At 48.7% G+C, this 287,011-nt stretch overlaps 3 protein-coding genes across 11 annotated transcripts; 2 read left to right on the forward strand and 1 right to left on the reverse strand.

Moving 5' to 3' along the window:
• Positions 1 to 20,091: 20,091 nt before the first annotated feature.
• coq9 (coenzyme Q9 homolog (S. cerevisiae)) lies at positions 20,092 to 36,875 on the reverse strand. 8 transcript variants are annotated; one of them, XM_041192454.1, is made up of 9 exons: positions 36,737 to 36,875; positions 35,711 to 35,849; positions 30,599 to 30,734; positions 25,771 to 25,913; positions 23,728 to 23,812; positions 22,215 to 22,319; positions 21,576 to 21,731; positions 20,921 to 20,974; positions 20,092 to 20,316 (listed from the first exon to the last, which is right to left on the reverse strand). In XM_041192454.1, exons 1-9 carry the CDS (start codon positions 36,780 to 36,782, stop codon positions 20,281 to 20,283), a joined length of 900 nt encoding a protein of 299 aa, XP_041048388.1. In that variant the 5' UTR covers positions 36,783 to 36,875; the 3' UTR covers positions 20,092 to 20,280. The 8 variants fall into 8 exon arrangements, with proteins under 8 accessions (XP_041048388.1, XP_041048386.1, XP_041048387.1 ...); XM_041192452.1 differs by having other exon boundaries at positions 30,599 to 30,737; XM_041192453.1 differs by having other exon boundaries at positions 35,711 to 35,852; positions 36,737 to 36,833.
• Positions 36,715 to 208,229, forward strand: ciapin1 (cytokine induced apoptosis inhibitor 1). 2 transcript variants are annotated; one of them, XM_041192448.1, is made up of 9 exons: positions 36,715 to 36,846; positions 37,246 to 37,410; positions 38,030 to 38,179; positions 53,376 to 53,467; positions 53,987 to 54,155; positions 57,127 to 57,200; positions 59,433 to 59,551; positions 62,903 to 62,984; positions 207,769 to 208,229. In XM_041192448.1, exons 2-9 carry the CDS (start codon positions 37,254 to 37,256, stop codon positions 207,877 to 207,879), a joined length of 954 nt encoding a protein of 317 aa, XP_041048382.1. In that variant the 5' UTR covers positions 36,715 to 36,846; positions 37,246 to 37,253; the 3' UTR covers positions 207,880 to 208,229. The 2 variants fall into 2 exon arrangements, with proteins under 2 accessions (XP_041048382.1, XP_041048383.1); XM_041192449.1 differs by having other exon boundaries at positions 36,716 to 36,846; positions 53,376 to 53,452.
• A 76,491-nt stretch (positions 208,230 to 284,720) lies between these two features.
• LOC121279726 (C-C motif chemokine 5-like) lies at positions 284,721 to 285,717 on the forward strand. The gene is made up of 3 exons (XM_041190978.1): positions 284,721 to 284,843; positions 285,343 to 285,451; positions 285,552 to 285,717. The coding sequence occupies exons 1-3, from the start codon at positions 284,759 to 284,761 to the stop codon at positions 285,646 to 285,648; spliced, it is 291 nt and encodes a 96-aa protein (XP_041046912.1). The 5' UTR covers positions 284,721 to 284,758; the 3' UTR covers positions 285,649 to 285,717.
• Positions 285,718 to 287,011: the final 1,294 nt, after the last annotated feature.

Consider the following 287,011-nt stretch of genomic DNA (forward strand, 5'->3'; position numbering starts at 1 on the left):
CACCTTCTAAGTCAGAGAGTTCAAAGTTGCACAACCCTCTGAGACAAAAAAAATTCTCCTCATCTCTGTCCTATAATGGTAACCCCTACTTTTAAAACAGTGCCCCCTAGTTCTGGACTCACCCACAACAGGAAACATCCTTTCCACATCCAACTTGTCAAGGCCGTTCAGAATCTTACATGTTTCAATAGATTCACCCCTCACTCTTCTAAACTCCAGTTTAAAATACTAGGCTCTTCTCCCTTTCAAACTGGATATAAAATTAAATCATATTTTGGTCCCTAATACCTAGGGATGCCTTCACTCAGAGGTCATTAATTAATCCCATCACATTACTCAATAACAAGTCTAATATAACCTGCTCTCTGGTAGGTTCTAGGACATCCTGCTCTCAGGAACTCTTCTTCCAGGCTACCACTGCCAACCTGATTTTTTCCAGTTTATATGTACACTAAAATCACCCAGGATTATTGCTCTCCCTTCAGCACAAACACCCAATATTTCTCCTTAAACTTGTCTCACTTCCTCCAAATAAAAAGTATGGCTATGGGTACCCGCATGGGCTCCAGTTATGCCTGTCTCTTTATGGGGTATGTGGAACACATCTTGTTTCAGTCCTACCCAGGCCCCCTCCCATAACTCTTTCTCCGGTACATCGATGACTACTTCACTGCCGCTTCATGCTCTCGTCTAGACCTGGAAAAATTTATTAATTTTGCTTCCAATTTCCACCCCTCCATCACTTTCACATGATCCATCACTGACACTTCCCTTTCCTTCCTTGACCTCTCTGTCTCAATTTCTGGTGACAGACTGTCCACCAATATCCACTACAAGCCTACCGACTCCCACAGCTACCTCGGCTACAGCTCCTTACACCCTGTTTCCTGTAAGGACTCCATCCCATTCTCTCAGTTCCTCCGCCTCTGTTCCATCTGTTCTGATGATGCCAATTTCCAAAACAGTTTCTCTGACATGTCTTCCTTCTTCCTTAACCGAGGTTTTCCACCCACGGTGGTTGACAGGGCCCACAACTGTGTCCGGCCCATCTCCCGCGCATCCGCCCTCAGACTTTCCTCTCCCTCCCAGAAACATGATGGGGTCCCCCTTGTCCTCACCTATCACCCCACCAGCCGCCGCATTCAAAGGGTCTTCCTCCGCCATTTCCGGCAACTCCAGCATGATGCCACCACCGAACACATCTCTCTTCACCCCCCCCACCGTCAGCATTCCGCAGGGATCGTTCTCTCTGGGACACCCTGATCCACTCCTCCATCACCCCCTACACCTCAACCCCCTCCCACGCAACCGCAGAAAGTGTAACACTTGCCCCTTTACTTCCCCCCTCATCGTCCAAGGGCCTAAACACTCCTTTCAAGTGAAGCAGCATTTCACTTGCACTTCCCTCAATTTAGTCTATTGCATTCGCTGCTCCCAATGTCGTTTCCTCTACATTGCAGAGACCAAACGCAGACTGGGTGACCACTTTGCGGAACACCTTTGGTCTGTCTGCAAGCATGACCCAGACCTCCCTGTTGCTTGCCATTTCAACACACCACCCTGATCTCATGCCCACATATCCGTCCTTGGCCTGCTGCAATGTTCCAGTTTTAGCCCATTTCAATCTTTTCCCCCTACCCCACCCCCACCAGGGCTATCTGTCACTTGCTCGTCCTGCTTTCTACCCTTAATGTCACCATTAGCACATACTTAAGCTAATATCACCACCATCAACACCCCTTTGACCTTTTGTTTATGACATCTTTGGCAACCTCTTCTTTGCCTCCATCTATCCCTGGCCCTCTATCCAGTTCTATCTGTCCCACCCCCCCTCTAGCAGCTTGTATTTCATCTCATTTCTATTTTTCCTTAGTTCTGATGAAGAGTCATATGGATTCGAAACGTTAACTGTATTCCTCTCCACAGATGCTGTCAGACGTGATTTTTCCAGCTATTTTTGTTTCAGATTTCCAGCATCTGCAATATTTTGCTTTTAACCCAATATTTCTTCTTGTACACTTTGTCCTAAATTATGGTTATTGTTCGGTGGCTTGTAGACCACTCCCCCTAATGACTTCTGTCCCCTACTATTCCTCATTTCTACCCAAACCGATTCTACATCCTGATCTCCTGAATCAAGGTCATCTCTAGCTATTGTACAAATGCCATCCTTGATCAACAGTGCTACCCCTCCACCTTTACCTGGCTTCCTATTCTTCATGAATGTCACATACCCCTCAACATTCAGGACCCAATCCTTGTCATCCTGCAGCCATGTCTCCAAAATGGCTATCAAATCTTATTTATTCACTTCAATGTAGGCCATCAATTCATTCACTTTATGAATGCTACGCACAGATACAGAGCCTTGGGTTTAGTCTTTTTGTTATCTTTGTAACAGCTAATCTTGACTGTTGATGTATTCTTAGGTTTTTTCTCTGTCCCTTCCTGCCATTCTCTGAGCCTCATTTTTCATATTACTATTTTGCTTTCCTGGCTTGACTTTACGCCTTGATTTGCCACAGCTACCCAAGCTTGATCCCTCACTGCTCTCGTTTAGTTCAAAGCCCCCTCTACTTGCCTAGTTATGTGACTTACCAGGACACTCGTCCCAGCACGGTTCGGGTGTAGACCGTCCCAAAGGTACAGCCCCACTTTCCCCAGTACTGGTGCCAGTGCCCCATGAACAAGAACCCACTTCTCCCACACCAGTCTTTGAACCACACATTCATCTAATCTTATTTGTCCTATGCCAATTTGCATGATGCTCAGATAATAATCCAGAGATTATTACCTTTGAGGTTCTGTTTCTTAATTTGGTACCTAGCTCCTCATACTGACTGTGCAGAACCTCTTTCCTAGCTCTACCTATATCATTGGTACCTACATAGACCATGACAACTGGATCCTGCCTCTCCTGCTGCAAGTTCCTCTGCAGCCTGAGCAGATGTCCCGAATCCTGACACCAGGCAAGCAATACAGCCATCTGGACTCTCGCTCTTTGCTGCAGAGAACAGTGTCAATCCCCCTCACCATACTATTCCCTAATACCCCTGCATTCCTTTTTGCTTCCCCCGCTTGAATGGCTTCCTGTGCCATGGCCAGCCTGCTCATCTACCTTGCAGACTTCACTTCCATCCACATAGGTTGTGAACACCTCAAACCTGTTTGACAATTGCAAAGTCTGAGCCTCCTCCACCACTGTCTGCTCAGTCCCTTTGCTTGCCTCTCTATCATAGTCACATCCTCTGGTCCCTCACTGCTGACCAAAACAGATGACCCTCTTCTAAGAGGTGCAACTGTCTTCTGGAACAAAGTATCTACGTATTTCTCCTCCTCCCTTATGTTGTGCAATGTCTGCACTTCGGCTTCCGGATCCTGATAATCCTGACCTGGAATGCGTCAAGCTGCTTACACTTCCTGCAGACATGTTAGTCATGGATCGCTTGGGCGTTCTAAAGCTCCCATGTCTCACAGCTGCAAAATAACACCTGTCCCACCATTCTAACTTAAGTTATTTCATTTACTTTAATTACTTTCTTCCTATGTATGCTACAATTTACTGTGTTTATTGAATGATAGTACCACTGACAACTAAAGGTTATATGTTTCTTAACTACAAGGTATATGTTTATAAAAACAAAAAAACTGCGGATGCTGGAAATCCAAAACAAAAACAGAATTACCTGGAAAAACTCAGCAGGTCTGGCAGCATCGGCGGAGAAGAAAAGAGTTGACGTTTCGAGTCCTCATGACCCTTCGACAGAACTTGAGTTCGAGTCCAGGAAAGAGCTGAAATATAAGCTGGTTTAAGGTGTGTGTGTGGGGGGCGGAGAGATAGAGAGACAGAGAGGTGGAGGGGGTTGGTGTGGTTGTAGGGACAAACAAGCAGTGATAGAAGCAGATCATCAAAAGATGTCAACGACAATAGTACAATAGAACACATAGGTGTTAAAGTTGGTGATATTATCTAAACGAATGTGCTAATTAAGAATGGATGGTAGGGCACTCAAGGTATAGCTGTAGTGGGTTTTTTTTTAATAATGGAAATAGGAGGGAAAAGGAAAATCTTTATAATTTATTGGAAAAAAAAAAGAAGGGGGAAACAGAAAGGGGGTGGGGATGGGGGAGGGAGCTCACGACCTAAAGTTGTTGAATTCAATATTCAGTCCGGAAGGCTGTAAAGTCCCTAGTCGGAAGATGAGGTGTTGTTCCTCCAGTTTGCGTTGGGCTTCACTGGAACAATGCAGCAAGCCAAGGACAGACATGTGGGCAAGAGAGCAGGGTGGAGTGTTAAAATGGCAAGCGACAGGGAGGTTTGGGTCATTCTTGCGGACAGACCGCAGGTGTTCTGCAAAGCGGTCGCCCAGCTTACGTTTGGTCTCTCCAATGTAGAGGAGACCACATTGGGAGCAACGAATGCAGTAGACTAAGTTGGGGGAAATGCAAGTGAAATGCTGCTTCACTTGAAAGGAGTGTTTGGGTCCTTGGACGGTGAGGAGAGAGGAAGTGAAGGGGCAGGTGTTGCATCTTTTGCGTGGGCATGGGGTTGTGCCATAGGAGGGGGTTGAGGAGTAGGGGGTGATGGAGGAGTGGACCAGGGTGTCCCGGAGGGAGCGATCCCTACGGAATGCCGATAAGGGGGGTGAAGGGAAGATGTGTTTGGTGGTGGCATCATGCTGGAGTTGGCGGAAATGGCGGAGGATGATCCTTTGAATGCGGAGGCTGGTGGGGTGATAAGTGAGGACAAGGGGGACCCTATCATGTTTCTGGGAGGGAGGAGAAGGAGTGAGGGCGGATGCGCGGGAGATGGGCCGGACACGGTTGAGGGCCCTGTCAACGACCGTGGGTGGAAAACCTCGGTTAAGGAAGAAGGAGGACATGTCAGAGGAACTGTTTTTGAATGTAGCATCATCGGAACAGATGCGACGGAGGCGAAGGAACTGAGAGAATGGGATGGAGTCCTTACAGGAAGTGGGGTGTGAGGAGCTGTAGTCGAGATAGCTGTGGGAGTCGGTGGGTTTGTAATGGATATTGGTGGACAGTCTATCACCAGAGATTGAGACAGAGAGGTCAAGGAAGGGAAGGGAAGTGTCAGAGATGGACCACGTGAAAATGATGGAGGGGTGGAGATTGGAAGCAAAATTAATAAATTTTTCCAAGTCCTGACGAGAGCATGAAGCGGCACCGAAATAATCATCGATGTACCGGAGAAAGAGTTGTGGAAGGGGGCCGGAGTAGGACTGCAACAAGGAATGTTCCACATACCCCATAAAGAGACAGGCATAGCTGGGGCCCATGCGGGTACCCATAGCCACACCTTTTATTTGGAGGAAGTGAGAGGAGTTGAAGGAGAAATTGTTCAGCGTGAGAACAAGTTCAGCCAGACGGAGGAGAGTAGTGGTGGATGGGGATTGTTCGGGCCTCTGTTCGAGGAAGAAGCTAAGGGCCCTCAGACCATCCTGGTGGGGGATGGAGGTGTAGAGGGATTGGACGTCCATGGTGAAGAGGAAGCGGTAGGGGCCAGGGAACTGGAAATTGTTGATGTGACGTAAGGTGTCAGAGGAATCACGGATGTAGGTGGGAAGGGACTGGACAAGGGGAGAGAGAAGGGAGTCAAGATAACGAGAAATGAGTTCTGTGGGGCAGGAGCAAGCTGAGACGATCGGTCTACCGGGGCAGTTCTGTTTGTGGATTTTGGGTAGGAGATAGAAGCGGGCCGTCCGAGGTTGGGCGACTATCAGGTTGGAAGCTGTGGGAGGGAGATCCCCAGAGGAGATGAGGTCAGTGACAGTGACTTTACAGCCTTCCGGACTGAATATTGAATTCAACAACTTTAGGTCGTGAGCTCCCTCCCCCATCCCCACCCCCTTTCTGTTTCCCCCTTCTTTTTTTTTTCCAATAAATTATAAAGATTTTCCTTTTCCCTCCTATTTCCATTATTAAAAAAAAACCCACTACAGCTATACCTTGAGTGCCCTACCATCCATTCTTAATTAGCACATTCGTTTAGATAATATCACCAACTTTAACACCTATGTGTTCTATTGTACTATTGTCGTTGACATCTTTTGATGATCTGCTTCTATCACTGCTTGTTTGTCCCTACAACCACACCAACCCCCTCCACCTCTCTGTCTCTCTATCTCTCCGCCCCCCACACACACACCTTAAACCAGCTTATATTTCAGCTCTTTCCTGGACTCGAACTCAAGTTCTGTCGAAGGGTCATGGGGACTCGAAACGTCAACTCTTTTCTTCTCTGCCGATGCTGCCAGACCTGCTGAGTTTTTCCAGGTAATTCTGTTTTTGTTTTGGCTTTCCAGCATCCGCAGTTTTTTTGTTTTTATCTCTGTGTTTAATTGACTGCCACTGCTCTTCAAGAAATGCCTACCTCCTTGAAGAAGTTCTGTTCGTCTCTGCGACAAGATTTCCGGATCTCTCTGTTGCCTTGTTCACCTTCATTGCTTTCCATTTCTCTCCTAGTGTTTGACAAGGTGTTTACTAAAACCCGCTTTCACAGCCATATCTCCTTTCTCAGTGACTGTCTCCGTCTCCGACTTACCCCACGTGGATTTCAACTGAAATTCCACCCCTCATGTTTCGAACCCACCCAGGATTACAGGTATCTCCGGGACATAAAACGTTTCTCGGACTGCTGTTCCCGTCACATTCTGAAATCCACTCTCAGTGCCATGCGCCGCCATATGAACACACTCGACCTCTCCGTCCAGCAGCACCGCCGTACCCTTTTTCAAAGCTGCGCGTGCCCCCAGTTTCATTTTATCCTTCGGCTCATCCGACGCCTCAACAAGAAACTTTTTCTCTTTCTCTCAAGTGCTAAGGAACGCAAGCTCCAACAACTCATCGACACCAACACCCATCTAGGACCCTCCACCCCTGCCTGTCCCTCCGTCCCCACCCTTTCTTCCAGTCCCAACCCCAGCCGTGTATTCACTATACCCCCTGACCTTCCCCTCTCCGATGCTGAACATTCAGTGCTCAGCAAAGGACTTAGTTTCATACCCTTACGCCCTCACCTCAATGAATTTCGGGCTCGGCATGATACTGAACTCTTCTTCCGCCGTCTTCGTCTCCGGGCTCACTTCTTTGGGCAGGAGTCCTCTGCCAGTTCAACGGATCCTTTTACCCATCTCCAATATTCTCCCTCCACCTGGACCCCTCCCTCTGGATTCCTACCTTCTCTCGATCTTTTCATTGAGAACTGTCGGCGCGACATTAGTCGTCTCAATTTCCCTGCTCCTCTCACCCATTCTAACCTGTCTCTCTCTGAACTTACTGCACTCCATTCTCTCAGGTCCAACCCTGACATTGTCATCAAACCCGCTGACAAGGGTGGTGCTGTTGTTGTCTGGCGCACTGACCTCTACCTCGCGGAGGCTGAGCGTCAACTCACAGACACTTCCTCCTACCTCTCCCTGGACCATGACCCCACCACTGAACATCAAGCCACTGTTTCCAGGACTGTCACTGACCTCATCTCCTCTGGGGATCTCCCTCCCACAGCTTCCAACCTGATAGTCGCCCAACCTCGGACGGCCCGCTTCTATCTCCTACCCAAAATCCACAAACAGAACTGTCCCGGTAGACCGATCGTCTCAGCTTGCTCCTGCCCCACAGAACTCATTTCTCGTTATCTTGACTCCCTTCTCTCTCCCCTTGTCCAGTCCCTTCCCACCTACATCCGTGATTCCTCTGACACCTTACGTCACATCAACAATTTCCAGTTCCCTGGCCCCTACCGCTTCCTCTTCATCATGGACGTCCAATCCCTCTACACCTCCATCCCCCACCAGGATGGTCTGAGGGCCCTTAGCTTCTTCCTCGAACAGAGGCCCGAACAATCCCCATCCACCACTACTCTCCTCCGTCTGGCTGAACTTGTTCTCACGCTGAACAATTTCTCCTTCAATTCCTCTCACTTCCTCCAAATAAAAGGTGTGGCTATGGGTACCCGCATGGGCCCCAGCTATGCCTGTCTCTTTATGGGGTATGTGGAACATTCCTTGTTGCAGTCCTACTCCGGCCCCCTTCCACAACTCTTTCTCCGGTACATCGATGATTATTTCGGTGCCGCTTCATGCTCTCGTCAGGACTTGGAAAAATTTATTAATTTTGCTTCCAATCTCCACCCCTCCATCATTTTCACGTGGTCCATCTCTGACACTTCCCTTCCCTTCCTTGACCTCTCTGTCTCAATCTCTGGTGATAGACTGTCCACCAATATCCATTACAAACCCACCGACTCCCACAGCTATCTCGACTACAGCTCCTCACACCCCACTTCCTGTAAGGACTCCATCCCATTCTCTCAGTTCCTTCGCCTCCGTCGCATCTGTTCCGATGATGCTACATTCAAAAACAGTTCCTCTGACATGTCCTCCTTCTTCCTTAACTGAGGTTTTCCACCCACGGTCGTTGACAGGGCCCTCAACCGTGTCCGGCCCATCTCCCGCGCATCCGCCCTCACTCCTTCTCCTCCCTCCCAGAAACATGATAGGGTCCCCCTTGTCCTCACTTATCACCCCACCAGCCTCCGCATTCAAAGGATCATCCTCCGCCATTTCCGCCAACTCCAGCATGATGCCACCACCAAACACATCTTCCCTTCACCCCCCTTATCGGCATTCCGTAGGGATCGCTCCCTCCGGGACACCCTGGTCCACTCCTCCATCACCCCCTACTCCTCAACCCCCTCCTATGGCACAACCCCATGCCCACGCAAAAGATGCAACACCTGCCCCTTCACTTCCTCTCTCCTCACCGTCCAAGGACCCAAACACTCCTTTCAAGTGAAGCAGCATTTCACTTGCATTTCCCCCAACTTAGTCTACTGCATTTGTTGCTCCCAATGTGGTCTCCTCTACATCGGAGAGACCAAACGTAAGCTGGGCGACCGCTTTGCAGAACACCTACGGTCTGTCCGCAAGAATGACCCAAACCTCCCTGTCGCTTGCCATTTTAACACTCCACCCTGCTCTCTTGCCCACATGTCTGTCCTTGGCTTGCTGCATTGTTCCAGTGAAGCCCAACGCAAACTGGAGGAACAACACCTCATCTTCCGACTAGGGACTTTACAGCCTTCCGGACTGAATATTGAATTCAACAACTTTAGGTCGTGAGCTCCCTCCCCCATCCCCACCCCCTTTCTGTTTCCCCCTTCTTTTTTTTTTCCAATAAATTATAAAGATTTTCCTTTTCCCACCTATTTCCATTATTAAAAAAAAAACCCACTACAGCTATACCTTGAGTGCCCTACCATCCATTCTTAATTAGCACATTCGTTTAGATAATATCACCAACTTTAACACCTATGTGTTCTATTGTCCTATTGTCGTTGACATCTTTTGATGATCTGCTTCTATCACTGCTTGTTTGTCCCTACAACCCCCTCCACCTCTCTGTCTCTCTACCTCTCCGCCCCCCACACACACACCTTAAACCAGCTTATATTTCAGCTCTTTCCTGGACTCGAACTCAAGTTCTGTCGAAGGGTCATGAGGACTCGAAACGTCAACTCTTTTCTTCTCCGCCGATGCTGCCAGACCTGCTAAGGTATATGTTTAGATGTTTGTTTAAATTACTTTATTTTTATCTTTGTTTGATTTTAATTAAAGTTTTCAAATTTTGGATTATTATTTCAAAGTTTTAGTTCTTTTTATTTATGGATCAACCTGAACTCACCTAAGCTGGTTTCTCACACACTGTCCCTTAGACTGAGCACTTACCAGCCAATCAACTTACGAGCTTCCTGTGACATCACAGTTGCTTTTTACCCCCACTCTTGACTCTCAGCAGCTGAAATGGTGAAACAGTGAGCCAGTACGCTGTTCAGCTCCCGATTGTCTCCCGCAGCTCCGCTCCGACACCCAGCAAGGGAGTATAAAACCCTGGAGCAACCTCCTGCCAACACAGACCCGAGGGGCCGAAAGGTCCCCTGTAACCTCAGAGCCACTCACAGGTCTCTAAATGAACGACTTGTGCCTGTACTAACTCCGAGTGAACGAGTTACCTAGCACCACTCCCTCGCCTTCTCTCCATAACCTTGCACATCCTTCCATTTCAGATACCAGCCTAATTCTCTTTTGAACACTTTGATTGAACTTGCCACTACCACATTCTCAAACAATGCATTCGAGATCCTAACCATTTGATTGACCCTGTCTCCACCACACTCTCAAACAATGCATTAGAGATCCTAACCACTTGACTGACCCTGTCTCCACCACACTCTCAGACAGTGCATTTCAGATCCTAACCACTTGATTGACCCTGTCTCCACCACACACTCGGACAGTGCATTCCAGATCCGAAACACTCGCTGCATGAAAAAGTTTCTATCATATCACTTTTGCTTCTTTTACAAATTACTTTAAACATGCCCCTGCTCATTCTTGACCGTTTCGTCAGTGAGAAACATTCTCCCTTTCTACTCTATCCAGACCCTCATGTTTTTGAATGTCAATCCAATCTCCTCTCAGTTTGCATCAATTGTAAAGGGATCAATTGTAATTTTCTTGGATAAGAAATACTGATGTACTTAACCTTTGACCCAGATGATATACAACAGTGAGGAAATTAGGACAGAAGCCATGTGGGCATAGACAAAGGAGAGCTGCAACAAAGGGGAGAACAGAGAAGACACATTTACAAGGAGCAGTATGTGTATGAAATATAGTTAACTAGGACAGAAAGCTGAAAGCAGAGTTAGAGCAGGGATTGTGAACTGGACAATTTTAATGCTGCTGCTGCTTCCATTTTCCAAAGCTGAGCAGGCTGTTTAACAGGGTTGATTAAGGAAATCTGAGAAAAGAATCTCTGGGGAATCTGTGCTATTGTGAACCTAGCTAAGGAGATTCTGCATGAGTGTGCTGTTCAAGTTCGTGACTATCTCATGGCATCTCAGATGGAATACGGCTGCGGTGAATGTGACTCAAGGGCAAAATCTATTGAGTGGGAAAGTGAATGACCCTATGTACCAGAGGCCGAGTTGAGAGAACTTTGGAACTGCACATGGTGTTATATGTCTGCAGGGAGTGATGATCAACTTTCCCTCTTAGTTCATACAAAATTCAATTAGATTGGTGCTTTTGATCGTGGTTGTGTAAGACCTTTGCTGTATTTAAACTTTTGTTGAAGTAACAGAAGGTTGATGAAGGGAATGTTGTCTATATGGATTGACAAAGTACCAGATAAAAGGCTGGTTAATAAAATTGAGGCTTGTGGTCACCGTCAACTTGGAAAAAAAAATTGGTTTAGACAGAAAACAATGAGTTATGGTTAACGGGGGAGGCAATGGCATAGTGGTATTGTGGCTGGACTATTAATCCAGAGATTCAGGGTAATGCTCTGGGGACCCGGGTTCGAATCCAGTGGAATTTGAATTCAATAAAAATCTGAAATTAAAAGTCTAATGACCATGAAACTTTTGTTGATTGTTGTAAAAACCCATCTGGTTCACTAATGCCCTTTAGGGAAGGAAATCTACCATCCTGACCTACATGTGACTCTAGACCCAGTGGTTGACTCTTAAAAATGCCCCCGGACAATTAGGGATGGGGCAATAAACACTGGAATAACCAGTGACACCCACATCCCAAGAATAAATATTTTAAAAATGGGTGCTTTTCAGATTGGGGGATGATAGACAGTGCTGTTCCCCAAGGATCACTGCTATTATTCATAATATATAAAATAACTTGGAATTCAGTAAAATTTCAAAATTTGCCAATGATACCAAACTGGAGTGACAAGAGGCAGATGGAATTTAATACAGTGAAGTGTGAGGTGTTGCATTTCGGCTGAAGGGAAAGGAAGAGAAAATATAGACTTAATGACAGTAACTTACATTTATATTGCACCCTTAATGTAATAAAACCTTGAAAAATACATCACGGGAATAGTATAAAACAAAATACGATACTGAGGCACATAAAGAGATATTGGGTTGGATGATCAAAAGCTCATTAAAGGGGTAGATTTTAAAGAGCTAAAGGAGGCAAGTGAGGTAGAGAGGCAGAGAGGTTTAGGGAGGGACAGTTCTAAAGCACATTCAGGAAGAGAGGGACCGCAGAGCATGTGAGAATAGGTCTTAATTTTTCAGTATGTCCTGGCACTTTTAGTTAGAAAAGTATCTCTAGGGCTTCATAAATAAAGGCATTGAGGACAAAAGCAGGGAAATTATGCGGAACCTTTAGGAAACTCTGGTTAGGCCCCAACTTTTTTTTATTCATTCACGGGATGAGGGTATCGCTGGCTGGTCCAGCATTTGTTGCCCATCCCTCATTGCCCTTGAGAAGGTGGTGATGAGCTGCCTTCTTGAACCGCTGCAGTCCATGTGGTGTAGGTACACCCAGAATGCTGTTAGCATTGTGTCCAATTCTGGTCACCACACTTTAGGAAGGATGCGAGAACTTGAGAAGGTGCAGAGGAGATTTACCAGAATGCTTCCAGGGATTTTTTTAAAAATTATTTCATAAAATGTGAGTGTCAGTGGGAAGGCTCGCATTTTGTTGCCCATCAGAAATTGACTTTACAAGGACATTTCAGAGGACAGTTTAGAGTTAACATCATTGCTGTGGATCTGGAGTCACGTGTAGGCCAGACTGGGTAAGGACGGTAGATTTCCTTCCCTAAAGGACATTAGATGGGTTTTTAAACAATTGATGATAGTTTCATGGTCACCATTACTGAGACTAGCTTTATATGCCTACTTATTAATTGAATTAATGAATTTGAACCCAAACCCATGTCCCCAGAACATTAGCCTGGGCTTCTGGATTACCAGTCTACTGACATTATTACTGTGCCACAATCTCCCCTAACAAGGTCAGCTACAAGGGGCACAGTTTAAGAATGAGGCCTTCGTTTTAGGGCTGAGATGAGGAGAATTTTTTCCTGAGTTGTTAGAATTCTCTTCCTCAGAGAGCAGTGGAGGCTGGGTCATTAAATTCAGTCAGGGCAGAGTTAGACAGATTTCTGATTGACAAAGGAATCAAGGGTTACAGATGGCAGACAGGAAAATGGAGTTGAAAATTTATTTAACGGCGGAGCAGGCTTGAGGGGCTGAATGGCCTCCTCCTGCTCCCAAGTCCTGTGTTCCTGAGGTTAGGTTAAAGAAGCTGGGATTATTCTTGGAGCAAAGGAGATTGAGGGGAAATTTGATAGAGGTATACAAGAAGAGTCATACAGATTCGAAACGTTAACTCTGTTTCTCTTCCCACAGATGTTGTCAGACCTGCTGAGTTTTCCCAGCATTTTCTGTTTTTATTTCACAAAGTAATTGTAGCAATCTGATCATCACCGCACTGACTGACTGCCTGTGAGACTGCAGGAGATATGAATCTCCGCTCAGACTAAATGCTGGTGAAACCATAGGATTATTCCATATACTAAACTGTCACCAGCTGCAAATGCAGCTGGGTTCCCCTCAATCCTGCAGTTTATCAACATCTTTTCACAGAATCGTTACAATGCAGGAGGCTATTCAGCTCATCGATTCAGCACTGGCTCTCTGAAAGAGCATTCTACCTAGTCCCACTCGCCTGCCTTACCCCCATAAACTTGCATATTCTCTTTTCAGGTATCAATCCAATTCCCTTTTGAATACCTCGATCGAACCTGCCTCCACCAGCTTCACAGGAATTCGTTCCAGACTCCAACCAACCTCTGGGTGAAAAAATTTTCCTTACGGTATTTCTACTCCTTTTGCCCAATATTTTGAATCCATACCCTCTAGTTCTTGATGTTCTCTTGAGTGGGAATGGTTTCTCAATATTTACCCTGTCCATATCCCCCAGGATCTTGAATACCTCTATCAAGTCTCCTCTCAGCCTTCTTTTCTCCAAGGAAAACAGTCCCAACCTCTCCAATCTATCCTCACAGCTACAGTTCTTTATCCCTGGAATAATTCTGTGAATCTCCTCTGTACTCTCCCCAATGCCTTCACATCCTTCCTCAAGTATGGTGCCCAGAACTGGACGCAGTACTCCAGATGAGGCCTAACTAGTGTCTTATACAAGTTTAACATGATCTCCTTACTCTTGTACTTAATGCCTCTATTAATAAAACCTTAGAAACTATATGCTTTATTAACTGCTCTCTCAACATGCCCTGCCACCTTCAATGGCCTATGTATACATACACCAAGGTCCCTCTGTTCCTGCATCTCCTTAAGAGTATCTCCCTTTGCTTAATACTCTCTCTCCATATTCGTCCTGCCAAACAAATCGCCTCACTCTTCTCTGCATTGAACTTCATCTGTCGCTTGTCTGCCCAATCCATCAACATGTCTATGTCCTTTTGAAGTTCAAGTCTATCCTCATCACAGTTGACATTTCCCATCTTTGTATCATCTGCAAATTTTGAAATAACGCCCTGAACATCAGTCTAGGTCATTGATATATATCAGGAAGAGTAAGGGTCCCAACACTGACCCCTGGGAAACTCCACTACAGACCTTCCTCCAATCTGAAAAACAAGCATTTATCACTACTCTCTGTTTCCTGTCACTCAGCCAATTTCTTCTCCAAGTGCCTACTTTCCATTTTATTCCATGAGGTAGAGTTTTGCTCACAAGTCTGTTGTGTGGCACTGTATCAAATGCCTTTTGAAAATCCATATACACCTAATCAACCTTCTCTGTTATCTCCTCAAAAAAACTCTAGCAAGTTAGTTAAACATGATTTTCCCTTAATGAATCCACACTGGCTTTCCTTAATTATCCTGCACCTGTCTAAGTGTCTATTGATTTTGTCCCAAACAGTAGTTTGCAGAAGTTTCCCTCCCACTGACTAGTCTATAGTTGCTGGCTTTATCCTTGCACCTTTTTTGAACAAGGGTGTAAGATTCACAATTCTCCAGCCCTCCCTCTGTCTAAAGAAGGCTGGAAGATTATCACTAGTGCCTCTAAAATTTCTACTCTCACTTCCCTCAGTACCCTTGGATGCAACTCATCCAGTCCTGGTACCTTATCTGTTTTAAGTAAAGATAGTCTTTCTAACATCTCCTTCTCAACTGTAAATTCTTCTAGTGTACCAGTCACTTCCTCCTTCACCTCTGCCTGGGTAGCATCTTCTTCCTTTGTAAAGACAGATGCAGAGTACTCGTTTAATACCTCCGCTATTTCTCCTGCCTCCACATGCAAGGCTCCTTTTTTAAAAATCTCTAATCGGCCCTACTCTTTCTTTTGCCAACCTTTTTATTATTTATATGCTTATAGAAGACCCTGGGAATCCCTTTTACGTTAGCTGCCAGTCTCTTTTCATGTTCTCTCCTTGTTTTATTTATCACTTTTTTCACTTCCCCTCTGGCACTTCTATATTCAGCCCGATTCTCCATTGTATTTTCTACCTCACGTCTGTCATATGTGCACTTCTTACTTTTCATCTTCACTCCTATCTCTCGTCATCTAAAGCATTCTGGATTTATTTGTCCTACCTGTCCCCTTCAAGGGAATATACATTGACATTTTTCTTTGACGGTGGCCCATTGTTCAGCCACTGTCTTTTCTGCCAACATTTGATTCAAACTCACTCAACTCAGCTGCATCGAAGTTGGCTTTCCCCCAATTATTTATCCCTGATCTGGATTGTTCCTTGTCCTTTTCCATGGCCAACTTAAACCTTAGGATACAATGGTCACTGTCCCCTAAAGGCTCTCCCACTGTCATTTGATCCACTTGGGCCAACTCATTCCCCAGAACTAGTTCCACCAATGCCTGTCCTCTCACTGCTGGAAACGTACTGCTGCAGAAAATTATCTTGAACACACTCCAGGAATTCTTGCCCCTCTTGTCCCTTTGCGCTATTCCTATCCTAGTCTATATCTGGACAATTGAAGTCCCCCATTATGATTACTCTATATTTCTTGCACCTCTCTGTAATTTCTTTACAGATTTGTTTCTCCACATCCCTTCCACAAGTTGGAGGTCTATATACTACACCGATCAATGTTATTGCACCTTTTTCATTCTTTACCTCTAGCCAGAGAGATCCCATCGTTGACCCCTCTGGAACGTTCTATCTCTCCAGTACTGTGATGTCATCTTTAACCAATACTTCCACTCCCCCAAACAACCCTTTTCTTCCTCTCCTGTATCTTCTACACACCTTGTAACCCAGGAATATTTAACATCCTGTCCTGCTTTCTTTGAGCCAGGCCTCTGTTGTAGCAATATCATAATTCCATTTGTCAACTTGTGCTTGTAATTCACCAATCTTATAAATCACACTCCATGCATTCAAACATTGACACTAACCCTGATTTAGGCTTTTTTTACATTCCCTCTTACTCTGACCCCATCCAATAACTTACTGTTGTCTGCTTTAATTCTATCAAACGCTCCAAGTATTCTACCTGCCTTGATACTACTCTCTGAATATATACTTATCATCAGTTAATACTTCTCTACTTCCCGCTGCCAGTTTCTCTACTTCCCGCTGCCAGTTTCTCTCCTCTCCGCTCTGAATTTCCCCTCAGGTTCTCACCCCCCTGCCAATCTAGTCCCCAAACACTCCCCAACAGCACTAGCAAACCTCCCCGCAAGGACACCAGTCCCAGTCCTGTTAAGGTGTAACCCGTCCTTCTTTTACAGGCCCCACCTGCCCCAGAACCGATCCCAATGCCTCAAATCTAAAGCCCACCTTCCTACTCCATTTCCCCAGCCACATATTGAACTGCTCAATCCTCCTATTGTTATGCTCACGAGCACATGGCACTGGGAGTAACCCTGAGATTACTGCTCTTAAGGTCCTATTTTTCAATTTCCTTCCTAATTCCCTAAAATCTGCTATCAGGATCTCATCCCTTTTCCTACCTATGTCATTAGTCCCAAAGACCTCTGGCTGTTCACCCTCCCCCAAAAGAGTGTCCTGCAGCCGATGTGTGGCATCCTTGACCCTGACACCAGGGAGGCAACATACAATCCAGGAATCATGTCTACAGTCACAGAAACACCTGTCTGCTCCCCTAACTATGGAATCCCCTACCACTATAGCACTTCCAATCTTCCTTATCCCCTCCTCCCGTGCAGGGGAGCTGAGCCACCTGTGGTGCCACAAACCTGGCTCTTGTTGCAGCCCTCTGAGGAGCCATCATGCTCATCAGTATCCAAAATTGAAAAGAGGTTGGAGAGCGAGATAGCCTGCAGGGATTCCTACACTACCTGCCTGCTTCTTTTTGATATTGTGACGATCACTCATTCCCTCTCTGCCTGTGTACTTCTGAGCTGTGGTGTGACCACTTTTCTAAACGTGGTATCTACGCAATCCTCAGCCTTGTGAATGCACCACAGTGACTCCAGCTGCCGCTCAAGTTCTGAAACCCGGAGCTTAAGTTTCTGCAGCTGGTGACATTTCCTGCAGATGTAGTCATCAAGGGCACTTTGTACCTGCACGACTTCCCACATACTGCAAGATGCACATTGCACACGGTCAAGCTACATGGATAGATCTTAAACTTTATGCGAAATGTTTACTACGGTACAGTATATAATAACTCACCTGTCACTCACCAATCCTCTCCTCTCCTGAGTCCAGAAAGGCCTATACTTACTAACCAATTAACTTATGGGGCTCCTGTAACATCACTTTTAGATCTTATCTGTAAACTCCCATCTCTCTCTTCTGCTTTAAGCTCTCAGACCTCTCCACTTAATTACCAGTTATTGATTAACCTACTCCTTCTGCTGCACCAAAGTGGAAATCAAATACTAGAGGATGAAAAAGAATAGGAGCACCTCCTCCCCCACTTCACCAAGCTCCAACTCAGCTAGTTCTACTTCTTGCAATAAACCTTGCCTAAGGCATCTCTTTTCCCCACTTTGCACTGGATTCCCACTTTGAATCACATTTCCAAGTACTCATTCTGTCTCCATCTCACTCAAGTACTCTCCCTTACTAACCATGCAGTTTAAAAACCCCTCTCTCATATAGAGAGACTCTGATGAGTGAACAGCTGACTTCACTTTCTGCTACAGTAATTAACACCAACTGAACCAAGGGCTTTCAGCTGAGTGACAGGTAACTGCCAAAACCAGGCTGGGCCCTGCTCAACAAGGCAATTTAACTTATTTGGAGGTTAGTTACTTCTACTTCTCAGCCAAGGTCTGACTCTTAGTCTAAAATTAAACTTAAGAAAGACTTACCAGTTGAATTCCCACTTTGAATCAAATTCCCAAGTACTCACTCTGTCTCCATCTCACTCAGATTTAGTTTCCCTTACTGACCATGCCCCTTCCTGTGATTCTGTGGAGGCTGCCAGGCCCCAATCAACTTGCTCCAAGTGACCATTTCACGGGCAAGTCCATTCTTATTGCTCCCTCTGCCCGTTCGGACTAAGTGTGAAATCTGTCTGTCACTGGGAGCTTACGCAGACTGGGAAATTCTCCCTCAGCAGCTGGGTACAGCCTCAGTGCTGGTGTACTGGAACACTGATCCAGGAGAGCTGCTTCCAACACAAACGCTGCAGCAGTGTGTCAGGCTGCGGGTGGGGGTCAGGCAGGGTCAGGGTGGACAGGGTCAGGATCAAGTTGTTGGTGGAATAAATACTTCTCCACGTTAATATTTAAAGTCCATCTGAACGGGCAGCTCAGTTTAATGTTCCATTCACAATACAGCACTTCCAACAATGCTGCACTCTCCCATCACCACATGGAGATTTCAGCCTGGAAAAGGCCCCCAGACGCTTGCACACTATCCGGCTCACTGCCCGGACCGCAGCCCAGACCACAGCCCACTGCCCAGACTGCAGCCCAGACCACAGCCCACTGCCCAGACTGCAGCCCAGACCACAGCCCACTGCCCAGACCGCAGCCCAGACCACAGCCCACTGCCCAGACTGCAGCCCAGACCACAGTCCACTGCCCAGACCACAGCCCACTGCCCAGACCGCGGCCCAGACCACAGCCCACTGCCCAGACCTCTGCCCGGACCGCAGCCCAGACCACAGCCCACTGTCTGGACCACAGCCCACTGCCCAGACTACTGCCCGGACTGCAGCCCAGACCACAGCCCACTGCCCAGACCAGTGCCCGGAAGACAGCCCACTGCCCAGACCACAGCCCGGACTGCAGCCCAGACAACAGCCCACTGCCCAGAACTCAGCCCAGACCACTGCCCACTGTCTGGACCACAGCCCACTGCCCAGACCACAGCCCAGACCACTGCCCACTGTCTGGACCACAGCCCACTGCCCAGACCACAGCCCAGACCACTGCCCACTGTCCGGACCACAGTCCACTGCCCAGACCCCACCCCGGACCGCAGCCCAGACCACAGCCCACTGCCCAGACCACAGCCCGGACTGCAGCCCAGACCACAGCCCACTGCCCAGACCACAGCCCACTGCCCAGACCGCAGCCCAGACAACAGCCCACAGCCCAGACCGTGTATCACTGCCCGGACCGCTGCCCACTGCCCAGACCACAGCCTGGACCGCAGCCCGGACCGCAGCCCAGACCACAGCCCACTGCACAGACCACAGCCCAGATCGCTGCCCACTGCCCAGACCGCTTCCCGGACCGCAGCCCAGACCCAGACCACAGTCCAGACCACAGCCCACTGCCCAGACCACAGCCGAAATCACAGCCCATTGCCCAGACTGTAGCCCACTGCTCAGACCGCGGCCCGGACTACTGCCCAGTCCGCAGCCCACAGCCCAGACCGCAGTCCACTGCCCAGACCATGGCCCACTGCCCAGCCCACTGCCCACTACCCGGACCACTGCCCAGCCCACTGCCCAGACCGCGGCCCAGACCACAGCCCAGTGCCCGGACCGTGGCCCGGACCACAGCCCAGACTGCTGCCTGGACCGCAGCCCAGTGCCCAGATTGTAGCCCAGACCACAACCCACTGCCCGGACTGCGGCTCAGACCACAGCCCAGACCACAGCCCACTGCCCAGACTGCGGCCTAATGCTCAGATTGAGGCCCACTGCCCAGCCCACTAACTACTGTCCAAACAGATGCCCCATCCTAGACTCCTGCCCACTTTCCAGTCAGTTTCCCACTGTCCAGAGGCTGTTGAAGTGTAAACTGAACCCTCAGTGACCTCAGACCGCACAGCAGAATAATTTATTTTCTCCTCGGATTGCTCTTTATTTTAACTTTTAACACATGGCTCTACATATAAAGAATCCTTCTTTGCACAGTCACACGTACACACTCACTCATTCACATGTACACACTGTGCAGCCTCTCCTGAGACACGATTTCAAGGGTGCCAGTCCTAGTCTCCGCTTGTCTTGATGCCCACAGGCTGCTCATCGATTCTGGGCAATACCACTCAGGTTCTTCAGCTGTTCAAGCAGAAAAAGGGAACAATCATTAGCCTGGGTAAGCGACAGGGAATGGGGATGAGAAGGTGGTGAGAGGGCCCTGGAAGGTTGAGGGCAGGGCCTTTGGGGAGGCACTGGGGGGCCCAGGACGTGAGGCTTGAAGGGAGGGTTGCAGAGGAAGCTGGAGGGTTGGGGAGGGGTGGGGTGGGGGGTGCAGAGGGGTCTGGAGGATTGGGGGGCAAGAGGAAGGTGGCCTGGAGGCTGGTGCTTCTGCCCAACAATCCCTCCTGTCTCCTGAAGATTGTCGTGGGTACTGGGATAGAGTCCCAGACACCAGGTGGCCTTCAGAGTGTCACCCAAGTAGCTATTCTTGTGTGATCTCAGACAGCAGGTGCCAATTAGCTATTCAACTGCAACAGGCATCACTGCTGCCCTCCACTCACACACACATTCCAACGCTTGTGGCTGGGTAAATATTGACAGCTCCAACTCTGGACGATATAGCACAGCCCAGGACCAGGATCCAGCCTGGGCCCTCACGCTTGGTGTGTGTGACTCAACACCACAGCAGGCACTCGGGGTCTAGCACTTGGTATTGGTTGTAAATACCCAAACATTCACTTACTGTCACCGCAGCACCAACGAGACCCTGGAAAAGGGCTTTGCCTGTTGATCCAGCCTGCAAAAGGAAACAAGATTAGTCAGTGAGCCCCCAGCGGGCGGGCGGGCGATCCCCCAGCGGGCTTGTTCAGAATGACAAGTGCATGTATGGAAGTATGTGATGAGTGTGAACGGTGGGTGGTTGTGAACAAAGTTCACAAAGCCTGTGAGCCTGTGGAATTCGCTACCACAGAAAGTAGTTGAGGCCAAAACATTGTATGTTTTCAAGGAGTTAGATACAGCTCTCGGGACGAAAGGGATCAAAGGGTATGGGGAGAAAGCGGGAGCAGGCTATTGAGTTGGGTGATCAGCCATGATCATAATGAATGGCGGAGCAGGCTCGAAGGGCTGAATGGCCTAACTTTCTATGTTTCTAAGTTCCCTTTAAACTGGTTTTCAATGTCTGGTGCATTTAATGTCATTGTGCGGCTGCATGGCTGTATGTTTATAAAGGAGCATGGCCAACATGGTTAGCTTCCAGGCTGCTGCATGGCTCTGCAGCTTAAGAGGAATATTGAATGTGACGAATACGCACAGTGAGTGATTCCCCAGGTGTACATGTGGAAGCTGACAGCTCGAGCTGATGTGAGTGAAATTCCCCAGGATTCCAGGAATCTCACCTGTTTGACAGAATGAGCCACGTTGACAGCATCATTAACACGGTTTTGCAGGAAGTTCCAAGTATCTTCATAATCCGGAGAGGAATCCTGTACCAGCACCAACTCTGTAGTATTGTAGATTCCTGCCAGAATGGCTCGCTTTGTGTACCAGTTAGACTGTCCAGGAGTCAAAAAAGAAAAACTATTACTGTCACAGGATAATGACAGTAAAGAACAACCCGATTCACCCTCTTGTTTTAGTTAGTGCTGCTGAATTGTGTATGGTTGCAGCTTGCAAACTCACTGCTCAACAGCTAAGTGTTCTCTGACAGAAAATCAGCCCAGCTTCCAGTACAACATGAGGGAGTGACAGTGCATCACAAGTGAGGACAGGAAATGGCTCAGCTCTGATACTGTCCATTGTGGAATATCCTCACACATGAAGAGTGATGCCCAAGTGCAGCTGAAAGCTTGGAAACCTGTACTCCAGCCGGCGTCGGCTGGTGAAACCTGTACCCCAGCTGGCGTCGGCTGGTGAAACCTGTACCCCAGCCGGCGTCGGCTGGTGAAACTGTACACACACCCTCTCCCCCACACTCTCACCTCCTTCCCTCCTACCTCAGTCTGACCTCCCTCCCCTAAGTTCATTGTGTTACTCACGTCCGTGGACCTGTCTCCTGCGTAGTACCAGATCTCATCCACCATATTCGTCAGGTTCCTCAAACTCTCGGCAATGTTTTGTGGGAGCAGTAAAATACTCATAGCCTGCCAGAGATTGGCGAGATTTGCTTTAGTGCATTTTCCATAACAGTTGTACATGGCGTATTACTATGAAAATGACGTGTGGTCATGGGGAGTAATCAGGGATGTTATTGCAAGGTTGGGTTAGTCAGCAGTGTGTTATGTACTGACACTCACACTGTGCAACACCACAGTGGGAGTGGCAATTAGGTACCAGCCTCTCAGTGGGTGGCACTCTCTAGGTTGATACTCCAATACAGTACTGAGACTGCTGGTTGTGGGATTTTGCTGTGTGCAAATCGGCTGCCACAGTTCCAACATTACAACAATGACCATGCTTGATTTGCTGTAAAGTGTTGCCAGATCTCCAGAGGACAAAGTGATACGACTGACAGTACAACAGGAAGGGCCGTTGGGAGCCTGTACAATATATTATTCCAGCTGAGTGAGTTGTGGATACGTTTTTGATCAGGAAGAGGGGAAGGCAGGCTTTTAATGGCTTGGCGGCTTCAAGTGTGTGAAACATGGGGTGTTGAGTTTACTCTGACTGGCAGAAATCCCCAGCTGCAGAGAGTAACACATCCTGGTGTTCAGACTGCACGCAACCAATCACAAGGCCTGAAAGATCCAAACCATGGCAACAGGAGATGGAGATCATCAACAGTGAGACCGAGGACAGTGGGCGTCCTTCTTTTAAAATTCATTCACGGGCTGTGGGAGTCACCGGCTGGGCCAGCATTTATTGCCCATCCCTAATTGCCCTTGAGAAGGTGGTGATGAGCTGCCTTCTTGAACTGCAGCAGTGCATGTGGTGTAGGTACACTCACAGAGCTGTTAGGAAGGGAGTTCCAGGATTTTGACCCAGTGACAGTGAAGGAACTATGATATATTTCCAAGTCAGGATGGTGAGTGGCTTGGAGGGGAACTTCCAGATGGTGGTGTTCCCATCAATCTGCTCCCCTTGTCCTGCTAGATGGCAGTGGTTGTGGGTTTGGAAGGTGCTGTCAAAGGAGCCTTGGTGAATTTCTGCAGTGCATCTTGTAGGTGGTACACACTGCTGCTACTGTGCTTCGGTGGTGGAGGGAGTGAATGTTTGAGGATGGGGTGCTAATCAAGTGGGCTGCTTTGTCCTGGATCAAGCTTCTTGAGTGTTGTGGGAGCTACACTCATCCAGGTAAGTGGGGAGTATTCCAACACACTCCTGACTTGTGCCTTGTAGATGGTGGACAGGCTTTGGGGAGTCAGGAGGTGAGTTACTCTCCGTAGAATTCCCAGCCTCAGTATGTTACTGTGCTGAATTCAATTCACTTCATTTTGCATACAGGTTCTGTGCTCTCCAGCCTGTATGTTTATCAATGTACTACGCCCAGGAGCCGGCTAGTCCCTGGGTTTACCCGAACATACAGGTGAGGTCTGACTGCTGTGCCTTTACCTGCGGCCAGGTGTCTATATAAGGGATCACCATCCGGAGCCTTGCTTCCACTGCATCCTTCACAAATCCATCAGTCTTCTTGGCTCTGTGTACAGAACGAAAAATCTTCAGAAATAGCAACAAAGAGTTAGGTCAGAGAAGAAATGGTTTCCTGGTTCTCCCATCCTTTTCTGAAAGTACTTGCTGAAGGTGGGTCCCATTCCAGTCCTAAACTCATTGAGTGCGGGGAGAGCAAGGCATCGCAGTTGTCTTGCTCAGGTCCCCCACCTGACAGGATGGGGGAGTGGGGTGAGAGAGGTGGGGAGTTGGGTAAGGGGGACAGAATGATGAAGGTGGGGGGAACAGGCAAGGGACATGGGGAGTCAGGGCGAGGCGAAGCGTGGCAGGAGAGGAGGGGAACGGGGCGAGGGGGGGGTGCGAACGTGGGAGGGGTGGTGGGGCGGCGGGGGGGTGGCGAGAGGCGGGGATGGGGTGGGGGGGGGCGGGGTGAAGTGGGGGCGGGGCCAGGGGGGACGAGGCCGGGGGGGACGGGGCGAGGGGGGGAAGGGGCCAGGGGGTGGAAGGGGCAAGGGGGGAAGGGGCAAAGGGGGGGAAGGGGCCGGGGGAGGGAAGGGGCCGGGGGGGGAAGGGGCGAGGGGGGGAAGGGGCGAGGGGGGGAAGGGGCGAGGGGGAGACGGGACGAAGTGGGGATGGGTGTTTGAGTGGGGGGGGGGTGAAGTGGGGTTTGGGGGGAGGGGGGGCAGACGGGGAGGCGGGGGTTGAGGGGGCAAGGGGCATTGAGTAGGGGGGATGGGGGCTGAGGGGGTGGGGGGGCAAGGGGGGAATGGGGCAAGTGGGGGAACGGGACGAGGAGAGTGGGGGGGGGTCGGGGCAAGGAGCGGAACTGAGGTCGGGTTTGGAGGGGGTGATGGGGAGAGGGGGAAGACGGGAAGAGGTGGGAATGGGCAGGAGTGGGGATGGGGAGGGGGGACGGGGGGTTGAGGGGGTGTGTGGATGGTGTGGGGAAATGGGGTACAGGGCGAGGGTGGGAGGTGGGGGATTGGGAGGGGGGGCGCGGGGGTTGAGGGAATGCTGTGAAATTGGGTACAGGGCGAGGGTGGGACGGGGAGAAGGGGGGATGGTGAGGTGGGGTGACGGGGAGAGGGTGGGAATGGAGAGTGGGGGTGAACGGAAGAACAGGGGGGGGGATGGGGAGGGGGCGGGACAGGGAGGGGAGAACAAGACGAGGGCAGCAGACGGGGAGGTGGGGTTGGGGGGGGAGTGAGGGTGCGGGAGGGGTGGACAGGGTGAGGGGGGGGATGGGGCGATGGGAGGGGACAGGGCGAGGGGGGAGACAGTGCAAGGGGGGGAATGGGGTGAGGCGGGGGGACGGGGCGAGGGGGGAATGGGGAGTGGGACTGGAGGGGAGGACGGGGAGAGGAGGCAAACGGGGCAAGAGAGGGGATGAACGGGGGTTGAGGGTGGTGGACGGGGGGACGGAGCGAGGTGGGACGGGGAGGGGGTGGGGACTGGGCAAGGGGAGGGCGAGGGGGGGCGGAAACAGGGTGAGGGGGGGGACGGGGTGAGGATAGGGCGAGGGGGGGGACAGGGTGAGGGGCTGGTTGGGGGGGAATGGGCTGAGGGGGGGGGGCGAGGTGGTGGGACTGGTGGGGGGGGCGGGGTGAGGGGGGCGAGCGCGGTTGGGGGGGGGGGCGGGGGAGGTGAGGGGGAGGGTTTGGTGATAAGCATTCTCCTTTAACCATTGATCTGAGAGTCTCGTTGAGAGGGCATGTTTGAGATGTTAACCAAATTGGTGTGGGTCCGGACATGGTAAAGAGAATCGTTCAATATCTAAAAGACATTCATGAACCAGCTGTGTTTTACATCATTCCAACAGTTTTCTCCTCACTCTTACTGAACCCAGCTTTTTATTTTCAGACTCGTTAAAACCAAATCTAATCTCTCAAACTGCCACGATGGCTTTGAACTCTCTGGATAATTATCTATCTGCGTGAATCAGAAAAGTGGAGTGTCTGAGGCCATTATATCTACTGTCATACTTACTCCTGCTGTCCCGCCTGGACCTGATGGTGTTGCTCAGTCAGTTGTTCAGAAAGCTGCTTGTTACACTGGCACACAAAGTGCAGAACGAGGTCCCCTGGGCCATGACTCAACATCCCAGTCACCGCTGGTGACAGATCCAGCACCTGAGACAGGATAACAGGCAGAGGACACATCGATGATGACACTGCACCTTAGCACCATCCCATTCCTCATCATCCTATGACAGAATCAATCATTGGCACCAAGAGGAGATTGGGGCAGGGACAGGGAGAGTCAGCAGGAGGAGAGGGAGAGGCCGAGGGAGGGGAGGGGCCAAGGAAGGGGGGGGGGGGGGGGGGGCGCGAGGGAGGGGGGGGCCATGGGTGAGGCTGAGTGGGGGGGGGGGCGGCGAGGGAGAGGCCAAGGCGGGGGGGCCCGAGAGAGGGGCCGAGAGAGGGGCCGAGGGAGGGGAGGGAGAGGCCGAGGGACGGGACGGCTGGGGGGGATGGGGGGGGTGCACAGACCAGGGCCAGGGAGGGCGCAGGAAAGTGGGATGGCAGGAAAGGGAGAGGGCAAGTGTGAGGGAGGGGGAGCGCGAGAGGGTGAGAAAAGGAGAAGGCGATAGAACGTGAGGGCAAGAGGCCGAGGGAGGACGAGCTCGAGGGGGCGCGGTCCAGAGACAGAAATCGCAAGAGTGGGGAGGGAGTGAAAGCAAGAGGGAGAGCGCGAGACAGTGAGGGAGGGAGAGGGAGAGCGCGAGACAGTGAGGGAGGGAGAGGGAGAGCGCGAGATGCGAGGGAGAGGGAGAGCGCGAGACAGCGAGGGAGGGAGAGGGAGAGCGCGAGACAGCGAGGGAGGGAGAGGGAAAGCGCGAGACAGCGAGGGAGGGACAGGGAGAGCGCGAGACAGCGAGGGAGGGACAGGGAGAGCGCGAGTCAGCGAGGGAGGGACAGGGAGAGCATGAGATAGCGAGGGAGAGGGAGAGCTCGAGAAAGCGAGGGATGGATGGAGAGGGAGAGTGCGAGACAGCGAGGGAGGGAGAGGGAGAGCGCGAGACAGCGAGGGATGGAGAGCACGAGACAGCGAGGGAGGGAGAGTGTGAGACAGCGAGGGATTGAGAGCACGAGACAGCAAGGGAGGGAGAGGGAGAGTGTGAGATAGCGAGGGAGGAGAGCATGAGACAGCGAGGGAGGGAGAGGGAGAACGCGAGACAGCGAGGGAGGGAGAGCACGAAACAGCGAGAGAGGGAGAGTGTGAGACAGCGAGGGAGGGAGAACACGAGACAGCGAGGGATAGAGAGGGAGAGTGTGAGACAGCGAGGGAGGGAGAGCGTGAGACAGCGAGGGAGGGAGAGCGTGAGACAGCGAGGGAGGGAGAGCGTGAGACAGCGAGGGAGGGAGAGGGAGAGCGCGAGACAGCGAGGGAGAACGCGAGACAGCGAGGGAGGGAGAGTGCGAGACAGCGAGGGAGGGAGAGTGCGAGACAGCGAGGGAGAGGGAGAGCGCGAGACAGCGAGGGAGGGAGAGCGCGAGACAGCGAGGGAGGGAGAGCGCGAGACAGCGAGGGAGGGAGAGCGCGAGACAGCGAGGGAGGGAGAGCGCGAGACAGCGAGGGAGGGAGAGCACGAGACAGCGAGGGAGGGAGAGCGCGAGACAGCGAGGGAGGGAGAGCGCGAGACAGCGAGGGAGGGAGAGCGCGAGACAGCGAGGGAGGGAGAGCACGAGACAGCAAGGGAGGGAGAGCGCGAGACAGCGAGGGAGGGAGCGCAAGACAGCGAGGGAGAGCGCGAGACAGCGAGGGAGGGAGAGCGTGAGACAGCGAGGGAGGGAGAGCGTGAGACAGCGAGGGAGAGCGCGAGACAGCGAGGGAGGGAGAGGGAGAGTGCGAGACAGCGAGGAAGGGAGAGCACGAGACAGCGAGGGAGGGAGAGTGCGAGACAGCAAGGGGGGGGAGAGCGCGAGACAGCAAGGGAGGGAGAGCGCGAGACAGCAAGGGATGGAGAGGGAGAGCACGAGACAGCGAGGGAGGGAGGAGAGCGTGAGACAGCAAGGGAGGGAGGAGAGCGCGAGACAGCGAGGGAGGGAGGAGAGCGTGAGACAGCGAGGGAGGGAGGAGAGCGCGAGACAGCGAGGGAGGGAGGAGAGCGCGAGACAGCGAGGGAGGGAGGAGAGCGCGAGACAGCGAGGGAGGGAGGAGAGCGCGAGACAGCGAGGGAGGGAGGAGAGCGCGAGACAGCGAGGGAGGGAGGAGAGCATGAAACAGCGAGGGAGGGAGGAGAGTGTGAAACAGCGAGGGAGGGAGAGAGAGAGCGCGAGACAGCGAGGGAGAGGAAGAGCGCGAGACAGTGAGGGAGGGAGGAGAGCGTGAAACAGCGAGGGAGGGAGAGGGAAAGCATGAGACAGCGAGGGAGGGAGAGTGAGAGCGCGAGACAGCGAGAGGGAGAGCGCGAGACAGCGAGGGAGGGAGAGGGAGAGCCCGAGACAGCGAGGGAGGGAGAGGGAGAGCGCGAGATAGCGAGGGAGGGAGAAGGACAGCGCGAGATAACGAGGGGGGGAGAGGGAGAGCGCGAGACAGCGGGAAAGGGAGAGGGAGACGCGAGATAGAGAGGGAGAGCGCAAGATAGCAAGGGAGGGAAGAGGGAGAGCGCGAGATAGCGAGGGAGGGAAGAGGGAGAGCGTGAGATAGCGAGGGAGGGAAGTGGGAGAGCGCAAGATAGCGAGGGAGGGAGAGGGAGAGCACGAGATAGTGAGGGAGGGAGAGCGCGAGGGAGGGAAGAGCGCGAGATAGGGAGGAAGAGCGCAAGATAGCAAGGGAGGGAAGAGGGAGAGCGCAAGATAGCGAGGGAGGGAAGAGGGAGAGAGCGAGATAGCGAGGGAGGGAGAGGGAGAGCGCGAGATAGCGAGGGCGGGTAGAGGGAGAGCACGAGATAGCGAGGGAGGGAAGAGGGAGAGCGCGAGATAGCGAGGGAGGGAAGAGGGAGAGCGCGAGATAGCGAGGGAGGGAGAGCGCGAGATAGCGAGGGAGGGAAGAGGGAGAGCGCAAGATAGCGAGGGAGGGAAGAGGGAGAGCGCGAGATAGCGAGGGAGGGAAGAGGGAGAGCGCGAGATAGCGAGGGAGGGAGAGGGAGAGCACGAGATGTAGAGTGCGAAAGAGGGAGACATGCAGCAGCAAGAGAGTGTGGGAGGGAAGAGGCAAGAGGGAGAGGAAAAGAATAGAGAAAACTGAGAGAGGGAGGGAGAGGCGGAGAGAGGGGAAGAGAGCCAGCAGCAGGAGAGGGAGAGAGCGAGAAGGAGAGAGCAGGGAGACTGAGAGCACGAGAGAGGAAGAGATCGAGAGAGCAGGAGAGGGTGAGGGGGAAGAGAGTGGGAGAGGGTGAGGGGGAAGAAAGGGAGAGGGAAGGTTTGAGAGAAGGGAATGAAGGGAGGTGAGGGACGAGAGTAGGAGAGCCCGAGGGACAGCAGGAGATAGGGAGAGTGCAAGGGAGTGAGAGAGGGAGAAAGCGAGCGAGGTGGGAGGAAAGAGAGGGAGAGAGTGTGAGAGCCAGCTGGGGAAGTGGGACAGAGCAAAGAGAGGGACAGATGAAATTTGATGCAGAGAAGCGTGAAGCGATTCAATTTGGTTGAAAGAACACAGAGAGACAATATAAAATAAACGGTACAATTCAAACGGGATGCAGGATCAGAGTTCTGGGGGTATATGTGCATAACTCATTAAATGTTGCAGGACAGGTTGAGATAGTGGTTAATAAGGCCTACTGGATTCTGGGCTGTGTTAATAGGGGCAGAGAGTACAAATGCAATGAGATTATGGTCACCCTGTATAAAACACTGGTTCAGCCTCAGCTGGGGTACTCTGCCCAGTTCTGGGCACCACACTTTAGGAAAGATGTGAAGGCATTGGACAGAGTGCAGAAAAGTTTCCCGAGAATGGTTCCAGGGGTGATAGATTGTTGATAGATTGTAGAAGAGAAATTTGAGAGGAGACTTGAGAGAGATATTCAAAATCTTGAGGTGTCTGGACAGAGTAGATAGGGAGAAACTGTTCCCATTCGTGAAGGATTGAGAACCAGAGGGAGACAGATTTAAGGTGATTGACAAAAGAAGCAAAGGCGACATGAGGGAAAGCTTCTTCAAACAGCGAGTGGTGAGGATCTGGAATGCGCTGCCTGTGAGTGTGGCGGAGGCAGGGTCAATCGAGGTATTCAAAGGGGAACTGCATAAACAGCTTTACTCTGTATCTAACCCAGTGCTGTACCTGTCCTGGGAGTGTTTGATGGGACAGTGTAGAGGGAGCTTTACTCAGTATCTAACCCCGTGCTGTACCTGTCCCCGGAGTGTTTGATGGGGACAATGTAGAGGGAATTTTACTCTGTATCTAACCCAGTGCTGTACCTGTCCTGGGAGTGTTTGATTGGGACAGTGTAGACGGAATTTTACTCTATATCTAACCCTGTGCTGTACCTGTCCTGGGAGTGTTTGATGGGGACAGTGTAGAGGGACATTTACTCTGTATCTAATCCAGTGCTGTACCTGTCCTGGGAGTGTTTGCTGGGGACAGCGTAGAGGGAGCTTTACTCTGTATCTAACCTGGTGCTGTACCTGTCCTGGGAGTGTTTGGTGGGGAGGGTGTAGAGGGTAACGTGAAACATGAGATGCTTTAACATCACCAGTGCTGAGAGGGTATGACAGATTGACCCTTTTAAACAGGTTGTTTCAATGGAAATGCGAATTAGGAATTTCGAATGGATAAACGGTACAGGAACAGGAAATTGAATTCAGCAGATTGGAAGTTTGTGCAGATACAACATTTTTACTGCTTTGTAGCTTTGAGCAAATCTTGGTTCCTCTACCTTGGCTCCCTCTGCCACAGCCTCCAGTGACCATCCAAAGCTGGGAACAAATTCCAGAGCTGCAGAAAGGAGCTGCTGTCTCAGCTCCTCTTCAGATTCAAATCCCTCTGCTTTCTGCCCATTCTGATCGGAATGACTGCTGGAAAAAGGTGAACAGAAGAGTAAGAAATGCACCAGTTACTCCATCATATCTGATTAACCCAGGGGAAAGGGGATTCCGAGCTGGAAAACAGTGACAGCACTGGTGTGCCCCATTGGTTCCCTGCAGCAGATCCAGCTGTACCATTTTCTGACACGACTGATTGTGATCAGGGTGGTGTGGAAATGTGGTGATCCAGTAACAGTCATTACAATTTAGAGAGACGATGGTTGAAGGAAGGAACTGGAATCTTAATCCAGTTACAAGTGTTAATTCACAGAGACACCCTATATATCATACATCTCCAATCCAACAATTATATCTCAGCAAAGGACTTAGTTTCATACTCTTACGCCCTCACCTCAATGAATTTCGGGCTCGGCATGATACTGAACTCTTCTTCCGCCGTCTTCGTCTCCGGGCTCACTTCTTTGGGCAGGAGTCCTCTGCCAGTTCAACGGATCCTTTTACCCATCTCCAATATTCTCCCTCCACCTGGACCCCTCCCTCTGGATTCTTACCTTCTCTCGATCTTTTCATTGAGAACTGTCGGCGTGACATTAGTCATCTCAATTTCCCTGCTCCTCTCACCCATTCTAACCTGTCTCTCTCTGAACTTACTGCACTCCATTCTCTCAGGTCCAACCCTGACATTGTCATCAAACCCGCTGACAAGGGTGGTGCTGTTGTTGTCTGGTGCACTGATCTCTACCTCGCGGAGGCTGAGCGTCAACTCGCAGACAATTCCTCCTACCTCTCCCTGGACCATGACCCCACCACTGAACATCAAGACATTGTTTCCAGGATTGTCACTGACCTCATCCCCTCTGGGGATCTCCCTCCCACAGCTTCCAACCTGATAGTCGCCCAACCTCGGACGGCCCGCTTCTATCTCCTACCCAAAATCCACAAACAGAACTGCCCTGGTAGACCGATCATCTCAGCTTGCTCCTGCCCCACAGAACTCATTTCTCATTACCTTGACTCCCTTCTATCTCCCCTTGTCCAGTCCCTTCCCACCTACATCCGTGATTCCTCTGACACCTTACGTCACATCAACAATTTCCAGTTCCCTGGCCCCAACCGCTTCCTCTTCACCATGGACGTCCAATCCCTCTACACCTCCATCCCCCACCAGGATGGTCTGAGGGCCCTTAGCTTCTTCCTCGAACAGAGGCCCGAACAATCCCCATCCACCACTACTCTCCTCCGTCTGGCTGAACTTGTTCTCACGCTGAACAATTTCTCCTTCAACTCCTCTCACTTCCTCCAAATAAAAGGTGTGGCTATGGGTACCCGCATGGGCCCCAGCTATGCCTGTCTCTTTATGGGGTATGTGGAACATTCCTTGTTGCAGTCCTACTCCGGCCCCCTTCCACAACTCTTTCTCCGGTACATCGATGATTACTTCGGTGCCGCTTCATGCTCTCGTCAGGACTTGGAAAAATTTATTAATTTTGCTTCCAATCTCCACCCCTCCATCATTTTCACGTGGTCCATCTCTGACACTTCCCTTCCCTTCCTTGACCTCTCTGTCTCAATCTCTGGTGATAGACTGTCCACCAATATCCATTACAAACCCACCGACTCCCACAGCTATCTCGACTACAGCTCCTCACACCCCGCTTCCTGTAAGGACTCCATCCCATTCTCTCAATTCCTTCGCCTCCGTCGCATCTGTTCCGATGATGCTACATTCAAAAACAGTTCCTCTGACATGTCCTCCTTCTTCCTTAACCAAGGTTTTCCACCCACGGTCGTTGACAGGGCCCTCAACCGTGTCCGGCCCATCTCCCGCGCATCCGCCCTCACTCCTTCTCCTCCCTCCCAGAAACATGATAGGGTCCCCCTTGTCCTCACTTATCACCCCACCAGCCTCCGCATTCAAAGGATCATCCTCCGCCATTTCCGCCAACTCCAGCATGATGCCACCACCAAACACATCTTCCCTTCACCCCCCTTATCGGCATTCCGTAGGGATCGCTCCCTCCGGGACACCCTGGTCCACTCCTCCATCACCCCCTACTCCTCAACCCCCTCCTATGGCACCACCCCATGCCCACGCAAAAAATGCAATATCTGCCCCTTCACTTCCTCTCTCCTCACTGTCCAAGGACCCAAACACTCCTTTCAAGTGAAGCAGCATTTCACTTGCATTTCCCCCAACTTAGTCTACTGCATTCGTTGCTCCCAATGTGGTCTCCTCCACATTGGAGAGACCAAACGTAAACTGGGCGACCGCTTTGCAGAACACCTGCGGTCTGTCCGCAAGAATGACCCAAACCTCCCTGTCGCTTGCCATTTCAACACTCCACCCTGCTCTCTTGCCCACATGTCTGTCCTTGGCTTGCTGCATTGTTCCAGTGAAGCCCAACGCAAACTGGAGGAACAACACCTCATCTTCCGACTAGGGACTTTACAGCCTTCTGGACTGAATATTGAATTCAACAACTTTAGGTCGTAAGCTCCCTCCCCCATCCCCACCCCCTTTCTGTTTCCCCCCTCCCCTTCTTTTTCCCAATAAATTATAAAGATTTTCCTTTTCCCACCTATTTCCATTATATATAAAAAAAAACCCACTAGAGCTATACCTTGAGTGCCCTACCATCCATTCTTAATTAGCACATTCGTTTAGATAATATCACCAACGTTAACTTTAACACCTATGTGTTCTATTGTACTATTGTCGTTGACATCTTTTGATGATCTGCTTCTATCACTGCTTGTTTGTCCCTACAACCACACCCCCCCACCCCCCCCTCCACCTCTTTGTCTCTCTATCTCTCTGCCCCCCCCCACACACACCTTAAACCAGCTTATATTTCAACTCTTTCTTGGACTCGAACGCAAGTTCTGTCGAAGGGTCATGAGGACTCGAAACGTCAACTCTTTTCTTCTCCGCCGATGCTGCCAGACCTGCTGAGTTTTTCCAGGTAATTCTGTTTTTGAATTATATTTGTCTGTTCCTATCTTTTTCGAACCCATGACTAATTAAGTGTCCCATTGACCCACTGTAATATAAAGAAAATCTCATCTTAAGTTAAAATAACATTCCCAGGGGCGATGTTGTAGTCCAGTCCCCCGGTGCCCACTAATCGTGAAAGGCCTCCAACACCTAGTTACCTCTGCAGGGACACGCGGGCACAGACATAACCTTGGAAGAGGGGCAGGGAATCAGGCTAAATGACCCCTCGATTGCCCGCTGCCTTGGGCAGGCCCAGGAGCAAGCTAACAAGGAGGTCCCCTGAGCTGGTTGGCACACCGGCTGTTCCTATATATAGGAGCACAGCTCAGTCCCCAGTCCACCAGCTTAACACAATTAACTCAAACAATACACAATTAACAACAGTACTTCCTCACTCAGTGCCCAGTGCTTTGCCTGTTCCCTTCACCTCTTCCCAATTTCTCTACCCCTTTCTGGAGGTATGGAATAATACTGTCTTATGGATTCCATAGGGTCAGAAAGGTATTCAAACATGGAGGGAGAGTGGAGGGCCTTCTCACCCAATCAATGCACACAGTTACATAAGTACAGACAGATAGATGCACACAGCTCCAGCAGCATCTCCCATAGAATCAGAATTGTGCTCAATTTACCGCTCTAGCTGGCACCCCCAGCTCACCCAGCAGCCGGCACCCCCAGCCCACGGCACCCCCAGCTCGCCCAGCAGCCGGCACCCCCAGCTCGCCCAGCAGCCGGCACCCCCAACTCACCCAGCAGCCGGCACCTCCAGCTCACCCAGCAGCTGGCACCCCCAGCTCACCCAGCAGCTGGTACCAATGGTTGGCTCATCCTGTCCATTTTGGTGTTTACCTGCCACAGAAGCACTATTCCAATCCTATGTTTCTGTTCTCATATCCCACCAGCATGATTTCCTTAAATCACTTATCTAAACTATTTCTAACAGACTCCCTACTGAGTCACTGACTCTAAGAATGCATTCCACAGACTCGCAAGCTTTGGTGTGAAAAGCCTCTCCTGCCCTCTATCCTAAATATTACACATCTCAAACACTGCAAAGAGTCTGTTTCTGTTCTGTCACATCTCTTCATAATATGAAACATCACTATTAAATCATCCAATCAGTTCCTTGCTTGTATCTAAAACAGGACCAATTATTTCAAGTTTTTGTTTGGATGTCTCCATAAAGCCAGCATCCAAGTGAATCTGCACTGCAACCCTCTATTGCTGTAACATCTTTCCAATAATGTGGAGGCCAATACTGCAAGCATTATGCCAACTGTAATACTGCAAGCACTATGCCATCTGTAATACTGCAAGCACTATGCCATCTGTAATATTGCAAGAACTATGCCAACTGTAATACTGCAAACACTATGCCAACTGTAACACCGCTGAGCTTTCATGTACATTTGCCATTACACTCAATCATACAGCACCGAATCTGGCAATTTTATTCTTTCATAGGATATGGGCATCGCTGGCTGGGCCAGCATTTATTGCCCATCCCTAATTGCCCTTGAGAAGGTGGTGGTGAGCTGCCTTCTTGAACCGCTGCAGTCCATGTGGTGTAGGTACACCCACAGTGCTGTTAGGGAGTTCCAGGATCTTAACCCAGTGACAGTGAAGGAACGGCGATATATTCCCTAGTCAGGATGGTGAGTGGCTTGGCTAACTTCCAGGTAGTGACGTTCCCATCTATCTGCTGCCCTTGTCCGTCTAGATGGTAACTGGAGACTCATAACAGGGGGAAGATATGGTTCAAACTTAGTAGGCACTTGTGTTTAATTTGAGCTTTGGGGGCTGTCTTATTATTTCGCACAGTTCCCATGACGGAAACATATGGTGACCTGTGAGGAAAAGGTTACATCTTACACAATTTAGTTTCTCTTGTGATCTGAACGACTGGGGATGCTGCTTTTAATTTCCTGTGAAGCCGATTACTCCTCGATATGGAGAATGATGCCGTTGTACTGCTCATCTACAGGAGCTTCAAAGCTGTTGACCATACCTGGAGTATGATTCCTGAGCCACTGTGTACGTCTGTGGGCTTTGGTAATGCTCTCTGGGCTGCTGCTCCTCACCAACCATGCTTAAGTACGTTGATGTTCGCAGACCCCTGCGCACTACATCACGGGAGTACAGACCAGCTGCTGGGAGAGAAAAGGGACTTCAGTTCTGCCATTCAAACATAGCAAAAAAAACTACCCCAGCAATTCCATCAAATACTCCCAGGGCAGGTACAGCACAGGGTCAGATACAGAGTAAAGCTCCCACTACACTGTCCCATCAAACACTCCCAGGACATGCACAGCACAGGGTTAGATCCAGAGCAAATCTCCCTCTACACTGTCCCATCAAACACTCTCAGGACAGGTAAAGCATGGGGTTAGATACAGAGTAAATGTCTCTCTACACTGTCCCCATCTAACACTCCCAGGGCAGGTACAGCACGGGGTCAGATACAGAGTAAATCTTCCTCTACACTGTCCCCATCAAACACTCCCAAGACAGGTACAGCACGGGGTTAGATACAGAGTAAAGCTCCCACTACACTGTCCCCATCAAACACTCCCAGGACAGGTACAGCACGGGGTCAGAGACAGAGCAAATCTCCCTCTAGACTGCAGTTCTGTCGAAGGGTCATGAGGACTCGAAACGTCAACTCTTTTCTTCTCCGCCGATGCTGCCAGACCTGCTGAGTTTTTCCAGGTAATTCTGTTCTTGTTTTGAGAAGGTTATGGTTCGGGTGAAATAAGGTTGGATGAAGTAAGGTGTGAGGAGGCTGATGTGAAGCAGAATTGGATTTCGGCTGCAGGGGATATCTCGATGACATTGAAGGTGGTGTTTGAAAGGGTGAAACATGAGACGGTTCATGCTGTAGATTTAAAATTAACCTTAACGTGATGAGACTAATAAACTGGGCAAATCTGCAGATAAAATAACCACCCGAGTCCCCGCGCCCTGTCCACTGTCCCAGTCCAGATTCCCTCTCCGCTCTGCACCGGGATCAGCACCATCTCCCCGGGTGGATTACCGATCCGCAGTCCTCTCTGCAGTCCGCTCCACCAGAGCGCCGCCATCACGTCTTCTGTGACGTCACTTTAGTCGCGATCCGATGACGTCAAAACAGCGCCGACATAGAGAGTGAGTGCGAAATGGAGACATAAATACTGATATATATTTATATATAAAGAGAGAGATAGAGGGGAATATCTATACAGAGAGATTGAGAGAGAGAGGGGAAGAGGGAGGGAGAAGAGAGGAGGAGGAGGAGGGGGAGAGAGAGGGAGGGAGGGGCGAGAGGGGGACGGGTGAGAGACGGAGGTTGGGGGGAGACAGGATGAGAATGGGAGGGAGAAGGGAAAACGGGGGAGAGGGATAATGAGGTGATGTCTGCTCCGTGTAACTGTCAGCATTTAATAATATCGGAAGGGTCATGAGGACTCGAAACGTCAACTGTTTTCTTCTCTGCCGATGCTGCCAGACCTGCTGAGTTTTTCCAGGTAATTCTGTTTTTGTTTTTAATAATATTGTGTTTTTCAGGATTTTTAATGGATCGATTTGATATAAAGTCTGGCCACAATGTGGTTGTCCTCTGGGACAATTCATCCACTGCTGAGTCCGGGATGCAACTGGTTCAAGACATTCGGGCAGTCGCTGGGGAATTCGGGTATGTGGCAATGGAAAACATCGGGAGATTGACCATATGTAAGTTGCAAAGCTACTTTACTAACTTTGTTTTCTCCACTTCCCACATGGTCTATCTCTTTCCTGCCAATAGTTACAGTGATATTATCACTCTTCTCACCTCTGGGGAGCTCTGACTGCCACCTCCATCCAGCCTGATTTCTTAGCTTACTCCACACCCTCTCATTTCCACCAGTCCTTGATTAGAGCGGATAACAAAATATTCTCCATATCTAATTAAGCATTTGAGTGACTGATCAGCGAGGGATCTACCCTCCGCACTAGTACTATTCTCATCATTTGTTCCTGTTCTTTCCCAATATTCTGTCATCCCCACTTTCCATAACAATTATCTAAGTTATTCTTAAATGTTGACATAAGCACAGCGCTCAACCCTCTGTGTGAGAAAGAGTTTCTCTTGGTTGTTATTTAATCATATACCTGTGCATGTTAATAAATAAGCTGTATTTAACACTGGGTGACTACGCTGTGATTGCCAATACAGCCTTTAGACTGTCCAGTAAGATCTGCTTGGTGCGGGGAAGTGGGATGGGGGGGGGGCGCTGCTGTTAGTGTGGCTTTGTTCTTACCGTGCTGTCCCATGACTTTCAATCACTGCTCTCTCTCTCTCTAACTTCAGCTGCTCACCGGGACTCCAGTTTTGACCTCGTGCTCTCAGGCTTAGTACCAAACTCTGCCACCATGCACAGTTTTGAGGTTTTTGCTGAAATAGCTCGAATCCTGAAGCCTGGAGGAAGATTTTACTTCACGGAGCCCGTGTGTGTATCAGGTGACATTCTACTTTGGACTTCTGCTGGGTAAATTCAGATATAATGTTCCTGAGATCGGAAAGAGACTGAGGCCAAACATTGATAACTTGAACTATATTAGATTGAGGGTGTAAAACACAACATCCTGGAAATACTCAGAACCTATGGCGAGAGTGATAGAGTTAATGTTTCAGCTCAATTCCCTTTCATCAGAACTGGGAAAAAGTTGGGTAGAACTGGGTTGTAAGCAAGTCCAGAAGTGGGGAGGGAAGTGCAAAAGAGAAGACCTTTGATAGGGTGGAAGCCAGGAGGAATTAAATAACATGTGATGGGTTCAAGCAGTTACAGCAACTGCTGCCCAAAATAATTGGAACAGTGATTGCGTTTTGAAATGGTTGTGCTCAATATTGAGTGTGGAAGGCTGTAAAGGTTTCTTGTAAATAGGGCCCTGACCATTTGGTCATCCTGCAGCTTGACGCAGGAATACAGCACACCAATGGCTATCCTGCAGGACAATGGCTATCCTGAGCAGATAACTGTTCACTGTGTATTGTGCTAACTCGCAAATGGGCTAAAGGCCACCTGAAAAGTGCCAGGTCCACCTCAGATTACCCTGGAAAAGCAAAGTATCTGAAAAATGTGAACAACAGGTTAAGTGAACCATTTCACACTGCTACCATGCAGTGGTTACACAAGTGATAGTTACTACTAGCAGTATGCTGTCATCAATCCAGAAAGATGTTCTGCCTACCACATGATTGAGCAACGTTGTGTGTGAATTTCAGTGCCTGTGTGATGCCAGGCTGTACATCACAATGCTTGACTGATCAAATCAAACAGCACGTTCCTTGAGTTACTCATAATAGGCAGAGTACAGACCATACTCAACCTCCCCAGTGCTTGCAAAACCCAAGACAAAACATCTACTTGTTAGATATGATTGCACGATTGGACAACACTTGCTGAACAATCCTGAGTGCGCCGATAATTACACTACCAATTTAGGATAATCAAGATTTAATATAATTAAGATAAGGCAGTCCAACTTGTCACATGGTTCATTTATGCTTGCTAGAGGCAACATTCATATGCAGGGACCTGTTCTCTGCAAAGTGAATATGTTCAAGCCTTGGATCTTTTTTTGAATTACCCAGAAGCATGGCAATTCCTGTTGCTTTCTCCATGGCAGCACCTTGGCCAATCAGAATTGACTTTCCAACTAATCAGCAGCCTTTTCTCCTGTAGTATAAATTGTTGTTCCCTTTGAAATTTGGCATTCTTGCTTTTGTTCTGAAGAGAGCAAGATGAACAGCTTTGACAACATGTCTCTTCAGCAATATTCAAGTTCTGTTCTACCATGTTCATTTATGAGATCTAGGTGTCATTATTATCCATCCCTAATTGCCTTGATAAGATGGTGGTGTCCTTTCTTTTTGACAACTTGGCCAGCCATTTCAGAGGGCAATTAAAAGGTAACCACACTGCTGTGGGTCTGGATCACATGTAGGCCAGACCAGGTAAGGATGGCAGTTGTCCTTCCCTATTGGACATTAGTGAACCAGATGGATTTTTACAACAATCGATGATAGTTTCATTATCACCATTATTGAGACTAGCTTCCAATTCCAGATTTCATTAATTGAATTTAATTCCCACCAGTGGCTACCGTGGTGGGGTTTGAACCTATGCATTAGCCTGGGTTTTTGGATTACTAGCCCAGCGACATTCCCCTGTTGTGGGCCTGGAGTGACATGTAGGCCAGACCAGGTAAGGACAGCAAATTTCTTTCCTGAAATCACAGGGGGATTTGCCCGTGCCACTGGAGAGGGTTTAAACTAACTTGGTCGGGGTGAGGGAACCAGGAGGTCATGTTGGAGAGAAAACCCAACGCACACAGAGAGTAACGAGAGACAGATAGCACTAGAGTAGGAAATGGTAAAGTATTAGGTAGGTTCGGAGTAAGAGAAAATGTAATAAGGTCTGATTTAGAATTACTGTGCATGTATGTGAATATGCATATGCAGAGTGTGGAAGATAAAACAGGTGAGCTGCAGGCACAGACAGCCACTCGGAAATATGAAGCTGTAGAAATAACAGAGATCTGGCTCAATAAAGGACGGGACTGGGTATTAAATATTCCTGGATATAAGGTGTTCAGGAAAGATAAGGAAGGAAGGAAAGGGGGAGAGGTGGCAGTATTGGAGGAGAACATTGCAATGTTGGAGAGAGAGGATGTCCTAAGAAGGGTCAAGTACAGAATTTATATGCTTAGAGGTAAGGAACCATAGAAGCACTATTACATTGCTCGGTGTAGTCTACTGGTCACCACCTAATGGGAAAGATCTAGAGGAGCAAGCTTGCTAGGAAATTACAGAGAGATGAAAGAATTATAGAGTAGTTGTAATGGAGAACTTTAATTATCCAAATATAGACTGGGGTAGCAGTAGCGTAAAGGGCAGAGAGGGACAATAGCTCCTAGAGTGCATTCAAGAAAATTTCCTACAGCAGTATGTTTCCAATCCAACAAGAAAAGAGGCACTACTAGACCTGGTTCTTGGGAATGAGGTGGGTCAGGGGGATCACGTTTCAGTGGGAGAACATTTAAGGGACAGTGATCATTGTATCATAAGGTTTAGGTTGGCTTTGCAAAAGGACAAAGAACAATCCAGGGTCAGAATAATTAAATGAGGGAAAGCCAGCTTCAATGGGATAAGAATAGATCTGTGCCAAGTAAATCGGAAACAAAGGTTGGCAGGCAAAATGATAACTGAACAACGGATAGCCTTTAAAGAGAGAGTTCAAATGCATTGGTGTTGTAGCATTTATTCATTATAAATTGATTAAGAAAGTAATAAATTAATTAAACCATAACAAAGGTGGCAGGAAAGATGATATGTTGTGACTGCAGAATGTGGGAGCTCCTAGGTGCCGGACTGATTGAGGGTTACATAAGTAGTAAGCGTCTGCAGCTTAAAGAGCTTCGGCTCAGAGTCATTGAGCTAGAGGCCGAGTTGCAGATACCAACGCATCAGGGAGGGGGAAAGTTATCTAGACATTTTATACCAGGCATTAGTCACACCCCTTAGTTTAGAGTCTTCAGATTTGGTCAGTGGTCAGGGACAGGAGGATATGACAATAGCTGAGGCAGGATTGAGATTTGGAGGAGCCTCAGCCCTTGTTTGAGACTCTTGCAGCCTGTATGGATGAAATTGGGGCTGCAGGGTGGATAAGTAAACTCACCATGATGCCATGTTACAGGAGGCCATTCAAGTAGGTGAGAGGTTGCTAGGAATGTAGTGGTAGCAGGAGATTGTATAGTCAGGGAAATAGACACAGTTCTCTGCAGCAAGGAGAGATAGTCCAGACGGCTGTGTTGCCTGACCGGTGCCAGGGTTCGGGACATCTGCTCTGCGCTGGAGAGGAACTTGCATTGGAAGGGAGAGGATCCAGTGCTCATGGTCTACTTTGGCACCAAAGACATAGGTAGGACCAGGAAGGAGGTTCTGCATTGGGATTATGAACAGCTCGGGCTAAATTATAAAGCAGAACCTCAATCTCTGGATCATTACCTGAGCCATGAACAAATTGGCACAGGGTAAATAAGATTTAGAGAGATGAATGCAGGGCTCAAAGACTGGTGTGGGAGAAATGGGTTTCGATTCATGGGGCACTGGCACCAGTACTGGGGAAAGTGGGAGCTGTACCATTGGGACAGTCTTCACCTAAACCATGCAAGGACTAGTGTTCTGGCGAGTCACACATTAGGGTAGCAGAGAGGGCTTTAAACAAATAGTCGGGGGGAGGGATCATGCAAGGGGATATGTAAATGGAAGGGAAACAATGAGGTATTAGAGCAAAGTACCAACTTGGGTAATGGTAACCCAAGTGTCGCAGGAAGGGACAGAGCGTTCAAACTCAAGAGTGCACCAGCAGAAAAGGGCAGAGAGTGCACAAATAGTAAAAAGACAAAGTTAAAGGCTCTGTATCTGAATGTGTGCAGCATTCATAACAAAATGGATGAATTGTTGGCACAGTTAGAAATAAATGTGTGATTTGGTAGCAATCACCAAGACATAGTTGCAGGATGATCAAGGCTGGGACCTAAATATTGAAGGGTATTTGACATTTCAAAAAGATAGGAAGCTAGGAAAAGGTGGTGGGGTTGCTCTGTTAATTAAGGATGTCATTGGTACAGCAGGGAAAGATGACCTTGGCGCAAAAGACCAAGATGTAGAATCAGTTTGGGTAAAGTTTATTGGTCCATTAACAGTAGGTACACTGTAAACAGAGCATAGAAGAAGAAATAAATGGAGTGTGTAAGAAAGGTACCGCAATAATCATGGGTGATTTTAATCTATTTGTAGATTGAAAGAATCAAATTGGCAAAGGTAGCCTGGAGATTGAGTTCATAGAGTGTATTTGGGACATTCCAGAGCCAGCCTAGGTGCAGGCTACCCTAGACCTGGTAATGTGCAATGAGACAAGATTAATTAATAACCTTATAGTAAAGGCGGCTCCAGGTGACAATGATCATAACATGATAGAAGGGGAGAAGTGTGAGCCTCAGACTAGTGTTTTAAACCTGAATAAAGGTAATTATAAGGGTATGAAGACAATGCTAGCTAAAGTGAACTGGCAAGCTAGTTTAAGAGGCAGGCAGTAGAGTTGCAATGAATGACCTTTAAGGAGATATTTGATAGCTCCCAGCAAAGATTTATCCCAGTGAGGGAACAAAAGATTCTTTGAGAAGGATACATCATCCATGGCAGAATAAGAAGGTTAAGAATGGTATTGTTATGACCACAGCAGATGTTAATTCCTCAAATGCTGGAATTCGCATTAAAGGTGCAGACTTAGTCACTGCTTGAGATTTTCCTATCACCTGACATGTGTGACATGTTTGACAGAATTTGACTACATCTTTATGTAGTCCAGACCAATAGAACTGCTTTTGTATTTTAGCTTGAGTTTTCCTAAATCCCAAATGTCTAGCCATTGGAATTTCATGAGCTAGTCTCAAAATTTCATTCCAGTACCCAGATGGTATCGCTACTTGGTACACTATTGCCCACTTTTCATCTGCTGGACCATGAGGCGTTCTCCATTTCCGCATTAGCATTTTGTCCTTAATATCATAATACTCAGGAATGTATTCAGCTTTTGTTTCAGAATAAGCAGTCTGATATAACTTCTTCAAGTCTGGATCCTGCTGCTGTAACTCCACCAACTTCAATGAATTAAACACCTCAACCTCATTGACTTTCATCTTCTCTTCCTGAGTAATCTGTTCAAAGACAGACCCAGCCAACTGAATTTCAGCATCCTCCCCTTTCTCTTAGATTCTTCCTCTTCCTGTTTAAACTTGTGCATCTGTGACCTCGTCAACATACAATCTGGAAACAATCCAGGATAATCTTTCTGTAAAACCCCTGTTGACTGTGTCTCAACAGGCTGCTCTACTACAGTAGGCATAGTCAACATCTGTGATCCAGCTATATCATTCCCTAGAATAGATTGAACCCATGCGCAATTTCTCTACTACCCCAACAATCATCTCTCCTGTTTTCAAATCACTTTTAAAATTTATACAATGAACTAGGTTTGACTCTTCCATGAATTGCCTTCATCAAAGCTCTCTCCTGCAAAGATGCTTCTGGACAACAGATAGCACTATTCCATAATGTTAAGGACTGGCTAGCCCCCCTGTGTCCCTTAAAATTTTGACTTACTTTCTTGCTTTTCCCTGTAAACATGGACATATTTTCCCTTTGCGTACAAAATCTTTAAACACCTCTGTAACCTGCCCTTCAGAACTCCTTTGGGTAGGTTACATACGAGCAAGGAACAGAAGTAGGCCAGTCGGCCCTTCCGAGCCTGCTCAGCCATTTAATAACCTCAAATCTGCATCCCGCCTACCCCCGATAACTTATCGTCTGCTTGCTTACCAAGAATCTATCCACCTCTGCCTTAAAAATATTCAAAGGCTTTGCTGCCACCACCTTTTCGGGAAGAGAGTTCCAAAGATTCGCAACCCTCTGAGTGAAAAAATTTTGCCCCCTCTCTGTTATAAATGGGTGGCCCCTTGTTCTAGATTCTCCCACAGGAGGAAACATCCTCTCCACATCCACCCTGTAAAGACCCCTCAGGATCTTATATGTTTCAATCAAGTCACCCTTTACCCTTGTAAACTCCAACAGATACAAGCCTAGTCTGTCCAATCTTTCTTCATAAGACAACCCACCCATTCCAGTTATTAGTCTGGTAAACCTTCTCTGAACTGCTTCCAACGCATTTACATCCTTCCTTAAATAAGGAGACCAATACTGTATACAGTACTCCAAACGTGGTCTCACCAATGCCCTGTACAACTGAAGCATATTGTATTCAATTCCCCTCGCAATAAATGATAACATTCTATTAACTTTCCTAATTACTTGCTGTACTTGCCTTTTGTGATTCGTGCACTAGGACACCTAGGTCCCTCTGCACTTCACAGCTCTGCAATCTCTCACCATTTAGATAATGTGCTTCTCTTTTATTCTTCCTGCCAAAATAGACAATTTCACATTTTCCCACATTATACTCCATTTGCCAGATCTTTGCCCACTCACTTAACCTGTCCATGTCACTTTGTAGCCTCCCTACGTCCTCTTCACAAATTACTTTACTGCCTATCTTTGTGTCATCAGCAATTGACAACTATCCCATCCATCCCTTCATCCAAGTCATTTATATAAATTGTAAACAGTTGAGGCCCCAGCACTGATCCCTGTGGCACACCACTCGTTATAACTTGCCAACCTGAAAAGAAACAATTTATGCTACTCTCTGCTTGCTGTTAGCTTGCCAACCTTCTATCCATGCCAATATACCATGAGCTTTTATTTTCCACAATAACCTTTGATGTAGCACTTTGTCAAATGCCTTCTGGAAATCTAATTACGTTACATCCACTGGTTCCCCTTTATCCACAGCACCTGTTACTTCCTCAAAGAACTCCAATAATTTGGTTAAACATGATTTCCCTTTCACAAAATCATGTTGACTCTGCCTGATGACCTTGAGCTTATCCAAGTGCCCTGCTATAACTTCTTTAATAACAGCTTCTAATATTTTCCCTGTTAAACTAATTGGCCTGTGGTTTCCCACTTTCTATCTCCCTCCCTTTTTGAATAATGGAGTTACATTTGCTTTCTTCCAATCTAATGAGACCTTCCCCGAATCTAGGGAGTTTTGGAAAATTAAAACCAATGCATCAACTATCTCTCTAGACACTTCTTTTAAGACCCTAGGATGAAGCCCATCAGGACCTGGGCACTTGTCAGCCCACAGCTCCAACAATTTACTCTACCACTCCTCTGGTGACTGTAATTTTCCTGACTTCCTTCACCCATTTCCATTTCCTGGTTTATGGCTGCTTCTGGGATGCTACTTGTATCCTTTATAGTGAAGACTGATGCAAAATACCTGTTCAATTCATCTGCCATCTCCTTGTTTTCCATTATCAATTCTCCAGGCTCACTTTCTATAGGACCAGCACTTATTTTGTTAACTCTTTTTAAAAGTATTGATAAAAACTCTTACTGTTTTTATACTTCCAGCTAGCTTTCTCTCATACTCTAATTTTTCCCTCATCAGCCTTTAATCATTCCTTGCTGTCACTTGTATTCTGTCCAGTCTTCTGACCTGCCACCCGTCCTTGCACAATTATATGCTTTTTCTTTAAGTTTGATACTCCCTTTAATCTTTCTAGTTAACCACAGATGGTGTGTCTGTCCCTTAGACATTTTCTTGCTTATTGGAATGTATCTATTCTGTGCACTCTGAAATATCCCTTTTAAATATTAGCCACTGCATCTCTATTAACCTAATTTGCCAATTCACTTTAGCCAGCTCAGCTTTCATGCCCTCATAATTGTCCTTATTTAAGGTTAAAAACATAGGACCTACTCCTCTCTCCCTCAAACTGAATGTAAAATTCAATCATATTATAGTCACGGCCACCTAGGGGTACCTTTACTATGAGATTATTAATTAATCCTATCTCGTTGCTCAATACCAGGTCTACTATAGCCTGCTCTTTGGTTGGCTCCAGACTGTGCTGCGCTAAGAAACTATCCCGAAAACATTCAATATGCTCTCCATCCAGGCTATCTTTGCCCATCTGACTTTTCCAGCTTATATGTAAATTAAAATCTCCCATGATTATCACCATGCCTTTCTGACAAGCTCCAATGATTTCTTCCTTTATGCTCAACCCGACCAGGCGGTTACTGCTTGAGGGCCTGTACACAACTCCCACAAGTGACTTCTTGCCTTTACCAGTTCTCATCTCTACCCAAACTGTTTCTACATCCTGGGTTCCTGAATTTAGGTCATTCCTCTCTATTGTGCTAATACCATCATTAAATAACAGAGCCACCCCTCCACCTTTCCCTCACTTTCTGTCCTTCCTAAATACCCTTGCTATGTCTCCATGGTGAACACATTCCCACTTCTCTGGCTACCACTGATTCTTCCTGCTCCGCCTGTACAAAATCCACTGCTCTATCTTGCTTCTGAATCTCAGAGCCCACTACTCTTACTTCCAGAACTTTTCTGAGTTCTTATCACTGCAATCGCTCTCCTGTTTATCCTCCAAAAATTTGATCTTGTATGTCCAGCCTTTTTACAATAGTAACATCTCAGTTTCCTTCCTTCAACTCTACTTTCCACCTTTCTATCTTTAATAGACTGGCGTCCTTCAGCTTGATCCTTATTACTAACATTTTTCCCATCACTAGGTTTCCTAAATCTCCAACTTCCCTGCTGATTTCCATATGACCCTTTTCCTACTGTTTGTGTGAAATATCATACGTATTGGCTAAAACAGCAGCTTCCCTGAACATTTTGCTTTATCTTTCATCTAAATAAGTCTTGATGTTTACTGGAATACTATTTCTAAATTCTTCGATAATCATAATCTCTCTTATGTTTTCAGAAGACTTGTCTAATTTTAATGCCCTGAACCATCGGTCTCAGATAATTTCTATTTCTCTTGCAAACTCTACAAAAGTCTGATGAGGTCTCTTTCTTACAGTCCTGAATTTCACCTGATAAGTCCAGGGACATGCTCATAAGCATTTAGTATTGCCACCTTTACTATCTCGTAATCTGCAGACTGCTCCTCTGATAAACTAGCATATACATTCATTACTGTACCTAGCAACACGCTCTGTAACATTGTAGTCCAAGCACCCCTTGGCCAATTCAATTTCATAGCCTCCAATATTCTCCCTCCACCTGGACCCCTCCCTCTGGATTCTTACCTTCTCTTGATCTTTTCATTGAGAACTGTCGGCGTGACATTAGTTGTCTCAATTTCTCTGCTCCTCTCACCTATTCTAACCTATCTCTCTCTGAACTTACTGCACTCCGTTCTCTCAGGTTCAGACCTGACATTGTCATCAAACCCGCTGACAAGGGTGGTGCTGTTGTTGTTTGGAGCACTGACCTCTACCTCGCGGAGGCTGAGCGTCAACTCGCAGACGCTTCCTCCTACCTCTCCCTGGACCATGACCCCACCACTTAACATCAAACCATTGTTTCCAGGACTGTCACTGACCTCCTCTGGAGATCTTCCTCCCACAGCTTCCAACCTGATAGTCACCCAACCTCGGACGGCCTGCTTCGACCTCCTACCCAAAATCCACAAACAGGACTGTCCCGGCAGACCGATCATGTCAGCCTGTTCCTGCCCCATGGAACTCACTTCTCGCTATCTTGACTCCCTTCTCTCTCCCCTTGTCCAGTCCCTTCCCACCTACATCCGTGATTCCTCTGACACCTTACGTCACATCAACAATTTCCAGCTCCCTGGCCCCAACCGCCTCCTCTTCACCATGGACGTCCAATCCTTCTACACCTCCATCCCCCACCAGGATGGTCTGAGGGCTCTCAGCTTCTTCCTCAAACAGAGGCCCGAACAATCCCCATCCACCACTACTCTCCTCCGTCTGGCTGAACTTGTTCTCACACTGAACAATTTCTCCTTTAACTCCTCTCACTTCCTCCAAATAAAAGGTTTGCCTATGGATACCCACATGGGCTCCAGCTATGCCTGTCTCTTTATGGGGTATGTGGAACATTTCTTGTTCCAGTCCTACTCCGGCCCCCTCCCACAACTCTTTCTCCGGTACATCGATGATTACTTCGGTGCTGCTTCATGCTCTCATCGGGACCTGGAAAAATGTATTAATTTTGCTTCCAATTTTCACCCCTCCATCATTTCCACATGGTACATCTCTATCAATTCCCTTCCCTTCCTTGACCTCTCTGTCTCAATTTCTGGTGATAGACTGTCCACCAATATCCATTACAAGCCTACCGACTCCCACAGCTACCTCGACTACAGCTCCTCACACTCCGCTTCCTGTAAGGACTCCATCCCATTCTCTCCGTTCCTTCGCCTCCGTCGCATCTGTTCTGATGATGCTACCTTCAAAAACAGTTCCTCTGACATGTCCTCCTTCTTCCTTAACCAAGGTTTTCCACCCACGGTAGTTGACAGGGCCCTCAACCGTGTCTGGCCCATCTCCTGCGCATCCGCCCTCACGCCTTCTCCTCCCTCCCAGAAACATGATAGGGTCACCCTTGTCCTCACTTATCACCCCACCAGCCTCCGCATTCAAAGGATCATCCTTCGCCATTTCTGCCAACTCCAGCATGATGCCACCACCAAACACATCTTCCCTTCACAGCACCCCCCCCCACCCCCGCCTCGGCGGCATTCTGTAGGGATTGTTCTCTCCGTGACACCCTGGTCCACTCCTCCATCACCCCCTACTCCTCAACCCCCACCTACGGCACCTCCCTATGCAAACGCAAAATATGCAGCACCTGCCCCTTCACTTCCTCTCTCCTCACGGTCCAAGGGCCCAAACACTCCTTTCAAGTGAAGCAGCTTTTCACTTGCATTTCCCCCAACTTAGTCTACTGCATTCGTTGCTCCTGGTGCGGTTTCCTCTACATTGAAGAGACCAAACGCAGACTGGGCGACTGCTTTGCAGAACACCTTCGATCTGTCCACAAGAATGACCCAGACCTTCCTGTCGCTTGCAATTTTAACACTCCACCCTGCTCTCTGGCCCTTGTCTGTCCTTGGCTTGCTGCATTGTTCCAGTGAAACTCAACGCAAACTGGAGGAACAGCACCTGATCTTCCAACTAGGCACTTCACAACCTTCCGGACTGAATATTGAGTTCAACAACTTTAGATCTTGAACTCCCTCCTACATCCCCACCCCCTTTCCATTTCTTCCCCCTCCCTTTTGTTTTTTCCAATAATTTATATAGATTTTTCTTTTCCCACCTATTTCCATTATTTTTAAATGTATTCCACCCATGGTTTATTTCACTCCACCCCCACTAGAGCTACCTTGCTCATCCTGCTCTCCAATCTTAATTAGCACATTCTTTTAGATAATATCACCACCTTCAACACCTCTTTGTTCTTTTGTCTGTGACATCTTTGGTTATCTCCTCCTATCACTGCTTGCTTGTCCCAACAACTCCCCCCCCCCCCCCCCCCCCCCCCCCCCCAAACCAGCTTATATTTCACTCCTTTCCTATTTCTACTTAGTTCTGTTGAAGGGTCATGAGGACTCGAAATGTCAACTTTGTTCTTCTCTGCCGATGCTGCCAGACCTGCTGAGTTTTTCCAGGTATTTCTGTTTTTGTTTTCAATTTCATAGCTACCTTTTCAAATGAGGTAAAATACCTTTCAACTCCATCCTCTGTAAATGTAGACCTAAGATTTTTAATTAAATAAAATTCCTCAAAGGAATCGAAGTCCCCACCTGAATCACTATCTCTCCTTTCTTCCTTCATTCTAAGTTTCACTTTAGACAATTCATACTGTCTGGCTCCTTTCTCTCCTTGAAGCTCTCTATCTCTTTCCCTATCTCTTTCCTCAATTGCTGACTTCTCTCTCTCAAGTTGAAGTTCAATTTTTTGCATTTCTATTTCTTGCAATCTTTTTTCCTTTTTCTGCTCTTTTTACCATTGAAGCTTTTTTATTTCTATTTCTTTTAACTGTCCTTTTCTTTTTCAAGCTTTATCATTCCTCTTTCTTTCTACTTTCTTTCTAACTCGAATTTTTTTCATTTCTCTTTCTTTTTCTTCCAATTCAAGCTTTTGCCTTTCTCTATCTCTTTCTATCAAGCTGCTTCATTTGCAACTTAAGTCATACTACCTCCGCTAGTTTAAGGCATCCCTTCCTCCAACTTTAAATGCTACGAAATTCTTACGAAATTCCGCTTTTATCTCTACCTGTACTTCATCTGCTAACTCTCTCAACTAAGTTTTAGTCAGAGATTTCAAACACTCCACAGTCACGTTTCCTCGGCCCAGAAAAGTCTTAGCAATTTCTAAAGTCATTTTGCAGTCCAACCACTTTAAAATCTCTCAACCCAAAACTCCTGAGTTAAGCATTCTTCTCGTACACTTGGATTCACAAACTCCAACCCAATCAAGGAATTTTAATATTCCCACAAAGAGCCCCCAAATTTGTTATGACCACAGCTGCGCAAACCAAATCCCAGATTGAAACTTGACTTACAGGCCATACCCTTTTCTTGTATTTTGAAAACAAGAAGCAAATGTACTGATCTCAGCAGCAAGAAGTCCAGTAACACTTTGGGATTTAAAAATGATTTAAAGTAAAAGTTTTATTAAAAAGAATCAAAGGAAACTTAAGCACACATGATTACAGTTGCACAATTAAAATTAGCCTTACAAAACATTCCCCCAAACACTCCCTACTTAGTCAGACCCTCAAGTAAACACCATTATTAAGGAGGTTATAGCAGGGCACTTAGAAAAGCATAATGTAACAGGAGACTCAACATGGCTTTGTGAAAGGGCAATCACATTTAACTAATTTTAGAGCTTTTTGAGGAAGTAACAAGCAAGGTGGATAAAGGGGAACCTGTAGATGTCTAAAAGGCATTTGATAAGGTGCCACATCAAAGGTTACCTTACTACACCAAAGTAAGTAATGATAATTAGCACAGATAAAGGATTGGTTAGCTAACAGGAAGCAGAAAATAGGGAAAAATGGGTATTTTTCAGGTTGGCAAGCTGTAACAAGTGGAGTGCCACAGGGATCAGTGCTGGGGCCTCAACTATATGCAATCTACATCAATGATTTGGATGAAGGGACTGAACTTATGGTAGCTCAGTTTACTGATGATTCCCTTGTCTATCTGTCTTGGTGTAAAGAGATGGGGCTCAAGCAGAAAGTGGAGTTGAGACCACAGCCAGATCAGCCATGATCTTATTGAATGGAAAAGTAGGCCTGAAGGGCCAAATGGCCAACTCCTGCTCCTAAATCCTAAGTTCCTATGTGCAGTCAAGGTACAACTCTAAATCCTGAGCTCCCTGTTTGATGAGAGATGGAGATTAAGGTGAAGAAGAAAACATGTGCTTATGACAGATGTCAAGTGGATGATGCAATTGAGAACCAGACTGAATGTAAAATGTTCAAAGGGGAAGTGAAAAAGCAAATAAGAGAAGCAAAAAGAGACTGGCAGCTAACATCAAAGGTGATGGAAGCTCGGGGAGGACTGAATGGAGGAGTTCCCGCAAAGTGATCACCTAATCTGTGTTTGGTCTCCCCAATGTAGAGGAGACTGCATCATGAATATAGTAAACTAAATTGAAAGAAGTAGAAGTCAATACTACTTCACCTGGAAGGAGTGTTTGGGGCCTCGGTCAGTGAGGAGAGAGGAGATAAAGGGCAGGTGTTACATCTCCTGCAATTGCATAAAAAGACACCACGGGAAGGGGATGAGGTGTTGGGGAGATAGAGGAGTAGACTGGGGTGTTAGAGTGAACAGTCCTTTATTAACACTGATAGGAGAGGGCAGGGGACGGTGTGATTGGTGGTGTCACATTGGAGCTAGTGGAAATGGTGGAGAATGACCTATTGAATACGGAGGCAGGTGAGGACCCTTGCTTCTGGGACGGAGGAGGAAACAGCTTAAATGCAAGAAATGTGATGGATGCGACCAAAGGCCTGCCAACCCTGGCTGTTGGGGAGAATCCTCAGTTGACAAAAATGTGAGATTTATGGGAAGTGCTAACATTAAACTGAGGGTTGAGTGTGTGAGGATTGATATCTGTTGTCACTTTGCTATACCTCGACATACTGACACCTGGGTCCTGAACACTGCCAAAGCCAATGGAAAATGAGGAGCCTCTGGTGCCATCCTTGGGCTTAAATTTGATATCAATTCACTGCTAGTGTTTGCTGAGAAATCAGCTTGCATCTGGCAATCTGACTGTGAAGCCCTGAAAACCTATAGGAAGCAGAGACATCAGCTAATGTTGCTTTCTTCAGGGCAATCAGAGGGAGCTTTACCCTGCCCCTTCCATACTCAGTCTTGCAGTGCTAACTGTTAGCTCTGATTGCCCAATGGAGGGCAGAGAAAGATACAATTGGAGATCTCACTGGGATGTCTTTCGAATAAACTTTCTTAATCCCGTCTCTCCTAAAGCTGGTGCTGCCTGAGTACATCGTTGGCAGATGTTGGGAGGAGCTAGTGGTGGTGCAGCGGTAATGTCACCAGACTAGTAATCCAGAAGCTCAGGCTCATGGTATGGAGAGTAAGGGTTTAAATCCCATCACAGCAGCTTGTAAAACTTAAATTCAATTAATCAACAAACATCTGAATTGAAAGCAAATGTCAGTAATAGTGCTACAATGAAATTACCACCATTGGTTGTAAAAACCCATCTGGTTCGCTAATGTCCTTTAGGGAAGGAAATCTGCCTTCTTTATCTGCTCTGGCCTAGATGTGACTCTTAACCGCCCTCTGAAATGTTCTAGCAAGCCATTCAGTTCAGGGGCAGCTAGGGATGGGCAACAAATGCTGGCCTTGCCAGTGACATCCACATCCCATTAAAGAATAAAAAGAAAAAAGATTGGCTGTGGAGGACCTTGCAACCAGGCCTGGCCCTGACATTACTCACCTCTGCACATCCCAGTTCCATCAGGTGCCATTCAGTCGTGTTGGATAGGGGGTGCAGATGGGGTGCCCTGAGTTGCAGGGGTATCAGTCATCCCCCTCTGCCTATGTGCTTCAATGAGCAGTGCCATAAGAGGTCAAAACTGCATTCACATCTGCCATGGAGCAGTGTCATGCTCTGACCCACTGCTCTCTTGTGTTTGCATTAGGTGATTCCAGCAAGCTGAAGACTGGATCTCAGCTCACCTCTGCCCTGAAGCTGGCTGGATTTACCGAGATCACTGAGGTAGGGCTGTTTACGGTAAGCCTATACGGTCAGTCCATCTTTTGCCTGAGATCAACTCAGCTGCGGTGCGGCAGAGCAGGGTTTTGGCGGAGGGAGACGGAGTGGGGTTGGAGAGGGGCTGCAGTTGTGCTGGGAAGGGGTGAGGTGACAAGGAAGGGCAATGGGGAGGCTATGATCAGGGCTGACTGCAGTCCTGAAGGCTCAGACTGTTACTGGTGGATCCAGAGGAAATGGGACCTTAGCCCAGTCACTATTCTCCCTGTGTGAGTGGAGACATACAGCCCAACCTTGAGTAACTTCACACCCTGTGTACCACGGAGTTGCAGCAGAAGCACAGGTACATTGTATTCTCCCTCGCCCTGGCTGCAGCACCTTTGGGTTGTCTGTATTGAAGATGTATATACCCACTGAGCTAGTGTGGATGGGGCAGCCATCCCTCTGCTCCACGATAAGTTTATTTGCTTGGAGTAGTTCCTAATTCTCTTCGCACACTCAGCAGCAGTAACTAGATTCACTAACTCTGCTTCTTCACAGATACAAACTGAGTCTTTAACAGCTGAGCAGCTGGGTTCCATCAAACAATCTGTCGGTTACCAGGGTAACAACTTGATAAAGGTGGAGTTGATGGCCAAGAAACCAAACTTTGAAATCGGATCCTCTGCTCAACTGAAACTGTCCTTTGTTAAAAAACCGAAAGCAGTTGGTAGGTGTTGATTCACTGCCTGAAAGCAGATGCCTTTGTGACGTGTGTAAAGGAGTCATGGTTATGGAACAGGACTAATCATTTTCCTGTGTGCTGCTATGTAACCAAGGCAATAAAAGCAGCCTTGCCATTGATACCCCCACCCCAGGAATAAATGAAAACCCAGTTTCTCCCTTTCTTGTCATTCTGGCTGCTGACTCCGAGAGTCCAGCATTGCACACATTGCAGCAGCAGATCAGCTGAGAAATCACAATCATCACTTCAAAGAATATTCTGAATATTTTTAAATATGCTTTGCTCAACATGCGGGGAACTAACAGTTTGAAATGCAGGCAACCAACTTCAAACACGCTCAGGACATGTACGTCATGATGAGATACAGAGTAAAGCTCCTTTATACCATCCCCACCAAACACACCCAGGGCAGATACAGCACGGGGTTAGATAAAGAGTAAAACTCCATCTGCACCGTGTTCATATCTAATAGATTCTGTTGATGGATGTTAAATACCCAGTAATTGAAGGTAACAAGGTGAACAGATGTTGGGTGTTGATTAATTATACTCAGATGTGTATATAAAGAAGAGTGAGCCAGCACTGGGGGTGGGTGAGTTAGTGCGGAGAAGTAAGGTCTGTGGTGAACGATAAACAGTCTCCACTAAAGCATCCTAGTCTCAGTGTCTTCTTCACAACCAGGCTTGGGAATTCTCTGACACACTGTCCCCATCAAACGTTCCCAGGACAGGTAGAGCGTGGTGTTAAATACAGAGTAAATTTCCCTCTTTTATCAGGTATCTGTCTTCCCTGCCACTCTTTATGGGTTTCTCTGGACTGTGTGTTGTCATACCTATGGAGGTCCCTAGCATATACCTCAGTCTACCATTAAGATCAAGCCAGGGATCAATCCTGGTTCAATGAAGAGTGCAGGAGGGCATGCCAGGAGCAGCACCAGGCACACCTAAAAATGAGGTGTCAACCTCGTGAAGCTATAATACAGGACTATTTGTCTGCCAAAACAGTGGAAGCAGCAAGTGGTAGACAGAGCTAAGCGACCCCACAACCAAAGAATCAGATCTAAACTCTGCAGTCTTGCAACATCCAGTCGTGAATGCTGGTGGACAATTAAACAACTCACTGGCGTAGGAGGCTCCATGCATATCCCCATCCTCAATGATGGAGGAGCCCAGCATGTCAGTGCAAAAGATAAGGCTGAAGCATTTAGAATCATTTTCAGCCAGAAGTGCCGAACGGAGGTCCCCAGCTTCACAGATGCCTGTCTTCAGCCAGTTCAATTCACTCAACGTGATATCAAGAAATAGCTGAAGGCACTGGATACTGCAAATGCTATGGGCCCTGACAACATCCAGTTGTCGTAATGAAGACTTGTGCTCCAGAACTTGCCGCGCCCCTAGCCAAGCTGTTCTATTACAGCTCTAACACTCTCATCTACCCAGCTATGTGGAAAATTGTCCAGGCATGTCCTGTGTACACAAATTCAACCCGGCCAAATACCCCCTCATTAGTCTACTCTCAATCATCAGTAAAGTAATGGAAGAGGTCATCAACAACACTATCAAGTGATATATTTGTTAACTTACATAGCAATGATCTCATGAATGCTCAGTTTAGGTCCTGCCAGGGCCACTCAGCTCCTGACCTCATTACAGCCTTGGTTCAAACATGGACAAAAGAGCTGAACTCCCGAGGTGAGAGTGAGTGGCACTGTGCGGTGAGCTACCTGAGAGAGGTTAGTTTGAAGGTGTCAGACAGATGTGTCAGATTATTTCCTAGCAAGGTAAGAATGTTATAAAAACAAAAAACTGCGGATGCTGGAAATGTAAAACAAAAACAAAAACAGAATTACCTGGAAAAACTCAGCAGGTCTGGCAGCATCGGCGGAGAAGAAAAGAGTTGACGTTTCGAGTCCTCGAAACGTCAACTCTTTTCTTCTCTGCCGCAGGTAAGAATGTTGTCTGGTGTCTGGAGGTTCAAGATCAATAAGGGAGAGCCTTCCCACGGTACCTTCCCATGCAATCGCGGGAGATGTAACACCTGCCCTTTTACCTTCTCTCTCCTCACTGTCCAAAGCCCCAAATGCTCCTTCCAGATGAAGGAGTGATCTACATGTATTTCTTTCAATTTAGTCTACCGTACTCACTGCTCACTATGCAGTCTCCTCTACACTGGGGAGACCAAATGCAGATTGGGTGACTGCTTTACAGAACACCTCCGCTAAACCCGCAAGCATGACCTCTGACCTTCCAGCTGCCTGCAATTTTAATTCTCCACCTTGCTCTCATGCTCACGTTTCTATCCCCAACTTGCTGCGGTGTACCAGTGAAGCTCAGTGCAAGCTCGAGGAACAGCACCTCATCTTCCGATTAGGCACTTTACAGTCTTCTGAACTGAACACTGAGTTCAACAATTTTACACTCTAATGTCTTTCCCCGTGCCCATTTTGTCTGTTTCCCTTTGCCGCTTTTAGTCTTCATTTTGTTTTCCTCGTTTTTGCTTTTGGATGGCAGCTGGTTGTAATTCTGCCATTCTCTGGATACATCTTCTGTTTCTTTACTTGCCCCATTCCCTCTCCTTTTGGTTCTGTCCCATCGACTCTTTATTGTTTAATCTCTCCCATTTTCTGCTATATCAGAGACCTTCACTTCTTCTCCTCCCTCCCCATATCACGTTTATAAAAGTTGTTATATCTAATTTTTCCCAGTCCTGTTGAAAGTTCACGACCTGAAATGTTAACTCTGTTTCTCTCTCCACTGTTGCTGCCAGACCTGCTGAGTATTTCCAGCGTTTTCTGTTTTTATTATATAAGAGAGAGCTTTGTACTCGTTTTATGTAGTGTGGGTGTGAATGAAGTAGTATTGTGTCTGTCCATAACTGCTAGGTCATTGCAGGTGGTCAGATGCTGAGAATGAGTGAGGTGTGAAGTCAGGCTAACCCGTGGATCTTGATGTTACAGAGAAACCTCAGCTGGACCTCAATACGAGAAAAGCCTGGACACTGTCAGCCACAGACATGAATGACGATGATGTGGTGAGCTCACCTTTTCAGACTCTGCATGATTCCCTGTACTTCTGGTCTCCCAGAGCCCTAGTTGGGGGGGAGGGGATGTAAAATTGCCCTGGCCCTGCTCCTGCCCTAGAGGTCCAGGTAAAAGAAGGCCCAAGGATGGTGATGTCCCTCTAATCTTTGTGCTTACTCTCAGTGCTGTTCCCTCCTAGCTCGTCCAACTCTCCTGTATGGGGAATTGCAGCATATAGCGTGATGTACCATGTGGAGAGCGAGCTTGTGTTAACCAGCTCTCTGTCACAGGCCTCACAAGCAGCCATGGAGGATCCTGCAGACAACACTGAGTAGGATCAGTGGTACAGCTAGTTCTGGTGTGATGGCTTGAATTCAACTTTCTGACCTGGGGAAAGAGCTACGAGTCAAACCAAGCTGAGACTACGTTAAGCTAATGCAGATTGAACATCCTTTATCTGTAAATCTGAAAACCAAACACATCCAAAAGCTACATTTTTTTTTTAAACCTCATCGACCTTTAGCATGGGAAGTCTACACAGTTTGTGTTTGCCCACGCTGTTTATCTGTATTTATTATTCGCTGATACATCTTACTTTTCTAGCCATTTTATTTACTTTAGACCATAGCTAGTCAGGGCTTAGCCTATTGTAATGTAAGTTTAAATGCAGAATCCAAAAACTGAAATTATATGAAATCCGAAATGCATACAACCCCAAGGGCTTTAGATAAAGAAAATCTGACCTATATTAACTTTTACTGAACCTTTACAGATCACAAGTTAATCTCAGTTGGAGAATTGTATAATTCTGGGAACCAAACTGGATGGGTCTCAAGGCTTGAACAGTGTTTTACTAGAATGGTACCGGGGTGTAAGACTTGCGCCAAATGGAGAGACTGGAGAAGCTGGGATTGTTCTCCTTGGAGTAGAGAAGGCTTGGAGGGATTTAATGGTGGTGTTCAAAGTTATTCAGGATTTGGATAGATTAAATAAAAAGGGATTGTTTCAACTGCTAGGGAGGTTAATAACTAAAAGACACATTTCAGATAATTAGCAGGGGAGAGGGTGAAAACAGATTGAATAGCAACTGGTAAAACTGATTTGGATAAATATTTGGAAAGGAAACATTTACAAGGCTTTGAGGAAAGAGTAGAAAAAGGGGAATTCATATGCACATTGGCTGCTACTCCCTGGCCTTGAGTTTCTCTGCTCCAATTCAGCTTCACTGATAGTCAGATGAATTGTTTGACTTTCACCAGTGCCTCCTGGAATTCAGCCAGTTGGAGATGGTCTGGACCTCCATGCATTCTCCTCTAACCCGTCGTGACTGATGAGGATTGTCCCCAATCTCACAGGCTGCACTTGGGGACAGGTTTAATGCAGATTAAATTGCCTGATGATTCCAGTGTCTCCACCATCTGTTTGATACTGAATTTAGGAAACTCCAGTGAAATCCTGATGACCTCCCCTAGCTGTTTAATGCCATCCCTTAGTCCAGCACTGCCACTGTACCATTCCTTCCCTACACTGAATCTACATTGACCGTCAGCTCCCTCCCTCACTCCTCCCTAATATTGCTGACTCTTTAACTGCTTGCTGAAGTGACCAAGCAAGCCACTCAGTTGTGGCAGCTTGCAATGGGTAATAAATGCCAGCCTTGCCAGCAACATCCATACCCTGAGAATGGATTAAAAACACTCCTCCATCCAGCCAACCAAAAGGCACCCACCAGCTAGGTGGATAAATCACCCAGTGAACTCAGAGCTCTGTCACCAATGAATGCGCTCAGAGATTGGTGACCTGGGATTGTGGGGAGATCCTAGTGTTTACCCAGGATTGGTGGGCAGAGTCAGGCGTTCACCCGGGATTGGGAGGCAGTTCCTGCTATTTAGTTTAAAACTGGATGATTGTTAAATACTGAATCACCTATAATCAGCATTGAGAACAGCCTTGAGCGAACACCAGATGGCTTCACAGCTCTGCACAGGCACTGCACAGGTCTATAGGCTCAAAGGCCCATCTGTCTGACTGCTGGCTATGGGAGTGAAGTGATGTTAATAGTCTAGGAATCCATGGACTTTGCTCAGAATCCACCATGGCAGTTTGAGTCTGTGAATTAGAGAAGCTGTAAAAACCTATCTGGTTCACTGTTGTTCTTTCAAGGAGGGAATCAGGCTGTACAATAGGAAGGGTAGAAGCTGTACTGAGTGACAACTCAGCCATGTATCTCTGCCTTTCGCCAGGATCTCATTGATTCTGATGAACTGTTGGATGAAGCTGATTTGAAGAAACCCGATCCGGCCTCGCTTCGAGCAATGGACTGCGGAGAGGGCAAGAAAAAGAAACGGGCCTGTAAAAACTGGTCAGTGTCTCACACTCCCATCATCCACTGGAAAATAGTGATCATAATACAATTCAATTCATATGAAGTTTGAAAGCGACATATTCCAATCACAAACAAGACTTTTTGCGCCAACTGGATACGTATGAGGGGAGAGCTTGCTAAGATTGATTGGTAAATAAACTAAAAGGTATGACGGTAAATAAAAAGTGGGAAACATTTAAAGAAACAATTCAAAATGTCACAAAAAATACATCCATTGAAAAACAAAAACTGAGAAGGATCGATCTTAGAAAGATCGATCCATGGCTTACTCAGTGTTTAAGGATAGTATTTTTAAAATTCGTTCACGGGATGTGGGCGTCGTTGGCTAGGTCAGCATTTATTGTCCATCCCTAATTGCCTTTGAGAAAGTGGTGGTGAGCTGTCTTCTTGAACCCCTGTTGTCCATATGGTGTAGGTACACCCACAGTGCTGTTAGAGTGTTCCAGGATTTTGATCCAGCGACAGTGAAGGAACGGTGATATATTTCCAAGTCAGGATGGTGAGTGGCTTGGAGGAGAACTTGCAGGTGGTGAGGTTCCCATGTATCTGCTGCCCTTGTCCTTCTAGATGGAAGAAGTCCCTCTGTTGCTGCACCTCCTTTAGAGGCTCTCCCTTTATTTTATACACTCTCTCCATTTTCTTCCTGCCAAAATTGAATCACCTCACTCTTCTCTGCATTGAATTTCATCTGCCACTTGTCTGTCCAATCCATCAACATGTCTATGTCCTTTTGAAGTTTAAGACTATCCTCATCACAGTTGACAACATCTTCCATCTTTGTATCATCTGCAAATTTTGAAATGATGCCCTGAACATCACAGTCTAGGTCATTGATATATATCAGGAAGAGTAAGGGTCCCAACACTGACCCATGAGGAATTCCACTACAGACCTTCCTCCAATCTGAAAGACAACCATTTATCAGTACTCTCTGTTTCCTGTCACTCAGCCAATTTCTTCTCCAAGTGCCTACTTTCCCTTTTATTCCATGAGGTAGAATTTTGCTCCTAGATCTGTTGTGTGGCACTGTATCAAACGCCTTTTGAAAATCCTTTCAATTCTCAACCCGAGAAGGTTGTGGATGCTCCATCATTGAGTATGTTCAAGGCTGGGACAACAGATTGTTTGTCTCAGGGAATCGAGGGATAAGGGGAGTCGGTGGGAAAGTAGAGTTGAGACTGAAGATCAGTCACAATCATATTGAATGGTGCAGCAGGCTCAATAGGCTGTATTGTTGACTCGTGCTCCAATTTCTTATGTTCTTATCTAACACTATTAAAACTGGTCAGTCTCTCATACTCCTATAATCTTTCACTGGTAACAGAGAATCTAACCATCTCCCCTTGGCATTACCATCACTGAATCCCCAACTATTAACATGGTGGGGGTTACATTTGACGAGAAACTGAACTGGGCCAGCCATTTAAATACTGTGGCTACAAGAGCAGGCCAGAGGCTGGGAATCCTATGGTGAGTAACTCATCACCTGACTCCCCATGGCCTGTTGTTACGAGTGGTTCCTGGGCAAGGCCCCCAATTAGTTAACTTCCCAAATGGGTCCCCAGTTTTATTCCGCCCTGGGTGAGGAAGAGTGAGCTGGCTCCCCTTCTTTATTCGACCCCTTCGGATGGTTGCACAAGGTTAATTTAAAAGGGATCCTTTTCCCTGTGGATATCATTTCCCAGTTCAAATGTCTTTATTTTTTAGAAGGAGCCGATTTAACCAGGCTGTCTTGAGTCAAGGACAGAGTAAGTTTCTTTGTCACTAAAAACCCCCCAAAAGTAATAAAAAATGCAGCACTCATGTACACAGACCCAAAATGAGAAGTTAGGAGTCTAGATAAAAGTTTAAAAAAAAAATACAAATCTGTTTTTGGCTTGTCTGTGAGGTGTACATGGCAAAACATTATGGCTGTTAAGTTGGGTGATTCTGGTAGAGCTGACTTTGGCAGTTTAGCAGTTGGTTTGGAGACAATTGGCTTTGCAGGATAGCTGATGAAAATAGCCTATTTGCTTTTTGGTTATGGCTTCTGCAGAGGGAGAGATCACCTGCAGCTGCAAGGGTGACGAGTTCGTTGAGCACTGCTCTGCAGTTAGCTTTTTAACCCATTTTCCCTGTGTATTCCTGTAAGGCGGGGGGCGGTGGTGGGAAAGAGGGGAACCATGTCTTGCACAGAGAGTCTGTTTTATTTCACCTCTGACCATTTTACAAATTCTGAAATAGGAATCAACAGGAGATGGATTTTAGATGTTTGCTGAGACGTAGTAATCAGTCTTTGTCTCCGCAACCACAGGAAATTAAAGTTCAGTCTTTGGCATCTTTCCTATCCACCTTTCAAGTGTTTATGCTCGAAGGAGGCCATGAAAGCTTTTCAGGTGCAACATTCCATGTTCTCTCAAGACAAGCCTGTCAGTATAATCTATACACAAACTTTCTAGAATGTGGTCACTTTGCATTATCAGCCATCTTTTGCTCAGTGTGCTTGCTTGTATTTCTTTAAAAAACATATAAGTCTTCCTTAAAAGTTCAATATGCCCATAAGTAATCTTTGGCTGGAGTTGGCACTTCAGACACTGTCCACCATCGACAAGGCACAAGTCAGGAGTGTGATGGAATACTCTCCACTTGCCTGGATGAATGCAGCCTCAACAACACTCGAAGAGCTCAACAGCATCTAGAAAAAAGCAACCTGTTTGATCGGCACTCCATTCATCACCTTCTGCATTCACTCCCTCCACCACTGATGCGCAGCTTCAGCAGTGTGTACCATCTGCAAAATGCACTGCAGCAACTCACCACAGCTCCTATGACAGCACCTTCCAAATGAGCGCCCTCCATCACCTAGGACAAGGGCAGCAGACACATGGGAACATCACCACCTGGAGGTTCCCCTCCAAGTCACTCACTATCCTGACTTGGAAATATATTGCCGTACCTTCACTTGTTGCTGGATCAAAATCCTGGAACTCCCTCCCTTGCAGTACTGTGGGTGTACCTACACCATATTGACTGAAGAGGTTCAAGAAGGCAACTCACCACCACCTTCTTAAGGATAATTGGGGTTGGACAATAAATGCTGACCTAGCCAACGACACCCACGTCCCGTAAAAGAATTAAGCATGACCTACCCTTGATCACCTCTCCTTCCTTCACCCTCTGGACCTCCCTTTATCAGGTTGTTATGTCATTCTGCTGAGTGTATCAGAGCATGTTGAGTCTGGGTAATAACCAATTTTTTTTATATTGATTGATTTAGTTAATACATATGAGTTAATCATTCCTTATTACTAAAATGAGCTGAAAAGTAACTCCCAGTCTGTGTTTCAGCACCTGTGGGCTGGCTGATGAATTGGGTGGAAAAGGATCCAAAGGTGTGAAGACACCACAGGTGAAATCATCTTGTGGAAGTGTGAGTATCCCCAAGGTGCCAGGCGTGGCAGCCAATCAATCTCCAGCATGCAATTACAGGAAAGAATAGTGGAGTATGTGCAAAGCCTCCCAGTAACTGTTTCCCGCAGCTTGTTACACTGATGTAAATTTTCTCAACTTGTTTCCCAGCTGTCTCTTTCCCCTTCTCTCATTGCACTGGGGTCTCTTTCCCCCTCTCTCATTACACTGGGGCTTCTTTCCCCTTCTCTCGTTACGCTGGGGTCACTTTCTCTTTCTCTCATTACGCTGGGGTCTCTTTCTCTTTCTCTCGTTACTCTGGGGTCTCTTTCCCCTTCTCTCGTTACGCTGGGGTCTCTTTCCCCTTCTCTCGTTACGCTGGGGTCTCTTTCCCCTTCTCTCGTTACACTGGGGTCACTTTCCCCTTCTCTCGTTACACTGGGGTCACTTTCCCCTTCTCTCGTTACACTGGGGTCTCTTTCCCCTCCTCTCCTTACACCTGGGTCTCTTTCCCCTTCTCTCGTTACACCGGGGCCACTTTCCCCTTCTGTCATTAAACTGGGGTCTCTTTTCCTTTCTCTCTTTACACTGGGATCTCTTTCCACTTCTCTCGTTACACTGGGATCTCTTTCCCCTTCTCTCGTTACACTGTGATCTCTTTCCCCTTCTCTCGTTACACTCGGATCTCTTTCCCCTTCGTTCGTTACACTTGTGCCACTTTCCCTTTCTCTCGTTAGACTGGGGACACTTTTCCCCTACTCTCGTTACACTGGGTTCATTTTCCCCTTCTCTCGTTACGCTGGGATCTCTTTCCCCTTCTCTCGTTACACTGGGGCCACTTTCCCCCTCTCTTGTTACACTGGAGTCTCTTTTCCCTTCTCTCGTTACACTTTCCCCTTCTCTCGTTACACTGAGGCCACTTTCCCCTTCTCTTGTTACACTGGTGTCTCTTTCCCCTTCTCTTGTTCCACTGGTGTCTCTTTGCCCTTCTCTCGTTACACTGGGGCCACTTTCCCCTTCTCTCGTTACACTGGGGTCTCTTTCCCCTTCTCTCGTTACACTTTCCCCTTCTCTCGTTACACTGGGATCTCTTTCCCCTTCTCCCATTACACTGGGATCTCTTTCCCCTTCTCTCGTTACACTCGGATCTCTTTCCCCTTCGTTTGTTACACTGGGGTCTCTTTCCCTTTCTCTTGTTACACTGAGGCCACTTTCCCCTACTCTCGTTACACTGGGGTCATTTTCCCCTTCTCTCGTTACACTTTCCCCTTCTCTCGTTACACTGGGGTCTCTTTCCCTTTCTCTCGTTACACTGGAGCAACTTTCCACTTCTCTCGTTACGCTGGGGCCACTTTCCCCTTTTCTCGTTACACTGGGGCCACTTTCCCCTTTTCTCCTTACACTGGGGCCACTTTCCCCTTCTCTCGTTACACTGGGGCCACTTTCCCCTTCTCTCATTACACTGGGGCCACTTTCCCCTTGTCTGGTTATAACGGGGTCTCTTTTCCCTTCCCTCATTACACTGGGGCCTCTTTCCCTGTTTCCCGTTACACTGGGGCCTCTTTCCCCGTCTCTCGTTTCACTGGAGTCTCTTTCCCCCTCTCTTGTTACACTGGGGTTTCTTTCCCCGTCTCTCGTTACACGGGGGTCTCTTTCCACTTCTGCCGTTACACTGGGCTCTCTTTCCCCTTCTCTCGTTACACTTTGCTCTCTTTCACCTTCTCTCGTTACACTGGGCTCTCTTTCCCCTTCTCTCGTTACACTGTAGTCTCTTTCCCCTTCTCTCGTTACACTGAGGCTTCTTTCCCCGTCTCTCGTTACGCTGGGGTCTCATTCCCCTTCTTTCGTTACACTGGGGTCTCTTTTCCCTTCTCTGGTTACACTGGGGCCTCTTTCCCCTTCTCTCGTTACACTGGGGCCTCTTTCCCCATTTCTCGTTACACTGGGGCCTCTTTCCCCATCTCTCGTTGCACTGGGGTCTCTTTTCCCTTCTTTCGTTACACTGGGCTTTCTTTTCCCTTCTCTCGTTACACTGGGGTCTCTTTCCCCTCCTCTCATTACACCTGGGTCTCTTTCCCCTTCTCTCATTAAACTGGGGTCTCTTTTCCTTTCTCTCTTTACACTGGGATCTCTTTCCACTTCTCTCGTTACAGTCGGATCTCTTTCCCCTTTTCTCGTTACACTGGGGTCTCTTTCCCCTTCTCTCCTTACACTTGGCCCACTTTATCCTTCTCTCGTTAATCTGGGGTCTCTTTCCCTTCTCTTGTTACACTTTACCCTTCTCTCGTTACACTGTGATCACTTTCCCCTTCTCTCGTTACACTGTGATCTCTTTCCCCTTCTCTCGTTACACTCGGATCTCTTTCCCCTTCGTTCGTTACACTTGTGCCACTTTCCCCTTCTCTCGTTAAACTGGGGTCTCTTTTCTCTTCTCTCGTTACACTTTCCCCTTCTCTCGTTACACTGAGGCCACTTTCCCCTTCTCTTGTTACACTGGTGTCTCTTTCCCCTTCTCTCGTTACACTGGGGCCACTTTCCCCTTCTCTCGTTACACTGGGGTCTCTTTCCCCTTCTCTCGTTACACTTTCCCCTTCTCTCTTTACGCTGGGATCTCTTTCCACTTCTCTCGTTACACTGGGATCTCTTTCCCCTTCTCTCGTTACACTGGGATCTCTTTCCCCTTCTCTCATTGCACTGGGATCTCTTTCCCCTTCTCTCGTTACACTCGGATCTCTTTCCCCTTCGTTTGTTACACTGGGGTCTCTTTCCCTTTCTCTCGTTACACTGAGGCCACTTTCCCCTACTCTCGTTACACTGGAATCATTTTCCCCTTCTCTCGTTACACTTTCCCCTTCTCTCGTTACACTGGGGTCTCTTTCCCTTTCTCTCGTTACACTGGAGCAACTTTCCACTTCTCTCGTTACACTGGGGCCACTTTCCCCTTTTCTCGTTACACTGGGGCCACTTTCCCCTTCTCTCGTTACACTGGGGCCACTTTCCCCTTCTCTCATTACACTGGGGCCACTTTCCCCTTGTCTGGTTATAACGGGGTCCCTTTTCCCTTCCCTCATTACACTGGGGTCTCTTTCCCCTTCACTCGTTACAGTGGGGTCTCTTTCCCCTTCACTCGTTACACTGGGGTCTCTTTCCCCTTCTCTCGTTACGCTGGGGTCTCTTTCCCCTTCTCTCGTTACACTGGGGTCTCTTTCCCCTTCCCTCCTTTCACTGGGGTCTCTTTCCCCTTCTCTCGTTACACTGGGGCTTCTTTCCCCGTTTCCCGTTACACTGGGGCCTCTTTCCCCGTCTCTCGTTACACTGGAGTCTCTTTCCCCCTCTCTCGTTACACTGGGATCTCTTTCCACTTCTCCCGTTACACTGGGCTCTCTTTCCCCTTCTCTCGTTACACTTTGCTCTCTTTCACCTTCTCTCATTACACTGGGCTCTCTTTCCCCTTCTCTCGTTACACTGTAGTCTCTTTCCCCTTCTCTCGTAACACTGAGACCTCTTTCCCCTTCTCTCGTTACGCTGGGGTCTCTTTCCCCTTCCCTGGTTGCACTGGGGTCTCTTTCCCTCCCCCTCTCGTTACACTGGGGTCTCTTTCCCTCCCCCCTCTCGTTACACTGTGGTCTCTTTCCCCTTCTCTCATTACACTGGGGTCTCTTTCTCCTTCTCTCGTTACGCTGGGGTCTCTTTCTCCTTCTCTCATTACGCTGGGGTCTCTTTCTCTTTCTCTCGTTACGCTGGGGTCTCTTTCCCTTTCTCTCGTTACACTGGAGCAACTTTCCACTTCTCTCGTTACACTGGGGCCACTTTCCCCTTCTCTCATTACACTGGCGCCACTTTTCCCTTTTCTCGTTACACTGGGGCCACTTTTCCCTTTTCTCGTTACACTGGGGCCACTTTCCCCTTCTCTCGTTACACGGGGGCCACTTTCCCCTTCTCTCGTTACACTGGGTTCACTTTCCCCTTCTCTCATTACACTGGGGCCACTTTCCCCTTGTCTGGTTATAACGGGGTCTCTTTTCCCTTCCCTCATTACACTGGGGCCTCTTTCCCCGTTTCCCGTTACACTGGGGCCTCTTTCCCCGCCTCTCGTTACACTGGAGTCTCTTTCCCCCTCTCTTGTTACACTGGGGTTTCTTTCCCCTTCTCTCGTTACACTGGGCTCTTTTTCCCCTTCTCTCGTTACACTGTAGTCTCTTTCCCCTTCTCTCGTTACACTGAGGCCTCTTTCCCCGTCTCTCGTTACGCTGGGGTCTCATTCCCCTTCTTTCGTTACACTGGGGTCTCTTTTCCCTTCTCTCGTTACACTGGGGTCTCTTTTCCCTTCTCTCGTTCCACTGGGGTCTCTTTCCCCTCCTCTCCTTACACTGGGGTCTCTTTACCCGTCTCTCGTTACACTGGTGTCTCTTTACCCTTCTCTCGTTACACTGGGGTCACTTTACCCTTCTCTCGTTACACTGAGGCCTCTTTCCCCTTCTCTCGTTACACTGGGGCCTCTTTCCCCTTCCCTCGTTACGCCGGGGTATCTTTCCCTTTCTCTCGTTACGCTGGGCTCTCTTTCTCTTTTCTCTCGTTACACTGGGGTCTCTTTCCCCTTCTCTCGTTACACTGGGGTCTCTTTCCCCTTCTCTCGTTACACTTGGGTCTCTTTCCCCTTCTCTCGTTACACTGGGGTCTCTTTCCCCTCCTCTCCTTACACCTGGGTCTCTTTCCCCTTCTCTCGTTACACCGGGGCCACTTTCCCCTTCTCTCATTAAACTGGGGTTTCTTTTCCTTTCTCTCTTTACACTGGGATCTCTTTCCACTTCTCTCGTTACACTGGGATCTCTTTCCCTTTTTCTCGTTGCACTGGGGTCTCTTTCCCCTTCTCCCCTTACACTTGGCCCACTTTATCCTTCTCTCGTTACACTGGGATCTCTTTCCCCTTCTCTCGTTACACTGTGATCTCTTTCCCCTTCTCTCGTTACACTCGGATCTCTTTCCCCTTCGTTCGTTACACTTTTGCCGCTTTCCCTTTCTCTCGTTAGACTGGGGACACTTTTCCCCTACTCTCGTTACACTGGGTTCATTTTCCCCTTCTCTCGTTACACTGGGATCTCTTTCCCCTTCGTTTGTTACACTGGGGTCTCTTTCCCTTTCTCTCGTTACACTGGGATCTCTTTCCCCTTCTCTCGTTACACTGGGGCTACTTTCCCCTTCTCTCGTTACACTGGGGCCACTTTCCCCTTCTCTCGTTGCACTGGGGTGTCTTTCTCCTTCTCTCGTTACACTTTCCCCTTCTCTCTACGCTGGGATCTCTTTCCACTTCTCTCGTTACACTGGGAACTCTTTCCCCTTCTCTCGTTACACTGGGACCTCTTTCCCCTTTTCTCGTTTCGCTGGGGTCTCTTTCCCCTCCTCTCGTTACACTTGGCCCACGTTATCCTTCTCTCGTTACACTGGGGTCTCTTTGCCTTCTCTTGTTACACTTTCCCCTTCTCTCGTTACACTGGGATCTCTTTCCCCTTCTCCCATTACACTGGGATCTCTTTCCCCTTCTCTCGTTACACTCGGATCACTTTCCCCTTCGTTTGTTACACTGGGGTCTCTTTCCCTTTCTCTCGTTACACTGAGGCCACTTTCCCCTACTCTCGTTACACTGGGGTCATTTTCTCCTTCTCTCGTTACACTTTCCCCTTCTCTCGTTACACTGGGGTCTCTTTCCCTTTCTCTCGTTACACTGGATGAACTTTCCACTTCTCTCGTTACACTGGGGCCACTTTCCCCTTCTCTCGTTACACTGGGGCCACTTTTCCCTTCTCTCGTTACACTGGGGCCACTTTTCCCTTTTCTCGTTACACTGGGGCCACTTTCCCCTTCTCTCGTTACACTGGGGCCACTTTCCCCTTCTCTCATTACACTGGGGCCACTTTCCCCTTGTCTGGTTATAACGGGGTCTCTTTTCCCTTCCCTCATTACACTGGGGCCTCTTTCCCCGTTTCCCGTTACACTGGGGCCTCTTTCCCCGCCTCTCGTTACACTGGAGTCTCTTTCCCCCTCTCTTGTTACACTGGGGTTTCTTTCCCCGTCTCTCGTTACACAGGGGGTCTCTTTCTACTTCTGCCGTTACACTGGGCTCTCTTTCCCCTTCTCTCGTTACACTTTGCTCTCTTTCACCTTCTCTCGTTACACTGGGCTCTTTTTCCCCTTCTCTCGTTACACTGTAGTCTCTTTCCCCTTCTCTCGTTACACTGAGGCCTCTTTCCCCGTCTCTCGTTACGCTGGGGTCTCATTCCCCTTCTTTCGTTACACTGGGGTCTCTTTTCCCTTCTCTCGTTACACTGGGGTCTCTTTTCCCTTCTCTCGTTCCACTGGGGTCTCTTTCCCCTCCTCTCCTTACACTGGGGTCTCTTTACCCGTCTCTCGTTACACTGGTGTCTCTTTACCCTTCTCGTTACACTGGGGTCTCCTTACCCTTCTCTCGTTACACTGGGGTCTCTTTCCCCTCCTCTCCTTACACCTGGGTCTCTTTCCCCTTCTCTCGTTACACCGGGGCCACTTTCCCCTTCTGTCATTAAACTGGGGTCTCTTTTCCTTTCTCTCTTTACACTGGGATCTCTTTCCACTTCTCTCGTTACACTGGGATCTCTTTCCCCTTTTCTCGTTACACTGGGGTATTTTTCCCCTTCTCTCCTTACACTTGGCCCACTTTATCCTTCTCTCGTTACACTGGGATCTCTTTCCCCTTCTCTCGTTACACTGTGATTTCTTTCCCCTTCTCTCGTTACACTCGGATCTCTTTCCCCTTCGTTCGTTACACTTGTGCCACTTTCCCTTTCTCTCGTTAGACTGGGGGCACTTTTCCCCTACTCTCGTTACACTGGGTTCATTTTCCCCTTCTCTCGTTACGCTGGGATCTCTTTCCCCTTCTCTCGTTACACTGGGGCCACTTTCCCCTTCTCTTGTTACACTGGAGTCTCTTTTCCCTTCTCTCGTTACACTTTCCCCTTCTCTCGTTACACTGAGGCCACTTTCCCCTTCTCTTGTTACGCTGGTGTCTCTTTCCCCTTCTCTTGTTCCTCTGGTATCTCTTTGCCCTTCTCTCGTTACACTGGGGCCACTTTCCCCTTCTCTCGTTACACTGGGGTCTCTTTCCCCTTCTCTCGTTACACTTTCCCCTTCTCTCGTTACACTGGGATCTCTTTCCCCTTCTCCCATTACACTGGGATCTCTTTCCCCTTCTCTCGTTACACTCGGATCTCTTTCCCCTTCGTTTGTTACACTGGGGTCTCTTTCCCTTTCTCTTGTTACACTGAGGCCACTTTCCCCTACTCTCGTTACACTGGGGTCATTTTCCCCTTCTCTCGTTACACTTTCCCCTTCTCTCGTTACACTGGGGTCTCTTTCCCTTTCTCTCGTTACACTGGAGCAACTTTCCACTTCTCTCGTTACGCTGGGGCCACTCTCCCCTTTTCTCGTTACACTGGGGCCACTTTCCCCTTTTCTCCTTACACTGGGGCCACTTTCCCCTTCTCTCGTTACACTGGGGCCACTTTCCCCTTCTCTCATTACACTGGGGCCACTTTCCCCTTGTCTGGTTATAACAGGGTCTCTTTTCCCTTCCCTCATTACACTGGGGCCTCTTTCCCTGTTTCCCGTTACACTGGGGCCTCTTTCCCCGTCTCTCGTTACACTGGAGTCTCTTTCCCCCTCTCTTGTTACACTGGGGTTTCTTTCCCCGTCTCCCCTTACACTTGGCCCACTTTATCCTTCTCTCGTTACACTGGGATCTCTTTCCCCTTCTCTCGTTACACTGTGATCTCTTTCCCCTTCTCTCGTTACACTCGGATCTCTTTCCCCTTCGTTCGTTACACTTGTGCCGCTTTCCCTTTCTCTCGTTAGACTGGGGACACTTTTCCCCTACTCTCGTTACACTGGGTTCATTTTCCCCTTCTCTCGTTACACTGGGATCTCTTTCCCCTTCGTTTGTTACACTGGGGTCTCTTTCCCTTTCTCTCGTTACACTGGGATCTCTTTCCCCTTCTCTCGTTACACTGGGGCTACTTTCCCCTTCTCTCGTTACACTGGGGCTACTTTCCCCTTCTCTCGTTACACTGGGGCCACTTTCCCCTTCTCTCGTTGCACTGGGGTGTCTTTCTCCTTCTCTCGTTACACTTTCCCCTTCTCTCTTTACGCTGGGATCTCATTCCACTTCTCTCGTACAGTGGGAACTCTTTCCCATTCTCTCGTTATACTGGGACCTCTTTCCCCTTTTCTCGTTTCACTGGGGTCTCTTTCCCCTCCTCTCGTTACACTTGGCCCACTTTATCCTTCTCTCGTTACACTGGGGTCTCTTTGCCTTCTCTTGTTACACTTTCCCCTTCTCTCGTTACACTGGGATCTCTTTCCCCTTCTCCCATTACACTGGGATCTCTTTCCCCTTCTCTCGTTACACTCGGATCACTTTCCCCTTCGTTTGTTACACTGGGGTCTCTTTCCCTTTCTCTCGTTACACTGAGGCCACTTTCCCCTACTCTCGTTACTTTGGGGTCATTTTCTCCTTCTCTCGTTACACTTTCCCCTTCTCTCGTTACACTGGGGTCTCTTTCCCTTTCTCTCGTTACACTGGAGCAACTTTCCACTTCCCTCGTTACACTGGGGCCACTTTCCCCTTCTCTCGTTACACTGGGGCCACTTTCCCCTTCTCTCGTTACACTGGGGCCACTTTTCCCTTCTCTCGTTACACTGGGGCCACTTTTCCCTTTTCTCGTTACACTGGGGCCACTTTCCCCTTCTCTCGTTACACTGGGGCCACTTTCCCCTTCTCTCGTTACATTGGGGCCTCTTTCCCATTCTCTCATTACACTGGGGCCACTTTCCCCTTGTCTGGTTATAACGGGGTCTCTTTTCCCTTCCCTCATTACACTGGGGCCTCTTTCCCCGTTTCCCGTTACACTGGGGCCTCTTTCCCCGACTCTCGTTACACTGGAGTCTCTTTCCCCCTCTCTTGTTACACTGGGGTTTCTTTCCCCGTCTCTCGTTACACGGGGGTCTCTTTCCCCTTCTCTCGTTACACCGGGGCCACTTTCCCCTTCTCTCATTAAACTGGGGTTTCTTTTCCTTTCTCTCTTTACACTGGGATCTCTTTCCACTTCTCTCGTTACACTGGGATCTCTTTCCCCTTCCCTCCTTTCACTGGGATCTCTTTCCCCTTCTCTCGTTACACTCGGATCTCTTTCCCCTTCGTTTGTTACACTGGGGTCTCTTTCCCTTTCTCTCGTTACACTGAGGCCACTTTCCCCTACTCTCGTTACACTGGAATCATTTTCCCCTTCTCTCGTTACACTTTCCCCTTCTCTCGTTACACTGGGGTCTCTTTCCCTTTCTCTCGTTACACTGGAGCAACTTTCCACTTCTCTCGTTACACTGGGGCCACTTTCCCCTTTTCTCGTTACACTGGGGCCACTTTCCCCTTCTCTCGTTACACTGGGGCCACTTTCCCCTTCTCTCATTACACTGGGGCCACTTTCCCCTTGTCTGGTTATAACGGGGTCCCTTTTCCCTTCCCTCATTACACTGGGGTCTCTTTCCCCTTCACTCGTTACATTGGGGTCTCTTTCCCCTTCACTCGTTACACTGGGGTCTCTTTCCCCTTCTCTCGTTACGCTGGGGTCTCTTTCCCCTTCTCTCGTTACACTGGGGTCTCTTTCCCCTTCCCTCCTTTCACTGGGGTCTCTTTCCCCTTCTCTCGTTACACTGGGGCTTCTTTCCCCGTTTCCCGTTACACTGGGGCTTCTTTCCCCGTTTCCCGTTACACTGGGGCCTCTTTCCCCGTCTCTCGTTACACTGGAGTCTCTTTCCCCCTCTCTCGTTACACTGGGATCTCTTTCCACTTCTCCCGTTACACTGGGCTCTCTTTCCCCTTCTCTCGTTACACTTTGCTCTCTTTCACCTTCTCTCATTACACTGGGCTCTCTTTCCCCTTCTCTCGTTACACTGTAGTCTCTTTCCCCTTCTCTCGTAACACTGAGACCTCTTTCCCCTTCTCTCGTTACGCTGGGGTCTCTTTCCCCTTCCCTGGTTGCACTGGGGTCTCTTTCCCTCCCCCTCTCGTTACACTGGGGTCTCTTTCCCTCCCCCCTCTCGTTACACTGCGGTCTCTTTCCCCTTCTCTCATTACACTGGGGTCTCTTTCTCCTTCTCTCGTTACGCTGGGGTCTCTTTCTCCTTCTCTCATTACGCTGGGGTCTCTTTCTCTTTCTCTCGTTACGCTGGGGTCTCTTTCTCTTTCTCTCGTTACGCTGGGGTCTCTTTCTCTTTCTCTCGTTACGCTGGGGTCTCTTTCCCCTTCTCTCGTTACACTGGGGTCTCTTTCCCCTTCTCTCGTTACACTGGGGTCTCTTTCCCCTTCTCTCGTTACACTTGGCCCACTTTATCCTTCTCTCGTTACACTGGGATCTCTTTCCCCTTCTCTCGTTACACTGTGATCTCTTTCCCCTTCTCTCGTTACACTCGGATCTCTTTCCCCTTCGTTCTTTACACTTGTGCCGCTTTCCCTTTCTCTCGTTAGACTGGGGACACTTTTCCCCTACTCTCGTTACACTGGGTTCATTTTCCCCTTCTCTCGTTACACTTTCCCCTTCTCTTGTTACACTGGGATCTCTTTCCCTTTCTCTTGTTAGACTGGGATCTCTTTCCCCTTCTCTCGTTACACTGGGGCCACTTTCCCCTTCTCTCGTTACACTGGGGCCACTTTCCCCTTCTCTCGTTACACTGGGGCCACTTTCCCCTTCTCTCGTTACACTGGGGTGTCTTTCCCCTTCTCTCGTTACACTTTCCCCTTCTCTCTTTACGCTGGGATCTCTTTCCACTTCTCTCGTTACACTGGGGTCTCTTTCCCCTTCTCTCGTTACACTGGGGTCTCTTTCCCCTTCTCTCGTTACACTTGGCCCACTTTATCCTTCTCTCGTTACACTGGGATCTCTTTCCCCTTCTCTCGTTACACTGTGATCTCTTTCCCCTTCTCTCGTTACACTCGGATCTCTTTCCCCTTCGTTCTTTACACTTGTGCCGCTTTCCCTTTCTCTCGTTAGACTGGGGACACTTTTCCCCTACTCTCGTTACACTGGGTTCATTTTCCCCTTCTCTCGTTACACTTTCCCCTTCTCTTGTTACACTGGGATCTCTTTCCCTTTCTCTTGTTAGACTGGGATCTCTTTCCCCTTCTCTCGTTACACTGGGGCCACTTTCCCCTTCTCTCGTTACACTGGGGCCACTTTCCCCTTCTCTCGTTACACTGGGGCCACTTTCCCCTTCTCTCGTTACACTGGGGCCACTTTCCCCTTCTCTCGTTACACTGGGGTGTCTTTCCCCTTCTCTCGTTACACTTTCCCCTTCTCTCTTTACGCTGGGATCTCTTTCCACTTCTCTCGTTACACTGGGAACTCTTTCCCCTTCTCTCGTTACACTGGGAACTCTTTCCCCTTCTCTCGTTACACTGGGATCTCTTTCCCCTTTTCTCGTTTCACTGGGGTCTCTTTCCCCTTCTCTCGTTACACTTGGCCCACTTTATCCTTCTCTCGTTACACTGGGGTCTCTTTGCCTTCTCTTGTTACACTTTCCCCTTCTCTCGTTACACTGGGATCTCTTTCCCCTTCTCCCATTACACTGGGATCTCTTTCCCCTTCTCTCTTGACACTCGGATCTCTTTCCCCTTCGTTTGTTACACTGGGGTCTCTTTCCCTTTCTCTCGTTACACTGAGGCCACTTTCCCCTACTCTCGTTACACTGGGGTCATTTTCCCCTTCTCTCGTTACGCTTTCCCCTTCTCTCGTTTCACTGGGGTCTCTTTCCCTTTCTCTCGTTACACTGGAGCAACTTTCCACTTCTCTCGTTACACTGGGGCCACTTTCCCCTTCTCTCGTTACACTGGCGCCACTTTCCCCTTTTCTCGTTACACTGGGGCCACTTTTCCCTTTTCTCGTTACACTGGGGCCACTTTCCCCTTCTCTCGTTACACTGGGGCCACTTTCCCCTTCTCTCGTTACACTGGGGCCACTTTCCCCTTCTCTCGTTACACTGGGGCCACTTTCCCCTTCTCTCATTACACTGGGGCCACTTTCCCCTTGTCTGGTTATAACGGGGTCTCTTTTCCCTTCCCTCATTACACTGGGGCCTCTTTCCCCGTTTCCCGTTACACTGGGGCCTCTTTCCCCGCCTCTCGTTACACTGGAGTCTCTTTCCCCCTCTCTTGTTACACTGGGGTTTCTTTCCCCTTCTCTCATTACACTTTGCTCTCTTTCACCTTCTCTCGTTACACTGGGCTCTTTTTCCCCTTCTCTCGTTACACTGTAGTCTCTTTCCCCTTCTCTCGTTACACTGAGGCCTCTTTCCCCGTCTCTCGTTACGCTGGGGTCTCATTCCCCTTCTTTCGTTACACTGGGGTCTCTTTTCCCTTCTCTCGTTACACTGGGGTCTCTTTTCCCTTCTCTCGTTCCACTGGGGTCTCTTTCCCCTCCTCTCCTTACACTGGGGTCTCTTTACCCGTCTCTCATTACACTGGTGTCTCTTTACCCTTCTCTCGTTACACTGGGGTCACTTTACCCTTCTCTCGTTACACTGAGGCCTCTTTCCCCTTCTCTCGTTACACTGGGGCCTCTTTCCCCTTCCCTCGTTACGCCGGGGTATCTTTCCCTTTCTCTCGTTACGCTGGGCTCTCTTTCTCTTTTCTCTCGTTACACTGGGGTCTCTTTCCCCTTCTCTCGTTACACTGGGGTCTCTTTCCCCTTCTCTCGTTACACTTGGGTCTCTTTCCCCTTCTCTCGTTACACTGGGGTCTCTTTCCCCTCCTCTCCTTACACCTGGGTCTCTTTCCCCTTCTCTCGTTACACCGGGGCCACTTTCCCCTTCTCTCATTAAACTGGGGTTTCTTTTCCTTTCTCTCTTTACACTGGGATCTCTTTCCACTTCTCTCGTTACACTGGGATCTCTTTCCCTTTTTCTCGTTGCACTGGGGTCTCTTTCCCCTTCTCCCCTTACACTTGGCCCACTTTATCCTTCTCTCGTTACACTGGGATCTCTTTCCCCTTCTCTCGTTACACTGTGATCTCTTTCCCCTTCTCTCGTTACACTCGGATCTCTTTCCCCTTCGTTCGTTACACTTTTGCCGCTTTCCCTTTCTCTCGTTAGACTGGGGACACTTTTCCCCTACTCTCGTTACACTGGGTTCATTTTCCCCTTCTCTCGTTACACTGGGATCTCTTTCCCCTTCGTTTGTTACACTGGGGTCTCTTTCCCTTTCTCTCGTTACACTGGGATCTCTTTCCCCTTCTCTCGTTACACTGGGGCTACTTTCCCCTTCTCTCGTTACACTGGGGCCACTTTCCCCTTCTCTCGTTGCACTGGGGTGTCTTTCTCCTTCTCTCGTTACACTTTCCCCTTCTCTCTACGCTGGGATCTCTTTCCACTTCTCTCGTTACACTGGGAACTCTTTCCCCTTCTCTCGTTACACTGGGACCTCTTTCCCCTTTTCTCGTTTCGCTGGGGTCTCTTTCCCCTCCTCTCGTTACACTTGGCCCACGTTATCCTTCTCTCGTTACACTGGGGTCTCTTTGCCTTCTCTTGTTACACTTTCCCCTTCTCTCGTTACACTGGGATCTCTTTCCCCTTCTCCCATTACACTGGGATCTCTTTCCCCTTCTCTCGTTACACTCGGATCACTTTCCCCTTCGTTTGTTACACTGGGGTCTCTTTCCCTTTCTCTCGTTACACTGAGGCCACTTTCCCCTACTCTCGTTACACTGGGGTCATTTTCTCCTTCTCTCGTTACACTTTCCCCTTCTCTCGTTACACTGGGGTCTCTTTCCCTTTCTCTCGTTACACTGGATGAACTTTCCACTTCTCTCGTTACACTGGGGCCACTTTCCCCTTCTCTCGTTACACTGGGGCCACTTTTCCCTTCTCTCGTTACACTGGGGCCACTTTTCCCTTTTCTCGTTACACTGGGGCCACTTTCCCCTTCTCTCGTTACACTGGGGCCACTTTCCCCTTCTCTCATTACACTGGGGCCACTTTCCCCTTGTCTGGTTATAACGGGGTCTCTTTTCCCTTCCCTCATTACACTGGGGCCTCTTTCCCCGTTTCCCGTTACACTGGGGCCTCTTTCCCCGCCTCTCGTTACACTGGAGTCTCTTTCCCCCTCTCTTGTTACACTGGGGTTTCTTTCCCCGTCTCTCGTTACACGGGGGTCTCTTTCTACTTCTGCCGTTACACTGGGCTCTCTTTCCCCTTCTCTCGTTACACTTTGCTCTCTTTCACCTTCTCTCGTTACACTGGGCTCTTTTTCCCCTTCTCTCGTTACACTGTAGTCTCTTTCCCCTTCTCTCGTTACACTGAGGCCTCTTTCCCCGTCTCTCGTTACGCTGGGGTCTCATTCCCCTTCTTTCGTTACACTGGGGTCTCTTTTCCCTTCTCTCGTTACACTGGGGTCTCTTTTCCCTTCTCTCGTTCCACTGGGGTCTCTTTCCCCTCCTCTCCTTACACTGGGGTCTCTTTACCCGTCTCTCGTTACACTGGTGTCTCTTTACCCTTCTCGTTACACTGGGGTCTCCTTACCCTTCTCTCGTTACACTGGGGTCTCTTTCCCCTCCTCTCCTTACACCTGGGTCTCTTTCCCCTTCTCTCGTTACACCGGGGCCACTTTCCCCTTCTGTCATTAAACTGGGGTCTCTTTTCCTTTCTCTCTTTACACTGGGATCTCTTTCCACTTCTCTCGTTACACTGGGATCTCTTTCCCCTTTTCTCGTTACACTGGGGTATTTTTCCCCTTCTCTCCTTACACTTGGCCCACTTTATCCTTCTCTCGTTACACTGGGATCTCTTTCCCCTTCTCTCGTTACACTGTGATTTCTTTCCCCTTCTCTCGTTACACTCGGATCTCTTTCCCCTTCGTTCGTTACACTTGTGCCACTTTCCCTTTCTCTCGTTAGACTGGGGGCACTTTTCCCCTACTCTCGTTACACTGGGTTCATTTTCCCCTTCTCTCGTTACGCTGGGATCTCTTTCCCCTTCTCTCGTTACACTGGGGCCACTTTCCCCTTCTCTTGTTACACTGGAGTCTCTTTTCCCTTCTCTCGTTACACTTTCCCCTTCTCTCGTTACACTGAGGCCACTTTCCCCTTCTCTTGTTACGCTGGTGTCTCTTTCCCCTTCTCTTGTTCCTCTGGTATCTCTTTGCCCTTCTCTCGTTACACTGGGGCCACTTTCCCCTTCTCTCGTTACACTGGGGTCTCTTTCCCCTTCTCTCGTTACACTTTCCCCTTCTCTCGTTACACTGGGATCTCTTTCCCCTTCTCCCATTACACTGGGATCTCTTTCCCCTTCTCTCGTTACACTCGGATCTCTTTCCCCTTCGTTTGTTACACTGGGGTCTCTTTCCCTTTCTCTTGTTACACTGAGGCCACTTTCCCCTACTCTCGTTACACTGGGGTCATTTTCCCCTTCTCTCGTTACACTTTCCCCTTCTCTCGTTACACTGGGGTCTCTTTCCCTTTCTCTCGTTACACTGGAGCAACTTTCCACTTCTCTCGTTACGCTGGGGCCACTCTCCCCTTTTCTCGTTACACTGGGGCCACTTTCCCCTTTTCTCCTTACACTGGGGCCACTTTCCCCTTCTCTCGTTACACTGGGGCCACTTTCCCCTTCTCTCATTACACTGGGGCCACTTTCCCCTTGTCTGGTTATAACAGGGTCTCTTTTCCCTTCCCTCATTACACTGGGGCCTCTTTCCCTGTTTCCCGTTACACTGGGGCCTCTTTCCCCGTCTCTCGTTACACTGGAGTCTCTTTCCCCCTCTCTTGTTACACTGGGGTTTCTTTCCCCGTCTCCCCTTACACTTGGCCCACTTTATCCTTCTCTCGTTACACTGGGATCTCTTTCCCCTTCTCTCGTTACACTGTGATCTCTTTCCCCTTCTCTCGTTACACTCGGATCTCTTTCCCCTTCGTTCGTTACACTTGTGCCGCTTTCCCTTTCTCTCGTTAGACTGGGGACACTTTTCCCCTACTCTCGTTACACTGGGTTCATTTTCCCCTTCTCTCGTTACACTGGGATCTCTTTCCCCTTCGTTTGTTACACTGGGGTCTCTTTCCCTTTCTCTCGTTACACTGGGATCTCTTTCCCCTTCTCTCGTTACACTGGGGCTACTTTCCCCTTCTCTCGTTACACTGGGGCTACTTTCCCCTTCTCTCGTTACACTGGGGCCACTTTCCCCTTCTCTCGTTGCACTGGGGTGTCTTTCTCCTTCTCTCGTTACACTTTCCCCTTCTCTCTTTACGCTGGGATCTCTTTCCACTTCACTCGTACAGTGGGAACTCTTTCCCATTCTCTCGTTATACTGGGACCTCTTTCCCCTTTTCTCGTTTCACTGGGGTCTCTTTCCCCTCCTCTCGTTACACTTGGCCCACTTTATCCTTCTCTCGTTACACTGGGGTCTCTTTGCCTTCTCTTGTTACACTTTCCCCTTCTCTCGTTACACTGGGATCTCTTTCCCCTTCTCCCATTACACTGGGATCTCTTTCCCCTTCTCTCGTTACACTCGGATCACTTTCCCCTTCGTTTGTTACACTGGGGTCTCTTTCCCTTTCTCTCGTTACACTGAGGCCACTTTCCCCTACTCTCGTTACACTGGGGTCATTTTCTCCTTCTCTCGTTACACTTTCCCCTTCTCTCGTTACACTGGGGTCTCTTTCCCTTTCTCTCGTTACACTGGAGCAACTTTCCACTTCCCTCGTTACACTGGGGCCACTTTCCCCTTCTCTCGTTACACTGGGGCCACTTTCCCCTTCTCTCGTTACACTGGGGCCACTTTTCCCTTCTCTCGTTACACTGGGGCCACTTTTCCCTTTTCTCGTTACACTGGGGCCACTTTCCCCTTCTCTCGTTACACTGGGGCCACTTTCCCCTTCTCTCGTTACACTGGGGTGTCTTTCCCCTTCTCTCGTTACACTTTCCCCTTCTCTCTTTACGCTGGGATCTCTTTCCACTTCTCTCGTTACACTGGGGTCTCTTTCCCCTTCTCTCGTTACACTGGGGTCTCTTTCCCCTTCTCTCGTTACACTTGGCCCACTTTATCCTTCTCTCGTTACACTGGGATCTCTTTCCCCTTCTCTCGTTACACTGTGATCTCTTTCCCCTTCTCTCGTTACACTCGGATCTCTTTCCCCTTCGTTCTTTACACTTGTGCCGCTTTCCCTTTCTCTCGTTAGACTGGGGACACTTTTCCCCTACTCTCGTTACACTGGGTTCATTTTCCCCTTCTCTCGTTACACTTTCCCCTTCTCTTGTTACACTGGGATTTCTTTCCCTTTCTCTTGTTAGACTGGGATCTCTTTCCCCTTCTCTCGTTACACTGGGGCCACTTTCCCCTTCTCTCGTTACACTGGGGCCACTTTCCCCTTCTCTCGTTACACTGGGGCCACTTTCCCCTTCTCTCGTTACACTGGGGTGTCTTTCCCCTTCTCTCGTTACACTTTCCCCTTCTCTCTTTACGCTGGGATCTCTTTCCACTTCTCTCGTTACACTGGGAACTCTTTCCCCTTCTCTCGTTACACTGGGAACTCTTTCCCCTTCTCTCGTTACACTGGGATCTCTTTCCCCTTTTCTCGTTTCACTGGGGTCTCTTTCCCCTTCTCTCGTTACACTTGGCCCACTTTATCCTTCTCTCGTTACACTGGGGTCTCTTTGCCTTCTCTTGTTACACTTTCCCCTTCTCTCGTTACACTGGGATCTCTTTCCCCTTCTCCCATTACACTGGGATCTCTTTCCCCTTCTCTCTTGACACTCGGATCTCTTTCCCCTTCGTTTGTTACACTGGGGTCTCTTTCCCTTTCTCTCGTTACACTGAGGCCACTTTCCCCTACTCTCGTTACACTGGGGTCATTTTCCCCTTCTCTCGTTACGCTTTCCCCTTCTCTCGTTTCACTGGGGTCTCTTTCCCTTTCTCTCGTTACACTGGAGCAACTTTCCACTTCTCTCGTTACACTGGGGCCACTTTCCCCTTCTCTCGTTACACTGGCGCCACTTTCCCCTTTTCTCGTTACACTGGGGCCACTTTTCCCTTCTCTCGTTACACTGGGGCCACTTTCCCCTTCTCTCGTTACACTGGGGCCACTTTCCCCTTCTCTCGTTACACTGGGGCCACTTTCCCCTTCTCTCATTACACTGGGGCCACTTTCCCCTTGTCTGGTTATAACGGGGTCTCTTTTCCCTTCCCTCATTACACTGGGGCCTCTTTCCCCGTTTCCCGTTACACTGGGGCCTCTTTCCCCGCCTCTCGTTACACTGGAGTCTCTTTCCCCCTCTCTTGTTACACTGGGGTTTCTTTCCCCTTCTCTCATTACACTTTGCTCTCTTTCACCTTCTCTCGTTACACTGGGCTCTTTTTCCCCTTCTCTCGTTACACTGTAGTCTCTTTCCCCTTCTCTCGTTACACTGAGGCCTCTTTCCCCGTCTCTCGTTACGCTGGGGTCTCATTCCCCTTCTTTCGTTACACTGGGGTCTCTTTTCCCTTCTCTCGTTACACTGGGGTCTCTTTTCCCTTCTCTCGTTCCACTGGGGTCTCTTTCCCCTCCTCTCCTTACACTGGGGTCTCTTTACCCGTCTCTCGTTACACTGGTGTCTCTTTACCCTTCTCTCGTTACACTGGGGTCACTTTACCCTTCTCTCGTTACACTGAGGCCTCTTTCCCCTTCTCTCGTTACACTGGGGCCTCTTTCCCCTTCCCTCGTTACGCCGGGGTATCTTTCCCTTTCTCTCGTTACGCTGGGCTCTCTTTCTCTTTTCTCTCGTTACACTGGGGTCTCTTTCCCCTTCTCTCGTTACACTGGGGTCTCTTTCCCCTTCTCTCGTTACACTTGGGTCTCTTTCCCCTTCTCTCGTTACACTGGGGTCTCTTTCCCCTCCTCTCCTTACACCTGGGTCTCTTTCCCCTTCTCTCGTTACACCGGGGCCACTTTCCCCTTCTCTCATTAAACTGGGGTTTCTTTTCCTTTCTCTCTTTACACTGGGATCTCTTTCCACTTCTCTCGTTACACTGGGATCTCTTTCCCTTTTTCTCGTTGCACTGGGGTCTCTTTCCCCTTCTCCCCTTACACTTGGCCCACTTTATCCTTCTCTCGTTACACTGGGATCTCTTTCCCCTTCTCTCGTTACACTGTGATCTCTTTCCCCTTCTCTCGTTACACTCGGATCTCTTTCCCCTTCGTTCGTTACACTTTTGCCGCTTTCCCTTTCTCTCGTTAGACTGGGGACACTTTTCCCCTACTCTCGTTACACTGGGTTCATTTTCCCCTTCTCTCGTTACACTGGGATCTCTTTCCCCTTCGTTTGTTACACTGGGGTCTCTTTCCCTTTCTCTCGTTACACTGGGATCTCTTTCCCCTTCTCTCGTTACACTGGGGCTACTTTCCCCTTCTCTCGTTACACTGGGGCCACTTTCCCCTTCTCTCGTTGCACTGGGGTGTCTTTCTCCTTCTCTCGTTACACTTTCCCCTTCTCTCTACGCTGGGATCTCTTTCCACTTCTCTCGTTACACTGGGAACTCTTTCCCCTTCTCTCGTTACACTGGGACCTCTTTCCCCTTTTCTCGTTTCGCTGGGGTCTCTTTCCCCTCCTCTCGTTACACTTGGCCCACGTTATCCTTCTCTCGTTACACTGGGGTCTCTTTGCCTTCTCTTGTTACACTTTCCCCTTCTCTCGTTACACTGGGATCTCTTTCCCCTTCTCCCATTACACTGGGATCTCTTTCCCCTTCTCTCGTTACACTCGGATCACTTTCCCCTTCGTTTGTTACACTGGGGTCTCTTTCCCTTTCTCTCGTTACACTGAGGCCACTTTCCCCTACTCTCGTTACACTGGGGTCATTTTCTCCTTCTCTCGTTACACTTTCCCCTTCTCTCGTTACACTGGGGTCTCTTTCCCTTTCTCTCGTTACACTGGATGAACTTTCCACTTCTCTCGTTACACTGGGGCCACTTTCCCCTTCTCTCGTTACACTGGGGCCACTTTTCCCTTCTCTCGTTATACTGGGGCCACTTTTCCCTTTTCTCGTTACACTGGGGCCACTTTCCCCTTCTCTCGTTACACTGGGGCCACTTTCCCCTTCTCTCATTACACTGGGGCCACTTTCCCCTTGTCTGGTTATAACGGGGTCTCTTTTCCCTTCCCTCATTACACTGGGGCCTCTTTCCCCGTTTCCCGTTACACTGGGGCCTCTTTCCCCGCCTCTCGTTACACTGGAGTCTCTTTCCCCCTCTCTTGTTACACTGGGGTTTCTTTCCCCGTCTCTCGTTACACGGGGGTCTCTTTCTACTTCTGCCGTTACACTGGGCTCTCTTTCCCCTTCTCTCGTTACACTTTGCTCTCTTTCACCTTCTCTCGTTACACTGGGCTCTTTTTCCCCTTCTCTCGTTACACTGTAGTCTCTTTCCCCTTCTCTCGTTACACTGAGGCCTCTTTCCCCGTCTCTCGTTACGCTGGGGTCTCATTCCCCTTCTTTCGTTACACTGGGGTCTCTTTTCCCTTCTCTCGTTACACTGGGGTCTCTTTTCCCTTCTCTCGTTCCACTGGGGTCTCTTTCCCCTCCTCTCCTTACACTGGGGTCTCTTTACCCGTCTCTCGTTACACTGGTGTCTCTTTACCCTTCTCGTTACACTGGGGTCTCCTTACCCTTCTCTCGTTACACTGGGGTCTCTTTCCCCTCCTCTCCTTACACCTGGGTCTCTTTCCCCTTCTCTCGTTACACCGGGGCCACTTTCCCCTTCTGTCATTAAACTGGGGTCTCTTTTCCTTTCTCTCTTTACACTGGGATCTCTTTCCACTTCTCTCGTTACACTGGGATCTCTTTCCCCTTTTCTCGTTACACTGGGGTATTTTTCCCCTTCTCTCCTTACACTTGGCCCACTTTATCCTTCTCTCGTTACACTGGGATCTCTTTCCCCTTCTCTCGTTACACTGTGGTTTCTTTCCCCTTCTCTCGTTACACTCGGATCTCTTTCCCCTTCGTTCGTTACACTTGTGCCACTTTCCCTTTCTCTCGTTAGACTGGGGGCACTTTTCCCCTACTCTCGTTACACTGGGTTCATTTTCCCCTTCTCTCGTTACGCTGGGATCTCTTTCCCCTTCTCTCGTTACACTGGGGCCACTTTCCCCTTCTCTTGTTACACTGGAGTCTCTTTTCCCTTCTCTCGTTACACTTTCCCCTTCTCTCGTTACACTGAGGCCACTTTCCCCTTCTCTTGTTACGCTGGTGTCTCTTTCCCCTTCTCTTGTTCCTCTGGTATCTCTTTGCCCTTCTCTCGTTACACTGGGGCCACTTTCCCCTTCTCTCGTTACACTGGGGTCTCTTTCCCCTTCTCTCGTTACACTTTCCCCTTCTCTCGTTACACTGGGATCTCTTTCCCCTTCTCCCATTACACTGGGATCTCTTTCCCCTTCTCTCGTTACACTCGGATCTCTTTCCCCTTCGTTTGTTACACTGGGGTCTCTTTCCCTTTCTCTTGTTACACTGAGGCCACTTTCCCCTACTCTCGTTACACTGGGGTCATTTTCCCCTTCTCTCGTTACACTTTCCCCTTCTCTCGTTACACTGGGGTCTCTTTCCCTTTCTCTCGTTACACTGGAGCAACTTTCCACTTCTCTCGTTACGCTGGGGCCACTCTCCCCTTTTCTCGTTACACTGGGGCCACTTTCCCCTTTTCTCCTTACACTGGGGCCACTTTCCCCTTCTCTCGTTACACTGGGGCCACTTTCCCCTTCTCTCATTACACTGGGGCCACTTTCCCCTTGTCTGGTTATAACAGGGTCTCTTTTCCCTTCCCTCATTACACTGGGGCCTCTTTCCCTGTTTCCCGTTACACTGGGGCCTCTTTCCCCGTCTCTCGTTACACTGGAGTCTCTTTCCCCCTCTCTTGTTACACTGGGGTTTCTTTCCCCGTCTCCCCTTACACTTGGCCCACTTTATCCTTCTCTCGTTACACTGGGATCTCTTTCCCCTTCTCTCGTTACACTGTGATCTCTTTCCCCTTCTCTCGTTACACTCGGATCTCTTTCCCCTTCGTTCGTTACACTTGTGCCGCTTTCCCTTTCTCTCGTTAGACTGGGGACACTTTTCCCCTACTCTCGTTACACTGGGTTCATTTTCCCCTTCTCTCGTTACACTGGGATCTCTTTCCCCTTCGTTTGTTACACTGGGGTCTCTTTCCCTTTCTCTCGTTACACTGGGATCTCTTTCCCCTTCTCTCGTTACACTGGGGCTACTTTCCCCTTCTCTCGTTACACTGGGGCTACTTTCCCCTTCTCTCGTTACACTGGGGCCACTTTCCCCTTCTCTCGTTGCACTGGGGTGTCTTTCTCCTTCTCTCGTTACACTTTCCCCTTCTTTCTTTACGCTGGGATCTCATTCCACTTCTCTCGTACAGTGGGAACTCTTTCCCATTCTCTCGTTATACTGGGACCTCTTTCCCCTTTTCTCGTTTCACTGGGGTCTCTTTCCCCTCCTCTCGTTACACTTGGCCCACTTTATCCTTCTCTCGTTACACTGGGGTCTCTTTGCCTTCTCTTGTTACACTTTCCCCTTCTCTCGTTACACTGGGATCTCTTTCCCCTTCTCCCATTACACTGGGATCTCTTTCCCCTTCTCTCGTTACACTCGGATCACTTTCCCCTTCGTTTGTTACACTGGGGTCTCTTTCCCTTTCTCTCGTTACACTGAGGCCACTTTCCCCTACTCTCGTTACTTTGGGGTCATTTTCTCCTTCTCTCGTTACACTTTCCCCTTCTCTCGTTACACTGGGGTCTCTTTCCCTTTCTCTCGTTACACTGGAGCAACTTTCCACTTCCCTCGTTACACTGGGGCCACTTTCCCCTTCTCTCGTTACACTGGGGCCACTTTCCCCTTCTCTCGTTACACTGGGGCCACTTTTCCCTTCTCTCGTTACACTGGGGCCACTTTTCCCTTTTCTCGTTACACTGGGGCCACTTTCCCCTTCTCTCGTTACACTGGGGCCACTTTCCCCTTCTCTCGTTACATTGGGGCCTCTTTCCCATTCTCTCATTACACTGGGGCCACTTTCCCCTTGTCTGGTTATAACGGGGTCTCTTTTCCCTTCCCTCATTACACTGGGGCCTCTTTCCCCGTTTCCCGTTACACTGGGGCCTCTTTCCCCGCCTCTCGTTACACTGGAGTCTCTTTCCCCCTCTCTTGTTACACTGGGGTTTCTTTCCCCGTCTCTCGTTACACGGGGGTCTCTTTCCCCTTCTCTCGTTACACCGGGGCCACTTTCCCCTTCTCTCATTAAACTGGGGTTTCTTTTCCTTTCTCTCTTTACACTGGGATCTCTTTCCACTTCTCTCGTTACACTGGGATCTCTTTCCCCTTCCCTCCTTTCACTGGGATCTCTTTCCCCTTCTCTCGTTACACTCGGATCTCTTTCCCCTTCGTTTGTTACACTGGGGTCTCTTTCCCTTTCTCTCGTTACACTGAGGCCACTTTCCCCTACTCTCGTTACACTGGAATCATTTTCCCCTTCTCTCGTTACACTTTCCCCTTCTCTCGTTACACTGGGGTCTCTTTCCCTTTCTCTCGTTACACTGGAGCAACTTTCCACTTCTCTCGTTACACTGGGGCCACTTTCCCCTTTTCTCGTTACACTGGGGCCACTTTTCCCCTACTCTCGTTACACTGGGTTCATTTTCCCCTTCTCTCGTTACACTGGGATCTCTTTCCCCTTCGTTTGTTACACTGGGGTCTCTTTCCCTTTCTCTCGTTACACTGGGATCTCTTTCCCCTTCTCTCGTTACACTGGGGCTACTTTCCCCTTCTCTCGTTACACTGGGGCTACTTTCCCCTTCTCTCGTTACACTGGGGCCACTTTCCCCTTCTCTCGTTGCACTGGGGTGTCTTTCTCCTTCTCTCGTTACACTTTCCCCTTCTCTCTTTACGCTGGGATCTCATTCCACTTCTCTCGTACAGTGGGAACTCTTTCCCATTCTCTCGTTATACTGGGACCTCTTTCCCCTTTTCTCGTTTCACTGGGGTCTCTTTCCCCTCCTCTCGTTACACTTGGCCCACTTTATCCTTCTCTCGTTACACTGGGGTCTCTTTGCCTTCTCTTGTTACACTTTCCCCTTCTCTCGTTACACTGGGATCTCTTTCCCCTTCTCCCATTACACTGGGATCTCTTTCCCCTTCTCTCGTTACACTCGGATCACTTTCCCCTTCGTTTGTTACACTGGGGTCTCTTTCCCTTTCTCTCGTTACACTGAGGCCACTTTCCCCTACTCTCGTTACTTTGGGGTCATTTTCTCCTTCTCTCGTTACACTTTCCCCTTCTCTCGTTACACTGGGGTCTCTTTCCCTTTCTCTCGTTACACTGGAGCAACTTTCCACTTCCCTCGTTACACTGGGGCCACTTTCCCCTTCTCTCGTTACACTGGGGCCACTTTCCCCTTCTCTCGTTACACTGGGGCCACTTTTCCCTTCTCTCGTTACACTGGGGCCACTTTTCCCTTTTCTCGTTACACTGGGGCCACTTTCCCCTTCTCTCGTTACACTGGGGCCACTTTCCCCTTCTCTCGTTACATTGGGGCCTCTTTCCCATTCTCTCATTACACTGGGGCCACTTTCCCCTTGTCTGGTTATAACGGGGTCTCTTTTCCCTTCCCTCATTACACTGGGGCCTCTTTCCCCGTTTCCCGTTACACTGGGGCCTCTTTCCCCGCCTCTCGTTACACTGGAGTCTCTTTCCCCCTCTCTTGTTACACTGGGGTTTCTTTCCCCGTCTCTCGTTACACGGGGGTCTCTTTCCCCTTCTCTCGTTACACCGGGGCCACTTTCCCCTTCTCTCATTAAACTGGGGTTTCTTTTCCTTTCTCTCTTTACACTGGGATCTCTTTCCACTTCTCTCGTTACACTGGGATCTCTTTCCCCTTCCCTCCTTTCACTGGGATCTCTTTCCCCTTCTCTCGTTACACTCGGATCTCTTTCCCCTTCGTTTGTTACACTGGGGTCTCTTTCCCTTTCTCTCGTTACACTGAGGCCACTTTCCCCTACTCTCGTTACACTGGAATCATTTTCCCCTTCTCTCGTTACACTTTCCCCTTCTCTCGTTACACTGGGGTCTCTTTCCCTTTCTCTCGTTACACTGGAGCAACTTTCCACTTCTCTCGTTACACTGGGGCCACTTTCCCCTTTTCTCGTTACACTGGGGCCACTTTCCCCTTTTCTCGTTACACTGGGGCCACTTTCCCCTTCTCTCGTTACACTGGGGCCACTTTCCCCTTCTCTCATTACACTGGGGCCACTTTCCCCTTGTCTGGTTATAACGGGGTCCCTTTTCCCTTCCCTCATTACACTGGGGTCTCTTTCCCCTTCACTCGTTACATTGGGGTCTCTTTCCCCTTCACTCGTTACACTGGGGTCTCTTTCCCCTTCTCTCGTTACGCTGGGGTCTCTTTCCCCTTCTCTCGTTACACTGGGGTCTCTTTCCCCTTCCCTCCTTTCACTGGGGTCTCTTTCCCCTTCTCTCGTTACACTGGGGCTTCTTTCCCCGTTTCCCGTTACACTGGGGCTTCTTTCCCCGTTTCCCGTTACACTGGGGCCTCTTTCCCCGTCTCTCGTTACACTGGAGTCTCTTTCCCCCTCTCTCGTTACACTGGGATCTCTTTCCACTTCTCCCGTTACACTGGGCTCTCTTTCCCCTTCTCTCGTTACACTTTGCTCTCTTTCACCTTCTCTCATTACACTGGGCTCTCTTTCCCCTTCTCTCGTTACACTGTAGTCTCTTTCCCCTTCTCTCGTAACACTGAGACCTCTTTCCCCTTCTCTCGTTACGCTGGGGTCTCTTTCCCCTTCCCTGGTTGCACTGGGGTCTCTTTCCCTCCCCCTCTCGTTACACTGGGGTCTCTTTCCCTCCCCCCTCTCGTTACACTGCGGTCTCTTTCCCCTTCTCTCATTACACTGGGGTCTCTTTCTCCTTCTCTCGTTACGCTGGGGTCTCTTTCTCCTTCTCTCATTACGCTGGGGTCTCTTTCTCTTTCTCTCGTTACGCTGGGGTCTCTTTCTCTTTCTCTCGTTACGCTGGGGTCTCTTTCTCTTTCTCTCGTTACGCTGGGGTCTCTTTCCCCTTCTCTCGTTACACTGGGGTCTCTTTCCCCTTCTCTCGTTACACTGGGGTCTCTTTCCCCTTCTCTCGTTACACTTGGCCCACTTTATCCTTCTCTCGTTACACTGGGATCTCTTTCCCCTTCTCTCGTTACACTGTGATCTCTTTCCCCTTCTCTCGTTACACTCGGATCTCTTTCCCCTTCGTTCTTTACACTTGTGCCGCTTTCCCTTTCTCTCGTTAGACTGGGGACACTTTTCCCCTACTCTCGTTACACTGGGTTCATTTTCCCCTTCTCTCGTTACACTTTCCCCTTCTCTTGTTACACTGGGATCTCTTTCCCTTTCTCTTGTTAGACTGGGATCTCTTTCCCCTTCTCTCGTTACACTGGGGCCACTTTCCCCTTCTCTCGTTACACTGGGGCCACTTTCCCCTTCTCTCGTTACACTGGGGCCACTTTCCCCTTCTCTCGTTACACTGGGGTGTCTTTCCCCTTCTCTCGTTACACTTTCCCCTTCTCTCTTTACGCTGGGATCTCTTTCCACTTCTCTCGTTACACTGGGGTCTCTTTCCCCTTCTCTCGTTACACTGGGGTCTCTTTCCCCTTCTCTCGTTACACTTGGCCCACTTTATCCTTCTCTCGTTACACTGGGATCTCTTTCCCCTTCTCTCGTTACACTGTGATCTCTTTCCCCTTCTCTCGTTACACTCGGATCTCTTTCCCCTTCGTTCTTTACACTTGTGCCGCTTTCCCTTTCTCTCGTTAGACTGGGGACACTTTTCCCCTACTCTCGTTACACTGGGTTCATTTTCCCCTTCTCTCGTTACACTTTCCCCTTCTCTTGTTACACTGGGATCTCTTTCCCTTTCTCTTGTTAGACTGGGATCTCTTTCCCCTTCTCTCGTTACACTGGGGCCACTTTCCCCTTCTCTCGTTACACTGGGGCCACTTTCCCCTTCTCTCGTTACACTGGGGCCACTTTCCCCTTCTCTCGTTACACTGGGGCCACTTTCCCCTTCTCTCGTTACACTGGGGTGTCTTTCCCCTTCTCTCATTACACTTTCCCCTTCTCTCTTTACGCTGGGATCTCTTTCCACTTCTCTCGTTACACTGGGAACTCTTTCCCCTTCTCTCGTTACACTGGGAACTCTTTCCCCTTCTCTCGTTACACTGGGATCTCTTTCCCCTTTTCTCGTTTCACTGGGGTCTCTTTCCCCTTCTCTCGTTACACTTGGCCCACTTTATCCTTCTCTCGTTACACTGGGGTCTCTTTGCCTTCTCTTGTTACACTTTCCCCTTCTCTCGTTACACTGGGATCTCTTTCCCCTTCTCCCATTACACTGGGATCTCTTTCCCCTTCTCTCTTGACACTCGGATCTCTTTCCCCTTCGTTTGTTACACTGGGGTCTCTTTCCCTTTCTCTCGTTACACTGAGGCCACTTTCCCCTACTCTCGTTACACTGGGGTCATTTTCCCCTTCTCTCGTTACGCTTTCCCCTTCTCTCGTTTCACTGGGGTCTCTTTCCCTTTCTCTCGTTACACTGGAGCAACTTTCCACTTCTCTCGTTACACTGGGGCCACTTTCCCCTTCTCTCGTTACACTGGCGCCACTTTCCCCTTTTCTCGTTACACTGGGGCCACTTTTCCCTTTTCTCGTTACACTGGGGCCACTTTCCCCTTCTCTCGTTACACTGGGGCCACTTTCCCCTTCTCTCGTTACACTGGGGCCACTTTCCCCTTCTCTCGTTACACTGGGGCCACTTTCCCCTTCTCTCATTACACTGGGGCCACTTTCCCCTTGTCTGGTTATAACGGGGTCTCTTTTCCCTTCCCTCATTACACTGGGGCCTCTTTCCCCGTTTCCCGTTACACTGGGGCCTCTTTCCCCGCCTCTCGTTACACTGGAGTCTCTTTCCCCCTCTCTTGTTACACTGGGGTTTCTTTCCCCTTCTCTCATTACACTTTGCTCTCTTTCACCTTCTCTCGTTACACTGGGCTCTTTTTCCCCTTCTCTCGTTACACTGTAGTCTCTTTCCCCTTCTCTCGTTACACTGAGGCCTCTTTCCCCGTCTCTCGTTACGCTGGGGTCTCATTCCCCTTCTTTCGTTACACTGGGGTCTCTTTTCCCTTCTCTCGTTACACTGGGGTCTCTTTTCCCTTCTCTCGTTCCACTGGGGTCTCTTTCCCCTCCTCTCCTTACACTGGGGTCTCTTTACCCGTCTCTCGTTACACTGGTGTCTCTTTACCCTTCTCTCGTTACACTGGGGTCACTTTACCCTTCTCTCGTTACACTGAGGCCTCTTTCCCCTTCTCTCGTTACACTGGGGCCTCTTTCCCCTTCCCTCGTTACGCCGGGGTATCTTTCCCTTTCTCTCGTTACGCTGGGCTCTCTTTCTCTTTTCTCTCGTTACACTGGGGTCTCTTTCCCCTTCTCTCGTTACACTGGGGTCTCTTTCCCCTTCTCTCGTTACACTTGGGTCTCTTTCCCCTTCTCTCGTTACACTGGGGTCTCTTTCCCCTCCTCTCCTTACACCTGGGTCTCTTTCCCCTTCTCTCGTTACACCGGGGCCACTTTCCCCTTCTCTCATTAAACTGGGGTTTCTTTTCCTTTCTCTCTTTACACTGGGATCTCTTTCCACTTCTCTCGTTACACTGGGATCTCTTTCCCTTTTTCTCGTTGCACTGGGGTCTCTTTCCCCTTCTCCCCTTACACTTGGCCCACTTTATCCTTCTCTCGTTACACTGGGATCTCTTTCCCCTTCTCTCGTTACACTGTGATCTCTTTCCCCTTCTCTCGTTACACTCGGATCTCTTTCCCCTTCGTTCGTTACACTTTTGCCGCTTTCCCTTTCTCTCGTTAGACTGGGGACACTTTTCCCCTACTCTCGTTACACTGGGTTCATTTTCCCCTTCTCTCGTTACACTGGGATCTCTTTCCCCTTCGTTTGTTACACTGGGGTCTCTTTCCCTTTCTCTCGTTACACTGGGATCTCTTTCCCCTTCTCTCGTTACACTGGGGCTACTTTCCCCTTCTCTCGTTACACTGGGGCCACTTTCCCCTTCTCTCGTTGCACTGGGGTGTCTTTCTCCTTCTCTCGTTACACTTTCCCCTTCTCTCTACGCTGGGATCTCTTTCCACTTCTCTCGTTACACTGGGAACTCTTTCCCCTTCTCTCGTTACACTCGGATCACTTTCCCCTTCGTTTGTTACACTGGGGTCTCTTTCCCTTTCTCTCGTTACACTGAGGCCACTTTCCCCTACTCTCGTTACACTGGGGTCATTTTCTCCTTCTCTCGTTACACTTTCCCCTTCTCTCGTTACACTGGGGTCTCTTTCCCTTTCTCTCGTTACACTGGATGAACTTTCCACTTCTCTCGTTACACTGGGGCCACTTTCCCCTTCTCTCGTTACACTGGGGCCACTTTTCCCTTCTCTCGTTATACTGGGGCCACTTTTCCCTTTTCTCGTTACACTGGGGCCACTTTCCCCTTCTCTCGTTACACTGGGGCCACTTTCCCCTTCTCTCATTACACTGGGGCCACTTTCCCCTTGTCTGGTTATAACGGGGTCTCTTTTCCCTTCCCTCATTACACTGGGGCCTCTTTCCCCGTTTCCCGTTACACTGGGGCCTCTTTCCCCGCCTCTCGTTACACTGGAGTCTCTTTCCCCCTCTCTTGTTACACTGGGGTTTCTTTCCCCGTCTCTCGTTACACGGGGGTCTCTTTCTACTTCTGCCGTTACACTGGGCTCTCTTTCCCCTTCTCTCGTTACACTTTGCTCTCTTTCACCTTCTCTCGTTACACTGGGCTCTTTTTCCCCTTCTCTCGTTACACTGTAGTCTCTTTCCCCTTCTCTCGTTACACTGAGGCCTCTTTCCCCGTCTCTCGTTACGCTGGGGTCTCATTCCCCTTCTTTCGTTACACTGGGGTCTCTTTTCCCTTCTCTCGTTACACTGGGGTCTCTTTTCCCTTCTCTCGTTCCACTGGGGTCTCTTTCCCCTCCTCTCCTTACACTGGGGTCTCTTTACCCGTCTCTCGTTACACTGGTGTCTCTTTACCCTTCTCGTTACACTGGGGTCTCCTTACCCTTCTCTCGTTACACTGGGGTCTCTTTCCCCTCCTCTCCTTACACCTGGGTCTCTTTCCCCTTCTCTCGTTACACCGGGGCCACTTTCCCCTTCTGTCATTAAACTGGGGTCTCTTTTCCTTTCTCTCTTTACACTGGGATCTCTTTCCACTTCTCTCGTTACACTGGGATCTCTTTCCCCTTTTCTCGTTACACTGGGGTATTTTTCCCCTTCTCTCCTTACACTTGGCCCACTTTATCCTTCTCTCGTTACACTGGGATCTCTTTCCCCTTCTCTCGTTACACTGTGATTTCTTTCCCCTTCTCTCGTTACACTCGGATCTCTTTCCCCTTCGTTCGTTACACTTGTGCCACTTTCCCTTTCTCTCGTTAGACTGGGGGCACTTTTCCCCTACTCTCGTTACACTGGGTTCATTTTCCCCTTCTCTCGTTACGCTGGGATCTCTTTCCCCTTCTCTCGTTACACTGGGGCCACTTTCCCCTTCTCTTGTTACACTGGAGTCTCTTTTCCCTTCTCTCGTTACACTTTCCCCTTCTCTCGTTACACTGAGGCCACTTTCCCCTTCTCTTGTTACGCTGGTGTCTCTTTCCCCTTCTCTTGTTCCTCTGGTATCTCTTTGCCCTTCTCTCGTTACACTGGGGCCACTTTCCCCTTCTCTCGTTACACTGGGGTCTCTTTCCCCTTCTCTCGTTACACTTTCCCCTTCTCTCGTTACACTGGGATCTCTTTCCCCTTCTCCCATTACACTGGGATCTCTTTCCCCTTCTCTCGTTACACTCGGATCTCTTTCCCCTTCGTTTGTTACACTGGGGTCTCTTTCCCTTTCTCTTGTTACACTGAGGCCACTTTCCCCTACTCTCGTTACACTGGGGTCATTTTCCCCTTCTCTCGTTACACTTTCCCCTTCTCTCGTTACACTGGGGTCTCTTTCCCTTTCTCTCGTTACACTGGAGCAACTTTCCACTTCTCTCGTTACGCTGGGGCCACTCTCCCCTTTTCTCGTTACACTGGGGCCACTTTCCCCTTTTCTCCTTACACTGGGGCCACTTTCCCCTTCTCTCGTTACACTGGGGCCACTTTCCCCTTCTCTCATTACACTGGGGCCACTTTCCCCTTGTCTGGTTATAACAGGGTCTCTTTTCCCTTCCCTCATTACACTGGGGCCTCTTTCCCTGTTTCCCGTTACACTGGGGCCTCTTTCCCCGTCTCTCGTTACACTGGAGTCTCTTTCCCCCTCTCTTGTTACACTGGGGTTTCTTTCCCCGTCTCCCCTTACACTTGGCCCACTTTATCCTTCTCTCGTTACACTGGGATCTCTTTCCCCTTCTCTCGTTACACTGTGATCTCTTTCCCCTTCTCTCGTTACACTCGGATCTCTTTCCCCTTCGTTCGTTACACTTGTGCCGCTTTCCCTTTCTCTCGTTAGACTGGGGACACTTTTCCCCTACTCTCGTTACACTGGGTTCATTTTCCCCTTCTCTCGTTACACTGGGATCTCTTTCCCCTTCGTTTGTTACACTGGGGTCTCTTTCCCTTTCTCTCGTTACACTGGGATCTCTTTCCCCTTCTCTCGTTACACTGGGGCTACTTTCCCCTTCTCTCGTTACACTGGGGCTACTTTCCCCTTCTCTCGTTACACTGGGGCCACTTTCCCCTTCTCTCGTTGCACTGGGGTGTCTTTCTCCTTCTCTCGTTACACTTTCCCCTTCTCTCTTTACGCTGGGATCTCATTCCACTTCTCTCGTACAGTGGGAACTCTTTCCCATTCTCTCGTTATACTGGGACCTCTTTCCCCTTTTCTCGTTTCACTGGGGTCTCTTTCCCCTCCTCTCGTTACACTTGGCCCACTTTATCCTTCTCTCGTTACACTGGGGTCTCTTTGCCTTCTCTTGTTACACTTTCCCCTTCTCTCGTTACACTGGGATCTCTTTCCCCTTCTCCCATTACACTGGGATCTCTTTCCCCTTCTCTCGTTACACTCGGATCACTTTCCCCTTCGTTTGTTACACTGGGGTCTCTTTCCCTTTCTCTCGTTACACTGAGGCCACTTTCCCCTACTCTCGTTACTTTGGGGTCATTTTCTCCTTCTCTCGTTACACTTTCCCCTTCTCTCGTTACACTGGGGTCTCTTTCCCTTTCTCTCGTTACACTGGAGCAACTTTCCACTTCCCTCGTTACACTGGGGCCACTTTCCCCTTCTCTCGTTACACTGGGGCCACTTTCCCCTTCTCTCGTTACACTGGGGCCACTTTTCCCTTCTCTCGTTACACTGGGGCCACTTTTCCCTTTTCTCGTTACACTGGGGCCACTTTCCCCTTCTCTCGTTACACTGGGGCCACTTTCCCCTTCTCTCGTTACATTGGGGCCTCTTTCCCATTCTCTCATTACACTGGGGCCACTTTCCCCTTGTCTGGTTATAACGGGGTCTCTTTTCCCTTCCCTCATTACACTGGGGCCTCTTTCCCCGTTTCCCGTTACACTGGGGCCTCTTTCCCCGCCTCTCGTTACACTGGAGTCTCTTTCCCCCTCTCTTGTTACACTGGGGTTTCTTTCCCCGTCTCTCGTTACACGGGGGTCTCTTTCCCCTTCTCTCGTTACACCGGGGCCACTTTCCCCTTCTCTCATTAAACTGGGGTTTCTTTTCCTTTCTCTCTTTACACTGGGATCTCTTTCCACTTCTCTCGTTACACTGGGATCTCTTTCCCCTTCCCTCCTTTCACTGGGATCTCTTTCCCCTTCTCTCGTTACACTCGGATCTCTTTCCCCTTCGTTTGTTACACTGGGGTCTCTTTCCCTTTCTCTCGTTACACTGAGGCCACTTTCCCCTACTCTCGTTACACTGGAATCATTTTCCCCTTCTCTCGTTACACTTTCCCCTTCTCTCGTTACACTGGGGTCTCTTTCCCTTTCTCTCGTTACACTGGAGCAACTTTCCACTTCTCTCGTTACACTGGGGCCACTTTCCCCTTTTCTCGTTACACTGGGGCCACTTTCCCCTTTTCTCGTTACACTGGGGCCACTTTCCCCTTCTCTCGTTACACTGGGGCCACTTTCCCCTTCTCTCATTACACTGGGGCCACTTTCCCCTTGTCTGGTTATAACGGGGTCCCTTTTCCCTTCCCTCATTACACTGGGGTCTCTTTCCCCTTCACTCGTTACATTGGGGTCTCTTTCCCCTTCACTCGTTACACTGGGGTCTCTTTCCCCTTCTCTCGTTACGCTGGGGTCTCTTTCCCCTTCTCTCGTTACACTGGGGTCTCTTTCCCCTTCCCTCCTTTCACTGGGGTCTCTTTCCCCTTCTCTCGTTACACTGGGGCTTCTTTCCCCGTTTCCCGTTACACTGGGGCTTCTTTCCCCGTTTCCCGTTACACTGGGGCCTCTTTCCCCGTCTCTCGTTACACTGGAGTCTCTTTCCCCCTCTCTCGTTACACTGGGATCTCTTTCCACTTCTCCCGTTACACTGGGCTCTCTTTCCCCTTCTCTCGTTACACTTTGCTCTCTTTCACCTTCTCTCATTACACTGGGCTCTCTTTCCCCTTCTCTCGTTACACTGTAGTCTCTTTCCCCTTCTCTCGTAACACTGAGACCTCTTTCCCCTTCTCTCGTTACGCTGGGGTCTCTTTCCCCTTCCCTGGTTGCACTGGGGTCTCTTTCCCTCCCCCTCTCGTTACACTGGGGTCTCTTTCCCTCCCCCCTCTCGTTACACTGCGGTCTCTTTCCCCTTCTCTCATTACACTGGGGTCTCTTTCTCCTTCTCTCGTTACGCTGGGGTCTCTTTCTCCTTCTCTCATTACGCTGGGGTCTCTTTCTCTTTCTCTCGTTACGCTGGGGTCTCTTTCTCTTTCTCTCGTTACGCTGGGGTCTCTTTCTCTTTCTCTCGTTACGCTGGGGTCTCTTTCCCCTTCTCTCGTTACACTGGGGTCTCTTTCCCCTTCTCTCGTTACACTGGGGTCTCTTTCCCCTTCTCTCGTTACACTTGGCCCACTTTATCCTTCTCTCGTTACACTGGGATCTCTTTCCCCTTCTCTCGTTACACTGTGATCTCTTTCCCCTTCTCTCGTTACACTCGGATCTCTTTCCCCTTCGTTCTTTACACTTGTGCCGCTTTCCCTTTCTCTCGTTAGACTGGGGACACTTTTCCCCTACTCTCGTTACACTGGGTTCATTTTCCCCTTCTCTCGTTACACTTTCCCCTTCTCTTGTTACACTGGGATCTCTTTCCCTTTCTCTTGTTAGACTGGGATCTCTTTCCCCTTCTCTCGTTACACTGGGGCCACTTTCCCCTTCTCTCGTTACACTGGGGCCACTTTCCCCTTCTCTCGTTACACTGGGGCCACTTTCCCCTTCTCTCGTTACACTGGGGTGTCTTTCCCCTTCTCTCGTTACACTTTCCCCTTCTCTCTTTACGCTGGGATCTCTTTCCACTTCTCTCGTTACACTGGGGTCTCTTTCCCCTTCTCTCGTTACACTGGGGTCTCTTTCCCCTTCTCTCGTTACACTTGGCCCACTTTATCCTTCTCTCGTTACACTGGGATCTCTTTCCCCTTCTCTCGTTACACTGTGATCTCTTTCCCCTTCTCTCGTTACACTCGGATCTCTTTCCCCTTCGTTCTTTACACTTGTGCCGCTTTCCCTTTCTCTCGTTAGACTGGGGACACTTTTCCCCTACTCTCGTTACACTGGGTTCATTTTCCCCTTCTCTCGTTACACTTTCCCCTTCTCTTGTTACACTGGGATCTCTTTCCCTTTCTCTTGTTAGACTGGGATCTCTTTCCCCTTCTCTCGTTACACTGGGGCCACTTTCCCCTTCTCTCGTTACACTGGGGCCACTTTCCCCTTCTCTCGTTACACTGGGGCCACTTTCCCCTTCTCTCGTTACACTGGGGCCACTTTCCCCTTCTCTCGTTACACTGGGGTGTCTTTCCCCTTCTCTCGTTACACTTTCCCCTTCTCTCTTTACGCTGGGATCTCTTTCCACTTCTCTCGTTACACTGGGAACTCTTTCCCCTTCTCTCGTTACACTGGGAACTCTTTCCCCTTCTCTCGTTACACTGGGATCTCTTTCCCCTTTTCTCGTTTCACTGGGGTCTCTTTCCCCTTCTCTCGTTACACTTGGCCCACTTTATCCTTCTCTCGTTACACTGGGGTCTCTTTGCCTTCTCTTGTTACACTTTCCCCTTCTCTCGTTACACTGGGATCTCTTTCCCCTTCTCCCATTACACTGGGATCTCTTTCCCCTTCTCTCTTGACACTCGGATCTCTTTCCCCTTCGTTTGTTACACTGGGGTCTCTTTCCCTTTCTCTCGTTACACTGAGGCCACTTTCCCCTACTCTCGTTACACTGGGGTCATTTTCCCCTTCTCTCGTTACGCTTTCCCCTTCTCTCGTTTCACTGGGGTCTCTTTCCCTTTCTCTCGTTACACTGGAGCAACTTTCCACTTCTCTCGTTACACTGGGGCCACTTTCCCCTTCTCTCGTTACACTGGCGCCACTTTCCCCTTTTCTCGTTACACTGGGGCCACTTTTCCCTTTTCTCGTTACACTGGGGCCACTTTCCCCTTCTCTCGTTACACTGGGGCCACTTTCCCCTTCTCTCGTTACACTGGGGCCACTTTCCCCTTCTCTCGTTACACTGGGGCCACTTTCCCCTTCTCTCATTACACTGGGGCCACTTTCCCCTTGTCTGGTTATAACGGGGTCTCTTTTCCCTTCCCTCATTACACTGGGGCCTCTTTCCCCGTTTCCCGTTACACTGGGGCCTCTTTCCCCGCCTCTCGTTACACTGGAGTCTCTTTCCCCCTCTCTTGTTACACTGGGGTTTCTTTCCCCTTCTCTCATTACACTTTGCTCTCTTTCACCTTCTCTCGTTACACTGGGCTCTTTTTCCCCTTCTCTCGTTACACTGTAGTCTCTTTCCCCTTCTCTCGTTACACTGAGGCCTCTTTCCCCGTCTCTCGTTACGCTGGGGTCTCATTCCCCTTCTTTCGTTACACTGGGGTCTCTTTTCCCTTCTCTCGTTACACTGGGGTCTCTTTTCCCTTCTCTCGTTCCACTGGGGTCTCTTTCCCCTCCTCTCCTTACACTGGGGTCTCTTTACCCGTCTCTCGTTACACTGGTGTCTCTTTACCCTTCTCTCGTTACACTGGGGTCACTTTACCCTTCTCTCGTTACACTGAGGCCTCTTTCCCCTTCTCTCGTTACACTGGGGCCTCTTTCCCCTTCCCTCGTTACGCCGGGGTATCTTTCCCTTTCTCTCGTTACGCTGGGCTCTCTTTCTCTTTTCTCTCGTTACACTGGGGTCTCTTTCCCCTTCTCTCGTTACACTGGGGTCTCTTTCCCCTTCTCTCGTTACACTTGGGTCTCTTTCCCCTTCTCTCGTTACACTGGGGTCTCTTTCCCCTCCTCTCCTTACACCTGGGTCTCTTTCCCCTTCTCTCGTTACACCGGGGCCACTTTCCCCTTCTCTCATTAAACTGGGGTTTCTTTTCCTTTCTCTCTTTACACTGGGATCTCTTTCCACTTCTCTCGTTACACTGGGATCTCTTTCCCTTTTTCTCGTTGCACTGGGGTCTCTTTCCCCTTCTCCCCTTACACTTGGCCCACTTTATCCTTCTCTCGTTACACTGGGATCTCTTTCCCCTTCTCTCGTTACACTGTGATCTCTTTCCCCTTCTCTCGTTACACTCGGATCTCTTTCCCCTTCGTTCGTTACACTTTTGCCGCTTTCCCTTTCTCTCGTTAGACTGGGGACACTTTTCCCCTACTCTCGTTACACTGGGTTCATTTTCCCCTTCTCTCGTTACACTGGGATCTCTTTCCCCTTCGTTTGTTACACTGGGGTCTCTTTCCCTTTCTCTCGTTACACTGGGATCTCTTTCCCCTTCTCTCGTTACACTGGGGCTACTTTCCCCTTCTCTCGTTACACTGGGGCCACTTTCCCCTTCTCTCGTTGCACTGGGGTGTCTTTCTCCTTCTCTCGTTACACTTTCCCCTTCTCTCTACGCTGGGATCTCTTTCCACTTCTCTCGTTACACTGGGAACTCTTTCCCCTTCTCTCGGTACACTGGGACCTCTTTCCCCTTTTCTCGTTTCGCTGGGGTCTCTTTCCCCTCCTCTCGTTACACTTGGCCCACGTTATCCTTCTCTCGTTACACTGGGGTCTCTTTGCCTTCTCTTGTTACACTTTCCCCTTCTCTCGTTACACTGGGATCTCTTTCCCCTTCTCCCATTACACTGGGATCTCTTTCCCCTTCTCTCGTTACACTCGGATCACTTTCCCCTTCGTTTGTTACACTGGGGTCTCTTTCCCTTTCTCTCGTTACACTGAGGCCACTTTCCCCTACTCTCGTTACACTGGGGTCATTTTCTCCTTCTCTCGTTACACTTTCCCCTTCTCTCGTTACACTGGGGTCTCTTTCCCTTTCTCTCGTTACACTGGATGAACTTTCCACTTCTCTCGTTACACTGGGGCCACTTTCCCCTTCTCTCGTTACACTGGGGCCACTTTTCCCTTCTCTCGTTACACTGGGGCCACTTTTCCCTTTTCTCGTTACACTGGGGCCACTTTCCCCTTCTCTCGTTACACTGGGGCCACTTTCCCCTTCTCTCATTACACTGGGGCCACTTTCCCCTTGTCTGGTTATAACGGGGTCTCTTTTCCCTTCCCTCATTACACTGGGGCCTCTTTCCCCGTTTCCCGTTACACTGGGGCCTCTTTCCCCGCCTCTCGTTACACTGGAGTCTCTTTCCCCCTCTCTTGTTACACTGGGGTTTCTTTCCCCGTCTCTCGTTACACGGGGGTCTCTTTCTACTTCTGCCGTTACACTGGGCTCTCTTTCCCCTTCTCTCGTTACACTTTGCTCTCTTTCACCTTCTCTCGTTACACTGGGCTCTTTTTCCCCTTCTCTCGTTACACTGTAGTCTCTTTCCCCTTCTCTCGTTACACTGAGGCCTCTTTCCCCGTCTCTCGTTACGCTGGGGTCTCATTCCCCTTCTTTCGTTACACTGGGGTCTCTTTTCCCTTCTCTCGTTACACTGGGGTCTCTTTTCCCTTCTCTCGTTCCACTGGGGTCTCTTTCCCCTCCTCTCCTTACACTGGGGTCTCTTTACCCGTCTCTCGTTACACTGGTGTCTCTTTACCCTTCTCGTTACACTGGGGTCTCCTTACCCTTCTCTCGTTACACTGGGGTCTCTTTCCCCTCCTCTCCTTACACCTGGGTCTCTTTCCCCTTCTCTCGTTACACCGGGGCCACTTTCCCCTTCTGTCATTAAACTGGGGTCTCTTTTCCTTTCTCTCTTTACACTGGGATCTCTTTCCACTTCTCTCGTTACACTGGGATCTCTTTCCCCTTTTCTCGTTACACTGGGGTATTTTTCCCCTTCTCTCCTTACACTTGGCCCACTTTATCCTTCTCTCGTTACACTGGGATCTCTTTCCCCTTCTCTCGTTACACTGTGATTTCTTTCCCCTTCTCTCGTTACACTCGGATCTCTTTCCCCTTCGTTCGTTACACTTGTGCCACTTTCCCTTTCTCTCGTTAGACTGGGGGCACTTTTCCCCTACTCTCGTTACACTGGGTTCATTTTCCCCTTCTCTCGTTACGCTGGGATCTCTTTCCCCTTCTCTCGTTACACTGGGGCCACTTTCCCCTTCTCTTGTTACACTGGAGTCTCTTTTCCCTTCTCTCGTTACACTTTCCCCTTCTCTCGTTACACTGAGGCCACTTTCCCCTTCTCTTGTTACGCTGGTGTCTCTTTCCCCTTCTCTTGTTCCTCTGGTATCTCTTTGCCCTTCTCTCGTTACACTGGGGCCACTTTCCCCTTCTCTCGTTACACTGGGGTCTCTTTCCCCTTCTCTCGTTACACTTTCCCCTTCTCTCGTTACACTGGGATCTCTTTCCCCTTCTCCCATTACACTGGGATCTCTTTCCCCTTCTCTCGTTACACTCGGATCTCTTTCCCCTTCGTTTGTTACACTGGGGTCTCTTTCCCTTTCTCTTGTTACACTGAGGCCACTTTCCCCTACTCTCGTTACACTGGGGTCATTTTCCCCTTCTCTCGTTACACTTTCCCCTTCTCTCGTTACACTGGGGTCTCTTTCCCTTTCTCTCGTTACACTGGAGCAACTTTCCACTTCTCTCGTTACGCTGGGGCCACTCTCCCCTTTTCTCGTTACACTGGGGCCACTCTCCCCTTTTCTCGTTACACTGGGGCCACTTTCCCCTTTTCTCCTTACACTGGGGCCACTTTCCCCTTCTCTCGTTACACTGGGGCCACTTTCCCCTTCTCTCATTACACTGGGGCCACTTTCCCCTTGTCTGGTTATAACAGGGTCTCTTTTCCCTTCCCTCATTACACTGGGGCCTCTTTCCCTGTTTCCCGTTACACTGGGGCCTCTTTCCCCGTCTCTCGTTACACTGGAGTCTCTTTCCCCCTCTCTTGTTACACTGGGGTTTCTTTCCCCGTCTCCCCTTACACTTGGCCCACTTTATCCTTCTCTCGTTACACTGGGATCTCTTTCCCCTTCTCTCGTTACACTGTGATCTCTTTCCCCTTCTCTCGTTACACTCGGATCTCTTTCCCCTTCGTTCGTTACACTTGTGCCGCTTTCCCTTTCTCTCGTTAGACTGGGGACACTTTTCCCCTACTCTCGTTACACTGGGTTCATTTTCCCCTTCTCTCGTTACACTGGGATCTCTTTCCCCTTCGTTTGTTACACTGGGGTCTCTTTCCCTTTCTCTCGTTACACTGGGATCTCTTTCCCCTTCTCTCGTTACACTGGGGCTACTTTCCCCTTCTCTCGTTACACTGGGGCTACTTTCCCCTTCTCTCGTTACACTGGGGCCACTTTCCCCTTCTCTCGTTGCACTGGGGTGTCTTTCTCCTTCTCTCGTTACACTTTCCCCTTCTCTCTTTACGCTGGGATCTCTTTCCACTTCACTCGTACAGTGGGAACTCTTTCCCATTCTCTCGTTATACTGGGACCTCTTTCCCCTTTTCTCGTTTCACTGGGGTCTCTTTCCCCTCCTCTCGTTACACTTGGCCCACTTTATCCTTCTCTCGTTACACTGGGGTCTCTTTGCCTTCTCTTGTTACACTTTCCCCTTCTCTCGTTACACTGGGATCTCTTTCCCCTTCTCCCATTACACTGGGATCTCTTTCCCCTTCTCTCGTTACACTCGGATCACTTTCCCCTTCGTTTGTTACACTGGGGTCTCTTTCCCTTTCTCTCGTTACACTGAGGCCACTTTCCCCTACTCTCGTTACACTGGGGTCATTTTCTCCTTCTCTCGTTACACTTTCCCCTTCTCTCGTTACACTGGGGTCTCTTTCCCTTTCTCTCGTTACACTGGAGCAACTTTCCACTTCCCTCGTTACACTGGGGCCACTTTCCCCTTCTCTCGTTACACTGGGGCCACTTTCCCCTTCTCTCGTTACACTGGGGCCACTTTTCCCTTCTCTCGTTACACTGGGGCCACTTTTCCCTTTTCTCGTTACACTGGGGCCACTTTCCCCTTCTCTCGTTACACTGGGGCCACTTTCCCCTTCTCTCGTTACATTGGGGCCTCTTTCCCATTCTCTCATTACACTGGGGCCACTTTCCCCTTGTCTGGTTATAACGGGGTCTCTTTTCCCTTCCCTCATTACACTGGGGCCTCTTTCCCCGTTTCCCGTTACACTGGGGCCTCTTTCCCCGCCTCTCGTTACACTGGAGTCTCTTTCCCCCTCTCTTGTTACACTGGGGTTTCTTTCCCCGTCTCTCGTTACACGGGGGTCTCTTTCCACTTCTGCCGTTACACTGGGCTCTCTTTCCCCTTCTCTCGTTACACTTTGCTCTCTTTCACCTTCTCTCGTTACACTGGGCTCTCTTTCCCCTTCTCTCGTTACACTGTAGTCTCTTTCCCCTTCTCTCGTTACACTGAGGCTTCTTTCCCCGTCTCTCGTTACGCTGGGGTCTCATTCCCCTTCTTTCGTTACACTGGGGTCTCTTTTCCCTTCTCTGGTTACACTGGGGCCTCTTTCCCCTTCTCTCGTTACACTGGGGCCTCTTTCCCCTTCTCTCGTTACACTTGGCCCACTTTATCCTTCTCTCGTTACACTGGGATCTCTTTCCCCTTCTCTCGTTACACTGTGATCTCTTTCCCCTTCTCTCGTTACACTCGGATCTCTTTCCCCTTCGTTCTTTACACTTGTGCCGCTTTCCCTTTCTCTCGTTAGACTGGGGACACTTTTCCCCTACTCTCGTTACACTGGGTTCATTTTCCCCTTCTCTCGTTACACTTTCCCCTTCTCTTGTTACACTGGGATTTCTTTCCCTTTCTCTTGTTAGACTGGGATCTCTTTCCCCTTCTCTCGTTACACTGGGGCCACTTTCCCCTTCTCTCGTTACACTGGGGCCTCTTTCCCCTTCTCTCGTTACACTGGGGCCACTTTCCCCTTCTCTCGTTACACTGGGGTGTCTTTCCCCTTCTCTCGTTACACTTTCCCCTTCTCTCTTTACGCTGGGATCTCTTTCCACTTCTCTCGTTACACTGGGAACTCTTTCCCCTTCTCTCGTTACACTGGGAACTCTTTCCCCTTCTCTCGTTACACTGGGATCTCTTTCCCCTTTTCTCGTTTCACTGGGGTCTCTTTCCCCTTCTCTCGTTACACTTGGCCCACTTTATCCTTCTCTCGTTACACTGGGGTCTCTTTGCCTTCTCTTGTTACACTTTCCCCTTCTCTCGTTACACTGGGATCTCTTTCCCCTTCTCCCATTACACTGGGATCTCTTTCCCCTTCTCTCTTGACACTCGGATCTCTTTCCCCTTCGTTTGTTACACTGGGGTCTCTTTCCCTTTCTCTCGTTACACTGAGGCCACTTTCCCCTACTCTCGTTACACTGGGGTCATTTTCCCCTTCTCTCGTTACGCTTTCCCCTTCTCTCGTTTCACTGGGGTCTCTTTCCCTTTCTCTCGTTACACTGGAGCAACTTTCCACTTCTCTCGTTACACTGGGGCCACTTTCCCCTTCTCTCGTTACACTGGCGCCACTTTCCCCTTTTCTCGTTACACTGGGGCCACTTTTCCCTTTTCTCGTTACACTGGGGCCACTTTCCCCTTCTCTCGTTACACTGGGGCCACTTTCCCCTTCTCTCGTTACACTGGGGCCACTTTCCCCTTCTCTCGTTACACTGGGGCCACTTTCCCCTTCTCTCATTACACTGGGGCCACTTTCCCCTTGTCTGGTTATAACGGGGTCTCTTTTCCCTTCCCTCATTACACTGGGGCCTCTTTCCCCGTTTCCCGTTACACTGGGGCCTCTTTCCCCGCCTCTCGTTACACTGGAGTCTCTTTCCCCCTCTCTTGTTACACTGGGGTTTCTTTCCCCTTCTCTCATTACACTTTGCTCTCTTTCACCTTCTCTCGTTACACTGGGCTCTTTTTCCCCTTCTCTCGTTACACTGTAGTCTCTTCCCTCTCTCGTTACACTGAGGCCTCTTTCCCGTCTCTCGTTACGCTGGGGTCTCATTCCCCTTCTTTCGTTACACTGGGGTCTCTTTTCCCTTCTCTCGTTACACTGGGGTCTCTTTTCCCTTCTCTCGTTCCACTGGGGTCTCTTTCCCCTCCTCTCCTTACACTGGGGTCTCTTTACCCGTCTCTCGTTACACTGGTGTCTCTTTACCCTTCTCTCGTTACACTGGGGTCACTTTACCCTTCTCTCGTTACACTGAGGCCTCTTTCCCCTTCTCTCGTTACACTGGGGCCTCTTTCCCCTTCCCTCGTTACGCCGGGGTATCTTTCCCTTTCTCTCGTTACGCTGGGCTCTCTTTCTCTTTTCTCTCGTTACACTGGGGTCTCTTTCCCCTTCTCTCGTTACACTGGGGTCTCTTTCCCCTTCTCTCGTTACACTTGGGTCTCTTTCCCCTTCTCTCGTTACACTGGGGTCTCTTTCCCCTCCTCTCCTTACACCTGGGTCTCTTTCCCCTTCTCTCGTTACACCGGGGCCACTTTCCCCTTCTCTCATTAAACTGGGGTTTCTTTTCCTTTCTCTCTTTACACTGGGATCTCTTTCCACTTCTCTCGTTACACTGGGATCTCTTTCCCTTTTTCTCGTTGCACTGGGGTCTCTTTCCCCTTCTCCCCTTACACTTGGCCCACTTTATCCTTCTCTCGTTACACTGGGATCTCTTTCCCCTTCTCTCGTTACACTGTGATCTCTTTCCCCTTCTCTCGTTACACTCGGATCTCTTTCCCCTTCGTTCGTTACACTTTTGCCGCTTTCCCTTTCTCTCGTTAGACTGGGGACACTTTTCCCCTACTCTCGTTACACTGGGTTCATTTTCCCCTTCTCTCGTTACACTGGGATCTCTTTCCCCTTCGTTTGTTACACTGGGGTCTCTTTCCCTTTCTCTCGTTACACTGGGATCTCTTTCCCCTTCTCTCGTTACACTGGGGCTACTTTCCCCTTCTCTCGTTACACTGGGGCCACTTTCCCCTTCTCTCGTTGCACTGGGGTGTCTTTCTCCTTCTCTCGTTACACTTTCCCCTTCTCTCTACGCTGGGATCTCTTTCCACTTCTCTCGTTACACTGGGAACTCTTTCCCCTTCTCTCGTTACACTGGGACCTCTTTCCCCTTTTCTCGTTTCGCTGGGGTCTCTTTCCCCTCCTCTCGTTACACTTGGCCCACGTTATCCTTCTCTCGTTACACTGGGGTCTCTTTGCCTTCTCTTGTTACACTTTCCCCTTCTCTCGTTACACTGGGATCTCTTTCCCCTTCTCCCATTACACTGGGATCTCTTTCCCCTTCTCTCGTTACACTCGGATCACTTTCCCCTTCGTTTGTTACACTGGGGTCTCTTTCCCTTTCTCTCGTTACACTGAGGCCACTTTCCCCTACTCTCGTTACACTGGGGTCATTTTCTCCTTCTCTCGTTACACTTTCCCCTTCTCTCGTTACACTGGGGTCTCTTTCCCTTTCTCTCGTTACACTGGATGAACTTTCCACTTCTCTCGTTACACTGGGGCCACTTTCCCCTTCTCTCGTTACACTGGGGCCACTTTTCCCTTCTCTCGTTACACTGGGGCCACTTTTCCCTTTTCTCGTTACACTGGGGCCACTTTCCCCTTCTCTCGTTACACTGGGGCCACTTTCCCCTTCTCTCATTACACTGGGGCCACTTTCCCCTTGTCTGGTTATAACGGGGTCTCTTTTCCCTTCCCTCATTACACTGGGGCCTCTTTCCCCGTTTCCCGTTACACTGGGGCCTCTTTCCCCGCCTCTCGTTACACTGGAGTCTCTTTCCCCCTCTCTTGTTACACTGGGGTTTCTTTCCCCGTCTCTCGTTACACGGGGGTCTCTTTCTACTTCTGCCGTTACACTGGGCTCTCTTTCCCCTTCTCTCGTTACACTTTGCTCTCTTTCACCTTCTCTCGTTACACTGGGCTCTTTTTCCCCTTCTCTCGTTACACTGTAGTCTCTTTCCCCTTCTCTCGTTACACTGAGGCCTCTTTCCCCGTCTCTCGTTACGCTGGGGTCTCATTCCCCTTCTTTCGTTACACTGGGGTCTCTTTTCCCTTCTCTCGTTACACTGGGGTCTCTTTTCCCTTCTCTCGTTCCACTGGGGTCTCTTTCCCCTCCTCTCCTTACACTGGGGTCTCTTTACCCGTCTCTCGTTACACTGGTGTCTCTTTACCCTTCTCGTTACACTGGGGTCTCCTTACCCTTCTCTCGTTACACTGGGGTCTCTTTCCCCTCCTCTCCTTACACCTGGGTCTCTTTCCCCTTCTCTCGTTACACCGGGGCCACTTTCCCCTTCTGTCATTAAACTGGGGTCTCTTTTCCTTTCTCTCTTTACACTGGGATCTCTTTCCACTTCTCTCGTTACACTGGGATCTCTTTCCCCTTTTCTCGTTACACTGGGGTATTTTTCCCCTTCTCTCCTTACACTTGGCCCACTTTATCCTTCTCTCGTTACACTGGGATCTCTTTCCCCTTCTCTCGTTACACTGTGATTTCTTTCCCCTTCTCTCGTTACACTCGGATCTCTTTCCCCTTCGTTCGTTACACTTGTGCCACTTTCCCTTTCTCTCGTTAGACTGGGGGCACTTTTCCCCTACTCTCGTTACACTGGGTTCATTTTCCCCTTCTCTCGTTACGCTGGGATCTCTTTCCCCTTCTCTCGTTACACTGGGGCCACTTTCCCCTTCTCTTGTTACACTGGAGTCTCTTTTCCCTTCTCTCGTTACACTTTCCCCTTCTCTCGTTACACTGAGGCCACTTTCCCCTTCTCTTGTTACGCTGGTGTCTCTTTCCCCTTCTCTTGTTCCTCTGGTATCTCTTTGCCCTTCTCTCGTTACACTGGGGCCACTTTCCCCTTCTCTCGTTACACTGGGGTCTCTTTCCCCTTCTCTCGTTACACTTTCCCCTTCTCTCGTTACACTGGGATCTCTTTCCCCTTCTCCCATTACACTGGGATCTCTTTCCCCTTCTCTCGTTACACTCGGATCTCTTTCCCCTTCGTTTGTTACACTGGGGTCTCTTTCCCTTTCTCTTGTTACACTGAGGCCACTTTCCCCTACTCTCGTTACACTGGGGTCATTTTCCCCTTCTCTCGTTACACTTTCCCCTTCTCTCGTTACACTGGGGTCTCTTTCCCTTTCTCTCGTTACACTGGAGCAACTTTCCACTTCTCTCGTTACGCTGGGGCCACTCTCCCCTTTTCTCGTTACACTGGGGCCACTCTCCCCTTTTCTCGTTACACTGGGGCCACTTTCCCCTTTTCTCCTTACACTGGGGCCACTTTCCCCTTCTCTCGTTACACTGGGGCCACTTTCCCCTTCTCTCATTACACTGGGGCCACTTTCCCCTTGTCTGGTTATAACAGGGTCTCTTTTCCCTTCCCTCATTACACTGGGGCCTCTTTCCCTGTTTCCCGTTACACTGGGGCCTCTTTCCCCGTCTCTCGTTACACTGGAGTCTCTTTCCCCCTCTCTTGTTACACTGGGGTTTCTTTCCCCGTCTCCCCTTACACTTGGCCCACTTTATCCTTCTCTCGTTACACTGGGATCTCTTTCCCCTTCTCTCGTTACACTGTGATCTCTTTCCCCTTCTCTCGTTACACTCGGATCTCTTTCCCCTTCGTTCGTTACACTTGTGCCGCTTTCCCTTTCTCTCGTTAGACTGGGGACACTTTTCCCCTACTCTCGTTACACTGGGTTCATTTTCCCCTTCTCTCGTTACACTGGGATCTCTTTCCCCTTCGTTTGTTACACTGGGGTCTCTTTCCCTTTCTCTCGTTACACTGGGATCTCTTTCCCCTTCTCTCGTTACACTGGGGCTACTTTCCCCTTCTCTCGTTACACTGGGGCTACTTTCCCCTTCTCTCGTTACACTGGGGCCACTTTCCCCTTCTCTCGTTGCACTGGGGTGTCTTTCTCCTTCTCTCGTTACACTTTCCCCTTCTCTCTTTACGCTGGGATCTCTTTCCACTTCACTCGTACAGTGGGAACTCTTTCCCATTCTCTCGTTATACTGGGACCTCTTTCCCCTTTTCTCGTTTCACTGGGGTCTCTTTCCCCTCCTCTCGTTACACTTGGCCCACTTTATCCTTCTCTCGTTACACTGGGGTCTCTTTGCCTTCTCTTGTTACACTTTCCCCTTCTCTCGTTACACTGGGATCTCTTTCCCCTTCTCCCATTACACTGGGATCTCTTTCCCCTTCTCTCGTTACACTCGGATCACTTTCCCCTTCGTTTGTTACACTGGGGTCTCTTTCCCTTTCTCTCGTTACACTGAGGCCACTTTCCCCTACTCTCGTTACACTGGGGTCATTTTCTCCTTCTCTCGTTACACTTTCCCCTTCTCTCGTTACACTGGGGTCTCTTTCCCTTTCTCTCGTTACACTGGAGCAACTTTCCACTTCCCTCGTTACACTGGGGCCACTTTCCCCTTCTCTCGTTACACTGGGGCCACTTTCCCCTTCTCTCGTTACACTGGGGCCACTTTTCCCTTCTCTCGTTACACTGGGGCCACTTTTCCCTTTTCTCGTTACACTGGGGCCACTTTCCCCTTCTCTCGTTACACTGGGGCCACTTTCCCCTTCTCTCGTTACATTGGGGCCTCTTTCCCATTCTCTCATTACACTGGGGCCACTTTCCCCTTGTCTGGTTATAACGGGGTCTCTTTTCCCTTCCCTCATTACACTGGGGCCTCTTTCCCCGTTTCCCGTTACACTGGGGCCTCTTTCCCCGCCTCTCGTTACACTGGAGTCTCTTTCCCCCTCTCTTGTTACACTGGGGTTTCTTTCCCCGTCTCTCGTTACACGGGGGTCTCTTTCCACTTCTGCCGTTACACTGGGCTCTCTTTCCCCTTCTCTCGTTACACTTTGCTCTCTTTCACCTTCTCTCGTTACACTGGGCTCTCTTTCCCCTTCTCTCGTTACACTGTAGTCTCTTTCCCCTTCTCTCGTTACACTGAGGCTTCTTTCCCCGTCTCTCGTTACGCTGGGGTCTCATTCCCCTTCTTTCGTTACACTGGGGTCTCTTTTCCCTTCTCTGGTTACACTGGGGCCTCTTTCCCCTTCTCTCGTTACACTGGGGCCTCTTTCCCCATTTCTCGTTACACTGGGGCCTCTTTCCCCATCTCTCGTTGCACTGGGGTCTCTTTTCCCTTCTTTCGTTACACTGGGCTTTCTTTTCCCTTCTCTCGTTACACTGGGGTCTCTTTCCCCTCCTCTCATTACACCTGGGTCTCTTTCCCCTTCTCTCATTAAACTGGGGTCTCTTTTCCTTTCTCTCTTTACACTGGGATCTCTTTCCACTTCTCTCGTTACAGTCGGATCTCTTTCCCATTTTCTCGTTACACTGGGGTCTCTTTCCCATTCTCTCCTTACACTTGGCCCACTTTATCCTTCTCTCATTAATCTGGGGTCTCTTTCCCTTCTCTTGTTACACTTTACCCTTCTCTCGTTACACTGTGATCACTTTCCCCTTCTCTCGTTACACTGTGATCTCTTTCCCCTTCTCTCGTTACACTCGGATCTCTTTCCCCTTCGTTCGTTACACTTGTGCCACTTTCCCCTTCTCTCGTTAAACTGGGGTCTCTTTTCTCTTCTCTCGTTACACTTTCCCCTTCTCTCGTTACACTGAGGCCACTTTCCCCTTCTCTTGTTACACTGGTGTCTCTTTCCCCTTCTCTCGTTACACTGGGGTCTCTTTCCCCTTCTCTCGTTACACTTTCCCCTTCTCTCTTTACGCTGGGATCTCTTTCCACTTCTCTCGTTACACTGGGATCTCTTTCCCCTTCTCTCGTTACACTGGGATCTCTTTCCCCTTCTCTCATTGCACTGGGATCTCTTTCCCCTTCTCTCGTTACACTCGGATCTCTTTCCCCTTCGTTTGTTACACTGGGGTCTCTTTCCCTTTCTCTCGTTACACTGAGGCCACTTTCCCCTACTCTCGTTACACTGGAATCATTTTCCCCTTCTCTCGTTACACTTTCCCCTTCTCTCGTTACACTAGGGTCTCTTTCCCTTTCTCTCGTTACACTGGAGCAACTTTCCACTTCTCTCGTTACACTGGGGCCACTTTCCCCTTTTCTCGTTACACTGGGGCCACTTTCCCCTTCTCTCGTTACACTGGGGCCACTTTCCCCTTTTCTCGTTACACTGGGGCCACTTTCCCCTTCTCTCTTTACACTGGGGCCACTTTCCCCTTCTCTCATTACACTGGGGCCACTTTCCCCTTGTCTGGTTATAACGGGGTCCCTTTTCCCTTCCCTCATTACACTGGGGTCTCTTTCCCCTTCACTCGTTACATTGGGGTCTCTTTCCCCTTCACTCGTTACACTGGGGTCTCTTTCCCCTTCTCTCGTTACGCTGGGGTCTCTTTCCCCTTCTCTCGTTACACTGGGGTCTCTTTCCCCTTCCCTCCTTTCACTGGGGTCTCTTTCCCCTTCTCTCGTTACACTGGGGCCTCTTTTCCCGTTTCCCGTTACACTGGGGCCTCTTTCCCCGTCTCTCGTTACACTGGAGTCTCTTTCCCCCTCTCTCGTTACACTGGGATCTCTTTCCCCGTCTCTTGTTACACTGGGGTCTCTTTCCACTTCTCCCGTTACACTGGGCTCTCTTTCCCCTTCTCTCGTTACACTTTGCTCTCTTTCACCTTCTCTCATTACACTGGGCTCTCTTTCCCCTTCTCTCGTTACACTGTAGTCTCTTTCCCCTTCTCTCGTAACACTGAGACCTCTTTCCCCTTCTCTCGTTACGCTGGGGTCTCTTTCCCCTTCCCTGGTTGCACTGGGGTCTCTTTCCCTCCCCCTCTCGTTACACTGGGGTCTCTTTCCCTCCCCCCTCTCGTTACACTGCGGTCTCTTTCCCCTTCTCTCGTTACACTGGGGTCTCTTTCTCCTTCTCTCGTTACGCTGGGGTCTCTTTCTCCTTCTCTCATTACGCTGGGGTCTCTTTCTCTTTCTCTCGTTATGCTGGGGTCTCTTTCTCTTTCTCTCGTTACGCTGGGGTCTCTTTCTCTTTCTCTCGTTACGCTGGGGTCTCTTTCTCTTTCTCTCGTTACGCTGGGGTCTCTTTCCCCTTCTCTCGTTACACTGGGGTCTCTTTCCCCTCCTCTCGTTACACTGGGGTCTCTTTCCCCTTCTCTCGTTACACTTGGCCCACTTTATCCTTCTCTCGTTACACTGGGATCTCTTTCCCCTTCTCTCGTTACACTGTGATCTCTTTCCCCTTCTCTCGTTACACTCGGATCTCTTTCCCCTTCGTTCTTTACACTTGTGCCGCTTTCCCTTTCTCTCGTTAGACTGGGGACACTTTTCCCCTACTCTCGTTACACTGGGTTCATTTTCCCCTTCTCTCGTTACACTTTCCCCTTCTCTTGTTACACTGGGATCTCTTTCCCCTTCTCTTGTTAGACTGGGATCTCTTTCCCCTTCTCTCGTTACACTGGGGCCACTTTCCCCTTCTCTCGTTACACTGGGGCCACTTTCCCCTTCTCTCGTTACACTGGGGTGTCTTTCCCCTTCTCTCGTTACACTTTCCCCTTCTCTCTTTACGCTGGGATCTCTTTCCACTTCTCTCGTTACACTGGGAACTCTTTCCCCTTCTCTCGTTATACTGGGATCTCTTTCCCCTTTTCTCGTTTCACTGGGGTCTCTTTCCCCTTCTCTCGTTACACTTGGCCCACTTTATCCTTCTCTCGTTACACTGGGGTCTCTTTGCCTTCTCTTGTTACACTTTCCCCTTCTCTCGTTACACTGGGATCTCTTTCCCCTTCTCCCATTACACTGGGATCTCTTTCCCCTTCTCTCTTGACACTCGGATCTCTTTCCCCTTCGTTTGTTACACTGGGGTCTCTTTCCCTTTCTCTCGTTACACTGAGGCCACTTTCCCCTACTCTCGTTACACTGGGGTCATTTTCCCCTTCTCTCGTTACGCTTTCCCCTTCTCTCGTTTCACTGGGGTCTCTTTCCCTTTCTCTCGTTACACTGGAGCAACTTTCCACTTCTCTCGTTACACTGGGGCCACTTTCCCCTTCTCTCATTACACTGGCGCCACTTTTCCCTTTTCTCGTTACACTGGGGCCACTTTTCCCTTTTCTCGTTACACTGGGGCCACTTTCCCCTTCTCTCGTTACACGGGGGCCACTTTCCCCTTCTCTCGTTACACTGGGTTCACTTTCCCCTTCTCTCATTACACTGGGGCCACTTTCCCCTTGTCTGGTTATAACGGGGTCTCTTTTCCCTTCCCTCATTACACTGGGGCCTCTTTCCCCGTTTCCCGTTACACTGGGGCCTCTTTCCCCGCCTCTCGTTACACTGGGGTCTCTTTCCCCCTCTCTTGTTACACTGGGGTTTCTTTCCCCTTCTCTCGTTACACTGGGCTCTTTTTCCCCTTCTCTCGTTACACTGTAGTCTCTTTCCCCTTCTCTCGTTACACTGAGGCCTCTTTCCCCGTCTCTCGTTACGCTGGGGTCTCATTCCCCTTCTTTCGTTACACTGGGGTCTCTTTTCCCTTCTCTCGTTACACTGGGGTCTCTTTTCCCTTCTCTCGTTCCACTGGGGTCTCTTTCCCCTCCTCTCCTTACACTGGGTCTCTTTACCCGTCTCTCGTTACACTGGTGTCTCTTTACCCTTCTCTCGTTACACTGGGGTCACTTTACCCTTCTCTCGTTACACTGAGGCCTCTTTCCCCTTCTCTCGTTACACTGGGGCCTCTTTCCCCTTCCCTCGTTACGCTGGGGTCTCATTCCCCTTCTTTCGTTACACTGGGGTCTCTTTTCCCTTCTCTCGTTACACTGGGGTCTCTTTTGCCTTCTCTCGTTCCACTGGGGTCTCTTTCCCCTCCTCTCCTTACACTGGGGTCTCTTTACCCGTCTCTCGTTACACTGGTGTCTCTTTACCCTTCTTGTTACACTGGGGTCTCTTTACCCTTCTCTCGTTACACTGAGGCCTCTTTCCCCTTCTCTCGTTACACTGGGGCCTCTTTCCCCTTCCCTCGTTACGCTGGGGTCTCTTTCTCTTTCTCTCGTTACGCTGGGGTCTCTTTCTCTTTTCTCTCGTTACACTGGGGTCTCTTTCCCCTTCTCTCGTTACACTGGGGTCTCTTTCCCCTTCTCTCGTTACACTTGGGTCTCTTTCCCCTTCTCTTGTTACACTGGGGTCTCTTTCCCCTCCTCTCCTTACACCTGGGTCTCTTTCCCCTTCTCTCGTTACACCGGGGCCACTTTCCCCTTCTCTCATTAAACTGGGGTCTCTTTTCCTTTCTCCCTTTACACTGGGATCTCTTTCCACTTCTCTCGTTACACTGGGATCTCTTTCCCTTTTTCTCGTTGCACTGGGGTCTCTTTCCCCTTCTCCCCTTACACTTGGCCCACTTTATCCTTCTCTCGTTACACTGGGATCTCTTTCCCCTTCTCTCGTTACACTGGGATCTCTTTCCCCTTCTCTCGTTACACTGTGATCTCTTTCCCCTTCTCTCGTTAGACTGGGGACACTTTTCCCCTACTCTCGTTACACTGGGTTCATTTTCCCCTTCTCTCGTTACACTGGGATCTCTTTCCCCTTCGTTTGTTACACTGGGGTCTCTTTCCCTTTCTCTCGTTACACTGGGATCTCTTTCCCCTTCTCTCGTTACACTGGGGCTACTTTCCCCTTCTCTCGTTACACTGGGGCCACTTTCCCCTTCTCTCGTTGCACTGGGGTGTCTTTCTCCTTCTCTCGTTACACTTTCCCCTTCTCTCTTTACGCTGGGATCTCTTTCCACTTCTCTCGTTACACTGGGAACTCTTTCCCCTTCACTCGTTACACTGGGATCTCTTTCCCCTTTTCTCGTTTCGCTGGGGTCTCTTTCCCCTCCTCTCGTTACACTTGGCCCACTTTATCCTTCTCTCGTTACACTGGGGTCTCTTTGCCTTCTCTTGTTACACTTTCCCCTTCTCTCGTTACACTGGGATCTCTTTCCCCTTCTCCCATTACACTGGCATCTCTTTCCCCTTCTCTCGTTACACTCGGATCACTTTCCCCTTCGTTTGTTACACTGGGGTCTCTTTCCCTTTCTCTCGTTACACTGAGGCCACTTTCCCCTACTCTCGTTACACTGGGGTTATTTTCTCCTTCTCTCGTTACACTTTCCCCTTCTCTCGTTACACTGGGGTCTCTTTCCCTTTCTCTCGTTACACTGGAGCAACTTTCCACTTCTCTCGTTACACTGGGGCCACTTTCCCCTTCTCTCGTTCCACTGGGGTCTCTTTCCCCTCCTCTCCTTACACTGGGGTCTCTTTACCCGTCTCTAGTTACACTGGTGTTTCTTTACCCTTCTCTCGTTACACTGGGGTCACTTTACCCTTCTCTCGTTACACTGAGGCCTCTTTCCCCTTCTCTCGTTACACTGGGGCCTCTTTCCCCTTCCCTCGTTACGCTGGGGTCTCTTTCTCTTTCTCTCGTTACGCTGGGCTCTCTTTCTCTTTTCTCTCGTTACACTGGGGTCTCTTTCCCCTTCTCTTGTTACACTGGGGTCACTTTCTCCTTCTCTCGTTACACTTGGGTCTCTTTCCCCTTCTCTCGTTACACTGGGGTCTCTTTCCCCTCCTCTCCTTACACCTGGGTCTCTTTCCCCTCCTCTCCTTACACCTGGGTCTCTTTCCCCTCCTCTCCTTACACCTGGGTCTCTTTCCCCTTCTCTCGTTACACCGGGGCCACTTTCCCCTTCTCTCATTAAACTGGGGTTTCTTTTCCTTTCTCTCTTTACACTGGGATCTCTTTCCACTTCTCTCGTTACACTGGGATCTCTTTCCCTTTTTCTCGTTGCACTGGGGTCTCTTTCCCCTTCTCCCCTTACACTTGGCCCACTTTATCCTTCTCTCGTTACACTGGGATCTCTTTCCCCTTCTCTCGTTACACTGTGATCTCTTTCCCCTTCTCTTGTTACACTTGGATCTCTTTCCCCTTCGCTCGTTACACTTGTGCCGCTTTCCCTTTCTCTCGTCAGACTGGGGACACTTTTCCCCTACTCTCGTTACACTGGGTTCATTTTCCCCTTCTCTCGTTACACTGGGATCTCTTTCCCCTTCGTTTGTTACACTGGGGTCTCTTTCCCTTTCTCTCGTTACACTGGGATCTCTTTCCCCTTCTCTCATTACACTGGGGCTACTTTCCCCTTCTCGTTACACTGGGGACACTTTCCCCTTCTCTCGTTGCACTGGGGTGTCTTTCTCCTTCTCTCGTTACACTTTCCCCTTCTCTCTTTACGCTGGGATCTCTTTCCACTTCTCTCGTTACACTGGGAACTCTTTCCCCTTCTCTCGTTACACTGGGACCTCTTTCCCCTTTTCTCGTTTCGCTGGGGTCTCTTTCCCCTCCTCTCGTTACACTTGGCCCACTTTATCCTTCTCTCGTTACACTGGGGTCTCTTTGCCTTCTCTTGTTACACTTTCCCCTTCTCTCGTTACACTGGGATCTCTTTCCTCTTCTCCCATTACACTGGGATCTCTTTCCCCTTCTCTCGTTACACTCGGATCACTTTCCCCTTCGTTTGTTACACTGGGGTCTCTTTCCCTTTCTCTCGTTACACTGAGGCCACTTTCCCCTACTCTCGTTACACTGGGGTCATTTTCTCCTTCTCTCGTTACACTTTCCCCTTCTCTCGTTACACTGGGGTCTCTTTCCCTTTCTCTCGTTACACTGGAGCAACTTTCCACTTCTCTCGTTACACTGGGGCCACTTTCCCCTTCTCTCGTTACACTGGGGCCACTTTTCCCTTCTCTCGTTACACTGGGGCCACTTTCCCCTTCTCTCGTTACACTGGGGCCACTTCCCCCTTCTCTCGTTACACTGGGGCCACTTTCCCCTTCTCACGTTACACTGGGGCCACTTTCCCCTTCTCTCGTTACACTGGGGCCACTTTCCCCTTCTCTCATTACACTGGGGCCACTTTCCCCTTGTCTGGTTATAACGGGGTCTCTTTTCCCTTCCCTCATTACACTGGGGCCTCTTTCCCCGTTTCCCGTTACACTGGGGCCTCTTTCCCCGCCTCTCGTTACACTGGAGTCTCTTTCCCCCTCTCTTGTTACACTGGGGTTTCTTTCCCCGTCTCTCGTTACACGGGGGTCTCTTTCTACTTCTGCCGTTACACTGGGCTCTCTTTCCCCTTCTCTCGTTACACTTTGCTCTCTTTCACCTTCTCTCGTTACACTGGGCTCTTTTTCCCCTTCTCTCGTTACACTGTAGTCTCTTTCCCCTTCTCTCGTTACACTGAGGCCTCTTTCCCCGTCTCTCGTTACGCTGGGGTCTCATTCCCCTTCTTTCGTTACACTGGGGTCTCTTTTCCCTTCTCTCGTTACACTGGGGTCTCTTTTGCCTTCTCTCGTTACACTGGGGTCTCTTTCCCCTCCTCTCCTTACACTGGGGTCTCTTTACCCGTCTCTCGTTACACTGGTGTCTCTTTACCCTTCTCGTTACACTGGGGTCTCTTTACCCTTCTCTCGTTACACTGAGGCCTCTTTCCCCTTCTCTAGTTACACTGGGGCCTCTTTCCCCTTCCCTCGTTACGCTGGGGTCTCTTTCTCTTTCTCTCGTTACGCTCGGGTCTCTTTCTCTTTTCTCTCGTTACACTGGGGTCTCTTTCCCCTTCTCTCGTTACACTGGGGTCTCTTTCCCCTTCTCTCGTTACACTTGGGTCTCTTTCCCCTTCTCTCGTTACACTGGGGTCTCTTTCCCCTCCTCTCCTTACACCTGGGTCTCTTTCCCCTTCTCTCGTTACACCGGGGCCACTTTCCCCTTCTCTCATTAAACTGGGGTCTCTTTTCCTTTCTCCCTTTACACTGGGATCTCTTTCCACTTCTCTCGTTACACTGGGATCTCTTTCCCTTTTTCTCGTTGCACTTTCCCCTTTATTCATTACACTAGGGCCACTTTCCCCTTCTCTCATTACACTGGGGTCGCTTTCCCCTTCTCTCGTTACGCTGGGGTCTCTTTCCCCTTCTCTCGTTACACTGGGGTCCCTTTCCACTTCTCCCGTTACACTGGGCTCTCTTTCCCCTTCTCTCGTTACATTTGCTCTCTTTCACCTTCTCTCGTTACAGTGGGATCTCTTTCCCCTTCTCTCATAACACTGGGATCTCTCTCCCCTTCTCTCGTTACACTGGGATCTCTTTCCCCTTCTCTCGTTACACTGGGATCTCTTTCCCCTTCTCTCGTTACACTGGGGTCTCTTTCCCCTTCTCTCGTTACACTTGGGTCTCTTTCCCCTTCTCTCGTTACACTGGGGTCTCTTTCCCCTCCTCTCCTTACACCTGGGTCTCTTTCCCCTTCTCTCGTTACACCGGGGCCACTTTCCCCTTCTCTCATTAAACTGGGGTCTCTTTTCCTTTCTCCCTTTACACTGGGATCTCTTTCCACTTCTCTCGTTACACTGGGATCTCTTTCCCTTTTTCTCGTTGCACTTTCCCCTTTATTCATTACACTAGGGCCACTTTCCCCTTCTCTCATTACACTGGGGTCGCTTTCCCCTTCTCTCGTTACGCTGGGGTCTCTTTCCCCTTCTCTCGTTACACTGGGGTCCCTTTCCACTTCTCCCGTTACACTGGGCTCTCTTTCCCCTTCTCTCGTTACATTTGCTCTCTTTCACCTTCTCTCGTTACAGTGGGATCTCTTTCCCCTTCTCTCATAACACTGGGATCTCTCTCCCCTTCTCTCGTTACACTGGGATCTCTTTCCCCTTCTCTCGTTACACTGGGATCTCTTTCCCCTTCTCTCGTTACACTGGGATCTCTTTCCCCTTCTCTCGTTACACTCGGATCTCTTTCCCCTTCGTTCGTTACACTGGGGCCACTTTCCCTTTCTCTCGTTAGACTGGGGCCACCTTCCCCTACTGTCGTTACACTGGGGTCATTTTCCCCTTCTCTCGTTACACTTTCCCCTTCTCGTTACACTGTGGTCTCTTTTCCCTTCTCTCATTACACTGGGGCCACTCTCCCCTTCTCTCGTTACACTGGGGCCAATTTCCCCTTCTCTCATAACACTGGGGCCACTTTCCCCTTTACTCATTACACTAGGGCCACTTTCCCCTTCTCTCATTACACTGAGGTCTCTTTCCCCTTTTCTCGTTACACTGGGATCTCTTTCCCCTTCTCTCGTTACACTGGTGTCTCTTTTCACTTCTCTCGTTACACTGGGGCCACTCTCCCCTTCTTTCGTTACACTGTAGTCTCTTTCCCCTTCTCTCGTTACACTTGGCCCACTTTATCCTTCTCTCGTTACACTGGGGTCACTTTCCCCTTCTCTCATTACACTGAGATCTCTTTCCCCTTGTCTGGTTATAACGGGGTCTCTTTTCCCTTCCCTCGTTACACTGGGGTCTATTTCCCCTTCACTCGTTACACTGGGGTCTCTTTCCCCTTCTCTCGTTACACTGGGATCTCTTTCCCCTTCTCTCGTTACACTGGGATCTCTTTCCCCTTCTCTCGTTACACTCGGATCTCTTTCCCCTTCGTTCGTTACACTGGGGCCACTTTCCCTTTCTCTCGTTAGACTGGGGCCACTTTCCCCTACTCTCGTTACACTGGGGTCATTTTCCCCTTCTCTCGTTACACTTTCCCCTTCTCTTGTTACACTGTGGTCTCTTTTCCCTTCTCTCGTTACACTGGGGCCTCTCTCCCCTTCTCTCGTTACACTGGGGCCACTCTCCCCTTCTCTCGTTACACTGGGGCCACTCTCCCCTTCTCTCGTTACACTGGGGCCACTCTCCCCTTCTCTCGTTACACTGGGGCCACTCTCTCCTTCTCTCGTTACACTGGGGCCACTCTCCCCTTCTCTCGTTACACTGGGGCCACTCTCCCCTTCTCTCGTTACACTGGGGCCACTCTCCCCTTCTCTCGTTACACTGGGGCCACTCTCTCCTTCTCTCGTTACACTGGGGCCACTCTCCCCTTCTCTCGTTACACTGGGGCCACTCTCCCCTTCTCTCGTTACACTGGGGCCACTCTCCCCTTCTCTCGTTACACTGGGGCCACTCTCCCCTTCTCTCGTTACACTGGGGCCCATTTCCCCTTCTGTCGTTACACTGGGCCACTTTCCCCTTCTCTCATTACACTGGGGCCACTTTCCCCTTGCCTGATTATAACGGGGTCTCTTTTCCCTTCCCTCGTTACACTGGGGTCTCTTTCCCCTTCACTCGTTACACTGGGGTCTCTTTCCCCTTCACTCGTTACACTGGGGTCTCTTTCCCCTTCACTCGTTACACTGGGGTCTCTTTCCCCTTCACTCGTTACACTGGGGTCTCTTTCCCCTTCACTCGTTACACTGGGGTCTCTTTCCCCTTCACTCGTTACACTGGGGTCTCTCCCCTTCACTCGTTACACTGGGGTCTCTTTCCCCTTCACTCGTTACACTGGGGTCTCTTTCCCCTTCTCTCTTTACACTGGGTTCTCTTTATTCTTCTCTCGTTACACTGGGGTCTCTTTCCCCTTCTCTCGTTACACCAGGGTCTCCTTCCCCTTCCCTCCTTTCACTGGGGTCTTTTTACCCTTCTCTCGTTACCCTGGAGCCTCTTTCCCCGTTTCTCGTTACACTGGGGCCTCTTTCCCCGTCTCTCGTTACAGTGGGGTCTCTTTCCCCTTCTCTCTTTACACTGGGGTCTATTTCCCCTTCACTCGTTACACTGGGGTCTATTTCCCCTACACTCGTTACACTGGGGTCTCTTTCCTCTTCTCTCGTTACACTCGGATCTCTTTCCCCTTCGTTCGTTACACTGGGGCCACTTTCCCTTTCTCTCGTTAGACTGTGGCCACTTTCCCCTACTCTCGTTACACTGGGGTCATTTTCCCCTTCTCTCGTTACACTTTCCCCTTCTCTTGTTACACTGTGGTCTCTTTTCCCTTCTCTCGTTACACTGGGTCCACTCTCCCCTTCTCTCGTTACACTGGTGCCACTCTCCCCTTCTCTCATTACACTGGGGCCAATTTCCCCTTCTCTCGTTACACTGGGGCCACTTTCCCCGTTTCTCGTTACACTGGGGCCACTTTCCCCTACTCTCGTTACACTGGGGTCATTTTCCCCTTCTCTCGTTACACTTTCCCCTTCTCTTGTTACTTTGTGGTCTCTTTTCCCTTCTCTCGTTATACTTGGGCCACTCTCCCCTTCTCTCGTTACACTGGGGCCACTCTCCCCTTCTCTCGTTACACTGGGGCCAATTTCCCCTTCTCTCGTTACACTGGGGCCACTTTCCCCGTTTCTCGTTACACTGGGGCCTCTTTCCCCGGCTCTCGTTACAGTGGGATCTCTTTCCCCTTCTCTCTTTACACTGGGCTCTCTTTACTCATCTCTTGTTACACTGGGGTCTCTTTCCCCTTCTCTCGTTACACTGTGGTCTCTTTCCCATTCTCTCGCTACACTTTCCCCTTCTCTCTTTACACTGGGATCTCTTTCCACTTCTCTCGTTACACTGGGATCTCTTTCCCCTTCTCTCATTACACTGGGATCTCTTTCCCCTTTTCTCGTTACACTGGGATCTCTTTCCCCTTCTCTCGTTACACTGGGATCTCTTTCCCCTTCTCTCGTTACACTGGGATCTCTTTCCCCTTTTCTCGTTACACTGCGGTCTCTTTCCCCTTCTCTCGTTACACCTACCCCTTCTCTCGTTACACTGGGATCTCTTTCCCCTTTTCTCGTTACACTGGGATCTCTTTTCCCTTCTCTCGTTACACTGGGATCTCTTTTCCCTTCTCTCGTTACACTGGGGACACTCTCCCCTTCTTTCGTTACACTGGGGCCAATTTCCCCTTCTCTCATAACACTGGGGCCACTTTCCCCTTTATTCATTACACTAGGGCCACTTTCCCCTTCTCTCATTACACTGGGGTCGCTTTCCCCTTCTATCGTTACGCTGGGGTCTCTTTCTCTTTCTCTCGTTAACGCTGGGGTCTCTTTCTCTTTCTCTCGTTACGCTGGGGTCTCTTTCCCCTTCTCTCGTTACAGTGTGGTCTCTTTCCCCTTCTCTCATTACACTGTGGTCTCTTTCCCCTTCTCTCGTTACACTGGGGTCTCTTTCCCCTTCTCTCGTTACACTGGGGTCTCTTTCCACTTCTCCCGTTACACTGGGCTCTCTTTCCCCTTCTCTCGTTACATTTGCTCTCTTTCACCTTCTCTCGTTACAGTGGGATCTCTTTCCCCTTCTCTCATAACACTGGGATCTCTCTCCCCTTCTCTCGTTACACTGGGATCTCTTTCCCCTTCTCTCGTTACACTGGGATCTCTTTCCCCTTCTCTCGTTACACTCGGATCTCTTTCCCCTTCGTTCGTTACACTGGGGCCACTTTCCCTTTCTCTCGTTAGACTGGGGCCACCTTCCCCTACTGTCGTTACACTGGGGTCATTTTCCCCTTCTCTCGTTACACTTTCCCCTTCTCGTTACACTGTGGTCTCTTTTCCCTTCTCTCGTTACACTGGGGCCACTCTCCCCTTCTCTCGTTACACTGGGGCCAATTTCCCCTTCTCTCATAACACTGGGGCCACTTTCCCCTTTACTCATTACACTAGGGCCACTTTCCCCTTCTCTCATTACACTGAGGTCTCTTTCCCCTTCACTCGTTACACTGGGGTCTCTTTCCCCGTCTCTCTTTACACTCGGCTCTCTTTACTCTTCTCTTGTTACACTGGGGTCTCTTTCCCCTTCTCTCGTTACACTGTGGTCTCTTTCCCCTTCTCTCGCTACACTTTCCCCTTCTCTCTTTACACTGGGATCTCTGTCCACTTCTCTCGTTACACTGGTATCTCTTTCCCCTTCTCTCATTATACTGGGATCTCTTTCCCCTTTTCTCGTTACACTGGGATCTCTTTCCCCTTCTCTCGTTACACTGGTGTCTCTTTTCACTTCTCTCGTTACACTGGGGCCACTCTCCCCTTCTTTCGTTACACTGTAGTCTCTTTCCCCTTCTCTCGTTACACTTGGCCCACTTTATCCTTCTCTCGTTACACTGGGGTCACTTTCCCCTTCTCTCATTACACTGAGATCTCTTTCCCCTTGTCTGGTTATAACGGGGTCTCTTTTCCCTTCCCTCGTTACGCTGGGGTCTATTTCCCCTTCACTCGTTACACTGGGGTCTCTTTCCCCTTCTCTCGTTACACTGGGATCTCTTTCCCCTTCTCTCGTTACACTGGGATCTCTTTCCCCTTCTCTCGTTACACTCGGATCTCTTTCCCCTTCGTTCGTTACACTGGGGCCACTTTCCCTTTCTCTCGTTAGACTGGGGCCACTTTCCCCTACTCTCGTTACACTGGGGTCATTTTCCCCTTCTCTCGTTACACTTTCCCCTTCTCTTGTTACACTGTGGTCTCTTTTCCCTTCTCTCGTTACACTGGGGCCTCTCTCCCCTTCTCTCGTTACACTGGGGCCACTCTCCCCTTCTCTCGTTACACTGGGGCCACTCTCCCCTTCTCTCGTTACACTGGGGCCACTCTCCCCTTCTCTCGTTACACTGGGGCCACTCTCCCCTTCTCTCGTTACACTGGGGCCACTCTCCCCTTCTCTCGTTACACTGGGGCCCATTTCCCCTTCTGTCGTTACACTGAGCCACTTTCCCCTTCTCTCATTACACTGGGGCCACTTTCCCCTTGCCTGATTATAACGGGGTCTCTTTTCCCTTCCCTCGTTACACTGGGGTCTCTTTCCCCTTCACTCGTTACACTGGGGTCTCTTTCCCCTTCACTCGTTACACTGGGGTCTCTTTCCCCTTCACTCGTTACACTGGGGTCTCTTTCCCCTTCACTCGTTACACTGGGGTCTCTTTCCCCTTCACTCGTTACACTGGGGTCTCTTTCCCCTTCACTCGTTACACTGGGGTCTCTTTCCCCTTCACTCGTTACACTGGGGTCTCTTTCCCCTTCACTCGTTACACTGGGGTCTCTTTCCCCTTCACTCGTTACACTGGGGTCTCTTTCCCGTTCACTCGTTACACTGGGGTCTCTTTCCCCTTCTCTCTTTACACTGGGTTCTCTTTATTCTTCTCTCGTTACACTGGGGTCTCTTTCCCCTTCTCTCGTTACACCAGGGTCTCCTTCCCCTTCCCTCCTTTCACTGGGGTCTCTTTACCCTTCTCTCGTTACCCTGGAGCCTCTTTCCCCGTTTCTCGTTACACTGGGGCCTCTTTCCCCGTCTCTCGTTACAGTGGGGTCTCTTTCCCCTTCTCTCTTTACACTGGGGTCTATTTCCCCTTCACTCGTTACACTGGGGTCTATTTCCCCTTCACTCGTTACACTGGGGTCTCTTTCCTCTTCTCTCGTTACACTCGGATCTCTTTCCCCTTCGTTCGTTACACTGGGGCCACTTTCCCTTTCTCTCGTTAGACTGTGGCCACTTTCCCCTACTCTCGTTACACTGGGGTCATTTTCCCCTTCTCTCGTTACACTTTCCCCTTCTCTTGTTACACTGTGGTCTCTTTTCCCTTCTCTCGTTATACTTGGGCCACTCTCCCCTTTTCTCGTTACACTGGGGCCACTTTCCCCTCCTCTCCTTACACCGGGGCCACTTTCCCCTTCTCTCGTTAAACTGGGGTCTCTTTCCCTTTCTCTCTTTACACTGGAATCTCTTTCCACTTCTCTCGTTACACTGGGATCTCTTTCCCCTTTTCTCGTTACACTGGGGTCTCTTTCCCCTTCTCTCGTTACACTTGGCCCACTTTATCCTTCTCTCGTTACACTGGGGTCTCTTTCTCTTCTCTTGTTACACTTTACCATTCTCTCGTTACACTGGGATCTCTTTCCCCTTCTCTCGTTACACTGGGATCTCTTTCCCCTTCTCTCGTTACACTGGGATTTCTTTCCCCTTCTCTCGTTACACTGGGGCCACTTTCCCCTTCTCTCGTTACACTGGGGCCACTTTCCCCTTCTCTCGTTACACTGGGGCCACTTTCCCCTTGTCTGGTTATAACTGGGTCTCTTTTCCCTTCCCTCATTACACTGGGGTCTCTTTCCCCTTCTCTCGTTACACTGGGGTCTCTTTCCCCTTCCCTCCTTTCACTGGGGTCTCTTTCTCCGTCTCTCGTTACACTGGGGTCTCTTTCCACTTCTCCCGTTACACTGGGCTCTCTTTCCCCTTCCCTCCTTTCACTGGGATCTCTTTCCCCTTCTCTCGTTACACTCGGATCTCTTTCCCCTTCGTTCGTTACACTGGGGCCACTTTCCCTTTCTCTCGTTAGACTGGGGCCACTTTCCCCTACTCTCGTTACACTGGGGTCATTTTCTCCTTCTCTCGTTACACGTTCCCCTTCTCTCGTTACACTGGGCTCTCTTTCCCCTTCTCTCGTTACACTTTGTTCTCTTTCACCTTCTCTCGTTACACTGGGGTCTCTTTCCCCTTCTCTCGTTACACTGTAGTCTCTTTCCCCTTCTCTCGTTACACTGAGGCCTCTTTCCCCTTCTCTCGTTACGCTGGGGTCTCTTTCCCCTTCCCTGGTTGCACTGGGGTCTCTTTCCCTCCCCCTCTCGTTACACTGGAGTCTCTTTCCCTCCCCCTCTCTTTACACTGGGGTCGCTTTCCCCTTCTCTCGTTACGCTGGGGTCTCTTTCTCTTTCTCTCGTTAACGCTGGGGTCTCTTTCTCTTTCTCTCGTTACGCTGGGGTCTCTTTCCTCTTCTCTCGTTACAGTGTGGTCTCTTTCCCCTTCTCTCGTTACACTGGGCTCTCTTTCCCGTTCTCTCGTTACACTGGGCTCTCTTTCCCCTTCTCTCGTTACACTGGGCTCTCTTTCCCCTTCTCTTGTTACACTGGGCTCTCTTTCCCCTTCTCTTGTTACACTGGGGTCTCTTTCCACTTCTCCCGTTACACTGGGCTCTCTGTCCCCTTCTCTCGTTACATTTGCTCTCTTTCCCCTTCTCTCGTTACACTGGGATCTCTTTCCCCTTCTCTCGTTACACTGGGATCTCTGTCCCCTTCTCTCGTTACACTGGGATCTCTTTCCCCTTCTCTCGTTACACTCGGATCTCTTTCCCCTTCGTTCGTTAGACTGGGGCCACTTTCCCTTTCTCTCGTTAGACTGGGGCCACCTTCCCCTACTCTCGTTACACTGGGGTCATTTTCCCCTTCTCTCGTTACACTTTCCCCTTCTCGTTACACTGTGGTCTCTTTTCCCTTCTCTCGTTACACTGGGGCCACACTCCCCTTCTCTCGTTACACTGGGGCCAATTTCCCCTTCTCTCATAACACTGGGGCCACTTTCCCCTTTATTCATTACACTAGGGCCACTTTCCCCTTCTCTCATTACACTGGGGTCGCTTTCCCCTTCTCTCGTTACGCTGGGGTCTCTTTCTCTTTCTCTCGTTAACGCTGGGGTCTCTTTCTCTTTCTCTCGTTACGCTGGGTTCTCTTTCCCCTTCTCTCGTTACAGTGTGGTCTCTTTCCCCTTCTCTCATTACACTGTGGTCTCTTTCCCCTTCTCTCGTTACACTGGGGTCTCTTTCCCCTTCTCTCGTTACACTGGGGTCTCTTTCCACTTCTCCCGTTACACTGGGCTCTCTTTCCCCTTCTCTCGTTACATTTGCTCTCTTTCACCTTCTCTCGTTACAGTGGGATCTCTTTCCCCTTCTCTCATAACACTGGGATCTCTCTCCCCTTCTCTCGTTACACTGGGATCTCTTTCCCCTTCTCTCGTTACACTGGGATCTCTTTCCCCTTCTCTCGTTACACTCGGATCTCTTTCCCCTTCGTTCGTTACACTGGGGCCACTTTCCCTTTCTCTCGTTAGACTGGGGCCACCTTCCCCTACTGTCGTTACACTGGGGTCATTTTCCCCTTCTCTCGTTACACTTTCCCCTTCTCGTTACACTGTGGTCTCTTTTCCCTTCTCTCGTTACACTGGGGCCACTGTCCCCTTCTCTCGTTACACTGGGGCCACTCTCCCCTTCTCTCGTTACACTGGGGCCATTTTCCCCTTCTCTCATAACACTGGGGCCACTTTCCCCTTTACTCATTACACTAGGGCCACTTTCCCCTTCTCTCATTACACTGAGGTCTCTTTCCCCTTCACTCGTTACACTGGGGTCTCTTTCCCCGTCTCTCTTTACACTCGGCTCTCTTTTCTCTTGTTACACTGGGGTCTCTTTCCCCTTCTCTCGTTACACTGTGGTCTCTTTCCCCTTCTCTCGCTACACTTTCCCCTTCTCTCGTTACACTGGTATCTCTTTCCCCTTCTCTCATTACACTGGGATCTCTTTCCCCTTTTCTCGTTACACTGGGATCTCTTTCCCCTTCTCTCGTTACACTGGTGTCTCTTTTCCCTTCTCTCGTTACACTGGGGCCACTCTCCCCTTCTTTCGTTACACTGGGGTCTCTTTCCCCTCCTCTCGTTACACTTGGCCCACTTTATCCTTCTCTCGTTACACTGGGGTCAATTTCCCCTTCTCTCATTACACTGGGATCTCTTTCCCCTTGTCTGGTTATAACGGGGTCTCTTTTCCCTTCCCTCGTTACACTGGGGTCTATTTCCCCTTCTCTCGTTACACTGGGGTCTCTTTCCCCTTCTCTCGTTACACTGGGATCTCTTTCCCCTTCTCTCGTTACACTGGGATCTCTTTCCCCTTCTCTCGTTACACTGGGATCTCTTTCCCCTTCTCTCGTTACACTGGGATCTCTTTCCCCTTCGTTCGTTACACTGGGGCCACTTTCCCTTTCTCTCGTTAGACTGGGGCCACTTTCCCCTACTCTCGTTACACTGGGGTCATTTTCCCCTTCTCTCGTTACACTTTCCCCTTCTCGTTACACTGGGCTCTCTTTCCCCTTCTCTCGTTACATTTGCTCTCTTTCACCTTCTCTCGTTACAGTGGGATCTCTTTCCCCTTCTCTCATAACACTGGGATCTCTCTCCCCTTCTCTCGTTACACTGGGATCTCTTTCCCCTTCTCTCGTTACACTGGGATCTCTTTCCCCTTCTCTCGTTACACTCGGATCTCTTTCCCCTTCGTTCGTTACACTGGGGCCACTTTCCCTTTCTCTCGTTAGACTGGGGCCACCTTCCCCTACTGTCCTTACAGTGGGGTCATTTTCCCCTTCTCTCGTTACACTTTCCCCTTCTCGTTACACTGTGGTCTCTTTTCCCTTCTCTCGTTACACTGGGGCCACTCTCCCCTTCTCTCGTTACACTGGGGCCACTCTCCCCTTCTCTCGTTACACTGGGGCCACTCTCCCCTTCTCTCGTTACACTGGGGCCATTTTCCCCTTCTCTCATAACACTGGGGCCACTTTCCCCTTTACTCATTACACTAGGGCCACTTTCCCCTTCTCTCATTACACTGAGGTCTCTTTCCCCTTCACTCGTTACACTGGGGTCTCTTTCCCCGTCTCTCTTTACACTCGGCTCTCTTTTCTCTTGTTACACTGGGGTCTCTTTCCCCTTCTCTCGTTACACTGTGGTCTCTTTCCCCTTCTCTCGCTACACTTTCCCCTTCTCTCTTTACACTGGGATCTCTTTCCACTTCTCTCGTTACACTGGTATCTCTTTCCCCTTCTCTCATTACACTGGGATCTCTTTCCCCTTTTCTCGTTACACTGGGATCTCTTTCCCCTTCTCTCGTTACACTGGTGTCTCTTTTCCCTTCTCTCGTTACACTGGGGCCACTCTCCCCTTCTTTCGTTACACTGGGGTCTCTTTCCCCTCCTCTCGTTACACTTGGCCCACTTTATCCTTCTCTCGTTACACTGGGGTCAATTTCCCCTTCTCTCATTACACTGGGATCTCTTTCCCCTTGTCTGGTTATAACGGGGTCTCTTTTCCCTTCCCTCGTTACACTGGGGTCTATTTCCCCTTCACTCGTTACACTGGGGTCTCTTTCCCCTTCTCTCGTTACACTGGGATCTCTTTCCCCTTCTCTCGTTACACTGGGATCTCTTTCCCCTTCTCTCGTTACACTGGGATCTCTTTCCCCTTCTCTCGTTACACTCGGATCTCTTTCCCCTTCGTTCGTTACACTGGGGCCACTTTCCCTTTCTCTCGTTAGACTGGGGCCACTTTCCCCTACTCTCGTTACACTGGGGTCATTTTCCCCTTCTCTCGTTACACTTTCCCCTTCTCTTGTTACACTGTGGTCTCTTTTCCCTTCTCTCGTTACACTGGGGCCACTCTCCCCTTCTCTCGTTACACTGGGGCCACTCTCCCCTTCTCTCGTTACACTGGGGCCACTCTCCCCTTCTCTCGTTACACTGGGGCCCATTTCCCCTTCTGTCGTTACACTGGGCCACTTTCCCCTTCTCTCATTACACGGGGCCACTTTCCCCTTGCCTGATTATAACGAGGTCTCTTTTCCCTTCCCTCGTTACACTGGGGTCTCTTTCCCCTTCACTCGTTACACTGGGGTCTCTTTCCCCTTCACTCGTTACACTGGGGTCTCTTTCCCCTTCTCTCTTTACACTGGGTTCTCTTTATTCTTCTCTCGTTACACTGGGGTCTCTTTCCCCTTCTCTCGTTACACCAGGGTCTCCTTCCCCTTCCCTCCTTTCACTGGGGTCTCTTTACCCTTCTCTCGTTACCCTGGAGCCTCTTTCCCCGTTTCTCGTTACACTGGGGCCTCTTTCCCCGTCTCTCGTTACAGTGGGGTCTCTTTCCCCTTCTCTCTTTACACTGGGGTCTATTTCCCCTTCACTCGTTACACTGGGGTCTATTTCCCCTTCACTCGTTACACTGGGGTCTCTTTCCTCTTCTCTCGTTACACTCGGATCTCTTTCCCCTTCGTTCGTTACACTGGGGCCACTTTCCCTTTCTCTCGTTAGACTGTGGCCACTTTCCCCTACTCTCGTTACACTGGGGTCATTTTCCCCTTCTCTCGTTACACTTTCCCCTTCTCTTGTTACACTGTGGTCTCTTTTCCCTTCTCTCGTTACACTGGGGCCACTCTCCCCTTCTCTCGTTACACTGGGGCCACTCTCCACTTCTCTCGTTATACTTGGGCCACTCTCCCCTTTTCTCGTTACACTGGGGCCACTCTCCCCTTTTCTCGTTACACTGGGGCCACTTTCCCCTTTTCTCGTTACACTGGGGCCAATTTCGCTTCTCTCGTTACACTGGGGCCACTTTCCCCGTTTCTCGTTACACTGGGGCCTCTTTCCCCGGCTCTCGTTACAGTGGGATCTCTTTCCCCTTCTCTCTTTACACTGGGCTCTCTTTACTCATCTCTTGTTACACTGGGGTCTCTTTCCCCTTCTCTCGTTACACTGTGGTCTCTTTCCCCTTCTCTCGCTACACTTTCCCCTTCTCTCTTTACACTGGGATCTCTTTCCACTTCTCTCGTTGCACTGGGATCTCTTTCCCCTTCTCTCATTACACTGGGATCTCTTTCCCCTTTTCTCGTTACACTGGGATCTCTTTCCCCTTCTCTCATTACACTGGGATCTCTTTCCCCTTCTCTCGTTACACTGGGATCTCTTTCCCCTTTTCTCGTTACACTGGGGTCTCTTTCCCCTTCTCTCGTTACGCTTTCCCCTTCTCTCGTTACACTGGGATCTCTTTTCCCTTCTCTCGTTACACTGGGGACACTCTCCCCTTCTTTCGTTACACTGGGGTCTCTTTCCCCTTCTGTCGTTACACTTGGCCCACTTTTTCCTTCTCTCGTTACCCTGGGGTCTCTTTCCCTTCTCTTGTTACACTTTACCATTCTCTCATTACACTGGGATCTCTTTCCCCTTCTCACATAACACTGGGATCTCTTTCCCCTTCTCTCGTTACACTGGGATCTCTTTCCCCTTTTCTCGTTACACTCGGATCTCTTTCCCCTTCGTTCGTTACACTGGGGCCACTTTCCCTTTCTCTCGTTTGACTGGGGCCACTTTCCCCTTGTCTGGTTATAACGGGGTCTCTTTTCCCTTCCCTCATTACACTGGGGCCTCTTTCCCCGTTTCCCGTTACACTGGGGCCTCTTTCCCCGTCTCTCGTTACACTGGAGTCTCTTTCCCCCTCTCTTGTTACACTGGGGTTTCTTTCCCCGTCTCTCGTTACACGGGGGTCTCTTTCCACTTCTGCCGTTACACTGGGCTCTCTTTCCCCTTCTCGTTACACTTTGCTCTCTTTCACCTTCTCTCGTTTCACTGGGCTCTCTTTCCCCTTCTCTCATTACACTGTAGTCTCTTTCCCCTTCTCTCGTTACACTGAGGCCTCTTTCCCCGTCTCTCGTTACGCTGGGGTCTCATTCCCCTTCTTTCATTACGCTGGGGTCTCATTCCCCTTCTTTCGTTACACTGGGGTCTCTTTTCCCTTCTCTTGTTACACTGGGGTCTCTTTTCCCTTCTCTCGTTACACTGGGGTCTCTTTCCCCTCCTCTCCTTACACTGGGGTCTCTTTACCCGTCTCTCGTTACACTGGTGTTTCTTTACCCTTCTCTCTTTAACGCTGGGGCCACTCTCCCCTTCTCTCGTTACACTGGGGCCACTCTCCCCTTCTCTCATTACACTGGGGCCACTCTCCCCTTCTCTCGTTACACTGGGGCCACTCTCCCCTTCTCTCGTTACACTGGGGCCACTCTCCCCTTCTCTCGTTACACTGGGGCCCATTTCCCCTTCTCTCATTACACTGGGGCCACTTTCCCCTTGCCTGATTATAACGGGGTCTCTTTTCCCTTCCCTCGTTACACTGGGGTCTCTTTTCCCTTCCCTCGTTACACTGGGGTCTCTTTCCCCTTCACTCGTTACACTGGGGTCTCTTTCCCCTTCACTCGTTACACTGGGGTCTCTTTCCCCTTCACTCGTTACACTGGGGTCTCTTTCCCCTTCACTCGTTACACTGGGGTCTCTTTCCCCTTCACTCGTTACACTGGGGTCTCTTTCCCCTTCACTCGTTACACTGGGGTCTCTTTCCCCTTCACTCGTTACACTGGGGTCTCTTTCCCCTTCTCTCTTTACACTGGGTTCTCTTTATTCTTCTCTCGTTACACTGGGGTCTCTTTCCCATTCTCTCGTTACACCAGGGTCTCCTTCCCCTTCCCTCCTTTCACTGGGGTCTCTTTACCCTTCTCTCGTTACCCTGGAGCCTCTTTCCCCGTTTCTCGTTACACTGGGGCCTCTTTCCCCGTCTCTCGTTACAGTGGGGTCTCTTTCCCCTTCTCTCTTTACACTGGGGTCTATTTCCCCTTCACTCGTTACACTGGGGTCTATTTCCCCTTCACTCGTTACACTGGGGTCTCTTTCCTCTTCTCTCGTTACACTCGGATCTCTTTCCCCTTCGTTCGTTACACTGGGGCCACTTTCCCTTTCTCTCGTTAGACTGTGGCCACTTTCCCCTACTCTCGTTACACTGGGGTCATTTTCCCCTTCTCTCGTTACACTTTCCCCTTCTCTTGTTACACTGTGGTCTCTTTTCCCTTCTCTCGTTACACTGGGTCCACTCTCCCCTTCTCTCGTTACACTGGTGCCACTCTCCCCTTCTCTCGTTACACTGGGGCCAATTTCCCCTTCTCTCGTTACACTGGGGCCACTTTCCCCGTTTCTCGTTACACTGGGGCCACTTTCCCCTACTCTCGTTACACTGGGGTCTCTTTCCCCTTCTCTCGTTACACTGGGATCTCTTTCCCCTTCTCTCGTTACACTGGGATCTCTTTCCCCTTTTCTCGTTACACTGGGGTCTCTTTCCCCTTCTCTCGTTACACTTTCCCCTTCTCTCGTTACACTGGGATCTCTTTTCCCTTCTCTCGTTACACTGGGGACACTCTCCCCTTCTTTCGTTACACTGGGGTCTCTTTCCCCTTCTGTCGTTACACTTGGCCCACTTTTTCCTTCTCTCGTTACACTGGGGTCTCTTTCCCTTCTCTTGTTACACTTTACCATTCTCTCATTACACTGGGTTCTCTTTCCCCTTCTCACATAACACTGGGATCTCTTTCCCCTTCTCTCGTTACACTGGGATCTCTTTCCCCTTCTCTCGTTACACTCGGATCTCTTTCCCCTTCTCTCGTTACACTGGGGCCAAATTCCCCTTCTCTCGTTACACTGGGGCCAAATTCCCCTTCTCTCGTTGCACTGGGGCCACTTTCCCCTTCTCTCATTACACTGGGGCCACTTTCCCCTTCTCTCATTACACTGGGGCCACTTTCCCCTTGTCTGATTATAACGGGTTCTCTTTTCCCTTCCCTCGTTACACCTGGGTCTCTTTCCCCTTCACTCGTTACACTGGGGTCTCTTTCCACTTCACTCGTTACACTGTGGTCTCTTTCCCCTTCTCTCGTTACACTAGGGTGTCTTTTCCCTTCCCTCCTTTCACTGGGGTCTCTTTACCCTTCTCTCGTTACCCTGGAGCCTCTTTCCCCGTTTCTCGTTACACTGGGGCCTCGTTCCCCGTCTCTCGTTACACTGGGGTCTCTTTCCCCTTCTCTCTTTACACTCGGCTCTCTTTGCTGTTCTCTCTTTACACTGGGCTCTCTTTACTCTTCTCTTGTTACACTGGGGTCTCTTACCCCTTCTCTCGTTACACTGTGGTCTCTTTCCCCTTCTCTCGCTACACTTTCCCCTTCTCTCTTTACACTGGGATCTCTTTCCCCTTCTCTCGTTACACTGGGATCTCTTTCCCCTTCTCTCATTACACTGGGATCTCTTTCCCCTTTTCTCGTCACACTGGGATCTCTTTCCCCTTCTCTCGTTACACTGGGGTCTCTTTTCCCTTCTCTCGTTACACTGGGGCCACTCTCCCCTTCTTTCGTTACACTGGGGTCTCTTTCCCCTTCTCTCATTACACTGGGATCTCTTTCCCCTTGTCTGGTTATAACGGGGTTCTTTTCCCTTCCCTCGTTACCCTGGGGTCTCTTTCCCCTTCACTCGTTACACTGGGGTCTCTTTCCCCTTCACTCGTTACACTGGGGTCTCTTTCCCCGTCTCTCTTTACACTCGGCTCTCTTTACTCTTCTCTCGTTACACTGGGGTCTCTTTCCCCTTCTCTCGTTACACTGAGGTCTCTTTCCCCTTCCCTCCTTTCACTGGGGTCTCTTTACCCTTCTCTCGTTACCCTGGAGCCTCTTTCCCCCTTTCTCGTTAAACTGGGGCCTCTTTCCCCGTCTCTCGTTACACTGGGGTCTCTTTCCCTTTCTCTCTTACACTGTGGTCTCTTTCCCCTTCTCTCGCTACACTTTCCACTTCTCTTTTTACACTGGGATCTCTTTCCACTTCTCTCGTTATACTGGTATCTCTTTCCCCTTCTCTCATTACACTGGGATCTCTTTCCCCTTTTCTCGTTACACTGGGATCTCTTTCCCCTTCTCTCGTTACACTGGGGTCTCTTTTCCCCTCTCTCGTTACACTGGGGCCACTCTCCCCTTCTTTCGTTACACTGGGGTCTCTTTCCTTTTCTCTCGTTACACTTGGCCCACTTTCCCCTTCTCTCGTTACACTGGGGCCTCTTTCCCCTTCTCTCTTTACGCTGGGGTCTCTTTCCCCTTCCCTGGTTGCACTGGGGTCTCTTTCCCTCCCCCTCTCGTTACACTGGAGTATCTTTCCCTCCCCCTCTCTTTACACTGGGGTCTCTTTCCCCTTCTCCCGTTACGCTGGGGTCACTTTCTCTCGTTAACGCTGGGGTCTCTTTCTCTTTCTCTCGTTAACGCTGGGCTCTCTTTCTCTTTCTCTCGTTACGCTGGGGTCTCTTTCCCCTTCTCTCGTTACAGTGTGGTCTCTTTCCCCTTCTCTCGTTACACTGGGGTCTCTTTCCACTTCTCCCGTTACACTGGGCTCTCTTTCACCTTCTCTCGTTACACTGGGCTCTCTTTCCCCTTCTCTCGTTGCACTGGAGTCTCTTTCTCCTTCTGTCATTACACTGGGGTCTATTTCGTCCTCTCCTTCGTTACACTGGGGTCTCTTTCCCCTTCCCTTGTTACTCAGGGGTCTCTTTCCGCTGTCATTACACTGGGATCTCTTTCCCTTCTCTCGTTACACTGGGATCTCTTTCCCCTTCTCTCGTTACACTGGGATCTCTTTCCCCTTCTCTCGTTGCACTGGGACCTCTTTCCCCTTCGTTCGTTACACTGGGGCCACTTTCCCTTTCTCTCGTTAGACTGGGGCCACTTTCCCCTTCTCTTGTTACACTGGGGTCTCTTTACCCTTCTCTCGTTACCCTGGAGCCTCTTTCCCCGTCTCTCGTTGCACTGGGGCCTCTTTCCCCGTCTCTCGTTACACTGGGGTCATTTTCCCCTACTCTCGTTACACTTTCCACTTCTCTCGTTACACTGGGGTCTCTTTTCCCTTCTCTCGTTACACTGGGGCCACTTTCCCCTTCTCTCGTTACACTGGGGTCTCTTTACCCTTCTCTCGTTACCCTGGAGCCTCTTTCCCCGTCTCTCGTTGCAATGGGGCCTCTTTCCCCGTCTCTCGTTACACTGGGGTCTCTTTCCCCTTCTCTCTTTGCACTGGGCTCTCTTTACTCCTGTCTTGTTACACTGGGGTCTCTTTCCCCTTCTCTCGTTACAGTGTGGTCTCTTTCCCCTTCTCTCGTTACACTTTCCCCTTCTCTCTTTACAATGGGATCTCTTTCCCCTTCTCTCGTTACACTAGGATCTCTTTCCCCTTCTCTCGTTACACTGGGATCTCTTTCCCCTTTTCTCGTTACACTGGGGTCTCTTTCCCCTTCTCTCGTTACACTTTGGCCCACTTTATCCTTCTCTCGTTACACTGGGGTCTCTTTCCCCTTCTCTCATTACACTGGGGCCACTTTCCCCTTGTCTGGTTATAACGGGGTCTCTTTTCCCTTCCCCCATTACACTGGGGTCTCTTTCCCCTTCACTCGCTACACTGGGGTCTCTTTCCCCTTCTCTCTTTACACTGGGATCTCTTTCGCCTTTTCTCGTTACACTGGGATCTCATTCCCCTTCTCTCGTTACACTGGGGTCTCTTTTCCCTTCTCTGGTTACAATGGGGCCACTCTCCCCTTCTTTTGTTACACTGGGGTTTCTTTCCCCTTCTATCGTTACAGTTGGCCCACTTTATCCTTCTCTCGTTACACTGGGGTCTCTTTCCCTTCTCTTGTTACACTTTACCATTCTCTCGTTACACTGGGATCTCTTTCCCCTTCTCTCGTTACACTGGGATCACTTTCCCCTTCTCTCATAACACTGGGATCTCTCTCCCCTTCTCTCATTACACTGGGATCTCTTTCCCCTTCTCTCGTTACACTGGGATCTCTTTCCCCTTCGTTCGTTACACTGGGGCCACTTTCCCTTTCTCTCGTTACACTGGGGCCACCTTCCCCTACTCTCGTTACACTGGGGCCGACCTTCCTTTACTCTCGTTACACTGGGGTCATTTTACCCTTCTTTCGTTACACTTTCCTCTTCTCGGTACACTGTGGTCTCTTTTCCCTTCTCTCGTTACACTGGGGCCACTGTCCCCTTCTCTCATTACACTGGGGCCACTCTCCCCTTCTCTCGTTACACTGGGGCCAATTTCCCCTTCTCTCATAACACTGGGGCCACTTTCCCCTTTACTCATTACACTAGGGCCACTTTCCCCTTCTCTCGTTACACTGAGGTCTCTTTCCCCTTCACTCGTTACACTGGGGTCTCTTTCCCCGTCTCTCTTTACACTCGGCTCTCTTTACTCTTCTTTCGTTGCACTGGGGTCTCTTTCCCCTTCTCTTTTTACCCTGGGCTCTCTTTACTCTTCTCTTGTTAAACTGGGGTCTCTTTCCCCTTCTCTCGTTACACTGTGGTCTCTTTCCCCTTCTCTCGCTACACTTTCCCCTTCTCTCTTTACACTGGGATCTCTTTCCACTTCTCTCGTTACACTGGGATCTCTTTCCCTTTTTCTCGTTAGACTGGGGTCTCTTTCCCCTTCTCTCGTTACACTTGGCCCACTTTATCCTTCTCTCGTTACACTGGGGTCTCTTTCCCCTTCTCTCATTACACTGGGGCCACTTTCCCCTTGTCTGGTTATAACGGGGTCTCTTTTCCCTTCCCCCATTACACTGGGGTTTCTTTCCCCTTCACTCGCTACACTGGGGTCTCTTTCCCCTTCTCTCTTTACACTGGGATCTCTTTCCCCTTTTCTCGTTACACTGGGATCTCATTCCCCTTCTCTCGTTACACTGGGGTCTCTTTTCCCTTCTCTCGTTACACTGGGGCCACTCTCCCCTTCTTTCGTTACACTGGGGTCTCTTTCCCCTTCTCTCATTACACTGGGATCTTTTTCCCCTTGTCTGGTTATAACGGGGTCTCTTTTCCCTTCCCTCGTTACACTGGGGTCTTTTTCCCCTTCACTCGTTACACTGGGGTCTCTTTCCCCTTCTCTCGTTACACTGGGGTCTCTTTCCCCGTCTCTCTTTACACTCGGCTCTCTTTACTCTTCTCTCGTTACACTGGGGTCTCTTTCCCCTTCTCTCGTTACACTGAGGTCTCTTTCCCCTTCCCTCCTTTCACTGGGGTCTCTTTACCCTTCTCTCGTTACCCTGGAGCCTCTTTCCCCGTTTCTCGTTAAACTGGGGCCTCTTTCCCCGTCTCTCGTTACACTGGGGTCTCTTTCCCCTTCTCTCGTTACACTGTGGTCTCTTTCCCCTTCTCTCGTTACACTGGGATCTCTTTCCCCTTCTCTCGTTGCACTGGGACCTCTTTCCCCTTCGTTCGTTACACTGGGGCCACTTTCCCTTTCTATCGTTAGACTGGGGCCACTTTCTCCTACTCTCGTTACACTGGGGTCATTTTCCCCTTCTCTCGTTACACTTTCCACTTCTCTCGTTACACTGGGGTCTCTTTTCCCTTCTCTCGTTACACTGGGGCCACTTTCCCCTTCTCTCGTTACACTGGGGTCTCTTTACCCCTCTCTCGTTACCCCGGAGCCTCTTTCCCCGTCTCTCGTTGCACTGGGGCCTCTTTCCCCGTCTCTCGTTACACTGGGGTCTCTTTCCCCTTCTCTCTTTACACTGGGCTCTCTTTACTCCTGTCTTGTTACACTGGGGTCTCTTTCCCCTTCTCTCGTTACAGTGTGGTCTCTTTCCCCTTCTCTCGTTACACTTGGGCCACTGTCCCCTTCTCTCATTACACTGGGGCCACTCTCCCCTTCTCTCGTTACACTGGGGCCAATTTCCCCTTCTCTCATAACACTGGGGCCACTTTCCCCTTTACTCATTACACTAGGGCCACTTTCCCCTTCTCTCGTTACACTGAGGTCTCTTTCCCCTTCACTCGTTACACTGGGATCTCTTTCCCCTTCTCTCTTTACACTCGGCTCTCTTAACTCTTCTTTCGTTGCACTGGGGTCTGTTTCCCCTTCTCTCTTTACCCTGGGCTCTCTTTACTCTTCTCTTGTTAAACTGGGGTCTCTTTCCCCTTCTCTCGTTACACTGTGGTCTCTTTCCCCTTCTCTCGCTACACTTTCCCCTTCTCTCTTTACACTGGGATCTCTTTCCACTTCTCTCGTTACACTGGGATCTCTTTCCCCTTCTCTCATTACACTGGGATCTCTTTCCCCTTGTCTGGTTATAACGGGGTCTCTTTTCCCTTCCCTCGTTACACTGGGGTCTCTTTCCCCTTCACTCGTTACACTGGGTTCTCTTTCCCCTTCACTCGTTACACTGGGGTCTCTTTCCCCGTCTCTCTTTACACTCGGCTCTCTTTACTCTTCTCTCGTTACACTGGGGTCTCTTTCCCCTTCTCTCGTTACACTGAGGTCTCTTTCCCCTTCCCTCCTTTCACTGGGGTCTCTTTACCCTTCTCTCGTTACCCTGGAGCCTCTTTCCCCGTTTCTCGTTAAACTGGGGCCTCTTTACCCGTTTCTCGTTAAACTGGGGCCTCTTTCCCCGTCTCTCGTTACGCTGGGGTCTCTTTCCCCTTCTCTCGTTACACTGTGGTCTCTTTCCCCTTCTCTCGTTACACTGGGATCTCTTTCCCCTTCTCTCGTTGCACTGGGACCTCTTTCCCCTTCGTTCGTTACACTGGGGCCACTTTCCCTTTCTCTCGTTAGACTGGGGCCACTTTCTCCTACTCTCGTTACACTGGGGTCTCTTTCCCCGTCACTCTTTACACTCGGCTCTCTTTACTCTTCTCTCGTTACACTGGGGTCTCTTTACCCTTCTCTCGTTACCCTGGAGCCTCTTTCCCCGTTTCTCGTTAAACTGGGCCCTCTTTCCCCGTTTCTCGTTAAACTGGGGCCTCTTTCCCCGTCTCTCGTTACGCTGGGGTCTCTTTCCCCTTCTCTCGTTACACTGTGGTCTCTTTCCCCTTCTCTCGTTACACTTTCCACTTCTCTCGTTACACTGGGGTCTCTTTTCCCTTCTCTCGTTACACTGGGGCCACTTTCCCCTTCTCTCGTTACACTGGGGTCTCTTTACCCTTCTCTCGTTACCCTGGAGCCTCTTTCCCCGTCTCTCGTTACACTGGGGTCTCTTTCCCCTTCTCTCGTTACACTGTGGTCTCTTTCCCCTTCTCTCGTTACACTGGGATCTCTTTCCCCTTCTCTCGTTGCACTGGGACCTCTTTCCCCTTCGTTCGTTACACTGGGGCCACTTTCCCTTTCTATCGTTAGACTGGGGCCACTTTCTCCTACTCTCGTTACACTGGGGTCATTTTCCCCTTCTCTCGTTACACTTTCCACTTCTCTCGTTACACTGGGGTCTCTTTTCCCTTCTCTCGTTACACTGGGGCCACTTTCCCCTTCTCTCGTTACACTGGGGTCTCTTTACCCTTCTCTCGTTACCCCGGAGCCTCTTTCCCCGTCTCTCGTTGCACTGGGGCCTCTTTCCCCGTCTCTCGTTACACTGGGGTCTCTTTCCCCTTCTCTCTTTACACTGGGCTCTCTTTACTCCTGTCTTGTTACACTGGGGTCTCTTTCCCCTTCTCTCGTTACAGTGTGGTCTCTTTCCCCTTCTCTCGTTACACTTGGGCCACTGTCCCCTTCTCTCATTACACTGGGGCCACTCTCCCCTTCTCTCGTTACACTGGGGCCAATTTCCCCTTCTCTCATAACACTGGGGCCACTTTCCCCTTTACTCATTACACTAGGGCCACTTTCCCCTTCTCTCGTTACACTGAGGTCTCTTTCCCCTTCACTCGTTACACTGGGATCTCTTTCCCCTTCTCTCTTTACACTCGGCTCTCTTAACTCTTCTTTCGTTGCACTGGGGTCTGTTTCCCCTTCTCTCTTTACCCTGGGCTCTCTTTACTCTTCTCTTGTTAAACTGGGGTCTCTTTCCCCTTCTCTCGTTACACTGTGGTCTCTTTCCCCTTCTCTCGCTACACTTTCCCCTTCTCTCTTTACACTGGGATCTCTTTCCACTTCTCTCGTTACACTGGGATCTCTTTCCCCTTCTCTCATTACACTGGGATCTCTTTCCCCTTTTCTCATTACACTGGGATCTCTTTCCCCTTCTCTCGTTACACTGGGGTCTCTTTTCCCTTCTCTCGTTACGCTGGGGCCACTCTCCCCTTCTTTCGTTACACTGGGGTCTCTTTCCCCTTCTCTCATTACACTGGGATCTCTTTCCCCTTGTCTGGTTATAACGGGGTCTCTTTTCCCTTCCCTCGTTACACTGGGGTCTCTTTCCCCTTCACTCGTTACACTGGGTTCTCTTTCCCCTTCACTCGTTACACTGGGGTCTCTTTCCCCGTCTCTCTTTACACTCGGCTCTCTTTACTCTTCTCTCGTTACACTGGGGTCTCTTTCCCCTTCTCTCGTTACACTGAGGTCTCTTTCCCCGTTTCTCGTTAAACTGGGCCCTCTTTCCCCGTTTCTCGTTAAACTGGGGCCTCTTTCCCCGTCTCTCGTTACGCTGGGGTCTCTTTCCCCTTCTCTCGTTACACTGGGGTCTCTTTCCCCGTCACTCTTTACACTCGGCTCTCTTTACTCTTCTCTCGTTACACTGGGGTCTCTTTACCCTTCTCTCGTTACCCTGGAGCCTCTTTCCCCGTTTCTCGTTAAACTGGGCCCTCTTTCCCCGTTTCTCGTTAAACTGGGGCCTCTTTCCCCGTCTCTCGTTACGCTGGGGTCTCTTTCCCCTTCTCTCGTTACACTGTGGTCTCTTTCCCCTTCTCTCGTTACACTGGGATCTCTTTCCCCTTCTCTCGTTGCACTGGGACCTCTTTCCCCTTCGTTCGTTACACTGGGGCCACTTTCCCTTTCTCTCGTTAGACTGGGGCCACTTTCTCCTACTCTCGTTACACTGGGGTCATTTTCCCCTTCTCTCGTTACACTTTCCACTTCTCTCGTTACACTGGGGTCTCTTTTCCCTTCTCTCGTTACACTGGGGCCACTTTCCCCTTCTCTCGTTACACTGGGGTCTCTTTACCCTTCTCTCGTTACCCTGGAGCCTCTTTCCCCGTCTCTCGTTACACTGGGGTCTCTTTCCCCTTCTCTCGTTACACTGTGGTCTCTTTCCCCTTCTCTCGTTACACTGGGATCTCTTTCCCCTTCTCTCGTTGCACTGGGACCTCTTTCCCCTTCGTTCGTTACACTGGGGCCACTTTCCCTTTCTATCGTTAGACTGGGGCCACTTTCTCCTACTCTCGTTACACTGGGGTCATTTTCCCCTTCTCTCGTTACACTTTCCACTTCTCTCGTTACACTGGGGTCTCTTTTCCCTTCTCTCGTTACACTGGGGCCTCTTTCCCCGTCTCTCGTTACACTGGGGTCTCTTTCCCCTTCTCTCTTTACACTGGGCTCTCTTTACTCCTGTCTTGTTACACTGGGGTCTCTTTCCCCTTCTCTCGTTACAGTGTGGTCTCTTTCCCCTTCTCTCGTTACACTTGGGCCACTGTCCCCTTCTCTCATTACACTGGGGCCACTCTCCCCTTCTCTCGTTACACTGGGGCCAATTTCCCCTTCTCTCATAACACTGGGGCCACTTTCCCCTTTACTCATTACACTAGGGCCACTTTCCCCTTCTCTCGTTACACTGTGGTCTCTTTCCCCTTCACTCGTTACACTGGGATCTCTTTCCCCTTCTCTCTTTACACTCGGCTCTCTTAACTCTTCTTTCGTTGCACTGGGGTCTGTTTCCCCTTCTCTCTTTACCCTGGGCTCTCTTTACTCTTCTCTTGTTAAACTGGGGTCTCTTTCCCCTTCTCTCGTTACACTGTGGTCTCTTTCCCCTTCTCTCGCTACACTTTCCCCTTCTCTCTTTACACTGGGATCTCTTTCCACTTCTCTCGTTACACTGGGATCTCTTTCCCCTTCTCTCATTACACTGGGATCTCTTTCCCCTTTTCTCATTACACTGGGATCTCTTTCCCCTTCTCTCGTTACACTGGGGTCTCTTTTCCCTTCTCTCGTTACGCTGGGGCCACTCCCACCTTCTTTCGTTACACTGGGGTCTCTTTCCCCTTCTCTCATTACACTGGGATCTCTTTCCCCTTGTCTGGTTATAACGGGGTCTCTTTTCCCTTCCCTCGTTACACTGGGGTCTCTTTCCCCTTCACTCGTTACACTGGGTTCTCTTTCCCCTTCACTCGTTACACTGGGGTCTCTTTCCCCGTCTCTCTTTACACTCGGCTCTCTTTACTCTTCTCTCGTTACACTGGGGTCTCTTTCCCCTTCTCTCGTTACACTGAGGTCTCTTTCCCCTTCCCTCCTTTCACTGGGGTCTCTTTACCCTTCTCTCGTTACCCTGGAGCCTCTTTCCCCGTTTCTCGTTAAACTGGGCCCTCTTTCCCCGTTTCTCGTTAAACTGGGGCCTCTTTCCCCGTCTCTCGTTACGCTGGGGTCTCTTTCCCCTTCTCTCATTACACTGTGGTCTCTTTCCCCTTCTCTCGTTACACTGGGATCTCTTTCCCCTTCTCTCGTTGCACTGGGACCTCTTTCCCCTTCGTTCGTTACACTGGGGCCACTTTCCCTTTCTCTCGTTAGACTGGGGCACTTTCTCCTACTCTCGTTACACTGGGGTCATTTTCCCCTTCTCTCGTTACACTTTCCACTTCTCTCGTTACACTGGGGTCTCTTTTCCCTTCTCTCGTTACACTGGGGCCACTTTCCCCTTCTCTCGTTACACTGGGGTCTCTTTACCCTTCTCTCGTTACCCTGGAGCCTCTTTCCCCGTCTCTCGTTGCACTGGGGCCTCTTTCCCCGTCTCTCGTTACACTGGGGTCTCTTTCCCCTTCTCTCTTTACACTGGGCTCTCTTTACTCCTGTCTTGTTACACTGGGGTCTCTTTCCCCTTCTCTCGTTACAGTGTGGTCTCTTTCCCCTTCTCTCGTTACACTTTCCCCTTCTCTCTTTACACTGGGATCTCTTTCCCCTTCTCTCGTTACACTAGGATCTCTTTCCCCTTTTGTCGTTACACTGGGGTCTCTTTACCCTTCTCTCGTTACCCTGGAGCCTCTTTCCCCGTCTCTCGTTACACTGGGGTCTCTTTCCCCTTCTCTCGTTACACTGTGGTCTCTTTCCCCTTCTCTCGTTACACTGGGATCTCTTTCCCCTTCTCTCGTTGCACTGGGACCTCTTTCCCCTTCGTTCGTTACACTGGGGCCACTTTCCCTTTCTATCGTTAGACTGGGGCCACTTTCTCCTACTCTCGTTACACTGGGGTCATTTTCCCCTTCTCTCGTTACACTTTCCACTTCTCTCGTTACACTGGGGTCTCTTTTCCCTTCTCTCGTTACACTGGGGCCACTTTCCCCTTCTCTCGTTACACTGGGGTCTCTTTACCCTTCTCTCGTTACCCCGGAGCCTCTTTCCCCGTCTCTCGTTGCACTGGGGCCTCTTTCCCCGTCTCTCGTTACACTGGGGTCTCTTTCCCCTTCTCTCTTTACACTGGGCTCTCTTTACTCCTGTCTTGTTACACTGGGGTCTCTTTCCCCTTCTCTCGTTACAGTGTGGTCTCTTTCCCCTTCTCTCGTTACACTTGGGCCACTGTCCCCTTCTCTCATTACACTGGGGCCACTCTCCCCTTCTCTCGTTACACTGGGGCCAATTTCCCCTTCTCTCATAACACTGGGGCCACTTTCCCCTTTACTCATTACACTAGGGCCACTTTCCCCTTCTCTCGTTACACTGAGGTCTCTTTCCCCTTCACTCGTTACACTGGGATCTCTTTCCCCTTCTCTCTTTACACTCGGCTCTCTTAACTCTTCTTTCGTTGCACTGGGGTCTGTTTCCCCTTCTCTCTTTACCCTGGGCTCTCTTTACTCTTCTCTTGTTAAACTGGGGTCTCTTTCCCCTTCTCTCGTTACACTGTGGTCTCTTTCCCCTTCTCTCGCTACACTTTCCCCTTCTCTCTTTACACTGGGATCTCTTTCCACTTCTCTCGTTACACTGGGATCTCTTTCCCCTTCTCTCATTACACTGGGATCTCTTTCCCCTTTTCTCATTACACTGGGATCTCTTTCCCCTTCTCTCGTTACACTGGGGTCTCTTTTCCCTTCTCTCGTTACGCTGGGGCCACTCTCCCCTTCTTTCGTTACACTGGGGTCTCTTTCCCCTTCTCTCATTACACTGGGATCTCTTTCCCCTTGTCTGGTTATAACGGGGTCTCTTTTCCCTTCCCTCGTTACACTGGGGTCTCTTTCCCCTTCACTCGTTACACTGGGTTCTCTTTCCCCTTCACTCGTTACACTGGGGTCTCTTTCCCCGTCTCTCTTTACACTCGGCTCTCTTTACTCTTCTCTCGTTACACTGGGGTCTCTTTCCCCTTCTCTCGTTACACTGAGGTCTCTTTCCCCGTTTCTCGTTAAACTGGGCCCTCTTTCCCCGTTTCTCGTTAAACTGGGGCCTCTTTCCCCGTCTCTCGTTACGCTGGGGTCTCTTTCCCCTTCTCTCGTTACACTGGGGTCTCTTTCCCCGTCACTCTTTACACTCGGCTCTCTTTACTCTTCTCTCGTTACACTGGGGTCTCTTTCCCCTTCTCTCGTTACACTGAGGTCTCTTTCCCCGTTTCTCGTTAAACTGGGCCCTCTTTCCCCGTTTCTCGTTAAACTGGGGCCTCTTTCCCCGTCTCTCGTTACGCTGGGGTCTCTTTCCCCTTCTCTCGTTACACTGTGGTCTCTTTCCCCTTCTCTCGTTACACTGGGATCTCTTTCCCCTTCTCTCGTTGCACTGGGACCTCTTTCCCCTTCGTTCGTTACACTGGGGCCACTTTCCCTTTCTCTCGTTAGACTGGGGCCACTTTCTCCTACTCTCGTTACACTGGGGTCATTTTCCCCTTCTCTCGTTACTCTTTCCACTTCTCTCGTTACACTGGGGTCTCTTTTCCCTTCTCTCGTTACACTGGGGCCACTTTCCCCTTCTCTCGTTACACTGGGGTCTCTTTACCCTTCTCTCGTTACCCTGGAGCCTCTTTCCCCGTCTCTCGTTACACTGGGGTCTCTTTCCCCTTCTCTCGTTACACTGTGGTCTCTTTCCCCTTCTCTCGTTACACTGGGATCTCTTTCCCCTTCTCTCGTTGCACTGGGACCTCTTTCCCCTTCGTTCGTTACACTGGGGCCACTTTCCCTTTCTATCGTTAGACTGGGGCCACTTTCTCCTACTCTCGTTACACTGGGGTCATTTTCCCCTTCTCTCGTTACACTTTCCACTTCTCTCGTTACACTGGGGTCTCTTTTCCCTTCTCTCGTTACACTGGGGCCACTTTCCCCTTCTCTCGTTACACTGGGGTCTCTTTACCCTTCTCTCGTTACCCCGGAGCCTCTTTCCCCGTCTCTCGTTGCACTGGGGCCTCTTTCCCCGTCTCTCGTTACACTGGGGTCTCTTTCCCCTTCTCTCTTTACACTGGGCTCTCTTTACTCCTGTCTTGTTACACTGGGGTCTCTTTCCCCTTCTCTCGTTACAGTGTGGTCTCTTTCCCCTTCTCTCGTTACACTTGGGCCACTGTCCCCTTCTCTCATTACACTGGGGCCACTCTCCCCTTCTCTCGTTACACTGGGGCCAATTTCCCCTTCTCTCATAACACTGGGGCCACTTTCCCCTTTACTCATTACACTAGGGCCACTTTCCCCTTCTCTCGTTACACTGAGGTCTCTTTCCCCTTCACTCGTTACACTGGGATCTCTTTCCCCTTCTCTCTTTACACTCGGCTCTCTTAACTCTTCTTTCGTTGCACTGGGGTCTGTTTCCCCTTCTCTCTTTACCCTGGGCTCTCTTTACTCTTCTCTTGTTAAACTGGGGTCTCTTTCCCCTTCTCTCGTTACACTGTAGTCTCTTTCCCCTTCTCTCGCTACACTTTCCCCTTCTCTCTTTACACTGGGATCTCTTTCCACTTCTCTCGTTACACTGGGATCTCTTTCCCCTTCTCTCATTACACTGGGATCTCTTTCCCCTTTTCTCATTACACTGGGATCTCTTTCCCCTTCTCTCGTTACACTGGGGTCTCTTTTCCCTTCTCTCGTTACGCTGGGGCCACTCCCACCTTCTTTCGTTACACTGGGGTCTCTTTCCCCTTCTCTCATTACACTGGGATCTCTTTCCCCTTGTCTGGTTATAACGGGGTCTCTTTTCCCTTCCCTCGTTACACTGGGGTCTCTTTCCCCTTCACTCGTTACACTGGGTTCTCTTTCCCCTTCACTCGTTACACTGGGGTCTCTTTCCCCGTCTCTCTTTACACTCGGCTCTCTTTACTCTTCTCTCGTTACACTGGGGTCTCTTTCCCCTTCTCTCGTTACACTGAGGTCTCTTTCCCCTTCCCTCCTTTCACTGGGGTCTCTTTACCCTTCTCTCGTTACCCTGGAGCCTCTTTCCCCGTTTCTCGTTAAACTGGGCCCTCTTTCCCCGTTTCTCGTTAAACTGGGGCCTCTTTCCCCGTCTCTCGTTACGCTGGGGTCTCTTTCCCCTTCTCTCGTTACACTGTGGTCTCTTTCCCCTTCTCTCGTTACACTGGGATCTCTTTCCCCTTCTCTCGTTGCACTGGGACCTCTTTCCCCTTCGTTCGTTACACTGGGGCCACTTTCCCTTTCTCTCGTTAGACTGGGGCACTTTCTCCTACTCTCGTTACACTGGGGTCATTTTCCCCTTCTCTCGTTACACTTTCCACTTCTCTCGTTACACTGGGGTCTCTTTTCCCTTCTCTCGTTACACTGGGGCCACTTTCCCCTTCTCTCGTTACACTGGGGTCTCTTTACCCTTCTCTCGTTACCCTGGAGCCTCTTTCCCCGTCTCTCGTTGCACTGGGGCCTCTTTCCCCGTCTCTCGTTACACTGGGGTCTCTTTCCCCTTCTCTCTTTACACTGGGCTCTCTTTACTCCTGTCTTGTTACACTGGGGTCTCTTTCCCCTTCTCTCGTTACAGTGTGGTCTCTTTCCCCTTCTCTCGTTACACTTTCCCCTTCTCTCTTTACACTGGGATCTCTTTCCCCTTCTCTCGTTACACTAGGATCTCTTTCCCCTTTTGTCGTTACACTGGGGTCTCTTTCCCCTTCTCTCGTTACACTTGGCCCACTTTATCCTTCTCTCGTTACACTGGGGTCTCTTTCCCCTTCTCTCATTACACTGGGGCCACTTTCCCCTTGTCTGGTTATAACGGGGTCTCTTTTCCCTTCCCCCATTACACTGGGGTCTCTTTCCCCTTCACTCGCTACACTGTGGTCTCTTTCCCCTTCTCTCTTTACACTGGGATCTCTTTCCCCTTTTCTCGTTACACTGGGATCTCATTCCCCTTCTCTCGTTACACTGGGGTCTCTTTTCCCTTCTCTCGTTACACTGGGGCCACTCTCCCCTTCTTTCGTTACACTGGGGTTTCTTTCCCCTTCTATCGTTACAGTTGGCCCACTTTATCCTTCTCTCGTTACACTGGGATCTCTTTCCCCTTCTCTCGTTACACTGGGATCTCTTTCCCCTTCTCTCATAACACTGGGATCTCTCTCCCCTTCTCTCATTACACTGGGATCTCTTTCCCCTTCTCTCATTACACTGGGATCTCTTTCCCCTTCGTTCGTTACGCTGGGGCCACTTTCCCTCTCTCTCGTTACACTGGGGCCACCTTCCCCTTCTCTCGTTACACTGTGGTCTCTTTCCCCTTCTCTCGCTACACTTTCCCCTTCTCTCTTTACACTGGGATCTCTTTCCACTTCTCTCGTTACACTGGTATCTCTTTCCCCTTCTTTCATTACAATGGGATCTCTTTCCCCTTTTCTCGTTACACTGGGATCTCTTTCCCCTTCTCTCGTTACACTGGGGTCTCTTTTCCCTTCACTCGTTACAATGGGGCCACTCTCCCCTTCTTTCGTTACACTGGGGTCTCTTTCCCCTTCTCTCGTTACACTTGGCCCACTTTATCATTCTCTCGTTACACTGGGGTCACTTTCCCCTTCTCTCATTACACTGGGATCTCGTTCCCCTTGTCTGGTTATAACGGGGTCTCTTTTCACTTCCCTCGTTACACTGGGGTCTATTTCCCCTTCACTCGTTACACTGGGGACTCTTTCCCCTTCTCTCATAACACTGGGATCTCTTTCCCCTTCTCTCGTTACACTGGGATCTCTTTCCCCTTCTCTCGTTACACTCGGATCTCTTTCCCCTTCGTTCATTAAACTGGGGCCACTTTCCCTTTCTCTCGTTACACTGGGGCCACTCTCCCCTTCTTTCGTTACAATGGGGTCCCTTTTCCCTTCTCTCGTTACACTTGGCCCACTTTATCCTTCTCTCGTTACACTGGGGTCACTTTCCCCTTCTCTCATTACACTGCGATCTCTTTCCCCTTGTCTCGTTATAACGGGGTCTCTTTTCCCTTCCCTCGTTACACTGGGGTCTATTTCCCCTTCACTCGTTACACTGGGGTCTATTTCCCCTTCACTCGTTACACTGGGGTCTCCTTCCCCTTCGTTCGTTACACTGGGGCCACTTTTCCTTTCTCTCGTTAGACTGCGGCCACTTTCCCCTACTCTCGTTACACTGGGGTCATTTTCCCCTTCTCTCGTTACACTTTCCCCTTCTCTTGTTACACTGTGGTCTCTTTTCCCTTCTCTCGTTACACTGGGGCCACTCTCCCCTTCTCTCGTTACACTGGGGCCACTCTCCCCTTCTCTCGTTACACTGGGGCCACTCTCCCCTTCTCTCGTTACACTGGGGCCACTCTCCCCTTCTCTCGTTACACTGGGGCCACTCTCCCCTTCTCTCGTTACACTGGGGCCAATTTCCCCTTCTGTCGTTACACTGGGGCCACTTTCCCCTTCTCTCATTACACTGGGGCCACTTTCCCCTTCTCTCGTTACACTGGGGCCACTTTCCCCTTGTCTGATTATAACGGGGTCACTTTTCCCTTCCCTCGTTACACTGGGGTCTCTTTCCCCTTCACTGGTTACACTGGGGTCTCTTTCCCCTTCACTCGTTACACTGGGGTCACTCTCCCTTTCTCTCGTTACACTGGGGCCACTCTCCCCTTCTCTCGTTACACTGGGGCCAATTTCCCCTTCTCTCGTTAAACTGGGCCACTTTCCCCTTCTCTCGTTACACTGGGGCCACTTTCCCCTACTCTCGTTACACTGGGGTAATTTTCCCCTTCTCTCGTTACACTGTGGTCTCTTTTCCCTTCTCTCGTTACACTGGGGCCACTCTCCCTTTCTCTCGTTACACTGGGGCCACTCTCCCCTTCTCTCGTTACACTGGGGCCAATTTCCCCTTCTCTCGTTACACTGGGCCACTTTCCCCTTCTCTCGTTACACTGGGGCCACTTTCCCCTTGTCTGATTATAACGGGGTCTCTTTTCCCTTCTCTCGTTACACTAGGGTCTCTTTCCCCTTCCCTCCTTTCACTGGGGTCTCTTTACCCTTCTCTCGTTACCCTGGAGCCTCTTTCCCCATTTCTCGTTACACTGGGGACTCTTTCCCCGTCTCTCGTTACACTGGGGTCTCTTTCCCCTTCTCTCTTTGCACTGGGCTCTCTTTACTCTTCTCTTGTTACACTGGGGTCTCTTTCCCCTTCTCTCGTTACACTGTGGTCTCTTTCCCCTTCTCTCGCTACACTTTCCCCTTCTCTCTTTACACTGGGATCTCTTTCCACTTCTCTCGTTACACTGGGATCTCTTTCCCCTTCTCTCATTACACTGGGATCTCTTTCCCCTTTTCTCGTTACGCTGCGATCTCTTTCCCCTTCGTTCGTTACACTGGGATCTCTTTCCCCTTCTCTCATAACACTGGGATCTCTTTCCTCTTCTCTCGTTACACTGGGATCTCTTTCCCCTTCTCTCGTTACACTCGGATCTCTTTCCCCTTCGTTCGTTACACTGGGGCCACTTTCCCTTTCTCTCGTTAGACTGGGTCCACCTTCCCCTACTCTCGTTACACTGTGGTCTCTTTCCCCTTCTCTCGTTACACTGGGGCCACTTTCCCCCTGTCTGATTTTTACGGGGTCTCTTTTCCCTTCCCTCGTTACACTGGGGTCTCTTTCCCCTTCACTCGTTACACTGGGGTCTCTTTCCCCTTCACTCGTTACACTGGGTTCTCTTTCCCCTTCTCTCTTTACACTGGGCTCTCTTTACTCTTCTCTCGTTACACTGGGGTCTCTTTCCCCTTCTCTCTTAACGCTGGGCTCTCTTTACTCTTCTCTTGTTACACTGGTGTCTCTTTCCCCTTCTCTCGTTACACTGGGGTCTCTTTCCCCTTCTCTCGTTACACTGGGATCTCTTCCCCCTTCTCTCATTACACTGGGGTCTCTTTCCCCTTTTCTTGTTACACTGGGATCTCTTTCCCCGTCTCTCGTTATACTTGTGTCTCTTTTCCCTTCTCTCGTTACCCTGGGGCCACTCTCCCCTTCTTTCATTACACTGGGGTCTCTTTCCCCTTCTCTCGGTACACTTGGCCCACTCTATCCTTCTCTCGTTACACTGGGGTCTCTTTCCCCCGTCTCTCTTTACACTCGGCACTCTTTACTCTTCTATCGTTACACTGGGGTCTCTTTCCCCTTCTCTCGTTACACTGTGGTCTCTTTCCCCTTCCCTCCTTTCACTGGGGTCTCTTTACCCTTCTCTCGTTACCCTGGAGCCTCTTTCCCCGTTTCTCGTTACACTGGGGCCTCTTTCCCCGTCTCTCGTTACACTGGGGTCTCTTTCCACTTCTCTCTTTACACTGGGCTCTCTTTACTCTTCTCTTGTTACACTGGGGTCTCTTTCCCCTTCTCTCGTTACACTGTGGTCTCTTTCCCCTTCTCTCGTTACACTGGGGCCACTTTCCCCGTGTCTGATTTTTACGGGGTCTCTTTTCCCTTCCCTCGTTACACTGGGGTCTCTTTCCCCTTCACTCGTTACACTGGGGTCTCTTTCCCCTTCACTCGTTACACTGGGGTCTCTTTCCCCGTCTCTCTTTACACTCGGCTCTCTTTACTCTTCTCTCGTTACACTGGGGTCTCTTTCCCATTCTCTCTTTACACTGGGCTCTCTTTACTCTTCTCTTGTTACACTGGGGTCTCTTTCCCATTCTCTCGTTGCACTGTGGTCTCTTTCCCCTTCTCTCGCTACACTTTCCCCTTCTCTCTTTACACTGGAATCTCTTTCCACTTCTCTCGTTACACTGGGATCTCTTTCCCCTTCTCTCATTACACTGGGATCTCTTTCCCCTTTTCTCGTTACACTGGGATCTCTTTCCCCTTCTCTCGTTATACTGGGGTATCTTTTCCCTTCTCTCGTTACACTGGGGCCACTCTCCCCTTCTTTCGTTACACTGGGGTCTCTTTCCCCTTCTCTCTTTACACTTGGCCCACTCTATCCTTCTCTCGTTACACTGGGGTCTCTTTCCCCTTCTCTCATTTCACTGGCATCTCTTTCCCCTTGTCTGGTTATAACGGGGTCTCTTTTCCCTTCCCTCGTTACACTGGGGTCTCTTTCCCCTTCACTCGTTACACTGGGGTGTCTTTCCCCTTCACTCGTTACACTGGGGTCTCTTTCCCCCGTCTCTCTTTACACTCGGCTCTCTTTACTCTTCTCTCGTTACACTGGGGTCTCTTTCCCCTTCTCTCGTTACACTGTGGTCTCTTTCCCCTTCCCTCCTTTCACTGGGGTCTCTTTACCCTTCTCTCGTTACCCTGGAGCCTCTTTCCCCGTTTCTCGTTACACTGCGGCCTCTTTCCCCGTCTCTCGTTACACTGGGGTCTCTTTCCTCTTCTCTCTTTACACTGGGCGCTCTTTACTCTTCTCTTGTTACACTGGGGTCTCTTTCCCCTTCTCTCGTTATACTGTGGTCTCTTTCCCCTTCTCTCGTTATACTTTCCCCTTCTCTCATTACACTGGGATCTCTTTCCACTTCTCTCGTTACACTGGGATCTCTTTCCCCTTCTCTCGTTACACTGGGATGTTCTTTCACCTTTTCTCGTTACACTGGGGTCTCTTTCCCCTTCTCTCTTTACACTGGGCTCTTTTTACTCTTCTCTTGTTACAATGGGGTCTCTTTCCCCTTCTCTCGTTACACTTTCCCCTTCTCTTGTTACACTGGGGTCTCTTTCCCCTTCTCTCGTTACAGTGTGGTCTCTTTCCCCTTCTCTCGTTACACTTTCCCCTTCTCTCTTTACACTGGGATCTCTTTCCCGTTCTCTCGTTACACTGGGGTCTCTTTCCCCTTCTCTCGTTACACTTGGCCCACTTTATCCTTCTCTCGTTACACTGGGGTCTCTTTCCCCTTCTCTCATTACACTGGGATCTCTTTCCCCTTGTCTGGTTATAACGGGGTCTCTTTTCCCTTCCCTCGTTACACTGGGGTCTCTTTCCCCTTCACTCGTTACACTGGGGTGTCTTTCCCCTTCACTCGTTACACTGGGGTCTCTTTCCCCCATCTCTCTTTACACTCGGCTCTCTTTACTCTTCTCTCGTTACACTGGAGCCTCTTTGCCCGTTTCTCGTTACACTGCGGCCTCTTTCCCCGTCTCTCGTTACACTGGGGTCTCTTTCCACTTCTCTCTTTACACTGGGGTCTCTTTACTCTTCTCTTGCTACACTGGGGTCTCTTTCCCCTTCTCACGTTACACTGTGGTCTCTTTCCCCTTCTCTCGTTACACTTTCCCCTTCTCTCTTTACACTGGGATCTCTTTCCACTTCTCTCGTTACACTGGGATCTCTTTCCCCTTCTTTCGTTACACTGGGATCTCTTTCCCCTTTTCTCGTTACACTGGGGTCTCTTTCCTTTCTCTCTTTACACTGGGCTCTCTTTACTCTTCTCTTGTTACAATGGGGTCTATTTCCCCTTCTCTCGTTACACTGTGGTCTCTTTCCCCTTCTCTCGTTACACTTTCTCCTTCTCTTGTTACACTGGGGTCTCTTTCCCCTTCTCTCGTTACACTTTCCCCTTCTCTCTTTACACTGGGATCTCTTTCCCCTTCTCTCGTTACACTTGGCCCACTTTATCCTTCTCTCGTTACACTGTGGTCTCTTTCGCCTTCCCTCATTACACTGGGGCCACTTTCCCCTTGTCTGGTTATAACGGGGTCTCTTTTCCCTTCCCTCATTACACTGGGGTCTCTTTCCCCTTCACTCGTTACACTGGGGTCTCTTTCCCCTTCTCTCGTTACACTGGGGCCACTTTCCCCTACTCTCGTTACACTGGGGTAATTTTCCCCTTCTCTCGTTACACTGTGGTCTCTTTTCCCTTCTCTCGTTACACTGGGGCCACTCTCCCTTTCTCTCGTTACACTGGGGCCACTCTCCCTTTCTCTCGTTACACTGGGGCCACTCTCCCCTTCTCTCGTTACACTGGGGCCACTTTCCCCTTCTCTCATTACACTGGGCCACTTTCCCCTTCTCTCGTTCCACTGGGGCCACTTTCCCCTTGTCTGATTATAACGGGGTCTCTTTTCCCTTCTCTCGTTGCACTGGGGTCTCTTTCCCCTTCTCTCTTTACACTGGGCTCTCTTTACTCTTCTCTCGTTACACTGGGGTCTCTTTCCCCTTCTCTCGTTACCCTGGAGCCTCTTTCCCCATTTCTCGTTACACTGGGGACTCTTTCCCCGACTCTCGTTACACTGGGGTCATTTCCCCTTCTCTCTTTACACTGGGCTCTCTTTACTCTTCTCTTGTTACACTGGGGTCTCTTTCCCCTTCTCTCGTTACACTGTGGTCTCTTTCCCCTTCTCTCGCTACACTTTCCCCTTCTCTCTTTACACTGGGATCTCTTTCCAATTCTCTCGTTACACTGGTATCTCTTTCCCCTTCTCTCATTACACTGGGATCTCTTTCCCCTTCTCTCGTTACACTGGGATCTCTTTCCCCTTCTCTCGTTACACTGGGATCTCTTTCCCCTTCTCACATAACACTGGGATCTCTTTCCCCTTCTCTCGTTACATTGGGATCTCTTTCCCCTTCTCTCGTTACACTCGGATGTCTTTCCCCTTCGTTCGTTACACTGGGGCCACTTTCCCTTTCTCTCGTTTGACTGGGGCCACTTTCCCCTACTCTCGTTACACTGCGGTCATTTTCCCCTACTCTCGTTACACTTTCCCCTTCTGTCATTACACTATTGTCTCTTTTCCCTTCTCTCGTTGCACTAGGGCCACTCTCCCCTTCTCTCGTTACACTGGGGCCACTCTCCCCTTCTCTCGTTACACTGGGGCCACTTTCCCTTTCTCTCGTTACACTGGGGCCACTTTCCCCTTCTCTCGTTACACTGGGGCCACTTTCCCCTTGTGTGATTATAACGGGGTCTCTTTTCCCTTCCCTCGTTACACTCGGGTCTCTTTCCCCTTCTCTCTTTACACTGGGCTCTCTTTACTCTTCTCTCGTTACACTGGGGTCTTTTTCCCCTTCTCTCGTTACACTAGGGTCTCTTTCCCCTTCCCTCCTTTCACTGGGGTCTCTTCACCCTTCTCTCGTTACCCTGGAGCCTCTTTCCCCATTTCTCGTTACACTGGGGACTCCTTCCCTGTCTCTCGTTACACTGTGGTCTCTTTCCCCTTCCCTCCTTTCACTGGGGTCTCTTTACCCTTCTCTCGTTACCCTGGAGCCTCTTTCCCCGTTTCTCGTTACACTGCGGCCTCTTTCCCCGCCTCTCGTTACACTGGGGTCTCTTTCCACTTCTCTCTTTACACTGGGCTCTCTTTACTCTTCTCTTGTTACACTGGGGTCTCTTTCCCCTTCTCTCGTTACACTGTGGTCTCTTTCCCCTTCTCTCGTTACACTTTCCCCTTCTCTCTTTACACTGGGATCTCTTTCCCCTTCTCTCTTTACACTGGGATCTCTTTCCACTTCTCTCGTTACACTGGGATCTCTTTCCCCTTCTCTCGTTATACTGGGGTCTCTTTCCCCTTCTCTCGTTACACTGGGATCTCTTTCACCTTTTCTCGTCACACTGGGGTCTCTTTCCCCTTCTCTCTTTACACTGGGCTCTTTTTACTCTTCTCTTGTTACAATGGGGTCTATTTCCCCTTCTCTCGTTACACTGTGGTCTCTTTCCCCTTCTCTCATTACACTTTCCCCTTCTCTCGTTACACTGGGGTCTCTTTCCCCTTCTCTCGTTACAGTGTGGTCTCTTTCCCCTTCTCTCGTTACACTTTCCCCTTCTCTCTTTACACTGGGATCTCTTTCCCGTTCTCTCGTTACACTGGGATCTCTTTCCCCTTTTCACGTTACACTGGGGTCTCTTTCCCCTTCTCTCGTTACACTTGGCCCACTTTATCCTTCTCTCGTTACACTGGGGTCTCTTTCCCCTTCTCTCATTACACTGGGATCTCTTTCCCCTTGTCTGGTTATAACGGGGTCTCTTTTCACTTCCCTCGTTACACTGGGGTCTCTTTCCCCCGTCTCTCTTTACACTCGGCTCTCTTTACTCTTCTCTCGTTACATTGGGGTCTCTTTCCCCTTCTCTCGTTACACTGTGGTCTCTTTCCCCTTCCCTCCTTTCACTGGGGTCTCTTTACCCTTCTCTCGTTACCCTGGAGCCTCTTTCCCCTTTTCTCGTTACACTGCGGCCTCTTTCCCCGTCTCTCGTTACACTGGGGTCTCTTTCCCCCTCTCTCGTTACACTGTGGTCTCTTTCCCCTTCTCTCGTTACACTTTCCCCTTCTCTCGTTACACTGGGATCTCTTTCCCCTTTTCTCGTTACACTGGGGTCTCTTTCCTTTCTCTCTTTACACTGGGCTCTCTTTACTCTTCTCTTGTTACAATGGGGTCTATTTCCCCTTCTCTCGTTACACTGTGGTCTCTTTCCCCTTCTCTCGTTACACTTTCCCCTTCTCTTGTTACACTGGGGTCTCTTTCCCCTTCTCTCGTTACACTTTCCCCTTCTCTCTTTACACTGGGATCTCTTTCCCGTTCTCTCGTTACACTGGGATCTCTTTCCCCTTCTCTCGTTACACTTGGCCCACTTTATCCTTCTCTCGTTACACTGTGGTCTCTTTCGCCTTCCCTCATTACACTGGGGCCACTTTCCCCTTGTCTGGTTATAACGGGGTCTCTTTTCCCTTCCCTCATTACACTGGGGTCTCTTTCCCCTTCACTCGTTGCACTGGGGTCTCTTTCCCCTTCTCTCGTTACACTGGGGCCACTTTCCCCTACTCTCGTTACACTGGGGTAATTTTCCCCTTCTCTCGTTACACTGGGGTCTCTTTCCCCTTCTCTCATTACGCTGGGGTCTCTTTCTCTTTCTCTCATTACGCTGAGGTCTCTTTCCCCTTCTCTCGTTACGCTGGTGTCTCTTTCCCCTTCTCTCGTTACACTGGGTTCTCTTTCCCCTTCTCTCGTTACGCTGGGGTCTCTTTCCCCATCTCTCGTTACACTCGGATCTCTTTCCCCTTCGTTTGTTACACTGGGCTCTCTTTCATCTTCTCTCGTTACACTTTGCCCTCTTTCACCTTCTCGCGTTACACTGGGGTCTCTTTCCCCTTCTCTCGTTACACTGGGGTCTCTTTCCCCTTCTCTCATTACGCTGGGGTCTCTTTCTCTTTCTCTCATTACGCTGAGGTCTCTTTCCCCTTCTCTCGTTACGCTGGTGTCTCTTTCCCCTTCTCTCGTTACGCTGCTGTCTCTTTCCCCTTCTCTCGTTACACTGGGTTCTCTTTCCCCTTCTCTCGTTACACTGGGTTCTCTTTCCCCTTCTCTCGTTACGCTGGGGTCTCTTTCCCCATCTCTCGTTACACTCGGATCTCTTTCCCCTTCGTTTGTTACACTGGGCTCTCTTTCATCTTCTCTCGTTACACTTTGCCCTCTTTCACCTTCTCGCGTTACACTGGGGTCTCTTTCCCCTTCTCTCGTTAACTGGGGTCGCTTTCCCATTCTCTCGTTACACTGTGGTCTCTTTCCCCTTCTCTCGTTACACTTTCTCCTTCTCTTGTTACACTGGGGTCTCTTTCCCCTTCTCTCGTTACACTTTCCCCTTCTCTCTTTACACTGGGATCTCTTTCCCCTTCTCTCGTTACACTTGGCCCACTTTATCCTTCTCTCGTTACACTGTGGTCTCTTTCGCCTTCCCTCATTACACTGGGGCCACTTTCCCCTTGTCTGGTTATAACGGGGTCTCTTTTCCCTTCCCTCATTACACTGGGGTCTCTTTCCCCTTCACTCGTTACACTGGGGTCTCTTTCCCCTTCTCTCGTTACACTGGGGCCACTTTCCCCTACTCTCGTTACACTGGGGTAATTTTCCCCTTCTCTCGTTACACTGTGGTCTCTTTTCCCTTCTCTCGTTACACTGGGGCCACTCTCCCTTTCTCTCGTTACACTGGGGCCACTCTCCCTTTCTCTCGTTACACTGGGGCCACTCTCCCCTTCTCTCGTTACACTGGGGCCACTTTCCCCTTCTCTCATTACACTGGGCCACTTTCCCCTTCTCTCGTTCCACTGGGGCCACTTTCCCCTTGTCTGATTATAACGGGATCTCTTTCCCCTTCTCTCGTTACATTGGGATCTCTTTCCCCTTCTCTCGTTACACTCGGATGTCTTTCCCCTTCGTTCGTTACACTGGGGCCACTTTCCCTTTCTCTCGTTTGACTGGGGCCACTTTCCCCTACTCTCGTTACACTGCGGTCATTTTCCCCTACTCTCGTTACACTTTCCCCTTCTGTCATTACACTATTGTCTCTTTTCCCTTCTCTCGTTGCACTAGGGCCACTCTCCCCTTCTCTCGTTACACTGGGGCCACTCTCCCCTTCTCTCGTTACACTGGGGCCACTTTCCCTTTCTCTCGTTACACTGGGGCCACTTTCCCCTTCTCTCGTTACACTGGGGCCACTTTCCCCTTGTGTGATTATAACGGGGTCTCTTTTCCCTTCCCTCGTTACACTCGGGTCTCTTTCCCCTTCTCTCTTTACACTGGGCTCTCTTTACTCTTCTCTCGTTACACTGGGGTCTTTTTCCCCTTCTCTCGTTACACTAGGGTCTCTTTCCCCTTCCCTCCTTTCACTGGGGTCTCTTCACCCTTCTCTCGTTACCCTGGAGCCTCTTTCCCCATTTCTCGTTACACTGGGGACTCCTTCCCTGTCTCTCGTTACACTGTGGTCTCTTTCCCCTTCCCTCCTTTCACTGGGGTCTCTTTACCCTTCTCTCGTTACCCTGGAGCCTCTTTCCCCGTTTCTCGTTACACTGCGGCCTCTTTCCCCGCCTCTCGTTACACTGGGGTCTCTTTCCACTTCTCTCTTTACACTGGGCTCTCTTTACTCTTCTCTTGTTACACTGGGGTCTCTTTCCCCTTCTCTCGTTACACTGTGGTCTCTTTCCCCTTCTCTCGTTACACTTTCCCCTTCTCTCTTTACACTGGGATCTCTTTCCCCTTCTCTCTTTACACTGGGATCTCTTTCCACTTCTCTCGTTACACTGGGATCTCTTTCCCCTTCTCTCGTTATACTGGGGTCTCTTTCCCCTTCTCTCGTTACACTGGGATCTCTTTCACCTTTTCTCGTCACACTGGGGTCTCTTTCCCCTTCTCTCTTTACACTGGGCTCTTTTTACTCTTCTCTTGTTACAATGGGGTCTATTTCCCCTTCTCTCGTTACACTGTGGTCTCTTTCCCCTTCTCTCGTTACACTTTCCCCTTCTCTCGTTACACTGGGGTCTCTTTCCCCTTCTCTCGTTACAGTGTGGTCTCTTTCCCCTTCTCTCGTTACACTTTCCCCTTCTCTCTTTACACTGGGATCTCTTTCCACTTCTCTCGTTACACTGGGATCTCTTTCCCCTTTTCACGTTACACTGGGGTCTCTTTCCCCTTCTCTCGTTACACTTGGCCCACTTTATCCTTCTCTCGTTACACTGGGGTCTCTTTCCCCTTCTCTCATTACACTGGGATCTCTTTCCCCTTGTCTGGTTATAACGGGGTCTCTTTTCACTTCCCTCGTTACACTGGGGTCTCTTTCCCCCGTCTCTCTTTACACTCGGCTCTCTTTACTCTTCTCTCGTTACATTGGGGTCTCTTTCCCCTTCTCTCGTTACACTGTGGTCTCTTTCCCCTTCCCTCCTTTCACTGGGGTCTCTTTACCCTTCTCTCGTTACCCTGGAGCCTCTTTCCCCTTTTCTCGTTACACTGCGGCCTCTTTCCCCGTCTCTCGTTACACTGGGGTCTCTTTCCCCCTCTCTCGTTACACTGTGGTCTCTTTCCCCTTCTCTCGTTACACTTTCCCCTTCTCTCGTTACACTGGGATCTCTTTCCCCTTTTCTCGTTACACTGGGGTCTCTTTCCTTTCTCTCTTTACACTGGGCTCTCTTTACTCTTCTCTTGTTACAATGGGGTCTATTTCCCCTTCTCTCGTTACACTGTGGTCTCTTTCCCCTTCTCTCGTTACACTTTCCCCTTCTCTTGTTACACTGGGGTCTCTTTCCCCTTCTCTCGTTACACTTTCCCCTTCTCTCTTTACACTGGGATCTCTTTCCCGTTCTCTCGTTACACTGGGATCTCTTTCCCCTTCTCTCGTTACACTTGGCCCACTTTATCCTTCTCTCGTTACACTGTGGTCTCTTTCGCCTTCCCTCATTACACTGGGGCCACTTTCCCCTTGTCTGGTTATAACGGGGTCTCTTTTCCCTTCCCTCATTACACTGGGGTCTCTTTCCCCTTCACTCGTTGCACTGGGGTCTCTTTCCCCTTCTCTCGTTACACTGGGGCCACTTTCCCCTACTCTCGTTACACTGGGGTAATTTTCCCCTTCTCTCGTTACACTGGGGTCTCTTTCCCCTTCTCTCATTACGCTGGGGTCTCTTTCTCTTTCTCTCATTACGCTGAGGTCTCTTTCCCCTTCTCTCGTTACGCTGGTGTCTCTTTCCCCTTCTCTCGTTACACTGGGTTCTCTTTCCCCTTCTCTCGTTACGCTGGGGTCTCTTTCCCCATCTCTCGTTACACTCGGATCTCTTTCCCCTTCGTTTGTTACACTGGGCTCTCTTTCATCTTCTCTCGTTACACTTTGCCCTCTTTCACCTTCTCGCGTTACACTGGGGTCTCTTTCCCCTTCTCTCGTTACACTGGGGTCTCTTTCCCCTTCTCTCATTACGCTGGGGTCTCTTTCTCTTTCTCTCATTACGCTGAGGTCTCTTTCCCCTTCTCTCGTTACGCTGGTGTCTCTTTCCCCTTCTCTCGTTACGCTGGTGTCTCTTTCCCCTTCTCTCGTTACACTGGGTTCTCTTTCCCCTTCTCTCGTTACGCTGGGGTCTCTTTCCCCATCTCTCGTTACACTCGGATCTCTTTCCCCTTCGTTTGTTACACTGGGCTCTCTTTCATCTTCTCTCGTTACACTTTGCCCTCTTTCACCTTCTCGCGTTACACTGGGGTCTCTTTCCCCTTCTCTCGTTAACTGGGGTCGCTTTCCCATTCTCTCGTTACACTGGGGTCTCTTTCTCTTTCTCTCATTACGCTGAGGTCTCTTTCCCCTTCTCTCGTTACGCTGGTGTCTCTTTCCCCTTCTCTCGTTACACTGGGTTCTCTTTCCCCTTCTCTCGTTACGCTGGGGTCTCTTTCCCCATCTCTCGTTACACTCGGATCTCTTTCCCCTTCGTTTGTTACACTGGGCTCTCTTTCATCTTCTCTCGTTACACTTTGCCCTCTTTCACCTTCTCGCGTTACACTGGGGTCTCTTTCCCCTTCTCTCGTTAACTGGGGTCGCTTTCCCATTCTCTCGTTACACTGTGGTCTCTTTCCCCTTCTCTCGTTACACTTTCTCCTTCTCTTGTTACACTGGGGTCTCTTTCCCCTTCTCTCGTTACACTTTCCCCTTCTCTCTTTACACTGGGATCTCTTTCCCCTTCTCTCGTTACACTTGGCCCACTTTATCCTTCTCTCGTTACACTGTGGTCTCTTTCGCCTTCCCTCATTACACTGGGGCCACTTTCCCCTTGTCTGGTTATAACGGGGTCTCTTTTCCCTTCCCTCATTACACTGGGGTCTCTTTCCCCTTCACTCGTTACACTGGGGTCTCTTTCCCCTTCTCTCGTTACACTGGGGCCACTTTCCCCTACTCTCGTTACACTGGGGTAATTTTCCCCTTCTCTCGTTACACTGTGGTCTCTTTTCCCTTCTCTCGTTACACTAGGGCCACTCTCCCTTTCTCTCGTTACACTGGGGCCACTCTCCCTTTCTCTCGTTACACTGGGGCCACTCTCCCCTTCTCTCGTTACACTGGGGCCACTTTCCCCTTCTCTCATTACACTGGGCCACTTTCCCCTTCTCTCGTTCCACTGGGGCCACTTTCCCCTTGTCTGATTATAACGGGGTCTCTTTTCCCTTCTCTCGTTGCACTGGGGTCTCTTTCCCCTTCTCTCTTTACACTGGGCTCTCTTTACTCTTCTCTCGTTACACTGGGGTCTCTTTCCCCTTCTCTCGTTACCCTGGAGCCTCTTTCCCCATTTCTCGTTACACTGGGGACTCTTTCCCCGACTCTCGTTACACTGGGGTCATTTCCCCTTCTCTCTTTACACTGGGCTCTCTTTACTCTTCTCTTGTTACACTGGGGTCTCTTTCCCCTTCTCTCGTTACACTGTGGTCTCTTTCCCCTTCTCTCGCTACACTTTCCCCTTCTCTCTTTACACTGGGATCTCTTTCCCCTTCTCTCATTACACTGGGATCTCTTTCCCCTTCTCTCGTTACACTGGGATCTCTTTCCCCTTCTCTCGTTACACTGGGATCTCTTTCCCCTTCTCACATAACACTGGGATCTCTTTCCCCTTCTCTCGTTACATTGGGATCTCTTTCCCCTTCTCTCGTTACACTCGGATGTCTTTCCCCTTCGTTCGTTACACTGGGGCCACTTTCCCTTTCTCTCGTTTGACTGGGGCCACTTTCCCCTACTCTCGTTACACTTTCCCCTTCTGTCATTACACTATTGTCTCTTTTCCCTTCTCTCGTTGCACTAGGGCCACTCTCCCCTTCTCTCGTTACACTGGGGCCACTCTCCCCTTCTCTCGTTACACTGGGGCCACTTTCCCTTTCTCTCGTTACACTGGGGCCACTTTCCCCTTCTCTCGTTACACTGGGGCCACTTTCCCCTTGTGTGATTATAACGGGGTCTCTTTTCCCTTCCCTCGTTACACTCGGGTCTCTTTCCCCTTCTCTCTTTACACTGGGCTCTCTTTACTCTTCTCTCGTTACACTGGGGTCTTTTTCCCCTTCTCTCGTTACACTAGGGTCTCTTTCCCCTTCCCTCCTTTCACTGGGGTCTCTTCACCCTTCTCTCGTTACCCTGGAGCCTCTTTCCCCATTTCTCGTTACACTGGGGACTCCTTCCCTGTCTCTCGTTACACTGTGGTCTCTTTCCCCTTCCCTCCTTTCACTGGGGTCTCTTTACCCTTCTCTCGTTACCCTGGAGCCTCTTTCCCCGTTTCTCGTTACACTGCGGCCTCTTTCCCCGCCTCTCGTTACACTGGGGTCTCTTTCCACTTCTCTCTTTACACTGGGCTCTCTTTACTCTTCTCTTGTTACACTGGGGTCTCTTTCCCCTTCTCTCGTTACACTGTGGTCTCTTTCCCCTTCTCTCGTTACACTTTCCCCTTCTCTCTTTACACTGGGATCTCTTTCCCCTTCTCTCTTTACACTGGGATCTCTTTCCACTTCTCTCGTTACACTGGGATCTCTTTCCCCTTCTCTCGTTATACTGGGGTCTCTTTCCCCTTCTCTCGTTACACTGGGATCTCTTTCACCTTTTCTCGTCACACTGGGGTCTCTTTCCCCTTCTCTCTTTACACTGGGCTCTTTTTACTCTTCTCTTGTTACAATGGGGTCTATTTCCCCTTCTCTCGTTACACTGTGGTCTCTTTCCCCTTCTCTCGTTACACTTTCCCCTTCTCTCGTTACACTGGGGTCTCTTTCCCCTTCTCTCGTTACAGTGTGGTCTCTTTCCCCTTCTCTCGTTACACTTTCCCCTTCTCTCTTTACACTGGGATCTCTTTCCCGTTCTCTCGTTACACTGGGATCTCTTTCCCCTTTTCACGTTACACTGGGGTCTCTTTCCCCTTCTCTCGTTACACTTGGCCCACTTTATCCTTCTCTCGTTACACTGGGGTCTCTTTCCCCTTCTCTCATTACACTGGGATCTCTTTCCCCTTGTCTGGTTATAACGGGGTCTCTTTTCACTTCCCTCGTTACACTGGGGTCTCTTTCCCCCGTCTCTCTTTACACTCGGCTCTCTTTACTCTTCTCTCGTTACATTGGGGTCTCTTTCCCCTTCTCTCGTTACACTGTGGTCTCTTTCCCCTTCCCTCCTTTCACTGGGGTCTCTTTACCCTTCTCTCGTTACCCTGGAGCCTCTTTCCCCTTTTCTCGTTACACTGCGGCCTCTTTCCCCGTCTCTCGTTACACTGGGGTCTCTTTCCCCCTCTCTCGTTACACTGTGGTCTCTTTCCCCTTCTCTCGTTACACTTTCCCCTTCTCTCGTTACACTGGGATCTCTTTCCCCTTTTCTCGTTACACTGGGGTCTCTTTCCTTTCTCTCTTTACACTGGGCTCTCTTTACTCTTCTCTTGTTACAATGGGGTCTATTTCCCCTTCTCTCGTTACACTGTGGTCTCTTTCCCCTTCTCTCGTTACACTTTCCCCTTCTCTTGTTACACTGGGGTCTCTTTCCCCTTCTCTCGTTACACTTTCCCCTTCTCTCTTTACACTGGGATCTCTTTCCCGTTCTCTCGTTACACTGGGATCTCTTTCCCCTTCTCTCGTTACACTTGGCCCACTTTATCCTTCTCTCGTTACACTGTGGTCTCTTTCGCCTTCCCTCATTACACTGGGGCCACTTTCCCCTTGTCTGGTTATAACGGGGTCTCTTTTCCCTTCCCTCATTACACTGGGGTCTCTTTCCCCTTCACTCGTTGCACTGGGGTCTCTTTCCCCTTCTCTCGTTACACTGGGGCCACTTTCCCCTACTCTCGTTACACTGGGGTAATTTTCCCCTTCTCTCGTTACACTGGGGTCTCTTTCCCCTTCTCTCATTACGCTGGGGTCTCTTTCTCTTTCTCTCATTACGCTGAGGTCTCTTTCCCCTTCTCTCGTTACGCTGGTGTCTCTTTCCCCTTCTCTCGTTACACTGGGTTCTCTTTCCCCTTCTCTCGTTACGCTGGGGTCTCTTTCCCCATCTCTCGTTACACTCGGATCTCTTTCCCCTTCGTTTGTTACACTGGGCTCTCTTTCATCTTCTCTCGTTACACTTTGCCCTCTTTCACCTTCTCGCGTTACACTGGGGTCTCTTTCCCCTTCTCTCGTTACACTGGGGTCTCTTTCCCCTTCTCTCATTACGCTGGGGTCTCTTTCTCTTTCTCTCATTACGCTGAGGTCTCTTTCCCCTTCTCTCGTTACGCTGGTGTCTCTTTCCCCTTCTCTCGTTACGCTGGTGTCTCTTTCCCCTTCTCTCGTTACACTGGGTTCTCTTTCCCCTTCTCTCGTTACGCTGGGGTCTCTTTCCCCATCTCTCGTTACACTCGGATCTCTTTCCCCTTCGTTTGTTACACTGGGCTCTCTTTCATCTTCTCTCGTTACACTTTGCCCTCTTTCACCTTCTCGCGTTACACTGGGGTCTCTTTCCCCTTCTCTCGTTAACTGGGGTCGCTTTCCCATTCTCTCGTTACACTGGGGTCTCTTTCTCTTTCTCTCATTACGCTGAGGTCTCTTTCCCCTTCTCTCGTTACGCTGGTGTCTCTTTCCCCTTCTCTCGTTACACTGGGTTCTCTTTCCCCTTCTCTCGTTACGCTGGGGTCTCTTTCCCCATCTCTCGTTACACTCGGATCTCTTTCCCCTTCGTTTGTTACACTGGGCTCTCTTTCATCTTCTCTCGTTACACTTTGCCCTCTTTCACCTTCTCGCGTTACACTGGGGTCTCTTTCCCCTTCTCTCGTTAACTGGGGTCGCTTTCCCATTCTCTCGTTACACTGGGGTCTCTTTCCCCTTCTCTCATTACACTGGGGTAATTTTCCCCTTCTCTCGTTACACTGTGGTCTCTTTTCCCTTCTCTCGTTACACTGGGGCCACTCTCCCTTTCTCTCGTTACACTGGGGCCACTCTCCCCTTCTCTCGTTACACTGGGGCCAATTTCCCCTTCTCTCGTTACACTGGTGCCACTTTCCCCTTCTCTCATTACACTGGGCCACTTTCCCCTTCTCTCGTTCCACTGGGGCCACTTTCCCCTTGTCTGATTATAACGGGGTCTCTTTTCCCTTCTCTCGTTGCACTGGGGTCTCTTTCCCCTTCTCTCTTTACACTGGGCTCTCTTTACTCTTCTCTCGTTACACTGGGGTCTCTTTCCCCTTCTCTCGTTACCCTGGAGCCTCTTTCCCCATTTCTCGTTACACTGGGGACTCTTTCCCCGTCTCTCGTTACACTGGGGTCTCTTTCCCCTTCTCTCTTTACACTGGGCTCTCTTTACTCTTCTCTTGTTACACTGGGGTCTCTTTCCCCTTCTCTCGTTACACTGTGGTCTCTTTCCCCTTCTCTCGCTACACTTTCCCCTTCTCTCTTTACACTGGGATCTCTTTCCACTTCTCTCGTTACACTGGTATCTCTTTCCCCTTCTCTCATTACACTGGGATCTCTTTCCCCTTCGTTCGTTACACTGGGATCTCTTTCCCCTTCTCTCTTTACACTGGGATCTCTTTCCCCTTCTCACATAACACTGGGATCTCTTTCCCCTTCTCTCGTTACATTGGGATCTCTTTCCCCTTCTCTCGTTACACTCGGATCTCTTTCCCTTTCTCTCGTTTGACTGGGGCCACTTTCCCCTACTTTCGTTACACTGGGGTCATTTTCCCCTACTCTCGTTACACTTTCCCCTTCTCTCGTTACACTATCGTCTCTTTTCCCTTCTCTCGTTGCACTAGGTCCACTCGCCCCTTCTCTCGTTACACTGGGGCCACTCTCCCCTTCTCTCGTTACACTGGGGCCACTCTCCCCTTCTCTCGTTACACTGGGGCCACTCTCCCCTTCTCTCGTTACACTGGGGCCACTCTCCCCTTCTCTCGTTACACTGGGGCCACTCTCTCCTTCTCTCGTTACACTGGGGCCACTCTCCCCTTCTCTCGTTACACTGTGGTCTCTTTCCCCTTCTCTCGTTACACTTTCCCCTTCTCTCTTTACACTGGGATCTCTTTCCCCTTCTCTCTTTACACTGGGATCTCTTTCCACTTCTCTCGTTACACTGGGATCTCTTTCCCCTTCTCTCGTTATACTGGGGTCTCTTTCCCCTTCTCTCGTTACACTGGGATCTCTTTCACCTTTTCTCGTCACACTGGGGTCTCTTTCCCCTTCTCTCTTTACACTGGGCTCTTTTTACTCTTCTCTTGTTACAATGGGGTCTATTTCCCCTTCTCTCGTTACACTGTGGTCTCTTTCCCCTTCTCTCGTTACACTTTCCCCTTCTCTCGTTACACTGGGGTCTCTTTCCCCTTCTCTCGTTACAGTGTGGTCTCTTTTCCCTTCTCTCGTTACACTTTCCCCTTCTCTCTTTACACTGGGATCTCTTTCCCGTTCTCTCGTTACACTGGGATCTCTTTCCCCTTTTCACGTTACACTGGGGTCTCTTTCCCCTTCTCTCGTTACACTTGGCCCACTTTATCCTTCTCTCGTTACACTGGGGTCTCTTTCCCCTTCTCTCATTACACTGGGATCTCTTTCCCCTTGTCTGGTTATAACGGGGTCTCTTTTCACTTCCCTCGTTACACTGGGGTCTCTTTCCCCCGTCTCTCTTTACACTCGGCTCTCTTTACTCTTCTCTCGTTACATTGGGGTCTCTTTCCCCTTCTCTCGTTACACTGTGGTCTCTTTCCCCTTCCCTCCTTTCACTGGGGTCTCTTTACCCTTCTCTCGTTACCCTGGAGCCTCTTTCCCCTTTTCTCGTTACACTGCGGCCTCTTTCCCCGTCTCTCGTTACACTGGGGTCTCTTTCCCCCTCTCTCGTTACACTGTGGTCTCTTTCCCCTTCTCTCGTTACACTTTCCCCTTCTCTCGTTACACTGGGATCTCTTTCCCCTTTTCTCGTTACACTGGGGTCTCTTTCCTTTCTCTCTTTACACTGGGCTCTCTTTACTCTTCTCTTGTTACAATGGGGTCTATTTCCCCTTCTCTCGTTACACTGTGGTCTCTTTCCCCTTCTCTCGTTACACTTTCCCCTTCTCTTGTTACACTGGGGTCTCTTTCCCCTTCTCTCGTTACACTTTCCCCTTCTCTCTTTACACTGGGATCTCTTTCCCGTTCTCTCGTTACACTGGGATCTCTTTCCCCTTCTCTCGTTACACTTGGCCCACTTTATCCTTCTCTCGTTACACTGTGGTCTCTTTCGCCTTCCCTCATTACACTGGGGCCACTTTCCCCTTGTCTGGTTATAACGGGGTCTCTTTTCCCTTCCCTCATTACACTGGGGTCTCTTTCCCCTTCACTCGTTGCACTGGGGTCTCTTTCCCCTTCTCTCGTTACACTGGGGCCACTTTCCCCTACTCTCGTTACACTGGGGTAATTTTCCCCTTCTCTCGTTACACTGGGGTCTCTTTCCCCTTCTCTCATTACGCTGGGGTCTCTTTCTCTTTCTCTCATTACGCTGAGGTCTCTTTCCCCTTCTCTCGTTACGCTGGTGTCTCTTTCCCCTTCTCTCGTTACACTGGGTTCTCTTTCCCCTTCTCTCGTTACGCTGGGGTCTCTTTCCCCATCTCTCGTTACACTCGGATCTCTTTCCCCTTCGTTTGTTACACTGGGCTCTCTTTCATCTTCTCTCGTTACACTTTGCCCTCTTTCACCTTCTCGCGTTACACTGGGGTCTCTTTCCCCTTCTCTCGTTACACTGGGGTCTCTTTCCCCTTCTCTCATTACGCTGGGGTCTCTTTCTCTTTCTCTCATTACGCTGAGGTCTCTTTCCCCTTCTCTCGTTACGCTGGTGTCTCTTTCCCCTTCTCTCGTTACACTGGGTTCTCTTTCCCCTTCTCTCGTTACGCTGGGGTCTCTTTCCCCATCTCTCGTTACACTCGGATCTCTTTCCCCTTCGTTTGTTACACTGGGCTCTCTTTCATCTTCTCTCGTTACACTTTGCCCTCTTTCACCTTCTCGCGTTACACTGGGGTCTCTTTCCCCTTCTCTCGTTAACTGGGGTCGCTTTCCCATTCTCTCGTTACACTGGGGTCTCTTTCTCTTTCTCTCATTACGCTGAGGTCTCTTTCCCCTTCTCTCGTTACGCTGGTGTCTCTTTCCCCTTCTCTCGTTACACTGGGTTCTCTTTCCCCTTCTCTCGTTACGCTGGGGTCTCTTTCCCCATCTCTCGTTACACTCGGATCTCTTTCCCCTTCGTTTGTTACACTGGGCTCTCTTTCATCTTCTCTCGTTACACTTTGCCCTCTTTCACCTTCTCGCGTTACACTGGGGTCTCTTTCCCCTTCTCTCGTTAACTGGGGTCGCTTTCCCATTCTCTCGTTACACTGGGGTCTCTTTCCCCTTCTCTCATTACACTGGGGTAATTTTCCCCTTCTCTCGTTACACTGTGGTCTCTTTTCCCTTCTCTCGTTACACTGGGGCCACTCTCCCTTTCTCTCGTTACACTGGGGCCACTCTCCCCTTCTCTCGTTACACTGGGGCCAATTTCCCCTTCTCTCGTTACACTGGTGCCACTTTCCCCTTCTCTCATTACACTGGGCCACTTTCCCCTTCTCTCGTTCCACTGGGGCCACTTTCCCCTTGTCTGATTATAACGGGGTCTCTTTTCCCTTCTCTCGTTGCACTGGGGTCTCTTTCCCCTTCTCTCTTTACACTGGGCTCTCTTTACTCTTCTCTCGTTACACTGGGGTCTCTTTCCCCTTCTCTCGTTACCCTGGAGCCTCTTTCCCCATTTCTCGTTACACTGGGGACTCTTTCCCCGTCTCTCGTTACACTGGGGTCTCTTTCCCCTTCTCTCTTTACACTGGGCTCTCTTTACTCTTCTCTTGTTACACTGGGGTCTCTTTCCCCTTCTCTCGTTACACTGTGGTCTCTTTCCCCTTCTCTCGCTACACTTTCCCCTTCTCTCTTTACACTGGGATCTCTTTCCACTTCTCTCATTACACTGGTATCTCTTTCCCCTTCTCTCATTACACTGGGATCTCTTTCCCCTTCGTTCGTTACACTGGGATCTCTTTCCCCTTCTCTCTTTACACTGGGATCTCTTTCCCCTTCTCACATAACACTGGGATCTCTTTCCCCTTCTCTCGTTACATTGGGATCTCTTTCCCCTTCTCTCGTTACACTCGGATCTCTTTCCCTTTCTCTCGTTTGACTGGGGCCACTTTCCCCTACTTTCGTTACACTGGGGTCATTTTCCCCTACTCTCGTTACACTTTCCCCTTCTCTCGTTACACTATCGTCTCTTTTCCCTTCTCTCGTTGCACTAGGTCCACTCGCCCCTTCTCTCGTTACACTGGGGCCACTCTCCCCTTCTCTCGTTACACTGGGGCCACTCTCCCCTTCTCTCGTTACACTGGGGCCACTCTCCCCTTCTCTCGTTACACTGGGGCCACTCTCCCCTTCTCTCTTTACGCTGGGGTCTCTTTCCCCTTCTCTCGTTACGCTGGTGTCTCTTTCCCCTTCTCTCGTTACACTGGGGTTTCTTTCCCATTCTCTCGTTACGCTGGGCTCTCTTTCCCCTTCTCTCATTACACTCGGATCTCTTTCCCCTTCTCTCATTACACTGGGGTCTCTTTCCCCTTCTGTCCTTCCGCTGTGGTCTCTTTCCCTTTCGTTGCACTGATGCCACTTTCCCCTTGTCTCGTTGCACTGGGGTCATTTTCCCCTCCTCTCGTTACACTTTCCCCTTCTCTCGTTACACTGGGGCCACTTTCCCCTTCTCTCGTTCCACCTGGGCCACTTTCCCCTTCACTCGTTACACTGGGAACTCTCCCTTCTCTCGTTACACTGGGGTCTCTTTCCCTCCCCCTCTCGTTACACTGGGGTCTCTTTCCCTCACCCTCTCGTTACGCTGAGGTCTCTTTCCCCTTCTCTCGTTACGCTGAGGTCTCTTTCCCCTTCTCTCGTTACGCTGGTGTCTCTTTCACCTTCTCTCGTTACACTGGGGTCTCTTTCCCCTTCTCTCGTTACGCTGGGGTCTCTTTCCCCTTCTCTCGTTACACTCGGATCTCTTTCCCCTTCGTTTGTTACACTGGGCTCTCTTTCATCTTCTCTCGTTACACTTTGCCCTCTTTCACCTTCTCTCGTTAACTGGGCTTTCTTTCCCCTTCTCTCGTTACACTGGGGTCTCTTTCCCATTCTCTCGTTACACTGGGGTCTCTTTCCCCTTCCCTCATTACACTGGGGTCTCTTTCCCCTTCTCTCGTTACGCTGTGGTCTCTTTCCCTTTCGTTACACTGAGGCCACTTTCCCCTAGTCTCGTTGCACTGGGGTCATTTTCCCCTCCTTTCGTTACACTTTCCCCTTCTCTCCTTACACTGGGGCCACTTTCCCCTTCTCTCGTTCTACCTGGGCCACTTTCCCCTTCTCTTGTTACACTGGAGCCACTTTTCCCTTTTCCCATTACACTGGGGCCTCTTTCCCCGTCTCTCGTTACACTGGGTCTCTTTCTCTTTCTCTCATTACGCTGGGGTCTCTTTCTCTTTCTCTTTTTACGCTGAGGTCTCTTTCCCCTTCTCTCGTTACACTGGGATCTCTTTCCCCTTCTCTCGTTATACTGGGGTTTCTTTCCCCTTCCCTGGTTGCACCAGGGTCTCTTTCCCTCCCCCCTCTCGTTACACTGGTGTCTCTTTCCATCCCCCTCTCGTTACACTGGGGTCTCTTTCCCCTTCTCTCGTTACGCTGGGGTCTCTTTCTCTTTCTCTCATTAACGCTGGGGTCTCTTTCTCTTTCTCTCGTTACGCTGGGGTCTCTTTCCCCTTCTCTCGTTACCGTGTGGTCTCTTTCCCCTTCTCTCGTTACACTGTGGTCTCTTTCCCCTTCTTTCGTTACACTGGGGTCTCTTTCCCCTTCTCTCGTTACATTGGGATCTCTTTCCCCTCCTCTCCTTACACTGTGGTCTCTTTCCCCTTCTCTCGTTACACCGGGGCCACTTTCCCCTTCTCTCGTTAAACGGGGTCTCTTTTCCTTTCTCTCTTTACACTGGGATCTCTTTCCCTTTCACTCGTTGCGCTGGGGTCTCTTTCTCTTTCTCTCGTTAACGCTGGACTCTCTTTACTCTTCTCTCGTTACCCTGGGGTCTCTTTCCCCTTCTCTCGTTACACTGGGGTCTCTTTACCCTTCTCTCGTTACCCTGGAGCCTCTTTCCCTGTTTCACGTTACACTGGGGCCTCTTTCCCTGTCTCTTGTTACACTAGGGTCTCTTTCCCCTTCTCTCTTTACACTGGGCTCTCTTTACTCTTCTCTTGTTACACTGGGGTCTCTTTCCCCTTCTATCGTTACACTGGGGCCGCTTTCCCCTTGTCTGGTTATAACGGGGTCTCTTTTCCCTTCCCTCATTACACTGGGGTCTCTTTCCCCTTCTCTCGTTACACTGAGGCCTCTTTCCCCTTCTCTCGTTACGCTGGGGTCTCTTTCCCCTTCCCTGGTTGCACTGGGGTCTCTTTCCCTCCCCCTCTCGTTACACTGGGGTCTCTTTCCCTCCCCCTATCGTTACACTGCGGTCTCTTTCCCCTTCTCTCGTTACACTGGGGTCTCTTTCCCTCCCCCTATCGTTACACTGTAGTCTCTTTCCCCGTCTCTCGTTACACTGAGGCCTCTTTCCCCTTCTCTCGTTACGCTGGGGTCTTTTTCCCCTTCCCTGGTTGCACTGGGGTCTCTTTCCCTCCCCCTCTCGTTACACTGGGGTCTCTTTCCCTCCCCCTCTCGTTACAGTGCGGTCTCTTTCCCCTTCTCTCATTACACTGGGGCCGCTTGTCCCTTGTCTGGTTATAACAGGGTCTCTTTTCCCTTCCCTCATTACACTGGGGTCTCTTTCCCCTTCTCTCGTTACACTGGTATCTCTTTCCCCTTCTCTCGTTACACTTTCCCCTTCTCTCTTCACACTGGGATCACTTTCCACTTCTCTCGTAACACTGGGGTCTCTTTCCCCTTCTCTCATTACACTTGGCCCACTTTATCCTTCTCTCGTTACACTGGGGTCTCTTTCCCCTTCTCTCATTACACTGGGGCCGCTTTTCCCTTGTCTGGTTATAACAAGGTCTCTTTTCCCTTCCCTCATTACACTGGGGTCTCTTTCCCCTTCTCTCGTTACACTGTAGTCTCTTTCCCCTTCTCTCGTTACACTGAGGCCTTTTTCCCCTTCTCTCGTTACGCTGGGGTCTCTTTCCCCTTCCCTGGTTGCACTGGGGTCTCTTTCCCTCCCCCTCTCGTTACACTGGGGTCTCTTTCCCCTTCTCTCGTTACACTGGGGTCTCTTTCCCCTTCTCTCGTTACACTGGGGTCTCTTTCCCCTTCCCTCCTTTCACTGGGGTCTCTTTACCCTTCTCTCGTTACACTGGGGCCTCTTTCCCCTTCTCTCGTTACACTGGGGCCTCTTTCCCCTTCTCTCGTTACACTGGGGCCTCTTTCCCCTTCTCTCGTTACACTGGGGCCTCTTTACCCTACTCTCGTTACACTGGGGTCTCTTTACCCTTCTCTCGTTACCCTGGAGCCTATTTCCCCGTTTCTCGTTACACTAGGGCCTCTTTCCCTGTCTCTTGTTACACTGGGGTCTCTTTCCCCTTCTCTCTTTACACTACGGTCTCTTTCCCCTTCTCTCGTTACACTGGTATCTCTTTCCCCTTCTCTCGTTATACTGGGGTCTCTTTCCCCTTCCCTGGCAGCACCGGGGTCTCTTTCCCTCCCCCCTCTCGTTACACTGATGTCTCTTTCCCCTTCTCTCTTTACACCGGGGCCACTTTCCCCTACTCTCGTTAAACGGGGTCTCTTTTCCTTTCTCTCTTAGCACTGCGCTCTCTTTACTCTTCTCTCGTTACACTGGGGTCTCTTTCCCCTTCTCTCGTTACACTGGGGTCTCTTTCCCCTTCCCTCCTTTCACTGGGGTCACTTTACCCTTCTCTCGTTACACTGGGGCCTCTTTCCCCTTCTCTCGTTATGCTGAGGTCTCTTTCCCCTTCTCTCGTTACACTGGGGCCACTTCCCCCTTCTCTCGTTACACTGGGTCCACTTTCCCCTTGTCTGATTATAGCGGGGTCTCTTTTCCCTTCCCTCGTTACACTGGGGTCTCTTTCCCCTTCACTCGTTACACTGGGGTCTCTTTCCCCTTCACTCGTTACACTGGGGTCTCTTTCCCCTTTTCTCTTTACACTGGGCTGTCTTTCCCCTTCCCTCTTTACACTGGGCTGTCTTTCCCCTTCCCTCTTTACACTGGGCTCTCTTTACTCTTCTCTCGTTACACTGGGGTCTCTTTCCCCTTCTCTCGTTACACTGGGGTCTCTTTCCCCTTCCCTCCTTTCACTGGGGTCTCTTTACCCTTCTCTCGTTACCCTGGAGCCTCTTTCCCCGTTTCTCGTTACGCTGGGGCCTCTTTCTCCGTCTCTCGTTACACTGGGGTCTCTTTCCCCTTCTCTCTTTACACTGGGCTCTCTTTACTCTTCTCTTGTCACACTGGGGTCTCTTTCCCCTTCTCTCGTTACACTGTGGTCTCTTTCCCCTTCTCTCGTTACAATTTCCCCTTCTCTCTTTACACTGGGATCTCTTTCCACTTCTCTCGTTACACTGGGATCTCTTTCCCCTTCTCTCGTTACACTGGGATCTTTTTCGCCTTTTCTTGTTACACTGGGGTCTCTTTCCCCTTCTTTCTTAGCACTGGGCTCTCTTTACTCTTCTCTCGTTACACTGGGGTCTCTTTCCCCTTCTCTCGTTACACTGGGGTCTCTTTCCCCTTCCCTCCTTTCACTGGGGTCTCTTTACCCTTCTCTCGTTACACTGGGGCCTCTTTCCCCTTCTCTCGTTACACTGGGGCCTCTTTACCCTTCTCTCGTTACACTGGGGTATCTTTACCCTTCTCTCGTTACCCTGGAGCCTATTTCCCCGTTTCTCGTTACACTGGGGCCTCTTTCCCTGTCTCTTGTTACACTGGGGTCTCTTTCCCCTTCTCTCTTTACACTACGGTCTCTTTCCCCTTCTCTCGTTACACTGGTATCTCTTTCCCCTTCTCTCGTTATACTGGGGTCTCTTTCCCCTTCCCTGGCAGCACCGGGGTCTCTTTCCCTCCCCCCTCTCGTTACACTGATGTCTCTTTCCCCTTCTCTCTTTACACCGGGGCCACTTTCCCCTACTCTCGTTAAACGGGGTCTCTTTTCCTTTCTCTCTTAGCACTGCGCTCTCTTTACTCTTCTCTCGTTACACTGGGGTCTCTTTCCCCTTCTCTCGTTACACTGGGGTCTCTTTCCCCTTCCCTCCTTTCACTGGGGTCGCTTTACCCTTCTCTCGTTACACTGGGGCCTCTTTCCCCTTCTCTCGTTATGCTGAGGTCTCTTTCCCCTTCTCTCGTTACACTGGGGCCACTTCCCCCTTCTCTCGTTACACTGGGTCCACTTTCCCCTTGTCTGATTATAGCGGGGTCTCTTTTCCCTTCCCTCGTTACACTGGGGTCTCTTTCCCCTTCACTCGTTACACTGGGGTCTCTTTCCCCTTCACTCGTTACACTGGGGTCTCTTTCCCCTTTTCTCTTTACACTGGGCTGTCTTTCCCCTTCCCTCTTTACACTGGGCTCTCTTTACTCTTCTCTCGTTACACTGGGGTCTCTTTCCCCTTCTCTCGTTACACTGGGGTCTCTTTAACCTTCTCTCGTTACCCTGGAGCCTCTTTCCCCTTCTCTCGTTACACTGAGGCCTCTTTCCCCTTCTCTCGTTACGCTGGTCTCTTTCCCCTTCCCTGGTTGCACTGGGGTCTCTTTCCCTCCCCCTCTCGTTACACTGGGGTCTCTTTCCCCTTCTCTCGTTACACTGGGGTCTCTTTCCCCTTCTCTCGTTACACTGGGGTCTCTTTCACCTTCCCTCCTTTCACTGGGGTCTCTTTACCCTTCTCTCGTTACCCTGGAGCCTCTTTCCCCGTTTCTCGTTACGCTGGGGCCTCTTTCCCCGTCTCTCGTTACACTGGGGTCTCTTTCCCCTTCTCTCTTTACACTGGGCTCTCTTTACTCTTCTCTTGTCACACTGGGGTCTCTTTCCCCTTCTCTCGTTACACTGTGGTCTCTTTCCCCTTCTCTCGTTACAATTTCCCCTTTTCTCTTTACACTGGGATCTCTTTCCACTTCTCTCGTTACACTGGGATCTCTTTCCCCTTCTCTCGTTACACTGGGATCTCTTTCGCCTTTTCTTGTTACACTGGGGTCTCTTTCCCCTTCTTTCTTAGCTCTGGGCTCTCTTTACTCTTCTCTCGTTACACTGGGGTCTCTTTCCCCTTCTCCCGTTACACTGGGGTCTCTTTCCCCTTCCCTCCTTTCACTGGGGCCTCTTTCCCCTTCTCTCGTTACACTGGGGCCTCTTTACCCTTCTCTCGTTACACTGGGGTCTCTTTACCCTTCTCTCGTTACCCTGGAGCCTCTTTGCCCGTTTCTCGTTACACTGGGGCCTCTTTCCCTGTCTCTTGTTACACTGGGGTCTCTTTCCCCTTCTCTCTTTACACTGGGCTCTCTTTACTCTTCTCTTGTTACACTGGGGTCTCTTTCCCCTTCTCTCGTTACACTGGGGCCGCTTTCCCCTTGTCTGGTTATAACGGGGTCTCTTTTCCCTTCCCTCATTACACTGGGGTCTCTTTCCCCTTCTCTCGATACACTGTAGTCTCTTTCCCCGTCTCTCGATACACTGAGGCCTCTTTCCCCTTCTCTCGTTACGCTGGGGTCTCTTTCCCCTTCCCTGGTTGCACTGGGGTCTCTTTCGCTCCCCCTCTCGTTACACTGGGGCCTCTTTCCCTCCCCCTCTCGTTACACTGCGGTCTCTTTCCCCTTCTCTCGTTACACTGGGATCTCTTTCCCCTTCTCTCGTTATACTGGGGTCTCTTTCCCCTTCCCTGGTTGCACCAGGGTCTCTTTCCCTCCCCCCTCTCGTTACACTGGTGTCTCTTTCCATCCCCCTCTCGTTACACTGGGGTCTCTTTCCCCTTCTCTCGTTACGCTGGGGTCTCTTTCTCTTTCTCTCGTTAACGCTGGGGTCTCTTTCTCTTTCTCTCGTTACGCTGGGGTCTCTTTCCCCTTCTCTCTTTACACTGGGCTCTCTTTACTCTTCTCTTGTTACACTGGGGTCGCTTTCCCCTTCTCTCGTTACACTGTGGTCTCTTTCCCCTTCTCTCGTTACACTTTCCCCTTCTCTCTTTACACTGGGATCTCTTTCCACTCCTCTCGTTAAACTGGGATCTCTTTCCCCTTCTCTCGTTACACTGGGGTCTCTTTCCCTTTCTCTCGTTACACTGAGGCCTTTTTCCCCTTCCCTCATTACACTGGGGTCTCTTTCCCCTTCTCTCGTTACACTGTAGTCTCTTTCCCCTTCTCTCGTTACACTGAGGCCTTTTTCCCCTTCTCTCGTTACGCTGGGGTCTCTTTCCCCTTCCCTGGTTGCACTGGGGTCTCTTTCCCTCCCCCTCTCGTTACACTGGTGTCTCTTTCCATCCCCCTCTCGTTACACTGTGGTCTCTTTCCCCTTCTCTCGTTACACCGGGGCCACTTTCCCCTTCTCTCGTTAAGCAGGGTCTCTTTTCCTTTCTATCTTTACACTGGGATCTCTTTCCCTTTCTCTCGTTACGCTGGGGTCTCTTTCTCTTTCTCTCGTTAACGCTGGGGTCTCTTTCTTTTTCTCTCGTTACGCTGGGCTCTCTTTACACTTCTCTCGTTACACTGGGGTCTCTTTCCCCTTCTCTCGTTACACTGGGGTCTCTTTACCCTTCCCTCGTTACGCTGGAGCCTCTTTCCCTGTTTCTCGTTACACTGGGGCCTCTTTCCCTGTCTCTTATTACACTGGGGTCTCTTTCCCCTTCTCTCTTTACACTGGGCTCTCTTTACTCTTCTCTTGTTACACTGGGGTCTCTTTCCCCTTCTCTCGTTACACTGGGGCCGCTTTCCCCTTGTCTGGTTATAACGGGGTCTCTTTTCCCTTCCCTCATTACACTGGGGTCTCTTTCCCCTTCTCTCGTTACACTGTAGTCTCTTTCCCCTTCTCTCGTTACACTGAGGCCTCTTTCCCCTTCTCTCGTTACACTGATGCCTCTTTCCCCTTCTCTCGTTACGCTGGGGTCTCTTTCCCCTTCCCTGGTTGCACTGGGGTCTCTTTCCCTCCCCCTCTCGTTACACTGGGGTCTCTTTCCCTCCCCCTCTCGCTACACTGCGGTCTCTTTCCCCTTCTCTCGTTACATTGGGGTCTCTTTCCCCTTCTCTCGTTACACTGAGACCTCTTTAGCCTTCTCTCGTTACGCTGGGGTCTTTTTCCCCTTCCCTGGTTGCACTGGGGTCTCTTTCCCTCCCCCTCTCGTTACACTGGGGTCTCTTTCCCTCCCCCTATCGTTACACTGCGGTCTCTTTCCCCTTCTCTCGTTACATTGGGGTCTCTTTCCCCTTCTCTCGTTACACTGTAGTCTCTTTCCCCGTCTCTCGTTACACTGAGGCCTCTTTCCCCTTCTCTCGTTACGCTGGGGTCTTTTTCCCCTTCCCTGCTTGTACTGGGGTCTCTTTCCCTCCCCCTCTCATTACACTGGGTTCTCTTTCCCTCCCCCTCTCGTTACACTGCGGTCTCTTTCCCCTTCTCTCATTACACTGGGGCCGCTTTTCCCTTGTCTGGTTATAACGGGGTCTCTTTTCCCTTCCCTCATTACACTGGGGTCTCTTTCCCCTTCTCTCGTTACACTGGGGCCGCTTTCCCCTTGTCTGGTTATAACGGGGTCTCTTTTCCCTTCCCTCATTACACTGGGGTCTCTTTCCCCTTCTCTCGTTACACTGTGGTCTCTTTCCCCTTCTCTCGTTACACTGAGGCCTCTTTCCCCTTCTCTCGTTACACTGAGGCCTCTTTCCCCTTCTCTCGTTACGCTGGGGTCTCTTTCCCCTTCCTTGGTTGCACTGGGGTCTCTTTCCCTCCCCCTCTCGTTACACTGGGGTCTCTTTCCCTCCCCCTCTCGCTACACTGCGGTTTCTTTCCCCTTCTCTCGTTACATTGGGGTCTCTTTCCCCTTCTCTCGTTACACTGAGACCTCTTTAGCCTTCTCTCGTTACGCTGGGGTCTTTTTCCCCTTCCCTGGTTGCACTGGGGTCTCTTTCCCTCCCCCTCTCGTTACACTGGGGTCTCTTTCCCTCCCCCTCTCGTTACACTGCGGTCTCTTTCCCCTTCTCTCGTTACACTGGGGTCTCTTTCCCCTTCTCTCGTTACACTGTGGTCTCTTTTCCCTTCTCTCGTTTCACTTTCCCCTTCTCTCGTTACACTGGGATCTCTTTCCCCTTCTCTCGTTACACTGGGATCTGTTTCCCCTTCTCTCGTTACACTGGGGCCACTTGCCCCTTCTCTCGTTACACTTGGGTTTCTTTCCCCTTCTCTCGTTACGCTGGGGTCTCTTTCCCCTTCTTTCGTTACGCTGGGGTCTCTTTCCCCTTCTCTCGTTACGCTGGGGTCTCTTTCCCCTTCTCTCGTTACACTAGGGTATCTTTCCCCTTCTCTCGTTACACTCGGATGTCTTTCCCCTTCGTTTGTTACACTGGGCTCTCTTTCATCTTCTCTCATTACACTTTGCTCTCTTTCACCTTCTCTCGTTACACTGGGCTCTCTTTCCTGTTCTCTCGTTACACTGGGCTCTCTTTCCTGTTCTCTCGTTACACTGGGGTCTCTTTCCCCTTCTCTCGTTACACTGGGGTCTCTTTCCCCTTCTCTCGTTACGCTGGGGTCTCTTTCCCCTTTTCTCGTTACACTCGGATCTCTTTCCCCTTCGTTTGTTACACTGGTGCCTCTTTCCCCTACTCTCGTTACACTGTGGTCATTTTCCCCTTCTCTCGTTACACTTTCCCCTTTTCTCGTTACACTGGGGTCTTTTTCCCCTTTTCTCGTTACACTGGTGCAACTTTCCCCTTCTCTCGTTACACTGGGGCCACTTTCCCCTTCTCTCGTTGCACTGGGGTCTCTTTCCCCTTCTCTCCTTACACTGGGGCTACTTTCCCCTTGTCTGGTTATAACGGGGTCTCTTTTCCCTTCCCTCGTTACACTGGGGTCACCTTTCCCCTTCACTCGTTACACTGGGGTCTCTTTCCCCTTCTCTCGTTACGCTGGGGTCTCTTTCCCCTTCTCTCATTACACTGGGGCCTCTTTCCCCGTTTCCCGTTACACTGGGGCCTCTTTCCATGTCTCTAATTACACTGGAGTCTCTTTCCCCGTCTCTCGTTACACTGGGGTCTCTTTCCCCGTCTCTCGTTACACTGGGGTCTCTTTCCACTTCTCCCGTTACACTGGGCTCTCTTTCCCCTTCTCTCGTTACACTTTGCTCTCTTCCACCTGTTCTCGTTACACTGTAGTCTCTTTCCCCTTCTCTCGTTACACTGTAGTCTCTTTCCCCTTCTCTTGTTACACTGAGGCCTCTTTCCCCTTCTCTCGTTATTCTGGGGTCTCTTTCCCCTTCCCTGGTCGCACCGGGGTCTCTTTCCTCCCCCTCTCGTTACACTGGTGTCTCTTTCCCTCCCCCTCTCGTTACACTGGGGTCTCTTTCCCCTTCTCTCGTTACACTGGGCTCTCTTTCTCTTTCTCTCGTTAACGCTGGTGTCTCTTTCTCTTTCTCTCGTTACAGTGTAGTCTCTTTCCCCTTCTCTCGTTACAGTGTGGTCTCTTTCCCCTTCTCTCGTTACAGTGTGGTCTCTTTCCCGTTCTCTCGTTACACTGTGGTCTCTTTCCCCTTCTCTCGTTACACTGGGGTCTCTTTCCCCTTCTCTCGTTACACTGGGGTCTCTTTCCACTTCTCTCGTTACACTGCGATCTCTTTCCCCTTCTCTCGTTACACTTTCCCCTTCTCTCGTTACACTGGGATCTCTTCCCATTTCTCTCGTTACATTGGGTCCACTTTCCCCTTGTCTGATTGTAGCAGGGTCTCTTTCCCCTTCTCTCGTTACACTGGGGCCACTTTCCCCTTCTCTCGTTACACTGGGGCCACTTTTCCCTTTTCCCGTTACACTGGGGCCTCTTTCCCCGTCTCTCGTTACACTGGAGTCTCTTTCCCCGTCTGTCGTTACACTGTGGTCTCTTTCCACTTCTCCCGTTACACTGGGCTCTCTTTCCCCATCTCTCGTTAACTTTGCTCTCTTTCACCTTCTCTCGTTACACTCGGCTCCCTTTCCGCTTCTCTCGTTACACTGGAGTCTCTTTCCGCTTCTCTCGTTACACTGAGGCCTCTTTCCCCCATTCTCGTTACGCTGGGGTCTCTTTCCCCTTCCCTGGTTGCACTGGGGTCTATTTCCCTCTCCCTCTCGTAGCACTGGGCTCTCTTTCCCCTTCTCTCATTAACTTTGCTCTCTTTCACCTCTCGTTACACTCGGCTCCCTTTCCCCTTCTCTCGTTACACTGGAGTCTCTTTCCGCTTCTCTCGTTACACTGAGGCCTCTTTCCCCCATTCTCGTTACGCTGGGGTCTCTTTCCCCTTCCCTGTTTGCACTGGGGTCTCTTTCCGCTTCTCTCGTTACACTGAGGCCTCTTTCCCCCATTCTCGTTACACTGGGGTCTCTTTCCCTCCCCCTCTCGTTACACTGCTGTCTCTTTCCCCTTCTCTCGTTACACTGGGGTCTCTTTCCCCTTCTCTCGTTACGCTGGGGTCTCTTTCTCTTTCTCTCGTTACGCTGGGGTCTCTTTCTCTTTCTCTCGTTACACTGGGGTCTCTTTCCCCTTCTCTCGTTATGCTGGGGTCTCTTTCCCCTTCTCTCGTTACACTGGGGTCTCTTTCCCCTTCTCTTGTTACGCTGGGGTCTCTTTCCCCTTCTGTCGTTACACTCGGATCTCTTTCCCCATCGTTTGTTACACTGGGCTCTCTTTCATCTTATCTGGTTACACGGGGGTCTCTTTCCCCTTCTCTCGTTACACTGAGGCAACTTTCCCCTTCTCTTGTTACACTGGGGTCTCTTTCCCCTTCTCTCGTTACACTGGGGCCATTTTCCCCTTCTCACCTTACACTGGGGTCTCTTTCCCCTTCTCTCGTTACACTTTCCCCTTCTCTCTTTACACTGGGATCTCTTTCCCTCCCCCTCTCGTTACACTGCTGTCTCTTTCCCCTTCTCTCGTTACACTGGGGTCTCTTTCCCCTTCTCTCGTTACGCTGGGGTCTCTTTCTCTTTCTCTCTTTACGCTGGGGTCTCTTTCTCTTTCTCTCTTTACGCTGGGGTCTCTTTCTCTTTCTCTCATTACACTGGGGTCTCTTTCCCCTTCTCTCGTTATGCTGGGGTCTCTTTCCCCTTCTCTCGTTACACTGGGGTCTCTTTCCCCTTCTCTCGTTACGCTGGGGTCTCTTTCCCCTTCTCTCGTTACACTCGGATCTCTTTCCCCATCGTTTGTTACACTGGGCTCTCTTTCATCTTATCTGGTTACACGGGGGTCTCTTTCCCCTTCTCTCGTTACACTGAGGCAACTTTCCCCTTCTCTTGTTACACTGGGGTCTCTTTCCCCTTCTCTCGTTACACTGGGGCCATTTTCCCCTTCTCACCTTACACTGGGGTCTCTTTCCCCTTCTCTCGTTACACTTGGCCCACTTTATCCTTCTCTCGTTACATTGGGGTCTCTTTCCCTTCTCTTGTTACACTTTCCCCTTCTCTCGTTACACTGGCATCTCTTTCCCCTTCTTTCGTTACACTGGGATCTCTTTCCCCTTCTTTCGTTACACTGGGATCCCTTTCCCCTTCTCTCGTTACGCTGGGATCTCTTTCCCCTTCTCTCGTTACACTGGAATCTCTTTCGCCTTTTCTCGTTACACTGGGGTCTCTTTCCCCTTCTCTCGTTACACTTGGCCCACTTTATCCTTCTCTCGTTACATTGGGGTCTCTTTCCCTTCTCTTGTTACACTTTCCCCTTCTCTCGTTACACTGGCATCTCTTTCCCCTTCTTTCGTTACACTGGGATCTCTTTCCCCTTCTTTCGTTACACTGGGATCCCTTTCCCCTTCTCTCGTTACGCTGGGATCTCTTTCCCCTTCTCTCGTTACACTCGGATCTCTTTCCCCTTCGTTCGTTACACTGGTGCCACTTTCCCTTTCTCTCGTTAGACTGGGGCCACTTTCCCCTACTCTCGTTACACTGGGGTCATTTTCCCCTTCTCTCGTTACACTTTCCCCTTCTCTCGTTACACTGGGATCTCTTTCCCCTTCTCTCGTTACACTGGGATCTCTTTCCCCTTCTCTCGTTACACTCGGTCCACTTTCCCCTTCTCTCGTTACACTGGGGTCATTTTCCCCTTCTGTCGTAACACTTTCCCCTTCTCTCGTTACACTGGGGCCACTTTCCTCTTCTCTCGTTACACTGGGGTCTCTTTCCCCTTCTCTCATTACACTGGGGCCGCTTTTCCCTTGTCTGGTTATAACAGGGTCTCTTTTCCCTTCCCTCATTACACTGGGGTCTCTTTCCCCTTCTCTCGTTACACTGTAGTCTCTTTCCCCTTCTCTCGTTACACTGAGGCCTTTTTCCCCTTCTCTCGTTACGCTGGGGTCTCTTTCCCCTTCCCTGGTTGCACTGGAGTCTCTTTCCCTCCCCCTCTCGTTACACTGGGGTCTCTTTCCCCTTCTCTCGTTACACTGCGGTCTCTTTCCCCTTCTCTCGTTACACTGCGGTCTCTTTCCCCTTCTCTCGTTACACTGCGGTCTCTTTCCCCTTCTCTCGTTACACTGGGATCTCTTTCCCCTTCTCTCATTATACTGGGGTCTCTTTCCCCTTCCCTGGGAGCACCGGAGTCTCTTTCCCTCCCCCCTCTCGTTACACTGATGTCTCTTTCCCCTCCTCTCCTTACACCGTGGTCTCTTTCCCCTTCTCTCGTTACACCGGGGCCACTTTCCCCTTCTCTCGTTAAACGGGGTCTCTTTTCCTTTCTTTACACTGGGATCTCTTTCCCTTTCACTCGTTACACTGGGGTCTCTTTCCCCTTCTCTCGTTACACTGGGGTCTCTTTCCCCTTCCCTCCTTTCACTGGGGTCTCTTTCCCCTTCTCTCGTTACACTGGGGCCTCTTTCCCCTTCTCTCGTTACACTGGGGCCTCTTTCCCCTTCTCTCATTACACTTTACCCTTCTCTCGTTACACTGGGATTCTTTCCCCTTCTCTCGTTATACTCGGATCTCTTTCCCCTTCTCTCGTTACACTCGGATCTCTTTCCCCTTCGTTTGTTACACTGGGGCTTCTTTCCCTTTCTCTCGTTACACTGAGGCCACTTTCCCCTAGTCTCGTTACACTGGGGTCATTTTCCCCTCCTCTCGTTACACTTTCCCCTTCTCTTGTTACACTGGGGTCTCTTTCCCTTTCTCTCGTTACACTGGTGCAACTTTCCCCTTCTCTCGTTACACTGGTGCAACTTTCCCCTTCTCTCGTTACACTGGGGCCACTTTCCCCTTCTCTCGTTACACTGGGGCCACTTTCCCCTTCTCTCGTTACACTGGGGCCACTTTCCCCTTCTCTCCTTACACTGGGGCCACTTTCCCCTTCTCTCCTTACACTGGGGCCACTTTCCCCTTCTCTCGTTACACTGGGGCCACTTTCCCCTTGTTTGGTTATAACGGGGTCTCTTTTCCTTTCCCTCGTTACACTGGGGTCTCTTTCCCCTTCTCTTGTTACACTGGGGCCTCTTTCCCCTTCACTCGTTACACTGGGGCCACTTTCCCCTTGTCTGGTTATAACGGGGTCTCTTTTCCCTTCCCTCGTTACACTGGGGTCTCTTTCCCCTTCTCTCGTTACAGTGGGGTCTCTTTCCTCTTCTCTCGTTACACTGGGGCCTCTTTCCCCGTTTCCCGTTACACTGAGGCCTCTTTCCCCGTCTCTCGTTACAATGGAGTCTCTTTCCCCGTCTCTCGTTGCACTGGGGTCTCTTTCCCCGTCTCTCGTTACACTGGGGCCACTTTCCCCTGGTCTGGTTATAACGGGCTCTCTTTTCCTTTCCCTCGTTACACTGGGGTCTCTTTCCCCTTCTCTTGTTACACTGGGGCCTCTTTCCCCCTCACTCGTTACACTGGGGCCACTTTCCCCTTGTCTGGTTATAACGGGGTCTCTTTTCCCTTCCCTCGTTACACTGGGGTCTCTTTCCCCTTCTCTCGTTACACTGTGGTCATTTTCCCCTTCTCTCGTTACACTTTCCCCTTTTCTCGTTACACTGGGGTCTTTTTCCCCTTTTCTCGTTACACTGGTGCAACTTTCCCCTTCTCTCGTTACACTGGGGCCACTTTCCCCTTCTCTCGTTGCACTGGGGTCTCTTTCCCCTTCTCTCCTTACACTGGGGCTACTTTCCCCTTGTCTGGTTATAACGGGGTCTCTTTTCCCTTCCCTCGTTACACTGGGGTCCCTTTCCCCTTCACTCGTTACACTGGGGTCTCTTTCCCCTTCTCTCGTTACGCTGGGGTCTCTTTCCCCTTCTCTCGTTACACTGGGGCCTCTTTCCCCGTTTCCCGTTACACTGGGGCCTCTTTCCATGTCTCTAATTACACTGGAGTCTCTTTCCCCGTCTCTCGTTACACTGGGGTCTCTTTCCCCGTCTCTCGTTACACTGGGGTCTCTTTCCACTTCTCCCGTTACACTGGGCTCTCTTTCCCCTTCTCTCGTTACACTTTGCTCTCTTCCACCTGCTCTCGTTACACTGTAGTCTCTTTCCCCTTCTCTCGTTACACTGTAGTCTCTTTCCCCTTCTCTTGTTACACTGAGGCCTCTTTCCCCTTCTCTCGTTATTCTGGGGTCTCTTTCCCCTTCCCTGGTCGCACCGGGGTCTCTTTCCTCCCCCTCTCGTTACACTGGTGTCTCTTTCCCTCCCCCTCTCGTTACACTGGGGTCTCTTTCCCCTTCTCTCGTTACACTGGGCTCTCTTTCTCTTTCTCTCGTTAACGCTGGTGTCTCTTTCTCTTTCTCTCGTTACAGTGTAGTCTCTTTCCCCTTCTCTCGTTACAGTGTGGTCTCTTTCCCCTTCTCTCGTTACAGTGTGGTCTCTTTCCCCTTCTCTCGTTACACTGTGGTCTCTTTCCCCTTCTCTCGTTACACTGGGGTCTCTTTCCCCTTCTCTCGTTACACTGGGGTCTCTTTCCACTTCTCTCGTTACACTGCGATCTCTTTCCCCTTCTCTCGTTACACTTTCCCCTTCTCTCGTTACACTGGGATCTCTTCCCATTTCTCTCGTTACATTGGGTCCACTTTCCCCTTGTCTGATTGTAGCAGGGTCTCTTTCCCCTTCTCTCGTTACACTGGGGCCACTTTCCCCTTCTCTCGTTACACTGGGGCCACTTTTCCCGTTACACTGGGGCCTCTTTCCCCGTCTCTCGTTACACTGGAGTCTCTTTCCCCGTCTGTCGTTACACTGTGGTCTCTTTCCACTTCTCCCGTTACACTGGGCTCTCTTTCCCCTTCTCTCGTTAACTTTGCTCTATTTCACCTTCTCTCGTTACACTCGGCTCCCTTTCCGCTTCTCTCGTTACACTGGAGTCTCTTTCCGCTTCTCTCGTTACACTGAGGCCTCTTTCCCCCATTCTCGTTACGCTGGGGTCTCTTTCCCCTTCCCTGGTTGCACTGGGGTCTATTTCCCTCCCCCTCTCGTAGCACTGGGCTCTCTTTCCCCTTCTCTCATTAACTTTGCTCTCTTTCACCTCTCGTTACACTCGGCTCCCTTTCCCCTTCTCTCGTTACACTGGAGTCTCTTTCCGCTTCTCTCGTTACACTGAGGCCTCTTTCCCCCATTCTCGTTACGCTGGGGTCTCTTTCCCCTTCCCTGTTTGCACTGGGGTCTCTTTCCGCTTCTCTCGTTACACTGAGGCCTCTTTCCCCCATTCTCGTTACACTGGGGTCTCTTTCCCTCCCCCTCTCGTTACACTGCTGTCTCTTTCCCCTTCTCTCGTTACACTGGGGTCTCTTTCCCCTTCTCTCGTTACGCTGGGGTCTCTTTCTCTTTCTCTCGTTACGCTGGGGTCTCTTTCTCTTTCTCTCGTTACACTGGGGTCTCTTTCCCCTTCTCTCGTTACGCTGGGGTCTCTTTCCCCTTCTCTCGTTACACTGGGGTCTCTTTCCCCTTCTCTCGTTACGCTGGGGTCTCTTTCCCCTTCTGTCGTTACACTCGGATCTCTTTCCCCATCGTTTGTTACACTGGGCTCTCTTTCATCTTATCTGGTTACACGGGGGTCTCTTTCCCCTTCTCTCGTTACACTGAGGCAACTTTCCCCTTCTCTTGTTACACTGGGGTCTCTTTCCCCTTCTCTCGTTACACTGGGGCCATTTTCCCCTTCTCACCTTACACTGGGGTTTCTTTCCCCTTCTCTCGTTACACTTTCCCCTTCTCTCTTTACACTGGGATCTCTTTCCCTCCCCCTCTCGTTACACTGCTGTCTCTTTCCCCTTCTCTCGTTACACTGGGGTCTCTTTCCCCTTCTCTCGTTACGCTGGGGTCTCTTTCTCTTTCTCTCTTTACGCTGGGGTCTCTTTCTCTTTCTCTCATTACACTGGGGTCTCTTTCCCCTTCTCTCGTTATGCTGGGGTCTCTTTCCCCTTCTCTCGTTACACTGGGGTCTCTTTCCCCTTCTCTCGTTACGCTGGGGTCTCTTTCCCCTTCTCTCGTTACACTCGGATCTCTTTCCCCATCGTTTGTTACACTGGGCTCTCTTTCATCTTATCTCGTTACACGGGGGTCTCTTTCCCCTTCTCTCGTTACACTGAGGCAACTTTCCCCTTCTCTTGTTACACTGGGGTCTCTTTCCCCTTCTCTTGTTACACTGGGGCCATTTTCCCCTTCTCACCTTACACTGGGATCTCTTTCCCCTTCTCTCGTTACACTCGGTCCACTTTCCCCTTCTCTCGTTACACTGGGGTCATTTTCCCCTTCTGTCGTAACACTTTCCCCTTCTCTCGTTACACTGGGGCCACTTTCCTCTTCTCTCGTTACACTGGGGTCTCTTTCCCCTTCTCTCATTACACTGGGGCCGCTTTTCCCTTGTCTGGTTATAACAGGGTCTCTTTTCCCTTCCCTCATTACACTGAGGCCTTTTTCCCCTTCTCTCGTTACGCTGGGGTCTCTTTCCCCTTCCCTGGTTGCACTGGAGTCTCTTTCCCTCCCCCTCTCGTTACACTGGGGTCTCTTTCCCCTTCTCTCGTTACACTGCGGTCTCTTTCCCCTTCTCTCGTTACACTGGGATCTCTTTCCCCTTCTCTCATTATACTGGGGTCTCTTTCCCCTTCCCTGGGAGCACCGGAGTCTCTTTCCCTCCCCCCTCTCGTTACACTGATGTCTCTTTCCCCTCCTCTCCTTACACCGTGGTCTCTTTCCCCTTCTCTCGTTACACCGGGGCCACTTTCCCCTTCTCTCGTTAAACGGGGTCTCTTTTCCTTTCTTTACACTGGGATCTCTTTCCCTTTCACTCGTTACACTGGGGTCTCTTTCCCCTTCTCTCGTTACACTGGGGTCTCTTTCCCCTTCCCTCCTTTCACTGGGGTCTCTTTCCCCTTCTCTCGTTACACTGGGGCCTCTTTCCCCTTCTCTCGTTACACTGGGGCCTCTTTCCCCTTCTCTCATTACACTTTACCCTTCTCTCGTTACACTGGGATTCTTTCCCCTTCTCTCGTTATACTCGGATCTCTTTCCCCTTCTCTCGTTACACTCGGATCTCTTTCCCCTTCGTTTGTTACACTGGGGCTTCTTTCCCTTTCTCTCGTTACACTGAGGCCACTTTCCCCTAGTCTCGTTACACTGGGGTCATTTTCCCCTCCTCTCGTTACACTTTCCCCTTCTCTTGTTACACTGGGGTCTCTTTCCCTTTCTCTCGTTACACTGGTGCAACTTTCCCCTTCTCTCGTTACACTGGTGCAACTTTCCCCTTCTCTCGTTACACTGGGGCCACTTTCCCCTTCTCTCGTTACACTGGGGCCACTTTCCCCTTCTCTCGTTACACTGGGGCCACTTTCCCCTTCTCTCCTTACACTGGGGCCACTTTCCCCTTCTCTCCTTACACTGGGGCCACTTTCCCCTTGTTTGGTTATAACGGGGTCTCTTTTCCTTTCCCTCGTTACACTGGGGTCTCTTTCCCCTTCTCTTGTTACACTGGGGCCTCTTTCCCCTTCACTCGTTACACTGGGGCCACTTTCCCCTTGTCTGGTTATAACGGGGTCTCTTTTCCCTTCCCTCGTTACACTGGGGTCTCTTTCCCCTTCTCTCGTTACAGTGGGGTCTCTTTCCCCTTCTCTCGTTACACTGGGGCCTCTTTCCCCGTTTCCCGTTACACTGAGGCCTCTTTCCCCGTCTCTCGTTACAATGGAGTCTCTTTCCCCGTCTCTCGTTGCACTGGGGTCTCTTTCCCCGTCTCTCGTTACACTGGGGCCACTTTCCCCTGGTCTGGTTATAACGGGGTCTCTTTTCCTTTCCCTCGTTACACTGGGGTCTCTTTCCCCTTCTCTTGTTACACTGGGGCCTCTTTCCCCCTCACTCGTTACACTGGGGCCACTTTCCCCTTGTCTGGTTATAACGGGGTCTCTTTTCCCTTCCCTCGTTACACTGGGGTCTCTTTCCCCTTCTCTTGTTACACTGGGGTCTCTTTCCCCTTCTCTCGTTACACTGGGGCCTCTTTCCCCTTCTCTCGTTACACTGGGATTCTTTCCCCTTCTCTCGTTATACTCGGATCTCTTTCCCCTTCTCTCGTTACACTCGGATCTCTTTCCCCTTCGTTTGTTACACTGGGGCTTCTTTCCCTTTCTCTCGTTACACTGAGGCCACTTTCCCCTAGTCTCGTTACACTGGGGTCATTTTCCCCTCCTCTCGTTACACTTTCCCCTTCTCTTGTTACACTGGGGTCTCTTTCCCTTTCTCTCGTTACACTGGTGCAACTTTCCCCTTCTCTCGTTACACTGGTGCAACTTTCCCCTTCTCTCGTTACACTGGGGCCACTTTCCCCTTCTCTCGTTACACTGGGGCCACTTTCCCCTTCTCTCGTTACACTGGGGCCACTTTCCCCTTCTCTCCTTACACTGGGGCCACTTTCCCCTTCTCTCGTTACACTGGGGCCACTTTCCCCTTGTTTGGTTATAACGGGGTCTCTTTTCCTTTCCCTCGTTACACTGGGGTCTCTTTCCCCTTCTCTTGTTACACTGGGGCCTCTTTCCCCTTCACTCGTTACACTGGGGCCACTTTCCCCTTGTCTGGTTATAACGGGGTCTCTTTTCCCTTCCCTCGTTACACTGGGGTCTCTTTCCCCTTCTCTCGTTACAGTGGGGTCTCTTTCCCCTTCTCTCGTTACACTGGGGCCTCTTTCCCCGTTTCCCGTTACACTGAGGCCTCTTTCCCCGTCTCTCGTTACACTGGAGTCTCTTTCCCCGTCTCTCGTTGCACTGGGGTCTCTTTCCCCGTCTCTCGTTACACTGGGGCCACTTTCCCCTGGTCTGGTTATAACGGGGTCTCTTTTCCTTTCCCTCGTTACACTGGGGTCTCTTTCCCCTTCTCTTGTTACACTGGGGCCTCTTTCCCCCTCACTCGTTACACTGGGGCCACTTTCCCCTTGTCTGGTTATAACGGGGTCTCTTTTCCCTTCCCTCGTTACACTGGGGTCTCTTTCCCCTTCTCTTGTTACACTGGGGTCTCTTTCCCCTTCTCTCGTTACACTGGGGCCTCTTTCCCCGTTTCCCGTTACACTTAGGCCTCTTTCCCCGTCTCTCGTTACAACGGTGTCTCTTTCCCCGTCTCTCGTTACACTGGGGTCTCTTTCCCCGTCTCTCGTTACACTGGGGTCTCTTTCCACTTCTCCCGTTACACTGGACTCTCTTTCCCCTTCTCTCGTTACACTTTGCTCTCTTTCACCTTCTCTCGTTACACTGGGCTCTCTTTCCCCTTCTCTCGTTACACTGGAGACTCTTTCCGCTTCTCTCGTTACACTGAGGCCTCTTTCCCCTTCTCTCGTTCCGCTGGGGTCTCTTTCCCTCCCCCTCTCGTTACACTGGGGTCTCTTTCCCTCCCCCTCTCGTTACACTGCGGTCTCTTTCCCCTTCCCTCCTTTCACTGGGGTCTTTTTACCCTTCTCTTGTTACACTGCGGTCTCTTTCCCCTTCTCTCGTTACACGGCGGTCTCTTTCCCCTTCTCTCGTTACACTGGGGTCTCTTTCCCCTTCTCTCGTTACGCTGGGGTCTCTCTCTTTCTCTCGGTACATTGGGGTCTCTTTCCCTTCTCTTGTTACACTTTCCCCTTCTCTCGTTACACTGGGATCTCTTTCCCCTTCTCTCGTTACACTCAGATCTCTTTCCCCTTCTCTCGTTACACTCGGATCTGTTTCCCCTTCGTTTGTTACACTGGGGTCTCTTTCCCTTTCTCTCGTTACATTGGGGTCATTTTCCCCTCCTCTCGTTAGACTTTCCCCTTCTCTCGTTACACTGGGATCTCTTTCCCTTTCTCTCGTTACACTGGATCAACTTTCCGCTTCTCTCGTTACACTGGGGCCACTTTCCCCTTGTCTGGTTATAACGGGATCTCTTTTCCCTTCCCTCGTTAAACTGGGGTCTCTTTCCCCTTCACTCGTTACACTGGGGCCTCTTTCCCCTTCTCTCTTTACACTGGGCTCTCTTTCCCCTTCTCTCTTTAAACTGGGCTCTCTTTACTCTTCTCTCGTTACACTGGGGTCTCTTTCCTCTTCTCTTGTTACACTGGGGTCTCTTTCCCGTTCCCTCCTTTCACTGGGGTCTCTTTACCCTTCTCTCGTTACCCTGGAGCCTCTTTCCCCGTTTCTCGTTACGCTGGGGCCTCTTTCCCCGTCCCTCGTTACACTGGGGTCTCTTTCCCCTTCTCTCTTTACACTGGGCTCTCTTTACTCTTCTCTTGTTACACTGGGATCTCTTTCCCCTTCTCTCGTTACACTGTGGTCTCTTTCCCCTTCTCTCGTTACACTTTCCCCTTCTCTCGTTACACTGGGGTCTCTTTCCCCTGCTCTCGTTACACTTGGCCCACTTTATCCTTCTCTCATTACACTGGGGTCTCTTTCCCCTTCTCTCATTACACTGGGGCCGCTTTTCCCTTGTCTGGTTATAACAGGGTCTCTTTTCCCTTCCCTCATTACACTGGGGTCTCTTTCCCCTTCTCTCGTTACACTGTAGTCTCTTTCCCCTTCTCTCATTACACTTTCCCCTTCTCTCTTTACACTGGGATCTCTTTCCACTTCTCTCGTTACACTGGGATCTCTTTCCCCTTCTCTCGTTACACTGGGGTCTCTTTCCCCTTCTCTCGTTACACTTGGCCCACTTTATCCTTCTCTCGTTACACTGGAGTCTCTTTCCCCTTCTCTCATTACACTGGGGCCGCTTTTCCCTTGTCTGGTTATAACAGGGTCTCTTTTCCCTTCCCTCATTACACTGGGGTCTCTTTCCCCTTCGCTCATTACACTGGGGTCTCTTTCCCCTTCTCTCGTTACACTGGGGCCTCTTTCCCCGTTTCCCGTTACACTGGGGCCTCTTTCCCCTTATCTCGTTACACTCGGATCTCTTTCCCCTTCGTTTGTTACACTGGGGCCTCTTTCCCCTGCTCTCGTTACACGGTGGTCATTTTCCCCTTTTCTCGTTACACTGGGGTCTTTTTCCCCTTCTCTCGTTACACTGGTGCAACTTTCCCCTTCTCTCGTTACACTGGGGCCACTTTCCCCTTCTCTCGTTACACTCGGATCTCTTTCCCCTTCGTTTGTTACCCTGGGGTCTCTTTCCCCTTCTCTCGTTACACTGAGGCCTCTTTCACCTACTCTCGTTACACTGTGGTCATTTTCCCCTTCTCTTGTTACACTTTCCCCTTTTCTCGTTACACTGGGGTCTCTTTCCCCTTCTCTCGTTACACTGGAGCAACTTTCCCCTTCTCTCGTTACACTGGGGCCACTTTCCCCTTCTCTCGTTACACTGGGGCCACTTTCCCCTTCTCTCGTTACACTGGGGCTACTTTCCCCTTGTCTGGTTATAACTGGGTCTCTTTTCCCTTCCCTCGTTATACTGGGGTCTCTTTCCCCTTCACTCGTTACACTGGGGTCTCTTTCCCCTTCTCTCGTTACGCTGGGGTCTCTTTCCCCTTCTCTCGTTACACTGGGGCCTCTTTCCCCGTTTCCCGTTACACTGGGGCCTCTTTCCCCGTCTCCCATTACACTGGAGTCTCTTTCCCCGTCTCTTGTTACACTGGGGTCTCTTTCCCCGTCTCTCGTTACACTGGGGTCTCTTTCCACTTCTCCCGTTACACTGGGCTCTCTTTCCCCTTCTCTCGTTACACTTTGCTCTCTTTCACCTGCTCTCGTTACACTGGGTTCTCTTTCCCCTTCTCTCGTTACACTGTAGTCTCTTTCCCCTTCTCTCGTTACACTGAGGCCTCTTTCCCCTTATCTCGTTACGCTGGCGTCTCTTTCCCCTTCCCTGGTTGCACTGGGGTCTCTTTCCCTCCCCCTCTCGTTACACTGAGGTCTCTTTCCCTCCCCCTCTCGTTACACTGCGGTCTCTTTCCCCTTCTCTCGTTACGCTGGGGTCTCTTTCTCTTTCGTTAACGCTGGGGTCTCTTTCTCTTTCTCTCGTTACGCTGGGGTCTCTTTCCCCTTCTCTCGTTACACTGTGGTCTCTTTCCCCTTCTCTCGTTACACTGTGGTCTCTTTCCCCTTCTTTCGTTACACTGGGGTCTCTTTCCCCTCCTCTCCTTACACAGTGGTCTCTTTCCCCTTCTCTCTTTACACCGGGGTCACTTTCCCCTTCTCTCGTTACACTGTGGTCTCTTTTCCCTTCTTTCGTTTCACTTTCCCCTTCTCTCATTACACTGGGATCTCTTTCCCCTTCTCTCGTTACACTGGGATCTGTTTCCCTTTCTCTCGTTACACTGGGGCCACTTGCCCCTTCTCTCGTTACACTTGGGTCTCTTTCCCCTTCTCTCGTTACGCTGGGGTCTCTTTCCCCTTCTCTCATTACACTGGGGTCTCTTTCCCCTTCTCTCGTTACGCTGGGGTCTCTTTCCCCTTCTCTCGTTACACTCGGATCTCTTTCCCCTTCGTTTGTTACACTGGGGTCTCTTTCCCCTTCTCTCGTTACACTGTGGTCATTTTCCCCTTCTCTCGTTACGCTTTCCCCTTTTCTCGTTACACTGGGGTCTTTTTCCCATTCTCTCGTTACACTGGTGCAACTTTCCCCTTCTCTCGTTACACTGGTGCAACTTTCCCCTTCTCTCGTTACACTTGGGCCACTTTCCCCTTCTCTCGTTGCACTGGGGTCTCTTTCCCCTTCTCTCGTTACGCTGGGGTCTCTTTCCCCTTCTCTCATTACACTCGGATCTTTTTCCCCTTCGTTTGTTACCCTGGGGTCTCTTTCCCCTTCTCTCGTTACACTGAGGCCTCTTTCCCCCACTCTCGTTACACTGTGGTCATTTTCCCCTTCTCTTGTTACCCTTTCCCCTTTTCTCGTTACACTGGGGTCTCTTTCCCCTTCTCTCGTTACACTGGGGCCACTTTCCCCTTCTCTCGTTACACTGGGGCCACTTTCCCCTTCTCTCGTTACTCTGGGGCCACTTTCCCCTTCTCTCGTTTCACTGGGGCCACTTTCCCCTTGTCTGGTTATAACTGGGTCTCTTTTCCCTTCCCTCGTTACACTGGGGTCTCTTTCCCCTTCACTCGTTACACTGGGGTCTCTTTCCCCTTCTCTCGTTACACTGGGGCCTCTTTCCCCGTTTCCCGTTACACTGGGGCCTCGTTCCCCGTCTCTCATTACACTGGAGTCTCTTTCCCCGTCTCTCGTTACACTGGGGTCTCTTTCCCCGTCTCTCGTTACACTTTGCTCTCTTTCACCTGCTCTCGTTACACTGGGCTCTCTTTCCCCTTCTCTCGTTACACTGTAGTCTCTTTCCCCTTCTCTCGTTACACTGAGGCCTCTTTCCCCTTCTTTCGTTACGCTGGGGTCTCTTTCCCCTTCCCTGGTTGCACTGGGGTCTCTTTCCCTCCCCCTCTCGTTACATGGGGTCTCTTTCCCTCCCCTTCTCGTTACACTGGGGTCTCTTTCCCCTTCTCTCGTTACACTGGGGTCTCTTTCCCCTTCTCTCGTTATACTGGGGTCTCTTTCCCCTTCCCTGGTCGCTCCCGGGTCTCTTTCCCTCCCCCTCTCGTTACACTGGTGTCTCTTTCCCTCCCCTCTCGTTACATGGGGTCTCTTTCCCTCCCCTTCTCGTTACACTGGGGTCTCTTTCCCCTTCTCTCATTACACTGGGGTCTGTTTCCCCTTCTCTCGTTATACTGGGGTCTCTTTCCCCTTCCCTGGTCGCTCCCGGGTCTCTTTCCCTCCCCCTCTCGTTACACTGGTGTCTCTTTCCCTCCCCTCTCGTTACACTGAGGTCTCTTTCCCCTTCTCTCGTTACACTGGGGTCTCTTTCTCTTTCTCTCGTTAACGCTGGGGTCTCTTTCTCTTTCTCTCGTTACGCTGGGGTCTCTTTCCCCTTCTCTCGTTACGCTGGGGTCTCTTTCCCCTTCTCTCGTTACACTGGGGCCTCTTTCCCCGTTTCCCGTTACACTGGGGCCTCTTTCCCCTTATCTCGTTACACTCGGATGTCTTTCCCCTTCGTTTGTTACACTGGGCTCTCTTTCATCTTCTCTCGTTACACTTTGCACTCTTTCACCTTCTCTCGTTACACTGGGCTCTCTTTCCTGTTCTCTCGTTACACTGGGGTCTCTTTCCCCTTCTCTCGTTACACTGGGGTCTCTTTCCCCTTCTCTCGTTACACTGAGGACTCTTTCACCTACTCTCGTTACACTGTGGTCATTTTCCCCTTCTCTTGTTACACTTTCCCCTTTTCTCGTTACACTGGGGTCTTTTTCCCCTTCTCTCGTTACACTGGGGTCTCTTTCCCCTTCTCTCGTTACGCTGGTGTCTCTTTCCCCTTCTCTCGTTACACTCGGATCTCTTTCCCCTTCGTTTGTTACCCTGGGGTCTCTTTCCCCTTCTCTCGTTACACTGAGGCCTCTTTCACCTACTCTCGTTACACTGTGGTCATTTTCCCCTTCTCTTGTTACACTTTCCCCTTTTCTCGTTACACTGGGGTCTCTTTCCCCTTCTCTCGTTACACTGGAGCAACTTTCCCCTTCTCTCGTTACACTGCGGCCACTTTCCCCTTCTCTCGTTACACTGGGGCCACTTTCCCCTTCTCTCGTTACACTGGGGCTACTTTCCCCTTGTCTGGTTATAACTGGGTCTCTTTTCCCTTCCCTCGTTACACTGGGGTCTCTTTCCCCTTCTCTCGTTACACTTTCCCCTTCTCTCTTTACACTGGGATCTCTTTCCCTCCCCCTCTCGTTACACTGCTGTCTCTTTCCCCTTCTCTCGTTACACTGAGGCCTCTTTCACCTACTCTCGTTACACTGTGGTCATTTTCCCCTTCTCTTGTTACACTTTCCCCTTTTCTCGTTACACTGGGGTCTCTTTCCCCTTCTCTCGTTACACTGGAGCAACTTTCCCCTTCTCTCGTTACACTGGGGCCACTTTCCCCTTCTCTCGTTACACTGGGGCCACTTTCCCCTTCTCTCGTTACACTGGGGCTACTTTCCCCTTGTCTGGTTATAACTGGGTCTCTTTTCCCTTCCCTCGTTACACTGGGGTCTCTTTCCCCTTCACTCGTTACACTGGGGTCTCTTTCCCCTTCTCTCGTTACGCTGGGGTCTCTTTCCCCTTCTCTCGTTACACTGGGGCCTCTTTCCCCGTTTCCCGTTACACTGGGGCCTCTTTCCCCGTCTCCCATTGCACTGGAGTCTCTTTCCCCGTCTCTCGTTACACTGGGGTCTCTTTCCCCGTCTCTCGTTACACTGGGGTCTCTTTCCACTTCTCCCGTTACACTGGGCTCTCTTTCCCCTTCTCTCGTTACACTTTGCTCTCTTTCACCTGCTCTCGTTACACTGGGTTCTCTTTCCCCTTCTCTCGTTACACTGTAGTCTCTTTCCCCTTCTCTCGTTGCACTGAGGCCTCTTTCCCCTTCTCTCGTTACGCTGGGGTCTCTTTCCCCTTCCCTGGTTGCACTGGGGTCTCTTTCCCTCCCCCTCTCGTTACACTGAGGTCTCTTTCCCTCCCCCTCTCGTTACACTGCGGTCTCTTTCCCCTTCTCTCGTTACGCTGGGGTCTCTTTCTCTTTCGTTAACGCTGGGGTCTCTTTCTCTTTCTCTCGTTACGCTGGGGTCTCTTTCCCCTTCTCTCGTTACACTGTGGTCTCTTTCCCCTTCTCTCGTTACACTGTGGTCTCTTTCCCCTTCTTTCGTTACACTGGCGTCTCTTTCCCCTCCTCTCCTTACACAGTGGTCTCTTTCCCCTTCTCTCTTTACACCGGGGTCACTTTCCCCTTCTCTCGTTACACTGTGGTCTCTTTTCCCTTCTTTCGTTTCACTTTCCCCTTCTCTCATTACACTGGGATCTCTTTCCCCTTCGCTCATTACACTGGGGTCTCTTTCCCCTTCTCTCGTTACACTGGGGCCTCTTTCCCCGTTTCCCGTTACACTGGGGCCTCTTTCCCCTTATCTCGTTACACTCGGATCTCTTTCCCCTTCGTTTGTTACACTGGGGCCTCTTTCCCCTGCTCTCGTTACACGGTGGTCATTTTCCCCTTCTCTCGTTACACTTTCCCCTTTTCTCGTTACACTGGGGTCTTTTTCCCCTTCTCTCGTTACACTGGGGCCACTTTCCCCTTCTCTCGTTACACTGGGGTCTCTTTCCCCTTCTCTCGTTACGCTGGTGTCTCTTTCCCCTTCTCTCGTTACACTCGGATCTCTTTCCCCTTCGTTTGTTACCCTGGGGTCTCTTTCCCCTTCTCTCTTTCCCCTTCTCTCGTTACGCTGGTGTCTCTTTCCCCTTCTCTCGTTACACTCGGATCTCTTTCCCCTTCGTTTGTTACCCTGGGGTCTCTTTCCCCTTCTCTTGTTACACTGAGGCCTCTTTCACCTACTCTCGTTACACTGTGGTCATTTTCCCCTTCTCTTGTTACACTTTCCCCTTTTCTCGTTACACTGGGGTCTCTTTCCCCTTCTCTCGTTACACTGGGGTCTCTTTCTCTTTCTCTCATTAACGCTGGGGTCTCTTTCTCTTTCTCTCGTTACGCTGGGGTCTCTTTCCTCTTCTCTCGTTACAGTGTGGTCTCTTTCCCTTCTCTCGTTACAGTGTGGTCTCTTTCCCCTTCTCTCGTTACACCGTGGTCTCTTTCCCCTTCTCTCGTTACACCGGGGCCACTTTCCCCTTCTCTCGTTAAACTGGGGTCTCTTTCCCTTTCTCTCTTTACACTGGGATCTCTTTCCACTTCTCTCGTTACACTGGGATCTCTTTCTCCTTCTCTCGTTACATTTTCCCCTTCTCTCGTTACACTGGGATCTCTTTCCCCTTCTCTCGTTACACTGGGGCCACTTGCCCCTTCTCTCGTTACACTGGGGCCACTTGCCCCTTCTCTCGTTACACTGGGGTCTCTTTCCCCTTCTCTCGTTACACTGGGGTCTCTTTCCCCTTCTCTCGTTACTTTGGGGCCGCTTTCCCCTTCTCTCGTTACACTGTAGTCTCTTTTCCCTCCTGTCGTTACACTGGGGTCTCTTTCCCCTTTCCTCGCTACACTGGGACCACTTTCCCCTTCTCTCATTACACTGGGATCTCTTTTCCCTTCTCTCGTTACACTTTCCCCTTCTGTCGTTACACTGGGATCTCTTTCCCCTTCTCTCGTTACACTGGGTTCTCTTTCACCTTCTCTCGTTACACTGGGGCCACTTGCCCGTTCTCTCGTTACACTGGGGTCTCTTTCCCCTTCTTTCGTTGCACTGGGGTCTCTTTCCCCTTCTCTCTTTACACTGGGGTCTCTTTCCCCTTCTCTCGTTACTTTAGGGCCTCTTTCCCCTTCTCTCGTCACACTGGGGTCTCTGTTCCCTCCTCTCGTTACACTGGGGTCTCTTTTCCCTCCTCTCGTTACACCGTGGTCTCTTTCCCCTCCTCTCGTTACACATTGGGTTCTCTTTCCCCTCCTCTCATTACACTGGGGTATCTTTCCCCTCCTCTCGTTACGCTGGGACCTCTGTCCCTCCCCCTCTCGTTACGCTGGGGCCTTTGTCCCTCCCCCTCTCTTTACACTGGCGCCTTTGTCCCTCCCCATCTCGTTACGCTGGGGCCTCTGTCCCTCCCCCTCTCGTTACGCTGGGGCCACTTTCCCCTTCTCTCGTTACGCTGGGGCCACTTTCCCCTTCTCTCGTTACGCTGGGGCCACTTTCCCCTTCTCTCGTTACGCTGGGGCCACTTTCCCCTTCTCTCGTTACGCTGGGGACACTTTACCCTTCTCTCGTTACGCTGGGGACACTTTACCCTTCTCTCGTTACGCTGGGATCTCTTTCCCCTTCTCTCGTTACACTGGATCCATTTCCCCTTCTCTCGTTACACTGGGATCTCTTTCCCCTCCTCTCGTTACACTATGTCCACTTTCCCCATCTCTCGTTACACTGGGGTCTCTTTCCCTTCTCTCGTTACACTTTCCCCTTCTCTCATTACACTGGGATCTCTTTCCCCTTCTCTCGTTACACTGGGGTCTCTTTTCCCTTCTCTCGTTACACAGGGATCTCTTTCTCCTTCTCTCGTTACACTGGGATCTCTTTCCCCTTCTCTCGTTACACTGGGGCCACTTGCCCCTTCTCGCATTACACTGGGGTCTCTTTCCTCTTCTCTCGTTACACTGGGGTCTCTTTCCCCTTCTCTCGTTACACTGGGGTCTCTTTCCCCTTCTCTCGTTACTTTGTGGCCTCTTTCCCCTTCTCTCGTTACACTGGGGTCTCTTTTCCCTCCTCTCGTTACACTGTGGCCTCTTTCCCCTCCTCTCGTTACACATTGGGTTCTCTTTCCCCTCCTCTCATTACACTGGGGTATCTTTCCCCTCCTCTCGTTACGTTGGGACCTCTGTCCCTCCCCCTCTCGTTACACTGGAGCCTTTGTCCCTCCCCCTCTCGTTACACTGGCGCCTTTGTCCCTCCCCCTCTCGTTACGCTGGGGCCTCTGTCCCTCCCCCTCTCATTACGCTGGGGCCACCTTCCCCTTCTCTCGTTACGCTGGGGACACTTTCCCCTTCTCTCGTTACGCTGGGATCTCTTTCCCCTTCTCTCGTTACACTGGATCCACTTTCCCCTTCTCTCGTTACACTGGGATCTCTTTCCCCTCCTCTCGTTACACTGGGTCCACTTTCCCCATCTCTCGTTACACTGGGGTCTCTTTCCCTTCTCTCGTTACACTTTCCCCTTCTCTCATTACACTGGGATCTCTTTCCCCTTCTCTCGTTACACTGGGGCCACTTTCCCCTTCTCTCGTTACACTGGGGTCTCTTTTCCCTTCTCTCGTTACACAGGGATCTCTTTCTCCTTCTCTCGTTACACTGGGATCTCTTTCCCCTTCTCTCGTTACACTGGGGCCACTTGCCCCTTCTCTCATTACACTGGGGTCTCTTTCCTCTTCTCTCGTTACACTGGGGTCTCTTTCCCCTTCTCTCGTTACACTGGGGTCTCTTTCCCCTTCTCTCGTTACTTTGTGGCCTCTTTCCCCTTCTCTCGTTACACTGGGGTCTCTTTTCCCTCCTCTTGTTACACTGGGGTCTCTTTCCCCTTTCCTCGCTACACTGGGGTCTCTTTCCCCTTCTCTCTTTACACGGGGGTCTCTTTCCCCTTCTCTCGTTACAATGGGGTCTCTTTCCCCTTCTCTCGTTACACTAGGGTCTCTTTTCCCTTCTCTCATTACACTCTCCCCTTATCTCGTTACACTGGGATCTCTTTCCCCTTCTCTCGTTACACTGGGACCGCTTTCCCCTTCTCTCGTTACACTGGTGTCTCTTTCCTCTTCTCTCGTTACACTTGGGTCTCTTTCCCCTTTCTCGTTACAGTGGGGTCTCTTCCCCTCCTCTCGTTACGCTGGGGCCTCTGTCCTTCCCCCTCTCGTTACACTGCTGTCTCTTTCCCCTTCTCTCGTTACACTGAGGCCTCTTTCACCTACTCTCGTTACACTGTGGTCATTTTCCCCTTCTCTTGTTACACTTTCCCCTTTTCTCGTTACACTGGGGTCTCTTTCCCCTTCTCTCGTTACACTGGAGCAACTTTCCCCTTCTCTCGTTACACTGGGGCCACTTTCCCCTTCTCTCGTTACACTGGGGCCACTTTCCCCTTCTCTCGTTACACTGGGGCTACTTTCCCCTTGTCTGGTTATAACTGGGTCTCTTTTCCCTTCCCTCGTTACACTGGGGTCTCTTTCCCCTTCACTCGTTACACTGGGGTCTCTTTCCCCTTCTCTCGTTACGCTGGGGTCTCTTTCCCCTTCTCTCGTTACACTGGGGCCTCTTTCCCCGTTTCCCGTTACACTGGGGCCTCTTTCCCCGTCTCCCATTGCACTGGAGTCTCTTTCCCCGTCTCTCGTTACACTGGGGTCTCTTTCCCCGTCTCTCGTTACACTGGGGTCTCTTTCCACTTCTCCCGTTACACTGGGCTCTCTTTCCCCTTCTCTCGTTACACTTTGCTCTCTTTCACCTGCTCTCGTTACACTGGGTTCTCTTTCCCCTTCTCTCGTTACACTGTAGTCTCTTTCCCCTTCTCTCGTTGCACTGAGGCCTCTTTCCCCTTCTCTCGTTACGCTGGGGTCTCTTTCCCCTTCCCTGGTTGCACTGGGGTCTCTTTCCCTCCCCCTCTCGTTACACTGAGGTCTCTTTCCCTCCCCCTCTCGTTACACTGCGGTCTCTTTCCCCTTCTCTCGTTACGCTGGGGTCTCTTTCTCTTTCGTTAACGCTGGGGTCTCTTTCTCTTTCTCTCGTTACGCTGGGGTCTCTTTCCCCTTCTCTCGTTACACTGTGGTCTCTTTCCCCTTCTCTCGTTACACTGTGGTCTCTTTCCCCTTCTTTCGTTACACTGGCGTCTCTTTCCCCTCCTCTCCTTACACAGTGGTCTCTTTCCCCTTCTCTCTTTACACCGGGGTCACTTTCCCCTTCTCTCGTTACACTGTGGTCTCTTTTCCCTTCTTTCGTTTCACTTTCCCCTTCTCTCATTACACTGGGATCTCTTTCCCCTTCTCTCGTTACACTGGGATCTGTTTCCCTTTCTCTCGTTACACTGGGGCCACTTGCCCCTTCTCTCGTTACACTTGGGTCTCTTTCCCCTTCTCTCGTTACGCTGGGGTCTCTTTCCCCTTCTCTCATTACACTGGGGTCTCTTTCCCCTTCTCTCGTTACGCTGGGGGTTCTTTCCCCTTCTCTCGTTACACTCGGATCTCTTTCCCCTTCGTTTGTTACGCTGGGGTCTTTTTCCCCTTCTCTCGTTACACTGGTGCAACTTTCCCCTTCTCTCGTTACACTTTCCCCTTCTCTCGTTGCACTGGGGTCTCTTTCCCCTTCTCTCGTTACGCTGGGGTCTCTTTCCCCTTCTCTCATTACACTCGGATCTTTTTCCCCTTCGTTTGTTACCCTGGGGTCTATTTCCCCTTCTCTCGTTACACTGAGGCCTCTTTCCCCTACACTCGTTACACTGTGGTCATTTTCCCCTTCTCTTGTTACCCTTTCCCCTTTTCTCGTTACACTGGGGTCTCTTTCCCCTTCTCTCGTTACACTGGGGCCACTTTCCCCTTCTCTCGTTACACTGGGGCCACTTTCCCCTTCTCTCGTTACACTGGGGCCACTTTCCCCTTCTCTCGTTTCACTGGGGCCACTTTCCCCTTGTCTGGTTATAACGGGGTCTCTTTTCCCTTCCCTCGTTACACTGGGGTCTCTTTCCCCTTCACTCGTTACACTGGGGTCTCTTTCCCCTTCTCTCGTTACACTGGGGCCTCTTTCCCCGTTTCCCGTTACACTGGGGCCTCTTTCCCCGTCTCTCATTACACTGGAGTCTCTTTCCCCGTCTCTCGTTACACTGGGGTCTCTTTCCCCGTCTCTCGTTACACTTTGCTCTCTTTCACCTGCTCTCGTTACACTGGGCTCTCTTTCCCCTTCTCTCGTTACACTGTAGTCTCTTTCCCCTTCTCTCGTTACACTGAGGCCTCTTTCCCCTTCTCTCGTTACGCTGGGGTCTCTTTCCCCTTCCCTGGTTGCACTGGGGTCTCTTTCCCTCCCCCTCTCATTACATGGGGTCTCTTTCCCTCCCCTTCTCGTTACACTGGCGTCTCTTTCCCCTTCTCTCGTTATACTGGGGTCTCTTTCTCTTTCTCTCGTTAACGCTGGGGTCTCTTTCTCTTTCTCTCGTTATGCTGGGGTCTCTTTCCCCTTCTCTCATTACACTGGGGTCTCTTTCCCCTGCTCTCGTTACGCTGGGGCCTCTTTCCCCGTTTCCCGTTACACTGGGGCCTCTTTCCCCTTATCTCGTTACACTCGGATGTCTTTCCCCTTCGTTTGTTACACTGGGCTCTCTTTCATCTTCTCTCGTTACACTTTGCTCTCTTTCACCTTCTCTCGTTACACTGGGCTCTCTTTCCTGTTCTCTCGTTACACTGGGGTCTCTTTCCCCTTCTCTCGTTACACTGGGGTCTCTTTCCCCTTCTCTCATTACACTGGGGTCTTTTTCCCCTTCTCTCGTTACACTGGGGTCTCTTTCCCCTTCGCTCATTACACTGGGGTCTCTTTCCCCTTCTCTCGTTACACTGGGGCCTCTTTCCCCGTTTCCCGTTACACTGGGGCCTCTTTCCCCTTATCTCGTTACACTCGGATCTCTTTCCCCTTCGTTTGTTACACTGGGGCCTCTTTCCCCTGCTCTCGTTACACGGTGGTCATTTTCCCCTTCTCTCGTTACACTTTCCCCTTTTCTCGTTACACTGGGGTCTTTTTCCCCTTCTCTCGTTACACTGGGGCCACTTTCCCCTTCTCTCGTTACACTGGGGTCTCTTTCCCCTTCTCTCGTTACGCTGGTGTCTCTTTCCCCTTCTCTCGTTACACTCGGATCTCTTTCCCCTTCGTTTGTTACCCTGGGGTCTCTTTCCCCTTCTCTTGTTACACTGAGGCCTCTTTCACCTACTCTCGTTACACTGTGGTCATTTTCCCCTTCTCTTGTTACACTTTCCCCTTTTCTCGTTACACTGGGGTCTCTTTCCCCTTCTCTCGTTACACTGGGGTCTCTTTCTCTTTCTCTCATTAACGCTGGGGTCTCTTTCTCTTTCTCTCGTTACGCTGGGGTCTCTTTCCTCTTCTCTCGTTACAGTGTGGTCTCTTTCCCCTTCTCTCGTTACAGTGTGGTCTCTTTCCCCTTCTCTCGTTACACCGTGGTCTCTTTCCCCTTCTCTCGTTACACCGGGGCCACTTTCCCCTTCTCTCGTTAAACTGGGGTCTCTTTCCCTTTCTCTCTTTACACTGGGATCTCTTTCCACTTCTCTCGTTACACTGGGATCTCTTTCTCCTTCTCTCGTTACATTTTCCCCTTCTCTCGTTACACTGGGATCTCTTTCCCCTTCTCTCGTTACACTGGGGCCACTTGCCCCTTCTCTCGTTACACTGGGGCCACTTGCCCCTTCTCTCGTTACACTGGGGTCTCTTTCCCCTTCTCTCGTTACACTGGGGTCTCTTTCCCCTTCTCTCGTTACTTTGGGGCCGCTTTCCCCTTCTCTCGTTACACTGTAGTCTCTTTTCCCTCCTCTCGTTACACTGGGGTCTCTTTCCCCTTTCCTCGCTACACTGGGACCACTTTCCCCTTCTCTCATTACACTGGGATCTCTTTTCCCTTCTCTCGTTACACTTTCCCCTTCTGTCGTTACACTGGGATCTCTTTCCCCTTCTCTCGTTACACTGGGTTCTCTTTCACCTTCTCTCGTTACACTGGGGCCACTTGCCCGTTCTCTCGTTACACTGGGGTCTCTTTCCCCTTCTTTCGTTGCACTGGGGTCTCTTTCCCCTTCTCTCTTTACACTGGGGTCTCTTTCCCCTTCTCTCGTTACTTTAGGGCCTCTTTCCCCTTCTCTCGTCACACTGGGGTCTCTGTTCCCTCCTCTCGTTACACTGGGGTCTCTTTTCCCTCCTCTCGTTACACCGTGGTCTCTTTCCCCTCCTCTCGTTACACATTGGGTTCTCTTTCCCCTCCTCTCATTACACTGGGGTATCTTTCCCCTCCTCTCGTTACGCTGGGACCTCTGTCCCTCCCCCTCTCGTTACGCTGGGGCCTTTGTCCCTCCCCCTCTCTTTACACTGGCGCCTTTGTCCCTCCCCATCTCGTTACGCTGGGGCCTCTGTCCCTCCCCCTCTCGTTACGCTGGGGCCACTTTCCCCTTCTCTCGTTACGCTGGGGCCACTTTCCCCTTCTCTCGTTACGCTGGGGCCACTTTCCCCTTCTCTCGTTACGCTGGGGACACTTTACCCTTCTCTCGTTACGCTGGGGACACTTTACCCTTCTCTCGTTACGCTGGGATCTCTTTCCCCTTCTCTCGTTACACTGGATCCATTTCCCCTTCTCTCGTTACACTGGGATCTCTTTCCCCTCCTCTCGTTACACTATGTCCACTTTCCCCATCTCTCGTTACACTGGGGTCTCTTTCCCTTCTCTCGTTACACTTTCCCCTTCTCTCATTACACTGGGATCTCTTTCCCCTTCTCTCGTTACACTGGGGTCTCTTTTCCCTTCTCTCGTTACACAGGGATCTCTTTCTCCTTCTCTCGTTACACTGGGATCTCTTTCCCCTTCTCTCGTTACACTGGGGCCACTTGCCCCTTCTCGCATTACACTGGGGTCTCTTTCCTCTTCTCTCGTTACACTGGGGTCTCTTTCCCCTTCTCTCGTTACACTGGGGTCTCTTTCCCCTTCTCTCGTTACTTTGTGGCCTCTTTCCCCTTCTCTCGTTACACTGGGGTCTCTTTTCCCTCCTCTCGTTACACTGTGGCCTCTTTCCCCTCCTCTCGTTACACATTGGGTTCTCTTTCCCCTCCTCTCATTACACTGGGGTATCTTTCCCCTCCTCTCGTTACGTTGGGACCTCTGTCCCTCCCCCTCTCGTTACACTGGAGCCTTTGTCCCTCCCCCTCTCGTTACACTGGCGCCTTTGTCCCTCCCCCTCTCGTTACGCTGGGGCCTCTGTCCCTCCCCCTCTCATTACGCTGGGGCCACCTTCCCCTTCTCTCGTTACGCTGGGGACACTTTCCCCTTCTCTCGTTACGCTGGGATCTCTTTCCCCTTCTCTCGTTACACTGGATCCACTTTCCCCTTCTCTCGTTACACTGGGATCTCTTTCCCCTCCTCTCGTTACACTGGGTCCACTTTCCCCATCTCTCGTTACACTGGGGTCTCTTTCCCTTCTCTCGTTACACTTTCCCCTTCTCTCATTACACTGGGATCTCTTTCCCCTTCTCTCGTTACACTGGGGCCACTTTCCCCTTCTCTCGTTACACTGGGGTCTCTTTTCCCTTCTCTCGTTACACAGGGATCTCTTTCTCCTTCTCTCGTTACACTGGGATCTCTTTCCCCTTCTCTCGTTACACTGGGGCCACTTGCCCCTTCTCTCATTACACTGGGGTCTCTTTCCTCTTCTCTCGTTACACTGGGGTCTCTTTCCCCTTCTCTCGTTACACTGGGGTCTCTTTCCCCTTCTCTCGTTACTTTGTGGCCTCTTTCCCCTTCTCTCGTTACACTGGGGTCTCTTTTCCCTCCTCTTGTTACACTGGGGTCTCTTTCCCCTTTCCTCGCTACACTGGGGTCTCTTTCCCCTTCTCTCTTTACACGGGGGTCTCTTTCCCCTTCTCTCGTTACAATGGGGTCTCTTTCCCCTTCTCTCGTTACACTAGGGTCTCTTTTCCCTTCTCTCATTACACTCTCCCCTTATCTCGTTACACTGGGATCTCTTTCCCCTTCTCTCGTTACACTGGGACCGCTTTCCCCTTCTCTCGTTACACTGGTGTCTCTTTCCTCTTCTCTCGTTACACTTGGGTCTCTTTCCCCTTTCTCGTTACAGTGGGGTCTCTTCCCCTCCTCTCGTTACGCTGGGGCCTCTGTCCTTCCCCCTCTCGTTACACTGTGGCCTTTGTCCCTCTCCCTCTCGTTACGCTGGGGCCTCTGTCCCTCCCCCTCTCGTTATATAGGGGCCTCTGTCCCTACCCCTCTCGTTACGCTGGGGCCACTTACTCCTTCTCTCGTTACATTGGGGCCACTTTCCCCTTCTCTCGTTACACTGGCGCCACTTTCCCCTTCTCTCGTTACACTGGGGCCACTTTCCCCTTCTCTCGTTACACTGGGGTCTCTTTCCCCTTCTCTTGTTACACTAGGGCCACTTTCCCCTTCTCTCGTTACACTGGGGCCACTTTCCCCTTCTCTCGTTACACTGGGGTTTCTTTCCCTTTTCTCGTTACACTTTCCCCTACTCTCGTTACACTGCGATCTCTTTCCCCTTCTCTCGTTACACTGGGTCCACTTTCCCCTTCTCTCATTACACTGGAGTTTCTTTCCCTTCTCTCGTTACACTTTCCCCTTCTCTCGTTACACTGGGATCTCTTTCCCCTTCTCTCGTTATACTGGGGTCTCTTTCCCCTTCTGTCATTACACTGGGGCCACTTTCCCCTTCTCTCGTTACGCTGGGGCCATATTCCCCTTCTCTCATTACACTGAGGTCTCTTTCCCCTTCTTTCGTTACACTGGGGCCACTTTCCCCTTCTTTCGTTACACTGGGGTCTCTTTCTCCTTCTCTCGTTACACTGGGGTCTCTTTCCCCTTCTCTCGTTACACTGGGGTCTCTTTCCCCTTCTCTTGTTACAGTGGGGTATCTTTCCCGTTCTCTCGTTACGCTGGGGTCTCTTTCCCTCCCACTCTCGTTGCGCCGTGGCCTCGGGCCTATTGCATCTTGGCTGTTTTGATTTTTGTGTTCAGTGCATTGATTCCATTGCTCTCTTACTGTTGCAGTGCTACCTGGGTGATGCTTTCCGCTGTGCCAGCTGTCCTTACATGGGGATGCCTGCCTTCAAACCCGGTGAAAAAATTCTCTTGTCTGACCAGACGCTGACTGATGCCTGAACGGATTCTGTGATTGTGGATTATTGTAAGGTGATGTGTGAGACAGGTTCTGCTTTCCCAAATGAACGTTCCTGTTTGATCTGAATATTTGAATCATTGTTTTTTTGGCTCCACAAACGTGATTAACCTTTCTTTCAATTGGATACCTTCAGATTGATGCTGTATTCAAATTCCTGCTGACATTAGGGTGATTTGTATTCAGTTTGAAGTGTTTACTGAGATGAGGGAATAAATGCTGACCTGTTCTACTGTTTTCCCACCCCTGCTGTGAATATTGAATGATTTTTGTGCTGATTCATTTCCCTGTATTGTACTATACTATTAAATTGCTTTCAGTCTTTTTCACTCTTCTCCCGTTTCCTGGGACTGTGTCTCATTATTACCAAGAGTGTTAGTCGACCCTGACTGGTTCTCTACCATTATCTTAGCCAAGTGACCATTCCCATGATGCCTTTCTATAGGATATTTGACCGAGGTTCTTTGATACCTGTCCTTATCCTGTGCTCTGTCAACTCCAATATTGCATCTTTAACCTGTCTCCAGCCACACTGACCTCCCCTTCCCCCCACCCCCAACCTTTCTAATCCAGGGCCTGCTGAGACTAATTGTCACCCCCTTCATTTCTCCACTGCCATTTTGGATTCTCCCTTCCACATCAGAGGCAGCCCTGTTCACTACAGCACCTAGCGGTTGGCACTGAATGTCAATATGTGGGCATGTTGCCCATCCCTAGTTGCCCTTGAGAAGGTAGCGGTGAGCTGCCTTCTTGAACCTCAGCAGTTCATGTGGTACACCCGCAGTTCTGTTAGGAAGGGAGTTCCAGGATTTTGACCCAGTGACAGTGAAGGAACAGCGATATATTTCCAAGTCAGGATGGTGAGTGGGCTTGGAGGGGAACTTCCAGGTGGTGGTGTTCCCATGTTTATTGCTTCCTTCATCCTTCTAAGTGGCCGAGGTAATGAACTTGTAAGGTGCTGTCTAAGGAGCCTTGGTGAGTTCCTGCAGTGTATCCTGTAGATGGTACACACTGCTGCTACTGTGCATTGATGATGGAGGGAGTGAATGTTTGTGGATGTGGTGCCAATCAAATGGGCTGCTTTGTCCTGGATGGTGTCGAGTTTCTTGAGTGTTGTTTGGAGCTGCACTCATCCAGGTAAGTGGGGATTATTCCATCACACTCCTGACTTGTGCCTTGTAGATGGTGGACAGGCTTTGGGGAGTCAGGAGGTGAGTTACTCATCACAGGATTCCCAGCCTCTGACCTGCTTTATTTGACTGAGGTGGGTAAAAACAGTTTGATTGACTCATTATTACCCAGGACCAATTCCCAAACGTGTTTGCAAAAGATGGCAAAGCTGCCTTTATCATTATCTGACACAGCTAAACATTTCAGAATATACGTCACTGAATATTCTACTACCGTGTGAGAAAAAATAACAAAAAGTCACAGGGGCCAGCAGAGGTATACATGCAGTAAAGGATGTAAACTTCAAGAAAATATTTAGTCCTGGAGAAACCCAGCACATGGAAATAAGAAAGCCCAAAATGAATTTGCAGTTTACCAACAATTGAGAGAGTAACAAAGGATTGATCAAGCAGCAGAGTGAATGAATGGTGAGTAATGAGTTCTCTAGTGTTATTGATACTATGCTAAGTGTGGTCTCCTGGGTCAGAACTCTGTCCAGATTTATCACTGTGAACAGCTTCTCCATGGGCCTTGGTTCTAGGTCTGTTGAAACCGTTTCTTCAGGATGTCCAGCGCTTTTTGCATCCACAACTCCTTTGGGTCAACACAGATTTCCAAACCTCCTGTAGTCTCGAACCTGTGCAGAGAATAGAGCTCAGAAAGTGGCAAGGTAACAGGGTGCCAGTATAACTTGGAGTTAAAAGCTTCCCTCTGAACCAGGGAAGGCAACACTGGTGTCTCCACAATTCAATGTCCATTTCCCATACAGTCTCGTAATGCATTCCTGGGAATGGTTTCTACTCTTAATGCCACCATTAGCCAGTACCACCACTATTAACACCCCTTCAACCTTTTGATTATGACATCTTTTGCGATCTCTCCTCTGCCTCCACCTATAGCCTTTTATCCAGCTTCATCTGTTCCACCCCCTTTAAGCAGTATATATTTCACCACATCTTTACTTCTCTTTAGTTCTGAAGAAGAGCCATATGGACTGGAAATGTTAACTCAGTCTTTCTCTCCATAGATGCTGTCAGACCTGCTGAGTTTTTCCAGCATTTTTTGTTTTTGTCTCAAATTTCCAGCATCCGCAGTATTTTGCCTTTATTCCTGGGAATGTTTGGAGATGTGTAGAAGGAGCTTTACTCTGTATCTAACCCCGTGCTGTACCTGCCTTGAGAGTGTTTGATGGGTCAGTGTTAAGGGAGTTTTCTTCTGTATCTAACCCCATGTTCTACCTGCTCTGGAAGTGTTTTATGGGTCGGTGTTAAAGGAGATTTACTCTGTATCTAACCCTGTGTTCTACCTGCTCTGGAAGTGTTTGATGGGTCAGTGTTAAGGGAGATTTACTCTGTATCTAACCCCGTGTTCTACCTGCTCTGGAAGTGTTTGATGGGATGGTGTGGAGGGAGTTTTACTCTGTATCCAGTACATGTTCTGTGGACATGTGGGTCATCCTAATGTTAAAGTAATAACACTTTTTTATTTCTCCCTATCATAAGATTGAGAAATAAGAGCAGGAGTAGACCATTTGGCCTCTTGAGCCTGCTCCACCATTCAATAAGTTCATGGCAGATTTAATGTAGCCTTAATTCCACTTTCCTGCCTGTCCCCCCCATAACCCTCGACTCCCTTGTAGATCAAAAATCTGTCTAAGTCGGCCTTGATTATATTCAATGACCCAGCCACCACTGCTCTCTGGGATAGAGAATTCTGCAGATGAAGAATTCTCTAAGAAGAAATTCCTTCTCATCCTGCAAGTTAACATTTTGTGCTTCATGTGATTCCTAACCTGCCTTTATTGAGCCTCCTTATCTGGTGTGCAGTGAGCAGTGTTGGCAGTGTACTGGAGACCAGTGCCCTGACAATAACTGGTGTAGCTTTATCGAAACCCATCACTGTTCACAGTTTCACGTTCCCATACTCTGTAAAGCACCTTGAAATGCTTAGGTTAGTGGAGCCTTTGATTTGCCATGAATGATTTGAGGGGATCAATACCTATGATAAGAACCCTACATAGTGTACTAGTTTGTCCAATACATTTGGTATTTGTGTCAGGTCTAGATATGAACACGAAGTTAGTAATTCCCTGCTACTGACAACTTACAGGATAGCAGGAGGTGGGCAGTCCAACGCTGTTTTGGAGGAATCAGCGAGTCCTTCCTCTGGCGTGGAAGGTTTGCTCTGAATTGCTGTGGATAAAAGAGAATGATTTCAGATACTTAAAAGTGTAAAGGAATTATCATTTTTTCCTAATATTACTGTGGGATACTGAAGCAAGCTTGTATGTGTATGTTTGTGTGTGTGTGTAACAAATTTAATTAAACTGAAGACAGACTGCAAGGTTTCAACCATCAAAGGGATTTTGGTGTAAGCAGGCATTGTGAAATGGAAGTGGATGAGCTAACATTTGCATTTGTCGGTAAGTTGAGAGGTTGTTTAAATTTCAAAGGGGAATTAGGTGACAAGAAAAATGGCTGCATCTTGCAGAAGTTCACAGGTAAACAAGCAGTGGGGATATCATGTTTTATTGACCCCAAAGCAAAGACAAGATGGATACATGAAAGATGTTATATTTGGAAGCACTTGGGTTTCAAAGAAAGTTTGAAACAATGGATCTAAAGATCAAAAGGGAGAAAATATATTTAAATAAAGATGGAAAACTGTATGGCATGTGGCCCTGTGAGATCTTGAGAGGTGGACTGTGTTAAATAGACCTGTGGAAAAGCAGCCTCTAGCCACCCCAGAGCATGCTGGTTTGGTCCAGTACAAGGTTTTGTTAAAAGCCTTGAGGTTCCATTGTTGAGTGAAGGGGAAAGAGAAGCTGTGAACTACCTCCCATATAGCAACAGTGGGTGCTTGTGATAATATTGCTGGGTGTTTTATAGATTAAGAATCTATTCAGACTGTTGCCTGAAAGGGCTGTATAGTTGGGAGTCTAGTTAAGTGGAAATATTTTGAGAACTGTCATAAGACTACGTTTGACTGTATAACTGTAACCTTGTGTGTAACTTTTTGCTTAATATTTTACTTTAATATTTAAAATCCCCAAAAGTGGTAGTGGATTCTACTTCTGACTTCCGTGTACGTAGCTTCTTGTAATAAATACAAATTGCAAAATCATTGTGACAACTTGACCAAGTTTGCCTTTGGGATTTGGCCAGCCTGGAAATTAGCACCTGCCATATCATAACAAAAGTAGTACAGGAAAATTAAGAGCCAATACTTTAAACCATTGTTAGATAGTGTGCTCTGTAAGGAGACCCACACTGACTCTCTACTCCCAACAGGTTCCACAAGCTTTGTGTTACATTCAGTCAGTATGTTACTCAGCATTGACCAAGTCTCGTTTGTCTGAGGCCCTTTGTTGAGTCCACCATTATTTAAACTTTTCCCTGCACTCCTCAGCTCAAATAAAAATATAAAAATATTGGCTGTGTCATTGATAATGAAGAAGAAAGCTGTAGACTGCAGGAAGATATCAATCGACTAGTCAGGTGGGCAGAACAGTAACAAATGGACTAGAATTTTGAAAAGTGGGAGGTAATGCATTTGGGGAATAGATAGACTGGACAGGATAAAATTGTTTCCCTTGGTAGAGAGTTCTAGAACCAGGGGATATAGATTCAAGATAAGTTGCAGAAGGTGTAGGGGGGTACATGAGGAAGAACTTTTTTACGCAGAGGGTAGTGGGTGTCTGGAATTCGCTGCCCCAGTTGGTGGTAGAGGCAAAAACTCTAAACTCTTTTAAAAAGTACCTGGATCTACGCCTAAAGTGCTGTAAGCTTCAGGGCTATGGGCCGGGTGGGGGAAGATGGGATTAGAAAGGGCATCTGGGTGTCCTCGGACTGGCATGGACAAGATGGGCCGAATGGCTTCCTTCTGTGCTGTAACTTTCCAATGGTTCTATGGAAGGCTAACAAGGCAAGAGAATCCATAATAAATAGTAGGAACGGAGAAGTGTGGAGGAACAGAAGAACTTTGGAATGCATACAAACCCCTGAAGGTGGCTGGACAGGTAGAGAAGGTGGTCAAGGCTCAAGGGATTCTTGCCTCTATTAGCTGAGATATAGGATATAACTGTAAGTGATGCTGGAACTATGTAAAATCATTGGCCAGGAGAATTGGTGGAGAATTGCATGTAGTTCTGGCCACTGCACTTTCAGAAGGATGGGATTGCACTAGAGAGGAAACGGGATTCACAAGGATGTTGCCTGGACTGGAGGATTTTTTTATCTGAGAAAAGATTGGATAGTCTGGGGTTGTTTTCTTCGGAACAAAGGAGGCTGAGGGGAGATTTAATTGATGAAAATTATGTAGGGTCTGGAGAGAGGTGGATAGGAAGGAATGTCCTACTCCCCTGGGTTGAGGGGTCCATAAAGGGATGGGTGGGGAGGTGGATGCAGAAGGTAACATGATGGTTTAGAGGGGATTCAGGGGGAAATCTCTCTGCCCCTACCTCTCCCTCTAACCCAGGGGTCACTGGACAGTGATCAGGAGCTGGAACCATTTCTCTTTCTCTCAGCCTCTGTCTGTCCATCTATCTCTGCCTCTCTCTGTCCGTCTCTCTCTCTCTCTCTCTGTCCGTCTCTCTCTCTGTCCCTCTCTCTCTCATTCTGTCTCTCTCTCTCTCTGTGTGTCCGTCTCTCTCTCTCTCTCTCTGTCCGTCTCTCTCTCTCTCTCTCTGTCTGTCTGTGTGTGTGTCTCTCTCTAACCCCGTGATCACTTGACACCTTTCCTGCTCTGAGTGGAACTCAGCCTACCAGGAAGTACATTCGCTGGTTTATCTGACCTCAAAGTACAGACTTGACACCAAGAATCTCCCACAAACAAAGAATTTAAAATATAATGAAACCTAGTCTAGACTGTTTAAGCTTCAATGTTTACCTGCAGCATCAATGACCCTGATCCAGACCAGGCCCAGCAGGAGTCCGAGTGTAAGGTAACTCTTCATAACTCAGGATTATCCACAGCACAAGTGAGCTACAGCAGAATGAGACAGTGAGCAGTGTCCTGGGAACAACTCCCTCTTTATACTGAGGCAGGAGAAAGTTCCTGGCTGTGACTGGAGCAGGCATGTGACTGTGATCCTGCTGTGTAATTACATTGGAAAAGTTTCAAGTCAGGATTCAATTGTTGAGAGATTTACCACATTCCAGCATCAAAGTCCACAAAGCTGATTATTTGGATTCCTATTCTTGGTAAAGTCTCTTGATGAAAAGCAAGAGCTGATGAAGCTGTCAGAAGGGGGCCCAATGTGGAATGTGAAGCTGTGTTGGAGTTTGGTTTGTGCTGAGCAGTCTGTCCTCATGCTGGCTGTTTCCGTAGAAATAGAGGCTGGAATCTGCACTCCAAACACAGTCAGATTAATCACCAAGGATAATACTGGTACTGAATCATGGGACACAGGGAAGGTAAAATCATAGAAAGTTTACATCACAGAAGGCCACTTGGCCCATCGTGTCTGTGCCAGCCACTTTAAATCCATGCCCCCTAGTCAATGACTTCTCTGCTAAAGTAAATAGGCTCTTCCCATCCACTCTATTCAAACCCCTCACAATTTTGTACATCTCAATCAAGTCTCCCCTCAGCCTCCTCTGCTTCAAGGAGAACAACCCCAACCTATCCAATCCTTCCTCATAGCTGCAATTTTCCACTCCTGGCAAGATCCTCAAATCTCCTCTGTACCTCTCTAATGCAATGACATCCTTTCTGTAATGAGGTGAACAGGACTGCACACAGTACTCAAGTTGTGGCCTATCTAATAATTTATATAGTTCCAGTATAACCTCCTTAATATAAGAGCAGGGGGATTAAGTTTTGAATTAGAATGGTCCGCGAAAAATCCTGATTTAGCAGCAGAGTAAAAGAACCTGGTGACAATCAAGAAAGGGTGAGCAAACTTTGAAAAGGGCTTAAAAGTGCCAAATTAACAGTGCAGTAAGAGGGCAGCACCTGGAGAATTCCATATTATTGAGCATGTGTTTCAATACACCCCACAGCTCAGGTCCAAGATCAATGCCATTATACATGGTGACAGTGTGGCCACAATTGGAGAAAACACATTGGCTGCTCTAAACAATGCCCCAAAGGGAGGAAAGCAGTGAACTGGCCGTGAAACTAATCGCTGGATGTAATTATCAAAATTCTGCAAACTTTAGGAACGATGACCAGATGGTACCAGCGACCACAACGGGTACCAGGGAAAGGCTGATCAGCACAGGTTAATGCCATTACTTCAACAGAAGTTCAAAAAATCCAGGCAAACATCATAAGAGCTGAAAACAGCTATAGATTCCAAATTCACAATGCCAGAACAATTTGGGCATGTGGAAGGGCCAGATCAAACACAGAATTGGGCACAATAGAAGAAGAGATTTTTAAGATTTAGGATAGCATCTGGATCAAACAATAAGTCAGAAGCTGAACAAGTCAATACGTTATTATACACTTTTGGAGCAATTGCTGATGGTGATAGCAAGACAAGGCATTAAGGAAACATCGGACAAATTTGAAGAGTTCTCAAAAGTTTTTGATAATTATTTGAGCCTACTGAGTACCAAGAAATTAGAAAGAGCTAAGTTTAACAAAAGGCCCAGAGACCCAGAAAATTGAAGGAGGGGCGCAAGGTGGCGGAACGTGCTGCTGACAGAACCTGGTGGACCCATTGATATCTTTATCAATGACTTATATCGATTGGCTAAAGGTTGTGAATATGGTGACCTTAAATCTGAGTTGTTATGAGATGGCATTGTAGTCGGGGTAACCAATGACATCCTTTATGATCTACTGCAATCCAAAGGAGACAACTTTAGAGAAGGCAATTGTCAGACAATCAGAAGTCTGTCAGTAAAATAGAGCCATACTTAGAGGGGAAGACAAACGATGGTTCAAAAAAACCCCAATGAGGGTACAGTTTAAACAAAATAATGCCAAAGTCACTCTGGGGTTGTTTTTATTCATTCAAGGGATGGTGGCATCACTAACTAGGCCAGCATTTATTGCCCATCCCTAATTACCCCTGAGAACTGAGTGACTTGCTAGGCTATTTCAGAGGGCATTTAAGAGTCAACCACATAGCTGCAGACCTGGAGTCTCATGTAGGCCAGACCAGGTAAGGTCAGCAGATTTCCTTCCTTAAAGGACATTGGTAAACCAGATGGGTTTTTACAATGACAATAATTTCATGGTCATCATTGGTTTTTTAATAGCAGATTTTTTACTAAATTCACCATCTGCTGTGGGATTCGAACTTGAGTCCCCAGAGCATTACCCAGGTCTCTGGATTACTAGTCCAGCAACAATACCACTATGCAAGAAGAGAAACAACAATGTTTCTAGGTGAGACCAAAATCCAAGATAGACTTTCTGGAATGCGGACATTTATTCAAATTGGATACAGGAGCAAGTGTAACAGTCTTGTCTGATAAAGAACTGGCTGAGGACAACTGAAACTTAGTTATATGGTCCAGGATGGATCATACTACCAGTCATAGGCATGTTACAAGCACTGCTCCAATACAGGGGCAAACAGTTATTGGAAATGTTATATATGCTTCACAATGAGGTATTTTCTCTCCTGAGCCAAGACACCTGTGTCGACCTCAAGCTCATCAAAACAGTGGAAGATGTCAATGGACTGACTGTCGTCGGTAAATTCAATTTGGAGGCCCTCAAACTGTCCAAATGTTCTGAAGACGTCGATTGTGATGATTTTTTGACACTGCTTACTGAAGCCAATATTCCAGCCCTTTTCCAAGATGATGTCCAGGAGACGGAGAGTAAACATCTTTATACCAAAGAGGTAATGAACCACTTGGATTAATGAGTGCCTGAGTGTGACCATAATCCTCCAACACTCTGTGAGTCGGCTGAGCAGGTGGAAGACAAAACTCAAGCAATAGAAGACACTGGTACAATACCACATTTGTCCGACAGTGGTGACCGCTTTGTAAGTGCATCCACAAGTGACACTCGAGGATGTGAGCAGTCAAACAAGCCCAGAACCAGAGACAGAACTGAACCAGGCAAGGCCCACCTCTTCCATGTTGGAGGACACTGACCTTACTGCTACACCGGAGTCACTGGAATTTTGAGGAATTGCAAGATGTTGATCAAGTGCCTTCCTCACAGTTTCCTGTCCTGCCTAAACAACTAGCCCCGGAGGCAGCAGTCCAGGATTCCTCAGGACTTCACAAACCTGACGCTACAAGGAATCATCACTCCAGAAGCAAAGAAAGGCAGACAAAACCATCAAAAGCAACCAGGTAACTCAACAGATAAGCCTATGGATCATACCAAACACAAAGAGAAGGACAAACCCACAAAATCCAATCATGAGAGAGAAACATCGATGGAGAGAGGTGTAACAGCAAGGCGAGGAAAAGTCTAGATCCAGATAAGAGAACCTTCCATTCTCCATTTGGAAGAACCAGATGTTGAGAGTAAAACTGACAATGCACCAGATCCTGCAACTCTTACCAAATGCCAAACATGTAAAAGCAAAGGAGCCCAAAGGGAGACAACCAACCCTCCAAGCTTCGAGGACGACCAGGGAGAGTTGTGAAACTTTCTGACCAATTGAATCTGAGGCCAGAGACTTGGGGAGAAGGGGTAGTATGTAAATATATATTGGCAAGGACTTGGGGGAGATGTAGTGTTGGGGTGTTCCGAGCTGAAAGAGTCAGTGTGTGGTACTGGAGAAAACAGCACCATCCACAAGATGATGTAAGAGTGACCAGGAGTTCAGAAGGAGAAAGCACATGGCTTGGACTGAGTAACACCTAGTCCTGTACATCTGTAAATGGTTATGTTCTTACAGTAAATCGGTTATTGTTCCAAAACACTAATGTCTCCGCAACCTTCCTAAGCCAGTCAAAGCCAAATATCAAACAAGATGGAGGATGTCTTTCAGAAAGAATTTCAAGAGCTACAAAGGAAGTTAAAGAGCAGGACTTCAAAGATTACTCCCAGGGTCACACGCTAGTGAGACTAGAAATAGGAAGAAAAGGCAGGTTAAATTGTGGCTAAAGAAACAGTGCTTCATATTCCTGTGACATTGGAGCAAGCTCTAGGGCAGCAGGGTCCTGTTCAAAATGGAAGGGGTCGTACCTCAACAGGACTGGGACCAATATCCTTGCCCTGATGAAAGATCACAGATCTGAAGCATTTAAGGAAGATATTACATTGTTAGAAAAAGAAAGGATATGGACCTGGAAAGGAGGTGGGGGTGTGACATGGTTTTAACATGGGTTGTGTGTGTGGGGGGGGGTGGAGAGCAGGACGTGATTGGGTGTGTTAAATTGACAAATACTCCAAGTGTGTCAGGAAGTTGGCTCCCACCTGCCCCCTCCTGGGTTTAGCAGAGATGGCACAAGGGGCAGGCAGATAATCCCAGAGGCAGGTGAGCATTTAAAATAATAAATCAGCTTTGCAGGTTTTATTATGGGCAGAGAGACTTCCCAGATCTTGGGAGTAATCCTGAGATTATGATCTTTGAAATCCTGCTTTTTAACTTTCTTTCTAGCTCTTGAAACTCTGACTGAAAGGCATCCTCCCAGGTTGTGGGTGCAGTGAAGTGAAGACAGCTATGGGAAGAAGGTGAGAGCCCCTGCAGGCCAAGTGGAGGAGGAGTGCTCCCTGCCTAGGAACACGATTTCCCCACCATCAGGCCACTCCACACAAAAGCAACTGGGGTCAGGGATTGGACTACCTCCAGGGTTAGACTATCCCCTGGTCCTGTGGCCTGTTGTGAAATGTTCACCCGCCCCCCCCACCTGCACCCTAACCACCACCCAAATGGAAGTCAAGACTGTCTGTAAATGTCTTGTGGTTCAGAGAAGTTTGAAATAATCACACTTTTAAACGCTGGAGCTTCATTGATCACACCATGTGCCCTAGACTGAAACATTGTTGGTTCAGTATACGCACAGTGGTGCAGTAGTGGGTGCTGTGGTACCCTGGATATTTATGTAAACATACATCTGAACATATAGTTCCTGAATCAAGTTGCAATTTTAACAATATAACATCCCTCTTCCTTTAGAAAATTATAACACCTCAACATATTGATCTAACACCCCCACACGCCGGCCTAACACCCCCACAAGCCGGCCTAACACTCCCACATGTGGGTCTACCAGCCCCACACGCCGGCCTAACACCCCGCACGCCTGTTTAACACCCTCACACGTCGGCCTAACACCCCGCACACCTGTCTAACACCCCCACACGCCTGTCTAACACCCCAACATGTCAATCTAACACCCTGCACGCCTGTCTAACACCCCCACACGCCGGCCTAAAACCCCCACACGTCAGTCTAACATCCTGACACGTCAATCTAACCGTTCCAATCAATTTTTTAATCTTATCTCGAAACTAAAGAAAACTAACTTGTAGAATTAAATTGACATCTTAAAAGTCTTTTATAGTGTATTTTCACTACCTCAATATTGAGTAGAGTAGTTAATGTGTTAAGGGCGCAGAAAGGGAGGAATTTCTTAAGTATGTTCAGGAGAACTTTCTTGACCAGTATATTTACCTGTCCAACAAGGTGGATGTATTACTGGATCTAGACATGGGGAATGAAGTGGGTCATGTGGAGAATGTCAGTCAGGGAGCATCTTGAGAATAGTATCATAGCTTTAGAATAATTATGGAGTTGAAACGGAGCAACTAGAATAAAAATATTTAACTGGCTTGTTAGAGCGAATTGAGGAGATACCTGATCTGAGTAAATTGGAATCAAAGATTGGCAATCAGAATTGTAATGAAGCAATGGGTAATAAGCAATGGTTCAGTTACAGTCAAAGTACATTTCCAGAAGAGGAAGAAGGAAGGGAAGCCAAAGCCAGAGCTCCCTGGATGATGGAGGAGTCAGAGAGTTGCATGAAGCAAATATGGCAGATGTCAGCTTGATAATACAAGGGAGGACCAGGCGGGATATAAAAATACAGAGGGAAAGTGCAAATAAATTGAGAGGGCCAAAGAGACAATGTGAGAATAAATTGGTGGCTAACAGAAAGGGTTCCAAAGATCTTCTATAGCCATATTAACAGTAAAGAGGGTTATTGGAGGAGCATAGAGGACAATTAGGGATCAAAATGGAGCTCTGCTGGTGGAGGCTGAAGGTATGCCTGAGGTACTAAATTAATACTTTGTATCCATGTTTACCAAGGAAGAGGACTTTCCCAAAGCTATGGTAAATGAGGAAATTGCTGGAAACGGGAAGTTAAAGATAGATATAGGGAAGGTTCTCGAAAGGGTTGGCAATACTTAAAGTGGATGAATCGTTCAGCCTAGATGGGATGCATCCAAAGTTGCTGAGAGAAGTAGGGGTGGAAATTTTGGACACAGGGGTTGCCCCAAAAGACTGCAGGTTGTAAATGTTATGCCTTTGTTCAAAAAAGCTAGAAGTGGTAATTAAAGGCCAGCCAGTTTAATGTCAGTGGTGGGGAAACTTTCAGAAACAGTAACGAGCCATTTAGGTAAGCCTGGATTGATAAGAGAGCCAGCATGGAGTTGTTGAGGGCAAATTATATTTGAGTAACGTGATAGTTTTTATGATACAGTAACAGGATGGATAAGGGCAGTGTAGTTGATGATGTATATAGAGCAATGAATACAGTATACTACATTGAAAGAGGGACAATTAAATCACTGTTCCACCTGGAGGAAGTATTTAGGGCCTTGGACAGTGAGAAGAGAGGAGGTGAAAGGGCAGGTGTCACATCTGCTCTTGCATGGAAAGGTGCAGTAGGGAAGGGAAGTTGGGGGTGAGTGAGGAGTGAACAAGGGTATCATGGAGAGAACAGTCCCTTCTGAATGCTGATAGGGGAGGCAAGGGGAAGATGTATTTGATGGTGGCATCATGCTAGAGGTGTGGAAATGATAGAGGATGATCCTTTGAATATGGAGGCTGGTGGGGTGGAAAGTGAGGACAAGGAGAACCTATCGTGATTCTGGGAAGGAGGGTAAGGGGTGAGGGCCGTGAAACCATTGTGGGAGGGAGTTATCAGTTGAGAAGAAAGGAAGACATATCACAAATGCTGTTGTGGAAGATTTTATCATCAGAAAAGATGGGAGAGAGAGAGAGAAACAAGGAGAATGGAATGGAGCCCATACAGGAAGTAGGGTGTGAGGTAGTGTAGTTGAAGAAGCTGTGGAAGTTGGTGGGACGGTAGTGAATATTAGTGAACAGCCTATCCCCAGAAATGGAGAAGCTGTGGAAGGGAAGGGAAGTGTCAGAGGTGGGCCAGAAGGTGAGAAAGGGCTGGCAATTGAAAGCAAAGTTGGTTAAAAAATTTCCAGTTCACAGCGAGAGCAGGAGGTGGAACTGATATGGTCATTGGGGGAGGAGTCTAAAATGTTCCACATACCCCACAAAAAGACAGACAGAGCTAGGACCCATGCTGGGAGCAATACTTTTTATTTGGAAGAAGTGAGTGGAATTGAAGGGAAACATGTTCTGATTGAGAACGAGATAAGCCAGGCAGAGGGAGGAGGATGGTGGTGGATGAGGACTAGTTGGGCCTCCATTCAAGGAAGAAGCTGAGAGCTCTCAGATCATCCTGGTGGGGGATGGAAGTGTAGAGAGATTGGACATCCATGGTGAAGAGGGGGCTGTTAGGGCAGGGTAACTGGAAATTGTTGAAATGATGTAGGGTGTCAAAGGAATCATACATGTAGCTGGGAAGAGACTGATCAATAGAAGAAAGAATAGAGTCCAGATAGGAAAAGTAAATTCAGGGGGCAGGGACTGGATGAAACAATGGGTCTACCAGGACAATCCTGTTTATGGATTTTGGAAAGGAGGTAGAAGAGGGTTGCATGAGATAGGGGAATACAGCGTTTAGGTTATTTCCTCAGAGGGACCATGGAATAAAAGTTGGTGCAGATTTGACAAAGTGTCCCAGAAAGCTTTCTGATGTTTCCGAGCTCCTGCTCACAGTTCCAGCACCAGCAAGCATGAGCTCCATTAAGTAGAGTTAGGAATCCACATCAATGCGTTTGCACTAAGATTCCTGCTTGCTGTTAGAAGAGGGTGTTAGGACAACAGTTAGTAACCATCTTACCATACAGCTTCCTCAATGAGCAGGGATTTAGCTAGGGATTTAAAATGACAATTAACTGTTAAGCAACCCTGTGAGAGACCACAACCAGCACTGGCTCCTTCACCAAAACATTGTCTTCAAACAAGACTCAAGCTGATGTTTCAGGTCAAGACCCTACCTTGGCAAACTCAAGGACACAAGAAATAGGAGCGGGAGTAGACCACATGACCCATCAAGCCTTTTCCACCATTCAATACAATCATGGCTCATGTTGGCTTCAACGCTATTTTCCCGCCACTCCTTTATACCTTAAGTCCCTAAGAGACCAAAAACCTGTTTATCCCAGACTTAAATGTATTCAATGATGGAGCATCCACAGCCCTCTCGGGTAGAGAGTTCCAAAGATTCATAACCCTTTGAATAAAGTAATTTCTCCTCATCTCAGTCCTAAATGATCGGCCCCTTATCCTGAGACTGTGCCCCCATATTTTCAATTCCCCAACCAATGGAAACAATCTCTCTGTGTCCACCCTATCAAGCCCCTTCAAAGTCTTGTAGGTTCCAATGAGACCACCTTTCATCCTTCTAAACTTCTAAACTCTAGAGGATATAAGCCCAAATTATTCAGCCTCTCATTACAGGTGGCAACCCCACCTCATCCCAGGAACCAATTTAATGAACCTTCTCTGTACCACCTCCATTGAAAGTATATTCTTTGTTAAATGTGGAGACCAAAATTACACACACTACTCCAGATGTAGTCTTACCAAAACGCTGTACAACTGTAACAAGACTTCTTTAATCTTCTCTAATCCCCTTACAATAAAGGCCAACACCTTCCTAATCACTTGCTGCACCTGCATGCTAACTTTCTGCATTCCTTGCGCTAGCACAACCAAATCTCTTAAAGCATCAATGTTTGAAAGTTTCACAGCTTTTAAAAAATATTCAACTTTTTTTATTACGACCAAAATGAATAACTTCATATTTCCCCACATTATACTCCATCTGCCACCTTGTTGCCCACTCACTTCGCCTGTCTATATCTTTATGCAGCCCCTGTATCCTCCTCAAAGCTTGCCTTCCCATCTAGTTTTGTATCATCGGCAAACTAAGATATGTTACTCTCTGTCTCTTCATCTTCATGAATATAACTTGTAAATAGCTGAGGCTCTAGCATTGCTCCTTGCAGCACTCCACTATTTACTGCTTGCTAACTTGAAAAAGTCCTGTTTATGCGCACTATTTTCTATCTGTTAATTGATCCTCTATCCATGTTAACATATTACCCCCAACTCCATGATCCCTTATTTTGCCTATTAACCTTTTGTGAGGCACCTTATCGAATGCCTCTTGGAAATCCAGATGTATGACATTTACTGGTTCACCTTTATCTGCCCTACTAGTTACATCATCAAATTCTAACCAATTTGTCAAACAGGATTGCCCTGCAGTAAAACCATATTGACTAATTCTAATAATACAATGCTTTTTTAAGTGCATTGTTAAGACATCCTTAATAATAGTTTCCAGCATTTTCCCAACTGATGTTAGGCTAACTAGCCTGTTCACTGCTTTCTCTTTCCCTCCTTTCTTGAAAAGTGGTGTAACATTTGCCAACTTCCAATCTGATAGGACCATTCCTGAATCTAAGGGATTTTGGAAAATCATGGATAGCACATCCACCACCTCTGCAGTGTTATGACAGGCGGATGGTAAATGCCAAGCTGCCCAAATCCCAGAGGGAAAGCAGCTGCCACAGCAATTTGCAATTTGTACTTGTTTTGAGATATGGGCTTTGAATTCAGTAAAAAGGACACCAAGTCTTATAGGTTTCTTACAAAACAAAATTAAACCTTTATTAATAGGAGACATAATTTAAGCACATATATAGATCTACAAATTACTATTTTGATAACTTCTAAATCTCCTAATTAATCTAAACCCCAGTTACACCTCCGTTAAGGCAACAGTGAGACACATAGGCCGGGATTTTCTGGCCCCATTGAGGGCGGGGCCCGCCATAGGTGAGGCGGCACCCCAGCCAGCAGTCCATTGACCAGACAATATCGGCAGCAGGCAGGTGCAGAAAACCCTGCAAATAGATTTGAAAAGATCCAGGCAAAGTAACACGCAATTACCCTGAATGGCCAAATTCAAAGTGAGTTTTTCTCAGCTTCAGTTCCTTGTAGACAGCAGTTTGAGGCTTAGACGCTGGAGGTTTTTCATACTTGTGTTATATCTTAGAATGCCTGTCCTTACACACAACATTCACTCCTTTATACATATTTTCCCCTTCGAATGCAAATTCACATTGTTTCACTATGTCTTTGGATTTTACCTCTCTAATAATAAAATCTATTATAGTACCAATTTTACCAATAATCTTTGAGAAAAATAAACACACTGTTTCTTAACTTCTCCTGGCCAGGTGTAACATTTCTCCCCCCCTCTTTTGAATTCCTGATTTATTTAAAATGCAAATGATCCTTTACCCTTTACACTCTAAAACTTTTCCCATGTTTACCTACTTAACATTTCAAACCTAGCTTATCTTCTGATACATCAAAGCCTTCAGACCAGCTGCCTTTAATTCAATTAAGTCCTGCACATAGACATACATAGACATAGCCTCCACTATTACTTTACAATAAACTCCAATAACATTATGAGAATTATTATAACTTCCTGACACCAGCTATCTCTTTTAGAACCTTAGAGTGTAGGCCATCAGGTTAACGGGATTTGTTGGAGTTTAGTCCCTTAAGTTTATTCAATACTTTGTCTCTGCTGATATTAATTTCCTTAATTTCCCATTTTTTATAGCCCCTAGGTTTCATTTATTTCTGGTATGTAACTTGAGTCTTCTACTGTGAAGACTCAAGACATACTATTTGTTCAATGCTTCTGCCATTTCCTCATTCCCCATGGATATTTCTCTCACTCTGCTTCCAAAGGACCAATGTTTATTTTAGCTACTCTCTTCCTTTTTACATACTTACAAAATTTCTAGCTTGTTTACTCTCATATTCTATTTTTTACTCTTGTTATCAACTTTTTGGTGGCTGTCTGCTAGATTCTAAAACACTCCCAATCCTCAGACATGTTTTTTTTCAACATTATAAGCACGTTCTCTTAATCTAATTCTATCCTTAACTTGCTGAGTGAGCCATGGATGGGTCCTTCTTGCTGAGTTTTTGTTCTTCAGTGAAATGTATTTTTGTTGAACATTTTGGCCAGAAACTTACCTGTGTCAGGCAGCTGGGCGGGAGCAGGCGGGGGCAGGTGTGGAGCCGTTTACTTCCATTTAACATGAGCAGGCCAATTAAGGCCGCCCAGCATAACGCGCGGCCAGTAGCACTCAGCGGAGGGAGAGTAGGGGCCTATGCTGTTTCATGCATGCACACAAAAGGACTCAGGAATCTTGCTGAGGCACGGAGCTGCCTCAGGGAGATAAAGTTGCTTAAAAAATTTAGTCATAAATGAAATACAAAATTATTTAAACATGTCCCCTCATGTGACAGTATCACATGAGCTAGGACATGTTTTCATATTTAGGTAAATTTTATCGTCTAATTAATAAAATCTTTAGGAAACTCCATCCTGCCCGTGGATGAGGTTTCCTAAAAAACGCGAAGGCCACTTGGGCTCTTTGCCTGTGTTGCCAATCTTAAGGTTGGATGGGCAGCATTGAAAACAACTTCAATTGGTTTTTTAATGGCCTTAATAGGCTGTTGACAGTTCAGGGGGGCACACAGGTGCCTCTGGCACACGCCCGCTGAAGGAAAGATCTAAATGGCGCGCGATGACGTCGGGATGAACACCCACTTCGGGTGCCAATTTGCATGTTGGCATGTAGGGCCCGCCCCCGCATGCTGACAGCAATGTTCAGGCCTTTGAATTGTTTCTTTAAATGCTCCTTTATCTCTCTGTCCCTTCCTGTCCCACTCTGCCTGTCTTTACCCACATCATCATACTGTTCCGATACCTCGACCTTCCCCTTTGGACTTCTATGTCTTCCTTCACCTGAACCCTCCCTCTAACTTCTCTGTTAGTTTAAAGCCCTGTCCACAGCCCTCGTTATATGATTGGCCAGGACACTGGCCCCAGCCTGGTTCAAGTGCAGCCCATCCCAACGGAATATCTCACTCTTCTCTGAGTACTGACCCCAATGCCCCATGAATCCAAACTCCTTCCCACACTACTCCTTGAGCCATGTATTTAATTCTCTAATCTGCTTGACCCTATGCCAATTGGTACGTGGCTCAGGTAATAATCCAGAGATTATTACCTTTGATGTTCTGCATTTTAATTTGAACCCTAACTCCTCAAATACTTTTAGACAGAACCAGGAATGATGTTCTGCTATGTTGTTGCTTCATCATGGACCATGACAACTCCATCCTCCTTCTCCGGCTCCAAGTTCCTCTCCAACCACGAGGAGATGTCCTTAACCCTGGCGCCAGACAGGCAACACAACCTTCGGACCTCCTGACTGTGGCTGCAGAGAACAGTATCTATCCTCCAACTATATTGTCCCCTATCACTACCACATTCCTCTTCATTGCCCCCACTTGAATGGCACTCTTCACCAGGGTGTCACGGTCAATCCACTCATCCACCTTGCAGTCCGTCTCCTCACCCACACAGGTAGCAGCACCCCATACCTGTTGGACAAAATCAGGGACTGAAGCTCCTCCCTCACTACATGCTGGTTCCCCTTTCCAGCCTGACTTGCAGTCACATCCTCCTGTCCCTGACCATTGACCAACTCTAAAGTCCTGCCTAACCTAAGGGGTGGGACTACCTCATGGAATACAATGCCCAGGTAACTCACCCCATCCCTGATGCCCCACAATGTCCATAACTCAGACTCCAGCTCAGCAACTCAGAGCTGGAGTGCCTAAACTGCAGACACTTTCTGTAGATATGGTTGTCTGGGACTGCAGTGCATTCCTCAGACTCCTACGTGCTGCAGTCACAGCACACCACCAGCCCTGCCATTCTGTCTAACCTTATTTATTTAATTAGTCAATTAGTTAATAATTTACACAGGTAAAGTAATAGAAAGTTGCACTCACTTAACTTTGAGACAAAGGAAGAAAACTCACCAACCACTGGAGGCTGAAAAGAGTCGAGAAAGGAACACCTCTTTCCCCCTCTGCACCAAATCCCAGCCTGGACCAGCTTCCTAACTACACACACTGCCTGCATCTCACTCCAGTGTAACCTCCTCTCCTTGTGTCCCCATACTCTGTGTATGGCTGAATGGCCTACTCCTGCTCCTATAGCACCTGAATGCGCTGTCGAAACTCACATGCCCAGTATGTAAAGCAGTATAACTGCCTTCTAGCTGTCCACCCTGCCTCAGGCAATCGGCTCATGTTGTGTAATGCCTGGAGAGTGATCAATACAGGGAGATGATGATGAAAGTTGGGAGGAAATTCAAACCTGTTTGTCTATTTATTAAAAATGAAGAATGAAGCTGCTGAGAGACAAGAGAAGCTTTCTTCAAAAATCTTCTTTATTTCATTGTCACATTTTCAATTTATAAAAATGAGGAGCTGAGAAATCAGTGAAACAAGGAGGGAAGCGAAGGGATCAAAGAATAAAAACATCGAGATTATCAATAGAATCAGAGACAGAGAATCCCACCATCTGCCCCACCCGCACCCACTCTCCTTCTCCCTCCCTCCCCCAGTGTTACCCCAACACCCACAACCCCAGCCAGACTCCCACCCCCCTGTCCCAGTGTTATCCCAACAGCCCCACCCCCACCCTTTCTCCTCCCTCCCCCAGTGTTACCTCAACATCCCCAACCCCACCCAGACTCCCACCCCCGTCCCAGTGTTACCCCAACAGCCCCACCCCCACCCACTCTCCTCCCTCTCCCAGAGTTGCCTCAACATCCCCAACCCCAGCCAGACTCCCACCCCCATCCCAGTGTTACCCCAACAGCCCCACACCCACCACTCTTCTCCCTCCCCCAGTGTTGCCTCAACATCCCCAACCCCACCCAGACTCCCACTCCCATCCCAGTGTTACCCCACCACCCCCACTCCTACCCACCCTCCCACCCCCTCTCCCAGTGTTAATCCAACACCCCCACCCATTCTCCCAGTGTCATACCCATTGCCTGCCCCAACCCATCCCCTCTCCCACTGTTACTCCAACACTCCCGTCCATTCTGCCAGTGTCATACCCATCACCTGCCCCAACACACCCTCTCTCCCAGTGTTATTCAAACAGCCCCGCAGTGACCAACTCTTCCCCCTCCTTCTCCCAGTGTTACCCCAACACCCCCACCCATTCCCCCAGTGTCATACCCATTGCCAGCCCCAAACCACCCCATCTCCCAGTGTCTCCCAGACATCCAACCCCATGTGTTCTCCAAGTGACTACTCCACTCACTATCCCAGTGTCTGCCCCCACTCAACCCCCTCGCCCAGTGTCAGCCCCAACCATGCCTACCCCTCTCTCCCAGTTGCAAACCTGTCAGCATCCCCCCACCCCACAAAGTGACACTCCCACCAACCTCCCTTCTATGCCTTGGACCCACATTTATACAGTTCCACCATCCTGTTTCAGTCACTTTTGGCGATTGTGGTTTACACAGGAAAAGTTAGTTACCATCGAGAATATTTGCTACTCGTTATCACATCAACTGGAAATTTACAAATGATCAGAGAATCAGTTTCTGAATCCAGTCATGAAACACCTTCCACATTCTGCCTGTGATCCAGGACAATATTGCGCCACTTCAACAGTCACAGTATTTTAAATGGTTTTAAAATTCTGTACTCTCAATGACTTCTTCTCCCTTCAATTCCTCAGTCCCTTTTCCAGAAATGTGACTGCAGTTTGGACCCATTCCTCACTCGCTTTAGTACAAATTCTTATATTCCGCTTGTTTGTAAAACTGAAAGAATGAAATGAGGTGTGATTATCAGAGTCACAGATACCAACTCCAAACCTTTCATTTAAACACACTGCGGTAACAAACCTTTTTAAATACTTACACAACGGCAGGAGTGGAGCAGCCAATTGTTTTCGTGTAGCTTACAAGTCTTTTATGGGGAATACGGGTGGGTTTAAAATTCTCACAGCATTCGAATATTACAGGGCCAACTAGAATGAAGAGGAGAAATGAACACAGTTAAACATGGAGTGGGTATCACAGCAGATTCTCACTGAGAGGAACATTATCCTTCATGTTTAATACAGAAATACAGCGAGTCTACAGAAGAGAAACAGGACATTCGGCCCATCTGCTCTATACTGGTGTTTCTCAGCCTGCTTCCATAGTCACCAATCAGCTTTCTCCTTTCTAGAGAAAAGACACACAGCCTGTTTACCCTTTCCATACACAGGACAAGCTGATCACACTGTTAAAACACAAATGGGATAAATAGAGGCATCGAGTGTAAAAGATATCTTCATCAAACCCGGGTTAGGTCTCAGTTGCTTCACTGTCTGCAGCTTCCTCCGGACAGAGTGAGCTGGAATCATTACATTGAACACTAATAAATAATACAAGCAATTGATGGAACCCAGCAGTGGGTTTGTAACCTGTTAGTAACAGTTTTGGCCATTCTCAGATTCTCGGAGAATATTGGCAGTAAAGAAACCTCTCTCTCACCTGGTGAAGCAGCAGCATCCTGGATCAAGCAGAGGCCCAGTGCTCCCAGAACAGCAGCAGCCACACACAGTGCTGTCTTCATCATGTCCTTTCCAAGTTGCAAGTGTTCAGTGTTGAAGGGTGAGTGTGGGGTGAGGATTGAGTTGTCCCCTCATGATTTATATCATGTAAAACTGTACAGAGTCAGCATTACGGAGATGCCCTGGGAGATCCCCCATTCTCCAGCAATGAAAGTTCTCCGGTGTAATTGTTCCTCCATTCCTGCGATCCCTGGAAAGGGAAGTACATGTTGTTCTGTGAATGGGAGTTCTTGGCTTCAGCACGGAATGGCTGGAACTTTCTCGGTCAGTGTTTCTCAGTAAACTGTCAGCTCATTTCCCTCAGAAAATCTCACAACTTCCCTATCTGAGCAAGGAGAGAGGCAATGAGAAGAATCAAACTTCCTGATTGGTCCATTCCATACTGAGCACCCAGCTCTGGGCAGGCAGTGAGTTTAACATCAACATATATCACTGCATGTGGGAAAGAAATACTGCATTTCTATAGCACCTTTCACCACCTCAGGATGTCCCAAAACCCCTCCCAATCAGTGAAACACCCCAGAAGGGTTGTCACTGTTATAATGTAGGAAAGACAGCAGGAGGTTTGTACACAGCAAGATCCCACAAACAGCAATGTAATAATAACCTGATAATCTGTTTTAATGATGTTGAGTGAGGGATAAATATTCCCCAGGACACCTGGGAGAGCTGTCCTGCTCTTCTTCCAAATTAACCCATAGGATATTTTACATCCACTTGCGAGGGTGGACAGGGCCCCAGTTTAATGTTACCTCTGAAATACCACACCCCCGGCAATGCAGCACTCCCTCAGTACGGCAATTGCAGAGTCTGCCAAGATTTTGTGCTCAATGTTTTCGGAGTGGGATTTGGAGCTTTGACCTTCTGTGTGAGAGGTCAGAGTGTGACCCAGTGACCCACTGAGCCCAGCTGAGAATGAGGTAACTGATGGTGTTAATGGAAGGATTGTGAACCACAAACTCGACATTGTAGATGTCAGATATCAGAGAATGGAATTCAGTTGATCTCTTTACACAGAGAATGTTTGTTCCCATTGAGAATCACTAACCTTTATCACATAAACTGGAAAATTACAAGTGTTCTGAAGGTTAATGTGCACTGAGGAAGAGGGGTTCAGGAGAATATGGACACAGGAAGTTCAGGGTGAAGGTGGAGAGACATTCTGCTCTCTTTGTTTCAGTATCCCCTGTCTCCTCATTCCCTCCTCAGTGGGAGGAGTGTGTTGTGAGGTGGCCTGATCTATGCAGCAGGGGCCTCGGGACATTGATGTGAAGCCCAAACACTTCCAGTTGTGTTTCCAGTTCAAGGGGAGAGGAGAGAGGCTGTGAAATTCACACCCATTTGTAGGACAAAGCAGACAAGAGAAAATATTGTGTGCTTGTGATAATCACGGGCGGTTTTAGTCTACACAAAAACTGGAAAAATCAGATTGGCAGTAGTAGCCTGGATGAGGAGTTCTTAGAATGCTTTTGAGGCAGTTTCTTAGAGCAGCACGTCTGGAACCAACCAGAGAGCAGGCTATATTATACTTGGCATTGTGTAACGTGACAGGATTAACTGATGACCTCTGAGTAAAGACACCCCTAGGTAGGAGCGACCTTAATATGATTGAATTTTACATCCGGTTTGAAGGGGAGAAGAGTGGGTCTAAGACTAGTATTTTAAACTTAAAAAAGGGCAAATATGTGAGGATGAAAGCTGAGCTAGCTGAAGTGAACTGGGAGACTAGGCTGGAGGATAGAAAAATAGAGAAGCAGGGGCAGACATTTAAAGGGATATTTCAGAGTATTCAGAATAACTAAATTCCTACTATAAAGAAAAATTCTAAGGAAAGACCCACCATCCGTGGTAAGCTAAAGATGTTAAGGAAAGTATCAGACTTAAGAAAAAAGCATACAACTCTGCAAAGATGAGTGGCAGAATATAAAGAATGGCAGAGAATGACTAAAAGGTTAATCAGGAGAAAGAAATTCAAGTATGAGAGGAAGCTAGCAAGAAATGTGAAAACAGATATCAAGAGTTTCCACAGGTATTTAAAAAAGAAAAGAGTAAGTAAAGTGAGTGTTGGTCCTCTAGAGAGTGACAGTGGAGACTTAATGGTAAATGATAAGGAACTGGTAGAAAAAATTAACAAATATTTTGCGTCAGTGTTCACTAAAGAAGATACGAAAAACATTCCAGTAATAGCTGCAAATGAGGAGGTGAACAAGAGAAAGGAGCTTGGTTAAATTGAAATCACTTGGGAAGTGGTACTGAGCAAATTGATTGAGCTTCAGGCTGGCAAGACTCCGGGTCCTGATGGACTACATTGTAGGGTCTTAATAGAGGTGGCTAATGAGGTTGTCGATGCACTGGTATTAATTTTCCAAAACTTGCCAGATTCTGGAAAGCTTCCAACAGACTGAAAGTAGCAAATATATCCCCTCTATTCAAGAAGGGAGGAAGGCAGAAAAGGAAAAAGATTAAGGAGGTTAGAGCTGGGTATTTAGAAAGGCTGAAGAGTCAGCAGTTAGGAAGAGTCAGCATGGTTTTGTGAAAGGAAAATCATGTCTAACCAATTTATTGGAAGTTTTTGAAGGAGTAACATGCTCAGTGGATAAACAGGAGCCTATAGACGTACTGCACTTGGATTTCCAGAAGGATTTGATAAGGTGTCACATCAAAGATTATTATGGAAAATAAAAGTTGCATGGTGTAATGGATAACATATTAGCATGATTCTTGTTAGGCAAAAGAATCAAAGGTTATCAGGATTACGTGGGAATGTGGAAATTGAAACACAAGAAGATCAACCATGAACTTATTGAATGGCAGAGCAGGCTCAAGGGGCTGAATAGTCTACTCCTGTCCCTATTTCTTATGTTCTTATGTTCTTCCAAGGGATATACTAGAACCCATACTCCAAGGGAGCAAAAGATGGCAGGGTATTGAACTACGCGAGCTATTGCTAGCCAGCACTCACCTGAAGGACATCGATGGAGAAATGAGAGTGTGGAGATTGAAGAGTTGGGCTGTGTTCACTAAGCCAGTGAGCGGAGAGCAGTTTAAACAACTCTCCCTCTCTCTCTCTACCTGAGGGCAGCTGCACTGTGCAGACTGACCTGGAATCTTCCCCGAACTTCACTGCTCAAAACCAGAAGCTTTGTCTATGTTTGTCTGTATAATGTCCATATTTAATATTCCCCTCGTTCACTGAATCACACACACACTCTCCAGAAAAAAACAGTCTCATAGAAATGCAGCAATGAACAAGAAAGGGGGAATTGACACTGTTTAAACTCAATCTGAAGATCACCAGCTGCAGCTTTCACTTCCCTACCAGGGACACTGAGAGTTTCTGCTGGGAGAATTCAGAGAGATCAGGAAGAGAGCAGCTCAGGGTAATAACACCCACACTGGGATAAGATGCAGATACTCTCAGCTCACACACAGGGCCTGAATAGAGAGTGGACATGGTCTGGTCTAATCCTAATTTATCAAACAGGCACCATTCACACTGAGGATCCATTCACAATGAGGATCCATTCACACTGAGGATCCATTCATACTGAGGATCAATTTACACTGAGGACCCATTCACACTGAGGATCCATTCACACCGAGGATCCATTCACATTGAGAACCATCCATTCACACTGAGGATCCATTCACACCGATAATACATTAACACTGAGGGCCCATTTACATTGAGTATCCATTCACGCTGAAAATCCATTGACACTGAGACTCCATTCAAACTGAAGGTCCATTCACACAGAGATACATTCACACCAAGCATCCATTCATACTGATAGTCCGTTAACACAGAGAATTCGTTCACTTAGGATCCACTCACACTGAGAATCCATTCACACTGACAATCCATTCACACAGAATCCGTTATCACTAAGAATCCGTTCACACTGAGGATCCATGTACAGTGAGAAACCATTGACACTGAAGATCCATTCACACTGAGGATTCATTCACACTGAGGATCCATTCACAGTGTGTCCATTCACACCGCGACCCATTTACACTGAGGATTCATTCGCACTGCGATCCATTCACACTAAGGATTCATTCACACTATGATCCATTCACACTGTGATCCTTTCACACAGCGACCCATTTACACTGAGGATTCATTCACACTGCGATCCATTCACACTAAGGATTCATTCACACTATGATCCATTCACACTGTGATCCTTTCACACTATGATCCATTCACACTGAGGATCCATTCACACTGAGGATACATTAACGCTGAGGATCCATTCATAGTGAATGTCCATTGCTTCCACATCGAGTGTGAGCAGCCTCTGTGTTTTATAACTAGCCTGAAAGGGGAAGTGGGTTTGTCACTTTATTTGAGGAGCTCAGTGGAAGGTGGGCAGATTGATCAGTTATGTTATTTGGGATCGCTGGATGATGATTCCCACAGTCAGATTAGACATCGCTCTGTGATCTTATCAGAAATCTTTCTGTGTTAATGTCAGATATCTCTCCATGATAATGTTGGAGATCTCTCTGTGCTATGTCAGATATCTCTCTGTGATCATGTCAAATATTGCTCTGTGATCATGTTGGATATCTATCTGTGATCATGTTGGATTTTTCCCTCTGATCATGTCAGACATCACTCTATGCTCATGTCAGATAGTTCTTTGTGATCATGTCAGATATCATTCTGTGATCATGTTGGATACCTCTCTGCAATCATGTGGATATCTCTCAGTGATCATGTTGGATATCTTTCTGTGGTCTTGTCCAATATCTCTCTGTGATCATGTCAGATATCTCTCTGTGGTCATGTTGGACATCTCCCTGTGATCATGTCAGATATCTCTCTCTGGTCATGTTGGACATCTCCCTGTGATCATGTCAGATATCTCTCTGTTTTCATGTCAGATATATCTCTGTGGTCATGTTGGACATCTCCCTGTGATCATGTCAGATATCTCTCTGTGGTCATGTCGGATATCTCACTGTGATCATGTCAGATATCTCTGTGATCATGTTGTATCTATCTGTGATAATGTCAGATATTTCTTGATAATCATGTCAGATATCTCTCCCTGATCAAGTTGGATATCTCACTGTGATCATTTCGGATATCTCTCTGTGATCATGTTGGATATCTGTCTGTGATCATGTCGGATGTCTCCCTGTGATCATGTCAGATATCTCTCTGTTATCATGTTAGAAACCTCTCTGTGATCATATCAGATATCCCTCTGTGATCATGTCAGATATCTCTCTGTGAGCATGTCGAATATCTCTGTTTGATCATGTTGCATATCTCTCCATGATCATGTTGGATAACTCTCTGTGATCATGTTGGCTATCTTAATTGATCATGTCAGATATCCCTCTGGCATCACGTCAGATATATCTCCATGATCATGTGGGATATCTCTATATGATCATGTCCGATACCTTCCTGAGACCATGTCGGATATCTCTCTGGGATAATCTTGGATATCTCTCCGAGATCGTGTCGGATAATTTCTCCATGATCATGTCAGATATCTCTTTGTGAAGCTGTCAGATATTTTTCTGTGATTATATCAGATATCAGATGTGATAATATTGGATATCTCTCTGTGATCATGTGAGATATTTCATTGTGATCATGTGAGATATCTCTATGTGACCATATCAGATACCTTTCTGTGACCATGTCGGATATCTCTATCAGATAATCTCAGATATCTATCTGTGTAACATTGGATATCTCTCTGTGATCATGTCAGTTATCTCATTGTGATCTTGTGGAAATCTCTATGTGACCATATTGGATAACTTTCTGTGACCATGTCGGTTATCTCTATCAGATAATCTCAGATATCTCTCTGTGTGATGTTGGATATCTCTCTGTGATCATGTCAGATATCTCTCTGCGAGCCTGTTCGGTACCTCTTTGTGATCATGTTGATATCTCTCTGTGGTCATGTAGGATATCTTTTTGTGAATTTGCCAGACATCTCTCTGTGATTATGTCAGATATCTTCATGTGATCATATTGGATATCTCTATGCAATAATGTTGGACATCTCAATGTGATCATGTCAGGTCTCTCTTTGTGATCATGTCGGATATTTCACTGTGATCATGTTGGATATCTCACTGTGACCATGTTGAAGATATCTCTGTGATCATGTCAGGTATCTCTCAGTGATGATGTTGGATATCTCTTTGTAATCATGTGAGCTATCTCTATGTGACCATATCGGATATCTTTCTGTGACCATGTTGGGTGTCTCTATGAGATAACCTCAAATATATCTTTGTGCAACATTGGGTATCTCTTTGTGATTATTTCAGACATCTCTCTGTGAAGCTATTGGATATCCCTCTGAGATCATGTTGATATCTCTCTGTGATCATCTTGGAAAACTCTCTGTGATCATGTCAGACATCTCAGTGATCATGTCGGATGTCTCTCTGTGATCATGTCTGATACCTCTCTGTGATCATGTCAGATATCTCTATGTGATACTGCCGTATATCTCTTTGTGATCTTGCCAGATATTTCCCTGAGATTATGTTGGATAGCTCTCTGTGATCAAGTCAAATATCTCTCTGTGAACCTATTATATATTTCTTTCTGATCATGTCAGATATCTCTCTATGATTAAGTTGGATATCCCACTGTGATCATGTCATTTATTTCACCGTGATCATGTTGGATATCTCTCTGTGATCATGTCGGGTATTTATTTGTGATCTTGTGAGATATTTCTCTGTGATTTTTTCTGATATCTCTCTGTGATCATGTCAGATATCTCTCTGTGAACCTGTTGCATATCTCTTTGTGATCATGTCAGATATCTCTCTATGATCAAGTTGGATATTTCACTGTGATCGTGTTGAATACCTCTCTGTCATCATGTCAGATATCTCTCTGTGATCATGTCGGGCATCTCTCTGTGATCATGTTGGATATCTCACTGTGTTCATGTCAAATATCTCTCTATCATCATGTTGGAAACTTTTCTGTGATCATGTGGGATATCTCTCATAGACCATGTCGGATATCTCTCTGCGATCACGTTGGATATCTCTCTGTAATCATGTCAGATACCTCTCTGTGGTCATGTCAGATATCTTTCTGTGATCATGCCTTTTATCTCACTGTGATCATGTTGGATAGCTCTCTGTGATCATGTCGGATATCTCTCTGTGATCATGTCGGATACATGCTGCGATAATATCGGATATCTCTCTTTGATCATGTCAGGTATCTGTCTGTGATTATGTCGGATCTCTCCCTGTGATTATGTTGGATATCTTTCTCTAATCAATTCGGTTAGCTCTCTGTGATAATGTGGGATATCTCTTTTTGTTTATGTGGGATAACTCTGTATGACCATGTCAGATATCTTTCGGTGACCATGTTGGATATCTCTCTGAGATAATTTTGGATATCGCTCTGTGATCATGTCAGATACCTCTCTGTGTACCAGGTGCAAATTTCACAGTGATCATGTTGGCTATCTCTCTGTAATCATGTCAGATAACTCTCTGTGACCCTGTTGGCTATCCCTTTATGATCATGTCAGATATCTCTCTGTGATCTCGCCAGATATCTCTCTGTAATTGCATCAGATAGCCCTCTATGATCAAGTCGGATATCTTTTTGTGATCATGTCCGATACCTCTCTATAATTATGTTGGATATATCCCTGCAATGATGTTGGGTATCTAACTGTGACCTTGTGAGATATTTCTCTGTGATTATGCCTGGTATCTCCCTGTGATCATGTCAGATATCTCTCTGTGATCTTGTCAGAGATCTCTCTGTGATCATGTCAGATATCTCTCTATGATCATGTAATGGATCTCTCTGTTATCAGGTCGGGTATCCCTCTGTGATCATGTCAGATATCCCTCAGTGATAACATCAGATATCTCTCTGTGATCCTGTCAGGTTTTTCCCTGTGATCCTGTCAGATAACTCTCTGTGATCATGTCGGATAACTCCCTGTGATCATGCTGTATATCGCTCTGTGATCAAGTCAGATATCTTTGTGTGTACCTGATGCATATCTCACTTTGATCATGTTGGATATCACTCTTAATCATGTCGGGTATCTCACTGTGACCATGTTGAATACCTCTCTGTCATCATGTCAGATATCTCTCATTGATCATATCAAATATCTCTCTGTCATCATGTCGGAAACTTCTCTGTGATCATTTTGGCTATCTCTCTTTGATCATGTAGGATTTCTCTCTGCAATCATGTTAGATATCTCTCTGTGATCATGTTGGATATCTCGCTGTGATCATGTAAGATATCTCTCTGTGATCATGTCGGATATCTCTCTGTCATCATGTCAGCTATCCCTATGTAATCATACCAGATATCTCTCATTGATCATGTCAGAGATCTCTCTGTGATTATGTCGGATTTCTGCCCGTGATTATGTTGGATACCTCTGTCTGATCAATTCAGTTATCTCTCTGTGATCATGTGGGATATCTCTTTTTGATCATGTAAGATATCTCTATGTAGCCATGTCAGGTGCCTTTCTGTGACCATGTTGGATATCTCTCTGAGACAATCTTGGATGTCTCTCTGTGATCATGATAGATAGCTCTCTGTGTACCCTGTTGCATATCTCACTGTGATCATGTAGATATCTCTCTGTGATCATGTTGGATATCTCTCTGTGATCATGTTGGATATTTTTCAGTGATAATATCGGATATCCCTCTGTGATCAGGTCGGATATCTCTCTGTCATCATGTCAGATATCTCTCTATGATCATGTCAGATATCTCTCTGTGATCATGTCGGATATCTCTCTGTGATCATGTCATTTATCATGCTGTGATTATGTTGGATGTCTTGCTTTTATCATATTGGATATCTCTATGTATTACTGCCATATATCTCTTTGTGATCTTGCCAGATATTTCCCTGTGATAATGATGGATATCTCTCTGTGATCATGTCAGATATCTCTCTGTGAACCTGTTGTATATTTCTTTGTGATCATGTCAGATATCCCACTGTGATCATGTCAGTTGCCTCCATGATCATGTTGGATATCTCCCTGTGATCATGTCGGATATCTATATGTCATACAGCCATATATCTTTTTGTGATCTTGTCAGATAATTCCCTGTGATTATGTCTGATATCTCTCTGTGATCATGTCAGGTATCTTTCTGTGATCATGTCATTTATCCCACTGTGATCATGTCATTTATCCCACAGTGATCATGTTGGATATCTCTCTGTGATCATGTCGGTTATCAATATGTCATAAAGCCATATATCTTTTTGTGATCATGTTCAATACCTCGCTATGATCATGTTGGTTGTCTCTCTATGTTCATGTCAGATATCCCTCTATGTTCATCTCAGATACCTCTCTGTGATCTTGTCATATATGTCTTTGTGATTATGTCGGATATCTCTTTGTGATCATGTCAGATATCTCTTTATGATCATGTCGGATATCTGTTTGAGATCATGTCAGATATCTCTCTGTGATCCAGTATGAAAAGTGACTTGGTAAAACCCAATTAACCTCAATGACCCAGTGGTAAAGAGATCTCTGAGCGAATGGGCCTCCTGCAGATGGCAAGGGAAACAACATGTCGATAAAACTTCACTGTCTCCAATCTACCTATCACTGATGTATCTGTCCATGATATTATCAGTATGATTCACCACCACAAAATTCTTATGGAAACAAAGCCCTTCTTCACATGGAGGAAAAGCTGCATCGAGCTGTGTGGCAAAACCACTCTGCTAAATGGAATGATTCAGACGGACCTTGGCAGCTGAACTCAGGAGGTAAGTGAGGGTGGCTGCTCTTGTTGTCACTACACTTTTGACCAAGTGTGGCATCAAGGAACCCTAGCAAAACTGAAATCAATTTGATTCCGGGGGAAAGCCCTTCGCTGTATACCTAGCAAGAAGGAAGGTTTTGTGGTTGTTGGAGACCAATCATCTAGCACTTACCATTGACCAGAAACTGAACTGGATTAATCATATAAATACTGTGGCTAGAAGAGCAAGTCAGAGGCTGGGAATCCTGCAGCGAGTAACTCACCTCCTGACTCCCCAAAGCCTGTCCACCATCTACAAGGCACAAGTCAGGAGTGTGATGGAATACAACCCCCTTCCGCAACACTCAAGAAGGGGTAGCCGGCGGTGTTGTGGTAATGACACTGGATTGGTAGTCCAGAGGCCCATGCTAAAACTCTGGTGTCATGGGATTGAATCTCACCAAAGCAATATAAATTCAATTAATAAATCTAGAATATAAAAGCTGGTCTTGTTAATGATGACATGAAACCATTGTTGATTGTCTTAAAAACCCCACCTGGTTCACTTTAGGGAAGGAATTCAGCTTTCCTCATCTGCTCTGGCCTACATGTCACTCTAGACCCAAAGCAATGTGATTGACTTTTAAATGCCCTCTTAAATGCAGCTCCGTTGCATTACAATGCTACAAAAAATAATGAATCAGACAGCCAAACTTGGTGTCAAAAATGACAAGGGCAACTTGTTGACAGTAGCCCTGTCAACCCTACAAAATCCTCCTTACTAACATCTGGGGGCTAGTGCCAAAATTGGGAGAGCTGTCTCACAGCAACAGCCTGATATAGTCATCCTCACAGAATCATACCTTACAGATAATGTCCCAGACAGCACCATCATCATCCCTGGGTATGTCCTGTCCTACCGGCAGGACAGACCCAGAAGAGGTAGCGGCACAGTGGGATACAGTCGGGAGGGAGTTGCCCTGGGAGTCCTCAACATAGACTCTGGACCCCATAAGTCTCATGGCATCGGGTAAACATGGGCAAGGAAACCTCCTGCTGATTACCATGTACCACCCTCCCTCAGCTGATGAATCAGTGCTCCTCCATGTTGAAGACCACTTGGAGGAAACACTGAATGTGGCAAGGACGCAGAATGTACTCTGCATGGGGAGTGCTTCAATGTCCTTCATCACGAGTGGCTTGGTAGCACCACTACTGACCGAGCTAGCTGAGTCCTAAAGGACATAGCTGCTAAACTGGGTCGGCGGCAGGTGGTGAGGGAACCAGCAAGAGGTAAAAATATACTTGACCTCATCTTCACCAATCTGCCTGCCACTGAAGCATATGTCCATGACAGTGTCAGTCGGAGTGACCATTGTGGAGACGAAGTCCCGTCTTCACACTGAGGACACGCTCCATCGTGTTGTGTGGCAATACCACCATGCTAAATGGGATAGATTTCAAACAGATCTAGCAACTCAAGACTGGGCATCCATGAGATGCTGTGGGCCATCAGCAGCAGCAGAATTTTACTCGAACACAATCTATAACCTCATGGCCTGGCATAACCCCCATTCTACCATTACCATCAAGCCAGGGGATCAACCCTGGTTCAATAAAGAGTGCAGGAGGGCATGCCAGGAACTGCAGCAGACATACCTAAAAATGAGGTATCAACCTGGTGAAGCTGCAACACAGGACTACTTGCATGCTAAACAACATAAGCAACAAGTGATAGTCAGAGCAAAGCGATCCCACAACCAACGAATCAGATCTAACATGGGAGGAGGCTCCACAAATATTCCCATCCACAATGATGGAGGAGCCCAGCACATCAGTGCAAAAGATAAGGCTGGAGTATTTACTTCGATCTTCAGCCAGAAGTGCCAAGTGGATGATCCATCTCGGCCTCCTCCAGAGGTCCCCAGTATCACAGGTGCCAGTCTTCAGCCAATTTGATTCACTCCACGTGATATCAAGAAACGGCTGAAGGCAATGGATACTGCAAAGGCTATGGGCCCTGACAATATTCCAGCAACAGTACTGAAGACTTGTGCTCTAGAACTTGCCATGCCCCCAGCCAAGCTGTTCCAGTATAGCTACAATACTGGCATCTACCTGGTTGTGAGAAAAATTGCCCAGGTATGTCCTGTACTCAAAAAACAGGACAAATCCAACCAGACCAATTACCGCCCCATCAGTCTACTCTCAATCATCAGTAAAATGATAGAAGGGATTATCAACAGTGCTATCAAGCGGCACTTGCTTAACAATAACCTGCTCACTGGCACTCAGTTTGAGTTCTGCCAGGGTCACTCAGCACCTGACTTCATATACAGACTTGGTTTAAACATGGATAAAAGAGCTGAACTCAAGAGGTGAGGTGAGAGTGACTGCCCTTGATATGAAGGCAGCATTTGATCGATTGTAGCATCAAGGAACCCTAGCAAAACTGGAGTCAATGGGAATTGGGAGAAAACTCTCCGCTGGTTGGAGTCATAACTAGCACAAAGGAAGATTGTCGTGGTTGTTGGAGGTCAATCATTTCAGTTCCAGGACATCACTGCAGGAGTTCCTCAGGGTAGTGTCCTAGGCCCAACCATCTTCAGCTGCTTCATCAATGACCTTCCTTCCGTCATAAGTCAGAAGTGGGGATGTTCGCTGATGATTGCATAATGTTCAGCTGCATTCGCAACTCCTCAGATACTGAAGCAGTCTGTGTCCAAACACAGCAAGACCTGGATAATATCCAGGCTTGGGCTGACATGTGGCAAGTAACATTTGTGCAACAGAGATGCCAAGCAATCACCTTCTTCCACAAGAGAGAATCTAACCATCTGATCTTGCTATTCAATGGCATTACCATCACTGAATCCCCCACTATCAACATCCTGGGAGTTACCATTGACCAGAAACTAACCTGGACTAGTCATATAAATACTATAGCTACAAGAGCAGGCCAGAGGCTGGGAATTCTGCACAGAGTAACTCACCCTAAAGCCTGTCCACCATCTAAAAGGCACAAGTCAGGACTGTGATGGAATACTCCTCACTTGCCTGGAAGAGTGCAGCTCCAACAACACTCAAAAAAGCTTCATACCATTGAGGACAAAGCAGCATGCTTGACTGGCGCCCCATCAAGAACCTTCAACATTCACTCCCTCCAACACGGATGCACATTGGCAGCAATGTGTAGATATACAAGATGCACTGCAGGTACTCACCAAGACTTCTTCACCAGGATCTTCTAAACCTGTGACCTATACCACCTGGAAGGACAAGGGCAGCAAATAGAAGGTAACACCACCACCTGCAAGTTACCCCCACAAGTCAGTCACTATCCTGACTGGAGCATCTATCACCGTTCCTTCACTGTCGCTGGGTCAAAATCCTGGAACTCCCTTCCTTACAGCATTATGGATGTACCTATACCACAGGAACTGCAGGTGTTCAAGAAGGCAGCTCACCACCACATTCTCAAAGGCAATTCGGATTAGCTAATAATTTCTGGTCTTGCCAGCGATGCCCACATTCCATGAATAATTGAAACAAAGACTTCCAAATCTGTCATAGGAACATGGGAACAGGAGTAGGCCATTCAGCCCATTGAGCCTGCTATGCCATTCAATACAATCGTGACTGATCATCCACTTCAATGCCTTTTCTCCACACTATCCCCATATCATAGAATCACAGAATCACGGTGCAGAAGAAGGCCCTTCGGCTCATCGAGTCTGCACCAACGCGTGAGAAACACCTGATCTACCTATCTAATCCCATTTACCAGCGCTTGGCCCATAGCCTTGAATGTTATGATGTGCCAAGTGCTCATCCAGTACTTTTTAAAGGATGTGAGGCAAGCCACATCCACCACCCTCCCAGGCAGCACATTCCAGACCGTCACCTCCCTCTGGGTAAAAAAGCTTTTCTTCACATCCCCCTGAAACCTCCTGCCCCTAACCTTGAACCTTATGCCCAGTTGTGACTGACCCTTCAACTAAGGGGAACAGCTGCTCCCTATCCACCCTGTCCATGCCCCTCATAATCTTGTACACCTCGATCAGGTCGCCCCTCAGTCTTCTCTGCTCCAACAAAAACAACCCAAGTCTACCCAACCTCTCTTCATAACTTAAATGTTTCATCCCAGGCAACACCCTGATGAATCTCCTCTGCACCCCCTCCAGTGCAATCACATCCTTCCTATAATGTGACAACCAGAACTGCACACAGTACTCCAGCTGTGGCCTCACCAAGGTTCTATACAAGTCTAACATGACCTCCCTACTTTTGTAATCTATGCCTTGATTGATAAAGGCAAGTGTCCCATATGCCTTTTTCACCACGCCACTAACATGCCCCTCCACCTTCAGAGATCTATGGACACACATGCCAAGGTCCCTTTGTTCCTCAGAACTTCCTAGCATCAAATTACTCATTCCAAAGTGTATCATCTCACACTTTTCACAGTTAAATTCCATCTACCACTTATCTGCCCATTTGACCATCCCTTCTATAACCTCGCTGTTAACCACCCGGCCAATCTTTGTGTCATCCACAAACTTACTAATCCTATCCCCCACATAGTCATCTACGTCGTTTATATAAATGACAAATAGTAGGGACCGAGCACAGATGCCTGTGGTATGCCACTGGACACTGGCTTCCAATCACTAAAGATCCTTCTGTCATCACCCTCTGTCCACCACAACTAAGCCAATGTTGAATCCACCTTATCAAATTACCCTGTATCCCATGTGCATTTTCCTTCTTCATAAGTCTCCCATGTGGGACCTTGTCAAAGGCTTTGCTGAAATCGATATAAACTACATCAACTGCACTATCCTCATCTACACACCTGGTCACCTCCTCAAAAAATTCAATCAAATTTGTTAGGCATGACCTCCCTCTGACAAAGCCATGCTGACTATTCCTGATCAAACATTGCCTCTCCAAGTGGAGATAGATTCTCTCCTTCAGAATTTTCTCCAATAGTTTCCCTACCACTGATGTGAAACTTACTGGCCTGTAGTTCCCTGGCTTATCTCTACAACCCTTCTTAAATAGCGGAACCACATTAGCTGTTCTCCAGTCCTCTGGCACCTCTCCTGTGGCCAGAGGGGAATTAAAAATTTGGGTCAGAACCCCTGCAATCTCCTCCCTTGCCTCCCTCAGCAGTCTGGGACACAAATCATCTGGACCAGAAGATTTGTCCACTTTTAAGCCTGCCAACACCTGCAATACCTTGTCACTCCCTATGTCAATTTGCTTAAGAACTCTCGCAGTCTCTCTCCGCAAGTTCGATACCTTCATCCTCATTCTCTTGGTTAAAGATGGATGTGAAGTATTCGTTCAACACTCTAGCAATGTTCCCTGTCTCCCCCCATAAATTTCCCCCTTCATCCCTACTCTTTCCCTGGTTATCTTCTTCCCATTGATATACTTATAGAATATCTTGGGATTTTCCCTACTTTTATCAGCCAGAGCTTTCTCATATCCCCTCTTTGCTCTCCTAATTGCTTTCTTAAGCTCCACCCTACACTTTCTCTAGTCCACTAATGCCTCCGCTGATTTTCTTCCCTTGTACCTACTAAAAGCCTTCCTTTTCCTTCTCATCGTAACCTGAATATCTCTGGTCATCCATGGTTCTCTGGGCTTGTTACTCCTTCATATCACCCTAGAGGGAACATGTTGCGCCTGTACCCTCCCCATTTCCTTTATAACACCCCCCACTGTTCCTCAGTAGATTTCCCCACAAGTAACTGTTCCTAGTCTACCGTGGCCAGATCCTGCCTTATTTTACTAAAATCCACTCTCCCCCAATCCACAACGTTTATTTGCAACTTGTCGATTTCTTTGTCCATAACAAATTTAAACTGTACCATGCTGTGGTACTAAAATGCTCCCCCACCACCACCTCAGTCACTTGTCCGGCTTCATTCCCCAGAATTAGGTCCAGCACTGCGCTGTCCCTTGCTGGACCCTCTACATATTGACCTAGAAAGTTCTCCTATAGCCATTTCATGAAATCCACTCCATTCAAGCCCTTAACACTATGTCTATTCCGACTAATATTGGGAAAGTTGAAATCACCTAATATAATTACTCTATCGTTATTGTTTTTACACACCCCCACAAATTGTGCACATATTTGCTCCTCAATTTCCCGCTGACTATCTGGGAGTCTATAATAAACACCTAACAATGTGGCTGTCCTGTTTTTATTCCTAAACTCTCCCCACAAAGCTTCATTCGATGCCCCCTCCAAGATATCATCTCTCCTTACTACAGTAACTGACTCCTTAACTAATAATGCAATGCCGCCTCCTCTTTTACCTCCTCCCCTGTCTCACCTGAAGATTCTATATCCCAGAATATTGAGCTGCCAATCCTGCCCTTCCCTCAGCCACATCTCAGTGTTGGATACTATATCACAATTCCACATGTCAATCCTCACTCTTAACTCATCCGTTTTATCTACAATACTCCTGGCATTAAAGTAGAGGCCATCCAGCCTTGCCTTACTCCCTTGAAGCTTATTGCAGCTTTACTCCCTCTGACTTGATTGTTTTACTGTATTATGATGTGTCCCTATTCTGCTAACATTCTATGTCCCCTCCCCCTGCCGAATTAGTTTAAACTCCTCCCAAAAGCACTAGCAAACCCATCCGCAAGGATGTTAGTCCTGCTCTGGTTTAGACCATCCCACTTTTACAGGTCCTACCTTCCCCAGAAACAGTCCCAGTGATCCAGGAACCTAAAACCCTCCCTCCTGCACCAACTCTTAAGCCATATATTCATCTGCGTTATTCTCCTATTACTGAGCTTGCTAGCACGTGGCACTGGGAGTAGTCCAGAGATTACAACTCGAGAGGTCTTGCTTTTTAGTCTACTGCCTAACTCCCTGATTTCTTGGTGTAAGACCTCATCCCTTTTTCTACCTATGTCATTGGTACCAACATGCACTATGACCTCTGCCTTATCACCCTCCCTGTTCAGGATGCCCTGCAGCCGTTCAGTGACATCTCGAACCTTGGCACCAGGGAGGCAACACACCATCCTGGAGTCATGTTGACGGCCACAGTTGCGCCTATCTGTTCCCCTGACTATAGAATCCCCTATTACTATTGCTCTTCCTCTCTTCCTCCCCTCCTGAACAGACAAGCTGCTTGTGGTACCAGAATCTTAGCTCTGTCCGCACTCCCTGGAGGAACCAGTCTCATCAGCCTCCAAAACGAAATTCTGATTTGCGAGCGGGAGCTCTGGGGACTCCTGGGCTACCTGCCTGTTTCCCTTGGACTGCCTGGAGGTCACCCATTCCCTTCCTTCCTCAAGTTCCTTCAGCTGCAGTGTGACTACCTGTCTAAACGTGCTATCCATGATGCTCTCAGACTCGCGGATGCTCCACAGTGTCCCCAGCCGCTGTTCCAGCTCTGAAACCCAAGCTTCCAGGAGCTGCAGCTGGACACACTTCCTGCACACATGCTGATCCTGGGCACTGGAAATGTTCCCGGCTTCCCACATGGAGCACGAGGAGCACACCATGGCTTTGAGCGCCCCTGCCATGACTTATCTCTTTAAATTAAACCTTTTAAGTCAATTACTCTAGGGCCCTTCTTTCTTGATCCTCATTACTGTAGAATATACAAACTGCAAGCCACAAAAAGACCTTAAATACATTTTTGCCATTTGGATTTAAAAATCTGTCAATCTCTGCTTTAAACAAACTCAATGACTGAGCTTCCATGCCCCTCTGGGGTAGAGAATTCCAACGATTCACAACCCTCTGAACAAAGACATTTCTCCTCATCTCGGTCCTGAGTGGCTTTCCTCTTATTTTGAAATTGTGTCCCCTGGTACTGAACTCCCCATCGAGGGGAGTATCTACCCTGTGTATTCATTTAAGTCTTCTGTAGGTTTCAATGAGATCTCCTCTCATTCTTCAAAACTCTAGAGAATACAGGCCCAGTTTCCCCAATCTCTCCTCACAGGACAGTCCTGCCATCTCAGGAACAAGTCTGGTGAACCTTCATTGCACTCCCTTCTGAGGGGACCAAAACTGCACACACTACTCCAGGTGTGGTCTAACCAAGCTCCTATACAATTGAAGCAAGACTTCACTACTCCTGTACTCAAATCCTCTTGTGATAAAGGCTAACATTCCATTAACCTTCCTAATTGCACTTGTGACTTATGGACAAGGACACCCAGGTCCCTTTGTACATCTACACTTTCTAATCTCTCACCATTTAAGAAATACTCTGCACATCTGTTGCTTCTACCAAAATGGATAACTTCACATTTTTCCACATTATATTTCATCTGACATGTTCTTGCCCACTCACTGAGTCTGTCCAAATCCTCCTGTAGCTGTTTTACATCTTTCTCACAACACACGTTCCCACCTAGCTTTGTATCATCAGCGCATTTGGAAATATTACGTTTGGTCCCCACATACACATCATGAAGATATATTGTGGACAGCTGGAGCCCAAGCACTGATCTGTGCGGTATCCGGCTTGTCACAGCTTGCCAACGTAAGAATGATCCGTTTATTCCTACTCTCTGTTTTCTGCCTGTTAGCCAAGCCTTAATCCATGCCAGTATATTGCCTCCTTTCCCATGTAGTTTAATTTTGCTCATCAATCTCCTGTGGGGGACTTTGTCAAAAGCCTTCTGAAAATCCAAATATACTATGTCTACTGACTCCCCTTTATCAATTTTGTTAGCAACATCCTCAAAAAACTCCAACAGGTTCATCAAACATGATTTCCCATTTGAAAATCCATGCTGACTCTGCCCAATCAGATCATGATCATCCAAGCGCTCATTTATCACATCCTTTATAATATATTCTAGCATTTTCCCTATTACTGATGTAAGGCAAACAGGTCTGTAGTTCCCTGTTTTCTCTCTCCTTCACTTCTTAAATAGTGGGGTGACTTTTGCTACCTTCCAATCTGCAGGAACCATTCCAGAGTCTATTGAATTTTGGGTAATGATCACCAATGCATCCACTATCTCTATTGCTATCTCTTTCAGTGTGCTGGGATGTAGAATATCAGGTCACAGGGACTTATCAACCTTCAGTCCTATTAATTTCCCCAATACAACCTTCTTACTAATACTAATTTCCTTCAACTCCTCATTCTCCCTAGTCCCTTGGATTTCTAATTCTGGGAGATTTCCTGTATCTTCCTCAGTGAAGATGGACACAAAGTACTCAGCTTCTCTGCCATTTCTCTATTTCCCATTATAAATTCTCCTGACCCTGCCTGTGATGGACCCACATTTGTCATATCCAAATATTTCCTTTTTACAATCCTATAGAATCTTTACAGTCTGTTTTTATGTCTTTTGCTAGTTTACATTCATATTCTTTACCTTTCTTTATCAGTTTCTTGGTTCTCCTTTGCTGTATTCTAAAATCTTCCCAATCCTCAGGTTCACTGATATTTCTGGCACTGGTAGAGGCCTTTTCTTTTAATCTTATACAATCCATAACTTCCTTTGTTAGCCGCGATTGACTGACTTTTCTTTTTGGGTTTTTGTGCCTTGAAGGAATGTATAATTGCTGTATACTATGTAATACTTCTCTAATGACTATCCATTGCCAATGTACCGTCAATCCTTTTAATGTATTTTCCCAATCCACCTCAGCCAATTTGCCCCTCATACCTTCATAATTTCCTTTGTTCAACTTTAACACCCTGCCTTCAGATTGAACTACCTCACTTTCAAACAGTGTAAAATTCTATCATATTATGGTCACTCATCCCTAAAGATTCTTTTACAACAAGATTATTAATCAGGCCCTTCTCATTATGTAATGCCAAATCTAAAATAGCCTGTTCTGTAGTTGGTTCTTTAACATACTGCTCTAGAAAACCATCCCTAACACACTCCAGAAACTTGTCCTCCACAGCATGAGTGCTCATTAGATTTACCCAGTCTATATACAGATTGGAGTCACCCATGATTACTGTATTACCCATGCTACATGCTTCTCTCATCTCCTGATTAATACCATGCCCCACATTATCACTGCTGTTTGGTGGCTGATAAACAACTCTAACCAATGTTTGCTGTCCCTTTGCTGTTTCTTAGCTCCACCCAAACAGATTCAACATTTTGTATTTCCGATCTGAGATCCCATCTTTCTATTGTACTGATCCCATCACTCATTATCAGTGCAACTCCACCTCCTTTTCCTTTTTGTCTGTCCTTCAGGAATGTCAAATATCCTTGAATATTCAGTTCCCTGTCTTGGTCGCCCTGCAGCCAGGTTTCTGTAATGGTAATTAGATCAGACCCATTTCCCTCCATTTAACATAGAAAATAGGAGCAGGAGTAGATCATTCAGCCTATCAAGCCTGCTCCATCTTTCAATGTGATCATGACTGATCCTCTATCTCAACACCATACTCCTGCTCTCTCTCCACACCCATTGATGCCTTTAGAGTCTAGAAACCTATCTATTTCCTTCTTAGATATATTCAGTGACTTGGCCTCTGCAGCCTCGTGTGGTAGAGAATTCCATAGATTCAGCACTCTCTCAGTGAAGAAGTTTCTCTTCATCTCAGTCCTAAATGCCCTACCCCTTATCCTGAGACTGTGATCCCTTGTTCTCGACTCCCCCAGCCAGAGGAAACATCATCCCTGCATCCAGTCTGCCCATTCCTGTCAGAATTTTATACGTTTCAATGAGATCCCCTCTCATTCTTCTAAACTCCAGTGAATACAGGCCTAGTCAGCCCAATCTCTCCTCACATGACAGCCCTGCCATCCCAGGAATCAGTCTGGTGAACCTTTGCTGCACTCCCCCTATTGCAAGTATACCTTTCTTAGGTAAGGAGACCAAAGCTGCACACAATACTCCAGGTGAGGTCTCACAAAGGCCCTGTACAGCTGCAGAAAGCCATCTTTGCTCCTGTACTCAAATGCTGTCACAATGAAGGCCAACATACCATTTGTCTTCTTAACTGCTTTCTGCACCTGCATGCTTGCTTTAAGTGATTGGTGTACCAGGTCCCTTTGTACATTAAAATTTCACAGTCTATCACAATTTAAATAATAATCTGTACCATGGACAGATATTAATGTGTATAATGTTATTGGAAATTATTATTTAAAATAGAATTTTAGTGGATATTTGTGTCTAGGTGTGTCTCTCTGTGTGTGTTAATTGGATTAAAGCCATCTAGTCTGAGTGCTTTGATGTATAGTAGTTTTGAGATGTTAATTGGGTGAACAGTAAAGAGAACACAAAGATAAAGTGTTCATTTACATTGTTTGAACAAACCATTTGTTGAATAAACCATTCAAGACTGCGGGTAATATCTTGCACCTAGCTCGAAGAAGCCAAACAATGTGTTTATTTTTTCAGATTACTAATAAAATTGCTGCTATGAAAGGGGTTTCATTGTTAGAAGAGCTGAAGTTCAAAAGACCTAGTGATACAATGGAAAATTTGCATTCAAAGGGAAAGCTAGGGATTTGAAAAAAGGAGTTTGTGTGTGTACGATAGAGGCACTTAAGATCTAACCAGCCTGTATACCTCCAACCAACTTGCAAATGAATCTCATTTGGAATTCATAAGGTCAAATGTGCTTTGCCTGGTGTCCATTTAAAGCCGATAGGTTACTGTTGCCTTTGTGGAGATTTACCTGGTGGGGGTGGGGAGTGGGGGAATTAATTTGGGGATTTGCTAAAAAGTTATTATAGTAGTAATTTGTAGCCATGTATATATGATTAATTTTTGTTAACTTAATAAATGTTTAATCTAGTTTTATATAAAAACCATGAGACTCGGTGGTCTTATTCCTACTGAATTCAGAGTCTGCATCTCGAAATTTCAAATTGCAAAAATGGGTTATGACAGTTGTTTCAAGTTTCCCTCTGGGATTTGAACAACTGGGCCATGACCATCAGCTGTGTCATAATAATTGGGGGTTCGTCCGGGATATATTTGAAATTCCTTGATTTTTATTGGAATCAGGGAATATTAAGGCTATGAGTATGTGAAGCACTTTGAATTCTGGAGAAAGTGTGAGGTATTTTTGAAGTGGTGAGGCTGCAAAATGGCTGTATCCATAGCTAAATGTTTTTTGGAAGTGGAAGATATAACTCTGATTGGATTACAAAACGTAACCAAGAATAAGTTAACAGAGTTGGCAGATAAATTACAATTGGGATTACTTGTGGGGGCTAAGAAATGAGACATAATTGAAGTAATAGCACAGCATTTGAAACTGATGGAATACCTGAGAGACAGAGTTCTCCAAAGGGGTGGTTCATTGGAATGGGCTCAAATTCTGTTGCAAATGAAAGCAATTGAATTGGAAGAAAAGGAAAGAGACAGGGCATTCAAAGGGGAACAGGCAGAAAGGCAGGAGAGAGAAATAAAACAGGAAAGGAAATTAGAAATTGTGATGGTGGAGAGAGAGGAAAGAGAAAAAGAGAGAGAGAGGGAGAGAGAATTCCAACTGAGAATGCTGGCAGTTAAAAAAGAGACGCCGGGAGGTGAGGAAGGATTTATCTCCGGATTAGAACCCAGTGGAGACATGTTTAAATTTGTACAGGCTATTCCAAAATTTGAGGAAAAAGATATTGAAGCATTCTTTATTTCATTTGAGAAGATAGCTAAAAAGATTAAATGGCCACAGAAAAACTGGGCATTGTTGTTACAGTCCAGGTTGGTGAGTAGAGTGCATGAGGTATATGCTTTGCTGCCTGAAGAGGTATCAGTGAATTATGGTGTGGTGAAAAAGGCTATTTTGGGTGCACATGAGTTGGTTCCTGAAGCAGATAGGCAGAAATTTAGGAATATGAGAAAACAGCCTGGTCAAACTTACATTGCATTTGAAAAAGTAAAACAAAGTAATTTTGACTGGTGGATACGGGCATCAAAAATAGAGACAACATCTGCAGCTCTTAGAGCAGTAATTCTTTTGAAATAATTTAAAGACTCAACCCCTTCGGTAGTGAGAACTGATGTGGAGGAACAGAGGGTTGATTCTGTAAGGCAATCAGTAGAGATAGCTGATAGTTTTGAGTTAGTTCATTGAGTTAAACCTTTTTTGCATCACCCTCTTAAATCTGAAAAGGAGACAAAGTGGGAAGGTGAAAGGTAAATAGATAGTCAGGAAAGAGAGGAAGTAAATGGAAATTCCCAGGAAGCTTTTTCTCAGAATAAAAAGGAAGGTGTTGAGTGTAGAAGTAACATTTGAAAAGTGAGGTGTTTTCATTGTTATAAAGTGGGACAGGTGGAGCTGGATAGAAGGCCAGCGATAGGTAGGGACAAAGGAGGGATTATCAAAGATGTCATGAACTAAAGGACAAAGGGAGTGTTAATGGTAGTGCTTTTACCTTGCTTTTTATCTCAGGGAAGAATCAGCATGATTTTGTGATTTGAATGGAAAATCATGTTTAACCAATTTATTGGAGTTTTTTGAAAGAGAAACATGCACAGTGGATAAATGGGAGCCTGTAGATGTACTATACTTGGATTTCCAGAAGAATTTGATAAGGTGCCACATCAAGGATTATTATGGAAAATAAAAGCGCATGATGTAGTGGGTAACATACTAGCATGGATAGAAGATTGGCTGGCTGGAAGAAAGCAGAGAGCGCACAAATGGGTCTTTTTGTTGGCAGGTTGTGATGAGTGGAGTCCATAGGGGTCGGTACCAGGACCTCAACTTTCAATGATTTACATCAATGACTTAGATGAGGGGAGTAAAGACATGGTAGCTAAATCTTCAGATGACACAAAGATTGGTAGGAAAGTATGTTGTGAAGAGGACATGAGGAGCTTGCAGATGGATATAGATAGGTTGAGTGAGTGGGCAAGGATCTGGCAAATGGAGTTTAATGTGGGAAAATATGAAGTTGTTCAATTTGGCAGGAAGAACAAAAAAGCAGAGCATTACTTAAACAGAGAGTGGCTGCATAATTCTGAGCTGCAGAGGGTTCTAGGTGTTCTAGTACATGAGTCACAACAAGTTAGTATGCAGGTACAGCAAGTAATTAAAAAGGCAAATGGAATGCTATCCTTTATTATGGGAGGGATTGAACATAAAAGTAAGGATGTTATGCTTCAGTTATGCAGGACATTGGTGAGACCACACCACGAATACTGTGTGCAGTTTTGGTCTCCTTATTTAAGGAAGGATGTAAGTGCATTGGAGGCGGTTCAAAGGAGGTTTACTAGATTGATACCTGGAATGAGTGGGCTGTCGTATGAGGAAAGGTTGGACAGACTGGGCTTGTTTCCACTGGAGTTTAGAAGAGTGAGGGTGATTTGATTGAAGTATACAAGATCCTGAACAGCCTTGTCAAGATGAGCTTCAAAAGGACATTTCCTCTTGTGGGTGAGTCCAGAGCTAGGGGGCAGAGTTTTAAAATTAGGGGCTGCCCTTTTAGGGAAGAGATGAGGAGATTTTTTTCTCTCTGGGGGTTGTGCGACTTTGGAATTTTCTGCCTCAGAAGTTGGTGGAGGTAGGGTAATTGAATATTTTTAAGGTAGAGGTAGATAGATTCATGTTAGGCAAGGGAATTAAAGGTTGTCAGGGCTAGATGGGAATGTGGAAATCAAAACACAAGAAGATCAGCCATGATCTTATTGAATAGCGGAGTAGGCTTGAGGAGCCGAATGATCTACTCCTGTTCCTATTTCTTATGTTTTATGTTATTTCCGTATGTACAGTGTGGAGTAGGTAAAGATGTTAAAAATTTAAGAGACATGGGGCTAGTCAATCCTTAATGTTGTTGGATAGTGATATTTGTTGTTCAAAGGGAGTATTGCAGGAGCAGGTGATAATAAGTGGGGTTCATGGAGATGCTAAACCCTATCCCTTTGTTGAAGATAAATTTAAAGAGTAAATGAAAGACAGGTGAAATTATTATTAGAGTAATGGAAAAAATTCCCATTGCAGGGGTTCAATTTATTTTGGGTAATATAGCTGGATTACATTTGGGTGATGCTTATGGTAGTTGATCAGCCTGTGGAAGTATTTTTGACAGAGGTATTAGAGAAGGAGCATCCTGGAAATTTTGTCCTGATTGTGTGATATTTTTCATATGACGGGCAGGCTCGGTGAAAGCAGACAGGAGCGGTTGCGGAGCTGATCACCACCTGGGATCGGCTCCGCTCCGCCATCTTACACGGACAGGCCAATTAAGGCCCGCCCAGCATAATACGCGAGCCATAGTGCTCTGCGCTACCTGTGCGGTGGGGGGGGAAAGAGGGATAGTGGGCCTACCATGCAGTTTGGGCATGCACACGAAAGAGCACCTCAATCTCCCTGAGGCATGGAGCTGCCTCAGGGAGAATGAATCGGTATTAAAATTATTAAATAAAAGATTTAAACATTTATGTAAATATATCCCCCCATAGGGACATATTTTTATATTTATATCAGAAAGCTTACTCAGAAACTTGTTTTCCTAAAAAACGCGAAGGTCGCTTGGACTTTTCACCTGCCACCAACCTTAAGGTTGGATGGGCAGCCTTAACAATTACAACCATTACTTTGCTAATGGCCTTAATAGACTGTTTACATTTCAGCAGGCATGCAGTCATCTCTGGTGTGCACCCGCCAAGTGACATATCACGAGACTGTGTGAGGACTTCAGGACACACACCCGACTTCATTGCACGTCATTTTACGTGTCGATGTGCTGGGCCCTCCCCCGCACAACAACTGAAAAATCCTGCCCTATGTGTCACTATTCTGCCCTGCTGGCTAGTCTATTGATATCTTCCTACAGCCTACAGCTTTCTTCCTTAATATTAGCCAGATGGCCAATTTCTGTATCATCTGCAAACTTCATAATCATTCCCTCTAATATTGAAATCATTACTATAATTAAATATCATTAATTCATTGACATATACCACAAGCAGATGGGACCTAGTTCTGAGCCCTGCAGAACCCAATTGGAAATAGTCTTCCAGCTACAAATACACCTTTCGGTCATTACCATTTGGTTCTTGTTACTGAATCAATTTTGGATTCAAATTGTCCCCTTCCCTTGGATCCCATGAGCTTTTAATGTACTGACCACTCTGCCAAGTTGAACTTTACCTGAACTTGCTAAAATCCACAACAAAAACAGAAATACCTGGAAAAACTCAGGAGGTCTGGCAGCATCGGCGGAGAAGAACAAGTTTCGAGTCCTCATGATCCTTCAACAGAACTAAGTAAAAATAGGAAAGGGGTGAAATATAAGCTGGTTTAAGGGGTGGGGGGGTAAGTGGGGAGGGTATTGTTGGGACAAGCAATCAGTGATAGGAGGAGATAACCAAAAGATGTCACAGACAAAAGAACAAAGAGGTGTTGAAGGTGGTGATATTATCTAAAAAAATGTGCTAATTAAGATTGGAGAGCAGGACGAGCAAGGTAACTCTAGTGGGGGCGGGGTGAAATAAACGATGGGTGGAATACATTTAAAAATAATGGAAATAGGTGGGAAAAGAAAAATCTATATAAATTATTGGAAAAAACAAAAGGGAGGGGGAAGAAACGGAAAGGGGGTGGGGATGGAGGAGGGAGTTCAAGATCTAAAGTTGTTGAACTCAATATTCAGTCTGGAAGGCTGTTAAGTGCCTAGTCGGAAGATGAGGTGCTGTTCCTCCAGTTTGCATTGAGCTTCACTGGAACAATGCAGTAAGCCAAGGACAGACATGTGGGCAAGAGAGCAGGGTTGAGTGTTAAAATGGCAAGTGACAGGGAGGTTTGGGTCATTCTTGCGGACAAACCGAAGGTGTTCTGCAAAGCGGTCGCCCAGTTTACGTTTGGTCTCTCCAATGTAGAGGAGACCACATTGGGAGCAACAAATGCAGTAGACTAAGTTGGGGGAAATGCAGGTGAAATGCTGCTTCACTTGAAAGGAACGTTTGGACCCTTGGACAGTGAGGAGAGAGGAAGTGAAGGGGCAGGTGTTGCATATTTTGCATTTGCAGGGGAGGTGCCATAGGTGGGGGTTGAGGAGTAGGGGGTGATGGAGGAGTGGACCAGGGTCTCCAGGTCTGTAATTACTTGGTCTACCCTCCCTACCTCTTTAAACAATGGTACAACATTCACAGACCTCCAGTACTCCAACACCATGTCTGTAGCCAGGAACAATTGAGAAAAGATGGTCAAAGCCTTCGCTATTTCTTACAGACACAATGTACTCATTAGGAACCATGTCCACATCATCCACCTCCAAATAAAGTCTAATTGACCCTACTCTGTATTTTCTATTCCTTTTGTTCTTTATATATTTAAAAACATCTTCGTGTTTTCCTTGATTTTTCTTGCCAATATTTTTTCATGCCCTCTTCTTATGAACTTCACCCCTGCTCTTCCTATTCTCCTCTCAGCAGTATCGAGCTCTCGGTATCTGACATATGCTTTCCTAGTTTTTTTGCCCTTATCCCCCTCTGTATGCTCCTTGACAGCCAATGGGTTCTAGATTTGGGAGTCACACATTTTTCATTTATGAAGACATATTTGTTTGGAACCCTCCGTGTCTCTTCCTTCAATGCCTCCCAATGCCTCGACACTGATTTACTGTCAAGTAACTATTCCCAGCCAACTTTTGACAAATCATATCTCAGATTAGTAAAATTGACCTTTCTTCCCACTTCATATTTTAAATCTAGGTCTGTCTTTGCTCTTTTTGATTATCTCGCTAAATCTAACTGAATGATGGTGACTACCCAACAAAATATTCTCTGAATGATACCCCTTCCACCTGCCCAGTGTCATTTTAAAAACTGAATCCAGAAATGCCCCTTCTCAAATTGGGCTTGCTATTACTGATTTAAAAAGTTCTCCTGAATACAGTTTATCACTGCTGAGCCCTCGGTACCTTATTTCATTGTCAATAGAATTTGATGAGTTAAAATCATTACTAATCCTGTCCTATTGTCTTTGCACCATCTCAGCAATTTGCCAACATATTTTCTCCTCTATCTCCCTTGGACTGTTTGAGGATCTATGGTACACTTGCAGCGTGTGTATGTTCCTTTTTTGCTCCTCAGTTTAATCCAGAACTGCCTCATGTGATTCTCTGTCCAGCATAGGATCCCTTCTCACAGTTCTGATTGGTTCTTTAAACAATATTGTGATCCATTCCTTTTTTATTGCCCTCGCTATCGTATCTAAAAAGCCTGTAACCAGGAATGTTGAGCTGTCATTTCTGTCCTTCTTGAAGCCACATTTCAGGAATAGCTATCGTATCATACGTACAACTGCCTGCCTGTGCCTCCAGCTCACCTGTCTAATCCACTGGACTCCCTGTATTGGGTATATCAATAATCACTGGACACTCCATTATTGCCTCTTACCCGCCTTTCTTTCCTCCACCTTCCAATACTCACTGACTCCCTCTGTTCCATTTTCAGTTTTTAAAAAATTCTTTCATGGAACATGGGTACCGCTGGCAACACAGCCATGTGTTGTCCATCCCAAATTGTCTTTGAGAAGGTGGTGGTGAGTCACATTCTTGAATCGCTACAGTCTGTATGGTGTAGGGAAACTCACAGTGCTGTGTTTCTCTGTTTGTACACCCAGGATCCCATCATCCTGCCAGGCTAGTTCAAACCCTCCCCAGTGTCACCAGAACCCTCCCCACAGAGATATTGGTGCTGACACCATTGGGATGGAGCCCACCCGGCTTGTACCCATCCCACCTCCCCAAACCCAATCCCAGTGTCCCAGGAATGCGAATCCCTCCCTCCTGCATCCTGTCTCCAGCCACACAATCAGCTGCTCAATTCCCCTATTTCTGTTCTCATTCACTCGTGGCACCTGGAGTCACCTCGGGATTACAGCCTTTTGAGGTTCAACTTCTTCATTTCTTTCCCTGCTCCTTAAAATCTGCCCCAAGGACCTCATCCCTCTTCCTACCTTCCTGACTGGTTCAGATATGGAGCACGGCCTCTGTCTGATTTACCTGACTGATAAATCCAATCAGAAAATGAAGAATGAAGATGCTGAGAGACAACAAGAGAAACTTTCTTCAAAAATCTCCTTTATTTCATCGTCACATTTTCAATTTATAAAAGTGAGGAGCTGAGAAATCAGTGAAACAAGGAGGGAAACGAAGGGATCAAAGAATAAAAACACTGAGATTATCAATGAAAACAGTGTTCCAGTGTATGTCCCATCCCTACCGTCACCCCCACCCCCAGCCCCACCCCCAGTGTCGGTCTCATCCGCACCCCCACCCCCACTCCCAGTGTCGGTCTCATGCCCACCCCTACCCACACCCCCAGTGTCGGTCTCATTGGCACCCCCACTCCCATCCCACCCCCCATCCCAGTGTCGGTCACATCCCCACACTCACCCCCAATGTCGGTCCCATTCCCACCCCCACTCCCAGTGTCAGTCTCATGCCCACCCCCACCCACACCCTCAGTGTCGGTCCCATTCCCACCCCCACTCCCAGTGTCGGTCTCATGCCCACCCCCAGCCCCACTCCCAGTGTCGGTCCCATCCCCACCCCCTCCCCCGTCCCACCCCCATCCCAGTGTCGGTCTCATCCCCACCCACACCCCCAGTGTCGGTCTCATCCGCACCCCACCCCCACCCCACCCCCAGTGTCGGTCCCATTCCCACCCCCAACCCCAGTGTCGGTCCCATTCCCAACCCCCACCCCCACCCCCAGTGTCGGTCCCATTCCCACCCCCTACCCCCAGCCTCACCACCAGTGTCGGTCCCATTCCCACCCCCACCCCCAATGTCAGTCCCATCCCCAGCCCCACCCCCGGTGTCGGTCCCATTCCAACCCTACCCCCAGTGTCGGTCCCATCCCCATCCCCACCCCCAGTGTCGGTCTCATCCCCACCTACACCCCCAGTGTTGTTCCCATTCCCACCCCCACCCCCAATGTCGGTCCCATCCCCAGCCCCACCCCCAGAGTCGGTCCCATTCCAACCCCAACCCCAGCCCCATCCCCAGTGTCAGTCCCATTCCAACCCCACTCCCGGCCCCACAACCAGTGTCGGTCCCATCCCCATCCCCACCCCCAGTGTCGGTCCCATCCACACCCCCATCCCCAGTGTCGGTCCCACCCCCAGTGTCGGTCCCATTCCCAACCAAACCCCCACCCCCACCCCCAGTGTCGGTCCCATTCCCACCCCCACCCCCAATGTCAGTCCCATCACCAGCCCCACCCCCAGGGTCGGTCCCATTCCAACCCCACCCCCGGCCCCACCCCCAGTGTCGGTCCCATCCCCATTCCCACCCCCAGTGTCGGTCCCATCCGCACCCCCATCCCCAGTGTCGGTCCCACCCCCAGCCCCAACCCCAGTGTCAGTCCCATCCCCATCCCCACCCCCACGCCCAGCCCCACCCCCAGTGTCGGTCCCATCCCCACCCCCACCCCCCGTCCCACCCCCACCCCCAGTGTCGGTCTCATCCGCACCCCCACCCCCAGTGTCGGTCTCATCCCCACCTACACCCCCAGTGTTGTTCCCATTCCCACCCCCACCCCACCCCCAGTGTCGGTCTCATCCCCACCTACACCCCCAGTGTCGTTCCCATTCCCACCCCCACCCCCACCCCCACCCACAGTGTTGGTCTGATCCCCACCCCCATCCCCAGTGTCGTTCCCATTCCCACCCCCACCCCCACCCACAGTGTTGGTCTGATCCCCACCCCCATCCCCAGTGTCGGTCCCATTCCCACCCCCACCCCCGTCCCACCCCCATCCCAGTGTCGGTCTCATCCGCACCCCCACCCCCAGTGTCGGTCTCATCCCCACCTACACCCCCAGTGTCGGTCCCATTCCCACCCCCACCCCCACCCCCAGTGTCGGTCACATCCCCAGCCCCACCTCCAGTGTCGGTCCCATTCCCACCCCTACCCCCACCCACGGTGTCGTTCTCATCCCCACCCCCATCACCAGTGTCAGCCTCAGCCCCACACCCAGTGTCTGTCTCATTCCCGCCCACAACCCCAGAGTCTCCCCACCCCTACACCCAGGGTCTGTCTCATCCTGACCCCCTCAGCATCCCCAGCGCCTCCACCACCCCCACACACTTCACCAATGTCAGCCCCATGCCCCAATTGCCACCCCAATGCCCAACATAAAAGTCACTCCCACCCCTAAACACCCCCACACAAGTGTCCGCCGAATCCCTCACCCTTTCCCTCAGTATCATCCCCATCCCCAGCACCAGCCTCTTCTACCTCCAGACCCTCACTGCTCCCTGGTGGTTAGTGTTGGGATTACAGCTCCATCCATTTGCAGCTGAGGGTGTCTCATTGCCTGGGACCCACATTAACACAGTTCCACCATCTTGTTTCAGTCACTTTTTGCGATTGTGGTTTACACAGGAAACGTTAGTTACCATCGAGAATATTTACTGCTTATTATCACATCAGCTGGAAATTTACAAGTGATCGGCGAATCAGTTTCTGAATCCAGTCATGAAACACCTTCCACATTCTGCCTGTGATCCAGGAGAATATTGCGCCACTTCAACAGTCACAGTATTTTAAATGGTTTTAAAATTCTGTGCTCTCAATGACTTCTTCTCCCTTCAATTCCTCAGTCCCTTTTCCAGAAATGTGACTGCAGTTTGGACCCATTCCTCACTCGCTTTAGTACAAATTCTCATATTCCGCTTGTTTGTAAAACTGAAAGAATGAAATGAGGTGTGATTATCAGAGTCACAGATACCAGCTTCAAACCTTTCATTTAAACACACTGCAGTAACAAATCCCTTTAAATACTTACACAACGGCAGGAGTGGAGCAGCCAATTGTTTTCGTGTAGCTTACAAGTCTTTTATGAGGAATACGGGTGGGTTTAAAATTCTCACAGCATTCGAATATTACAGGGCCAACTAGAATGAGGAGGAGAAATGAACACAGTTAAACATGGAGTGGGTATCACAGCAGATTCTCACTGAGAGGAACATTATCCTTCATGTTTAATACAGAAATACAGCGAGTCTACAGAAGAGAAACAGGACATTTGGCCCATCTGCTCTATACTGGTGTTTCTGAGCCTGCTTCCATAGTCACCAATCAGCTTTCTCCTTTCTAGAGAAAAGACACACAGCCTGTTCACCCTTTACATACACAGGACAAGCTGATCACACTGTTAAAACACAAATGGGATAAGCAGAGGCATCGGGTGTAAAAGATATCTTCATCAAACCCGGGTTAGGTCTCAGTTGCTTCACTGTCTGCAGCTTCCTTCGGACAGAGTGAGCGGGAATCATTACATTGAACACTAATAAATAATACAAGCAATTGATGGAACCCAGCAGTGGGTTTGTAACCTGTTAGTAACAGTTTTGGCCATCCTCAGATTCTCGGAGAATATTGGCAGTAAAGAAGCCTCTCTCTCACCTGGTGAAGCAGCAGCATCCTGGATCAAGCAGAGGCCCAGTGCTCCCAGAACAGCAGCAGCCACACACAGTGCTGTCTTCATCATGTCCTTTCCAAGTTGCAAGTGTTCAGTGTTGAAGGGTGAGTGTGGGGTGAGGATTGAGTTGTCCCCTCATGATTTATATCATGTAAAACTGTACAGAGTCAGCATTACGGAGATGCCCTGGGAGATCCCCCATTCTCCAGCAATGAAAGTTCTCCGGTGTAATTGTTCCTCCATTCCTGCGATCCCTGGAAAGGGAAGTACATGTTGTTCTGTGAATGGGAGTTCTTGGCTTCAGCACGGAATGGCTGGAACTTTCTCGGTCAGTGTTTCTCAGCTCATTTCCCTCAGAAAATCTCACAACTTCCCTAGCTGAGCAAGGAGAGAGGCAATGAGAAGAATCAAACTTCCTGATTGGTCCATTCCATACTGAGCACCCAGCTCTGGGCAGGCAGTGAGTTTAACATCAACATATATCACTGCATGTGGGAAAGAAATACTGCATTTCTATAGCACCTTTCACCACCTCAGGATGTCCCAAAACCCCTCCCAATCGGTGAAACACCCCAGAAGGGTTGTCACTGTTATAATGTAGGAAAGACAGCAGGAGGTTTGTACACAGCAAGATCCCACAAACAGCAATGTAATAATAACCTGATAATCTGTTTTAATGATGTTGAGTGAGGGATAAATATTCCCCAGGACACCTGGGAGAGCTGTCCTGCTCTTCTTCCAAATTAACCCATAGGATATTTTACATCCACTTGCGAGGGTGGACAGGGCCCCAGTTTAATGTTACCTCTGAAATACCACACCCCCGGCAATGCAGCACTCCCTCAGTACGGCAATTGCAGAGTCTGCCAAGATTTTGTGCTCAATGTTTTCGGAGTGGGATTTGGAGCTTTGACCTTCTGTGTGAGAGGTCAGAGTGTGACCCAGTGACCCACTGAGCCCAGCTGAGAATGAGGTAACTGATGGTGTTAATGGAAGGATTCTGAATCACAAACTCAACATTGTAGATGTCAGATATCAGAGAACGAATTTAGTCGCTCTCTTTACACAGGGAATGTTTGTTCCCATTAAGAGTCACTAACCTTTATCACATAAACTGGAAAATTACAGGTGAAGAGGAAATCCCTTTGTGGACCCAGTCCTGAAACACCTTCTACATTCTGCCTGTGACCCAGTAGAATATCACACCACCTCAACAGTCACTGGGTTTTGAATGTTTTTAGTGGTGCTGTGCGTTCAATGTCTTTTTCACTCAAGTCTCACTTTCTTCAGTTTCCTTTTTGGGCCTATTACTGACGATTTAACCCATTCTTCACTCATTCATCACAAACCCACGCACCAGACCGTCTCTCCCCAACACGATTTAACACTAACCTACTCAAGTAGATATTAGGGCACATGATCACAACTTGTTCAAAGAGTTTGGTTTAAGAGGTGTCTGTCAGGATGAGTGAGAGATGGAGCAGTGGAGTGGGTTGAGGACAGTTAGGGACGGGGTAAGAATCAGGTTTTTCCGGGGATCCCTACATCCTGTGAATAAGTTTCATAAAGAGCAAAGAGCTGATGGGGAAATGGGATTGGTGTGAGTTACGACACAGGCATCAGGGGTTTGAATGATCTCGGTTTTACAGGATTAGAAAGTGCACTGGAACAGTTGAGCCCAGGGTGAAGAGTATGGAAGGGACTTTCAGCAACAGAGGAGCTGAGACCGGGCTGGAGTCGGCCGATATTATGCAGCAGGGGCAAGTCTGTTTTACTGATGGTGTGGGTGTAGTCAGAAGCTCATCTCAGGGGCCGATAGGACCCCATGTTGTGAGGAGTATGGTTCTGACAGCTCCCAAACACACTCTGACCATAGAGTCTGTCAGAGCAGGCTGCACTGTGTAAGTGTGAAAGCTTAATCCAGACTGTTAGTGAGACTGGGATTGGGAATGGGGACAGGAGCAGGGATTGTGAATGGGATTGGGAACAGGTATTATGAATGGGATTAGTAGCACAAATTGTGATTGGGATTGGAAACAGGAATTGTGAATGGGATTGGGAATAGAGATTCTGAATGGGATTTGGTGATCAGGAATTTTGAATGGGATTGGGGGAGCAGGAATTGTGAATGGGTTGAAGAACAGGGACTGTGAATGGGATTAGGAACAGAATTTGTGCATAGGATTGGGAGCAGGAATTGTGAATGGGATTGGGAACAGGAATTGTGAATGGGATTGGGAAAAGTGATTATGAATGGGATTGGGAGCAGTAATTTTGAATGTATTGGGAGCAGGAATTGTAAATAGGATTGGCAACAGGGATTGTAAATGGGGTTAAGAACAGGAATTGTGAGTAGGATTGGGAACAGGAATTGTGAATGGGATTGGGAGCAGGAATTGTGAATAGGTTTGGGGGCAGGAATTGTGAATGGGATTGGGAGCAGGAATTTTAAATAGGATTGGGAACAACAATTGTGAATGGGATTCGGAGCAGGGATTGTTAATGGGATTGGGAATAGGGATTGTGAAGGGGAGTGGGAATAGGGATTGTTTATGTAATTGGGAGCAGGAATTGTGAATGGATTTGGGGCAGGGATTGTGAATGGGATTGGGTACAGGGATTGTGCATGGGACTGGATAATGAGAAATGCATTCTGTTGGAGAGGGTAGGGGTGTGTAAGACACAGGTTCAAGGGAGAGAGTTACTGAATGGACAGAAGGAGAGGGATTTAGGCACTGGGCAGGTGGGGTGGAAACAGAGTTCGAGGGACAGAGGTTATGATGCAGGAAGGGAGAGGGGCTCAGGAGGAGATGGAGTTCAGGGTGAAGCAGGGAGACACTCTGCTCTCTCTCAGTTTCTCCCTGTTTCCTCCGTTCCTCCTCAGTGGGAGCAGGGTCTGGTGTGGCTGCCTGCTCTGTGTACCAGGGGCCTCGGGGTGTTGATGTGGACCCCCATACTTATTGTTGTGTTTTCTGTTTAAGAGTAGAGAGGAGAGGGTGTGAAACCCCCACCCAATGGGACGTTCCATGGGGAACCATGGTACCAGGAGCCACCTCCATCTCCCAAGGGAACTCATGCGACCCAGAGTCACTGAGCGGCTGCAGGACATTCTGAAGGGGGAGGGTGAACAGGCAGAAGTCATGGTCCATATCATTACCAATGACATCGGTAAAAAGAGCGATGAGGTGCTGAGAGCAAAATATAGGGAGCTAGGAAATAAATTAAAAAGCAGGTGCTCAAAGTTAGTAATCTCAGCATTACTCCCAGTGAACGTGCTTGCGAGATCAGGAATAGGAGAATAAACCAGATGAATGTGTGGCTGGACAGATTGTGCACGAGGGAAGGAATTAGATTGCTGAGGCATTGGGACCGATTCTGGGGAAGATGGGACCTGTACAAGCTGGATGGGTTGCACCTCAGCAGGACCAGGACCAATATCCTCACAGGGGTGTTCGATAGTACTGTGGGGGAATGTTTAAACTAGAGTGTCAGGGGGATGGGAGCCAGAACGGGGAGACAGAAGAGAGGGAAAAAAAGACAGGAATGAAAGACAGAAGAGTAGAAAGCTAAAGTGGAAGGCAGAGGAAACAAGGGCCAGCAGCAAACAGGGCGAAAATGCAAAAAAATGTGGAAAATGTTAAAAAGGGGAGTGCAGAGGCACTGTACCTGAATGCACGGAGAATTCGCAATAAGGTAGACAAATTAACAACACAAATAGATGTAAACGGGTACAATATGATTACAATTATGGAGATATGTCTGCAGGGTGAACAAGGCTGGGAACTGAATATCCAAGGGTACTTGATATTAAGAAGCATTAGATCCAAAGTGGAAACATAGTCCCGATCGTGTCAGCCTGTTCCTGCCCCACGGAACTCATTTCTTGCTACCTTGACTCCATTCTCTCTTCCCTTGTCCAGTCCCTTCCCACTACATCCATGATTCCTCTGACACCCTACACCATATCAAAAATTTCCAGTTCCCTGGCCCCAACTGCTTCCTCTTCACCATGGATGTCCAATCCCTCTAAACCTCCGTCCCCCAGCAGGATGGTCTGAGGGCCCTTAGCTTCTTCCTCGAACAGAGGCCGGAACAATCCCCATCCACCACCACTCTCCTCCGTCTGGCTGAACTTGTTCTCACACTGAACAATTTCTCCTTAAACTCCTCTCAGTTCCTCCAAATAAAAGGTGTGGCTATGGGTACCCGCATGGGCCCCAGCTATGCCTGTCTCTTTATGGGGTATGTGGAACATTCCTTGTTCCAATCCTAATCCGGCCCCCTCCCACAACTCTTTCTCCGGTACAGCGATGATTACTTCGGTGCTACTTCATGCTCTTGTCTGGACCTGAAAAAATGTATTAATTTTGCTTCCAATTTCCACCCCTCCATCATTTCCACATGGTCCATCTCTGACACTTCCCTTCCCTTCCTTGAACTCTCTGTCTCAATTTCTGGTGATAGACTGTCCAGCAATATCCATTACAAGCCTACCGACTCCCACAGCTACCTCGACTACAGCTCCTCACACCCCGCTTCCTGTAAGGACTCCATCCTATTCTCTCAGTTCCTTCTCCACCATCGCATCTGATCTGATGATGCCACTTTCAAAAACAGTTCCTCTGACATGTCCTCCTTCTTCCTTAACCAAGGTTTTCCACCCACGGTGGTTGACAGGGCCCTCAACCGTGTCTGGCCCATCTCCCGCGCATCTGCCCTCACATCTTCTTCTCCCTCCCAGAAACATGATAGGGTCCCCCTTGCTCTCACTTATCACCCCACCAGCCTCCACATTCATAGGATCATCCTCCGCCATTTCCGCCAACTCCAGCATGATGCCACCACCAAACACATCTTCCCTTCAGCCCCCCGGTGGCATTCTGCAGGGATCATTCCCTCCGGGACACCCTGGTCTGCTCCTCCATCACCCCCTATACCTCACCCCCTCCCACGACACCTTCCCATGCAACTGCAGAAGGTGCAACACCTGCCCCTTTACTTCCCCTCTCCTCACGTTCTAAGGGTTCAAACACTCCTTTCAAGTGAAGCAGCATTTATCTTGCACTTCCCTCAACTTAGTCTACTGCATTCGTTGCTCCCGGTGCGGTCTCCTCTACATTGGAGAGACCAAACGCAGACTGGGCGACCGCTTTGCAGAACACCTGCGGTCTGTCTACAAGCATTACCCAGACTTCCCTGTCGCTTTCCATTTTAACACTCCACCCTGCTCTCTTGCCCACATGTCTGTCCTTGGCTTACTGCATTGTTCCAGTGAAGCCCAACGCAAACTGGAGGAACAGCACCTCATCTTCCGACTAGGCACTTTACAGCCTTCCAGACTGAATATTGAGTTCAACAATTTTAGATCATGAACTCTCTCCTCCATCCCCACCCCATTTCCGATTTTCCCCCTCCTTTTTGTTTTTTTCCAATAATTTATGTAGATTTTTCTTTTCCCACCTACTTCCATTATTTTTAAGCGTATTTCCATCCATTATTTTATCTCTACCTTTTAGCCTATTTCGATCCCTTCCCCCTACTCCACCCCTAATAGGGCTATCTGTACCTTACTTGTCCTGCTTTCTACCCTTAATTAGCACCTTCCTTTAAATAATATCACCACCTTCAACACCTCTTTGTCCTTTTGTCTGTGACATCTTTTGGTTATCTCCACCTGTCACTGGCCCTCTATCCAGCTCTTCTTGTCCCCCCCACCACCACCCTGCTTAAACCAACTTATATTTCACCTCTTTTCTATTTTTACATAGTTCTGCTGAAGGGTCATTCGGACTCGAAACGTTAACTGTCTTCCTCTCCACAGATGCTGTCAGACCTGCTGAGTTTTTCCAGGTATTTTTGTTTTTGTTTTGGAAACATATTACTTTGCTAGAAAAATTCACAAGCCTGAGGATTGGGAACAGTTTAGAATGCAGCAAAGGAGGACCAAGAGATTGATGAAGACTGGAAAAACAGAGTATGGGAGTAAAATTGTGAGGAACATCAGAGCTGAATGTTAAAGCTTCTGTAAGTATGTTAAAGGAAAGGCTTAGTGAAGACAAATGTAGGTCACTTACAGACTGAAATGGGAGAATTTATAATGGAGAACAGGGAAATGGCAGAGCAATTGAACAAGCACTTTAGTTCTGTCTCACAGAGGAAGACACAAATCACTTCCCAGACATGCTCAGGAACAAAGTGTCTAGTGAGAAGGAGGAGCTGAAGTAAATCTGTATTTCTAAAGAATACTGCTGGAGAAATTAATGGGGCTGAAAGCCGATAAATCCCCAGGGCCCGAAAATCTACATCCCAGGATGCCAAAGGAGGTGGCCATGGAAATAATGGATGCATTGGTTGTCATTTTCCAAACTTCTGTAGATTCTGGAACAGTCCCAGCAGATCGGAGGGTGGAAAATGTAACCCCACTATTTAAAAATGGAGTGAGGAGAAACCTTGGAATGAGAGACCAGTTAGCATCAGTAGTAGGGAAAATGCTAGAGTCTATTATAAAGGATGTGATAGCAAGGCATTTAAAAAATGTCAATGGGATTAGAGAAAGTCAAAATGGATTTATGAAAGGGAAATCATGTTTGACAAGCTGACTGGAGTTTTTTGAGGAGGCTACTAACAGAATAATAAGGGAGAACCAGTGGATGTGGATATGCTTTTGATAAAGTCCCACATAAGAGGTTAGTGTGTGAAATTAAAGCACATGGGATTGGGAATGATATACTGGCATGGAATGAGAATTGGTTAACAACAGGAAACAGTGAGGAGGAAAAAATGGGTCTTTTTTAGAATGGCAGGCGGTGACTAGTGGGGAACCATAGGGATCAATGCTTGGGCCCTAGCTATTCACAATATATATTAATGGTTTGGGTGAGGGAACTAAATGTAATATTTCCAAGTGTGCGGAAGGCACAAAACTACGTGGGAATGTGAGTGGTGAGGAGGGTGTTAAGAGGCTTCAAGTTTTTAGACAAGTTGAGTAAGTGAGCAGATGCAGCATAATATGGATAAGTGTGAAGTTATCCACTTTGGCAGGGAAACAGAGTGAAAGGTTATTACTGAAATGGTGATATATTGGGAAATGTTGATATGCAGAGGATCCTGGATGTCATTATACATCAATCACTGACAGCAAGCATGCAGGTACAGCAAGCAGTTAAGAAGGCAAATGGTATGTTGACTTTCATTGCAAGAGAACTTGAATACAGGAGCAAGGATGTCTTACTACAGCTGTATAGGGCCTTGGTGAGGCCACACCTGGAGCAATGTGTGCAGTTTATACTTTCCATCAAGGGAGCACAACAAAGGTTCACCAAACTGATTCCTGGGATGACAGGACTGTCATATGAGGAGAGATTGGGTCAACTAAGCCTGTATTCACTGGAGTTTAGAAGAATGAGCGGGGATCTCATTGAAATGTATAGAATTCTGACAGGGATGGACAGACTGGATGCAGGGATAATATTTCCTCTGGCTTGGGGTCTAGAACAAGGGATCATGGTCTCAGGGTATGGGGTAGGGCATTTAGGACTGAGATGAGGAGAAACCTCTTCACTCACAGGGTGGTGAACCTTTGGAATGCTCTACCACAGAAGGCTGTGAAGGACAAGTCACTGAATATTTTGAAGAAGGAAATAGATTCTAGATTCTAAAGCTGTAAAGGGGAACAAGGAGAGACTGACCTGGAATCTTCCCCGAACTTCACTGCTCAAAACCAGAAGCTTTGTCTATATTTGTCTAGATAATGTCCATATTTAGTATTACCCTCGTTCACTGAATCACACACACACTCTCCAGAAAAACAGCCTCTTAGAAATGCAGCAATGAACAAGAAAGGGGGAAGTGACACTGTTTAAACTCCATCTGAAGATCACCAGTTGCAGCTTTCACTTCCCTACTTCCCAGGGACACTGAGAGTTTCTGCTGGGACAATTCAGAAAGATCAGGAAGAGAGCAGCTCAGGGTAATAACACCCACACTGGGATAGGATTCAGATACTCTCAGCTCACACACAGGGCCTGAATAGAGCGTGGACACAATCTGGTCTAATCCTAATTCATCAAACAGGCACCATTCGAACTGAGGATCCATTCACACTGAGGATCCATTCAGTCTGAGGATCCATTCATACTGAGAATTCATTCACATTGAGGATCCATTCATACTGAGGATCAATTCACATTGAGGATCAATTCACACTGAGGATCCATTCACATCAATGATCCATTCATATCAAGGATCCATTAACACTGGGGATCAATTCACACTGAAGATCTATTCACAAAAAGGATCAATTTGCCTAAAGGATCAATTCACACTGAGGATCCATTCCCAATGAGGATCCATTCACACTGAGAATCCACGTACACCATGGATCCATTCATGTTGAGAATTCCCTCGCAGCAAGTATCCATTTACACTGAGGATACATTCACCCTGAGGATCCATTCAAACTGGGGATCCATTCACATGGAAGATCCATTCATAGTGAGGATTAATTTACATTGATAACACATTCACACTGAGAACCCATTCACACTGAGAATCCATTCACACTGAGGATCCTTTCACACTGGTAATCTATTCACACTGAGGATGAATCCACACAGAGGATCCACTCACACCGATAATTCATTCATACTGATAATATTCATGAGGATCCATTCACACTGAGGATCCATTCACACTGAGGATCCATTCATACTGAGGATCAATTCACATGGATGATCTATTGATAGTGAGGCTCCATTTACACTGAGAATCCATTCACATTGAGGATCCATTCACAGTGAGGATCCTTTCACATTGAGGATCAAATCACACTGAGGATCCATTCACATCAATGATCCATTCATATCAAGGATCCATTAACACTGGGGATCAATTCACACTGAAGATCTATTCACAAAAAGGATCAATTTGCCTAAAGGATCAATTCACACTGAGGATCCATTCCCAATGAGGATCCGTTCACACTGAGAATCCACGTACACCATGGATCCATTCATGTTGAGAATCCCCTCGCAGCAAGTATCCATTTACACTGAGGATACATTCACCCTGAGGATCCATTCAAACTGGGGATCCATTCACATGGAAGATCCATTCATAGTGAAGATTAATTTACATTGATAACACATTCACACTGAGAACCCATTCACACTGAGAATCCATTCACACTGAGGATCCTTTCACACTGGTAATCTATTCACACTGAGGATGAATCCACACAGAGTATCCACTCACACCGATAATTCATTCATACTGATAATATTCATGAGGATCCATTCACACTAGGACCCATTCACACTGCGATCCATTCACTTCGAGAATCCATTCACAGTGTGTGTCCATTCACACTGAGGATCCATTCTCCCTTGGAATCAGTTTACACTGAGTATCCATTCACACTGAGATCCGATCACAGAGAGAATCCATTCACAGTAAGTGTCTATTCACACAGAGGATCCCTTCACACTGAGGATCAACTCACATTGTGGATTCATTCACATTGAGCAGCTATTCACGCTGAGATCCATTCACAGTGAGAATCTATTCACACTGAGGATCCATTCACACTGAGGATCCATTCCTTCTTAAATATATTCATGACTTGGCATTTGCACCCTTCTGTGGTAGAGAATTCCACAGGTTCACCACCCTCTGAGTGAAGATGTTTCTGCTCAGCTCAGTCCTAAATGGCCTACTCCATATCCTGAGACCGTGACCCCTTGTTCCAGACCCCCAGCCAGAGGATACATCATCCCGGCATTCAATCTGTCTGTCTCTGTCAGAATTTTATATGTTTCAAGAGACCCCCGCTCATTCTTCTGAACTCCAGTGAATACAGGCCTAGTCAGCCCAATGTTTCCTCATACAACAATCCTGCCATCCCAGGTATCAGTCTGGTGAACATACGCTGCACTCCCTCTATGGCAAGTATATCCTTTCTTTAATAAGGAGACCAAAACTGTACACAATACCCCAGGTGTGGTCTCACCAAGGACCTGTACAGCTGCAGTAAGACATCCTTGCTCCTGTACTCAAGTCCTCTCGTAATGAAGACCAATGTACCATTTGTCTTCTTAACTGCTTGCTGCACCTGCATGTTTGCTTTCAGTGATTGGTGTACAAGGACACCCAGGGTCCCTTTGTACATCAACATTTCCCAATCTATCACCATTTAAATAATACTCTGCCATTCTGTTCTTCCTACTGAGGTGGAGTATTTATCCACGTTACACTGCACCTGCCATGTATTTGTCCACTTGCTCAACATGTCTAAATCACCATGAAGTCTCTTTACACCCTCCTCACCACTCACAATCCCAACTAGTTTTGTGTCATCCGCAAACTTGGAAATAATAAATTTGGTTCCCTCATCCAAATCATTGGTGTATATTGTGAATAGCTGGGGCCCATTCATTGATCCCTGTGGTACCCCATTAGTCACCGCCTGCCATTCCAAAAAAGACCCATTTATTCCTACTGTCTGTTTCTTGTCTGCTAAACAATTCTCAATCCATGCCAATATATTACCCCCATACCCATGTGCTTTAATTTTACACACCAACCTCTTATGTGGGACTTTATCAAAACCTTCCTGAAAATCCAAATTTACCACACTCACTGGCTCTCCCTTATTTATTCTGCTAGTTACATCCTCAAAAAGCTCCAGTTTTTGTTCTGTTATCACATCCTTTATGACTGACACTAACATTTTCCCTGCACTGATGTTGGCCAACCCTCTCTAATTCCCTGTTTCTCCCTCCCTCCATTTTTAAATAGTAGGGTTACATTTGCCACCCTCCGATCTGCCGGGTCTGTTCCAAAATTCACAGAATTTTGGAAGATGTCAACCAGTGCATCCAATATTTCCATGGCCACCTCCTTTTGTACCCTGGGATGTAGATTTTTGGGCCCTGGGGATTTATTGGCTGTCAGTCCCATTAATTTCTCCAGCACTATTGTTTTAGTAATACAGATTTACTTCAATTCCTCCTCCTTTCTAGACCCTCGATTCCCTAGTATTTCCAGTAAGTTATTTGTGTCTTCCCCTGTGAAGACAGGACTGAGGTAGTTGTTTCATGGTCCTGCCATTTCCTTGCTGTTTACTACAAATTCTCCCGTTTCAGACTGTTAGTGAGTTACATTTGTCTTCACTAATCTTATTCTTTTTACATTGATATAGAAGCTTTTACAGTCTACGTTTATGTTGCTTGCAATTTACTCTTATACTTTACTTTTTTACCTCTTAATCAATCTCTTGGTCCTGCTTTGCTGAATTCTAAACTGCTCCCAATCCTCAGACTTGCTACTTTTTCTAGCAAACTTTATATGATTTCTCTTTGGATCTAATACTATCCTTAATTTCTCGTGTTGGCCAGGGTTGGGCCACAATTCCTGTTGTCTTGCTGCACCAGAAAGGAATGTATAACTGTTGCGATGCATTGTAGGCCTGAGGCCAGCAGGCTGGCAGCCTGTAATTTTTGCAGTTTTGTATTTTTGCATTTTATTTCTGCTTTACCCTTGATTTTAAGCCTTTGGTGAAGGTTTAAAGTGATTTTGCATTAAATCTTACATTGATCTTAACCCAGCTATGGTTGTGCTTTGATTAATTAATCAATAATAAACCATAGTTACCTGTTATCCCAGGCCTTGTTTTTTCAACACTGGCCATGCAGAGCTGGGATTTAAACTACATCTTCGTTTTCCATTGTTCAAGCTAGAATATAAACTTAGCTGTCTTTTCTTTATCCTTTTTTTAATGCATTCAGTGACGCTTGGGTTACAGGGCGGGGTGATGAGTAACCTTAGAGTGGTCACCTAGTACGGCCATCAGAAGATGAAGGATGTAACACTTGAAGGATGACAGATGGGAAGACACCATCAGAAGATGCGGATATTGTGAAGTCTGTGTGGCTTAGCAGTGCCTGTGAAGAGAATCGATGAGAACTGAGACTTGTTTTGGGAAGGGACTGTGCCAGGCCCTGGGAGGCTGGAATTTTGACTTAAAAGGATGTTGCTATGAGGACTCGCTGCTGCAGCCACTGTGGAATAGTCACCACTGAAAACAGGGGGAAGGGCCAGAAACGGAGTGACTGACCGTAGTGCCCACCTGCAGGATACTTGGTAACTTGGTAATGATGAAGAATTCTATCATGTTATGTTCTCTGCTCCCTTTAGGACCCCACACAGAAAGATTATTAATTAACTCCCTCTCATTGCACAGTAACAAATCTAAAAAAGTATTCTAGAATATTTCCTCAATGTACTGGTCTAAAAATAATCCCGTACACACTCCAGGAATTCATTCATCACAGTTTTATTGTTAATTTGGTTTGCACAGTCTGTATGTAGATTAAAGTTACCCATGATTACTGTCTCACCCTTGTTACATGAATCTCTAATTTCCTGTTTATTGCCATCTCGTAACATATCGCTACTGTTTTGAGGCCTATAGACAAATCCCACTAATGTTTTCCACTCCATTTTGCTTCTTAGCTCCACCCAGACTGATTCTACATTGAGATTTTCTGAGCCAATATCCTCTCTCACTATGGCATTGATTTCATCCCTAACCAACAACACCATCCCACATCCTTTTCCATTTCCCTGCATGATGATCCCCAGCTGAGGTTTCAACTGGACAAGCCTGATTACAGGGTTCAACCCAGCTTGATAGATCCTAACTTTTATTCCTTTGTTTAGATATGTGGAGTGGAACAGAGTCACAGGAGTCAGCTGATGAACTTTAACAAAAGAATAAAACATTTATTAAACAAGAAAAGCTGAACTATATTACGATATTCCTGCAACCACAACTACGCCTTTACAAATATATACAGATTTGTTAGGATAACACAAGTTACAAAAGCTTTCTTATAATTTAATGTCCACAGTAAGTATACAGTCTATGTAAACCTATGGCACCCTGTAGTCAGACACTCCAACACTCTGAAGCCTAGTGACAGATGCTATGCTTCTCACCTCAACTCATGCCAGACTTTTGGGGAGGGAATGGCATTGTGGTATTTTTGCTGGCCTAGTAACCCAGAAACTCAGGAACCCAGGGTAATGCTCTTGTGACCCGTGTTCAAATCCCACCATGGCAGATGGTGGAATTTGAATTAAATCAAAATTGGGAATTAAAAGTCTAATAATGACCCTGAAACTATTTTCATTTGTCATAAAAAAACCCATCTGGTTCATTAATGTCCTTTAGGGAAGGAAATCTGCCGTCCTTACCTGGTCTGCCGAAATGTGATTCCAGACCCACAGCAATGAGGTTGATTTTTAAATGCCTTCTGAGAAAAGGCAATTAGTAATGGGCAATAAATGCTGGTCAAGCCAGCATCTCTCACACCCCATGAACGAATGAAAACAAAAATGTGAGCCAACCGGTCTCACTGCACTTTATCTTTCACATGAGGATTTCCAATCTCCTCTCTCCAGGGCCTCATCTTGGAATCTTCTCGTGTGTTAAACTGACACTTTCTATCAGACGCCTTCCGCCAAGGTTCACCTCCAGAGTTTCAAACTCACTTTCCAATGTTCTTCTTCTCTGGGTGGCCACATCCATTCAAGCAGTCTTTCATGCACTCTCTCACCGACTCAGCCGTCAACAGTAACACTATTTCACATGTGCATAGCAAAGAGTTACAGAACTTCAGTTATCTCTTTTAACCTTCTTGCCCCTTGCAAGCTGTTCTCGCTTTAAATCTGCTTTCTGCAGCTTTTGTCTCTTTAAACCTGAAGTTTGGACCCTTTCTATCTGCCCCTCACTCTTAACTTAATTAACAACACCTTTCCCAGGTTCCTATCATTCCTTTGACTAAAAGTTCTGCTTGCGACTTTCCCCTGTTTCCACCTCATTCCTTTGGCCTTGGGGTTTTTTGGTTCTTTTGGGAAATTTGCAGCACCCTCTCCCAGTGTCCATTCTCTCTAGGGTTCTGGCTTCAAACTGAAACTTAAAACTGCTGCTTCTTTAGTTTTTCAGTGTGTTTCTATGAGAGGTATTTGGCTTTCTGGGCCCCTGTTGCTAAGCAACAGCCCAATTCTTCTACTCTTGTTTGTTTAACCTCGCTGTAATAGTCGTAAAAAAACCTCATTACAAATGCAACTTTTTAAAATGAAACTAAAACTCCATTTGGCTTTTCTTAACACACAGACACAGAAATACAAATCAAACATCGGGCAGTATTTTATGCCCCACGGGCAGGCACGCGCCTGACCCGAACGGGCACATGGTGACATGGGCAAGTGTCCCAATGTCATCACATGATATTTCAGTCGGTAGGCATGCATGAGATTCAGCAGAGCACCTGCCACCCATCAAGTGGTGTATTAAGGCCATTAAGTTATTAATTAAGAGAGATTTTTCACTGCCCATCCAACCTTATATTTGGCAGGCGGGTGAATCAGCCAGATGGTCTTTGTATTTTTGAGGAAACCTCATCCACGGGTGGGATGTAGTTCAACATTAATTTAAAAATAAACATGTTTTGACATAATTTTTATTATGTTTACATTCATGTGAGTGAGTCCTGTGTAGGGACATTTTTTTCAGAATTTCCAAATCTTTATTTTTGATTTTAAATTCTTCAGCTCCATGAGGCAGCTCTCTGCCTTCGGGGAGCTTTCCTTCTGCATTCCCCCAGCGCTCGCACTGACTTCAGTGCCCGCCGTCCTGCCGCCCCCACCCTGGCAGAGCTGAGCCTTTCTGCACCCATTTTACACTGGCTGCCAGCTAATTTGCCAGCCAGCGTGAAATCATGGCTAGGGGCCGATCGCAGGGGGTGGGCCGTTTCCTGGCTACTCCCAGGCCCATTCAATGACCCAAAAATCCTGCCCTTAAACTTTAAAGCTAAAACCCATTCCTCAGACCCACAGATACCAGTATAACTTACTTAAACTATCTCTATTTCCTAAAAAAAAGCAAAAATACCTGGAAAAACTCAGCAGGTCTGACAGCATCTGCGGAGAGGAACACAGTTAACGTTCCTTAGATAATATCATCACCTTCAACACCTCTTTGTCCTTTTGTCTATAACATCTTTTGGCAATCTCCACTGGCCCTCTATCCAGCTCTACTTGTCCCACCCCCCTTTAAGCCAGCTTATATTTCACCTCTTTTCTATTTTTCCTTAGTTCTGTTGAAGAGTCATACAGACTCGAAACGTTAACTGTGTTCCTCTCCGCAGATGCTGTCAGACCTGCTGAGTTTTTCCAGGTATTTTTGTTTTTGTTTTGGATTTCCAGCATCCGCAGTTTTTTGCTTTTATCTCTATTTCCTAACACCCTGTCCTTCCTAAATATCGAATACCCTTGGATATTCAGTTCCCAGCCTTGGTCACCCAGCAGCCATGTCTCCATAATCACAATCATATCGAACCTGTTTATATATATTTGTGCTGTCAATTCATCTACCTCATTGCGAATGCTCCGTGCATTCAGATGCAGTGCCTCTGGACTCCTCTCTAGCATTTTACACATTTTTTTTGCACTTTGGCCCTATTTGCTACTAGACCTTGTTTCCTCTTGCCTTGCATTTTTGCTTTCTACTTTTCTGTCTTTCATTCTTGTCTTTGTTTCCCTCTCTTGTGTCTCTTCACTCAGGCTCCCATCCACCTGACACTCTAGTTTAAACCCTTGCCCACACTACTAGCGGAGACTCCTGTGAGGGTATTGGTCCCAGTCCTACTGGGGTGCAACCCATCCAGCTTGTACTGGTCCCATCTTCCCCAGCCTCAGGAATGTGAATCCCTCCCTCCAGTACCATCTCACCAGCCACACATTCATCTGGGGCAGAAAACTCCCCCCGCCGGGGTGGTGGGGTGTTGTATGGGGGCAGGCAGGGGCAGGCGAGAACACAATCAGCGTTCCTGATCGGGCCACACCCTCATTTTATGTGGGTGGGCCAATTCAGGCCCGCCCAGCATGATGCGTGCCCGGAAGCGCTCAGCGCTCTCTGTGTGGGTGAGGGTGATCAGCAGTAATAGGCACACAAAGCAGACTGAAGAAATTTAGCCTGAGTGAAAAAGATATTGAAAGCACAACACCTCACTCAACATCATTAAGACAGATTATCAGGTTGTTATTAAATTGCTGTTTGTGGGGTCTTGCTGTGTACAAACCTCCTGCTGTCTTTCCTACATTATAACAGTGACGACACTTCAGAAATGGTATTTTGGGACATCCTAAGGTGGTGACAGTTTTCTTTTCATTGATTTACGGGATGTTGGCTTCGCTGGCTGGGCCAGCATTTATTGTCCTTTCCTAATTGCCCTTGAGAAGGCGGTGGTGAGCTGTCTTGTTGAGCCCCTGCAGTCCATGTGGTGTAGCTAGTCCCACAGTGCTGTTAGGGAGGGAGTTCCAGGATTTTGACCCAGCAACAGTGAAGGAACAGCGAAATATTTCCAAGTCAGGCTTGGTGAGTGACTTGGAGGGGAACTTCCAGGTGGTGGTGTTCCCATCTATCTGCTGCCCTTGTCCTTCTACGTGGTAGTGGGTCATGGGTTTGGAAGGTGCTGTCAAAGGAGTATTGGTGAATTCCTGTAGTGCATCTTGTAGATGGTATACACTGCTGCTACTGTGCATCGGTGGTGAAGGGAGTGAATGTTTGAGGATGTGGTGCCGATCCAGCGCGTTGCTTTGTCCTGGATGGTGTCAAGCTTCTTGAGTGTTGTTGGAGCAGCACTCATCCAGGCAAGTGGGGAGTATTCCATCACACTCCTGACTTCTGCCTTGTAGATGGTGGACGGGCTTTGGGGAGTCAGGGGGTGAGTTACTCAACGCAGGATTCCTACCCTCTGACCTGGTATTATAGCCACAGTATTTATATGACTAGTCCAGTTCAGTTTCCGTGGTAACCCTAGGATGTTGATAGTGAGGGATTCAGTGATGGTAATTCCACTGAAGGTCAAGTGGCAATGAGTAGACTCTCCCTTCTTGGAGATGGTCATTGCCTGGCACTTGTGTGGCGTGAATATTACTTTTCATGTGCCAGCCCTGTGTGTGAGCTGAGAGTTTCTGAATCCTATCCCAATGTGAGTGTTATTACCCCGAGCTGCTCTCTTCCTGATCTCTCTGAATTGTCCCAGCAGAAACGCTCAGTGTCCCCGGGAGGGAAGTGAAAGCTGCAGCTGGTGATATTCAGATGGAGTTTAAATGGCATCACTTTCCCCTTTCTTGTTCACTGCTGCATTTCTAAGAGACTGTTTTTCTGGAGAATGTGTGTGTGATTCAGTGAACGAGGGGAATATTAAATATGGACATTATATAGACAAAGCTTCCGGTTTTGAGCAGTGAAGTTCGGGGAAGATTCCAGGTCAGTCTGCACAGTGCAGCTGCCCTCAGGTAGAGAGAGAGAGAGAGAGAGTTGTTTAAACTGCTCTCCGATCACTGGCTTAGTGAACACAGCCCAACTCTCCAATCTCCACACTCTCAGTTCTCCATCGATGGCCTTCAGGTGAGTGCTGGCCAGCAATAGCTCGCGTAGTTCAATACCCTGCCATCTTTTGCTCTCTTGGATTCTGGATTACAAAGTTCCCTTGGGGGATGAAGGTGGTTCCCTATGGAAGGTCCCAATGGGTGGGGGTTTCACACCCTCTCCCCTCTACTCTTAAATAGGAAACACAACAAGTGTTGGGGTCCACATCAACACCCTGAGGCCCCTGGTACACAGTGCAGCAGCCCCACCAGACCCTCCTCCCACTGAGGAGGAACCAGGGAGACAGAGAGAAAATGAGAGAGAGCAGAGTGTCTCCCCACTTCACCCTGAACTCCATTTCCTCCTGAGCCCCTCTCCCTCCTTGCACCCTCTCTCCCTCTGAACACCAATTCAGCCACGGTGCACAAAACAGCGGTATCTCTTTCCCTTGAGCCTGTGTCTCACCAAATCAAACCCACACCAAGCTGATCCAGCTCTCATCTTCCCAGTCCCATTCACAATTCCTGTTCCTAATCCCATTCACAATCCTTCTTCCCAATCACATTCACAACGCCTGCTCCCAATCCCATTCATAATTGCTGCTCCCAATCCCATTCACAACCCTTGTTCCCAATCCCATTCACAATTCCTGTTTCCAATCCCAATCACAATTTGTGCTACCAATCCCATTCAAATACCTGTTCCCAATCCCATTCACAATCTCTGCTCCTGTCCCCATTCCCAATCCCAGTCTCACTAACAGTCTGGATTAAGCTCTCACACTTACACAGTGCAGCCTGCTCTGACAGACTCTATGGGCAGAGTGTGATTAGGAGCTGTCAGAACCATACTCCTCACAACATGGGGTCCTATCGGCCCCTGAGATGAACTTCTGACCACACCCACACCATCAGTAAGACAGACTCGCCCCTGCTGCATAATATCGGCCGACTCCAGCCCGGTCTCAGCTCCTCTGTTGCTGAAAGTCCCTTCCATACTCTTCACCCTGGGCTCAACTGTTCCAGTGCACTTTCTAATCCTGTAAACCCAAGATCATTCAAACCCCTGATGCCTGTGTCCTAACTCACACCAATCCCATTTCCCCATCAGCCCTTTGCTCTTTATTAAACTTATTCACAGGATGTAGGATCCCTGGAAAATCCAGATTCTTTCCCCACCCTTATTATCCTGAAATGAGTGGCTGGCGAGGCCATTCCAGTGTTAACCACATTGCTGTGGGCCTGGAGTCACATATGGGCCAGACCGGGTAAGAACAGATGATTTCCTTCACTAAAGGACATTAGTGAACCAGATGGGTATTTACAATTCCAGCATTATCTCCTCATCATTACGGAGGCTAGCTTTTCATTCTGGATTTATTAATTAATAAAATTTAGATCCTACAGCTGCAATGGTGACATTACCACTGAAGTTTACAGAGGATTAATTCAAGCCTCTGGATTCTTAATCCAATCCCAATCCTTCTATGTTACCATTCCCTGCCCAAAATAAAAAAGCAGTGAAGACTGGGAATTAAGAGTATTGGTCTGAGCTGGTCTTGTATACCTTAAAATGGAACACCAGTAAAAACTGTTCCGAACTGTTTTCCCTTCTGCAAATCTCCACTGGCTCCCAGTTAAGCAAAGCCTCAATTTATAAATTCTCGTTGTTGTTTACATGGCCTCACCTCCACCCCTTCCACTGTAACCCTCCCCCAGACCCACAACTCTCAGGATCTCTGCACTCCTCCAGTTCTGGTTGCTTCAGTCTCCCTGATTTCATTCACTCCATCATTGGCAGTTATACCGTCAGCTGCCTGGGCCCAAACCCTGGCGTTCCCGCCCTGAACCACTCCACTCTCTGCCTCTCCTTCATCCTGCCACCTCTTAAACCGAACTCTTTGAACAAGTTGTGATCATGTGCTCTAATATCTGCTTGAGTAGGTTAGTGTTAAATTATGTTGGGGAGATGGGGTCTGGTGTGTGGGTTTGTGACGAGTGAGTGAAGAATGGGTTAAATTGTCAGTAATAGGCCTGAAAAGGAAACTGAAGAAAGTGAGACTTGAGTGAAAAAGATATTGAAAGCACAGCACCACTAAAAACATTCAAAACCCAGTGACTGTTGAGGTGGTGCGATATTCTACTGGGTCACAGGCAGAATGTAGAAGGTGTTTCAGGACTGGGTCCACAAAGGGATTATTTCTTTTTCACTTTTTTTTTTATTCATTCATGGGCTGGGCCAGCATTTATTGCCCATCTCTAGTTGCCCTTGAGAAGGTGGTGGTGAGCTGCCTTCTTGAACTGCTGCAGTCCATGTGGTGTAGGTACATCCACAATGCTGTTAGGAAGGGAATCCCAGGATTTTGACCCAGCAACAATGAAGGATCGGCAATATATTTCCAAGTCAGGATAGTGAGTGGCTTGGAGGGGATCTTCTAGGTGGCGGTGTTCCCATGTGCTTGCTGCCCTTGTCCTTCTAGATGATAATGGTTGGGGGTTTGGAAGGTGCTGTCTAAGGAGGTTTGGTGAGTTACTGCAGTGGATCTTGTAGATGGTATACACTGCTGCTACTGTGTGTCAGTGGTGGAGAGAGTGAATGTTTGTTGATGTGGTGCCACTCAAGTAGGCTGCTTTGTCCTGGATGGTGTCCAGCTTCTTGAGTGTTTTCGAGGAGCACTCATTCAAGCTAGGGGAGAGTATCCCGCTACAATCCTGACTTGTACCTTGTAGATGATAGACATACTTTGGGGGGTCAGGAGGTGAGTTACTCATCACAGGATTCCCAGCCTCTGACCTGCTCTTGTAGCCACAGTATTTATATGGCTTGTAGGCCGGACCGGGTCGGGACGACAGATTCTCTTCCATGAAGAGTGTTGGTGAGCCAGATGGGTTTTCAGGACAATCATTACTGCCACTAGCTTATTCCGGATTAAATTATTTAATATGAATTGTCCAGTTCAGTTTCTGGTCAATGGTAACCCCCAGGATGTAGATAGTGGGGGCTTCAGTGATCGTAATGCCATTGACTATCAAGGGGTGAGGGTGGATTCTCTCTTGTTGGCGATGGTCATTGGCTGACACTTGCGTGACATGAATGTTACTTGCCACTTGTCAGCCCAAGCCTGGATATTGTCCAGGTCTTGCTGCATTTGGACATGGACTGCTTCAGTATCTGAGGAGTCGCAAATGGTGCTAAACATGTGCAATCATCAGCGAACATCCCCACCTCTGACCTTATGATGGAAGGAAGGTCATTGATGAAGCAGCTGAAGATGGTTGGGCCTAGCACACTACGCTGAGGAACTCCTGCAGTGATGCCCTGGAGCTGAGATGATTGACTTCCAACAAACACAACTATCTTGCTTTGTTCTAGGTATGACTCCAACCAGCGGAGAGTTTTCCCCCTGATTCCCATTGACTCCAGTTTTGCTAGGGCTCCTTGGTCAAATGCTGCCTTGATGTCAAGGGCAGTTACTATCATCTCACCTTGGGAGTTCAGCTCTTTTGTCCATGTTTGAACCAAGGTTGTAATGAGGTCAGAAGTTGAGTGGCCCTGGCGGAGCCCAAACTGGGTGTCAGTGAGCAGTTTATTGCGAAGCAAGTGCCACTTGATAGTAGTGTTGATGACCCCTCCCATCACTTTGATGATGGAGAGTAGATTGATGGGGCAATAATTGGCCAGTTGGATTTGTCCTGCTTTTTGTGTACAGGACATACCTGGGCAATTTTCCACATTGCTGGGTAGATGTTAGTGTTGTAGCTGTTCTGGAACAACTTGGCTAGGGGCGCGGTGAGTTCTGAAGCACAAGTCTTCAGTCTATTTCTGGAATAATGTCAAGGCCCATTGCCTTTACAGTATCCAGTGCCTTCAGCCATTTCTTGATATCACGTGGAGTGAATGGAATTGGCTGAAGACTGGCATCTGTGGTGCTGGGGACCTCTGGAGGAGGCCGAGATGGATCATCCACTCGGCACTTTTGGCTGAAGATTGTAGCAAATGCTTCAGCCTTATTCTCTCTTCATTTGTAATTTTCCAGTTTATATTATAAACATTAATGATTCCCAATGGTAACTAACTTTCCCTGTGTAAAGAGAGTGCCTGAATTCTGTTCTCTGATCTCTGACATCTGTAATTTGATGTTTGTGTGCAACATAAAGGGTTAACATTATTGATAGCCTAATCAATGGGCCAAACGATGATGTGGAACTGACATCATCAGTCACGTGTTTCAGAGAGGTTGGAATCATGCTGTGGAGCAACTTGCCTACTCTGTAATCTGTTTAGAAGTAGTATTAATAGATGAGGGTTAAGCAGATACCAGAGTATGTCTACATTCTGTCTGTTAAACAAATCCGGCGCCTAGAGTCCAAAATGGAAGGACCCAATCGCAGAACAATTCACAATCCTTCCATTAACACCATCAGTTACCTCATTCTCAGCTGGGCTCAGTGGGTCACTGGGTCACACTCTGACCTCTCACACAGAAGGTCAAAGCTCCAAATCCCACTCCGAAAACATTGAGCACAAAATCTTGGCAGACTCTGCAATTGCCGTACTGAGGGAGTGCTGCATTGCCGGGGGTGTGGTATTTCAGAGGTAACATTAAACTGGGGCCCTGTCCACCCTCGCAAGTGGATGTAAAATATCCTATGGGTTAATTTGGAAGAAGAGCAGGACAGCTCTCCCAGGTGTCCTGGGGAATATTTATCCCTCACTCAACATCATTAAAACAGATTATCAGGTTATTATTACATTGCTGTTTGTGGGATCTTGCTGTGTACAAACCTCCTGCTGTCTTTCCTACATTATAACAGTGACAACCCTTCTGGGGTGTTTCACCGATTGGGAGGGGTTTTGGGACATCCTGAGGTGGTGAAAGGTGCTATAGAAATGCAGTATTTCTTTCCCACATGCAGTGATATATGTTGATGTTAAACTCACTGCCTGCCCAGAGCTGGGTGCTCAGTATGGAATGGACCAATCAGGAAGTTTGATTCTTCCCATTGCCTCTCTCCTTGCTCAGCTAGGGAAGTTGTGAGATTTTCTGAGGGAAATGAGCTGACAGTTTACTGAGAAACACTGACCGAGAAAGTTCCAGCCATTCCGTGCTGAAGCCAAGAACTCCCATTCACAGAACAACATGTACTTCCCTTTCCAGGGATCGCAGGAATGGAGGAACAATTACACCGGAGAACTTTCATTGCTGGAGAATGGGGGATCTCCCAGGGCATCTCCGTAATGCTGACTCTGTACAGTTTTACATGATATAAATCATGAGGGGACAACTCAATCCTCACCCCACACTCACCCTTCAACACTGAACACTTGCAACTTGGAAAGGACATGATGAAGACAGCACTGTGTGTGGCTGCTGCTGTTCTGGGAGCACTGGGCCTCTGCTTGATCCAGGATGCTGCTGCTTCACCAGGTGAGAGAGAGGCTTCTTTACTGCCCATATTCTCCGAGAATCTGAGAATGGCCAAAACTGTTACTAACAGGTTACAAACCCACTGCTGGGTTCCATCAATTGCTTGTATTATTTATTAGTGTTCAATGCTCACTCTGTCCGGAGGAAGCTGCAGACAGTGAAGCAACTGAGACCTAACCCGGGTTTGATGAAGATATCTTTTACACTCGATGCCTCTATTTATCCCATTTGTGTTTTAACAGTGTGATCAGCTTGTCCTGTGTATGTAAAGGGTGAACAGGCTGTGTGTCTTTTCTCTAGAAAGGAGGAAGCTGATTGGTGACTATGGAAGCAGGCTCAGAAACACCAGTATAGAGCAGATGGGCCAAATGTCCTGTTTCTCTTCTGTAGACTCGCTGTATTTCTGTATTAAACATGAAGGATAATGTTCCTCTCAGTGAGAATCTGCTGTGATACCCACTCCATGTTTAACTGTGTTCATTTCTCCTCCTCATTCTAGTTGGCCCTGTAATATTCGAATGCTGTGAGAATTTTAAACCCACCCGTATTCCTCATAAAAGACTTCTAAGCTACACGAAAACAATTGGCTGCTCCACTCCTGCCGTTGTGTAAGTACTTAAAGGGATTTGTTACTGCAGTGTGTTTAAATGAAAGGTTTGGAGCTGGTATCTGTGACTCTGATAACCACACCTCATTTCATTCTTTCAGTTTTACAAACAAGCGGAATATGAGAATTTGTACTAAAGCGAGTGAGGAATGGGTCCAAACTGCAGTCACATTTCTGGAAAAGGGACTGAGGAATTGAAGAGGGAAGTCATTGAGAGCACAGAATTTTAAAACCATTTAAAATACTGTGACTGTTGAAGTGGCGCAATATTCTCCTGGGCCACAGGCAGAATGTGGAAGGTGTTTCAGGACTGGATTCAGAAACTGATTCTCCGATTACTTGTAAATTTCCAGCTGATGTGATAATAAGCAGTAAATATTCTCGATGGTAACTAACGTTTCCTGTGTAAACCACAATCGCAAAAAGTGACTGAAACAAGATGGTGGAACTGTGTTAATGTGGGTCCCAGGCAATGAGACACCCTCAGCTGCAAATGGATGGAGCTGCAAACCTAACACTAACCACCAGGGAGCAGTGAGGGGCTGGAGATCGTGGGGTGTGACAGATGCAGAGACGGGGTGTAGGTCGAGCAGACAGGGGCGGAAGGGGTTTTTGTATGGCAGAGAGAGGGAGAGTGGGTGGCAGTCATACAGACACTGGGAGAGGTTGTGGGGATGATACACAGAGAGGGGTTTGGAGGCGTGGGAGACACTGGATGAGAGTCAGGAGTGGGCGTGACAATGGGAGAGGGGTGGGGGTGGGAGACACACCGGGAGCGGGGGTGGGTTTTGGGACCGGCACTGGAAGATAGGGTGGGGGGAGACACTGGGAGCAGGGGTAGGGGTAGGATTAACACTGGTAAAGGGGACAGTGCCTAAGGCAGACACGGGGGGAGAGTGTCGGGGTGGGGAGGACTTTGGAGGATGGGGTAGAGGTGGAGCAGACACTGGGGGAGGTTGTGGGGATGAGACAGACACTGGCGGTGGGTGTGGGGGGGTGGATAGGACACTGGGGGTGTGTGTGGGGATGAGACCCACACTGCGGGTGGGGTTGGGGGTGGAGATGGGACCGACCCTGGGGGTGGGGGTGGAGTTGGGACAGGCGGTGGGATTCTCTGTCTCTGATTCCATTGATAATCTCAGTGTTTTTATTCTTTGATCCCTTCGTTTCCCTCCTTGTTTCACTGATTTCTCAGCTCCTCACTTTTCTAAATTGAAAATGTGATGATGAAATAAAGGAGATTTTTGAAGAAAGTTTCTCTTGTTGTCTCTCAGCATCTTCATTCTTCATTTTCTGATTGGATTTATCAGTCAGGTAAATCAGACAGAGGCCGTGCTCCATATCTGAACCAGTCAGGAAGGTAGGAAGAGGGATGAGGTCCTTGGGGCAGATTTTAAGGAGCAGGGAAAGAAATGAAGAAGTTGAACCTCAAAAGGCTGTAATCCCGAGGTGACTCCAGGTGCCACGAGTGAATGAGAACAGAAATAGGGGAATTGAGCAGCTGATTGTGTGGCTGTAGACAGGGTGCAGGAGGGAGGGATTCACATTCCTGGGACACTGG

The sequence above is a fragment of the Carcharodon carcharias genome, chromosome 7 (assembly GCF_017639515.1).
Source record: "Carcharodon carcharias isolate sCarCar2 chromosome 7, sCarCar2.pri, whole genome shotgun sequence".
Classification (NCBI taxonomy): domain Eukaryota; kingdom Metazoa; phylum Chordata; class Chondrichthyes; order Lamniformes; family Lamnidae; genus Carcharodon; species Carcharodon carcharias.

Coding starts and splice junctions, on each gene's coding strand:
- coq9 (XM_041192451.1), bottom strand. CDS start 36,782: ATGGCGGCGCTCTGGTGGAGCGGACTGCAGAGAGGACTGCGGATCG. Junction 35,853..36,736: donor GCAGAGAGGACTGCGGATCG/GTAATCCACCCG, acceptor TTTCTCTCCCAG/CAGCTGGTCTGTACTCCCGT. Junction 25,914..30,598: donor CTGTGGCAGAGGGAGCCAAG/GTAGAGGAACCA, acceptor ATCCTGTCTCAG/GTGCTGGATCTGTCACCAGC.
- ciapin1 (XM_041192448.1), top strand. CDS start 37,254: ATGGATCGATTTGATATAAAGTCTGGCCACAATGTGGTTGTCCTCTGG. Junction 37,411..38,029: donor CATCGGGAGATTGACCATAT/GTAAGTTGCAAA, acceptor CTCTAACTTCAG/CTGCTCACCGGGACTCCAGT. Junction 54,156..57,126: donor TAAAAAACCGAAAGCAGTTG/GTAGGTGTTGAT, acceptor TTGATGTTACAG/AGAAACCTCAGCTGGACCTC.
- LOC121279726 (XM_041190978.1), top strand. CDS start 284,759: ATGATGAAGACAGCACTGTGTGTGGCTGCTGCTGTTCTGGGAGCACTG. Junction 284,844..285,342: donor GGATGCTGCTGCTTCACCAG/GTGAGAGAGAGG, acceptor TCCTCATTCTAG/TTGGCCCTGTAATATTCGAA. Junction 285,452..285,551: donor TGCTCCACTCCTGCCGTTGT/GTAAGTACTTAA, acceptor TCATTCTTTCAG/TTTTACAAACAAGCGGAATA.